General features: G+C 41.3%; 10 protein-coding genes and 1 long non-coding RNA gene across 19 annotated transcripts; 6 read left to right on the forward strand and 5 right to left on the reverse strand.

Moving 5' to 3' along the window:
• Nucleotides 1-11,188: 11,188 nt before the first annotated feature.
• On the reverse strand, nt 11,189-20,566 carry LOC121720501 (protein asteroid homolog 1-like). Its single transcript, XM_042106693.1, has 5 exons — nt 20,414-20,566; nt 13,743-15,056; nt 13,423-13,636; nt 12,833-13,013; nt 11,189-12,005 (listed from the first exon to the last, which is right to left on the reverse strand). The coding sequence occupies exons 2-5, from the start codon at nt 15,027-15,029 to the stop codon at nt 11,756-11,758; spliced, it is 1,932 nt and encodes a 643-aa protein (XP_041962627.1). The 5' UTR covers nt 15,030-15,056; nt 20,414-20,566; the 3' UTR covers nt 11,189-11,755.
• Nucleotides 20,567-27,354: 6,788 nt separating this feature from the next.
• LOC121720499 (protein asteroid homolog 1-like) lies at nt 27,355-35,790 on the reverse strand. Of its 2 annotated transcripts, XM_042106690.1 has the most exons (7): nt 35,668-35,790; nt 34,332-34,471; nt 32,375-32,514; nt 30,281-31,587; nt 29,953-30,166; nt 29,337-29,517; nt 27,355-28,447 (listed from the first exon to the last, which is right to left on the reverse strand). In XM_042106690.1, exons 4-7 carry the CDS (start codon nt 31,556-31,558, stop codon nt 28,036-28,038), a joined length of 2,085 nt encoding a protein of 694 aa, XP_041962624.1. In that variant the 5' UTR covers nt 31,559-31,587; nt 32,375-32,514; nt 34,332-34,471; nt 35,668-35,790; the 3' UTR covers nt 27,355-28,035. The 2 variants fall into 2 exon arrangements, with proteins under 2 accessions (XP_041962624.1, XP_041962625.1); XM_042106691.1 differs by lacking the exons at nt 34,332-34,471; nt 35,668-35,790 and adding an exon at nt 33,711-33,833.
• rpp25l (ribonuclease P/MRP 25 subunit-like) lies at nt 33,969-39,549 on the forward strand. Of its 4 annotated transcripts, none has more exons than XM_042106701.1 (2): nt 33,969-34,011; nt 37,806-39,549. In XM_042106701.1, the coding sequence occupies exon 2, from the start codon at nt 37,821-37,823 to the stop codon at nt 38,493-38,495; it is 675 nt and encodes a 224-aa protein (XP_041962635.1). In that variant the 5' UTR covers nt 33,969-34,011; nt 37,806-37,820; the 3' UTR covers nt 38,496-39,549. The 4 variants fall into 4 exon arrangements, with proteins under 4 accessions (XP_041962635.1, XP_041962634.1, XP_041962636.1 ...); XM_042106700.1 differs by lacking the exon at nt 33,969-34,011 and adding an exon at nt 35,868-35,968; XM_042106702.1 differs by lacking the exon at nt 33,969-34,011 and adding an exon at nt 35,884-35,968 and having other exon boundaries at nt 37,810-39,549.
• A 582-nt stretch (nt 39,550-40,131) lies between these two features.
• On the forward strand, nt 40,132-42,957 carry LOC121720898. Its single transcript, XM_042107370.1, has 2 exons — nt 40,132-41,914; nt 42,241-42,957. The coding sequence occupies exons 1-2, from the start codon at nt 40,918-40,920 to the stop codon at nt 42,672-42,674; spliced, it is 1,431 nt and encodes a 476-aa protein (XP_041963304.1). The 5' UTR covers nt 40,132-40,917; the 3' UTR covers nt 42,675-42,957.
• Nucleotides 42,958-43,972: 1,015 nt separating this feature from the next.
• si:dkey-11p23.7 (V-set and Ig domain-containing protein) lies at nt 43,973-46,130 on the reverse strand. Its single transcript, XM_042107242.1, has 3 exons — nt 46,001-46,130; nt 45,037-45,420; nt 43,973-44,590 (listed from the first exon to the last, which is right to left on the reverse strand). The coding sequence occupies exons 1-3, from the start codon at nt 46,053-46,055 to the stop codon at nt 44,163-44,165; spliced, it is 867 nt and encodes a 288-aa protein (XP_041963176.1). The 5' UTR covers nt 46,056-46,130; the 3' UTR covers nt 43,973-44,162.
• A 1,552-nt stretch (nt 46,131-47,682) lies between these two features.
• On the forward strand, nt 47,683-51,050 carry siglec15l (sialic acid binding Ig-like lectin 15, like). 4 transcript variants are annotated; one of them, XM_042107240.1, is made up of 8 exons: nt 47,683-47,762; nt 48,571-48,954; nt 49,243-49,602; nt 49,706-49,745; nt 49,874-49,905; nt 50,115-50,168; nt 50,354-50,383; nt 50,470-51,050. In XM_042107240.1, exons 1-8 carry the CDS (start codon nt 47,720-47,722, stop codon nt 50,493-50,495), a joined length of 969 nt encoding a protein of 322 aa, XP_041963174.1. In that variant the 5' UTR covers nt 47,683-47,719; the 3' UTR covers nt 50,496-51,050. The 4 variants fall into 4 exon arrangements, 1 of the variants encoding a protein (XP_041963174.1); XR_006034630.1 differs by lacking the exon at nt 49,874-49,905; XR_006034632.1 differs by lacking the exons at nt 49,874-49,905; nt 50,470-51,050 and having other exon boundaries at nt 49,706-49,781; nt 50,354-50,371.
• A 20,757-nt stretch (nt 51,051-71,807) lies between these two features.
• cmtm7 (CKLF-like MARVEL transmembrane domain containing 7) lies at nt 71,808-75,929 on the forward strand. Its single transcript, XM_042107243.1, has 5 exons — nt 71,808-72,049; nt 74,080-74,256; nt 74,550-74,648; nt 75,013-75,094; nt 75,265-75,929. Exons 1-5 carry the CDS (start codon nt 71,942-71,944, stop codon nt 75,276-75,278), a joined length of 480 nt encoding a protein of 159 aa, XP_041963177.1. The 5' UTR covers nt 71,808-71,941; the 3' UTR covers nt 75,279-75,929.
• A 4,070-nt stretch (nt 75,930-79,999) lies between these two features.
• Nucleotides 80,000-92,282, reverse strand: cmtm6 (CKLF-like MARVEL transmembrane domain containing 6). The gene is made up of 5 exons (XM_042107340.1): nt 92,154-92,282; nt 91,743-91,861; nt 81,743-81,919; nt 81,431-81,529; nt 80,000-80,579 (listed from the first exon to the last, which is right to left on the reverse strand). The coding sequence occupies exons 2-5, from the start codon at nt 91,854-91,856 to the stop codon at nt 80,409-80,411; spliced, it is 561 nt and encodes a 186-aa protein (XP_041963274.1). The 5' UTR covers nt 91,857-91,861; nt 92,154-92,282; the 3' UTR covers nt 80,000-80,408.
• Nucleotides 92,283-93,663: 1,381 nt separating this feature from the next.
• LOC121720869 (cytoplasmic dynein 1 light intermediate chain 1-like) lies at nt 93,664-103,031 on the reverse strand. Of its 2 annotated transcripts, none has more exons than XM_042107339.1 (13): nt 102,897-103,031; nt 102,633-102,706; nt 101,852-101,968; nt 101,499-101,729; nt 99,400-99,569; nt 98,593-98,686; nt 98,331-98,466; nt 98,094-98,205; nt 97,295-97,354; nt 97,020-97,064; nt 96,612-96,702; nt 96,175-96,294; nt 93,664-94,253 (listed from the first exon to the last, which is right to left on the reverse strand). In XM_042107339.1, exons 1-13 carry the CDS (start codon nt 102,995-102,997, stop codon nt 94,135-94,137), a joined length of 1,470 nt encoding a protein of 489 aa, XP_041963273.1. In that variant the 5' UTR covers nt 102,998-103,031; the 3' UTR covers nt 93,664-94,134. The 2 variants fall into 2 exon arrangements, with proteins under 2 accessions (XP_041963273.1, XP_041963272.1); XM_042107338.1 differs by having other exon boundaries at nt 96,582-96,702.
• Nucleotides 103,032-103,887: 856 nt separating this feature from the next.
• cpne4a (copine IVa) lies at nt 103,888-160,042 on the forward strand. Its single transcript, XM_042107874.1, has 16 exons — nt 103,888-104,256; nt 109,569-109,758; nt 121,117-121,296; nt 123,529-123,600; nt 125,515-125,589; nt 129,091-129,174; nt 129,265-129,354; nt 139,533-139,631; nt 142,162-142,248; nt 142,933-142,992; nt 144,039-144,172; nt 146,618-146,672; nt 146,986-147,037; nt 154,885-155,018; nt 155,355-155,591; nt 159,006-160,042. The coding sequence occupies exons 2-16, from the start codon at nt 109,588-109,590 to the stop codon at nt 159,135-159,137; spliced, it is 1,662 nt and encodes a 553-aa protein (XP_041963808.1). The 5' UTR covers nt 103,888-104,256; nt 109,569-109,587; the 3' UTR covers nt 159,138-160,042.
• Nucleotides 160,043-229,630: 69,588 nt separating this feature from the next.
• LOC121721367 lies at nt 229,631-248,575 on the forward strand. The gene is made up of 3 exons (XR_006034811.1): nt 229,631-229,841; nt 236,786-236,794; nt 248,561-248,575. It is a non-coding gene; the product is annotated as an uncharacterized LOC121721367 (long non-coding RNA).
• Nucleotides 248,576-288,358: the final 39,783 nt, after the last annotated feature.

The following is a 288,358-nucleotide window of genomic DNA, read 5'->3' on the forward strand; positions in this document are numbered from 1 at the left end:
CCCTTTAAACTACTGAACTTTTTAACTGTTCAGCCATTGTAACTGTTACTTGTCATCAACTATGACTCCTACCCACTGTAGCTAGTTAGCATGGTTAGCATGTTAGCATTGCTAACATTGTTAGCATTGTTAGCATTTTAAACAAAACTGCTAAAAATGATTAGCTAAGTTAGCTAAGTAACATGGTTAGCATAGTTAGCATGCTAACATGTTAGCATGCTAGTTAGCATTTTTAGAAAAACTGCTAAAAATGATTAGCTAAGTTAGCTAAGTAACATGGTTAGCATAGTTAGCATGTTAGCATGCTAGTTAGCATAGTTAACATAACTGCTAAAAATGATTAACTAAGTTAGCTAAGTAACATGGTTAGCATGCTAGCATGTTAGCATGCTAGTTAGCATTTTTAGCAAAACTGCTAAAAATTATTAGCTAAGTTAGCTAAGTAACATGGTTAACATAGTTAGCATGCTAGCATGTTAGCATGCTAGTTAGCATAGTTAGCAAAACTGTTAAAAATGATTAGCTAAGTTAGCTAAGTAACATAGTTAGCATGCTAGCATGCTAATTAACATTTTTAGCAAAAAAACTTGGTTAACATTATTATCTTTGATAACATAGTAGCATAACTGCTAGCAAACATTAGGGCCATTCCAACTGCCAGTTATCGTCAATTATCTACCTAAATAATTTAACTATTTAAATTATCCACCTATTTAACCGTTCAATCATTCCAACTATATTATACCTTATCTACCAAGCAAATCATTTAACTATATAAACTATCCACCTATTTAACTGTTCAGTCATTCCAACTATATTAAACCTCATCTACCTAGTTCAGTCATTCCAACTATATTAAACCTCATCTACCTAGTTCAGTCATTTGAACTATATTAAACCTCATCATGTTGGTTGCCAATTAGCACATCATCTGTTTTAACAATATATTTCACACCATATGTTTTGCATTTTCATGCACTGGTAATTCCCTGGAATTGCGTTTTCTAGTTCTTATTATACTTCTTCTTCTAACGCGTTTAATGCAGCTTCAACCGTTTAACGTAGAAACTTCATTCAAACTTTGTTACGTAGGTCTTACTTGTGACATAGGGGCTATGTATTTTTCAACTTTGTAACTTTTATACTTTTTAAACTATTAATTAAAAACTACTCAAAATTTCCCCATTGACTTAACATTGGGCCTTTATGACATCACAGCAATTAGAATCCTATGGCAGGTGTTCGGGCCACCTGGACCAACTGCCAGTCTCAGGCTTTAAGCATACAAACTGGCCCTATTAAGACTACACATCCTGTTCAACTGCTTCCTCTGCCAAAAACTGTTTCAAAATAAAAGTCCTCACCACAATATTTCACTGTTAAACAATTTAACCCTTTAAACTACTGAACTTTTTAACTGTTCAGCCATTGTAACTGTTACTTGTCATCAACTATGACTCCTACCCACTGTAGCTAGTTAGCTAAGTTAGCTAAGTAACATGGTTAGCATAGTTAGCATGCTAGCATGTTAGCATGCTAGTTAGCATTTTTAGCAAAACTGCTTAAAATGATTAGCTAAGTTAGCTAAGTCACATGGTTAGCATAGTTAGCATACTAGCATGTTAGCATGCTAGTTAGCATTTTTAGCAAAACTGCTTAAAATGATTAGCTAAGTTAGCTAAGTCATATGGTTAGCATAGTTAGCATGCTAGCATATTAGCATGCTAGTTAGCATTTTTAGCAAAACTGCTTAAAATGATTAGCTAAGTTAGCTAAGTCACATGGTTAGCATAGTTAGCATGCTAGCATGCTAGTTAGCATTTTTAGCAAAACTGCTTAAAATGATTAGCTAAGTCAGCTATGTCACATGGTTAACATAGTTAACATGTTAGCATAGTTATCATGCTAGTTAGCACAGTTAGCATAACTGCTAAAAATGATTAACTAAGTTAGCTAAGTAACATGGTTAGCATACTTAGCATTTTAACATTGTTAGCATGCTAGTTAGCATAGTAACTTGGTTAGCATTATTATCTTTGTTAACATAGTTAGCATAACTGCTAGCAAACATTAGAGCCATTCCAAGTGTCAGTTATCGTCAACTATCTACCTAAATAATTTAACCATTTAAACTATCCACCTATTTAACTGTTCAGTAATTCCAACTATATTAAACCTCATCTACTTAGCAACCAATATAGTTTGTTTTTATTCTGTATGATATTTTACATCATATTTTTGCATTTTCATGCACTGTATTTCCTTCAGGAAATGCTTTTCTAGTTATTATTACAGTGCATGAAAATGCACTGTACTGTTCTTCCTAGGCTTCTTATTACAGTGCATGAAAATGCACTGTACTGTTCTTCCTAGGCTTCTTATTCTTATTACAGTGCATGAAAATGCACTGTACTGTTCTTCCTAGGCTTCTTATTACAGTGCATGAAAATGCACTGTACTGTTCTTCCTAGGCTTCTTCTTATTACAGTGCATGAAAATGCACTGTACTGTTCTTCCTAGGCTTCTTATTCTTATTACAGTGCATGAAAATGCACTGTACTGTTCTTCCTAGGCTTCTTCTTATTCTTATGCTTCTTCTTCTAACGCACTTAATGCAGCTTCAACCGTTTAACGTAGAAACTTCATTCAAACTATGTTATGTAGGTCTTACTTAGGACATGGGTGCTATGTATTTTTCAGCTTTGTAACTTTTATACTTTTTAAACTATTAATTAAAAACGAATCAAAATTTCCCCATTGACTTAACATTATGATTATGACATCACAATACGGCCGTTAAGCAATTAGAATCCTATGGCAGGTGTTCAGGCCACCTGCAGTCTCAGGCTTTAAACATATAAACTGGCCCTATTAAGACTACACATCCTGTTCAACTGCTTCCTCTGCCAAAAACTGTTTCAAAATAAAAGTCCTCACTACAATATTTCACTGTTAAACAATTTAACCCTTTAAACTACTGAACTTTTTAACTGTTCAGCCATTGTAACTGTTACTTGTCATCAACTATGACTCCTACCCACTGTAGCTAGTTAGCATGGTTAGCATAGTTAGCATTTTAACATTGTTAGCATGCTAGTTAGCATAGTCCAACTATATTAAACCTTATCTACCAAGCAAATCATTTAACTATATAAACTATCCACCTATTTAACTGTTCAGTCATTCCAACTATATTAAACCTCATCTACCTAGTTCAGTCATTTGAACTATATTGAACCTCATCATGTTGGTTGCCAATTAGCACATCATCTGTTTTAACAATATACTATAGTTTTCATGTTAGTGATGTTAGCATGCTAATTAGAATAGTTAGCATGACTACTAAAAATGATTAGCTAGGTTAGCTAAGTCACATGGCTAGCATAGTTAATATTTTAACATTGTTAGCATGCTAGTTAGCATAGTAACTTGGTTTACATTATTATCTTTGTTAACATAGTTAGCATAACTGCTAGCAAACATTAGAGCCATTCCAACTGTCAGTTATCATCAACTATCTACCTAAATAATTTAACCATTTAAACTATCCATCTATTTAACTCTTCAGTCATTCCAACTATATTAAACCTCATCTACTTAGCAACCAATATAGTTTGTTTTTACTCTGTATGATATTTTACATCATGTTTTTGCATTTTCATGCACTGTATTTCCTTCAGGAAATGCTTTTCTAGTTCTTATTATTCTTCTTCTTCTAACGCACTTAATGCAGCTTCAACCGTTTAACGTAGAAACTTCATTCAAACTATGTTACGTAGGTCTTACTTAGGACATGGGTGCTATGTATTTTTCAGCTTTGTAACTTTTATACTTTTTAAACTATTAATTAAAAACTATCAAAATTTCCCCATTGACTTAACATTATGATTATGACATCACAATACGGCCGTTAAGCAATTAGAATCCTATGGCAGGTGTTCGGGCCACCTGGACCAACTGCCAGTCTCAGGCTTTAAGCATACAAACTGGCCCTATTAAGACTACACATCCTGTTCAACTGCTTCCTCTGCCAAAAACTGTTTCAAAATAAAAGTCCTCTCTATAATATTTTACTGTTAAACAATTTAACCCTTTAAACTACTAACTGTTCGGCCATTGTAACTGTTACTTGTCATCAACTATGACTCCTACCCACTGTAGCTAGTTAGCTAAGTCACGTGGTTAGCATAATTAGCATGCTAGCATGTTAGCATGCTAGTTAGCATTTTTAGCAAAACTGCTAAAAATGATTAGCTAAGTCAGCTAAGTAACGTGGTTAACATAGTTAGCATGCTAGCATGTTAGCATGCTAGCATGTTAGCATGCTAGTTAGCATTTTTAACAAAACTGCTAAAAATGATTAGCTAAGTTAGCTAAGTAACGTGGTTAGCATAGTTAGCATGCTAGTTAGCATTTTTAGCAAAACTGCTAAAAATGATTAGCAAAGTTAGCTAAGTAACATGGTTAACATAGTTAGCATGCTAGCATGTTAGCATGCTAGTTAGCATAGTTAGCAAAACTGTTAAAAATGATTAGCTAAGTTAACTAAGTAACATAGTTAGCATGCTAGCAGTTAACATGCTAATTAGCATTTTTAGCAAAAAAACTTGGTTAACATTATTATCTTTGATAACATAGTAGCATAACTACTAGCAAACATTAGGGCCATTCCAACTGTTAGTTATCGTCAATTATCTACCTAAATAATTTAACTATTTAAATGATCCACCTATTTAACCGTTCAATCATTTCAACTATATTAAACCTTATCTACCAAGCAAATCATTTAACTATATAAACTATCCACCTATTTAACTGTTCAGTCATTCCAACTATATTAAACCTCATCTACCTAGTTCAGTCATTCCAACTATATTAAACCTCATCTACCTAGCAAATAATTTAACCATTTAAACTATCCACTTATTTAACTGTCCAGTCATTCCAACTATATTAAACTTTGTCTACCTAGCAAATAATTTAACCTTTTAAACTATCCACCTATTTAACTGTTCAGTCATTCCAACTATATTAAACCTCATCTACCTAGTTCAGTCATTTGAACTATATTAAACCTCATCATGTTGGTTGCCAATTAGCACATCATCTGTTTTAACAATATATTTCACACCATATGTTTTGCATTTTCATGCACTGGTAATTCCCTGGAATTGCGTTTTCTAGTTCTTATTCTTCTTCTTCTTCTAACGCACTTAATGCAGCTTCAACCGTTTAACGTAGAAACTTCATTCAAACTATGTTACGTAGGTCTTACTTAGGACATGGGTGCTATGTATTTTTCAGCTTTGTAACTTTTATACTTTTTAAACTATTAATTAAAAACTACTCAAAATTTCCCCATTGACTTAACATTGGGCCTTTATGACATCACAGCAATTAGAATCCTATGGCAGGTGTTCGGGCCACCTGGACCAACTGCCAGTCTCAGGCTTTAAGCATACAAACTGGCCCTATTAAGACTACACATCCTGTTCAACTGCTTCCTCTGCCAAAAACTGTTTCAAAATAAAAGTCCTCACTACAATATTTCACTGTTAAACAATTTAACCCTTTAAACTACTGAACTTTTTAACTTTTCAGCCATTGTAACTGTTACTTGTCATCAACTATGACTCCTACCCACTGTAGCTAGTTAGCTAAGTTAGCTAAGTCACATGGTTAGCATAGTTAGCATGCTAGCATGTTAGCATGCTAATTAGCATTTTTAGCAAAACTGCTAAAAATGATTAGCTAAGTTAGCTAAGTCACATGGTTAGCATAGTTAGCATGCTAGCATGTTAGCATGCTAGTTAGCATTTTTAGCAAAACTGCTAAAAATGATTAGCTAAGTAACACGGTTAGCATAGTTAGCATGCTAGCATGCTAATTAGCATTTTTAACAAAACTGCTAAAAACGATTAGCTAAGTAACGTGGTTAACAATGTTAGCATGCTAGCGCTAGCATGTTAGCATGCTAGTTAGCATTTTTAGCAAAACTGCTAAAAATGATTAGCTAAGTTAGCTAAGTCACATGGTTAGCATGCTAGCATGTTAGCATGCTAGTTAGCATAGTTAGCAAAACTGCTAAAAATGATTAGCTAAGTTAGCTAAGTAACGTGGTTGACATAGTTTACATGCTAGCGTGTTAGCATGCTAGTTAGCATAGTAACTTTGTTAATATTATTATCTTTGTTAACATAGTTAGCATAACTGCTAGCAAACATTAGAGCCATTCCAACTGTCAGTTATCGTCAACTATCTACCTAAATAATTTAACCATTTAAACTATCCACCTATTTAACTGTTCAGTCATTCCAACTATATTAAACCTCATCTACTTAGCAACCAATATAGTTTGTTTTTACTCTGTATGATATTTTACATCATATTTTTGCATTTTCATGCACTGTATTTCCTTCAGGAAATGCTTTTCTAGTTCTTATTCTTCTTCTTCTTCTAACGCACTTAATGCAGCTTCAACCGTTTAACGTAGAAACTTCATTCAAACTATGTTACGTAGGTCTTACTTAGGACATGGGTGCTATGTATTTTTCAACTTTGTAACTTTTATACTTTTTAAACTATTAATTAAAAACTAATCAAAATTTCCCCATTGACTTAACATTATGATTATGACATCACAATACGGCCGTTAAGCAATTAGAATCCTATGGCAGGTGTTCGGGCCACCTGGACCAACTGCCAGTCTCAGGCTTTAAGCATACAAACTGGCCCTATTAAGACTACACATCCTGTTCAACTGCTTCCTCTGCCAAAAACTGTTTCAAAATAAAAGTCCTCACTACAATATTTCACTGTTAAACAATTCAACCCTTTAAACTACTGAACTTTTTAACTGTTCAGCCATTGTAACTGTTACTTGTCATCAACTATGACTCCTACCCACTGTAGCTAGTTAGCTAAGTTAGCTAAGTAACATGGTTAGCATAGTTAGCATGCTAGCATGTTAGCATGCTAGTTAGCATTTTTAGCAAAACTGCTTAAAATGATTAGCTAAGTTAGCTAAGTCACATGGTTAGCATAGTTAGCATGCTAGCATGCTAGTTAGCATTTTTAACAAAACTGCTTAAAATGATTAGCTAAGTTAGCTAAGTCACATGGTTAGCATAGTTAGCATGCTAGCATGTTAGCATGCTAGTTAGCATTTTTAGCAAAACTGCTAAAAACGATTAGCTAAGTCAGCTAAGTAACGTGGTTAGCATAGTTAGCATGCTAGCATGTTAGTTAGCATTTTTAGCAAAACCGCTAAAAACGATTAGCTAAGTCAGCTAAGTAACGTGGTTAGCATAGTTAGCATGCTAGCGCTAGCATGTTAGCATGCTAGTTAGCATTTTTAGCAAAACTACTAAAAACGATTAGCTAAGTAACATGGTTAGCATAGTTAGCATGCTAGCATGTTAGCATGCTAGTTAGCATAGTAACTTTGTTAACATTATTATCTTTGTTAACATAGTTAGCATAACTGCTAGCAAACATTAGAGCCATTCCAACTGTCAGTTATCGTCAACTATCTACCTAAATAATTTAACCATTTAAACTATCCACTTATTTAACCGTTCAATCATTCCAACTATATTAAACCTTATCTACCAAGTAAATCATTTACCTATATAAACTATCCACCTATTTAACTGTTCAGTCATGCCAACTATATTAAACCTCATCTACCTAGCAACCAATATAGTTTGTTTTTACTCTGTATGATATTTTACATCATATTTTTTGCATTTTCATGCACTGTATTTCCTTCAGGAAATGCTTTTCTAGTTCTTCTTCTTCTTCTAACGCACTTAATGCAGCTTCAACCGTTTAACGTAGAAACTTCATTCAAACTATGTTACGTAGGTCTTACTTAGGACATGGGTGCTATGTATTTTTCAGCTTTGTAACTTTTATACTTTTTAAACTATTAATTAAAAACTAATCAAAATTTCCCCATTGACTTAACATTATAATTATGACATCACAATACGGCCGTTAAGCAATTAGAATCCTATGGCAGGTGTTCGGGCCACCTGGACCAACTGCCAGTCTCAGGCTTTAAGCATACAAACTGGCCCTATTAAGACTACACATCCTGTTCAACTGCTTCCTCTGCCAAAAACTGTTTCAAAATAAAAGTCCTCACTACAATATTTCACTGTTAAATAATTTAACCCTTTAAACTACTGAACTTTTTAACTGTTCAGCCATTGTAACTGTTACTCGTCATCAACTATGACTCCTACCCACTGTAGCTAGTTAGCTAAGTTAGCTAAGTAATATGGTTAGCATAGTTAGCATGCTAGCATGCTAGTTAGCATTTTTAGCAAAACTGCTTAAAATGATTAGCTAAGTTAGCTAAGTCACATGGTTAGCATAGTTAGCATGCTAGCAAGTTAGCATGCTAGTTAGCATTTTTAGCAAAACTGCTTAAAATGATTAGCTAAGTTAGCTAAGTCACATGGTTAGCATAGTTAGCATGCTAGCATGTTAGCATGCTAGTTAGCATTTTTAGCAAAACTGCTTAAAATGATTAGCTAAGTTAGCTAAGTCACATGGTTAGCATAGTTAGCATGCTAGCATGTTAGCATGCTAATTAGCATTTTAGCAAAACTGCTTAAAATGATTAGCTAAGTCAGCTAAGTAACATGGTTAGCATAGTTAGCATGTTAGCATGCTAGTTAGCATAGTTAGCTAATTATTTTTAGCAGTTATGCTAAGTTTGCTAACCATGTGACTTAGCTTACTTAGCATTTTAACATTGTTAGCATGCTAGTTAGCATAGAAACTTGGTTAACATTATTATCTTTGTTAACATAGTTAGCATAACTGCTAGCAAACATTAGAGCCATTCCAAGTGTCAGTTATCGTCAACTATCTACCTAAATAATTTAACCATTTAAACTATCCACTTATTTAACCGTTCAATCATTCCAACTATATTAAACCTTATGTTCCAAGCAAATCATTTAACTATATAAACTATCCACTTATTTAACTGTTCAGTAATTCCAACTATATTAAACCTCATCTACCTAGCAACCAATATAGTTTGTTTTTACTCTGTATGATATTTTACATCATATTTTTGCATTTTCATGCACTGTATTTCCTTCAGGAAATGCTTTTCTAGTTCTTATTCTTCTTCTAACGCATTTAATGCAGCTTCAACCGTTTAACGTAGAAACTTCATTCAAACTATGTTACGTAGGTCTTACTTGGGACATGGGTGCTATGTATTTTTCAGCGTTGTAACTTTTATACTTTTTAAACTATTAATTAAAAACTAGTCAAAATTTCCCCATAGACTTAACATGGGCTGATGACATCACAATAGAGCCGTTAAGCAATTAGAATCCTATGGCAGGTGTTCGGGCCACCTGGACCAACTGCCAGTCTCAGGCTTTAAGCATACAAACTGGCCCTATTAAGACTACACATCCTGTTCAACTGCTTCCTCTGCCAAAAACTGTTTAAAAATAAAAGTCCTCACTATAATATTTTACTGTTAAACAATTTAACCTTTTAAACTACTGAACTTTTTAACTGTTCAGCCATTGTAACTGTTACTTGTCATCAACTATGACTCCTACCCACTGTAGCTAGTTAGCTAAGTTAGCTAAGTCACATGGTTAGCATAGTTAGCATGCTAGCATGTTAGCATGCTAGTTAGCATTTTTAGCAAAACTGCTAAAAATGATTAGCTAAGTTAGCTAAGTCACATGGTTAGCATAGTTAGCATGCTAGCATGTTAGCATGCTAGTTAGCATTTTTAGCAAAACTGCTTAAAATGATTAGCTAAGTTAGCTAAGTCACATGGTTAGCATGTTAGCATGCTAGTTAATATTTTTAGCAAAACTGCTTAAAATGATGAGCTAAGTCAGCTAAGTAATATGGTTAACATTGTTAGCATGTTAGTTAGCATAGTTAGCATAACTGCTAAACATGATTAACTAAGTTAGCTAAGTCACATGGTTAGCATACTAAGCATTTTAACATTGTTAGCATGCTAGTTAGCATAGTAACTTGGTTAACATTATTATCTTTGTTAATATAGTTAGCATAACTGCTAGCAAACATTATAGAGCCATTCCAAGTGTCAGTTATCGTCAACTATCTACCTAAATAATTTAACCATTTAAACTATCCACTTATTTAACTGTTCAGTCATTCCAACTATATTAAACCTCATCTACCTAGCAACCAATATAGTTTGTTTTTACTCTGTATGATATTTTACATCATATTTTTGCATTTTCATGCACTGTATTTCCTTCAGGAAATGCTTTTCTAGTTATTATTATAACCTTTTCTTTTTACCTTTTCAAGAATTAATGCGACTCTAACCGCTTAACGTACAGACTTGTTGAAATAACCGTTGTGAAGGTCTGGAGTGGGGCAAGAGAGTTATTTTTTCAGATTTTTAAAAAAGTTTATACTTTTTGAGATATAGGGGATTAAAAATGTTAAAAAGCTCATTTCCCCCCCTTAGACTTCAAAGGCTGTGATGTCATAATGGCCTAAAGCCAGCTGCGCTCGTTAAGCTCCCAGAGTAGTTCCCGGGCTAATTAGAACACTGGCACAGGTGTCACCTGTGAATTCCACTGTCTCAGCTTCTAATGCATACAATCTGGTGCTCCCTAAAACTACACATTCTGTTTAAGTGTTTCCTGTGTGTCAAAATAAAAGTCACAGCCATATCTCATGCTTTGCGCATTATATCTCCAGAACAGTTTGACGTATATGCTTCAAATTTGGTACAAGTGTTTGTATGGACTCAAAGATGAAGTGAGTTGATGTTGGAGGTCAAAGGTCAAGTCAATGAACACTCTGAGTGCAATATCTCAAGAATGCCTTGACATACATGCCTGAAATTTGGTATGAGTATTTGTATGGATTCAAAGATGAAGTGAATTGATGTTGGAGGTCAAATGTCAAGGTGAAAAACACCTTGAGTGTTATACCTCAAGAACGCCTTGACACACAAGGTCTTTTGGTACGAGGGTTTGTATGAACTCAAAGATTAAGTGATTTAATGTTTCTTTTTTTTCAAGGAATTTCCCCACCAACATTAAGCCAGCAGATTTCCATCCACTATTGTAATTCCTCTGGCATTACATTCTAGTTTTTCATTGTGTTTTGCACATGTGAAAACATTTCTCTGTGTTATTAATTGAGAATAAACTTCAAATGTTTTAATAAACCTTAAAATAAGGAGGCTGAGATGAATTCTTCTAGCCCTGGCAGCAAATGGGACGCTAGGGTGCGTCTAGATTTGTAGGCTAGAATTCTTCAATACCAAGACAGAAAACAAACAACTTAATCGTAAAATTTTAAAATTTTAAAATCAAATTATATGGCCTCCTAGAACAAAATATATATGCATACGTACATGCATCATCATGTCAGTATAGTTGGTACAACAAAGAACTCTATTAAAATAGATTATCAATCACAAGTCTTAAAACATTAAAATACATTAAAAGATAGAAAGATTAGCAAATATTCATTCCATTATGTGTTCATCTTGAGTGCAACACATTCATGAGGTAAATATAATTATGTAAGACTTTAAAAAGTGTTTCTTAAGTTCTGAAAGTTGATGTATGTGATCATGCTGCCCATCACTCTGTTTCGCTTATTCAGTTTATGAGGACTGCAAGCTCGCAGAGCCTTGCTCTTCTTCTTGTGTCGGGTGCGGATCTGGACATAGGCTTCCTAATCCTCAGACTTCGCCTTTCCTCTCATCATCTCACATCTGATCGAATTGTCTGGCCAGTTCATCCAAGTTCCCTCTAGTTTGGGCTCTTCTCGTAGGGTGATTTTGTGGCAGCCCTCTCTGCAGCCGGTCCCTGACGTCGTCATCCAGGGAGTCCAGCACGGCACGTTCGAGGTCTCTGAAGAGCTGCAGGGGGATTGGCCCCCCACTGAGGAACGACTCTGGGGTGGCGCCTCTCCTCAGCCTCGCTGCAGCCTGGTGAACCAAGGGTCCGCTATAAAGCCTGAGAGAGAAAGAGAGAGAGGTGTTTGAGATTGCATGCTCTCCTGGAAAAATACATGACTGACAAAACCCAGCGGCTTAGTGTTTTGACCAGCCTTCCTGAGACCTCATGCTTCAAACCCCATAAGTAGACCACTTACAAATGAAGAGTTTGGTTCCAAAACACTATATCCTCCATTTAAGTTAATTTTCATAAATATTTTTTTTACATTTTAATTACCAATTCATTTCAGTAGAACTTTTTTATTTTATTGACATTATCTGAAATACACAATTAAATATCATGTTTTATTAATGTTTTCAGTTTATCACATAATTTATATTTAACAGTGTTTAACATGGTGGGGACATTGGTACTTCTGTTCTGCAATTACAAGTAAAGGGATGACATTTACATAACTAATCATTGGTCCTGACCCTTTGGATTGTGATACTTTAATGAACTAATAAAATGAAAACAGTAATAAAAGTTGTTATGCCAAAGGAATATGTAACGGTGAGGCGGGCAACACCTTACGAAGTGCAAAGGTACCCATTCTGACATAAATAAACAACATAACACATGACAGGTAAGATAATAAAGCCATATCCAAAATAGAAGAGCTGAGCGCATAAGGAAGTGGTGGTGAACAGGTCCCCATCTTCCCTTGACTAGGCTGTAGCCCATGAATACTATTGTGTAATATATTACACACTACATATTATTGTTGTGGAAACTGATAACAGTTAAGGATTATACCATTGTTCATGATGTAATTCCTTCTGGAATCATTTTTGTCACCAATCAGTAATTTTATAGTATGTAAGGCCAAAGCGAACTAAACATACCTTGCAAGTTCAGGATCTGGCCAGAGTTCAGCCTGAGGGAGACACAGCAGTTGGTTGAGTTTGTAAGTGTCCCTCATGCAGGCCTGCCATTGGCTGTAGGTGTGAGCTGCCATCAGGTCTGGGCCTCCAGGTGTGGTGTGACTCCCCAGGTTGGTCAGTCTCTTCAACACCAGCGCAATACCTGCAGAGGCAAAAACAACCATTTTTAGAGGAGCACACACCTGATTCCCATTATCGGTTCCTTCTGTATGTGTGTTGCTAGAGGAACTAAACTGCACACTCTGCTGTACTGCAAAGTTGTAATTAAGAAAATAATTTAAAGTCATGCATTCCACATTGTTATGTATTCTGATCTCATGTAAAATAGAGCATAGAGTAAAATCTAAAATAGAGTATAATTGGAGTGAAATATGATTGTTTGTTTGCATGTAGCCACACAGATTGTTGCTAGGTCGGACAGACAACAAAGGGGTGGGGCTGAGGAAGGGTCAATTGTTAAATACATCAGGCAGGTGAGTAATATAACCTAACAAGCTTTCTAGCAAAAGCGTCACCTTCATGCATTCTTTATCAGTCTGGCGAAACTATACCTGTCTCGCCCTTGTATCGGTCACTCAGCTCTCCAAACACAAATCCCAGGAGCAAGGCCCACAGGTGCTCCAAACATGGCTGTGGGTCGGCTTTACTAAGCCAATAGCATGTGACGTAGACAGGAAGCTGAAATTTGGCTGCAATGGGTGTTGAAATGAGTTTGGACACACCAAGCGTGTCGTTAAGGACCTTCAATCGTAGCTCCCGTGGGGCCTGAACACAAAGAGAGACACTGTTACCAAAGCGCTGCATGGAAAAACGTGATTTATCAACCTGAGAAATTGTTCAAATGAAAAGTAAATATGATTTAATATTGTACCTCGTTCAGTGTTTTCAGATGTAGGTCCTTCCCACTAACCGGGCAAGCAGCCTTAACCCAGAAAATGGTTAGAGTCAAGCCCTCTCTGTCATATTCTTCCACATAGCACTCTCCTGGGTTCACACGGGCAACTATGGGCTTTCTGTCATCCCTCTGCTTCTGGTCGGACAACAGAAGGCCATACAGCACCTGACGAATAGGCCTCGAGATCGCATGGCTGCTGGGGAATTCAAAGTTCTCAACTTGTGCCCTCAGTCGGACTCTCTGTAACACTAGGGCATCGATGATAGTAGAACTCAGATTCCCCTCAGACAGTGGCATCCGCATCCAGTCGGGGAGAACCTGCAGCTCCACTGGCAATTTGCCGGGGACGACAGCCTTCAAAAAGAACTGGGCCACGTTGCTTTTTTTCACTTCATATTCTTTATGACACGCTGTGAGAGCCGTCTGTACTTGACCTCTGGACTTCTGATCTCCGACGCAGTCAAGAAAAGCGCGAATAGCTTCCTTGGTATCTTGGAAGCCAGACAACCAATGGAGGATGCCATCAAGACGGGTATGTTTTCCACTATATCTGGAGAGTTCCTCCCATCTTATAGTGTGTTTTGGGACATTTATATAGTCGTTCCCTGCTAAGGCAGCAAAGAGAGGGAGAAACTGCTCGTTCAGGTTGTGGAGAGACTTACAGAAGTTTGAGACTAAAAATCTCTTGGCTGGAATGAACTTCTGGGCGGAAACTTTGCGCCACTCGAAATGTGAAATGGGTAAAACTCCTGCTTTTAGCTCAAAGATAAAGAAGTCACTATCGTCTGATAGGACTGGACAATTCCACTGATTGGCCAGAGCAGCAATTTCCCAGTCAGCCTCTTCCATGCACTGGACAAATGGTACCTTCAAAAGAGTGAGCATCTGGCTGAAAACAATTGGCAAGAGTGCTGGTTTAATACCTCCACCATAACATTTGCGCCCTAATGACAGGTCTTTAGCTGTTTTAATTCTTTGTTGGGCACGTTGCTTGAGGGTCTTCAGTTTGTTGTCAGTATGGCCACTTCCTCCATCAAGGATAACATAGGGCTCTATGTTGCAGTTTTTCAGAGCCGCAAAAAACTTCTTGATCAAACTCTCATAAACGTAATAATCCCCACCATGCTTCAAATCATGATATGAGGCTTCATAAAGAGCACTGCACAGATTACACCCATCGATAACTAACTTGCTCCCTGTAAAATGGTCTTTCAAATAGAGATTATTTTCCTCTATGTAAGATTTTAATCCTTTGACTCCCATGATGTTTGTCGTCCAAGTTCAGCAACACTGGAAGAAAACAAACAAAAAAACTGTACTTTAGGTCTGAATTATGTCATTTATATAAATTGTTCTCTTTTGTCTCCCATTTCCTTGTACCTATTTGTGATCAATGGTAATCAGATATGAAATAGCCTCACGTTAAATATTAGCAACATAATCTCCTCACACCCATGATTCTGTAAATCATTCGTTTTTTTATGTTTTCATTTGATCTATGCTGTATTGTAGATTAAACATAAACATTGTATAGTTTATTTGATATATTTTCATGCTTGTGCACGATGTTCCAGCAGCTTGCACCCACATTTAATTTACAGATTTTCTCAGTCGCTTTGGTGCATTTCTCAAATCACCATTAACGTTTGCACAACAGTAAGTGCACTTCTCAAAACAATTAGTGCAAACTGCACCACAGTGTATTACCTGCAAAAGCGTGTATCTTGCTCAAAAAGCTTAGTCTATGTCTCAAAAGCAAGTATCTATACCAATGAAACTGCCAATGTGCAATGAAAATGACAATTCCTTACGCCACTGTTTATGATTAAGATAGTCAAACTGCTTTGGGTAACATTTTATAATAAGTACAGCATTTATTAAGCATTTGTATATATTATTATGACCGCCGCTAGCGAAGCGGTCATATAGGGATTGTCAAAGTTTTTTTTTTTTTTCGTCATCTACTTCCTGAATTTTTGGTCAACGATACCCGGGACACCGAACCACCGTGACACATGAAATTTGGTGGGTATGTAGCCCCACTAGACTTTTACGGAAAAATTTCGTTTCGTCCCCGGGGGCCACTCCCCCCCCCCCCGTGCTGGGCCCCCCGAACCGCAAAAAAAAGCAGTTTTTCCTAAATAACTACCTGAACCGTGGCACTGAGGATGAAGAATCTTTTATGGTATGTTGGTCTCAAGGGCCAACATCAACCTGGCCCATAATCACTCATTTGTGATTTGCACCCCCCCCGGTAAAAAATGAAAATGCAATATTATTCTGCTTTAATCGCCCCTATCTTCAGTTAAGATGTTCGGAACTGCACCAAATTTTATGTGTATGATTGACCTTGCATTCTCTGGGGGTATGCCAAGTTTCGTAGAATTTCATCCATGGGGGGGTCTAAAAAAAATTAGGTTATGTGTACATTTAATGACTGTACACTCATTGGCCTGTAGATGGCGGTGCACACATATACACATGCACACACACACAGGCACCCACATACTATCGGTATTAGAACGGCCGATACATAATTACAAATTCAGTAGGATTAAAAGAAAGCCAAAATAAATATTCATCATCATCATCATGGCTGCATTTCCAGTATTGGCGATAAGTAGTCGTTTGTCCACTAGATGGCGCATCATTGCAGTGAGACGTAATTTTGTTGGAAGTTAAAAGTGGGTTGGAAAAACAATGGACGCTTCTTACAAGGACTTAGTTTACCGCAGAGAACGTCTAATAAGGATAGGACGATGTTCACATGAAATGTAATTCCCATTTCTTATTGAAGCGGAAATAAATCTGAGGATGTTTATCGGACATGCTTGGTTTTTACTGCAGGTACGTTAATCTTATAATATCAATAAGGACCTAGGTAATGTTACGTTAGCGTTGGTTGATGGAGGCCAATTTGATTGATTGCATTTGTAGAAAACTATAAATGCGGTTATACCAAGCAAATTGTTAGCAGCACTGTAATTGTATCTTTCGACTGTCATTTGTTGCACGTGCTACAAAAATCATTCTGTGCAATGGAAGATTTACCAACGTTACACCGGTCTGATACAGTTTTGCCTATACATGCGTGAGACTGAGACGCCTGTTTATTTTGTTTTAAGTGCGTGCAGGGTGTGAGAGGGGAATCGATGTGCTTTGATTCCAGTTTGGTAGTTGTAGTCTGTGTTAAAAAGCACGTGTGTGTGAAGTATCCAAACAATGACACCTTAATTTCATTATGGCTGCTTTAGCAACACACTACTGTGTAGTGGGTCCCATTTAGAAGTGGCTACTTCATTCGCGCTTTCCTTGACTCATGGAGCTGCGTGAATTTTATTACAACTTTTGCACCACTGGTTAGATGTAAAACAGCATTTCGTTTCAGACTAGCCTACTGTTACTTAATTTGTGCATTGACAATAAAGTAGGTTACATGAACTAAAGATGACTAAAATCTTATGTAGAAGAAGAAACATTCACAAAAAATCCATCCATCCAAAAATGACCTTTGTTTTTGATAGCTGTTGAAAACGGCATGGAACTGACAGAGATGTTTTTGTTTATAAATAAAATAAATAAATAAATAAATAAACAAATAAATAAATAAATAAATAACATTATGCTAATACCTTTTGCTTTTCCCAAATACAATGTAGCCTACAGGTGTAAGTGACCTTTCATCAATCCAGTTGCAATGGATGAACTGTGATGAACTGCCCTACTTGTGATTGTTTAGAGAGTTTAAAGGTTTAATAACAATGCTACATCTTCTTTGGCTATTCTACAATCTATTCACCTTTTCAGCACCAGTAGGCTACTTTCTGTGCAGCTGCACACACACACTCAGGCATGCCAAACAAGCATACACAAAAGTTTCAAGAGTGGGGGATGGAGTAAAATATGGAGACAAATTGAAGTGTGATTCATTTTCGCGGAACGGATGTACAGGACTGAGCGGCGGTCATATTTTGTACCGCTATGCGGTACATCTAGTATTTGTAAGTATTTTCTATTGAACAATGTGCAAGGCAACACTATTGTCTATGTGCATAACTATTTAAAAACTACAAAGTTATAACATACATTATTGTCTGTGGAGGGTGTTGATTGCAAGAGAATGGATATGTTTCAAACGTTTTACTGTCGACAGACATTGTGCCAGAGTTAGAAAACAAAGGCTTTTCCAGCATTGTGCAAAGGAAAAATTACCAATACAGTAAAACACCCCTTGGTCAGAGCTGTGCACTGTAGGCTTGATTTACTATAAATCTTTCTGTACATCCTGGTGTTCCTGTCTGTTTGGTTATATATACAGTATATGCTAGACCAGGGGTCGGCAACCTTTTCTCTTAAAAGGGCCATTTCTTTGACCAGAAATAAAAATAAATCTGTTTGGGGCCGCAAAGATGTCGGAACCATTTAAGAGAAATCGGTTTAGATACCTCTATCTTCATTAGCCTCAGGCATATGGAATAATCGCCATACTCTGCATATGTGGTGTATTATAATACTTTTACTAACTGTTAATGTGTTGGGACATCTTGAAGCGTAACAACTATATGAAATTGTTAGAAATATTTTATAACTTCCATTTTTAGAGAAAGCCAGGGAGCCACTAGAGAGGAGCTAAAGGGCCGCATGTGGCCCTCGGGACGCAGGTTGCCTACTCCTGTGACAGATTATTACAACTAGTTATCACAGCTAGTTCAAGACTTTTGCATGTAATGACTCAAGCGATGAAATAAAGCCATATTTGTTTTATGGGGTAGGACTATTCAGCATGGGACCAGTAGCCTACTGTATATGCATTTTGACTAACATGACATTAGCAACTGAAAAAATGTAAAAAACAGACATTTGTACACAATCAAGACAGGCACATGGATGTACTAAAGCATTTGCTGTAGTAAGGCAGCTCACTGCTCCGGGTTAGTGTGTGCTTCACCTCACTGTGTGCTCTGTGTGTTCACTAATTCACAGATGGGATAGATGCAGAGACTAAATTCCTTGTATACGCAAGTATACTTGGGCGAGCAACCTGATTTACAGATTTACATTTAGATATTGAACAAGCAGTTTTGAAAATTATAATTCTGATCTGAGAAATGCACCAAAGCCACTGAAAAACTATAATTTAGAAATCTAAACTTCAAAAAAAGCTAAAGTTATTTTGAGGTAATTTCATAACAAAGATTTTCAAGGTATGGAGATTATCGTTATGCAAAATGTTAATGTTAGATGCAGTTACATTTTATCATTATTTTAGCTCAAAGTGTATTTCTAGTCTATATATTGTGCATTATTGTAATATATATATATATAGGTAGAGCAAGCCTTAAAGGTCCAGTAGGCTATGTAGGAAATAATGGAAAATAAACTGTAACCATTCCAAAAATGATCACCATATGTTGTCAGAGAGTAAGGAAACACGATGAATTGAAGTAATGGCTTATTTGACAACATTACTCTAACCTGTAAAACCCCGTAAAACCCATGAAAAAAAATGAGTTACGGGGCGGAATGTCTTAGAATTTTCGTTTATGTTTTGAACGATTAATTCTAGAATAGCGTATTAATAATGGGCTAGCGCGTCCTCCTATTTGGGTTGCCAAATTAGCAAAGGCCAACTGTCAACAGCTGTCAGTTGTAGTCATGAACGCCTACGAGAGGCAGGCAAATTTCCCAAATTAAAACAATAAACAAATTAAGTGGACATCGGAGGAGCTTCCTGAGATGGTGACGTCTTCGTCAAACGAAGAATATCAAGTGTGACGCAGAGCTGGCCATATTTCTCCACAACAGGTATCGTAACACCAAAGATCCTTGATTACCGCTTGAACCCTCTCTGGTAACACCCCCAAGAAATTCTAAAACAACGATGTTTTTTAACACTTCAAAATAACATTTGCTAAATTAACCTGACATTTTTCAGTAGCCATAGGTGTGTAGATTTGAACAAAATCTGGTTTGTTTGTTAACGGGAGCATTTACTGCATGAAATATCCGATTTTGTTTACCACGCTCGGAGTTATAGTGCTGGCCTGATGGGTCGCCTATTTACACCGTTTCAACGGCACATGAACGGTTAGACCGAGAATTCTCGTCGTGAAATTAAAATTCCACTGGAGCTCCAAGCGGTTGTGTACACGCAGCCTTACAACACTGTCTTTGAGTCACGGTAAAATGTCACTTTTGGTACATAGCTAATTTAGATACACCTATGGTGTGGGTGGTTGCGTTTCTTTAGGAGTCTGCTGTCTTGGTTTGTATAGAAATTGATATTAAGTGACGCATACACGCAAGACGGTGGAAATACGGGACCGACGGTAATAGGGGGAGTTCCGATAGCCTAGGCTAAACTTCATCTGCATCGCTAACTTCAGCTAAATATGTTACGTTGGTTAGAGAGGTATTTTTTGTTTTCACTGTTTCCGTAATGTGTAGCTGGGTCATGGTTGGAGAAACGTTAAAGCAGCTGCAGGTCAACTAACGTTAGCTAAGTCTTCATTACATCTGGCAACCCAGAAGAGGCTCGCGTCTGGTAGTCTTGAGAACGTTCACCAGTGTTTTGATTTTGGCCTGCAGAACGTTCGGTAACAATCCTACAAATCGCACCTTTATATGAAAACAATTAAATTCCTCACCAATCTCATTAGAAGAGCAAGAAAATGATCAGTAGCCCAGTCCAAAAGATGTTTTGTCTGCTGTTTTGTTCCCTTTGCAGTCTTTCTTGAAGTGTCCACCTGGTGCACTGTTTGTTTAGTTTATATCCAATGTCTAACTGGAAACCGAAAGTTAAAGTCCATCAGATCACATATAAGGCTGTAAACATGTGTTTTGGAAACGAAACTGTTTGATAAGCCAAGAACAAGGGCGGACTTATCATTAAGGCAAAGGTAGGCCAGGTTTTTTTTTTCTCTGGACACAAAATGGACAGCTGGCAGATTATGAGGATATATTCACTGAATGTGACAGAAAGTGTACTGACTTAAAATAATTTAAAGATTAAGATAAGAGGGAAGACTAGGTCTCATCATTAAGCATACAGTACACATATACTGTACTGTGAATGCTTGCTCTGTGTGCACTCAACTAAGAAAGGACATTTCAGTGAACAAAGTGTGGAAACAAACTGTGAATCTTCACAGTTTGTTTCCACACTTTGTTCACTGAAATGTCCTTTCTTAGTTTGTCAGTCGTGCATATTTGTTGTATATCTTTTGCAGTGTTGAATGAACTATGAAATGAACTAGCTTAATTGCATCTATGTGTTCAGTTGTAGTGGAGGATATGAGGTTTGTTGATTTCATCACTAAATGCCATGGCACCTCCCTGAGACTTTGTTCCCACAAGCTGCAGACAATGTGATCACACCCAGGGACACCACTATGACCTCCACCTGTTTTGTTTTCTTTGACATGTTCAATGTTCGTAGGTACATGCACTCACAAATACAAATACAGATACATAACACACATTTTACTACTAATTGAACAATTATGACCTTTTTTTATTATAACCGACAGAAGAATCACAAATATGTCACCATTCACATGCATTTCCAGTCATATCTAAGTCACATCCACAAAAAAACAGCATTAAGCATGTTTTACTCTTTAAATATGTACTTTACTTACACCTGTTAACCACATATAGTACATGGGTCAGTTTCAAGTTTTTTGCGCCAGAACAGATTAGTGAACAGATTAAAAATATTGGTAAGACTACAAGGAGAATAGCAATAATACACAATATGTTTATTAATGTCAATGCAATCAATATTGAAAATAAACAAACAAATAAACAATATTGAAAATAAACAATATTGAGAATATACAATACTGTATACTCCAGTTATTTACACACACACATACACGCCTAAATTTAGAAACCAGGATACACAACCTGCATGGCAAATTAATCCAGATTCCAATCTGCTGTGTGTTCAGTATTGATTTGTGAGAGGTTGGGAAGTGTCTGTTTCTGGTTAAAGCACCATGCAGCAATGTGTGAACTTGTAATACTTCTGTTCTTCATTACCGGTTCAAATTCTTCCCTGTTACCATACCTGCATTCAGTTAGAATATTAATTAACAGATTAGGATTGAACATACTTGTAATCTGGACTCTGACCGTCACCATGTGTACATCATAGTGACTGTATTTACATCTCTGCCTGGGATTATAATTGGGTGGTGGTAGCGTAGTATGAGGAGCTGGGCTAGGATATCATCTACTTCCCCCCGCTGCAGAAAGTCTTCCAGACAGAGAGCCTCACCGTCCTGGGTAAGATGCACAAGCCTCCTCCTTACGTCTGGTCCTAACAGCCTGTGAGCGCTGCTGCTTAACTTTCACATACTGTAGGCTTGAATCATCTCTGTCCATACTGAATTTATTCAATATGCCCTTTTGTAGCATCACATTCCTCCTCATTTAACAACAGTCTCTCATTCACCATTTAAATGTGAGTGATGGAGTGAAAATAGAGCAGGGCATCCAAGCTGTGCTATATATATGTATATTATTAATGTTATCTGTTGTGTTTAAATTAGCATATTGTATTTATATTATCAATGCTGTTTAAATATTTCATGTAATGGCTGGTCTAGCCATAACATACGTAATATTATTAACATTGTTGGTCTTATTGTTATTTAATATATTTATATTACCAATGTTATTTATATATTGCTGTTTAAATGTTATTTATACTGCTAAAATATTAAAATTATTATTCTATAACGGTGTCATGTATTTAATAGGCTACACGGAGTTAATAGGCTACCAAGACTAATTGTTGATATTGTTCAAGTTGTGTAGGCTATGTCACTTTGTAACTAAGCCGTCAATTTCTTAGACTGTCCTAGTCTACTTTAATGCAGTAGGTCTAAAGTTGTTAGTGTTTAGTGTATGAGGTTAGAGAGAAAGAGATATGCTATAAGCAGAAGGTGCAAACAGCGGTTTCATTTTACTGCAAGCATTAATGCTGGCATTAGCGAAGCGAATGTTTACTCTGGAACCTCCGGAAAACACTGACGCTCAATGTCGTTACGTAATGAAGTAGCATGTGACGTCGCACTTGGATGTGGATGTGGATGTCTCCGCCCCGTCCCGCAGGCTGCATCCAGTCATTATTGGCCACACCTGGGCCAACAGAATGCATGACAGTCATTTCACAGTGTGTGGGCCACACCTGGGCCAACAGAAACAATGAGAGTCATTTTGCAGTGTGTGGGCCACATCTGGGCCAGAGGAAATTCTTTGTGTCAGTTATCAGTAACTGGGCCATTGTTGGGCCGGAGGCCCAGCCAGAACTGGGCCAACACTCACAAAACCCTGAGGCAAGGTCTGACTGACTGTGTGAATCTGACTGTGAAATCAGATTGTTGTCAACTTTCAGAGAGGCCACAAACAACTGCCACCACTGTCCATCGACGGAGATGCTGTGGAGAGAGTGAGCAGCACAAAATTTCTGGGGGTGCACATCAGCGACGACCTCTCCTGGACCACCAACACAGCATCACTGGCGAAGAAAGCCCAGCAGCGCCTCTTCTTCTTGCGCAAATTGAAGAAGGCAAGTGCCACGCCTCCTGTCATGACTACATTCTACAGAGGGACCATCGAGAGCATCGTCTCCAGCAGCATCACAGTGTGGGGCGGAAGCTGCACAGATCAGAACAGGAAGACCCTCCAGCGCACTGTTAACACAGCTAAGAGGGGATCATTGGAGCACCACTCCCCTCCCTGCAGGACATTTACACCACCCGCCTCACCCGCAAAGCACTAATGATTGTCAAGGATACAACCCACCCTGCACACGAACTGTTCAGCCTCCTGCCCTCTGGAAAGCGGTACAGGAGCCTCCGCTCCCGCACCACCAGACTGGCAAGTAGCTTCATCCACCAAGCAATCAGGATGCTGAACACTCTATCCACTCTCCCATCACTGACAGCCCCCCCCACCCACCAGCCAACCAGGAACCTAGGAAACTAGGATCCTGTCTACCAAACCCCCCCCCCCCCCCCCCCCCCCCCCAACACCGCCATGTGGAACTGCACTGTGACTGCGCAGCCAAACGTGTTGCTGCTTCACATCAAGCCTGATATACTTGAAATTACTGCATACTGCATATCAATGTAAATATACAGGTCACACAAGCACAAGTTTAAACTTCATGTAACTGTTAAGACTATATAAATATACAACACAACTACCTCTATTTTTTTTTTTATATATATGTCCTATATTTCTATTTTGATACATACATGTTCTATATTTCAGTCTTGCACTTTAATTTAATGTTTATTGTCTATGGCTATGTCTATAGTATGTCTATGTCTGTATTTAAAGCATGTCTATGTCTGCATGGGAAAGTAAGAAACGAAATTTCAATTCTTTGTATGACCAGTGCATGTAAAGAAATTGACAATAAAAGCCGACTTGACTTGACTTGACAAGGTAGTGGGCCAGAGGTGGGCCGGTCAAATTTTGCTATCTGGGTGTTCCCTTTGCAGTCTTTCTTGAAGTGTCCACCTGGTGCACTGTTTGTTTAGTTTATATCCAATGTCTAACTGGAAACCGAAAGTTAAAGTCCATCAGATCACATATAAGGCTGTAAACATGTGTTTAGGAAACGAAACTGTTTGATAAGCCAAGAACAAGGGCGGACTTATCATTAAGGCAAAGGTAGGCCAGGTTTTTTTTTTCTCTGGACACAAAATGGACAGCTGGCAGATTATGAGGATATATTCACTGAATGTGACAGAAAGTGTACTGACTTAAAATCATTTAAAGATTAAGATAAGAGGGAAGACTAGGTCTCATCATTAAGCATACAGTACACATATACTGTACTGTGGATGCTTGCTCTGTGTGCACTCAAAGATTCACAGTTTGTTTCCACACTTTGTTCACTGAAATGTCCTTTCTTAGTTTGTCAGTCGTGCATATTTGTTGTATATCTTTTGCAGTGTTGAATGAACTATGAAATGAACTAGCTTAATTGCATCTATGTGTTGTCCAGTTGTAGTGGAGGATATGAGGTTTGTTGATTTCATCACTAAATGCCATGGCACCTCCCTGAGACTTTGTTCCCACAAGCTGCAGACAATGTGATCACGCCCAGGGACACCACTATGACCTCCACCTGTTTTGTTTTCTTTGACATGTTCAATGTTCGTAGGTACATGCACTCACAAATACAAATACAGATACATAACACACATTTTACTACTAATTGAACAATTATGACCTTTTTTTATTATAACCGACAGAAGAATCACAAATATGTCACCATTCACATGCATTTCCAGTCATATCTATAGTCACATCCACAAAAAAACAGCATTAAGCATGTTTTACTCTTTAATGTACTTTACTTACACCTGTTAACCACATATAGTACATGGGTCAGTTTCAAGTTTTTTGCGCCAGAACAGATTAGTGAACAGATTAAAAATATTGGTAAGACTACAAGGAGAATAGCAATAATACACAATATGTTTATTAATGTCAATGCAATCAATATTGAAAATAAACAAACATTATAATATACAAACCATAACTCATAAGAAACGCATCCTGAACAGATATGCCTTAAGACCCCTCTTGACAGACCCAAAAGATCATGACTTCCCTCCTTTTATTTGTGGAATCTATGCGCACTTTGTACCACGCCTGATCTGCTTCAAAAAAATGATGAAGTGCAAATGTGAGATGCAGTTATTAGCTGCACCAGCAGGTGGCTATTCACATGAGCAGACAAAAGTATCAGGAACAAAATGACTGGCAAACATGTGTGGAGTACAAATCGCTCCAAATTTCTGTGTATATGATTTTACACAAAAGTATCAGGAACAAAATGATTGGCAAATATGTATGAGGATGGTTGTGTACAAATCACTCCGAATTTCAAATTTTACACATTCACATTTGTTGCATATATGAAGTCCAATAAAAAGTGTCCATAGAGAGGGGTTTGCAGCATGAAGGGTAAGGGTCAGGGGAGGCTATGGAAACAATGTGAAGGACTGGAGTTCAGAGAAAAATACAGGAATGTCAAAGGTAATGGTTGCAATGGCCAAAAAGCACTTTGCTGCTGAAATATGTATACTGTATACTCCAGTTATTTACACACACACATACACGCCTAAATTTAATAACCAGGATACACAACCTGCATGGCAAATTAATCCAGATTCCAATCTGCTGTGTGTTCAGTATTGATTTGTGAGAGGTTGGGAAGTGTCTGTTTCTGGTTAAAGCACCATGCAGCAATGTGTGAACTTGTAATACTTCTGTTCTTCATTACCGGTTCAAATTCTTCCCTGTTACCATACCTGCATTCAGTTAGAATATTAATTAACAGATTAGGATTGAACATACTTGTAATCTGGACTCTGACCGTCACCACATGTGTACATCATAGTGACTGTATTTACATCTCTGCCTGGGATTATAATTGGGTGGTGGTAGCGTAGTATAAGGAGCTGGGCTAGGATATCATCTATTTCCCCCCGCTGCAGAAAGTCTTCCAGACAGAGAGCCTCACAGTCCTGGGTAAGATGCACAAGCCTCCTCCTTACGTCTGGTCCTAACAGCCTGTGAGCGCTGCTGCTTAACTTTCACATACTGTAGGCTTGAATCATCTCTGTCCATACTGAATTTATTCAATATGCCCTTTTGTAGCATCACATTCCTCCTCATTTGACAACAGTCTCTCATTCACCATTTAAATGTGAGTGATGGAGTGAAAATAGAGCAGGGCATCCGGTAACAGTTCTGTTCAAAACAGTGTTCCCCATCATATTCCACTTCACAGCACGGCTTAACTTGCAGTCAGTTAGATATTCTAGATGATAACAGTTAGGCAATCTAATTGATTTTGTCACTGACAGTCACTCATGTCACTTGCCGTCAGGACATGGTGTAACACTGCAAAAACTCTGCTATGGTCTGGTACTATACCCTATTTAGTATTTATGAATATCGCATGTGCTAACTGTTGACTGATGCTGGAGTAGATGGTCATGTCTTGAGAGTATGAAGCAAAGATTCTAGAACAGAGCTCTGTTCTAGAATCTTTGGTATGAAGCACTTTGGTAGTTTTGAAACTCAGACTTGAAATAGTTTTTGAAACTCAATTCTCAGGAGGGAGTCCATTGGTGTGGAGAAAAAGAGCAGAAGGTTCGGTCTCCCATCGTCCGGAAACATGTGGATGAAATGTGTTGAGGGTTCATGGATGGTGATGAGGTTTCTCATATAGACCCTTTCAAGAGAGTTCCATTATCAGCATCATAGTTGGCCCCACAAGACTTCCTTTTTAACATTCCATATGTTATCTTAATGCAGAGGAAGTAGATTGGGGCCCAAATAGAACGTTCAAGCATTGTTTTTGTTTTTATTCTTGAAAGGGTCCATAACTTCTGGGCAAAAGGTTCATGAGGTACGTTTTTTGCTTCTGACACTAGCTTATACATTTTTGTGCTGTACAACTCAAAACCTCTAGGTTCTGTGAAGGTGAACTGTTAGTTCAGCTTTGCAGTTTTGTCCCCCCTTAAACCAACACCCAAGTCGATTGTAAAGATTGTTTTTTTATCTTCTGTTTATTTGTTTTTCATTATGCATTGCACATGTGAAACCATTTATTTTCTCGGTGTGGCTAATTGAGAATAAACTTGTAATTTTTTTTATATAAACCAACATGAGCTGGCTGAGATGAATTATTCAATACCAAGACAGAAAACAAACAACTTAATTGTAAAATTTGATCATTTTAAAATCAAATGATATGGCTTCCTGGAACAGAAACCGCTAGTAAAGCACACACACACACACACACACACACACACACAATTGTTGTACAATTAATTGGGTCAGTCACAATTTGCTAATTACATTTTGATTAAAATAGAATCTTTCAGCCACACAATTACATTTAAAATACATTAAATTAATATTCAAATATGTCTTCACAGAGTGCAACACATAAAGTAAATATAATTCCCAGAGACTTTAAAAGAAAGTACAAAAATAAAAAACACCATAACAATTTCAGTCACGTATGCATCATCATGTCAATATAGTTATACAGCAAAGATCACAAGTCTAAAAACATTAAAATATATTAAAAGATAAATAAGAAAATTTCATTCCATTTTGTTTTCATCTTGAGTGCAACACATTCATAAGGTAAATATTATAATTCTCTAAAAGTGTTTTTAAAAAATGGCGTTCTGAAAGTTGAAGTGTGTGGTCATGCTGGCTCTCAGGCCCAGATCACTCTGTCTCGCTTATTCAGTTTGCCAGGACTGCAAGCTCGCAGAGCCCTGCTCTTCTTCTTGTGTCGGGTGCGGATCTGGACATAAGCTTCATCATCCTCAGACTTCGCCTTGCCTCTCCTTCCACCATCATCTTCATCCTCGTCCTCGTCAAACATCTGATCGAATTGTCTGGTCAATTCATCCAAGTTCCCTATAGTTTGGGCTCTTCTCCTTGGGTGATGTTGCGGCCCTCTCTGTAGCCGGTCCCGGATGTCGTCATCCAGGGAGTCCAGCACGGCACGTTCGAGGTCTCTGAAGAGCTGCAGGGGGATTGGCCCCCCACTGAGGAACGACTCTGGGGTGGCGCCTCTCCTCAGCCTCGCTGCAGCCTGGTGAACCAAGGGTCCGCAGTAGAGCCTGAGAGAGAGAAAGGAGTTTGAGATCGCATGCTCTCCTGGAAAAATACATGACTGACAAAACCCATTAGTGTTTTGACCAGCCTTCCAGAGACCTCTTGCTTCAAAACCCATAAGTAGACCACTTACAAATGAAGAGTTTGGTTCCAAAACACTACATCCTCCATTTAAGTTAATTTTCATAAATATTTTTTTACATTTTGTTTACCAAGTAATTTCAGTAGAACTTTGTTATTTTATTGATATTATCTGAAATACACAATTAAATAACATAATGTTTTTAAAAATGGAGATATAGGGTTTGGAACCACTTACACATATCAGTTTATCACATAATTTATATTTAACAGTGTTTAACATGGTGGGGAAATTGGTATGTCTGGGATGACATTTGCATTACTAATCATTGGTCCTGACCCTTTGGATTGTGAATACTTTAATGGACTAATAAAATGAAAACAGTAATAAAAGTTGTTATGCCAAAGGAATATGTAACGGTGAGCAGGCAACACCTTACGAAGTGCAAATGTGCTCATTCTGACCTAATAAACAACATACTGTAACACATGACAGGTAAGATAATAAAGCCATATCAAAAATAGAAGAGCTGAGCGCATAAGGAAGTGGTGGTGAACAGGTCCCTATCTTCCCTTGACTAGGCTGTAGTCTATACTATTGTGTAATATTGTACACTATACAATATTGTTGTGGATAACAGTTAAGGACTATGCCATTAAATGACTAATGATAGGTACTGTATGCGTCCTCACCATCCCCAGCAAAATCGACGCCTATGTACCATTGTTTATTATGTAATTCCTGGAATCTTTTGTGCACCAATCTGTAATTTTATGGGAGTATGCAGTAAGGCCAAAGGGAAGTAAACATACCTTGCAAGTTCAGGATGAGGCCAGAGTTCAGCCAGAGGGAGGCACAGCAGTTGGTTGAGTTTGTAAGTATCCCTCATGCAGGCCTGCCATTGGCTGTAGGTGTGAGCTGCCATCAGGTCTGGGCCTCCAGGTGTGGTGTGACTCCGCAGGTTGTTTAGTCTATTCCACACCAGCGCAATACCTGCAGTGGCAAAAACAACCATTTTTAGAGGAGCACACACCTGATTCCCATTATCGGTTCCTTCTGTATGTGTATTGCTAGAGAGGAACTAAACTGTGCACACTGCTGTACTGCAAAGTTGTAATTAAGAAAATAATTTAAAGTCATGCATTCCACATTATCTGCTCTGATCTTATAAAATTGGATCACACATTCAATCGGATTACACAATTTACAAGACATGTTTTAATTGAAGTAAAGAGTATAATCGGAGTGAAATCTGTTTGTTTGTTTGCATGTAACCGCAGAGATTGTTGCTAGGTCGGACAGACAACAAAGGGGTGGGGCTGAGGAATGCTCAATTGTTAAGTACATCAGGTGAGTAATATAACCTAACAAGCTTTTTAGCCTTATGCGTCACCTTCATGCATTCTTTATCAGTCTGGCAAACTATACCTGTCTCGCCCTTGTATCGGCCATTCAGCTCTCCGAACACAAATCCCAGGAGCAGGGCCCATAGGTCCTCCAAACATGGCCGTGGGTCGGCTTTACTAAGCCAGTAGCATGTGACGTAGACAGGAAGCTGAAATTTGGCTGCAATGGGTGTTGAAATGAGTTTGGACACACCAAGCGTGTCGTAAAGGACCTGCAATCGTAGCTTCCATGGGGCCTGAACACAAAGACAGACACTGTTGTCAATTCAAAGCGCTGCGTTGAAAAACCTGGGATTTATCAACCTGATTAATTGTTCAAATTCAAAGTAAATTATGATTTAATATTGTACCTTGTTCAGTGTTTTCAGATGTAGATCCTTCCCACTAACCGGGCAAGCAGCCTTAACCCAGAAAGTGGTCAGAGTCAAGCCCTCTCTGTCATATTCTTCCACATAGCACTCTCCTGGGTTCACACGGGCAATGGGCTTTCTGTCATCCCTCTGCTTCTGGTCGGACAACAGAAGGCCATACAGCACCTGACGAATAGGCCTCGAGACTGCATTGCTGCTGGGGAGTTCAAAGTTCTCAACTTGTGCGCTCAGTCGGACTCTCTGCAACACTAGGGCATCGATGAGAGTGGAACTTAGTCTCCCTTTAGACAGTGGCATCCGCATCCAGTTGGGGAGAACCTGCAGCTCCACTGGCAATTTGCTGGGGACGACAGCCTTCAAGAAGAACTGGGCCACGTTGCTTTTCGTCAGTTCATATTCTTTAAGACACGCCATGAGAGCCTTCCGTACTTGACCTCTGGACTTCTGATCTTCGAGGCAGTCAAGAAAAGCGCCAATAGCTCCCTTGGTATTTGGGAAGTCAGACAACCAGTGGAGGATGCCATCAAGACGGGCATTGCAGCTGGAGAACTCCTCCCATCTTATAGTGTGTCTTGTGACATTTATATAGTCGTTCCCTGCTAAGGCAGCAAAGAGAGGGAGAAACTGTTCGCTCAGGTTGTGGAGAGACTTACAGAAGTTTGAGACTAAAAATCTCTTGGCTGGAATGAACTTCTGGGCGGAAACTTTGTCCCACTGGAAATGTTTAATGGGTAAAACTCCTGCTTTTAGCTCAAAAATAAAGAAGTCACTATCATCTGATAGGACTGGACAATTCCACTGATTGGCCAAAGCAGCAATTTCCCAGTCAGCCTCTTCCATGCACTGGACAAATGGTACCTTCAAAAGAGTGAGGATCTGGCTGAAAACAATTACCAAGAGTGTTGGTTTAGGACCGCTACCATAATATTGACGCCCTAATGACAGATCTTTGCCTTCTTTGATTCTTTGGCGGGCATGATCCTTGTGGGTCTCCAGTTTTTTGTCAGTATGGTCACTTCCTCCATCAAGGATAACATAGGGCTCTATGTTGCAGTTTTTCAGAGCCGCAAAAAACTTCCTGATCAAAATCTCATAAACAATATAATCCCCACCATGCTTCAAATCATTTTTTGAAGCTTCATAAAGAACGTTGCACAGATTACATCCATCAATAATTAACTTGCTCCCTTTAAAATGGCAGTCTTTCAAATAGAGATTTTTTCCCTCTATGTAAGATTTTAATCCTTTGACTCCCATGATGTTTGTTGTCCAAGTTCTCAGCAACCCTGGAAGAAAACAAACACTGTATTTATACCTTTATGTAGGTCTGAATTATGTAATTTATATGATTTGTTTTTCTCCCCTATTTGTGATCAATGGGAATTAGATATGAAATTGTCAGTGCAATGTTGTCAATAGAGTTTACTTTGTAGGTATTTTCTAATGAACACTGTGCAAGGCAACAATATTGTCTATGTGCATAATTGTTTCAAAACAAAGTTATACATTATTGTGTGAGCAGGGGGTTGATTGCAAGAGAGTGGATATGTTTCAAAGTTTTTACTGTCAACAGATATTGTGACAGTGTAAAGAAAACAAAGGTTTTTCGAGCATTGTGCAAAAAAAGAAAAACATATTTGTTTTATGGGGTAGGACTATTCAGCATGGGACCAGTATATGTATTTTGACCAGCATGACATAACCAACTGAAAATGTAAAAAACAACATACATTTGTAGGCTACACAATCACGACAAGTGCTATTTGCTTGAAGCAATGATGTAAACACGTGAGGAGATTATATGGAATTTTAACAAGTTTCAATTCTGAGAAATTCATCAATGCCACTGAAGCCTTCAAAAGCCCTTATTATTTAAGTTTCATGTTATGGAATAAATATTTTCAAGATATAGATATTATCGTTATGCAAAACGTTAATGGTAAATGCAGTTACATTTTATCATTATTGTAGCTCAGAGTGTAGGCCTATTTCTAGTCTATATACAGTGCATTATTGTAACATATTTTTTTATAGATAGAACAAGGCTTAAATGAAAACAATTAAATTCCTCACCAATTTCATTAGAAGAGCAAGGAAATAATCAGTAGCCCAGTCCACAAGACGTTATGTCTGCTGTTCGTTTCTCGTTGCAGTCTTTCTTGAAGTGTCCGCCTGGTGCGCTGTTTATCTAGTTTATATAGCAGGAAGTCTACCTGGAAACCGAAAGTTAAAGTGCATCAGACGTGATCATGTAATAATTATATAAGGTAAACATGAGTTTGGGAAACGAAACTGATAAATCAAGAACGCCTAAGATACAAAAACGAAACATGAAACTAAATAGGCATGCAGCCCAACCAACCAATGATCTAGCCTATCCTATCTCTCGATAAATAAATCGGTACATGTTATGGTAACATTTTAGTCTAGTGGTTAGTTCGTGTAAAAAAAAAACATAGGCCTGATATCCACACAAAGGCATAGGCCTACACAAAAAGCAGATCATATCATTTGCAAATGTTGCTAGACTTATTTTGCATAGCAATGTACATTTATGTTAATTAGTTATGGTTGTAATTATTAAACACTCAATAACATTGTAGCGTATAGAGTGACAAACGAAAACGGAAAACACAATAGGCTACCCTATAGACATTTTAAAAATAAAACATAAATAAGCCTATTATGCCTAGGCTATAGGCTATCACCCACACGTGTTCATGAATTCATAACAGTGGCTGACTGATTTCACCCGCCATGCATTTGGTCGCCCTTACTAAGATTATTTTTTATATTAAGCCTATAGGCCTACTATTTTTCTTGTTGAGTTTAAAATTAGTCACGAATTAGGTCATTAGGCTAGCCTATTTGGCCACTGAATAAATGTATTTTAATTCCAAAATGATAACGTTTGATTATTCATTAGGATTGTGGTAGGCCTGAATATTCGGGATCTCAAAATCATGCGCTTAACCTAGGCTACTATTGCGTCAATAGCGGAGAAAATGACAGCCCATGCCCATTGCCCAATAACTAGGAGGGAGGAGATATGGAGAAACACTGTTTGTTAAAGTTATTATGCTCTCAGTTCACAGGCTACTGTGTTAACTGACCCAAATTATGCATTTAAGTTTCGTATGCCTGCTGTAGGCTTACGCCTAATGGGAAACCTGTTTCCCTCTTCTCATGGATAACAAATTCAGATTTTTAACAAAACCCGCGCTTACTGGAATAGCTGCCCATGATATCATCATAGGATAGGCTACAACCATACAACTACACACAAAACAAAATATAGCATAGCCTACAACATACAAAATGAAATAAATAGGCATAGTCTAGGAGTAAAAATGTCCAACAAACAAACAAAATCTTTGTTGACTGTCTGCACGCAACTTCGAAAACCTACCCCCAAAGCGAGGAGTAACACAAAAATAATTTTACTTCAGTTTTTTTTTTGTTGTTGTTTGTTTGTGTTTCTTTGTTGTTATTTGTTTTTTGTAGGTAGCTAACTTTTGGGCCTAACTTGAGGTGCGTCGATTCTGTGCAGCAGATACACTAATCTAGGCCAACTACATATCCCAGAATGCCACTCTGTTTCTACGACACTACACGGCACATTTACGTCAAGGTCTTTACGGATACGTTTCGAATTGAGGACGATAGCGGGTGCACACCAGAAGTTACCAACATTTATTGCATTGCCGGATGTAAGTTTATAAGATGTATATTATGCGCGTTCATTCTAACTAAATCGATTGGAATTTTAACAAGTTTCAATTCTGAGAAATTCATCAATGCCACTGAAGCCTTCAAAAGCCCTTATTATTTAAGTTTCATGTTATGGAATAAATATTTTCAAGATATAGATATTATCGTTATGCAAAACGTTAATGGTAAATGCAGTTACATTTTATCATTATTGTAGCTCAGAGTGTAGGCCTATTTCTAGTCTATATACAGTGCATTATTGTAACATATTTTTTTATAGATAGAACAAGGCTTAAATGAAAACAATTAAATTCCTCACCAATTTCATTAGAAGAGCAAGGAAATAATCAGTAGCCCAGTCCACAAGACGTTATGTCTGCTGTTCGTTTCTCGTTGCAGTCTTTCTTGAAGTGTCCGCCTGGTGCGCTGTTTATCTAGTTTATATAGCAGGAAGTCTACCTGGAAACCGAAAGTTAAAGTGCATCAGACGTGATCATGTAATAATTATATAAGGTAAACATGAGTTTGGGAAACGAAACTGATAAATCAAGAACGCCTAAGATACAAAAACGAAACATGAAACTAAATAGGCATGCAGCCCAACCAACCAATGATCTAGCCTATCCTATCTCTCGATAAATAAATCGGTACATGTTATGGTAACATTTTAGTCTAGTGGTTAGTTCGTGTAAAAAAAAAACATAGGCCTGATATCCACACAAAGGCATAGGCCTACACAAAAAGCAGATCATATCATTTGCAAATGTTGCTAGACTTATTTTGCATAGCAATGTACATTTATGTTAATTAGTTATGGTTGTAATTATTAAACACTCAATAACATTGTAGCGTATAGAGTGACAAACGAAAACGGAAAACACAATAGGCTACCCTATAGACATTTTAAAAATAAAACATAAATAAGCCTATTATGCCTAGGCTATAGGCTATCACCCACACGTGTTCATGAATTCATAACAGTGGCTGACTGATTTCACCCGCCATGCATTTGGTCGCCCTTACTAAGATTATTTTTTATATTAAGCCTATAGGCCTACTATTTTTCTTGTTGAGTTTAAAATTAGTCACGAATTAGGTCATTAGGCTAGCCTATTTGGCCACTGAATAAATGTATTTTAATTCCAAAATGATAACGTTTGATTATTCATTAGGATTGTGGTAGGCCTGAATATTCGGGATCTCAAAATCATGCGCTTAACCTAGGCTACTATTGCGTCAATAGCGGAGAAAATGACAGCCCATGCCCATTGCCCAATAACTAGGAGGGAGGAGATATGGAGAAACACTGTTTGTTAAAGTTATTATGCTCTCAGTTCACAGGCTACTGTGTTAACTGACCCAAATTATGCATTTAAGTTTCGTATGCCTGCTGTAGGCTTACGCCTAATGGGAAACCTGTTTCCCTCTTCTCATGGATAACAAATTCAGATTTTTAACAAAACCCGCGCTTACTGGAATAGCTGCCCATGATATCATCATAGGATAGGCTACAACCATACAACTACACACAAAACAAAATATAGCATAGCCTACAACATACAAAATGAAATAAATAGGCATAGTCTAGGAGTAAAAATGTCCAACAAACAAACAAAATCTTTGTTGACTGTCTGCACGCAACTTCGAAAACCTACCCCCAAAGCGAGGAGTAACACAAAAATAATTTTACTTCAGTTTTTTTTTTGTTGTTGTTTGTTTGTGTTTCTTTGTTGTTATTTGTTTTTTGTAGGTAGCTAACTTTTGGGCCTAACTTGAGGTGCGTCGATTCTGTGCAGCAGATACACTAATCTAGGCCAACTACATATCCCAGAATGCCACTCTGTTTCTACGACACTACACGGCACATTTACGTCAAGGTCTTTACGGATACGTTTCGAATTGAGGACGATAGCGGGTGCACACCAGAAGTTACCAACATTTATTGCATTGCCGGATGTAAGTTTATAAGATGTATATTATGCGCGTTCATTCTAACTAAATCGATATTAACGTTAGCCCTATACTTGAAATGGTGTTGAAGGAATTCGACCGTTTTACTAGTTGTTGACGAGTGTTGAGTCTGGCTAACTTTTAGCCTATAACGTTAGCTGCGTGGTTAAACCCCTCGTAATATGCAACTTGGACATGGGTAGCCTACACTGCCCGGACCTTTGCTATGATTATGGTCCACATTAATGCTTTCACGGTGCCATTGTTTCGACATCCCTACACAAACTTTTGCTTTTGGACTGAGCACTACTTTTTGTTAAGAGCTTGTATATAATAACGAGACTCGACCCTCTTATGTATGTGGAACGTTGAGGTCTTCTGCAAATCCCAAAAACTCAACAGGGTTTATTATGACTGGTGGATAGTTTATCTGTAAAAATGATTCCTCGTCCTCCCTGACCCACTCTTTCCTAGTTTGAGGCGCACAAATCCTGGCACTGGAATATAATCAAACCACCCTAAAATATCAAAACAACTTAACAGCTGTGTGGCCATAACAAAATGACTTGTTAGTGAGACTAATTGGAAAGAAGGCAAGGGAGCATAAAGATTGGACTTTGGAGTAATAGAAAAAGACAGGTGACAGGTAGACAGGTGACAGGTAGACAGGATCCTAGTTTCCTAGGTTCCTGGTTGGCTGGTGGGTGGGGGGGGCTGTCAGTGATGGGAGAGTGGGTAGAGTGTTCAGCATCCTGATTGCTTGGTGGATGAAGCTACTTGCCAGTCTGGTGGTGCGGGAGCGGAGGCTCCTGTACCGCTTTCCAGAGGGCAGGAGGCTGAACAGTTCGTGTGCAGGGTGGGTTGTATATATACTCTTTTGATCCCGTGAGGGAAATTTGGTCTCTGCATTTATCCCAATCTGTGAATTAGTGAAACACACTCAGCACACAGTGAGGAGAAGCACACATTAATCCCGGCACAGTGAACTACCTGCAACAACAGCGGCGCTTGGGGAGCAGTGAGGGGTTAGGTGCCTTGCTCAAGGTCACTTCAGCCGTGCCTACTGGTCGGGGTTCGAACCGGCAACCCTCCGGTTACAAGTCCGAAGCACTAACCAGTAGGCCACGGCTGCTCCTAATCAATGATTTTCAAATGATTTTCACACCAACTGGCCACTCCACCTGACCTTAAAGGTGTAGTCAGCAATTGCGCAGGAAATCATGTTAAATATTTAAATTTATTAGCAGACATTTTTTTTGTTACCAAACAATCTACATTACATTTTAACCAAGGACCAAACGAAACACACAAAAGAGGTAGCCTAGCTCAACCCTCCCTTCAGTATTCCCAGAGAAACTCCACACAGGGTTTCATTTTGTCTGGCAGATAGGCTGCCCCACTTTGTTTGTTTCCAGTTATCGGAACCTGGGCTGCTACAGAGACCGGTGTTTTTTTTTACAGTGTACTCCGGGAATTGGCAACTAGCGGATCATGAGGAAATGATTGCTGAATGTGACAAAAATTGTATGGACTTGAATCGAAATGATCGCTGACTGCGCCTTTAATCCCACTGAAAGTCTTTGGAATGTGCTGGAGAATCATTTACACTGATGACCACTGGGACTGGGCAGTGTATGTTTGACAGTGGAATAAATTGCACAGGAATTGTTGCAAAGCGTAATCTGCTGTCATGAATTGTCTGGTGCCTGATATCATATTTGATATGCATACATGTTTGTGTTTGTAGGCTTGTGAACATTTAAAACTTTTGCAAAACAGTGCAATTTAAAACTTTTAGTTGGTGAAGATTGCTTTATTGACCACATACTCTGTTTTCTTCCAGTCAGGAATAAAAAATATGGAGAACTACAGCAAAGCACGAACTGTGGAGCAGCCATGCAACTGTCCCTTCACCGGCCTATCTAGTGAAACACCAGAGGTTCGAGTTAAAGACGGTAGCAAGATCCGAAATCTCATGCGATTTGCATTGAGTCGCATGGAAGACAAACCATCCTCTGCAGAAGGTGAAGGAGATGGTGAGGAGGCAGAGCCGAAGCAGTCTACGGAGAAAATATGTCGGCAGATCATGTTCACCGGAGTCGGGCCAAGCGTGTCCAAAGCCATCACCTGTGTGGAGATCCTGAAACGCAGAGTGCGTGGCTTGCACCAGTACACCCGGCTGCACTACCGTACCGTTCAGGAGGTGTGGGAGCCCTTAGAACCTGATGCAGGTTTGGACAGCTTGACCGTCAACAGAAATGTACCAGCTATATGGGTGCTCCTCTCTAAAGATCCTTTGGATACCAACCAGCCAGGTTATCAAGCGCCAGGCAGCTTTGATGCCCTGTGGGCCCAGGCAGCTAAGGAAGAAATGGCCAGTCAGAAACACGGACAGCGGAGAAGACGAGGAGGAGGAGGAGGTGGTGGAGGAGGAGCGGGCCGTGGGAAGACCCCCAGCAGACAGGCAGGACGCCCCAGGGAGCCCCGGAAAAGCCAGGGGCGCGGAGGAGGGGGCGGTGGTGGACAAGAGTAACATTTTGCCCGCAGGGAAAGTGGGTAACCATGAATTGTGACTTTTAAGTTCCAACATGAAAGCCATAAGAGCTGCATTTCCAGAAAGACAGACTTCTCATTAAAGACTCTAAAATTGAAGTAGTCACTTCAAATGTGACTGGTTTTGAAAGTCCTCATCAAATGTGTGAGATATGTGTTATTGTGAGGAAGACAACTACGGACTGACCATAGCCACAGACCAAGTCTGTGAAACCGAGGGAGCTGCCAGTCCACTAGTACAGGAAAGGCATTGTCGCAACCATTTTTTGTGCTATAACTTAACTTAAATGCAAAAAACTGTGTTTGGTAAAGATTTAAGGCGTTACTGAAAATTCCAGTTTAAACATGACAAGGAAATATCCTGTAGAGGGGATTAGATAATCTTTTGAGTTTACAGACAATCTCTGTGACTGGGTAGTAGTGAATTGCTACCTCTGGAGTTTATGCTGACAAAGGGCTTATAAGTAGGATGCAAAACAGAGGGGAAATGAGTTGTTTTGAATGACAAATGTGACACGGAAGAAAAATGGGAATCCACTGGTATTCTATCCACTGGTGTTATAGTGACTGCAGAGAGAGTGAGAGAGAGACTGCCTCTAGGTAAGAGCAATTCCAAAATCTGTCCATTCAATTCATTTTCAGTAAGCCTAGAAAAGCTCTGCTTGATCTTCCACACATTATGAAAGTATTTAGTGTTCTTTTGGACAGATGTCACAAATTATGTCATCTTTGTTTCTGTCTTCATCTATAAAATGTTTGCCTATGTGCCAATTGTCGATAATATTATTTTTGTTTTAATGTAATATAATTTTATGTGTGGAGCTTTTCACAGTTTTATTTTCAAATTGTTATATAAAGATCAGATCAACAAACAAAATCATTCTGAAACTAGTTAATCACAAAATGGCAATATTGTGAGTAAGTTCATTTAATGGTCTTTCAGAAAATAATGGTACTTTTGGTAAAAAAGTGCCTTTTACTCCAGGAGTAATTTCAGAGGAAAATAATAAATAATTCTTGTTTAAGCTTTAAAAGATCTGGCTCATGTCATGACCTCAACCAGACTTAATTTCCATAAATGAGGAATGGAGTCCTGAAGACACAAGAATACTCCATGCATGTGACAAATGCAAACGCTTATTTGGGTGCCTCACCAGCAGCATGTTAGACACTAGCAGCATCAACATTGTCTGAGCCCCTGGGAATTTAAAATGTTGACACTCAAATGGTCAATTAATCTCAAATTTGGGCTTACACAAGATGGACTCCAGTGACTTGTCCACCATTACGAAATCCACCTTTTTTCATATGTTAAAGTAGAGTAACCAGACCCAAATTCATTCATTACATTCACAAATGAAATAATGTCTGTTATGTTTGCATATCTCCATTAACTTAATCTGGCTTTTCACCACATATACTGAATCAAAGGCCAACATTTCTATACTGCTCAAAAACATTAAGGGAACACGTACAGTTTTCCACAATTGTTAAAACACATTTTTTGAAACCTTCCACCCTTTTCTCCATTCTCAAACTACATTCACAGAATGTCTCACAGTTCTTGCAAAATAAAACACTCGCCTCAAAAGTTTTACTTGTGCTCAGAGCCAAACAGTGTCAGAGTACCGATCCAGTGTATGATTGAAGTGTTCCCTTAATTTTTTTGAGCAGTACAGTATACTTTGTTCAGTATCCAGTAAGAGTTTTTCCAACACTGATGTAGTAGATGTACACACACAGAGCGAACACAGTTGTTTTAAAAGCATATAACTGTTAAGGTTGCAAAGGTGTGATGATGTAAGCTTCATGTAAACGGAAGTGGTGAAATTAACCTTTTGAAAGCCAACACAAACTGCATCTAAAAACATTTTTTCCCCTCATAGGTGAAAGTATGTGGGTGACGCCTGTAATTCTAATCTGTTTGATATGCCTTCCTAGTAAGACCCATCTTCTACTTTGAATGCAACAAATACCATGCAACAGCCATACTATGCATTTAATACAACAAATACCATTCAAATACCCAGCTCTTGAAATATGTGTAGCATCTTAAGAGAAATTATTAAATTATTGTGGGTTTCACTGCTATTGTGCATTTGCTACAATGTTGTAAAAACTGGACACAATTGTAAGCAGTGACAGAAAATGATAAAACATTTCTAATATGGTTTATAATCTTTACTTATGATACATCTTGTTTTATATCCCCAGGAGTCTTCTGTATAGAAAATAAAGGCAAGTTATTCATCACAGCCTTCCCTGAAAATGTAGCTTTCTACGATCCAGTGCCTCACGAGCACATTCTCTTGCTGACGGCTGTCACTGACAACACTCATGTATCCATTTGTGTTGCATCGGTGGAGAAATTGTCAAAGACTTTGCAAGCTGCAGCCACAGAGATGGTGACCCTGGAGACACCTGTTGAACTTGACAGATCCCAGTTCTCCCAGAATTCAGTGGTCATTAGAAGCACAAAAGACATAACTGTTCTGGCTAAAAGTAAACGTAATGACATAGAGCAATTACTAGTGCTCCAACCTGTAAACAGTCTAGGGTCATTGTACTACATTCCCACTCTAGGCCTAGGTGAGGGAAGTCAGAATCTGCTGGGATATAAAGATTTCTATGGTGCAAGGGGGAAAATAGTCATAATCAACTCAGAGAAGAAGAACACTGTCAAAGTCAATTTCAATGGGGAAAATTCAAAGCAGGAGCTCGAGCCATTTTGGGTTTTCCAGGTGAATGTCTCTGACTCTCTGCCTGTCAACATCACTGCGCAGCATGACATAGTGGTGCTGTTGACCCATCCCTGCTCAAACACAACAATCTGCCAATGCCAGATGGTGGTGACCCAGATACGACCTACGAACACCTGGGGGACAACCTTTGTTGTCCCCAGTGCATTTAATAACACAGCTGACAGCACACCACATCTAATTGTCACATCTGATCAGGGTGTCACTTTTAATAGTACACTTCAGATTGGTACTGGTACCAACTCTCCATATTCTGTCTCCCATTTAGTTTATGATCTGAAAACCCAATACCTCAATTCTTCTAAACACTTCTCTGTCACACTCATCCAACCAGGGCACATCTCAGAGCTTACACCAGTATCAAGCTTTTCAGCTTGCTACCTTTTACCTGAAAAAACCTCCATCAGTAAGGCATTAGTGATAGCCCCAACCTTAAACGTGAGTCAGGTGTATGTTGGGAAAGACCAGATTAGCTCAGAAGTGGAGTGGAAGACAGTAGATTCACAACCCTACTCCTGGGCAATGATTGACTTACCCAGTGGTGAGCATCGGGTAATCTGGCATCCCTCTACCAAGATTGGAGTCTATGTCAAAGATGGAGAAAACTGGAGTGAAGCAATCAGCATAACCACAGAACCAGGTAACCCATAAAATGAGGTTACATTCACAGACGAGCATACAATGTCATTGCATGCGCCAGGATGCTATGTTAAAGATTTCATGTGTGTGTGTGTGTGTCTATATGTGTGTATGTACGTGCGTGCGTGCACACGTGTGTGTTTGTGTGTGTGTGTGTGTTTGTGTGCACACGTGTATATATGTGCATGCATGTGTGCGCATGTGTGTGTGTGTGTGTGTGTGTGTGTGCATGTGCATGTGCATGTGCATGTGTTTGCATATGTGTGTGTGTGTGTGTGTTCATGCGTACATGTACACGTGTGTGTGTGTGTGTGTGTGTGCTAACAGCCCTACAGGGTTGTTTGTTGGATCGAGCAAGGTACAGCGTGATGGATCAGTCAGGGACCTGGGCTGAGATGGTCGGCCATTGCCAGCAAGAGAATGGTGAGCTACTGAGCATTAACAACGAAGGCATCCTGCGAGAGCTGTCCCAAAGCCTGAGCAACCCAAGCAAACAGGAGGAGGTCTGGGTGGGCCTTCGCCGCCGCCTGCTCAACGGAGAGTGGTACTGGTTGAATAAGCAGCCCATGAACATCACCAAGTGGTTCCAGGGGCAGCCAGGCAGCTCCGAGGACAAATTCTGCGCATCAATGTCCCTGAGCTCTGACAACAATGAGAATTTCCGCTGGACGAGCCGCAGCTGCTGCCACGTCCTGAAGCCTGTCTGTTACAAACACAACGTCTACTTCCCTTTGGCAGCACCCACACAGGGAAGTATCTGAGGGAAAACTCCAGTCATACCCTACTGTTAAAGTGAAGGTTGACTGTTGACTAGGCAAAGGCTACACATCAGTCTTTCTACTCAAGGCCCTTAATACTCTGTGTTGTTATAGTGTAGTTATCGACTTAATATCTTGAAAGTAGTAAAGTTAAAGATGACAGTAAGAGTAAATCAGTATAAAAGCATTAGTGTTATGTTGAAAGTAGTAAAAGCACAGGAGGCTGTCGTATAACTATAACCCCTTTATATATTATTCAACTCCACATCCAAACTCATACATCTTCTTTCTCTTCACCAGCTACCACATTAGGTAACATTACACTGACACCTAGTGGTGTAGATTCAAGCGCTTACACAACAATTCCTTAGGTCCTTAGGTGTTTAATTTCAACCATTTATTTAATATGTTATTGGTGTTCATTTGCCATCGTAGTTGTACTATTTACATGTGATACACAGATAAAAAGGTTATTGATTGTGTAGAGCTTTTTAAATTGTTATTACTTATAATAATAAAGATTTTGTTATTATTATTACATATTTGTTATTATCCTTTATCATCTTCAAATATATTGAATAGAACAAATGAGGCAAAGAGTTGAACCTCTTGAAATTCACACACAGAAAGCAATATTCTCGGATTCATCTTGTTGTGACATAAGCTTTTTGCAATTAAATCAGTAAATGTCAGTAGATTTGTTTGACCCCATACCATATGACAAGGAATGCTACAGAAGTGAACTGCTAGTCTCTTCGCCACTGCAGTGCAGCTTATAGGAGTGGAACGAGAAGTGGAAAGGATGTCATGTGTTTGAGTTCATTTTTGTTTATCTTTATGACAAAGAGGAAGTACAATATTAGCACTAATAATAGCGGCCGCCACGCTGCTGATGCGCAGTGAGAGATCGTGCTCCCGCGGGTACCCCTCGGTAGCGCTGGTCCTGGCTGGGCCAAGTCTGGCGCCGGTGGCTGTCATCCAGGCTGGTGCACTGGAAGAGTGTAGTGGAGCCGGGCCAGTGGCCCAGCCGCCAAACCACCTGGATGGAGGAGTGGTGCGTGTGGTGACGGTGGGTGAAGGAGCAGGGCAGCACCACGGGGTAGCCCTCAATGACTCCAAGGAAGACAAGGAATGCTACAGAAGTGAACTGCTAGTCTCTTCGCCACTGCAGCTTATAGAAGTGGAACGAGAAGTGGAAAGGAGATCATGTGTTTTGAGTTTATTTTTGGTTATCATTTGGTATCATTATGACAAAGAGGAAGAACAATATTAGCACAATAATTAGACCATTACAAAACATGTTACAGTAAGACATTTTAAATGACATTGTAATTCCAGTGTTATTAGCCATCTAAATAAATATATTTATCTAATTAGGTGAAAACTTTTGTAGAACTGCTTCTGAGCTTCTTGAGCATAGGTAGGGTAGAGGTAGGGTATGTCTGCATTCTCACGTGTATTCAAATATTTCACGTTTGAAATATTTGTATTTCAATTAGCCACGCAGCTGAGCCATGAGCTGAGGTGTCCCTTAGCCGCCCAGACAGCCACCCCCAGGAGCAGAGCCAGTTTGGCGCCCAGGGAGACGGAGAAAAGCAGCAGCAGGGGAGAGGGACTCGTCTCCAGGCCGGACTCCACATAGGCGGAGGGCAGGATGAAGAGGGTAGCCTGGTCCTTCCCCAGCGGGTTAGAGGCTGCGCATGTGTACTGTCCCCCAGCCTGGACATCCTGGAGCTGGCTGAAGGTCAGGTGTTGGCTGGGGGCTTCCTGCTGGAGTGGGTAGGCTGGAGCTCCCTCGATGACATCCTCTGGCCCCACCCACTGGACGTCGGGTGAGGGGGACCCCTGAACGCGACACAGGGCTTTGAACCCAGACACCTCACTGGGCACCACAGACAAACCTAGAATGCGAGGGGGAGCTATACCCAAAGGGACAAAGATAAATGGTTGTTCACAGCAAGCCTAGAAGTTAGTTAGTAAGACAAACAATATATTTATTTTCTCTTTCAGGGCTGTAGCAAGCATTTTGAAACTTGAAGGGCCCACATATCCATAACATTGCCAACTATCCATGATATAATAGAGTAATGAACCAAACACAGCCTCAAATAGCAACAGCAGTATCAAATTGATACATAGTTTATCAATTGCTTAGTTGATAAAGGGTTGATTAAGGCTAATTGGGTTGTCAGATCACTAACATTCCTAACATTATTAGGATAAACGTTATTTTTGTGTCATGTAAAATATTTGGGTGAAAAACTTGAGGGGGGGGGGGGGGGTAACTACTGCTGGCCACCCCCCTCTGTCTTTCATTGTCATGAATTTGACATGTCTGATCAGTGCCCAGTGGCCACTCACAAACCTTCAACTCGAAGTCGCGTGCCCATTTTATTCTCGAAGACGGCAGGCGGGTGCCCGGGCACCTCCAGACGGCAGTAGTAGCGGCCGCTGTCCTGCAGTGCCACGCTGCTGATGCGCAGTGAGAGGTCGTGCTCCCGCGGGTTCCCCTCCAACCGGTAGCGCTGGTCCTGGCTGGGCCGAGCCTGGCACCGGTGGCTGTCGTCCAGGCTGGTGCACTGGAAGAGTGTAGTGGACCCGGGCCAGTGGCCTATCCGCCACACCACCTGGATGGAGGAGTGGTGCGTGTGGTGAGGGTGGGTGAAGGAGCAGGGCAGCACCACGGGGTAGCCCTCGATAGCCCGCACCTCGGCGGGCATGGTCATAGACCAGCCATCGTCAGTGGACGCTGGAGCAGAGCGAAGGAGATCCACACTCAAGGTGATGTACAGACATACAGTACGTTCTTCAGGTCAGGTCAGGTTTAATTTAAATGATAAAAAGTAAGCAGTGGCTGACCAGAGTGCATTATATCCAAAAAGAAAGAAGCAAGTAAGAGAACCGCAAAGAATACAATAATTCAATCCAAAATGTGAACCTCAAAGAGTTTCAGATTGTATCTCTGCATTTGACCAAATACAACATATGACTCCTCAAAGTATGTTAGAACATAATCATTTTTCTCTCAAATTTGATGTAAACATGAAGAGCATTTGTGTCAATTGACAAATTGAATTGAACAGGGACAACAAAGAAATATACCATGACCCCCCATATGTTGTCAACAGTCTTAAAAAGTTTTAAAATATCTTGAACCCTGTTGAACCCATAATAGTTCTCCTCCAGATGAGTCTTCATATATGACTCTACAGTATATACTGTAGATGCATATTTGTGAAAGCATTCAGAGGATGAATGATGAAACAAATAAGTCATGAAACAAAAAGTCAACAGTACAGTCTGTTTACCTTTGGTCATCCGAACCTTACCTTCAGTGTGTGTGAGCAGGAGGCTCAGGGTTGAGTAGAGAAGCAGTGTGTTCATCGCGCTGGTGCAGTGTGAGGACGGACCCTGTAGTCAGCAAGCTCCGTGTCTGCGCCCTTCTCTTGGCATGACTCAACAGCAATCACACATACACACACACACACACCGTCAGTCAGAGGGACAGTCATTTATCCCTTTATCTCTGTCTTCTACTACAGTACCCTGAATGTAATGCAATAAACACACTGTCTCATGAAATCGCTTGAGGAAAGAAGCTACATGGATCACACAAAGTTTCGTCTATTGGAATTTGATTTGAGCTGTTATAAGTGTTCAATAAAACTGGCCCTTGTCTAGATACATTGGAAGGAGTTTTGATGTGACATGTGCACGTCTGATATGTGTAATACTCGCAGACTGCTGAGTTAATTTGTTTACTGCGGGATGAGCTGTTGACTGATGGGATTGTAACCATTTGCAACTGAGCAGGAAATGTAGCAATGTGAACTTCAGAACGTACTGTCTGAATTCTTGTGAGTTTCTAGTGATTGCAAGCAATATACTCACAGGGATTTCTGGTAAACAGACACAGAGTGGACACTTGATTTCTGGTAAAGAAACACAGAGAGGACACTTGTGAGAGGAGAGAGGACACTTGTGGACATTCAGCCCTTACATCAGAGAGTACAAATAGCAAGCAGCTGTTGACAAAAGGTTAAAAAACCTTTGACTCCTAAGCTGGGAAGGTTACTTTTAAAATGTATTCCACTACAGATTACAGAAAATACATGCCCTAAAATATATTTTGTAACATATTCTGATAGATTACTCAAAGTGAGTAACATTTTTTGAATATTTTTGATTACATCAGCATTGTATTATATTTTATTAGCAGTGGATGAAACAGTTATGTGAGGTTATGTAAACTTGTAAGACCCATAGTGTCAACAACCCAAAACCTGCTTTACAGTGAGGATTGATTGATATATAAACCTATGTGCTATGAAACACTTAATGTCATAATGTCAAAGACAGAACAGAGATGCTTGGTCTGTATAGGCTAAAAGGCTACCAAATGCCAAACAAAGTATACACAGATTCTTTGAAATTAACTTCAACAGCACACAAGGATTAACATGCCTTTTTGCAGAACACCCTGTCAAGAAACAAGAACTTATACTGGCCTAAAACATGTTGGCTGGATATAGGCTCTATTGGCCTACAACAAAACATATTTTACATTCTACATTCCCGAGAGGTTTTTCATTTAGGCTATAAATGTAAACAGAGAGGGAAAGAGAAATGAGCCACTTGAAAGATATACTGTATAGGCTACACATTGTGGTTAAAAAAATATTTGAATTTTTGAAAATATTGAAAGCCTTGGCCTACGTATTAAAAATATTTCAAATTTAATCCCTTTAATTTATCAGTGTAACTGTATTGTAAATACCACCCATTTAAATTGTAACTGTATTTAAAACTGTATTTTAAATACGTAATTTGGAATACATGTATTCAATTACTTCCCTACACTGCTCTTACGTATAGCATGCCAATGTGGAGCGCATGGTTTCACAAATCGAAAGTCTTTCAGAATATTTCAAAATAATTGTGCTGACAGTGCACAGGAAGTATAAGAGGCCTTTTTAACAGACCATTTCACAACTCCCTCCTCACACTTGGCTTGACTTCCCACTTTCCAAGTCGGTGTTGTTTGAAACATGATATTGTTTGTATTTCTTACACTCGTCTTCACTGTAACAGGTAGGCCGATCTACTCATCTTCCACAAATGAGTAGTTTTATACAATTTGATGTCTGTTTAGGATGAAAGGGATTCACAGAAACAGTAATCGGTATATGGTAATTACTTATGTTGTTGGTCAATGGTGATAGCAAATAGGATGAATTGGATCAAGCTTAACTTGACCAACCCCAACCGCCCACTGCGGTCTTCTGATGAGTGTCTGTGTCGACCAGCCATAAACGCTAGGTCAAATTCAAGGCTCTTTTCCTCAGTGGTTCCTTGTTGGTGGAATGAGTTGCCCAGTGCTCTCCGTTCCTGTGATAGTTTTGGGTCTTTCAAGAGGGGTCTAAAGGCATATTTGTTCAACTTACACTTAGATTATTAAGAGTTATTATGTTTAGTATATTATAGTATTTATTTTCATTAGGCTATTGATCTAATTGACATTGTTGTTTACTGTAATATTGCTGTTCTCCTTGGTGTACCAAATTTTTAAAATTGTTTTAATTGTTGTATGTCGTTTTGGACAAAAGCATCTGCTAAATACCATAACCATTACTATTGCTTAAGGCTGTTTTATGTTAAGGAACACAGACTTTACGATTCCCTCTTCAAGACAGACTTGTCTATCATGTCAATCAATTTTACATTTCACTTTTCACATCACTCTAAATTGCATCTGAGCGCAATTGGGCATGAATGAGAAAAAGTCTTTCAGGATTTTACTTACAATGCATATATAGACAATTGATACATTAATTCAGAAATATTAATTCAATATATTCTATGTTGAATGTTTGTAAAATGGCATATGGAATCTTCACAGGATGTCAGTCTGTGCCGTGGGAGATGTGGGCCCCTCCTCAGGTGAACGGTTCAGAGAGGGACAGAGTGGCGCTGCCCTGCCGCTTCTCCCACCCCAACCAGGACACCTACACGGGTCAGATAAGAGTTCTGTGGAGAAAAGGCGATCGTTATGCCGAACCCTTCTTTAAATGTACACTGATGAACAGCACAGGGGCAACTGGAAACGAGTGCTCTGGGTACGTGGCTGCAGGGCGTTTCTCTCTCAGCGGCGACCCCCGCCACAGGGAGCTCTCTCTGCTGGTCAGCAAGCTGTGGCTGAACGACACTGGCATGTATTTCTGCCGGGTCGAACTGGATTATAACAAATACCAGAGTAGTCCTGGAACCACACTCAACGTCACAGGTCAGATTAATACGTAATCAAAGAGTGACAGGCGCTTTCTTTATCCCACAAAATGTTAATATTGTTTTTGTTTATAATTTATTATAATTTATAATTCATTTTATAGATTTATTTGATTGTTAATATGTGGAACTGTAGCCTATGAAATGTGTGACATTCATATGCACATTACTACATCATCTGTCTGATTGCTTCCAGTGGAGGTTTTCGTTTGCAAACTTCACAAATAGATCTGATTCAGTGAAGTAATCAACACACTGTTCTGATGTGTCCATGCCTTTCCCAAAGGCCCAGCCCGTATCATTAGCCTCTCCCAGAAGCCTGTCCCTGACAACAGCACTCTGGAATGTGTGGCTGTCGGGAATCCGCCACCAGAGGTCACTTGGTTCTCCTCATCCAACAGGCAGGAGCAGGCAGCTGTCAAAAAAGCTGACCCGCAGGATAAGTACACCATCAGGAGCTCCATCCGTATATCCACCAAGGGGGTCTACACCTGCCGGGCGAAGAACTCATTGGGCTCCCACATGACGGTGTTCCCCCCCAGCAAAGGGCCCACGGCCCTAACCCTGTGGCTGAGTGTGCTGGCTGGGCTGCTGCTGCTGGCTGGTCTGGTGGTGGTGGCTTCCCTGCTGTGGATGAAGAGGAGAGGTATGTAGAGAAGAATTTAGACATGAATGAATATGTTGAATTTGTGAGTTTGTGGTTGATTCTTACCTTCTGTTTTTATTATTATTATTATTTTTAATTTAAGGAGCCTCCCTGAAAATGGACATTTGGTGTTTTCAAAATCGGTGGGTGCTTGTATGAAATATCAAGCAACATTGCTGGTATGGAAAAGAATGTTTGGATTTTCATATAAATACAACAAATCATGATAAACTAATCATGAGTTCAATTATGCTATATCCTTTACATTCAGAGAAAGACAGAAAACAAGCATGTCTGACCCAAGTAAGTTTATTTTGCACAAATTCATATTTTGCATTCATGTAGATAACTTTTTTTACACACTAGTAAATTTTATTCACACTTATGTCCAAACCGATCTGGCAAACTGCTCAGAAATACGTGAGCGATCTCAACATTCATTTTGAATGACGAAATCGTTTTGCAAGAATCTGTGAGGACTATAATAAACATGCACTCTCTTTATCCACTAGATGGCGAGCAGGAGCTAGTTTATGTTGACATAGATCATAGTCAAAGCAGTCCAAGTAAGTGATACAGTATGTGTTATACAGATATGTCTGCTGTCAAGTTTTCTGAAATAATGATTAAAAAGAAAGATGATGCTTGAAGTGTTTTGTATTTGTATTTTTTTATTTATTAAATGTAAATGTTTCACAGTATATTACAATACACATCTTCTAATATTAACACCACTTCATTTGTTTTGAAGGTACAAGAGCACCACACAGAGTGGAAAATGGTAAGTATATGTAGTTATTGATATGGCTGATGATAAGAAAGCTGATGTTGCCCACACATACTGTACATTTTGATGTCACTTTCCAGATATCATTTATTCTGATGTGAACTGAGAGACCATCTGTTGCTCCAGACTGAAGAGCGAGCAGAGCAAAGACTGAGGTGTCACAGTCCTCAAAGTATGTGCAATGCCAATGATACTCTTTTCCTTTTCTACATCGTCATAAAAACTGTGGCAGTACTTAAATGACAATAAAAAATAACTTTGCAGGCTACATTTTCTCTAATGAAACATTTACCATTAACACTAATTATTGACATGTACTCTATACTGTACGTTGTATGAAAATGTGTTTTGAGTTATTATGATCAACCCCATATAATGTGAGTACCAATGTTTCAATGTTTAGTCTAACTATGTGAAATTTACTTTACTGATGTCATCATACACTTGTTTGTGACAATGTCACAACTATCCACACTATATGTGTGCTCTTTTTATGTGGTATCCACAAAAGGTCAATTAAATATATTCCCTGCTGGGATAATAATCAAAACTACCCTAATGCATGTTCTGCTCAGTTAACTTGATTATGTAGGGGAATATGTTAATTAGTCTGATCAGTTTTGTGCCATAAGAAATTAACAATAAAAACACTGAAACGTTATCCTTGTCATGGGCATGGCTTTTCAAATTATTCTTGTAACAAACTGCTGCCAATTAAGTCACAACCACAGTTTAACTGGTGAGATGACTGAAAGCCTGTTTAGTTGGACAGGAGTGAGAGGCACAGGTTATTTATTTATGCAATATAAGGCTATTATGGTCACTTCAGTGGAGATAAGCGTTAGACCAAGCTTTGTAGCTAAGTCTACCACAACACTTCTGTTGGATTTTGCTTTTCGAGGACAGTCACTGAAAGGCGGTGCGCAGAAGTTGTCTAAGGCTGCTAAAAAAGGCAAGCCCATTGCTATGGCTAAAGCCTATGGTACGCTCCCGCGTCTGCGTCCCGCGCACGCGGCACTGGGCGCGTGACGAGAATTGCGTCATTTTTACAGCATGCGCCGCGTCTTTGAGTCGACCGAAAGTTGAGACCGCGCGTCACTTTGACGCGTAGACTGCGCATGTGTGAGACGGAACTGCTGTAAACACGCCCCTCCAGTAGGTGGAGCAGGTAGAGGAACAACGCTTAAAACGCAGCAAACCCAGACAGAAGAAGACGTGTTGGTTGGGACTTGGTTACCACAACAACGATGAATGCCGCAAACGATGAAAGACTGGCAGAGGAGGTGAGGAGATACCCTCATCTGTACGACCCTTCCCTGCGGGAGTACAAGGACACTTTCCGGTGTCAGAACTCCTGGAGAGAAATAGCACAGACGCTAGGGAAGGATGAACAGGCATGTCGCCAGCGATGGAAAGTTTTGCGCGACAAGTTTGTTAAAGCAAAAAAGATGGCCAAGGGAAGGAGTGGTGCTGCTGGTGACTGTGTCAGCAGAACCCCTGTCCTTGCACAGCTTGGCTGAGGAGAAGTCATTCACAGACGACATTGGCAAGACGCTGTCGAGGATGCCACTGGTGAAAAGGGGACAGTGCAAGATAGAGGTGATGCTGTTGGTCCAAAAGTGGTTCGAGCAGTGCCAGCTGGAGCCAGAAGAACAGTAGACCTAGCATAGCCTAGGCCTAATCATCCTTGGACTTTGGATGTTTATATTGTAAAGCATTTTTATTATGGCACTGTTCACATTTATTTTATTAAAAGCATGTTTATATTTCACATCCGTTGTCATGTGTTGGTCTGTGTGAAGTGAAAGAACAAATAAGCTAGGCGCCTGTTTATAAAGAACATAGGCCTGTGGGATAATTATAAAAGGATAGGTGAATTCCCACCTGTTCCAGAAAGCATCATCGGATATAATGCCTGGCCCTGAACTAAAACATCGAAAGTCACCATTAACACTTTGTTGATGGAGGTGCATTCTTGCCTGGCCCTGACATAATGCGTTATCATAATAATAAAGGAAATGTAGCTCAGACTACCTCCGGCTGCAGGTGCAGTCATTATCGCCTATTCCTGAACAACGCTGAACTAAAACATCGAAAGTCCCCATTAACACTTTGTTGATCAAGGTGCATTCTTGCCTGGCCCGGACATAATGTGTTATCTTAACCCTTAAAGGTGTAGGTTTTTGAACATTCTAAGTTCCGCAACAATTGAAGGTTCTAAAATTCTATGTTGAATTCAATGAACCCAGATATTCTTTAGAATGTTAATTTCCCAACATTCCCGTCACACCGGTGTGACGGTACTCCTTTAAGGGATAATAATAAAGGGAATGTAGCTCAGACTACCTCCGGCTGCAGGTGCAGTCATTATCACCTATTCCTGAACAACACTGAACTAAAACATCGAAAGTCCCCATTAACACTTTGTTGATCGAGGTGCATTCTTGCCTGGCCCAGACATAATGCGTTATCATAATATGACATATAATGAACATGTTCTGAAGACAAAGAGTTGCTTCTATACTTTTATTGACACGTCATATTTACAGGTTTTTGCTCCATAGACCTACTTTTTGGTGTGGCAGGTGTGAAGGCAATATAGGCTACAATCAATTGAGGAGACCTCTGCGCACAACTCTATCTTGCCATGGCACTGCACCTTGCTGTGTTTGGAAAAATGTCTTAACATTGTCTCGCACCAACATTGCTGCTCGAGCTGCCCTCGCTGTACCGAGTCGCCGTGCCTCTAGGAGGCCGTTGTCACCAGTAACAACTTGTCGCCACTCTCCCGGCTGCACCTGTCCATCAGGTCGCTCAGTGTCAGCGTAGTTGGGTGGGTTGTACCGACGACCGTTTGCAACATCCGTACGTGTAAGGAAATTGTGTAAAGCAACACATGCCTTAATGTGAGTGGCATTGTTTACACTGCAGTCAATGGGCTTGCCCAGTATCCTCCATCGTGAGGCCATGATTCCAAATGCGTTTTCAATGATCCGGCGAGCCCGTGAGTGGCGATAGTTGTACACACTCTGATCTGCTCGAAGGTTATGGCCTACATAACATAAAAAACATTAGTGTTAAAAACCCATAGACTTTTCAGCATCCAGTTGAATATATAAATCATGAAGCAGTTGTAATGCACTTACCAGAGTATGGTCGCATCAAATTCAGATGCAGCGGAAAAGCAGCATCCGCCACAAACATGTAGGGGCTTGGAGAGTCTGTGCCAGGCAGTTTGGCTGGAGGTGGTAGACCCAAATTGCCCTCGAGGATCCTTGCTCCATACTCACTTTCTTTGAAGACACCACCATCGCTTTCCCGACCATATGCACCAACATCCACCATTGTAAAGCGATAATGAGCATCGCATGTAGCCATCAGAATAATTGCATGTGTCCCCTTGTAATTAAAATAATCACTGCCGGCGTTTGGTGGGGCTTTAATCTGGACATGTTTGCCATCGATGGCACCTACACACAGAGGGAAGTTCCAAATTCGCCAGAAATCCTCCGCGATGTTAGCCCATTGTGCTTCAGATGGAAATGGCAGCAGACATGCGAAAGTATTCGTGGTGCTTCTCCTCATCTAACAGCCGCATCTTTTGCACATAAGTGTTGAACATTCCTTCCCTGGATCTTTCTTCGTTTCTTCGTGGTCGCACATCCCACCTTCTTCTCTTCTTCATGCGTTGCTCTTCTTCCAACAACAGCAACATGCAACACAGCTCCTCTTCTTCTTCTTCATAGGTCGACATGTTGACAGTACCACTGCACACCATAGACAGTAAAAGAAATGGACGAACAGACTCCGTCGTTTTCAATGGGAGGGCACCGAGTCAAATAGAACGATTTTTCAGTTGGTCCCCCCAGTACTGCGCAGACTCACACTTAACTTCGTGACGTTAGTCATCGAACTGAATCTTGTAACTCATATGATAGATACACAGAAATTCTTCTCACACTTCCTTCGCCTTCAAAGTCATCAAAGTTAAACATTTATTTATGTATTAATTATTAATATCATCCTCACCAAGTCGTGTTAATGTTGAAGCTACCATACATGATCATCTTCAAAAACAGTCAACAAAACAAAAAAGTTATAGCCTGGAAGCTAATCTTCTTTCCACTTTTCCGTCGTATCCATCCAGGTATCATATCAGCTGTATAGGGCTTCAGACGGTCATGGTGCAGGATCTTCCTATCTCGCCTCCTGATTACTTCATACAGCACTGGACCCAATCAAGAGGCAATGATGCAGGGGCCTTTCCATGGCGGCTGGAGCTTAGGGCTAAATCCCTTTTTCTTGGTACTGTCCTTGACATAGACCAAATCTCCAACAGCATATGGTTTTCCTTTAGCTCTGACATCATAGCTCTGCTTCTATCGTTCTTGAGCAGCTTTTAGGTGTTCCCTAGCAGCTTCCTGTGCCTCTTTCAGGCCCTGCTCCAGTTCACTCAGGAACTCCGGAACCTCGTTCTTGTCCCTTTTGAGTTCTGCTGCTCCTGACCATATGTCATGTGGTTGATGGACCTCTCTGCCCAGCATGACTGTTTGGGCTGAATCCTGTGCTCGCATTCTTAGTACTTCGATAAGCCGCGGTAAGCAGTGGAAGATGTTCATCCCAGTTCTTTTGGTCCTGGTCCACATAACAGCGAATCATCTGTAGGAGAGTCCTGTTGAATCTCTCTACCTGGCCATTTAAAGCTGGGTGGTATGACGTAGTCCCGGTTTTAGTGATCTCGAGAAGCTGGCATGACATCTTGAAAAGAGTGCTCTCAAAGTTGCGACCCTGATCACTATGGAGTTCCAGGGGGCACCCAAAACATGAGATAAAGTCATACACCAGTCTTCTGGCTGTAGTCTCTGCTCCTTGATCTGGTACACCATAAGCTTCCACCCACCGTGTGAACTGGTCTATTACAACCAGGATATACCTGTTACCTGCCGCCGATACAGGGAAGGGACCAAGCATGTCCAAATGAAGGCGGTCCAAGGGTGCTTCAGCCTGGTAACACTGCAGCGCTGCTTTCTTTGTTGGTCCAGCAGTCTTGAGTGCTGCACAGCTCTGGCATTTATGTATGAAGAGCTCCACACCACCCGCCACCCCATACCAGTGATAGCTTTGTTTGAGGCGCTGTAAAGTTTTGCCGATTCCCAGGTTGGCCCCCTTGAGGCGGATCATGGCAAGCCCTGATGAATTCTTCTTGCATTGAGGTTGGTACTAAAAGCAAGTAATGGGGTTGTCCTCCGTCTGCCTTTTCCCACCGATAGACTAGAACTCCATGGCGCAACTCAATCTGGGGCCAGCAAAGCCAGTACTTCCTCACAGCCGGACTTTCAAGAGACACTTCATCTCGTGTGGGCAGTTCTCCTGCTTCAATCCACTGATGTAGTTTGGATAATACAGGATCTCTCCGCTGCTCTGATGCCCATTCTTCTCGACTTAGCGGCTGAAGCCAGTTTATAGATGAAGTGTCCATCTGCATGGCTCCTGTATCCGATGGTCGTTCTGTTGACTGATTTCCTTCGTCCTTGTCTGTTGCTAAACGTCTGACTGCAAGGGGAACCACATCATCCATGAATTTGGCCCATTGCTGATGGAGTCGTTGGCAGTGTGCACAGCCATGGCATCGCAGAGAAGCCACATTTCGTCCTGCTTCATAGCAATCACATTCTTCTCCCTCATCTGCATCTTTGCGCGACAATGCATCTGCATTTGTGTGTCTCCTCCCTTCTCTGTGCTCAATCTCAAAGTCGTACTGGCGTCTCTTCTAGCCATCTTGCTAATTGCCCTTCTGGGTTCTTAAACCTGAAAAGCCATACCAAACTGTTGTGATCTGTCTGCAACAGGAACCTTTTGCCAAGAAGATAATGGCGAAACTGACGGGAGAATTTAACCACAGCAAGTAATTCCCGTCTGGTTACACAGTATCTATGCTGAGTTGGTGTTAAGTGGCTGCTTGCATAGGAAATTACTCTTTCTTCTCCCCACTGATATTGGGACAGTACAGCTCCAATGCTGTGGTTTGATGCATCTGTGTCAAGGACAAATTTCCCCTCGCTAGTAGGGTAAGCCAGTATTGGAGAGGATGTAAGCTTTTCCTTCAAGTGCAGGAAGGCCTTTTTCTGCTCCTCCCCCCACTGGAACTGGATTTCCTTCCTTAAAAGACGTGTCAAAGGGCTTGCTAGTTCTGCAAAGGATGGGACAAACTTTCTCTAATAGTTGCACAGGCCCAGGAAAGCTTGGAGTTCCCGTTTGTTTGAAGGGTGTGGCCAATCCTGTACATCCCTAACCAGTGCTGAATTAGGGCGTATGCCTTCGCCACTAACAACATGCCCCAAGAATAGGACTTCCTCCTTCAAAAGCTGACATTTTGAAGGTTTCAGTTTTAGCCCATAACTTTGCAATCTTTCAAAGACTTCTGTAAGACGCTCCAGGCTCTCTTCCACATCTTTGCCCAGGATAATGATGTCATCAAGGTATATGTGACCAGGCATGGCAAAACCAGGCACATGTCTCCCCAGAGACATTTTGAGTTATTTACAGATTCTAAAGGTGTCTCACTCATGGAGATCTGATAATATTTGAATAAGTTGTAGCCATTTTAAAGTATACACATCTCAAAGCTACAAGCTGAGAAATCAGGCTTTTCAATTTGACTATTTCTTTCTCCCTCAATCCATGGGAGGGGAACACAATGGTCCCTTATTTACATGACATTAAGATCAAGCCTCCCCCCTGTCACGGTCACTGATCTGAGCCTGCAGTGCATCATAATATGCTAATGACTCATCAAAACTATCTGTAATGGGTTACAGAACCAGCTAGTAGCAATGGATAAAGTAGTCTAAAACAAACATGAGATCACGTTTGCAAACCATGTTATTTTGAATTAACACCCAGTGCAAGGCACCAGGTTGGCAATGGATTTAGCAGGTTTAGCAATGGAAAAAATAGTCTAAAACGCGAACTAACCTTGCAAACCCTGTTATTTGAATGCACACACGATGCAAGGCACCCTGCCATCAGTCAAAAGAAGACATTCTCGCATTATTCAAATTAAATGCCCACCGAAACTGTAATGGGTTTTGGCTAGTAGCCTATGGTGCCAATAGCTAACGACAGTAGGCCTACGTTAGCTAGTGGCAATGGATAAAGTTTCTAACACACAAACTTTATCCCCGTCAAATGTAACTGTGGAAATAGCATCTGATATCTTACGATCTAGCTCCTCTGCTGTCAGAGAAACTCTGCGGAGATTCCTGGTCTTGGGTGGTCAACTTCTCCCCACATCACACATTCACACTCTGGTGGCAGGGTTATGTCTTTTTCCAACAGCACATGGGCAACAGAGTAGTCTGGCCTCCAATGATCTTTGCAGGGTTTGGCTCTCCTTCAATGAACACACGGCCGGTGGCCTGAATTGTGACGTTCGCAGCTCTGAGGAAATCCAGGCCCAAAAGAAGACGATCATGAATTGGGGCCACATAAACATCCCAATCAAATGTGTGGGTTCCTATCTGGAAGACCACTTGCACTCCACTCATGGCTGACATTTCACTGTTGGACTCTGCATTGTGAAGAACTGCCTTTTCAAGGGCTTGCTGCTCATCTCCATAGAGTTGCTTGTAAAGTCCTTCAGACAAAATGGTTGCCTCAGCCCCTCTGTCTACTACAGCTTGGACCGGAATGTTATTGACCTTCACTGCTATGTGGAGGCTTGGACCTCGGTTAGTGGCACGACTGATAGTCAGTGTTGGGAACTGGGCCCGCTCACGAACTGCTTCACGCTCGCCTGTTGTCTTGTGAAGAGCGGACGGGCTGGGTGACCTAGAACACCCTCTCCTGAAGTGCCCCGCCTCCCCACACTGGTAGCAAAGCCCTTTAGTGCCCCTGAGAGGACTTGCAGAGTTGGCCCGTGCTCTACTTTCAGGCTGACACGATTGCTGCAGCTGCCCGCGGCCTCTGTCACGGCTTGGGCTATGTTCTCTTCCTGGGGGATGGTCTGAGTACCTCTGCTCTCTTCGGTCACTCATGACTGGCTGCAAACGGGTAAGTGTCAACTGCATTTGCTCAACTTTTTCAATGAGTCCTTTAAACTGATCAGCTGTGACATAGGTTGGACTTTGAATGCGACGAGATAGTGGTGCCATGTCGTCATCATCATCAGTCCAGGAGACACGCCTTGTTCTACCTTTCAGGTCCAGCTCTCGCCGCACAGTAGCCTTGTAATTGTGTTCATGTGCCTCTACTAACTTCTGAGCCTCCGCTAGTGTGCACGGATCCTTGTTCATCACCTCATAGGCTAATTTCTGATTTTTTAAACCTTTAAGAAAGGTATCTGCTGCTAATTGGTCTTGCAGTGGCATTTCCACACCAGGATAGGCCAGGGTTATTAGGCGCCTTACCTTCTCTGCAAACACAGCTGAAGACTCTTTTGATTGTCGCAGTTCTCCAAGTTTCCTGCGAACAGTTGTTGGGGATCATGTTGACCGAACCGTTGAGTCAGGTGTTCTTTAAGTAGAGTGTAGTCCTCTCTGATGTGTTCCGGAAGTGAGCATACATAGCGCATGGCAGCACCACGAAGGCATTCATGCAGCTTGTCGACTCTTTCAGCACCGTTCCATTCATATTTCCGAGCTAGTCTCTCAAAAGGCAACAAGAATGACTCCCAGTCCTCCTTCCCTTCATATGTTGCCATTTTTGGCCTAGGACCATCATATGTGGTGGATCGACCTGCATCGGGATGTGCCGGACTGGGGCCATACGCTCGTGGGGTGGCAGCTGTGAAGCGCTGTCGTCCTCTCTCCATGCCTCTGGCCCTCTCCTCAGGACCTGAATCAGACACCATCCATGAGGGGCCTGCACTCCGAGCCCGTTGTTGAATAACGTCCAGCTGAGCCGTAAATGGGTTTGCAGTGTCCGGTATATCCATGGGTGTGGCTGAAGATACTCGCACAGGTGAGTGCCGAGTTGAGCGGTGCTCTTGTAATCCATGGCAGAGATAGCCTTCTCGATCGGCCTCTGGTCTCTGACTTCGTATAGCCTGACCTGGGTTTAGGTTTTGCGAGACTTGTGGAGTGGCTGTTGCCAGTTCTGCAGGTGTGCCATTGCTGGCCTGAAGATGTGGGGCTAACACAGCTAGGAATTCCTACATGTGTTGAGCTTGCTGCTCCAACACCAATCGCAGCCACGGTGGAGGCTCTTCTGCTGCTAAGGCTGTAGCGCCTCCAGTGTCTCCAGTATCATTCTGCTGGTCAGCACAGTCCAGAATTTTAAATAGTGGCCTCTGAAGCACAGTTGTCATTGTTTTTCTTATTCTGCTTCAATGCTGATGGCTACTTGCACTTCTGACACCAGTGTTGTGTCTTTACTTTTGTCTAATTTGTCTAATCATTAAGTGTCTGCTGGACATACTAGTTAGCTAGCTGGCTAGCTCAGAACTTCCGTCTTGACATCAATCAATGGATATATCGTATTCACAGTCTCCGAGGCAAGGTTAATGACACGACATGAATCCCAAGGTAAAGTTGAGTTGTTTACTGAAGTATGTAGCATTACAACAGGGCTGCAAAAGTCACCTAGCTCCAACGAGGGAGAGTTATCTCGCCAGGGCCATATTGTGGGTAATAATATGCAAGGGGGCAGGTGAATTCCCGGAAGTAGAAGAATCAATGGTGGCTGGAGGGACCACTTCTCTGCTAACCCCCATAGAAGCCCATTCATTTTAGGATTTTTTTGAAATACCATAACTTCATATAGCATATATCCTGTGCCGATTTTGTAGCTTCTGTGTTATCTACATAAACAATAAAAGGCAAAACAAGACTCAACTACCTCGTACGTAACGTTAGGTTCCCGTAAGAAGAATGTTTAGCATGTCCGGTTGAAGGGAAGCTAACGCACCGAAGGGAGATAACCGTATTGTTTGGATAAGAAGCGTAATCCTAGCCTGGTCGTTACCATCCTACGTACTACGTAATTTGATTTAGGTCTCGCACGTAGTCTGGTCGAACCAACGTTATACGGCTCGCGTGTAGCCGAGCCATTCAGCGAACAGTTGAGTGATGACGCGGAACTTGCCTGCCGAGTTGCTTGTAGTCCAGCGAAGCTTGTAGTTCAACATTGGCGACGGAGGAAGAGACGCTAGAAGGTATTCCGCGAAGTTGTCTCAACTCTCAAGGGCATCACGCAATTAAAGCAGGAACAAGAGGCTTGTCTTGTCAATTTATAAATGGCAAGGACGTCGTATAACTCTCCTTCCAACTGGCTTTGGGAAAAGTTTGATTTATCAGATGGTGATAACTAAACCTAAACGCACAAGTGTACTACATGCATCACTACTTATCATGTTTTCAAATAAACGTTTGCTGCTCGTTATTCTCCCCCCTAAGCCCAAGACGAGGCTACCGTGCTTGTGGACAGTAACGTTAGCCATGAGGCTGCATTGTTTTATGCCGAACAACTGTTAGTTTAACCGAGCAAGCTCCAGGTTAAATAACACGTAGGTCGTCAGTACAATCCAACTTATCCGAGAGTGTAGTCTGAACAGCCCGTGGAGGACGAAATAAGCTCCGTAGCTCCGACGAAGTCACCGGGCTGCGTAGAACAACAATCGTCTGATAAGCGGCGAGAAGAGATATGAGGAAAACTGGCGTGTGACAAGACACTGATATAATCTCAGTGACGTGACGCTTTTGGTATACAACTCTCGGTATGTGGCTGGCGCAACAGAGCTATATCCACTACGAAGAGACTGCCCTGGCGGTCAGGTAGCCTACAAACTAGCCAGCGGTCTGTTTACTACTGAGAGCAGAAGTGGTAAGCGTAAGAGCCTGAACTCCGGCGCACAGCATACGTCATTACCAAACGTTGCTGATTGGTTAAGGGAACTCCAGATTTTAAACCTCAAAATAAGCATCCGCCCATTACGGAGACAGATTCTTATTACATTGTTCCAGACTGTATGACGAAGAGAAACGTAGTCACAGGCGGTAAGGACCAGGCTAGCGTAGTCCAGCCAGCACGGAAACTCGTGAACAAAGAAGCTATGTAGCCTACAATAGCATTGTACGTTAAGGTAAAGCATAGAGGCAAGTTAACCTAATGAAAAACAGTAGTTTTACCGTTAGGTAGTCTAACAATAATCATTTCAGAGGTTTGCGATGGATTGACCGTAGGTCAGAAAAGTGGAAAGAAGTATAGCTTCAAGGCTATAATTTTTTTGTTTTGTTTTACCATGACTGTTTTTGAAGATGATCATGTGTGGTAATTTCAAAATTAACACAACTTGATATCACTTGTGAGGATGATATTAATAATAATACATAAATAAATGTTTAACTTTGAAGGCGAAGGAAGTGTGAGAAGAATTTCTGTGTATCTATTATATGAGTTATAAAATTCAGTTCGATGGCTAACGTCACAAAGTTAAGTGCGAGTCTGCGCAGTACTGGGGGGACCAACTGAAAAATCGTTCAATTTGACAAAGTGCCCTCCCATTAACTCATTGAGTGCCAAAAACGTAATATTACGTTTTTAGCTTTTTTTTTTTTTAAATTACGAAACTAGACACTCTAACACACCTTATATGTGATTTTGGGAACTCTATGATGAATGGAAATGAAATATATGACGATCGAAAACTCACAATCTGGACATTTTATCTGGACATTTTATCATAACTCGGTTGCCGCTTTGGGTCGAATCAGTGATGCATGCACGTCAGCTCAAAGCCACACCATTTTCGTGGGTCTATCACTAGGTGGCAGTCTCGCCAGGTCACTTCCCGGAAACTTTACAGGCAACACTTCATGTTTCATGAAAGACGTTATATCTCCATTTCTAGAAAAAAAAAACAGCGATTTTGATGAAAACTAGCCACTGTTTAGCTTGGGATTTCTCAGGAACAGGGGCGTGTAGAAATACACGGTTTGCACCCACTGAGAGCTTTTATTCACACAACCAACTTAGACAGACAACCAGCTTAACGCGCACTCCCTTCTCTCCAGCTTCACTCCACTCAAAACGTCCGGTGGGGAAACCATTCCCCCTGGAACCAAAACACCCAACTCTCAAATGTATGGGGAACTAAAATCCTAATATGTTAATCATTCACCATTACATTAACAGAGGAATGGATGAAGACTGAATGAAATAAAGTGACATTAAACAAAATAATAATATAATAAAATCATTGTTTACATAAGTATAAGTATAAGTATATATACTCTTTTGATCCCATGAGAGAAATTTGGTCTCTGCATTTATCCCAATCCGTGAATTAGTGAAACACACTCAGCACACAGTGAACACACAGTGAGGTCACTGTAGGCCACGGCTGCCCCTCAAAATGCCCCTACATGATGAGCAGTCGACAACTGTGATGAAAAACTATCAGTTGTGAAACCCCTATTACACAGCATGATGCAAGATTCAGAGTATTCTCAAGCTGACCTTCCTCCTCCTAACATTACATCCAATGGTCATCCAATCATCACTGTTGATTCAGAGAGATTCATTTGTCACATATCGTCATAACAGTGTAGAATAGGTAGTGAAATCTAATTAGCACCAAGGCCAAACCATAGTCTTCCACTCTGCACATGCCCAACAATATCCCCAATCTGCAGTGCACACTGAGCATGCTTCCCTGTTTTCAATGATGGGGCAGTTTTCTCAATGACTGAATACTCAAGACTGTGCATGTCATGGGCACAATTATATCAAAAACTATTTTAATACAAACTACAAATACTGGCTCCTGAAATGTAACAAAATTAAATACAAAATACTGATGTGAAAATGTGAAAATACAAAAATACCCATACATTAATCATGGTACCAACTTTTAAAATAAACTACAAAGCATATTATTGGAAATGTATCACTATTCACTAAATGTAATACTATTTTCTGATTGGCTGGCAGGGGGCTATTAATTCTGTACAAAATGTAATCACCGTCCCATATCAATGTAAACGATAATTGAACTGACAACAAGCAGGCTTCACAACAGTAATCAACTGTAACTGTAACCAATGAAAGTAGTACAACATACTGTACTGAAGAGGTCGGCCTCTTAAACTGAACTGCATTTCCGTTTTTCTTTGCTATAAATGCACGCCTATTACGTACATACATCACTGGCAACATGGAGGATAAACGGAATAACATCTTGTAAGGTGCATACAGAATGAATTAACTTGGTGGAGAAAACTCCACTCTGTTTCACATCGGGGAGGTCTTTGCCTCCATCTCCTCCATTATTTCCGCATATCAGGACACCTCGGGCGGATGTTATCCCTTACATAAATCCTCATGTCGAATCCATTAAGTGGTTTTAATACTGTCCTGTAGTGAGAATGAACATCAGCTATGAGGTGCTCAAGGTCATGGGGTCAAAGATCATGGTCATATGGGGTCCATATCCTAATGTTCTCCCTAAATCTTATCTGGATCGTTTTCAATTTTTAGTCTTGTGGCACTTGACACCTGACAACTCAAGCTCCTGAAGTTAGTTACTTTTAAATGTTTTCAACTTCCAGACATGTTCTAAGGGGATGATAAAACAAAAAAGACAGATCTAATGCTTTTAAGTTGTTTACAGGGTGACATAAAATGGGCACAAACAAAATAAATGGGTTTACGCCTCATGTTGTCCTTGCAGCGGGGTGATAAAGTTGACCATTTTGGCTCCCTCAATTGACTTTTTCCAACTTCAGACATGTTCAGAGGGGATCGTGAAAGAGAAAAGTTGGATCTAACACTTTTAAAAGGATATTCCACCATTTGGAATTACCATTATTTTCCACCTCCCCTTGAGTTAAACAATTGATTTTTACCTTTCATTCAGTCGTTTTCTGGCGACACCACTTTTAGCTCCAGCCTTGCATAGATCATTGTATCGGATTAGACCATTAGCATCTCCCCTGCTAGCATCATACTTAAAAGTGACTTTCCACTAATTTTCCTATTCAAAACTTGTCTCCTCTCAAGTTAGAAAGTAAGACTAACGAAAAATGAAATGTGGCGATTTTCTAGGCTGATTTGACATGGAACTACACTCTCATTCCGGCATAATAATCAAGGGACGTTGCGAACGTACCTTGGGCACAGCAGCACATGATATCATGCAGCACCAGAAAATAGTCCCTAGGCTAACTTCCAGCAACAAGGTTGAGTTGAAGCTGACAAATTGGTTAGTGACTGGATTATTATGACTGAATGAGTGTATAGTTCCATTTCAAATCAGCCTATAAATCGCCATGTTGGTCACAATGTGGTATACTACAGCAAGAAAATTGAAAATGTGTTTACATTTCATGCTGTCTTTCCAGAAGGGTAATGAAATTGGCATTTTTATGGATACATCGCTAGGTTAACTTTACTGCTGAAAATAGAGAATTGTACAAGGGATATCACCAGGCACCCTCCCTATTCTTATTGAGTAACCCCTCGGCAACAACAGCAGATTTTTTCCAATCCTGCAAAATACAAATTACAAAATATGCTAAATTAATTAAATATGTATTTTAAATACATCTAATTAAAATACTGGCCATGTCTGGACACAGTGCTCTCCAGACTGGTCTTTGTACATTTGAGCTCCTTAACTTAGCCGCGGTCATTCATAACTTCAAAATTCTTCTCCATACAATGCTACCCTATACAACCCATTTCCTAAAGCATAATCAATACCTCACCTCTGAAATAGCAATTTCATACACAAACAGGGACCATCTGATGTGTGGCAAGAGCCCAAACTGTAAGCACCAGAACTTAAGTTTATTAAGCATAAAAGTGGAATTCATAGCCACGACAAACAATTCTCTAAGCTCCAAGACCTGTTCTCGGTCACTCAATGTGGAATTGTATGACCTTCCTAAACTCTGAAGGCTAAACCTCTTTATGCATTATGTAGTGACTAATCATGATCTTTTGTGGAAAATGTGCTGATGCTTGGCATATCTTCTTCTGCATTAGTCTACAGATAAAAAATAGTTGACTACAAATAACAAGAAATGTTATTGTGTATTGACATCATGGATGATATACCGATACTGCTTAAGCATTTAGTTCAGTATATGAAGAATTAGACTACTTTTCCCAAGACGCTTGAGTCTTTAAAAGCATGTCTTTTTTCCTCCAGTATCCCTGAGCCGATGCAGGTACATACAGTAAGTGCCCAGTAAACACCTTCCTCTACCCAGCGAGGCTGCAGGAGGCAACGCGTACTGCAACATCAAAAAACGTGGCATACCGTGCCTTCTGTGAGAAGGACACTGCAACACCATCAGGAGCCGAAAACCTTAAAGTATGGTGACAGTGAGAAACAGAATGGCAACAGACAGAACAGGGTTTCTCATACATTGACTTATTTGTGGCAGCCTGTCACAATATCAACACTGACCGACGCACAATGATTTTCTATTTTGTAGGCTACTATTTCAATTAGCCTAGAAACAATCCTTCACGCCTATCCTTGCCCCTCTCTCTCGCAATGGATCTGCCCCTCCTCTGCCTTCACATTTCAAACCATTAACGATCCTGCAAGGATTTTGTGGCACAGAAGACGACTGACTAAATCGTGATTAAATCTTGTTAGCATCATGACCACACTGCGTGAAATCGGAACAAAACTCTGCTAAGTTCTTATCACAACGTCAACTGTGTCAAATTTCCTGTCTGCCGCTGCTCACCAGGTGTCATTCCTTGCTATCGCTGGACTCCGTGTCGATTTACCCCCAAATCTAGTGGATTAACGCTTCTCCTCCCGGTGTCTGCTGAACCTTCCTGCCCTGTCACTGGAGCATTAATGTTGCTTTGCTGCTTTGCTGTTGTCCGTGGATTAATGCTACAAACGTTGCTACACACTTGCTCCTCCAGTTCTGTTTGCCACTGCCCGGCTCACCTGCTCTTCCCCTGCATGAGCTCTCTCCTCTTCCTCTCTCCCCTCACAGTGACTACTGCAGTGGTGAGTGTGTCTCTACCCTCTTGCCTCGTTGTTGTCCCCAGTCTGTTCAATGATTGGCGTACTAAACTGCGCTGATTACATTGCGGACTGGGTTGTGTTGTGAGCCTGGTTGGTTGGCTAACATGTAGCAGTAGCGTGGTGTTGCTGTGTCGCTTGTGACAACTTCACTGTGTCGATATCATGTTTTCCGCTGGCAGCTGGATTAAAGTCCTCAGCTCGCTTTATGCTGTTGTGCCTGTGTTTTGTAACTTGGCAATGGAGCCTCTTTACACCCCTGCTGCTCTTAAACTTTTTCGCTGCCACACCCCCCTGGACCCGACGCTGCATAAACTCTGCTGCTCGCTTGGAATTACTCGTCGTCCACGCTATCCTCATTGCTTCAAAAAAGGACCGACTCTCATCTGACACGATGCTCAAATCCCAACTGTATACACGCCCGACCGTCGACGACCCCAGCCAAGCAACAGGGCAATTAGCTGCAACTCTGCCATCAATCGTTATGTTAAGCCCGCCTAACGATTTGATTGGCCTGATGGAAGTTTAATTTTTCCAGCTCACAAGCCAACGACTATTATATAGTTATTACTACTAACTAGTTACTAACCCCTTACCCTAAAGAAGTGAGAGAGCAGTTATGTTAGGATGGAATTAATAACTGTAGTGATATGTCAATTAAATATAATTTGTGTTACAACCTGGTACATTAATGAAGTCAAATAGCACCACAGACCACCATCTACAGTTCTACATTGCTGCCTTGACATTAAAGAATTACAACTTGTGCAGCATTGCACTGTCTCTCCCTACAAGCTTTAAACTTGGCTTGACTCATTCCCATAGAGAGGGGTACTGATTGATAGAGGTTTTGGGATACTATGTTATGTTTCCAAGCTGATATTCACTTTGAAAACTGGTTCTCTTTAGGTGAAGATTGTTTTTTTCATGTTCTAGTTATGTTCTCTTACACTGTACAATACATGTTCATTCTGACACTTCTGCAGACAGCCCATAAGTGTTGGCTTCCATTTGATACTATTTCTATGTATATGGTCCTTGTGGTTGTGGAGATATTCAACATTTAGTGTTGGTATGTCATGTTGAGCAGTAAACCAACAAATTGGCCTGAAATTGCTTAAAGTCATACACACACAAAAAAAAATCAGCTTGACAACCACCCTAATGATCATGCTTGCACATAAATTGGATTATATTGCACATTTGCCCACAATTACAGTAGGTAACATGGAAGAAAATGAAAGCACGTTGGACAAAAAAAATCCGCTTTTACCACTTATGAGAATATAGTGTTAAAATGGACAAAAAACATTTTCTAAGCTGACAACCTGGCTAGAACACATGTTAAGGGGTTAAATATTAATACTGGATAGGTTGTATACTTGTACCAAAAAGTGTCCGACAGAGTTTTAATATCAGTTTTGGCCCCCTGACTAATATTGAGCATTCTGGGATGGCAATGTCAGAGACCTGGTTCTCTGTATTATAGGTCAGTGTAGCATCAGAATGAGTTTGAAGCCATTATTTTTAGGTAAAATAACTGCATGGTGTTACTTCAAATAGGCGTGGTTGTTGATTGGCAACTGTGGGAAATCCCCTAACTAGCGCAGATTTTAACACTTTTCCTGTCTAGGCCTATATCTGGCTTCCGTACCTATAACCCATACCATCATGCATCCCATTAGCAAGAAACATGATATATTTTGCCAGACAAATAAATCTTTCTTGGGTAGCGATTGTTTGTGATCAGCACATTCAAATGTTTCTTGTCAAAGAGGTATATGTTGTCACAGCCAATACCCAAAATCCATCCTTCTGGTGGCAGATTTCAGTTATTGCCTGACAATTATAATCAACCAGTGTGGAAAAGGTTGTCTCCATCAGGAGATATCGCTGACACAATAGGGCTCCTGGGCTTCAGTTACCTTCAGATAATCACAGCTGAGTCACTTGAGTCAGTCACAGTTCAAAGTTCACGTCAAGTCAGATTTGAACCCGGGTCTTTGTGGACACGTGGACCTGTATCAGAGACACAGCACTCAAAGAATCTCCCATAGAAATGTATGGGGTTAGTTTGTAACGCAAACATGGTCGCCCAGATAGCAAAATTAGATTGCCAGATAGCGGACTGCTGGTGGTATGCTGCTGGTGGTGTGCCACTTGTGGTCCGCCGTTAGACCACCATGTCTTTAAATTTAACTTGTCATGAATATAAGTTTTTCTTGATTGTTTATACACATTTTCTGAAAGCATGCCTGATACTCTCAGAACTATACACAAATAAAAAAAACACACACAATGGCCCCCCTCAATTCTCCTGCAAAATGAAAACTTTACATTCAAAACAATGTTATTTTTTTCTTAAAATGGTATTTTGTTTTCAAATCACACACACAAACCATCATATAAATAGACATTTATAGCCTACTGTAAGAACCAGTTGAACACTGACATGCTCAATGTAAAACACTACGATGAATGGAAACTTCTCCATTCATCATAGTGACTTAGGCCATTTTTTGTTTAGTGTTACACTTACTACAGACAGTACATACATAAGTGTGTTGTAAAATATTTGAGAATATTGTTTTTATACTCAGAACACAAATACACTGGTAACAAATATATTTTACAGTTTTTTTTACAACTGTTTACACACATTTTCAAAAATCCTCTCTGTGTCTATTCAAAACTCACACAAATTGCTCACACAAAATGCCACAAATCTCCACACAACATTCAAAATGTCATAAACACATCTTTGAAGGGATATTCCACTCATTTTCCACCTCCCCTTAAAGGAATACGCCACCCCTAGGTGAAATTGGGTCACTCCCCGCAGTCCCTAGAGTTGGATTAGTGAGCCAAAGCGTTTTATAGCCGACCCAGCCATTGTCCTAATCTAGAAACGGTCCGGTTAGCTTTATTTTAGCGTAGTCGCTGTAATCCGGCGATATCAGCTAGCATGTTGTTGCAAAAGTGAATCAAATAACTCAAGATTTTTTATAATTATTTCTCGTAACCTGTACATTCACATCGAGTACAAATATCAATGCAAATTAACACGAAGGGATTTACTAGACCAATTTAGATTTGGAACTATTTTCGGGCATAGCACCGGCAAAGCACTGCTGCCAGGCGCAAAGACATCACGCAGCATCTGTAAACCCTCAACCAAAGATCCTTGATTACTAGCAAGATAGAGCAACGTAATTCGTTACTATGGGAGCAAAACGGGACAGTTCCGGTCACCCTACGTCACTAAATAAACTTTCTCTCTTAATAAGCAATAAGAACAAATAAACATAATTGTGTTCACAGTATTATTGTATATAATCGTGTATGATACCAATGAATCATTCTTTAGGACATGATATGAATAATTTAATTAGTCATGTGAACCGAGCTAGCTTGCTAGCTAACGCTAGCTTAAAATGCTATACAAGTGGATGGGAGTAGCAATGGCAATAGTACAGCTATGCGCTAACAAGTGACTAGTTGAAGGACTTCGCTTAAACTTAATATACTGTTGCAAATTCACTTGAGTATAAACTATCCACTTTAACTAATGTCAGTAATGTTATTCAGCTAGTTGTCATTTCAAAGAAATTACACTTCTCCGTTTAAAATGTTACCTTAGCTAAGAGGCTAGCTAGCATGCTAACAACCGGACAGTAACTGGCAGCAGCATGGTCTGATATTAGGTTATTTTATTACAAATCCGAACACTAAAAAATTACACTTTTAGGCTTGAAATGATCCCAAACACTTACAGATTATGACAAAGTTTTCCAAAAAAAACCTCAACAAATCCAGAAAGACATAATGACCAATTTATTGGTAAAATTCCACAAGTCTCCATTGACATTAGTGCAGCTAGGGTTTACTCTGGTCTGCATAAAGGGGGATTTTCCCCCCTCCCCCTTCCAATAATCGAACGCGGAAATTGTCGAACGTTTGCGCCTCTCGCTCCGCTTTAACCCTCTCTGCCTCAACTTCCGGCAATACACCAGCGTGACTACCAAGTTCTCTGCTACTAGGCTGACACTGACAGGTGGGCTTTCTCTAAGAGTTCTAATGGCGATGAATATGGAAGATTACACGATAGACGAAGATGATGACTTCGACTACCAAGATCCAAGACCCTACCTTTTCGAACCTGAGTTCACTGAAGAGGAGTTGCGAGCTTTGGATCTGGGAAGAGAGGACGTTGCGACTAGTCAAGGCGAGTCGGATGAGAGAACGAGAGCAAACACGAACTGGTGGTGTGAGTGTGGAGTGTGGAAAAAAAAACTGAGGACTGCAGGATGGATCATTGCTGAGAAGTCATCGGTAGCAGTGACACAAGTGCGGTCACGCTCCTCTTCGGGAGCGTTGCCCACCATCGATGGCAGTATTTTATCCCACTCTGCACAGCATAAACACTCCATCTCAGTCGGCATGGGTTGGCACACTCCAGACTCACACCACCAGTTCGTGTCTACACGGCCAAATTTAGCCGGCGGTTTCAAAAAATCCCACTTTGGAACCCGGTTACAAAGACTGCCTGTTACAGCCTCCTAAAATGCCGGCGTTGTGTATACGCAAGGCCAAACCGATAACATAAATTCACCGGTTTAAAAAAAAAAAACAAAAAAAAAAACAGCGTCATGTAGACGGGCCCTTAGCCGCTTTCGCCTTTGTGTGTGCACGTTTTTTTCTTTTCTTTACCGGTATCGTTAAAGGCGTGAAAGTGGTAAGAGAAAATTCACCCGGTGGTTTTCATGTAGACATAGTCCTAATTTCAAAGGGAACGGATATGCTATTCTAAGTGAGCATCCTGTTCTTATTTCAACAGGAAATATAGTCTAGTTGTGCATTATTTTGTGAATTTATGAAAATATTATTAAAAAATATTTTTGAAATAAACACATTATTACCTGGCTTGAAAACTAACTTTTATGAGAATTAGTTACCACATGGGTACAGTGAATACACAATAAAATGTGCATCAAGTCTTCACAGTTTATTGAACTATTTGGGCTGCATGGGTGGTTAGACACTGTTAAAATAGACACAGAGGAACGAGCAACAGGCCTAACTAGGACTTTGAAATAAAATACATAATACATAACCTGATTTGAGAATTAATTGAGATGAATGACATTATCTTTTATTTGTGTGGTTTATGTTTTAGGTAGGCTATTCATTTATGTTATCACTAGAGTCTTTGTAAGACAAACGACTCTAGTCTCTGAGACCATGTGCATGTTCTGATCATAGGTGGGCTACACTGCCACCGAGATTTCAGCCACATGAATGAATTCGAGGATTGTCCAGTGTTGTTCGGGTCCATTCTCTCCCATCCCCCCGCATTAGTCCACTCCATTTGTAAAAGTCAACATTTAACTGTTAAAAGAAACTATGTGTGCCCCTCCTCCCCACGGCGTGGTCACACCCAATGGGAAGTTCGAGAGCGCACCGTTAGTAGTGAACTGGAGCGCACGCAGCACCAGATTTCAGCTTGAACCTACATCGTTTACTACTCCCGTTAGTCGTTCAATTTAGTAGCCTAATCCAAGATGTCTCACGTAGTTACCACCACCACTACTACCACATCGTCCGGTGGAGGTTTCGCAAATGTGGGTTACACGCGTACTATACAAGGACAGCTGAAAATCGCTCAAGTGGTAAGGAACGTGCACATTTTTAATTCGTTACCCGTTAAAACCTTTTCACTGTTCGTCGTTCAATTTTAGCCCATTCTTACCACAAAACTAGCTTATTCTTCGAACCATTTAACAGCGAGTTTTAAGCGGCCTTCTCTTACCCTGGAAATCCAGCCTTCTCTATCCATACGGTGCATTTCCTAGTCCTGCGTAGGATAAAAACCATTTCAAGGGAAAATGCCGCCCCCTTGTGAGAATAACTTCACTAGGCTCATATTTGATTTGTCCTTAACATATTTAATGCAATGTACATTTATTTGAATTAGCCTAACATTTTTGGGATTTGCAACTGATAAGAAAGGAAAATATGGTCTACCCACATGTTTCATATCTGGAACTCATCTATTGCTTAGTCATAGTCATTACAATGACGTGGTGATGTTTTGAAGGTTGCCTAGGAAATAAAGTGTTGCTGTTGAAGCAGAGGAAGTCTTGCTGAAGGGTGGCTGAAGTTGCTGGGTAAAGATTCTTGACACCATCTTGGGAGTTGGCTACTTACCAGAATTTTGATATGAGCCTTCCTCCTTCAGGATGTTCTTAAAAGTTTGATTGTACAACTGTATAAAATGCACAAAATATAATACCACATGGAACTTGAACTGGAAACAACTCCAGAGGCGTGTTTTTCTTTCCTTCTTTTTTTTTTTGTTTAATTCATGTTAAAATAAAATGGTACAAATGAAAAATGGGCAACCATCATTTATTGCAAGGGGGTAGGAAATGTCTTAGAATTTCTTTTGAAGGTGTGTGTGTGTGTGTGTGTGCGTGTGTGTCTATGGGTGTGTCCACTGTCCATCTAGGTATAAAACTACAAGCAAAGCATTGCTACACTGGCCACTTAGACTTAAAAAGACTACACCAAAAAGTTGTAGTTAATTGTAGTTTTCATGTGGCACTAAAAAGTACTCACATGAAAAGCACTGCAGTCAATTATATACCATGAGAGTATTTTTTAATACAGTAAGAGTTGTTTAGGGAAGTCTCCACCTTAATACTGTTATTAGTATCAAAACAAACAAACAAACAATCAAACAAGCAAGCATTGGCAGATACCAACCAGCCTTATTTAAAGTTGTGTAGAAATGACAGAGAACACCTTGGGTTATGAAAAATAAAGATTATACCCACTGTCTTTGAATAGCATAGTTTCGTTAAGCAGCTCAGGCCAGGGATGGGGAAACCCAGCTTCAGGAAGTAAAAGTCTTACCATGCACGGGGCGTCACTACTCACTAGACCCATTTTACTGAGGCACATGCCCCAGTATTGAACTGCTGTGGCCCAGTAAATAAATTAAGGTTTTTAACTAGCCTCTTTGGCAGCAGATTATTATTATCATTAGATTGGACTGTGCCACACATATGCCAGCCCAGGACTTGTATTTTCTGAAGCCGGATGTCCCATGCCTGAGCTCATTTCATTATATTAAATGTGGCATATCAGTGTTCATTTACTGTTGTGCCATAGTGGTGTTCATTACACTACTGAAGGATTCTCCACAAATTCAGAAGGCTCTGGGTGGGGGAAATACACTGATCACAAAAGAACTTCATGAGATCAGTTAACCTTTGCCTTTGACAAAAGCTCTATGGAAAACAATTCCATTTTGCACATTAGAATCCTTAAATTCTTCAATCTATCTTTCAAGACATGTTTCAATATAGCCTTCATGAAAATCTAAAGTGAAATACATCTTCTAATAAAGAATTGGCAGATATTCATAGACGTAGATATCGATTTATAGATATGATTATTTCTTCTTTTATTGAAGTATTATTGAATTACTTTAATGCCACTAGCTGACATGCCTAACCAAATAGTGATTTCCTGATACAGCCATATACCGGTACCTGAATTAGAGAGGTGACAATGACATCAGTTTTTAATAAGTCACATTTGGAAAGCAAGTATATGTTCTACATATTGCAGGTAAATTCTATTTGCAAAACATACTGATTTTCTCTTGTTTTGGTTTGTGTGTGTGTGTCTGCAGGTCACTCTCCTAATTGCCTTCCTGTGTGTTCACTTGTCAAAGTACTGGACTGACTCCACAGCTCTGCGTTACTTTGAGGTGGTCACTCTTTTTTTCCTCATCGCCTTCCTCATCTTCTTCATCATGCACCTGCTGAGACTGCAGAGCAAAATCCCCTGTATCAACTGGACCCTGACGGTGATTTGACAGATGTCCTACCACACACACACACACACATTAAACAAACACACACACACATACTCTACACTATGACCCCCCCCCCAAGTTTTGTCCTTCCCTTTTATTTGTCAGTGTTAAATAGCTATACAGCTTTGTATTCGTTACCTTATGTACAGTATGTCTCTTAAAATCTTGTAGCTTTTACGAACTACAATCAGTTCTCTTTGGACTGGTGGTATGCATGTATCTTGCCCTATGTATATTGACATGATGTCTAATCTAAAATGTCTGCTCATCTTGTTCCGTGCCAGGAGTTCCTACATTATGTGCTCGGGACCATCCTTATCCTCATTGGCTCCATAGTCGTGGCAGTGAAGAATGGTGGCATCGCCGCCCTAATAGCTGGCTCAGTGAGTGTTCCTCTGGGAGGTTTTTATTTACATCTTTGACTGGATGCCTGGAATAGTGGTTAGCTGGGGTTAGTTTATCTTAGTTTACACAAAGGCCTAAATCCAGACTGAATCCAAATACTGGATCACTGTCAGCTAGCTGCTTATCGTGTAAATATGTGCGGATGATTGCCAAATCAGAAAGGAATGTTATCAGTTGTATGGGGTGTTGATAGCTCAGACTAAATTAGTTTAAGGGAAAGACTGCTCTAGAGAACAGCAAATATATTTGCGTTTTTAAGAGAATAAATATTTGTCATCAGTTGTTGACTTCATTTGTATATGTAAGATGCAGATGCGTAAAGCGTGGGGTGTTTTCTCACAGGTCTTTGGCTTCATTGCTTCTTTTCTGCTGGCCTATAGTATGTGGACATCCTACAAAGTCACTTGGGGATCCCAACCAACCAGTGAGTTGTGTACTTCAGTCATACAACACCATGACGTTTTGTTCCTAGCAATGTTAAGACTAACCTGCCAGATAAAAAAAAGTGCGTAATACAGTGCGTAAAACTGAATGTTTAGTGTTGAACTAATCAACCCCTTTTCTTATCTTTTTTTGCTCACCCTTCTACTTTAGGTGCAGCAGTGTAAAAAAGACAAACCTACAAAAACTGAGATTGGTCCAGTTGTTGGTTGTAAAATGAAAGCACTTCTACTGTGTTAAGAGCCTGAAAGTGTTTGCAGAGCAAGCTTTGCCAAAACCTTTGGCCATTTTATCTGCCTTTGTCATGGCTATATTTATCCGTGTTTCGAGTCATGCCGCAGTTTACAATATTTATTTGACCCTTTTTCTTCTGAAGAGTTACTATAGTGCCTTGCGTATATGAAATAAAAAAAAAAAAATCTGCTCCCACCTTATGGTAATGTGCCATCTATTTGTAAACTAATAGTAGACAAAAACATATTGTCTCTAGAGCAAAATACAATACATTTAATATTTGTATTGTTTTCTATATGGTTAAGTACTATGTACTGCATATACTGAATGACCTTTGACCTTAAACAACACCGGTGCTAGTTACAAGGGCACAATATTCATAGAGTGGGACCAGGTTCTTGACTGAATATGAGCAGTTGCTTTAAAAATGCTTTCAGCGGTTAATTGGCTCTAACAGGGGGTCAAGCGCAGCCATATTTTTTATACAAATTTAACCGACTATTATGATTGTGTATGCTTTGTGTTGGTCCAGACTCGGACATGCAGCTGTTTGCCATTCAAATGAAGTCACCAGTTTCATATAACTGTACCGTCTTTTTGTGTGTCCCAAAGATTTCTCTCATTGGTGTTGGTCTCAAGTGTGTGAACATTGTCTTGTGCTCTTAAAAGCAAGCCATCACTCCAAACGGAAGAATTCTCTGCACAGCTGCATTTGTGATCCCCAATAATGGCTTTGGGAAAGGAAGTCCCAATTACATCATGTGTTTTGCATCCAGTAAAACTAGTAGCTATATTTAGGCCAAAAGGAGGGTTCTGCTGTAACTGAACCCAGTAATCTGGAGTGTGTGTGTCTGTGTGTGTGTGTGGGTGGGTGGGTGTTTCCTCACTGTGCTATGTGGACCTTTACACTGACGATAAGTTACAACACTATCATGCCATCGTAGTTCTAACAGGAGCCTCCCCCTGCTCAGCCATGTTTTGAACAGAGAATTGGTGTGTTCCTGAGATGCCCCTGGCTCTGCGCTCCCCGCATGACTTTATATGGAGCTGAGGACTGAAAGCTGCAAGCTGCAAGCTGCAGCTGATGACCGAGCTTGGCTGTGCTCCTATACAGCACTCTATTTGTCCATTCCGCAGGGCACATGTATGTCTGTCAGTTGAAAGCAAGGGCTCTGTGGGTAGAGTGCCGTATGCTATTCTGAGAGCAGAGAGACAAAGAGAAAGAGAGAAGAGTCTAGAAAGAGTAATCTTTGGATGGATATGTGACTGGCTGTGCTTACAGTACTATAAAATAACACCTCTGCCACTCAGTTCTCATTTTCATTACCTTGAAATCTTAGATCCAAACTTCAAAATGTTACCACTTTACAGGCTTTCCCCAGCGTTAATGTATAATTTCTCAAAGTAGTCTAAACAGGATGGAAAGAGTTTAAGAGAAGCAGTGATGACAGAGAAACGTACTAACAGCTGGTCCACACTCGGGGAGGAGGAGGGTGGGAGCAGTGGAAGAAATGAGAAGTCCGTGCTGTTTGTGTTTGGACTGAAGGGGAGTTTTCCACCACGGGAAGCACATGGAAAGTGTCGCTCCTGCTCTACCTCACCCATCCCTTCAAGCCACGCCCGTGGCAGTCCAGAGTAACATTTGCTGCCAGCCTCGCTAAGGAGGCTTGTTTGTATTTAATTTTTATATGGTCTTTTGGCCCCCCCCACCGATTTCAAGGCAGCGCTGCCTGGAAGGCACTAGGGTTAGGCAAAGGTTTAGGATTAGGTATAGCAGTGTCAACCCTGGTTAGGGTATGGTATGCCAAGTCAATGGTGGGGGCCCAAAAGACCATCAAGCTTTCATTTTCTGACTGTACAATAGCACGGTCACTGAGTTGGGAAGCCCACCCACCCCAAAGCAAATCAAGAAACTTGCTTTACTAAAGGCATCTCAGGTGACATGTTTTAACATATAAACAGGAAGTAGCATCTGTGATACAACAGTTTCACCACAACAAGGAAAGGGTTTGGTCTTTATGAAACCCTTAAAAAACTTCTAAGACACAAAGTGGCATCCGTTCACATTCATTGAAAACAGCTCTTCCCTTTTGTTATCGTATGTAGTGCAATGCTCATGGATGGGGATATTGTATGTTTATTTGTCAAAAACAAAAAAAACTCTCGGTGCAAAATGTGACACTTGGTGTGGTGCATTATAGATCACATACAGCACCCTCTACAGTTATTGGCTAAATTGAGTGGTAAAGTCGAGTCAAAAAGAAGTGTAAAACATTATCTTTTGGTAATTTGTCTGGGCCTCACAATGAAAGCAATGAAGAACAATTCAACCTTGAAGGGAAGCTAATTTAAATCTGAGAAAAACAAAAATTAGAAGAAGTATAAAGAATATTTTCTAGCAATAAATGTACGTGTGGCATTAAGATTCCTCATGGAGACAAACTTGCCATGAAATTCTCCATAAATGACACATAAATGTGACATAATTACTCTAAAAATTGTTTTTGAATGTGGTTGGGTTAATCTTGCTGTAATGACAAAGATGACGCAAAGTTTGCACTTCATATCAAAATGAATTTATTTATTTTTTAAAAAAGAAAAAGGAATTCACTGAGTATACCTGATACAATAGAGAATGTGCTATTACAAGCATACAAAGATCTCTCTGAAGGATCCTTTAGCATCTTTAATGTTCTCAGTACAAGCCAAAGATTCTAGAATGCCGCTCTAGAATCTTTGGTACAAACAGTTAGAAAATGCCAGCCTAGAGGCACTGCAACGAGGCACAATTCAATAAGCACAATTCAAATTTTACACAGGTTTCTGCCTGTTAAAGTAACACAATGTAGGAATACTGTTTTAGGTCAGTTTTCCGTGTACTGGGTATCCATTTAATGACAAACTGGTACCCAATTTGTCAAGAACAGATAAAAAAGTGTAATGTTTCTAGTTGGAACAAAGTGCTCCAGGTATTCCAGGCATGCATTGGTCTTGACAAAACACAATTCTGCATCAATTTGGCCATGTATGATGTGTTTTATTAGCCATTAGCTATTTTAAGGCCAAATAACTAAACTGTGTTGGTTTAAAAGGGAATATTCCATTACAACCATGCCTGTGCCATTGCTCTAGGAGGCTAAGCCCACGGGCTTTAGAAAAGGCCTCGACACCATGTCAGTTGGCAATGGGATGGATGTCAATTGGATGGAATTCATTTAAAACAACGCTGAACAGATTGCCATACACATATACTAATGAAAGGACATTTATGGTAAAGGATACTGAATATCCCTATATGCTTGCAGTCCATTTTCCTTTCGGGCATCACAAAACCGTTCCTGCCATAGGCCCAACACACAATGGATCTAAACTTCTGTTAGTGCAGTTCAGCAAAACAATTCACTCTCCATGAGACAAAAAAAGACATTGCTAAAGGCAACTCATAATCTATTTTGAAACTGGGGCCAGGAAACATACAAAATCTTATATTATGCATTTTTGAAACACAAGAATTATACTCTTAATAAGGCACTCAAAGACACCTCCATGTACATATATGACACAAAAAAAATACAAAAGCACTTCAACTAATAACGAAAAAAAAAAAAAACAGTATTAAAAAAATGGTACACTAAGGAACTTGCCAACAACAATTGCTGTACATCATTTTCGGTGTTCCTTTCATGAAAACAACCCTGCTTCAACATCTAAAATATTTGCAATATATTTCTAAGGTAATTCATAGTTTATTTGAACACAGGTAACTGAACAGCTGTCAAATCTGAATCTGACATTGGTATCCAACATGTCAGAGTTGGCCAAGCTTTCTATACGGCTCTGTAGATGATGTTACTACACTGCCCCCTTGTGGAATTAAGTTAAAGGAACCAAAGTTAAAGGAAAGGTAAGACTGTGGCCAAAACTGGTACTGCAATCACTTTCAAATTACTGTAGAGCGGTGTATCCCCTCCCCCCTGACTCGAGGTTGCCAACCTGGATGCCGAAACACTACTGACTTTGTGATTAGTAGACAGGTAGAGGGTGGCGCATCAGGCCAAAACACAACATGACCTGGTCGGACTACTGTTGTCAGTGATAAGTATTTGAAATGAACATGATTTCTTAATGTCTAGTGACATATCAGGGCCATTTTATGATTAATTGAAATACATTTCTTACATACGGTTCCTTTAACAATGATCGAATGTAATACAAGTAACAACTTGCAGTGTGGGATGCATGGAATCTCATAATCTTAGGTAAAAATGTAAAGTTCTCCATGCTAAAATGATTTTATCAAATGTGAAGTGAAAAATGTAGATATGATCATTTTTTAAGCCCATGACTAAAAGGTATTACACTGCAAAAAATAAAATCTAGCCAATATTAATGTTACATTAAGATCAACAAATCTATTTGGTATCGTTTTTACTTAGTATAGACGTGGCTACTGAAATTTAGCTAGGCAGCCAAATTTGCTTGTTTTTAAGACAAATTTGCTTAAGGCATTGGCAGCCAAATGTGCTTGTTTTCATGATGAGACATCTTAAAATAAGTCAAACTCTTATTAAATTTAATGATTTTACAAGAAAGCGCTAGGTAAGTCTCTTTATACTGAAAGCAATATCAACTAGATTTTTTGATCTTGATCTTGATCTACTTGGTTAGATTTTATTAGATATGCAGTTTCTGCAGTGTATAATATTGTGTAATTTGTGCATCTTATTTATCAGTCTCAGATATTTTGGTAGCATTTGTTTTCGTCTTTCTGCCCCTGACCAAAAGTTCACTGCTGAAATGCAGTGAGATGCAAAGAAACTACAAAATACTGGGGAACATGAATTGTTATATCTAAAAAAATCTGAAGTGCAGTATGTCTTAATTCATAAATGAATTCTGAGCCACAAAAACATCCGATCTTTGGCAAACTCTTATGTTCTTGCTTCTTTAAAACAATTTGAGATTTAAAATATAAACTGAATTTAAACTTAAGTATTCAATGTTCATCCTTACTGAAGCAGATGTCTTTCTTAGGATGACAGAATGTGACAGTAAGGTGTCCATCACACCTCTTGACCATTGGTGAGTTTCACGGCTTCTGGATTTTCAGGTTGTTGTTGTTGTTGTTGGTTGGTGGGCTTGTCATTTGTCTTGCCAATGATTGTATTTCGTTTCGCCATGAAGAGGTATATCACATTTATGGAGAAGACCACAGAGGAAAATAGGCCAAACCCCTATAAAAAAGGACACAATTGAAATATTCATATGGTATATTGAAAGCACTGATAAATGCTAACTAAATGCTAAATGCCGTAACTCCATTGCCGGGCAGGTGGCAATAAGGAATGGAATAAAGTAACCAGCAGAATTCCTGTGCATGAACCAAATTTGATGTAATAGCTTGGTAAAATCATTATGCTCATATTCATAGCACAAGTAAAATCCTCAAAGAAGAAATCCAAAATGTCCGTGAGCCCCTATGTTCATGCCCCCAGAGTATAGCGCTGTAGCTGCCTGGCTTTGGTTCCAAAATGCTTTATCTCCGTTTTTCAAAACATTAAAAAGTCAGGCTATTTAATTGTGCATTTCAGGTAATATCAATCAAATTGCAGTTGTGTTGTTTTGATTGAGTGAAGACGCATAAAGACACTAAAGTGCTAAATCTAGTCATTTGTCATCCCTATTTATTACTACTAATTAATACTAAGGGACTGTTCGTTATTTATAAAAGGGGCCACCAGAGAGATTTTGAGTTCCAACGCTTCCAACGTTAACGGGGACGAATGTTGACATTTTCCTTATTCCGCGCGAGAAACCCGGGAAAAGAGAACGTTATATGGCGACAGAAATCAACAATCAAACAAGCCACTTTGATTTTTTGCTGTTTTCATGAATACAAAAGATGGGTGACCCCCCCCCCCCCCCCCCCTCCTAGACAGAAAAAAGTTGGGTGACCCTCCCCTCAACAAAGAATAAAAAGACATGACCCTCCCCTATTTTCCTCCGGTGGCCCCTTCAATAAATAACGAACAGTCCCAAAGTGTAAAATACCGGCAACAGAAACAACTTGGTTGAAGACTCTTACCCCAGCCGCCTTCTCCAAGTCAGACCCGCTGTTGTCCGAGAGGAAGAGACCAGAAGCAAGTAGAAAGAGGACGGTGATCAGAATCGTATATACGAAGTCCTGTAACAGAGTGTCAGTGTTAAGAAACAAGTTTAAGTGAACGGACAACACAGTTAAAATAAAACACACAGTATTAAGAATTTATCTGATTCAATATTCCATCTTCTCCAACATTCAAAAGTGATCCTGAGATTAGCAAACCAGGGATTTTATTTGCCTTGTTACATTTGTTACATTGTAAGAATACAGGTATATCCAGATACAGGTACTGACCAGGCGGTCCCAGCTATTGATGCCCACTTTCTTGTGCAGTGAGGAGGCCAGGAGGATGAGGAGGAGCAAGGTGAAGAGGAAGGCCGTGCAGCTGACAAACTCAAAGAAGTAGAGCAAGCTACAAGCGTTACATGTGGACACCACCTCCTCCAGGACAAAGGCTAAAAATGACAGGAACTGTGGAAACAGGGAAACAGTTAAACTGGGGACCTTTATGTGTACACACACACACACACACACACACACACACAAACACGTGCACGCACGCACACACACACACACACACACACACACACACACGCACAAAGTATCAACGTCACACTCTGTGGTTAAATAATGAGTAAATCTGAAGTACAGTTAGGCTAGCTCAACAGCCATTGCCTTTACAGTATGACAACATTGGAGCTGGAAAGAAGCCATCAAAATGTGTAGCCTACACCTTAAGCCTTAATTTTAGGAGGAGAAACCAAAATCTAAGGCAAGTCCAAACTCGGCAGCCAGTTGCTGTCTCTCCTCATTAGAAGGTCTCTGGTTAAACTAACTTATAGTATGAGGTATTGAGGAATTTCGGCAAATTCAGGGATTTTTAACACTTCCCTTAAAAATCCCTTACGGTCAATGTACTGTAAATCACAGCCAGTGGCGTTAAAGCCCACCCAGACGTTAATAATCCTCCCAAAGTCTTTATTATTGTTAAACTACACTGTTATAAACTGCAGACTGGCAAGGGACTCAAATCACTGAACTATATTCTGCTCTTTTTCAATCATTCATTTATTTCAAAAAGAGTTTTGCAAAAACAAGTCTCAAACGCACTCTTCCACATTAGGGAAACATATTATTACATACAGAAGTGCATGTCTACATACAAAGACACACGTGCACACAAACCCACACAAAGTACAAAAAAAGGAGTTTGTTTAAGGTGATTGTCAGTTTTGCAGTATTTGTATAGCCCTACACACAATGCACACAAATCCTACTTCATCATCTTCTCTATTCTCTTTTCTTCCCAACATTTTGGTTAATGTTGAGCTTACTTTTACCTGTCCAAAGAAATGTTACAGAAATGGTACTGGTATTTAGAAGTTTAATACCAGAGGCCCATTGCACAAAAGTAGGATCAAGACATCCAGGATAAGTGACTGAGCTGAGCTCAATGAATCAAAAACAAGAGCGTCCAGGCTTAATTAGTTGCACAAAGACCAAGCCACGATGAGCAGACACGGATTCATCAAGCCAGGTGAAACCGATCCTGGATAAGTGTGCGCTCACGGCTCCCTCAAATAGACCCCACCACCAATCACAGATTCACAATGGCAAGTAGACATAGTAAAGTAGACACAAAGATTGTTAAGGCGGAGCAAGATACTTCGTCGTAGTTCATGTCTATGGGCGCGAAATGGGGATCGAATCCTGTCTGCATAAAGAGGCGTGTCGATGACGTATTGACGAGCGTAAGTTGCAACCGGCCAACAGCAGCGGCAGAAATAACCGGCGCACACCTGATATAAGGTTGATTTTCTCCAGACTGGATTGCTCAAAAATGCTAAAAATGTACCTGAAATGTTCAGAAGGGTTTGAGGATCATGAAAATGTGCCCGAAATTCACATTCCTAACTCTATAGAACCAAGACCTTAGCATATGTGGTGAAATTCTGAGCTATGTCCATAGACTTCAATGGAGCAGTCGCTGCCTCTGCTCTGCATAAAGGGGGATTTTGACCCCCCCCCCCTCGTGCGATCCGGGTTCCCGGAAGTGGCTCCTGATGAAATATCTTGCTCCGCCTTAACAATCTTTGGTAGACATAGTATCATTGCTCCTTCTACGGTGTAAAGTAGGTAGCGATTTAGCCTTTTCACAACAGCGACACCTCTGTCTCGGAGAATATTGCAACTAGTGTCACGACCACCACGCGCGAGTATGGTTACGGCGCTCTCGTGACGTCACATTGTTGCACGACAGGTCGGGAATGGCGAGTATGTAAAAGACATAATTAAAAAGAAAGGCAACACCACCACAGTGATAAAGCAATCTTCCCTGATGACGACAGTGGTCGGCTAGTGAGGGACCAATATGAGTTAAGTTAGTTAATATGCGTGATTTTATGTCCTGCAGTGGCAGAGGAATTTGGATTTTATTTTCTCTGTGGCCCTAATACTCCGTCATTTTTTATATAGCATAGACTATGGGAAACTGTAAATAATGATTGCAACATCATCTAAAAATCATCATTTATCCAAAATGATTGAAATTAATGATCACAAAACATTTAAATAATGACAGTGGGTCTATATGTGATAACAATGTGTAGTGGGCAGTGGAATAATTATTGGTTTCCGTTTGTGGTGACTGCTGACTGAGATAAGGGATGAGATTAAATAGATCCTGGAATTTAGCTTGGTCTGGAGCAGGCTAGCTCCACAGAAAAAATCTTATGACTTATACCATAACATATCCTGCTGCCCTCTATCCTGCTTTTGTGCATCCGGATCACGGATAAATTGAGCCAGGATAACCAAGATATCCCGGCTTAATCCCTTATCCTAGTTTTGTGCAACGGGCCCCTGATCAAAAAAAACAAACAAACTTTCCCTTTGAAGCAATCAGCATAAAGCTAAGCAGGAGGAGGCAGCCCTTCCACACTTGTGTAGTACGCATCAGTGCACACGGGAACAGCTACCACATGGTTGGACTTGTTGCATAGTACCGATGAAATGATCCATGAATGAAAAGTCACATCGATTTAGAGATAAGTACAACAGCATTTTGCCTTAAGACTACTGAAATATATGTAATGATGCCATTTGTTGTGCAGGGCACAGGGCAGACGTATTTCGAAATGGTGATTATTTCAGGCCCTGTTAAGCAAATATACCATATCACATGCCATGATGCCTTTACAATAAATAAATAAATAAAAAACTTTTAATGACAACTTACCCACATCTTACAGACGCCCTTGCTTGCACTGGCTATATTTAGACATTTACTGCTGACAGAAAAAGAGACAGTCTCTGACGTAAATCCTGTGATTGAGCGCAATAAAAAAGAAGGGGCCTCAACAAAGCGTCTCTGTGTTGCCTTAATAAAAAAAGACTGCTCTTTCTACACATCAGAGAGATGCATGTTTAGCTTGACTTGTGGTGGAGTGTATTTGCCTGGTCCAACATGTTAATGTAAGAGGAAGAAAGTGTGTGTGTGTGTGTGTGTGTGTGTGTGTCTGTGGATTAATCTATGAATGTTTTATTGCCTGCAGCGTGTGTGGACAGAATGTATGAGATGGTCTCTCAGTCCAAGCAGTTGAACGTTTCAGTTTCTGTGTGACACACATGGGAAAAGTCCCCTGCCTTTTGGTGGCAAAAATAGCCTTGATTACGTTCACAAAAGCTTTGTGTTGGGACACATGGAAAGCAGCATTTGTTTATTACAAAATTACCAATACTGTGTTTTGGTGGGCTGTCCCCCCAAATCACTAGAACCGTACTTCCACATTTTTATCTGACAATAATGTAGCCTAAGGAACACACAAACATTTTGGGAAATTACATAGCTTATTTAGCCTAGAAATCTAGACGCACCCTAGCGGCCTACCAGGGCTAGTCTAGCACCTCTCCGTTGGCTTGTGTGCTGGAAAAATTAAACTTCTATCAGGCCAATCAAATCGTGTATAGAGACGTTAGGCGGGCTTAACAATGATTGATTTGCAACGGGTTGGCTTGAATTCCCTGCTACTTGAAAACAAAGGAGATGGATGTTGCTGTTGGCGAACAGCGTGACACGAGTTTAAGTTTAAGTTGGCAAAGGTTTGAATTAGCCAACTAGCTCTGCTGGTGGGAAAACGCATGGGACTCATAACGCCGTCCTATTGCGTGCAGAGGGAATTTGAAAGACAACCGATTATCCCACCCCTCGGACTGAGCACTGCCAACGGTGATTGCCCAGACCCTACATTTTAATGTGGGTCTGGCTCGTCAGGCTATAGCTTATTCACCCCGAGAGTTAGATAAGATGATACATACCTTTCTCTGTCTCTGTGCGTGCAGTAACTCAATCTGAAGCACCAACCATTAGCGTAGCTTAGCATAGGTCATTGAGGTGGGCAGTTCCAACTAGTCTAACTACCAAAAGTGACAAAAGAACTCAAACATTGTTCTATTTACATGTTGTGACTAGAATACAACTAGTATTACAATGTGTACAAATTTCTATGTAAAATGCAACACAGCGATTTTCTAAGCATACACTGTACATGCTTGGAACTACATTCTATTTTCAGGTGCTGTGTGTAAATCACTCTGCCCAAGTAGCAGTGCTTTTGCTGAATGACAACATAGTTCCAAGTTTGCATATGCTTAGAAAATCGCCTATTTGTAGCCTATATGTTGTAACTATACAACTCACAACATGTAAATGGGAAAATGTTGGGAGTTCTTTTGGGTGCTATAGGCTAGTTGGAACTGGCCACCTTAATGAACCATGATAAGGTATGCTAACGGTGGGTGCTTCGAAATGAGTGCAATGCATAGAGACAAGAGAGGTATGTATCATCTTATCTAACTCTGGGGGTGACAGTGAATAAGCTAATTTCCCAAAAAGTTGACATGTTCCTTTACCAGAAGCAGACACACACACCCCACTACACTACAGTACACTTCCTTATTTTTTTTTATTTTGCTGATGCTAGGGAAAACACAGATTTCTTACATAGGGATGGGAAAACCCCCTGCAGTCATGGACTACTCTGGCAGATGGAAATTGTGATGGTGATATTATAAGATCATTTAAATTTTCATCAAACACTTGTGACTCTAGAACTATCCCTACTAGACCTACCAGAATTGAAACATTATACAACATGACAACACAACATGAGACCAGGGGCCTATTGCACAAAAGCAGAATTAAGACATCCGGGATAAGTTACTGAGCTGCGCTCAATGAATCCTAAACAAGAGCGTACAGGCTTAATTGGTTGCACAAAGACCAAGCCAGGATGAGCAGACACGGCTTCATCAAGCCAGGTGAAACCTATCCTGGATAAGTGTGCGCTCACGGCTCCCTCATATAGACCCCGCCGCCGATCACAGATTCACTGATTCACCATGGCAACTAGCGGCTTCATTGCTTCTTCTACGGTGTGAAGTGGGTAACGATAGCCTTTTCACAACAGCAACACCTCTGTTTAGGAGAATATTGCAGCTAGTGCCGCGACCACCACGCGCGAAATGGTTAGGCACTCCCATGACGTCATATTGTCGCATGACAGGTCAGGAATGGTGAGTATGTAAGAGTTAATTAATGATCACAAACGTTTAAATAATGACAGTGGGTCTAGGTATATGTGATAACAATGTGTAGTGGGCAGTGGAATAACTATGATATGATAACTTGGGGCCATTTTACATGTGGGTTCCCCTATGGAAAATGTCCATTCTAACAACCTAACATTTAGGCTACAGTATGGTGGCTAAACACAACAGAATACCAGACACTCATGACTTTTGTTTACAGGAACACAAGTCAAGGTCTACACCTAACAAGTAGAGCAGGCCATGGCTGAGACAAGGTGAATAATACAAAAAAAGTAACACTCCAGAGTTACCGGAAAGCACCAAGCAGCCAAACAGGAGAGTGCATACAAAACCAACACAATGATGGATAGGGGGGGGGTTTCCAGACAGTCCCTAAACACATGTTAGGAGTTTGGCTTACTGGAAGATAACCCAGGGGTAAGAACGATATATCAGCCATTATAGCGGTCTTTCAAAGGTACAATACTTAAATTGAACCCTGCATCATGTAGTTTACTAGGCCTGTGATAAGGGTGGATGAATCTTTCAAGTATCATCTGCCATCAGAGGTGGAAAAAGTACGAAAATGTTGTACTCAAGTAAAAGTACCAATACCTTGATGAAATATTACTCAAGTACAAGTTAAAATACCGATCTGAAAATGTACTCAAGTAAAAGTAGTTCATTTAAAATGTACTTTAAGTAAAAGTTACTTAGTTACTTTTTTTTTGGGGGTGGGTGGGTACCAGAACAACCAGTTTTACCAAAGACTTTCTAATGAGGAGATACAGCACTCAAAAAATCCTCCATAGTAATGCATGGGGTTAGTTTAGTTGTCTACACATCATATGTCACATATCACAACCCTTCCGCGGCAAAACGTCGACATGTGAATACATTGAGCCAATCATGTGGTGTGTTGTAAAATACATTGAGCCAATCATTTGGTGTGCTGTGAAGACATCGTGCCAATCATCTGTTGTGATCTCGCTGCTGGAGCAAGATTGGTGTCGTGAAGCCTTACGCACACGCATTTCTGCTGAAATAGATGCACGATAAGTGCCCAAAAAGTGTTGCAATATGGCCGCCGAGTGGAGGTACTTGCCTGAAAAGGACGTTGAGAAATGGAGATCTATGTGAAAAGTCACCGCAGTTTTCCTTTAAGTTTGAGCAGTAGTTGATTTTCAAAGTTAGTTGCACTCATCCTTGGGTCGCTTTGCAATGAACAGTAATCCAGCACAACTGAAAAGCCCCTCACAGGCAGCTAAGGCAGGCAGGCCAATATTGAGTTGCAGAGAGTTTTTTTTATATTTTGAAACGAGCAGAAGGTTCAGCAGATTAAAGGGCGTCGTACTGGGGGGGAAAGTGGGAAGTATATGGCCCCAATGGAGGAGGGCCCGTGAAAAGTGGAATACAGGGGGATACATTTTCACCAGGCATTAGTAATAACTCAGGTAATCCACACATAAAAAATCCTTACTCCACACAACTCCATAAGTAGAGTCATGTAATGAAGTGGAATAACACAGGGGAAAAGTATTGAACACGCCAAGAAAAAGCACTAAGGCAAGGAAAGGGAAGGAACAAGATGGAATCTCTATAGAGAGTAGTTATCCTTTCTATCTGTGCAAATTAATATAAGCTTGGTTAGTAGCCTACATATTGATGGGCTATAAAAAGGTTTTTCATTACCAAGGTGTCACACAAGAAACATTTCATGATGGATAAAAGCAAAAAGCTCTCCCAAGACCTTTGCAACCTTATTGTTGCAAAACATATCAATGAAACTGGTTACAGATGCATTTTAAAACATCAGAATCTTCCAGTAAGCAGCATGGGAGCCATTATCTGCAAGTGGAAGAAACATCACTGCATCATCAACCGGCCATGCACAGGATCTCCTCGCAATATTTCTGACCAGGGAGTCAAGGATAGTCAATTCCAAGAGCCAAGGACCACTCGGAGAAAGCTCCAGAAAGACTTGAAGGCAGCCAATTCACTTAAATAGTTCTGGAAGTAACTAAAGATCAGGATTCACAAGAGGGACCCCTGGAATCTGTTTAGAACAATGGGCCAAAATCACACTGATACTGCGACTAATAAGTTTTGTCATACAGGAAATGTCTTGAAGCTGTCTTTACAAACAAAGGCTTTTTCACAAAGTATTGAAGAAATTTCAGTAGACACGTTCAATACTTTTTTATTGTGTCATTCCACTTTAATACACAAAACTCTTATGTTTGGATTTTTTATATGTGTGTTAATATAATATGTGGTGAAAATTTCGAATAGATTCACTGGAAGTTTAGGCTAATTACTGAGAAAAAAAATTAAGCGTTCAATACTTATTTCCACCATATATTTATTTTACCTGAATATTTTAACTTCCAAATTAAATGTCAAAATGAATGTCAGACGAAATTTAAAGTTTGACTGACTGGATTTTGTATACAAAACATAGTGAAAACTGTGTAAGGTCACTCTCACTCTCCCTTGCTAAAGAGCTAAATGGTTTAGTCCGCCTGCACATTCATAAGGTAGTCTATCTTTTGTTTATTTAGTTGAGCATCGCTAGTAGTGGACCGCTAATTGTTTTGCTGCTGGTGCAATGTCTTTCTCCAAGAAAGCCAAGTCAGGTTACTAAAAACAAAGGCCAAAACAGGAAAAAGAGAGACATCAAAATGAGGGGAAAAAACTGCTAATAAACTTCTTTCCAAAGAAAGGTGAGCACAAACGTCAAAACACGAAATCCCATGGTGTTTGCTTAAATATCTCCGCAATCATTAGTTCTAAAACGAACTGAGACAACCGATTGGAATAGCGGAAAATACACTTTCATAGGTTAGGCTAATCTGATGCATCTCGTGATCCAGCTCCATCACTTTCAGAAAGACTGCATGGCGCCAGCTTGATTCATGTCCTGTTGTAGGCTACATGCTGATCATCATCACTAGGCTAGGGGTTTAGGGCGCGATTTTTTTCTCTCCCTTTCCGTTTTCGTTAGTCTTAACTTTTTTTTTTACTCAAGTAATGGATGGGATTTTTGATATAGCGAAGTACAATACTTCACTCAAAATGTAATCAAGTAAAATTTAAAATACCGATTTTATAAACTACTTAAAAAATAAAAAACACACAGAAAAACTACTCAATACAGTAACGTGAGTAAATGTATTTCGTTACTTTCCACCTCTGTCTGCCATGAAACATTCTGTCTCTCTAAGCTAGACTACCAGAAGCATATGGTTAAGGCTCACATATCGGTTCACTGATAACCATAGTAAATAACCATAAATGTAACCATGGCTGCTAAATTCATCACCTGTGAAGAACCATTCTGTGTAAGCTACAGACATACTGCATTTAGTGAAAAAGGAAGTGGGGAAAAGCATGATCAAATTTAATTTAATAAACATTTATGGGTGATGCATTTCAATCGAGCAGTTGTTGGGATCTGAGAAGGAGAGAATGAATGACAGTCTCATTCAATTATCCTCACATACTTTCTGTCATTGCCCAGTATCCTGCCTTTTCATGGCCTCTCGTCTAGTGAGCATAAAAATGTCCCTTGGACCAAATGGAAGCTAGCCTACACTCTTTCTTTGTACTTTAAAAATGACTCGCGTAATTGAATTCACCATCTTTTTGTTAATTACATTTGTGGTGCAAAGACAGGCCGCACACTGCCAACCCCTGATTCTGTTTAAGAGCTTACAGGAAGGCACTGTTCTGGGCCCATCTGACTGCCTCATTGGTGCTTTCTTTTTGCTCCCTTAGAGTGTAAAGCGAATCATTAGTCCAATTTCCATCACAGGAACTCAAAGGTAGTTTTTGGGGTGCTCACACCTTTGTGTGTGTCCTCACAACAGGAACGCCCCCTTGACTGCAGTTCCAGCCTGACTTGTACCCACTCTTATGCTTATGTTGACTGCTTTTCTTCTGTAACATTCTTTATGTCATTGGCAAACAATTAATGGATGACAAATATGCCTTGTTCCTGGTAAGTAGCCTACAAACTAGTCAGACCTATTCTGTTAGAACCACAAAAACAACCCTGATCCATTTCCTGCACCAGACTGCCAAGAATTCACTACACTGAAAATTCAAGAAAGCATGTACATCTGTACACAGTTCAATGTTCTTCAGAGCCACAGTTTGAAGTAATGTTACCTTAAACATTAGATGTAGCCTAACCATGACGAGAGCACAAAAGAAAGCCAGAACATCCCAATGATGTTGCATGCTGTTCTGTCGTTCTGAAGTGAGCACTGATAGTAGAATATTAAGATGGCGAAAGGTTGTGATTAGAATGTGACGGCCTTCATGCGCCCACTTAATAGAAGCATAGGCTACGGTGTGAGAAATAGTATTTAATGAGGCATTAAATAAAGTAAGAAACTCGGTGTCTTATAGGCCTACATAAAAACACCAACAACACTTCCGTTGGGTTTCCGAGAGTGTGGGTGTTCTCGTGCGAGGCGTTTAGAAATAGTATAAAATTAGTCATTAAATAAAGTAAGAAACTCGGTGTCTATCTAGGCCTACATAAAAAACACCAAAAACACGTCCGTTGGGTTTCCGAGAGAGTGTGGGTGTTCTCGTGCGAGGCGTTTAGGCTACGCCGCCCAAGTCATTTCGAAGCGGGAATACTGTTTTTAAGAGAACAGGCTCTTGTTTAAAACTTTAATCTTAGTAGCCTACTTACCACTTCTGCCAACTTCAAAAAAAATCCCCAAATCCCCAAATGTCCAAATTTGTTCGATTTCTGATTCTGATCCAAAGGAGCCGTGGTCGTGTTATAGGTTTGTGAGTCAGCCATTGCAACTGTTGGTAAAAAAAAAAAAAGGAATATAAACACTCACAGATAATTATAGGGTAGCCTACCAAATATGTATGGCAATAAAGGCTACAGCAGGCTAAATAGAGGTCCATATTACGTTCTAAACCGATCGTCTAGCCTATGCATCGTTTAACACGAACACTAAACAATACCTCAGTTAAGTGAAACCGAAAGCATAACAGTTTACTGAGAATCATCACTCAAATGCCACGTAATAAAACAGATAGTATAACGTTAGCCGAATTTAAAAGCAATACACATCATACCTTAACTCACAGCACACAACGAGGATTGGTCGGTCTCGTCGAACTTCGACACTGTTTCTGAGTTCAGCTAGAAAGTGGCGCAGCACTATCAGCCCAGAACAAACGAAAAGCGATACCCACTTCCGCAATAATGTTTTGGTTTTAGCCAATCGTCATGATCTGGGATGGGCCATTTCTTGGCTCCGCTTTAACCCTCTCTGGCCTAGGTTCGGTTACTTTGTAGCACTGCCTAATATCAAGGCTGAATCGCCTGAGGAGGTGCATGCAGTGCACACACCCCTACTTAGACTAATTGTTTATTTTCTTGGACCTAAAGTTAAAGGAAAATAATGTTAAAATACTCATTACGCAAAGGGGCCCGTTTCCACCATTTGGGAAAAAAGAAGCCACACACTAGGCTATCACATAAATCCCCTTCCCACACCTTGTTCTCTTTAGTGGGCAGGCAGGAGAATTCTGCAACAGGTGTCTAAAGGGAAATGTAGCCTAGGCTATGTGTCTTTGGTTAATAAGTCACATGTAGGCTGTTTAATTAGCTTTCTCTTAATGGTAGACCTTTTTCTAAAGGAAAGCTCATTCAACCACCTGGTCTTTTCTTTTTATGGTCTGAACTGAAGAGGAATCTTAATTAGAATAGGTAGCTTTATGTCATATCTATTTTCTTCCCTGTGGAGAAAAGGTATTTTATGTTTCCTCATATTGCTTCTTAAGATGGGAAATTAGATGATAGGGTTTTGTAGTGATCGATGCTCCTGGTTTAAAGTCTGATTGTAGCCTAAATATGCACCTCAGCAGTGGCACAGAATTTACAAAAGTATAGGCAGGAATGGAGCAATGAAAATAAGCCACAGGAAGGTGAAATAAGCCACATATTTGGTTTCAATGTTATCCCATTCTTGCCTGATAAAGGATTTCAGTATTGTAGCACCTACCTCTTATCCTATAGAGCCATACTGTTGTAATATGTGCAGAATTAATTTTGGCATTGTTTTCCATGATATTCAAGGTTTTCCCTGAAAAAGACATTGTTTGGATGGTTGTCGTTGCTCTGATTGGTTAGGTCTATCCAATTGAGTGCAGAGGCATTCCCCCCCTGTATTGGTTGAAACACACCCCATAAAAATGTCCCAATGGAGCAATATCAGACTCATATTCTGACTAGAATTGAGTATGACTACGTCAGAGTAATGAATACCTCCACATCTTCACTTCTGAGAGACTCTGCCTCTATGGGATGCTATTTTTATACCCAATGATCATAATGACAATTAATCTAATTAGTTGTGAAATGTTCCTTTATCAACTATTCCAGCCTTTTGTTGCCCCTGTCCCAACTTTCTTGAGATGTGTTGCTGGCATCAAATTCAAAATGTGCTTATATTTTCCATGAAATAATCAAATTGTATCACAAACAAACAGCAAGCTATAGGCCTACAGTGATTCACCACCCATGTTAATAAAATGAATGTAATTTATTTTAAAGCAGAAGGAAGAAGAGAAGATTTATTTGTTCTTTAACACATTTTTAAGCATTACTTTATTTCCTCATTTATTTTCTGGATTTGATTTGATAAAAAACTGAAATATTATACCTCCAAAGTTTAAGGATGGAATTACAAATGAATGAATTCTGTGTCTCAGTGTCTATCCAAAATATAGCAGTAAAAACTTCAATAAGCACCAATATGTGGCGCTTTTATCCGACACAATCAGTAGCCTTACACTCACTTCCCAGACTCAGACACAGCCGATCATTCCATCTCCTTCTGGGTTATTCTCATGTCATCATACCGCACAACCAAACTCCTGTACAGCTTAACTGCATCTTAACAGGCAAACATGCAAGAGACCAAGGAGGCTTATGATTCTGTTTTTGTGAATCTGCTTTTGTGCTGTAGCTGAACTGCTGATTCACTTTGATGGGGACACAAACAGGTGTCTTTCTTTTAAAAAAAGAAAGGGGTAGAGGTCAAAGTGTTTGCAAAAAGGCTTCAGGACTCTTCTGACTCAATGGGGTGCGCTGTGGTGGTGGGGGACGAAGATTCCAGATCTGATTGGCTAGATATGCAATCCAGATCTGCCTGGACATCTGATAAGCCCAACTTGGAACCTGGAAAGAGAACATAATAAACGTGTTATATAAAGATTTAACACAGCGACACTGCCGCCAAGCTGTGTAGATGTTTTACCAGGCTTATTTGTTTTTTTTCTTTCTTTTTACACTAAAAAGCATATAGATGGCATTCAGTATTAAATAAATAACTTTTGAAGTTAATACGATATTTCTCAGGAGATATGTATATTGGGCAATCATTAAAGTTGACAAACCCTGAGTTAGCGTGTAAATTGTTGATGTTGTAATGTATGGGATGCACACATAAATCTGCTGTGAACTCAGAAAATTACTTCCTGACCAAAATCAGTCATATTTCACTTGAATTTTGCAATAATCTAATGGAAGTCATCTGTTTCACAACTTGCATCAACTTTGGTGTTCTTTATTTAAACAATGTGTTTGTATATGTATGTCTGTGTGTTGTTACACACATAATCATTATATCATATATTCACCTTCTCTTTTCCTCTTTTTTTAAACCCTTTATCCCACAATCATTTTCATTCCCTTCTTTTCTTGGGTCAATGGGTGCAGCGCTGTGTATTGTTCATGTGGATGAATTTCATTTTTTTTTAACAAAATCCAAAACAAAAACAGTAAAAGCACTAATGCTTTAAGAGTTGAATTAAGATCGGTCCTCGTGGGGCTTTGTTGCACATGAATCATACTTGATGCCTCCCTTCCCGACTTACTTCCCTCATACTCATGAACAGGAACTCTATTCAAAACATGAAACTCCACTGATCAGCATACATGAAGAAACCCCCAGGAGTTTCTGGAGCTTAACGAGTGAGTTAAACTCTATGCCACAGGAACACGGTCACCATGGTAATCCTGGCTGCCCATGTCAAATGGGTCAACAGTCAGTCATTGGACTATCATACAGCACAAACTAATAATCAAACTTTCAGACAGATTTGGGAAATATCCAACAAGCAATATAATGACAGATACTGTGCAATATACATAGACAACAGGAAAGCCAGGTGTCAGGTACTTTAGCCATGATGATGAGAAATATAGAGTACAAGACAAAGGAGGTGCAAGAATATTCAAGCAATAACATTCATGCAATCATGCAGCTGAGAGCTTCAGGTGCACATGCATACACAACTGGCCTTTCTGATAAATGTTATGGCCATGCATTGATGTCCACACACACACACACACACAAAACACCATGCATTGCTGGCCATCAATTATTCGTTTTTGTCTGTCGAATGCGCTAATGCGAGGGAGTGAGTGCTCCACCGACCTTAGCGAGGCCAGCATCCCGTTACTGACACACACAGGAAGTGGGAGAGACGTCATATGAGTTATGAGGAATTGATTCTCTGACAGAAAGTGGTCAGGATGACAAGTCAGTGAGGAAGGACACAACTAGTTGCAGAGGTTACAAAACACTTATGGGAAGATGACACGATGGAGGCACTTGTGGACACAATATGACCAGAACGATTTGAAATGAAGAAGAAAAGTAGTGGGATTCAGTTTATTTTTGATGATCATTTAACTGTCAGTACAGTAAAAATGGCCATCTAATATTTCACGACAGGTTCTTCCTTGGCTCACATGCAGCTTATTATTTCACTCATTTAAAATGGCATATCTTGAATTTCCCCTTGGGGATTAATAAAGTATGTATGTATGTATGTATGTATGTATGTATGTATGTATGTATCTGTCTATCTGTCTATCTATCTATCTATCAAAACGTAATAATCAGGTATTTTGTGAGGTAACATAATAATCAGGTATTTTGGAGTAAACACGGTCCACAGTGCGATGTTGGAATGAGTGTCTTATCACTTGAACATGTTATAATTTTGTTGTGCCTGGTAACCCATAAAATCAGTCAAACAATTGTAGACACATTTCAGGATGAGAGGAAACTCTCTGCTGAGGTGTACAGTACCTGACTTCTTGACTGTCCCTGGGGTACTGTTTCCATTCCCACCTGGTCCTGGACCGCCACTTTTTTTACTCAGTAGGCTGTTAAAGAAGTTGGCCAGGACACCCTCGCTGGTCTGGCCCCCTGTAGTTGGAAACAACCACCGTTACCAGAGAGATAAGAGAGACAGTGACTTTAAAATCTCAACAAAACAGAAACTGGACTGTAGTTTGGGGATAAAACGAAGTACAAGAATCAGAACCATGCAAGCCCAAGACATGAAAGATGGCCATTGCTCGAGAGCGGGTTGCAGGACTGTTGAGGTTCCCGCTGGAAAGGTGGACGAGCCAGATGGGTGACAGGCAGAGGAGAGGAGAAGTTCAGACGGAAGGCATGCAGCCACACATTTAAAGCATGTCCAGTGCACACACCTTTCATGTTTGGATCTATCTTCTTGGTACCTGATTGCATGGGCATGACACTGGCTACATTGGCTGTGGCGGAGCGGTTTGATGTCCTCGGCGAGCCACTCGGCCCCCTATTGGTGGAATCCTGGTGAAAAGCAACACAAGGGGTGATTATGTTCTCTGATAAGAATGTTTCTCACTTGGCTCCCTATTGGTGGAATCCTGGTGAAAAGCCACCAATGGCCACTAGTCAGAGTGGAAGTCTACTTCAGAACTACACTTAATATTTTATTCTCATCCAACAAAGGTCAATGGACCAAATAGATTTTTTAGGAGGGAGATGAGATGCTAAATAATACTACGCAAAATGTTCTTTTTTTGTTTACATGCAAGCCTTAATGATTATTTAGAGGAAACTATAAAACATTCTAAACAGCAAATCTTATCTGGGCACACACTTACCACAGGTCTTCCAGCAGCAGCTGGAGGATTTTTTGCCAGAAGTGACTAAGAAGGAGGAGACACGCCAGAATTAGGAGGATAGTCCAGATGGCATTAAAGCATGGAGAGTTTTAGAAGTCCTGGGCCCTCAAAATATCTTAAAATTTAGCGCAACATCTTCTGACATTTGTCCTATTTCAAACAAGCATGCACAGTAACTTTGGGTTTTGTAGTGATATTTCATGGTGTGTGTGTGTGTGTGTGTGTGTGTGTGTAGTTGTCAAGTCTCTCCGTACCTGCAATTTCACTAAAAACACCTGGTCATCTTCAGCTCCAAGTTCCTTTTCATGTACAAACTTCAAAAACAAAGGTTGTCTTTAATCAGAAGCACTTTAAAAAAACATCCATTATCCACACAGTTGGTTCTGTTTTCACTCCATAATCTGAGCAAAAGATGCTTTGCTTTAATTCTTATTACATTGGAATTCCCATTTACATTCTACTCATCTCCATGGATTGGTTTGTTTGCTAAAACCATCTCTGCAGCAAATACTTACTAATGGCAGTTACCATGTCTACACATGAACGCACACCCACCCACACACACACACACACACACACACACACACACACACACACACACACACACACCCCACTACTACTAGAAATACACAATTTCAGAGGGGTGCTGATAGAGGCTTTAGGTTTGCCTCAATGGAACACACCTCTGCAGACTGAACAGCAGTTCTCTAAGTGTAAATCAAGTAAACGGAAGCTGCAGGAAGAGATATGAACCATCAAAGTTATGTGAACCACCAGAAACTGGAGTCTTAATCAGTGCGCCATCACATCACACACACACACTGACACGCCTCTAACATTACGCACACCACTGACACGCCTCTAACATCACATACACCACTGACACACCTCTAACATCACATACACCACTGACACGCCTCTAACATCACGCACACCACTGACACACCTCTATCATCACACACACCACTGACACACCTCTAACATCCTTTACGTGTATGTAACTGTGAATATCTCATTCTCATTACAGTGTTTGTATGGTTACACATACTTTACCTTTCCCAGTGGAGGGTTAACAATAACGTCTTCAAAGTTGTCATTCATTTTCAGAGACTGGAAGTTCTCATACAGGATGGCTATCTTCTTTTCATTGTCCCAACCTGAGGGGCTAGGTATATAGTGCATACAGAGATAAACAAATGCAATGTTCAACAACAAATATATAGGTAATATACTGACATCTTCATGTACTATATTGACATATATTAGTATATATACTGTATATATACTTACATAAATACAGAGTCTTTCTCTACTACTTGTGCAGGGATATTAAAAGGAAACCCATATAGTCTATGGACGAGGTATTTATATAACAAATCTAGATTTTTGTTCTCCTTCATTGAAGTGTACAGCAGTGCAGCCCCATCTATGAGGTAAATGTCAAGGAAAGTGTGGAGAGAGAGAGAGAGAGAGAGAATTATCCTGTTGTCTTGTTGCACAACAGACTCATACTCATCAGTTCCACTGAACACCAGCCATGGTAAAAGGATACACTCCAAGCAGAAGCGACGAATATGTGACTGTATGAAATCAAAATGTTCATCTCTGTAATCGTGCTCCTTCTCCAAACTGCTAATGGCATCACACTGAAAAGGGTTGTGAAAGAGAATACACGGTCAAAGAAAACAGAGGTGGTAAGATATTGATATGCAATGGATGCAATGAAAAATCATTGACTTTAATTTACCAGAAAACATATATACATATAATGTAAATACAACCCGAATTCCAAAAAAGTTGGGACGTGCTTTGTGAAATGTGAATAGAAAAAGAATGCTATGATTTACAAATCATGTCAACCCTATATTTAATTAAGAATAGTTAATATCAACTACTGAATTTTACTATTTCATGGAAAACATATGCACGTTTTGAATTGGATGCCAGCAACATGTCTCAAAAAAGCTAGGTGGAGGGCAACAAAAGGCTGGAAAAGTTGCATAATGATAAAGACAACAAAATAGGGAACATCTCAGAGAGACTCTCAGAAGTAAAGATGTGAAGGTATTCATCACTCTGGTAAAAATGCCCCTGTCCCATCATTTTTGAGACGTGTTGCTGGCATTAAATTCAAAATGAACATATTTTTTCCAAAAAATTATACCATTTCTCTCCTTCAGTTGATATGTTGTCTTTGAACTAATCTCAATTAAATAGAGTTGACATGATTTGACACTTTACAAATCCGCAATACGGATTGTATATGTATTATAACATTTTGCAAGCCAATTTTTAATCTGCTTTTATGACGTGCATTTTTTAAGTTAATACAATAAAGAATAATAATAAATGCATTTACCTTGGTACATACTACCATCATAGGGACCCCAAGGTTGTGTGTGAGTGTGTTGTCCCCAAGAGGGAGTAAGACATTGTCGTCATCTGTTTCACCCATGGTTGGGTTTCTTCTCTGGGGAGACGCAGTTAAGTCACTGCCTGGTTCTGTGTACTCCTGGTACTGTCTCATCACTAAAATATAGTGAGAAAAAGAGGAAAGGATATACATTTGGATGCCACAATATTTAAAAATGGAGCCCCTTGAGAGCTCCCCCCAGCCCTCAACCGTAAGCAAATTGAGGTTTTTTTTTTTTTTGGCTAGCATACAGTAGCTAGCCTAGCATTGGCCATTGAATTGAATGGGGGCAGTACTTCCTCACTCTCTCTGAGTTTATTACCTCTATGGGTGAAATGTGTGTGATAGAAAGTATGACAGAACTCACACATGTGAGTGAGTTATTCCAAAAGAAAATCCTGATCTGAAACAATAACAAATACATCAACCAAACAATTTGTTCACCTCCTCAATGGCCCAACTTCCTATTCATCACACTTGAAGTATTGAGTATTCCTTTAATATAGTCAGTAAGTCCCCTGACTGGTATTTTACTCTACACTGTCTTGTCCTGCCCTGGTTGCACCGGATTGTTGTGGTTTGCAGAAGCGCAGAGAACTCTCTCTTTTCCCTTGACTGGTATGTTTTAGCTGACTGCGCTTATTTTTTAAACAAATCTTGTGTTTTTTTCTAGCATTGGCTAGCAATTTTCTAGCATTGGCAAATATGATCATGAATGTAGCCAGTAGATTATGTGGGGGCTATGCATTAATAGCAGTTTACTTTGTGAAAATCAGTTAGAACATAACTGAATCTGGAACCCTTATATTAAATGGCTTGTACATTTTGTAATCCATATATAATTTTGCATTCATTGATCAATACAAAGATACCATAGATGCCGCATGCTGTCTGTTTAGATTATCAGATTTACTTGATGACAAGCTGTATGATGGCAAGCATTCTGAGCCATTACGTAATGTAATTGTACTGCCATCCTCTGGCAGCACAACAGAATATAACTGAAACATGAATGCACTCTGCTGGTCATGTAAACATAACTGGGTCAATGGTTTATCATTCATCCAGAGAGAATGAGTGTGCACCATAAAAGTATGAATATGATAAACAACCATGATGCCATGTCAGTGAGACCACAATGCAATCCATTCATATTATGAATGTATTATTAAGCTAATATACTTTGAGGGACAAGTGAACATTTCCATGGAAAATTACATTTTTTGTAACATCCATAACGCCAATAAAATGTGATGGTATGGTATGATGTGAATGATTACATGAAATTTGAGCATTTGCTATTTTTGGCTGAAGAATGTACATGAGAAAAAATGCACAAAAAATGAATGTTATCATTCACATCATACAAATGCCAAGGCATTTCACTGGCGTTATGGATGTGACAAAAAGTCAATTTTCCGTGGAATTGCCCGATCTAGAGCATGAAAAAAAACAAATCATATGTCCTTAAGGTATCTCTATAAAACCCCATAAAGAATATGAGATATGGGCTTTGAAAAAAGCTGAATTATTTATCAGGCCACATTGGAATGACAGAAGCTTGCACATTCAAACGACTGTGAAGGTGTAAGTTTTCAGCTGACACCCTTGCAAAAAAACAGTGTCTGGCAAAACTACAAACTCTACCGATAGTTCACATCCATCAGTACAACTCACAGTGTGGAATAACAAGAGATTCCAGTGATATACTTACTTACCTAATGTCAATTTACCCTTACATAGTTTATATTAGACCGATATTTATCTGTTACTGTCTATTAACAGACCACTCAGGAGTGAGTGACATTGTACTGACATAGTCATTGTGCATCTAAAGTGCATACAAAAAGCAGAGCAATAGCAAACTTAATGAAGCGCTTAGCGAAACGCGTTGTTTGCTCTGAATAAAAAAATATGAAAATAGTAAATAGTGTGCGGTGACTTTGATCTTTCACTTTTGGTGCATACAAAAAGCACTTCAGACTGAACTAGTTTTGTCAACATGCAGCAGTCTATCTATTCCCATCCCGCATTCATTAACTTACGCCTCTGCTCCATGTCCCTCATGGTTTCTGGGACGATCCTGAGCTTGTCGATGTGCTCCCGCACCACACTCGCCCACTTCTGTAAGGAGTCTATCGCCAGCCAGGGCCTGGACATGTCAACAACCAGCAGGATCATGGTGTTGGCAAGATTGTCCTGAGATACAGCAAATTTCTGAAGACCTTTGTGGTACAGGTCACCATCCAATACCCAAGCACTACATCTGGTATGGTCTAGATAGGCCAAAAATGAAAGGATAAAAAAAGGTTATTTCTTAATACTTCTATAAATGTCCTGGAATTTCTTTCCAAAGACATCGTCAACTGCAAAATAACTCAACTAAGGAAATCCTTACCGTCAATGTCATCATCAAGAACATTAAAGTACATATATTCTAATCCTCTGCCTTTCATGTACTCCTCCACGCCTTGGAGCTTGGCAACCAAAGTTGTTTTACCAGCCCTGGTTTCACCTAGAGAAATGACCCAGAAACAGTCTTTAAGTCACAGGGTCTAACACCAAAAGACAGTTAATAATGACTAACAATAAGACTAAACAAAAGTCATGATTTTCTTCTAATTCTTTATTTGATTTATCATTTTGTATAGGCCTATCTATTTTGTCTGTTAAGCTGCAAAAATGCCTGAAGAGTTGTTTAAGCAAATCAGGAATTAATATGCAGATTCAGTTTTAGCCACTTAAGTCCTCTGAATAACTGGCAGGTGCATTACTCTGAGCCAATCTGCTATCAGCAGGGCCAGCCTCAAGAAGTATCTGTACAATTAACATAACATGATAGTAGATGATGCAAAATATTCCTACACCCCAGGTCATAGGTTAATGAACTTGCTATATTGCACACATGAACGACTAACTTTTCGCAGGGTAACACCCCAACGCGTAAATATTAAACAATAAATGATGCTCAGTTTTGACCTGGCCTGTCTTTATTGTATTCAGACAGGCAGTCACCTTATATATTTAAACTAACATAGCGAGACGACTTGACAACAACAGAAAGACAAGCAGACACTCCCTGTCTGTCTAGACCCTTACTCATTCATTCTTACAGCAAAGCGCAAGACACACAATGCACGCGCAGTCTACGGACAACGCAAACACCATAATACACTCACCCAGGACAAGAACATTTTTACCAGTTGGCAATTTCGATCGAGACCGCGTTGTTACTTCACTCAGAATAGAGGACCTATGTGGGAGACATCACAGGATGCATATCAAATGACAGAATCACTGAATTTCTATGGCATTGATGCAGTAAGGTATCACAATTTACATGCGTCTGTTTAGCTACAGTAGCGCCCCAAGCTCCGACTGGGATTTAAGTGATATGTCTCTGCTTACACATGCACGCCTGATCTGTCTGTAACAAGTCTCACCATAAATTCTGGCCGTCATCGTCTTCTGCACTTTGATTGTCTACCGTGGGATAATTTCCAGACGGCGTTGCAACGGTGGATGCTCTTCCCACGGCAGCCATCTTCACTGCTTTACTACAGCCTCCCAAAATAGAGACCCGGATGTTACCACATTGCCCAATAAAGTTCAATAAGGGTGGGGTTGCAGTTCATTCTATTCTGACAACTCTAATGAGATTTTCTTGACAACACGTATGTTAAGTTAGGTGTCGGCGAAACATTTATTTTTCATTTGTTTTTTTTTAATCGTATTTGGTTCCAGGCATTACGTTGCCAGTTCCACGACCCACTGTCAATGTCTCTAGAAATAGGCTTGATAACATTGAGGAACTTTTCAGGGAATCCAATATTATCCTTGATTTTTTTTTTATCAAGTTTCTTCCAGTTCCACTCTTTCCCATGGCGTTTGTCTGTATACAACTGAATCGCGATGCGGGGCGCTGTTCAGTCTGTCGGTGCTGAACAGTTCCAGGAGAGGCACGCTGTGGATACTGTAGTCTCAGAACCAAGGCTGTAATCAGAATATGCATTGAGGGAGACACATCACCCAATATTAGAATATGCCCCCCCCCCCCCCCATATAAATAATAGCCTATAAAAACTTTAGCAACCACTGACGGAGAAAATGATTTAGAGGTCTGAGAATATAGCTAGTAATAGTCTTTAAAAGGCTATTTATTAGAGATAGCAACTCAATGCATCTCTCAAGCAGATGAAAGGGTTATGTATCGGCTTCCAAATGTAGTCTAGTCTATAGCCTTTAATAGACTAATCGATAATTAGTCGCATAGCAACTAGCAACTTGTCGCGTTATGAATGCTCTCATACCACACATTCATTTGCAGCTTCAACTATTGCAGTGACGTATGCTATGCTACAGCAAGTAACTGAGGGAACTCCCGTTTTTGTCCCCATCAAGTCAATAACTCCAGTCAACACCAGAGAGCACTGTTGTAACACATACTCACACATTCACTCTTCTTATAGTTGAGTTATACACTAGCCTACACTGCTTTATTGTATGCTGCGCGGAGAAAGTCAGACAGAGCAGTGAAAGAATCTGACACTGTGCCCAAACATCCCTGACAGTCGGATGTGGATTGGTTGGCGAATGGAGTGAATCACTGATTTCGTTTTCACTTTGAGGCAGGTTTCGTTGGTTTCCCATGCCACTCGCAGAATGGACTGAGGATGGGGGTTCCACTGTTTGCTTGGCGCATCCATCTGTGATAGCTGAGTTTGTTCTCGTCACTCATCAAATACAGGGCAAAAAGAAGTTTCCGGAGCAGAATCTGGGAATATTTGTTCATGTTTACTGAAGGTGAGCGTCATTTTTCTTACTGGACTTGGTTTGTCACTTTCCATATTTATTACAATATGTATTTTTTTTTTATTTTTCCTTTATCAGACTTTCATTTCCTATTTCAACATTTCACATTGCAACTAATTCAGCTAATCTTCAGATCGGTCAATCAGCTGATACCCATGGAGCTACAGTACATGTCGTAATCTTAAAAAAAAAAAAAAAAGTATCAACATTGGTGAACCAGGTGTATCCAGAAGCTGGTTAACGACCATCGTAGTCTATCGAAGTAACAGCCCAGCACCAGCAATCAAATGAACAATATCCCATCTAAATATTACTCCACTTGAAACTTGTGAATGTTTCATGTGAGACTGTAGCCTATCAGATAGATATGACATGATAAACAAAATTAAAACCTGTTGGCTGCAAAAAGCCAGTCATACTCCAACTTAAATGTAAAATGTCACCAAGGAGTTATAATGATCGAAATAGGGCAACTACAACAAAAGCAGTGAAGGAATTACCTCTTCTGAAGGAAATCATAAGTAGCCTATCGATAAAGTTACAATTGCTTGTAGGCTAGGCCTATTTGGCTTTACTGGTGCTCAAATTCCAGCAGTTACTTAATAAGACGTTTTTACAATAGAAACGTTTTAATGGTTGAACGTCCATTTATTGTACTGAAAACATCCTATTTGCTCATTTTTTTTACCTAACTAATCTAACTAGTGTTATCCTGCGCAGTATCCAGAGGGTATCACAGTGCGCACCCATATTTCCAAACAGCATTGTGTTAGTGCTCAGTTAATGGATATTCAAAAAAAATGTAGGGTACCCATTTCTCTGAGAGGGTACCTCTTCAATGTATGTTACTCCTCTTCAGTGTATGTCTCACTCGTTTGTGGGAAGCCCATGTTACCATCCAAGGCAGTGAACAGACCTGTTTGTCTCACAGGCAGACAATACCAGACTATTAGGACCACTGCAACAGTGTCACATTCTGTCTGCATTCAGTGCTTATCTGTTCCTACATATTGAGTCAGTGAAGTCCAGCTGGTGATGTTGAAACCGAGTCTTCTTATTCTCAGCATTTAATTGTAATGGCTAGTGGCCAAATGGACCATTGTAAGAACCTAAAATGTTGTTTGAAGTACTTCCGATGTACAGTGAGCAATATGTTCTCAAGCATAAATTTAAATATCTCTGTTTTTATTGGAAGTTCAGTGAAATATCACCAAACCAATTGGTAGCTGAGGATAAGTGACAAGACTTGATATATGGCACCAATGATTGCAATTACATATGCTCATATTATGTTCCCATATGCATATCTACCCATACATTCACTGCTGTTTTTCTGAGAAATTGTATTACCATTACCAGCACTGCTGTTTTTTATAATTTATTTAAAACTGAGACACACATATAACAGCGGATCCCCCTGGCTCTCAGGAATGATGAATAGCCCGGGGAGAGCTGCTTGCAGTTCACACACCGCTGTTAGGGTCATTTCCCTCACAACGCCACACTCATCACTCCCCCTTGACTTTAGCATGGAGACAATTACCTGTGATTGTTCAGGGAGGCCACGTTCTGCTTCGCTTTGCCATGTTCAAAAACACACACACACAAAATTAGATGATGGCAGTAACATATTGTGGATATTGTGGCCACAGGCAAACGACACAGTAGGAGATGTCTCATATGAAACATAGCTGCGATGTTTAATGGTATCATTCGTTTGAATGCATTGGGGAATAGCAGTGTGGTGGTTCATAGTGAATTGGAAATCTCGGGAGAGCGAGCGCTTTATTTCCGATCATGGGAAGTGTGTACGTCTGTTCAGGGCTTCATTTCTCACGAGTCATCATCGGTCAGATCTAGTGAGAGGTGACAAGGATGTGAAGACATGATTGGGTGTTACAAGTTACTCTCAAACAGAAATGTATATATTGTGAAATAGGTCCTTCGCAAGAGCCACAGCTTCACAGACAGTATAGACTCAGATATAACAGGATATAACAACAAGATTGTATAGAGAACTGTAGCTGAGACTCACACACACAAGATATACGAGAGGAACAGTAGAGACTGACACACACACGCACACACGCGCGTGTGTGTTTGTGTGTGTGTGTGTGCGTGTGGGTTTGTGCGTGTGGGTTTGTGTTACAGTAATGCATATGTATCTGTGTTTATGTGTGAGAGTGAGTGAGAGAGAGATTTAGAGAGCTCTACTCAAAACGTTTCCAGCCTTGTTATTTTAGCACACACTACAAATCCAGTAATAAAGTCACATATCAACTGGCAAAAAAATGTGTTGCAGATGATGGGCAACTAATGCTATTACTGACACCCACCCAAACTCAGCTTCATCTTCATGCATTTGGCAATCATCTTCATGCAATGGCAATTCACACACCTGTTAAAGAAACTCTCTGCCTGGGATAATAAAAGGGTCAACAGACAGAAAATAAACTGTCAGAGATTAATTTACATGTATTCATTTAGCAGACACTTTTATCCAAAGCGACTCACAGAAAAAGAATAAGATTCCAGCTACAGTGCAGAGGAGACCTTCTCTGGGAATTACTACTGCGTCTGTGTATTCCGTAGACTCATTATCTGGAAACAGCACACAAACTCCTCACTGAGAAACAGAAAGAAACTGAGAAAATCATGGACAATCACACACTATTTACACACAATTCACTAATTTAAAACCACAAGCAAGATCCTAAACACAAAGATTGGTGGATCAGCTCAATGCTCCCACACACCACTTGATGGCTTTAGCTGTTCATGCACAAGACACTTTGCACATTGACTGACTTTGCACTTTGCCTGCCATTTACGTTAGGGCCTGAATAAAATTACAATAGTTTTATAGATACAGTACATTAAAGTGAGCAAACCCATTCCAGACAGTGAGGTTATACAGTGGTTTCAAGTGATTTAGAAGTGAAGTAACTTTTGGAGCTGAGAGGTGTCTTTCATCTCTCCATAAAAAGACAGTCAAGCCTTTCAGTAAATATCAATATAACAGTCAGTTCACTCTCTTGCTAAGCTCAACTTATGTGCTGGTTTCTTTCCATTTCTGACACCCTTTCACACAGTGGGGGGATTCTGGGGATCAGGGTGTTGATATGAGGCACTTGAGCAGCTGGAGGCCAGGCATAAGGCACACCAACGCTGTTGGCAGTGGCGGAGCAGGAGCAGGGACCGGGGATGGTGATGGGGAAGAGGGAGGAAGAAGTGATGGATTTCCGTAGGCATGAAGGGGAAAACATGGTTTTACTTCATATAGTGTTGATCTCATGTCTCACACAAAGGTTTCTTCACATTTTGATTTTGGTGGGATGAGCAGCGGTTTTATTTTGGGCATGGCTTTAGCAGTGCAGTTTTAAAATCATCTCATACAGTATTTACTCATGAAAAGCAAAAGGGAAATATTTTCCCATATTCAGCCTACACATTTCTATGTGTGTTTTTCTGATTGCGTGTGTGAATAATTGGCCATGGGTCAGGGGCTTTGCTTTAGTGTTGTGTTCTTCCAGTGGAGTCTCTGTTCAGCTTGGCATGTTCATGCATGCCTGAGGTTTATGAAAGAAAGTTTCTTTTTAATCAGAGTCAGAGTGTGAAATGGAATATGGTTTGGAGGAAAACACTTTTTTTTTTTTACATAATTCATAACAGATTGTTTCATCTCACTTCTTGGTTTCAAAATCAATCCAAGGCAAACCATTTTCTTTTCACTGGCAGTGCATTGACTCAAATGGCAGACAAATCAAATGCCAGTCTATGAGAAACCTTTGTTTCCTTTCCTGTGTTTCCCCTTGTTGCCCTTGGTCTCATTTGCTCAATCTTTGTTTTGTCACATGGTGAAATAAAACACATGATAAAACCACTGCTAGCAGGGGTCGCTGATTCCAACAAGAGCCCCTGAGAACCGTTGAAGAGGCTCTGCCAAAAATTGCTTGTCTTCTGTCAAAACAGCACTTGAACCCTCAAAATAGAAAGCCCCGCTTTTATTAGATGATGAGTTATTTCAGGAGATGACCTGTCAACCTGAAGAGGCTCATACACGTTTGAGCCTTGCCCTGATTGTCACCACTTTGTCAGTGCACGGACCTCTCTCACCACAGGCACCATGGCTCTGATCCATAATATATTAGCTTGACATCTGCCACAGTATGTCTATTGGGGTAACAGATCGTCCTGGGATTCCACGGAATTGTCCTTTTGATTGAGCTGTTCTTGATCACGTGGCAGCCATAATTCAGAGCTTGCCCTAAGCTGACCTCGACACATATTTCATCTCACCCTTGACAACAGAAATATTTCTTAATATACCAAGGAGAAGAATAGGTGCCCCATGACTGTAAATCACCAGATAACGTGAATGGGCTATTTATTGTATTGCTTGTAGTTATCAGTTTTATAGATATAGTAGCAGAGACTATCATATATCTGTAATAGAAGAGACTATCAAGCCTTAAACTTTGCTTATTTAAGCCTGGATATTTCATTTAACATAGGTTGAAGATATTATGCACAACAAGGTAAAACAAGGCATTTTGTTTTTGCACAATGTATTTTCTTGGCCTGTTGTAGATTTCTCTAGACTTGGGAAACAACGGAAAGCTGTTATACATTGAGATAAGTGGATGTTGACTGGGGGTAATTTGTAGTCTGTGGCAGCAAATCAGTCTTATTCTCTAAAGTAATTTCTGCCCTCAATCTCTTTTCCATCTCAACTTGTCCCTCCCCCTCTCTCTCTCCCTCCCTCTCTCTCTCTCTCTCTGTCTCTCTCTCTCTCTGTCTCTCTCCCCATCTTGTAATGGCACTGGAACCAGCCTGTACCAGTGTGATTCCATGTTGTCACTTGCTGTTTTGCCATCGAGATGTATTTGCCCCACACATCCATCTAAATTCAATTAGTCTGTGAGGAACCATTTGATTAGACCGCCTACCTGTCAGTCTACTCAGATGAATGAGTTTGCTGCACCCTGGGAGAAACGTGTTTCTTGGAAAGCCAGATTGGCATGGAAACCCAAAATCCAAAATTAAAATCCTAAGGTTTTCGAAAATGATCAAGAATGTGATTAAAACTGAAAAGGAAGACAAAGGCATGTCACTTTTTATGTTATGGAATGGCTCTTCAATGTCAGATCTCTTTAGGCGAATGACAGAGAAAATTAGCGCAGACCTTAAAGACCGCAGTAATTTGTATCTGTCTGACTCTGTTTGTCCGTCTGACATTCTGGTTCTCTCTCTCGCTGTCCACTTTGGTGTCCCGCTAATAATCTCATTCATCCCTTATACAGCACAAGACCCACTGAAAACATGAGCAACATCTACGAGTCTGCCGCCAACTCCCTGGGCCTCTTCAACAGCCCCTGCCTGACCAAAGTGGAGCTGCGTGTGACCTGTAAAGGGATCTCGGACAGGGATGCTCTCTCCAAGCCTGACCCCTGTGTCGTTATCAAGATGCAATCCCATGGACAGTGGCTTGAGGTGGGTGGACTATTTAGTGCTTATTTGTAGAGGCTGTTGTCTGCATTATCCTGGTGGTAAAAGGTGACTTTTAAAGTGACAAAAACACACACTGTGGTGAATATCTTTAAGGCAGTCACCATAGGTAGTGCACCACATGCCCTGCGTAACTGTCTTAGCATAGCTTTTCATTTTTTACTGGCATGTGTTGGCTTGGAGTCATTTAATCCGTTGGTAAGACGGTAAGATACAGCTGAGCGTTTTCAGACTGACACCCTGCCCATTTCATAATCTTATTGACATTGAAGCCGATGTCTGGGTCCAGCTCCACATCAGCCTCACAGCCCTCCCCTCCTCATCAGTGGGGGGGAGGAAGGTTAGCGGGCCGAGGCAGTCTGAGAGTCAGGACGAGGACGAGGAAGATGAGGATGTGCTCTGTCTGCAGGGGATCCTTCACATGCCACTCTCTTGGCTGGGAACCCATCTCTCTGATTACTCATTCATGCAACTGGTCAATTAAATTTAGATTCAGATATAGATACAGACTCTCTCCATCGCACGCTGTCCTAATTGGACAAGTAGTGCGCTGCAGTAGTACTGCAGTATTTGTGCCATGTATTTTTAGTCTCTCCTATTCTCCCAGAGGATGCCCTGTTTATTCCCCATGCTAACTTTTATGCAGAGAGTACCTATTCTATGGGGTTTATTTTTGTGACATCATTTGTCATTTCATTCTCCTGTGCAGTTCTCCACAATTAGGTCAGCACACGAAAGCCTCCAGCATATCCCACATTTACCTGCCCGAAGGCCTCGAGTATCACATCAGCTCCAAAACGATTGCACGGTTACATTTATATAGTTTGTGACATTTAATATGACAGCCAAGAGTCGACCATTACAATTGGAAATGGCCAAAGTGGCAATATGTATTTTTTTTCATGCATACTTTATTAGTTGTTCATTACAATAAAAACATTCTGCAATACCTGATTGAGTTGTAGATAATAAGCTGATATTAGAGGAAGATAATAGCTCATTGCTGTTTGTAAAGGTAATCAATCAAGCAATTGCAATTAAACTAACTGCAGATTTGTAAGCAACATCATTTTAACTAAGGCCCGTAAACTGTCAAAAGAGCAGATGTTTAATCTTTTCGTTGGATACTTAATAATCTCGTTTTCTGTTAATAAATTCATCAGTTGTCTTGTCCCAGCTGTTGTTGTTTCTGTGGTATGCTTATGTAATGAAATCAATGCTAAAAATGTAAACACATTTCTCATCATATGTTGTCCTCCCCACATCTCTCCCTCATGTCTTCAACCATTATGTGACTCTCCTCTCTTGGTCTTCTCTGCTGAAACGATCGGAATTTGACAGCAGGCCCATGACATGTGTTTCACACAAGACAGTGTTTGCCTTCATTCCTCTTCATCAATAGAATTTGATAATGATTTTCATTAGCTATAGGACACGTTAAATCCAGATGACTAAAAATACCTCCGCGTTAATCACCAAGCCAAGCCAAAAAAGCGTGAAACAGCTGCCTGGTGTTAAATTATGATAATTGTATGGACACACCAGCTGCCTCCATGTCAGGACCATGCCAGAGAAATCCAGGGGGAGGCGATGTGTTTTCTCTTCCGAGAGCGGTGTTCTTCACATCCCTCACCTTCCCCATCTCATCCAGTAAAGGGTGAGAGCAGTGAGCAGTAGTTACGATTAGCCTCTTTTCACTTTCTTGTGAACTGACGGCAGAGCAAAGTGTATTTTACAAGATTTATATTAAAAGACATTTAATCTCTCTTTCTCTCATCTACACCCCTCCCTCTCTGTCTATCTATCTATCTATCTATCTCTCTATCTATCTATCTATCTATCTATCTATCTATCTATCTATCTATCTATCTATCTATCTATCTATCTATCTATCTATCTATGTCCTGCTATATGAGGAAGTACTCTCATTATAGGCTATTATTCAAATCACTTTGCACAGTGCATGCTAGTTCAGATTTTGTTGCTGTTGAAGAGGTTAGAAATGATGGCACACGTGGGTCCTGGTTTCAGAGGTTCCTCCTCGGATAAAGTTTCCAGTCTTTTGCTCACGACAGTCCTCCCAGAGCTGCTGCTCCGCGAGTATGTCATCATCCATAATTGAGTTTGACTACATTAGTACACTTGTGATCAATTTTTCATTTGCAGCCAGTCTGCTAAAAACTACATGGATAGGGTTTGTCAAGAGAGGTCTTTTATGGGACACGGGGGCCGCGTTGTGTTCCAGTCCCTCGCTTGTTTATCTGCAGAGCTGAAAGTCTGTACTCCAGCGCCAGGTCACACCGGGCCATCTGCTAGAGCATCTCAACACTGATCCAATTATTTGTTTATGGTCGCAGGCTCTCTCTATGTTGCCATCAGTGTGTTTGTGTGTGTGTGGGTGCGTGAGTTTGTGTGTGTGAACCCACTTACAGTATACATATTTGTGCTGACCCCTGGCTACCATTCTCTCTCTCTCTCTCTCTCTCTCTCTCTCTCTCTCTCTCTCTCTCTCTCTCTCTCTCTCTCTCTCTCTCTCTCTCCATGCAAACTTCCAGTCATTCTGAATGAGGTGGCTAACTGCTCTTGCCCCTGACCGCGCTGCTGCTATGAATTACTGAAAAGCCTCTCTGGCACATTCACAGCTGACCTTCAGTCCAATGGGCCGGCGCTGCTGCCCCAGGCGATGGAAACCTAATGCATACCCTCAGGGGGGTCACTTCCATTCGGTGTCCTTGTGAATCCGCTGAACAGGGAATTCTGCACTACGGCTTTCATGAGAAGAGGATCGTTCACTACCTGAGCTGAGCAGAGCAGTTGTTCCCTGCATCCTCTGAGATCCTCTGAGAGCCCCCAATTCACATTTCTCATTCTGTTACATGTGTATAGAATTTGTAAGAGACCCTTTTTCACCAAAGGTCAGCCATTGTATCATAATAGCCTATGGTTTCATCATATACCTGCATGCAATGCATAAGATAGCACCCCAAGGATAGGTCATAACCCCAATACTAGCATCAATGATTCAATACAACTCACAGGATACATACAGTACTCCTGCTTTAAACTGTGAGGAACACCTGTAGCCTCACCTTGTCCATTCCTAGTTTAGAATGTGTGTGTACTTCCTTTGATGCAGGGAGATCTGTTTCTGTCTATGAATCCAGCTGGACTCTTCTGGCATGGCGTGGGTAGATTGGCTGTCAGTCTGTGAGGTGGAAGTGGACAGGCTAATCTGTTGCTGCTGGTAATGGCCCTGTCACAGTCCACTAGCCACCAGAGTGAAACTGTCTCTCTCTCTCCTGTCTACAGCTTTCTTCCTCTTCAGGTGCAAGTGTGGCTTGTGGCTTTTGACGTTTTGAAGTACTTCTGATAATATTCCATTTTCAATGTGGTGTGATCTAGAATTCATGAACTTTGATATTTCTCTCACTTGGCCTTCATTCCGCTAGCTGGTTTTGAATTATTGAGCACCTTGAATGGCTAATATAATCACTGGGTACACAGCAGAGAGGGGCAGAGGAAGCCAACAGTTCATATATGTCTGTCAGGCACAGGATCGGCCTAGTGACCCATCGCCTTGGGTCAAAATGTTCAATTTAAACACGATGACAAATTTATGAGTTGGGGGGGGGGCTCGTACATAATCACCTGCTAGTGTGTGAGCTTTCCCCTCCCCACCTTCCCTGTCATCTCACTCAGATAGTAAGGCTGCAGCGATGCTATCTTACGCTGTTTGAGTGTCTCTCACTGACAACGGCATGGCATGGGAGGAGCTTATTTGAATGTTTTTGTTGACTTTCATCCATGCGGCTGCACCACACTCGCTGTACCAGGGCATCTCTTCCAGTTGGGTTGTGTGTGTGTATGTGTGTGTGTGTGTGTGTGTGTGTGTGTGTGTGTGTGTGTGTGTGTGTGTCAGATAGTTTGTCACGAAGGAGACTACTGGAGAGTGTGTGCTTTCTTCCAGGAGGGACACGGAGAAAAAAGGCGACTAAAAGAAGTGATGTTGCTGTGGCATACTCGCACTCACTCTCTCACACATAAACACAGACACACGCACATACACACACACACACACACACACACACACACACACACACACACACACACAGATCCCAAAGCCAGTGATACTGTACCTGCGTGAAAAGTGTGTGATGCATGCGTCACTGATTTTCGAATCAGTGATACATGCACGGCAGGTGAAAACCAGGCCATTTATTTTTGGTTGGTCTGGTGATAGCCAGACTAGTGAATAATTGTTTAAGAGTGAGAGCTCAGATGAGCTCAGTACGTATCCTAATATTGCACCACACTCGCACATACTTTTTATATTATAATGTTGTATTAAATATAGACAGTGTGTTCTCTACAACTTGTGTTTCATTAAAATTTTATACAGATTTATTTTCTCTGCCCTCCCTCCCTGTCATAGAATTTCTGTCTCGATTTTGATTTCTCCCATAGCTTATCACCTTCTCTCTCTCTCTCTCTCTCTCTCTCTCTCTCTCTCTCTCTCTCTCTTTCTCTCTCCGTTCCCTTTGCCATAATCTCCCCTCATCAAACCTCAGCATAACTTATCTGTGGATTCAGTTTATCATCCTGACATTTGGGCAGATAGGGCACCAAGGGGCCGGAAGGCACTTGGACCTGTATGACATTTCAGAAGCAGACATCGATATTCCAGAATGTTGAAGAGCAAACATCAGTGGCAGAATGGCTAAGCCGTTTAGTCAACAGGCATGAAAATAGTTAGACCAATGACTGAATCACAAAGAGATTTTTGTAATATTTTTCATGTTTTTATTTTCTCGAATGTTCTTCAAGTTGAATTGGTCTCTTATTATGACTGCCGTGCATGGCCGGATTATCATGACCACGGGCCCTGGGCACAAAATTGGAATGGGTCCCCCCTCCCACCCCGCACGCACGCACGCATGCACACACGCAGGCAAATAGCCAACAAGCTCACTCTCGCGAAGGACACACAGTGTTTACAGCGCATAAACCCTCAATCTAACAGGCTACAGATACGTATGTTTTGGTGTTGTTTTTTTTCTCATGGATTAGCCTACCTTTTTGAAAAAGTTTGAAAACTGTTGAAAAATATTTCTCCTCGAGGAAATGTTTTGAATTCTGGCAGCTAATTGGACGTTTTTCGCGCAATTTTGGACAGAAACGTTAAGGTGAAGACAGGCAAGCTGCCCGTCTGGCTCATCCAAACCACACACTGCATGCGTTAAACAAACACAACAACTTAGACATCACAATAAATGAGGATACCCATAAATAAATCTGCACTGATAAGATGTTTAATTGACAGAATTCAATTACGTTTGTGTAGGCTATCATCTAGAAACTAAAATCTTTCTAAGCAGCCCATCAGAGGCTCTCAAAGCTGCTGGAACCATTGTTTTTTAGCCCCAAAAGGATAGCATGGAACCATTGTTTTTTCTCAGAATTATGAACAGGCAAGATAGGGGTGGGGTTGTATAAAATGTATTTTACATGTGAAATCTATGAACTAATCATGTTTTGGTGTTGTCTAGCAGATACCAGTGAGAATTGAGTGTGCATAATGCAATTCAGTGAGACAGTTAGAATCATATATTCCTTTCACCTTTTGTTTTTAGCCAGCAGCCAGACCAGCAGATACCCTGACTTTGCTGAATTACTGAAGCTAAGCAGGCTTAGTTAGTACTTGGATAAGAAACCTCCTTGGAAGAGGAGTGAAGTGGTGTTGGTGGCTGTCCAGTAGGTGGCACTCTTCCCTGTGGCCAAATGCCACCAAACAAATATCAATCCCAATGTCCTACTGCAGTGACAGGGACACTGTACTGCAGGAGATGTTTTCCTTTGCAGGAATGTTAAATTGAGATCCTGTATCACCATGGTTGTTAAAGATCCGAAGGCACTTATCGCAAAGAGTACTGTAGGTGGTTCCCTGATTTGCTTTATTTATGTACACATACATAATGACACACACACATGCACACACACATATGCACAAAAACAACCACGCACTCAATTACAAACACACAAAAAAGGAACAAAGTAGAAAATGAACACAATTTGACAAGCGTGACTTATTTTTGTGGAAAAAATGTGCTGGACTGGGCGGCGGTTATATTTTGTACCGCTCTGCGGTACATGTTGTTGGCTCACAGATTGTATTCATTCCTTCTTGACATTTTCAGCAGAAGTGGTGCATGGACAGGGCATCTATTTTGCGTTGGGAAGCCTTTTTTCATTGCATATTTTTTGCCATCATAAACTGAACCCATGTGATCGTCTTGTGGAGAAGACTGTTGACCTTGCATGATGTGATCCCCCCCCCCCCCCCATGTTTCAGACTAGGGGAAATAAGCAGCATCCACTTCAGCCTGTGGTAGAGATTTTCATATTATTGCCATTCTAGTGGTGTCCCGGCCCTGTAATCAGCCCAAAGAGGAGCGTATTCCTCATGTATTTGTAAGAAAACTCCAAAAAGCATTTTTCACACATGCATAAAAAACCTGCTAGTGAGGCTGGGCGGTTCTGATTAAACAAGGGTGGTGGGTAGCAAATTTTCCTCCCCAAACCTCCCACCAAAACATAAAAATAAAGAGAAATGTCAGTCTTACCCTTCAGCTGAACTCCGTCTCCATGGGACTCCAATGTTGAAAGGTTCTCTGAGGGCTCTTCCGACTTTCCTTTGAACTTCAGCCGTCAGTGCCAGAACCTGCCAGAACCACTTTTCATAGCCAGTCAAAGCACAGGTAACTGAATGTAATGTGTCAGTCGAAGAGTAAGCTCTTATTTTTTATTTTATGTGGCTTACTTAAGAGTTGGTTGCAATCTATAGAGATTGTTAGAAGTGGTTAATGACAGTACATAATAGTAATAAATTGTAATTTCCAAGTACCGGTAATTATTTATTTTTTGGCACATGAGTTTAATTGCATTTATGACATTTGGTTCAAAAATGGCCTAGAGGTAAATACAAATGCAGTTTGGAAATCAGAATGAACTAATTATTTACTTTTAAAATTTGAGATAAAAACATTTTTGGATTTGTTTTACCTCACAGCTCAGCACCTTATTGGCTGCTGGCTACTGGTTGGAATTTATTTTAGAACAGTTGACTCACAAAAACCTCATCAAGTCTCCCAATCAAACAAACCAAACTGCATATCAAACATCAGAGGAGGTCCAGTTGCTGCTCAGCAGAGGTGGACGTGCTAGCCTTGCCACCCAGGCACTGCCCAGCGCCTGTGCTGATCCTGGGAGAGTAATGGGTCTCTGAGTGGAGCGGTCCATGTTGATTAGGCCTGGTGACCCCCACAGGCTCTCGTTGGTTAGCAATGAGTAGGAGCGGGCAAACGGGGTCCACAGGTAATGAACATGATTACACGATCAGACCCTGCCGAGAGTCTCTCCCTTCCCCATCCGGGGAGCGAGGGAGCTGGGGTAGCAGGGGATGGAGTGGGTGACGGGGGTAAACCGCTGCTAACTGGGGTAATTGCCTGTTTTTGTCTGGGCTGCTGTGCACCACGGCACGGATCATGGGGTTCGCGCTGAGATCAGAACGCACAGAAACACAGAGAAGATGAAAGGGAGAATGGGACGGACTGGAGAAGAGAGAGAGAGAGCTGCGCTTCGGTGGTGGGAGAGGAGATGATTTAAGCCGCCGCACAAATGCTGACGGGCGTCTGTAGGCTTCCGTGCATGTACACGTAATTGCACACAGACTTGTTTTGAAAAGGTATACACACCAGACCTGTACTGTGTACACACAGACACACAAATGATGACCAGAAATAGCAAGAGATTGCATCATAAATGATTTGTGGCCAATAGAATTCCTCTTAACAGGAATGAGGGGAACCTCATGATCTATAGTGGTGGACAGTTGATGTAGTACTCCATACTGACCCTGTCGCTGATGAAGTCCCCTCGTATCCCCTCTGAAGGTGATTCATTCCCCCCATACAGCATCGCTCATCTCTGACCATCAGTGAATGATCAAATTCCTATCTCGAGGCCAGGCCACTAAAATGTGATAGAGAGACGGAGAGAGAGAGAGTGAAAGAGACTCATGCTTGTATTCTCTAGAGAATACTCTCTCAGTCACTCATTTCTCTCTGTGTGAGGTGAGATAAAGTCGTGCAGATTCACTGAAGGGAATCCATCTTCCAACATGAGTTGTGTCTGTTTGTGTGTGTGTATGAGCGAGACAGTGAGATTATGTATGTGTGTGTGTGTGTGTGTGAGAGACCGAGAGAGAGTGAGAGTATGTGTGTATATGTGTCAGCATGTGTGTGTGTGTGTGTGTGTGTGTGTGTGTGTGTGTGTGTGTGTCCATCCATCTTTCGTTTGGTGTCTTTGTGGGTGTAATTTGGACTGTATTTATTGCAACATGCTGGCACTTGAAATAAATGTCCCCAGGGAATTGGAAAGCTATTTCAAGCTATTTCAGCTACACATTTGTGTGTAAAGAAAGAATAAAAGAAAGGAATTAAGACAGGGAATGATAAAGAATGAGAGAGGAGAAAGAGAGAAAAAGAAAACAGAACAGTAGAAAGTGAAAGAGGGATGGGTGAAGCAACATGGCATCATCCTAAGCAACATTTTTTTATTTAATTAAAAGTTTGTGCAACTCTTTGCTCCAGGGAGGACACACTGGGTTTTCTTCTGCTCTGGGATGGGATCTCTCCAAAGACAGCTGGGACCTCTGAAATGGACCTCCACCACCATCCTCTCTACATCCTCCTCCTCCTCCTCTTCCTCCTCTTACCCCACCGTCCCTGCTTCTCCGCCTTGAGATTCATCTCTTTTCTCATCCCTCTGCATTTTTAACTCTCAGTCTAAAAATACAGGCCATGCCGCCGTGTCGTTCTCAGTGTTCACCCTTGAGCAAGCGGTCTGGTGCCAGCTCACTGTGGATGCTGAGGTGTGAGCTGCTGTGAAGCGGCCTTTTCTGGGCTTTTTAATTATACACTTGCGTATTTTTAGCCTGCAGTTTTTAAGCACATGAGCTACAGGATGCATGTGGGACGACGGGGGGAAGGGATCTCCATATCACCCTCCTCTCCTCGTCTGCCACCTCTGTCCAATCACTCCTGTCTTTTCTGCATTCTTTCAGTCTCTTCTCTTCTTTCATCCTCCTCTCTGCTTTCTCTCTCTCTCTTCTCTCCCCCGAGTCCTACACAACCCTCTACTCCGCTCCCGGTCCTCTGCAACCTGGTCCTGCTCATCTCATCTCATTTCATCTCTGTTCTGTTCTTCCAGGTCACATCTCACCCCTCTTTCCAACTCCTGCCCTCTGGTCTTATTTCCACACCTTCTCCTCTCAGATCTGTCATCTGCTAGTCCATTTCATCCCCATCTTCTCTCCTCTTCTCTTCTCCCCATTCCTTTATTCTGCAATCCACTCCTCTCTTCTCCTCTCCTCTTTTTTGTTCTCTCTCTTCTCTTCTCTCCAGTGCTCTATTCTCTCCACTTCTTTCAAATTCTTCCCTCCTCTCTAGTACTTTCCACTCCTCTCCTCTCTTCTCTTCTCTCCAGTCCTCTTCTCCTCTCCTCTCCTCTCCACTCGAATTCTTCCATCCTGTCCTCAGCCACTCTTGTGTGTTCTGTGAGCAGCAGTGACACTCATCTGATTGGATAATGTTCATTCTGATCGTGAGCCACCAGCCGTGATAGCAGAAACAAGTATCAGGGGTCGCTAATGGATTTAACATTGTAAAATGTGCAGTTGCAGAATGTTTCCCTGCATGTATTCCTCTTGGATATGAGATTTAGCCTGTATCAGACTGTTATTGCCAATCTCGCGAAAAAGCAATAGCTGCCTTGAGGCTTTTCCCTACAGCTTTGATCTCAACACCGGGTGAATTTCAGAGCAGACCCTCATAACAGAACCCTGGTTGGTAAGGTACGCTAATCAAACTCTAACATCTGGAGGAGCTTTGCAAAGGCCCACAATGGCTCCCCAAAGCACAATTGAGGGTGGTTTAAGAGATGATATAACCTTCTGTTGAAATTTTGTGTTTGTGCAAAATTTGTTTTTTGTTTGTTGTTGTTTTTTTGTTTTTTTAAACCTGACAGCGGCAAGCACTATCAGACGAAAAGGGGGGGGGGGGGGCATAGAGAGGAACCAGATGGGTTTAGAGTGCTGGACCCTCTCTCTTGTTTTGCTCAATTTAGCGCTCTCTTCTGGAACAAGAGTGAAGATAAAAGATTTTGAAATCCTCTCTGAGATAATGAAGGACCATCTGTTGGGTGTGATAAACTCTCTAGAAAGAGGAGGGGAAGAGAGAGAGAAAAATATAGAGAGAGAGAGATAGCAAAGAAAAAAACAGAAGGAGAGAAAGAGAGAAAGATAATCAGATAGGCAGACAGGGAGGGAGAGAGACAGTGAGTGTGTGTTTGTGTGTGTCAGTGTACGTGTGTGTGTGTGTGTGTGTGTGTGTGTGTGTGTGTGTGTGTGTGAGAGAGAGAGACAGAGAAACTTGACAACCTGCCCTTGACAACCAAACATAATTATGTTACAGTAAAGGGAGAGAAAACTATGTGCAAAATAATGAAGAGTCTCACAAAGACTAATTGCTGATGTTTTCTTTTAAAGACAGGAGGCTTAAAGTGCTCATCAGCTTCTCAGCACTGTAAGCAAGGAGCAAAAGACAGCAGGATAAAGCATGATAGTATGAAAGCATGATGTTTCTTAGTGCAGATTTTCTCCCCAAAGAAGATAAATCACACTAGAAAAAAACAGATGCTCTGACATCCAATCAAACGTGTCATTACTGTAATACTTCAAAATGTTCATCTTTTTTCGGCTTTTTGAAGGCAGGAAAGACATAAGGTCCTAAGGCTCTCTAGCAAAGCAGACTATTTGTATCATTTCACTCCTTGTAAGTCCTCGGCCACAATGTCCACTCAGGCAGTCCTGATCAGAACAGGATGAAGAGATCAAGAGAATTGGTGGCCTCTGCCCTCCTCTCTCCACTCAATTTCAAGTCAGCTTATTGCAAAGGTTTCGGTGTCAAGTTCATCCCCCTCACATACCTGAAACTGTCATCCTCTTAAGAGTTGTTTCCCTGAAGCAGAAGCAGGCTCTGCTTGTACATGGTTTCCTAGAGAGAAGTGAGAGTGAGATTAAATATTGAAGCACTTTTCTGTACAGTACTGTGTGCTGTAAGTGTGTGTGTGTGTGTGTGTGTGTGTGTTTGTGTGTGTGTGTGTGTGTGTGTGTGTGTGTGTTTGTCTGTGTGCGCACACACATGTGCATGCATGATGATTGCACATGCTGATGCAGAAAATAGCCCCTGTGTTCCTTAATGATAGTTTTTTTGTTTCTTTTTACAGGTGGACAGAACAGAGGTGATCCGCAGTTGCATCAACCCCACCTTCTCCAAGGTGTTCACCCTGGACTACTACTTTGAGGAGGTGCAGCGTCTCCGCTATGAGCTCTACGACATCAGCAGCAACTACAATGGCATCAAGGAGGCAGACTTCCTGGGAGCCATGGAGTGCACCCTTGGACAGGTAAGTGTCTCCTTACACCCTTCACGTCCAGAGGTGGAGAACTTCAGAAAGGCTTCAGAACGTAAAGGTTGAGGTTCTACCATGTTTTGGTTCCTCCTTTTCACTTTACACAAGCAATATTACTTATTAGTGGATTCACTAATCTGAACAGTTGTGGTAATTAGAATGATCTTGTCTAGTGAATGTTTGGAACAAACAAACATGTGTTAGGAGTTTACGTTCTGAAGACGGAATTTTGCACCTTTGCTCGTGTTCCATTGCATTTAGCGCACATTGATGACTAATGAGGTCGTTGAAATGAATGAGAATGAGTCAGTTGTTCACCACTTGGCTGATGGCCACAGGTTTCTGAACAGCTGCAAGCCAGTATCATTTGTTTATATGAAAGCCAGTTACCTACAGCACAGTGTAATTATTTGTTCCTGGTCAGTAAAGGGTGAAATGGCTATAAGCAACGCTTGCATTAACCGAGAGCTCGTAATGAAATTAGCACAGTCGAGAGTAACGAGAGCTGCTTTATTCACACCATATTGATGACACACCAGCCTTGTTAGCATGAGATGTGCCATTCATAGGCATCCATTTTCTCTTTAGCACTGTACTAGACTTACTTCATTGTATTTTCAGTACCTTTAAGTCGTGCTTTATATTTACGAAAGCATTACATTTGTTGCATAAACCTTCCAGAGGAGACTTTGTTCTGCTACCGATGATAGCAAAATGCAAATATCCTAAATGGCAATTTTAGCATGATCAACTATGATTAAGCCTATCTATTTAAACTTTTTAAACTTTTTTTGAAGAGTGCCTTGGACAATCCATACCTATACATATATTTTTTCTACCAAAGAGCACCTTCACAATTACCTTAAATTACCAGTAGTATTACGCCACAGCCCTCCAAACTCATTCCATTCAAAATGACACATTTCAGAAATGATACAGATGTTTGACAGAAAAAAAGCCAAATGGGTTTAAATACCAGGAACCTCTGTCTGTCTATCTGTCTATTCAGTGCAATTACATGGACACGGTAAGGACTCATGAGTGCCTAACATAATCCATTGTGGCCCCACCATACCTTACTCAGCCCTTGATGGCCTACCCAGGGGTTTCTCTGAGTAATTTGGAGAAGTGGTAAATACTCACCCCCTGTTTATGTGTTAGTATGCTCACTCACACCAGATGGCTGATAGCTACTGAAGTCCCAATCTCACTGCCAAGAATCCTCTCTGGATATTTCACCTGATGTATTATGAATGGCAGTATTTTGTTTGATTATCTTTCCAAAATTGCTCTCTCTCTCTCTCTCTCTCTCTCTCTCTCTCTCTCTCTCTCTCTCTCTCTCTCTCTCTCTCTCTCTCTCTCTCTTCTTTTTGTCTTTCCTCCCCATCTGTCAGTCCAGCAAGCCATCTTTCTCAAACTCTCCCCTTTGAATAAATGAATGGGAGATCCCACCGTATGTGCTTGGTAAACTCTTTGATTTCTCTGACAGTGCCTCAGCCATCGGGTAATATGTGACAGATTTTTATGCTAATGAGAAGGGTGTAATGGTATGAGGGAAATTGAAGCTTTTCACCTGATATTGAACTGTCAATCAAATGTTTAGCTGCAAAATAAATATTCATTCCAAGTCAGGTATCAGTATCTATTTATTTAAAGAGCTTCAGGAAATGCTAGTTTCTTGCCAGAACTTTGTCACTAAATCAAACACTTTCAGCTTAGCACCAGCAACGTTCGATTTCGCCTTCTGAAACTAGCATTCGCTTTGATTACATATTCCTTCAGTGAAGCGGAAAAAACAGCGTAGTTTATGTTCAGCTGAGGATGATTGTCATGGGGACCCACAAATCCTCCTTAAACTAACAGCTCCTCACCCTTTCATCTGTTGAAACAAGAGCGCTGTGCTCCGAGTCCTAGTCACTCAGCTAGTCTGTGGGGTTTTGCTCCCCTGCTCTTCCTGTTCCCGCTTCACTAACAAACACACACACGCAGGCATGCACACACGCACGCATGCCCACATGAACACACACAAACACACACACACACACACACACACATACACACACACACACACACACACACACACACACACACACACACACACACACACACACACACACACACACACACACGTGCGCACACACACAGTCTTCCCCACAATGGACACAGTTTCAAAAAGAGCCATCAGAGTGGAGGCGGCGTCCTCAGCCTTTATCTCTCTCCAAACAGATTGTGTCCCAGAGAAAACTGTCCAAAGCCCTCCTCAAACAGGGGAACACGGTGGGGAAATCCTCCATCACGGTGAGTGTCCTCTCAGTCTCCAGCTCTCTTATGTTGTCTTTTCTTTATCTCTTTCTCTTTGTCCATCTTGTTTTAATAGCACTTATCGCTGTTCTCTTTGTGACTCCCAACCTACATCTTACAGTACATTGTACATTTTCACCCAATTTGTCATCCAACGTCTGAATTGTCTTTTGCTAAACTGATGAATTGAAAGTAAAATTGACCATATAGAATTCTCTGGTTTGCAGACAAGCTACAGTACACTAATGTGACATTTTTCATATCAATATAAATTTATTTTGGAACTTTTTCTTAAATATTTTCTGTGTTGTATCAAAACTCACATCACTGAAAACAAGTGCTGATCTTCAAGGAAATAAGGAATCTAAAATTCTCTGCCGTCCTTGTAAATGAGTACACTCCATTTCTTATGACCAATGTTCCTATCATTTATGAATACAGATGAGTCCCTTCTGTGTGTGGCTGCCATATGCACCTTCATTTTGTGAGAGCAAATTACAGTCATATTTGACAAACAACAAGATCAGCTGGAGGGCCAATGGGTGTGATATCAGGCCCATGGCTTCATGGGGTCCGCAAGTGAATCACTCCATTCACAGAGCGTAAAAATGGTTTTAGATGATGGGTCTAATTTTTTCAAACGTATGCACCGCTATCACGTCTGTTGTAGCCAGTTCCATTGGTTATGACTCAAAACACATAACCGAACAGCCAACTTTGAAAGAACTCAACAGCATAACTGAGCACCAGTCATTTGAAACAGCAGGCATCGGAGCCAGCCATTGAGCAGTACCCCACAACATGCTGTCCTCTCTCTCTCTGTCCTGAGCTAAAGAGCATGGCCCCCCATAAGTGGCCTCCATTAAAAAAGATATCAATCCAGGGCAATAACACTTAAAAGTCCAAACAGCAGTGTGCTGGGCAAACTGTGGCATTAGTAGCGCTGCCAGTAGCCCTTATGGGGAGAAATCCATAGCATCTCTCTCACTGCCTCATCACTTTGTCTGAGGGGAACAAGCTGTAAAAAGAGACACGATGCCTCCTCTGCCCATGTTAGTCAGCAGGGCTAAAATAGCTAGCAAGCTCGATAAGCTTTAGCCTTGATGGGGGAGTGTTTCCTTTCTCCGTGAACTTCCATTAAGTCCACATCCATTAAAAGTTATTGTTTCTCCCAGAAACAGATGCAGTCAATTCTGTGGAAGAACTGGCCTCCTCTCCACGGGCTCTCTTTGTGGTGTGTCATCTACATGTACCAAGAGACAAACTCATTTCTTTGTGTTATACTACTTCACTGAAATTCTCCTAAAACCATAAAATGTCCAAAAACAATCTGGAGAGATCAAGAAGATTTTCATTTTTTTTTTTTTACCTTTACTACACTTTTTAAAAGGCTGTTCATTTCATCTCAAGAAAGTTGGTCAGACCAATCAATTTCAAATTCCATTTCATTACCTTTTTATTGGTACAGGGCTCAACCTTAATTTAAAAGCATGGCTAGCCCTGTATGTGTGTGTGTGTGTGTGTGTGTGTGTGTGTGTGTGTGTGTGTGTGTGTGTGTGTGTGTGTGTGTGTGTGTGTGTGTGTGTTAGTGTGTGTGTGTGTGTGTGTGTGTGTGTGTGTGTGTGTGTTCATGCAACAATCCCTAATTGACTCAGAGAGGAGGGAACAAAGCAAGTAGAAAGAGAGAAGAGACACAAAACAAGACCTACATCTCATCTACAAAATTGATCACTGATTACATGTAACATACATACAGTATTCAATAGTTGATCATTTACTTAAAAGAGAGGCAACATCTCTTTAATCAAATCTCTTTAATTCACTCACAGTGTAAGTGAAGTTTATCACGAGAGGTGATTTTCTCCTCAGACAGATGTGCTAATTGCTCATTTCTTACATGTTTTCCTCTAGATTACTGCAGAGGAGTTGTCTGGGAACGATGACTATGTAGAGCTCTCCTTCAGTGCCAGAAAACTTGACGATAAGGTCGGTGTCACAGTCATATACAGTATCTTCACAACCTCCTCTATTCTCCACACTAACATAGCTTCATCAACAGCTACTGTACATTACTAAACCTTCTTTCTACAAAGTAATATCCTTGAAAAGCAGCAGCAGACGGACGTCCATTGATGTGCTGGGCAGCGCTTTGAAAAGCCCTCCAGCACTTCTCTTTCACACGCACACTGCCAATAAGAGATGGCACCAGTCGACTGCCAGGGCGGGACTTAACTCAATAAGAAAGCCTGATGCCATGTGCTCTCCCCGTGGAAACCCCATCAGCGCCCATCAGTGGAGTAATTACCAGAGATTATAAACAGGATTAATAGGAGCGCAACAAATGATTCCCTCCAAAAAGCCTCTCTCTCTCTCTCTCATCTCCCATCTCTCTCTCTTTCTTTTCTCTCTGTCTTTTGCTCAACCCATCTTTCTCTACCCATTTCTCATCTCTCTCTTTCCAGCCATATATATGTCTCTAACCATCTTTCTCTCTTTCTCTCTCACTCTCTCTCTCTCTCTCTCACACACACACACTAACACACACACACACACACAGAGAGAGAGAGAGAGAGACACACAATCTCTTTGACTGTTGTGAGCCCTGCAGGCTGCATTTGCAAGTCAGTAGGAAGGGAGGTGGTGAGGGCATCTTCATCAGAAAGCGCTTTTCTCTCCCTTCTGCCTAATCCCTCGGAGTGACTCCTAGCCCCTGTGCCATTCTAATTAGGGCTAATTTTATTAGATTAGCTTGCTGACTGAACCAAAGTTCAATGGGAAAAGGCCTATGGCGTTGAATGGGTAGGAGAGGGTAAGGGAGGGTGGTTGTGTCATTTTTGTTTGTCTCATTTTTGTTTTGCTGTGGCAGAGTAGGCCGTGGCTTTGATGCTCTTTCCACATGCATGCCCCAGATCTAAACAGAGGTGCAGCTGTATAAGAGAGTGCCTAGTCAAAAACTACTGTTGCACACTTAGTCCCAATTACACTGTTGGATTGGGATGGTAGTAGCATAGTGGTTAATGAGTTGGGCTAGCATGCAGTAACCAGAAAAGTTATGGGTTCAATTCCTGACTTTGAGCAAGGCACTTAACCCCGAGTTACAATGCCCTTGTACTACAATTGACATATGTAAGGCGCTTTGGAAAAAATGTCTAAAATGAGTAAATGTAAATTAGAGATCATTTTAAGCTTTGTTTCTACTGTCTAATGTTCTCAGTGGCCTGTCTAATGTTCTCAGTGGCCCGCTGTAAGATAAATCTGTCTGAACTTGGTCGATTGTTCTGCACTGTCAATCTCAGCCCAAAGCAGTCTTCTGCGTGAACCGTATCTTTATAGGAATATTGATCCGTGTAGCCTGATTATTTATTTTTAGAACCAACGTGATCCTTGAGTGTAAGTTTGGTAAGTGGATCACTACAACATCCCCAAGTCAGATTTAAAGTTTGATCTTAAGAGATATTTTTACGGAGTGTCTATTTGCACCCCCGGTACGAATAGCCTAGGCCACACAGCTGAGCTATTCACACCCTGTGACATAACAACAAAAACACGTTGCTCGTTAATTGCATTGTGTGATCAATATGCAGGGTAAATGCACAGGGGTGCAAATAGCATATATTGATATTTGGACCAGACAGGGTATTAATAGAACACATTGTTGTTTGCACTGGGGTACGAATAGCATACATTGATATTTGTACCAGACGGGGTATTAATAGAACACATTGCTGTGTGCACGCAATGGGGTACGAATAGCATTCACTTCTAATTGCACCAGGGTACCAATAGCATACACTGCTAATTGTAGCAGGGGTGCAAATAGCCTCACCCTAAGGCTAATGAAAGGCGATGAAAACATGCCAGAAAGCCAAGTTTCATCATAAAGACACTCAAAGGATTTTGAAACATTTTTAAAAAATCCTTTGTCCCCAATGCTGTGAAGGTATAGTATAGTATAGTATATAGTATAGTATATATACTTTTTTGATCCCGTGAGGGAAATTTGGTCTCTGCGTTTAACCCAATCGGTGAATTAGTGAAACACAAACAGCACACAGTGAACACACAGTGAGGTGAAGCACACACTAATCCCAGCGCAGTGAGCTGCCTGCTTCAATGGCGGCGCTCGGGGAGCAGTGAGGGGTTAGGTGCCTTGCTCAAGGGCACTTCAGCCGCGGCCCACTGGTCGGGGCTCGAACCGGCAACCCTCCGGTTACAAGTCCAGAGTGCTAACCAGTGTTCTGTGGAAGAACTGGCCTCCTCTCCACGAGCTCTCTTTGTGGTGTGTCATCTACATGTACCAAGATACAAAGAAACACAAACTAATTTCTTTGCGTTATACTACTTCACTGAAATTCTCCTAAAACCATAAAATGTCCAAATATAGTAGGCTATATTTATCTATTTATGTATTTATTTATTTTACTTTTGTAGACACAACCTTTGTAATGTAATTTGCCATGAAATATATTATCTGTTTTGTCCGTCTTGGCTATAATGTTTTTAATGTCCTGTATTCTTGTATTCTTGGTGAAACCAAAGAAAAATGATCTGTGGATAACAAAGTTTTCGTTCGTAAAAGTCATGGTGAAATGTCTATGGTATTGCAGAAGCCAAAGTCATGGTAAAATGTCTATGGTATTTCAGGAGCCAGAGTTATGGTAAAATGTCTATGGTATTGCAGGAGCCAAAGTCATGGTAAAATGTCTATGGTATTGCAGGAGCCTAAGGATTACTTTTTTCTTCCATTTCATCAAAGATCCGCTTCAACCCTCTCTGCTTTCATCTTCAAAACTTGTCAAATCCTCTTCTCCCAATCCACACATCCAGTTGAATGAAGACTAATGACTAATTTCTTCTACTGAAATATGAAAACCATGCATCACTGGTCACTTGGTCACTTAGTCACAATAGAGCGAACGCTAAACATGACCCTTGATCCTGGAGGAGATACAGGTTTGAATAATTCCTGACAGCTCTGACTGCTGCAGAGAGAAGGCTGATTTGAGAGATAGGCCTGGGTCTCATGGGTCCCATGGCACCATACAGCAGCAATGTGAATTATGCAACAGGAGTAGAACATCTTCTACTATACGCATTCTGTGGGCAGAGAGACAGGATGAAAGGAAATGTGGCTTTATTACGATGCACTTACAGTAGATAGTACACAGAGAGTGCTCTTAGTGTGGGATGATGAACTGTTAGTACTCTGTGCCTACAGCTGGCTAAAAGGCATATGGCAAAGTAAGAACAATAAATCAATCCATTCAAAAGTTCAATCAGGTGTTCCTCGCTCTTGTTCTCACTCTCAGTTTACATTGAATGCCTTCGATAGTACCAAGAGTGTTTCCTTTTTTATTTCGATGAATTTCTCACTCATAAATCATCTGCCAAACCCTCTGTTACTTCAAAGAAGAAAAGAAACTGTGTCTATTGATAGCAAACAGAGAATTAGACATTTATTAATTTAACTTTCCTTCCTCTGTGCAGGACTTTTTCAGCAAATCAGATCCCTTTTTGGAGATTTTCAGAGTGAATGATGACTCCACCCAACAGCTTGTGCACAGAACAGAGGTAGGATCGTATGCCGAAACAGTCTCCAAATGACCTAAACCAACCACACCAACTGTAAGTCATGTAAACCTATTCTGTTTACATTTGCAGACAGTCATGAACAACCTCAACCCTGTCTGGCAAACTTTCAAAGTTTCCCTGAACTCCTTATGTAGCGGTGATCATAACCGAATACTTACGGTAAGAGAATTGCTTTTCTAGAACACCATTGCACTCATGAGGTCTACTAGGAAACACACACACAGCACAATAATCCAAAGGTTTATCATTTTAATTTGAGCTTGGTAGTGGGGCTTGGAGAACTATGTTCTGATCACACAAGTTTAATATCAGTTGGATTGACTGCCTCGGGAGGTGGCACAGATTTAATTTGCTGGTGAGGCAAACTATAAGTTCTGAGCTCAGCAGTCTCTGGAAGTCTCTTTGGGGAGTTTCATCAGTGACCAATACTTGGAGCTGGCCTTTTTTGTACGCTGCATCGTCCTTTCACAAGTCAGTGTGTGTGTGGTGTTGCTTCTGCATTACCAAATGCATTAGTCACACACCATGGGGGACTACATCTCTGCATCTTAATTCCCTGAGCAAGTAATGCTGATAACAAATCTGGACCCCAAACGGCTTCTCTGTAAAACTTATCAAGGCAAAGCACACTCATGAATACATTAGTGTATTGATCTGTCACACAGGCATGAGATAAAGACCTTGAGGTGATTAATATTTCCTCCTCTGATACTGATAATGAATGAACCCCGACCAGTAGAAAGCGGCTGAAGTGCCCTTGAGCAAGTCACCTAACCCCTCACTGCTCCCCGAGCGCCGCTGTTGATGCAGGCAGCTCACTGCGCCGGGATTAGTGTGTGCTTCACCTCACTGTGTGCTGAGTGTGTTTCACTAATTCACGGATTGGGATAAATGCAGAGACCAAATTTCCCTCAAGGGATCAAAAGAGTATATATACTTATACTTATACTTATAATAACATGTAAGTGCTAGCTCCTCTCTCCTGATGTGTGTCCTCGGCCCCCCTGCGTGGTCGTGACAGGGCCGTGGCCGTAGCATGGCGTCTGCCATCACTGTCACATGCTGGTGAAATGCGGCGCAGCATGTTCTATTACAGACACCTCGGTGGGTTGGCTGTCCTCGCCTCGCCTCCTCCCTTCCTGCGGGCCGACTGTGAGAATCACTCCATCAGGAACATGGGAAGCCCCGCTGCTCTGTAATCTCCCTCTGCTGACACACATGGGAGTGCGGGCCCCCTAAAGCAGGGGCGCACTCCTGTCAGGTTGTGACGCCACGCCAGCTCTGTGGCATCTGGCTGGAGCTCTCTCTGGACTGTGCCGTGCCGTCCGTCAGAGACGGTGCTGGCCAGACGATGACGGACGGTGACATCGGTGACGGGGGGGGGGGGACTCTGGTGTTTCCTTCGGTGTGGATGTCTCTCTCCATAGCACTGCGCATCCTGGGAGCAGCAGGGGGTTTAACCCTTAAAGGTGTAGGTTTTTGAACGTTCTAAGTTCCGCAACAATTGAAGGTTCTAAAATTCTATGTTGAATTCAATGAACCCAGATATTCTTTAGAACGTTCATTTCTCAACATTCCCGTCACACCGGTGTGACGGTACTCCTTTAAGGGTTAATGGTGCTGATGCCGAGGCAGGAGGGCGAGCGAGAGGAGATTACCATGCACACTCCTCTTCAATCCGATCCAGACAGACAGCACTTGGTCTCTGTGGAGGAGAGCAGTTGCTGGGAGAAAGCTGGAGGCTGGCTCCCTCACTACAGCCTGAGAGGGGAGATGATGCACACAGGCTCTAACACGCCCATGTTCATTGTTTATGTCCTTCTTTAATCCCTTTGTTAAACAAATGTCTCTTTCACTGTGTCACATTTTATTCACATTCCTCTGGATTATTCTTGCATTTAAGATGATTTTACAGAGATTGCATGTATCACCAACATCCTGAGGCAATATGTATGTAAATCAAAGCTGGGTATTTGCATTGCAGAATGTAATGAATCATTTGAGTTTGGAAATCAAACCGGGGTATTTGCATTGCAGAATGTAGTGAATCATTCGAGTTTGGTGAATCGCCCAAGCAGTAAAGTTATGTCTTCATTCTGAGGATGGGTAACGCCACAGTAATTATTGAGCAATCGGTAGAGTTTTCTGCCAAGGCAACGACTAAGGATGTAGTGGAGACTAAAGTGCAGTGCATACACTTCATAACTATCTCTCTCGCTCTCCTTCTTTCTTTCACTCTTTCACTCAATATTCCATTGCTCCCTTCCTTTTCCTCTTCAACTTTCCTGTGTTGTACTCCCTTCAGATTACTGTGTTGTTACAATACAAATGGCTGTAGGTAAGAATAAAGCCTTATTGAAACACACACAGCCTCCAGAATCAAGATAGCTCAAGTCAGGTTTATTCATAAAGCACTTTAAAAACAAAAACAAATGACTGAAGTGCTATATAATAATAAGAAGAAAAATATCAGGACATGAAAGACAAAACAGTAGACAATTCAAAGCAATGTTTGGAAAACATCAAGATTAATACAGACGACAGTAAAAACACACAAGAGCAGGAAAGAACAATAAAATAACATAGGTAAAAGCAGTTACCTATAAAACAAGTACTGTAATGCATGTAATACAGATTAATAATAAAAAAGTATACAATAAAATAAAATAAATAATAAAAGAGTATAAAACAAGTATTCATACTTGTGTTTTAAGGTATGATTTAAAAACAGGCAAAGAAAGAGCCAGCCTTATTTGCAGCAGCAGCTCGTTCCAAAGTTTAGGGGCAATTACTGCAAAGGCCAGTTGACAGAGGGACAATATGCAGCATTGATCAGCAGACCAGAGTACCCTCGATGGAGCATGTGGTTTTAAAAGATCTGATATATATGAAGGAGCAAGCCCAATTAAGGATTTAAAAACAAATAACAGAATTTTAAAATTAATCCAAAAACGTACAGAGAGCCAGCGAAGGGTGGCGAGCACAGGGGGTGATGTGCACTAGCTTCCACATTTCTGTTAGAAGGCGGGCTGCAACTTTGTGGAGAGGGAAGAGCAGCTAATGCCCGCAGGCAGGGAATTACTGTAATCAGGGCAGGATAAAATGAAGGCATATACAACCTTTTCAAAGTTAATAAATCATAACAATGGCTCCGCGATAAGAGCCTTATAATGGAAGAAGCTGGATATTACCACAATTTGTATGTGTTTCTCTATCTTCATCTAGATTTATTGCGAAATGTTTGACAAACGGTTCCAGGGAACATACAGAGCTGCTTGAAAGTAACCCCTGAACAGTTTTTACATATGAACTGTCAAGTGTGTATAAATGCATGGACATGTTTAGAGGGAATTGTGTTAGAAGCCAAAAAATCATGAAACATGAAAATAATGTACAAAAGTAAGTGAACCCTTAGCTGCATTGGTGAGTCAAGTAGGTAATTGAATAATGTCAAACATATTTGCTGAAATAATCAATTAAGCCTACTAATGAAACAGACTTCCTTTGGAAAGGGTTTGAGCAGCCATGATTACAAGAGGAAGGAAATCCACCAAATCACGGTACCAAGGCATACCCACAGGGATCAACAATGCTAAGAGGAAATGAGATATCCGAGGACTTAAGGAAGAGAATAGTGACAGCCCATCAGTCTGGGGAAAGCTACAAGACCCTCTCTAAAAGATTACAGCTCTATTTATCTACTGTAAGACAAATTGTTTGCAAATGGTTGCTAGAAGGAAGCCTCAAGAAAGCTCTCAAGAAAGAACAAAACTGCCCGACTCAACTTTCAGAGGCCTTCTGGAAGTCTATTCTCTGGACAGGTGAGTCCAAAATTGAATTATCTGGTTACAATCCAAATCGTCATGTTTGGAGGAAAACCAAACCCGTATACCAAGAAAATACCCCCTCTCAACAGTGAAGCATGGTGGTGGAAATGTGGAGGTGTGGGGCTGCTTTTCTCAGGCTTATCAACACATTCTTGACCTGAACCTCACAACAGGACATTGACCCTATAAGCATTCAAGCAAATTGACCAAGGAATGGCTTAAGATGAAGATAATTCTTACTCTCCTAGTCAAAGTCCAAACCTCAATTCAATAGAAATGTTTTGGCTAGATCTGAAGCAGGCAGTCAGTGTTGTAGTCAAGTCACTATGCCTCGAGTCCGAGTCCAGGTTCGAGTCTCCAGTGTTCAAGTCTGAGTCAAGTACAAGTCATTAAAAAAAATTCCAAGTCAAGTCTGAGTCGAGTCCACTACTCATCCGAGTCAAGTCCGAGTCGAGTCACTATTAAATGCAAATCAAGTTAACGTCCGTTATTGTAGAAACATGGCATAATGTGTGATGTAGGCCTATGACATGAAGCAGTAACATTCCATTGCACTAATATTAATACTGAGAATAATTTAGATATTAAAATCATATACCAAATAATATTCTAATGACATATTATAGCCTAATGACAAAAAAAAGTTGAGTCCTTGTCTCAATTTCCGAGTCTGAATGTACGAGTCCGAGTCCAAGTTCGAGTCATTCAGTGCTCAAGTCCAAGTCAAGTCATGAGTCTCTAAATTTAGCTCATGACTCGGACTCGAAACACATAAATGTCATATTTTCAGTTTTTGTGAGCTAAACCACTTTTATTGAATATATAATGAAAATATATAACTTTTGTTTGTTTCTGTCTATTATTTGGAAGGTCAGCTTTAGAAATTGGGGTTTGGATGTGCATTAAATAAGGTTATTTTTATTTATTTGTTTGTAAAGAAACAACTGACCATGTCTAAGGGTTCAAAAACTTTCAAGCAGCACTGTAGGTCTAGGTTTGCATCACAGGCACCACTGGGTTGAAATTTTGGACTTCTGTTTTGTTCTCATTAAAATTTAAAAAGCTTACTGTAGGGTCATCCACGTTTTAATGTCTTCAAGACAGTCCAAGACACATTTAAAAGAGACAGACTCTTTTTGTCTCGATGGCAAAAAATAATTGATTGTAGATTTGGGTATGGTCAGCATAGGAATGGAAATATATGTATTATTTTCTTAGGATTCTTAGGATTTCTAAGGGTAGCATGAAAAGGGAAGAAAATGAGTGGCCCAAGAATAGGCCCCTGGGGGACCTCACAAGGGAGAGGTGCTGACACAGATTCACCCAGGCTGACAGAAAACCTCAGCTAAGATCTAAACCACCCCAGAGTGATATCTTTAATATTCACACAGTGCTCCAGGCAGGAGATTAATATACTGTGATCCAGCTGATAGATCAAGAAGTATCAGAATAGTACAGTCCCCAGAGTCAGTGGCTAGTAACAGATAATTAAAGGGACACCAGGCAAGCCTGATGCTTTTTCTCTATGAAACTCCCCCTCACTCGGTCTGAAGCTCTTTATCTTTTCTTTGCGTCTTCCGTCAAGGGTTTTCGCTGCTTCTTCGCCGGCTCTGCCATTATACACACGTTTGCAACAATCTCTAGCGTTTCGTTAGCCTGCCTCTGTGCTGTAAACTGATCCTGCTTCGGTCGGCGGGTAGGATACACCGAACTTGCAAGTGGGATATTCTTCCTACAGGCAGTAGGGGCGGGCGAGAGAGCCTTCATTCGCCCCGTAATGAGTCATTTAACCATATACCGACTTACGAAGATGATTAATTAACACGAAAACGTTGCCTGGTGTCCCTTTAAGAAATTTTAGATAAAAAAAAACATAGAAGGAGTGTACTCAGCTCTGTTTGAGTCTGAGTGGTATCTGAAGTGCATTGCTGATTCTTTACTATGAACCACAGGCATTCATGTAGCATTCTCACTCCTATGCAACAGTTTAACATAGTCAGACATCTGCTGATAGAAAACTCCTGTCATAATTCAGTCGTCCTGCTGACATACACAGACACAGCAATGGCAAAAATAATAGAGGTCTATATCCCTCTCGTTCTCTATGAGGACAGGAATTTTATTTTAGCAGAATAAAGCAAGATCACTGCAGGACACATAGCACAGCAGTCCTTTTCATCTGCCTTTCTCTGTGTGTGGCAGCCACTCTATGGCCATCCCTTTCAGTCCTACTTCTTACTGACTGAGAAAGAGCAGAGCTCTGTATGTGTGACCCCTTTAAAACATGAATAGGAAGGCTGTGCCTTTAGAGGCCCTGAGTGTCTAATCCTCTCATCTCACCCACCCCAGTAACTCCATATAATGACCTCCATATAGTGGGTTACTGTGGCAACTGGCTCATTGTCATTGTTTTGGAAGGTTCTAGAAGGTCCTCTGAAGAGTTCTGCACTGCAAGAACAAAAACATGAATGGAGAAGTCTGTTGCACCTCAGTACACCTGAGCTAGACTGATGTCAAGCCAATTATTTTTGTCTTAAAGTGTTATTGTAACACATTTGACTAATGCAATGGGAACTAATATCTCATTACAAGACAGATGGTGGACCCATTTATGCGTTGGTTGGAATAATTTCACTCATTTTAGTACTGTGATCTCAGGTGATGCTCTGATGGAAAAAGCTTAATAAGCTTGTCTGAGTGGTAAGCCAGCAGCTTCAGTGCTTTGCAGCACAGTGTGTCTTCTTCCTTTTTATGGCCTGCCAACTGGACGGTTTGATTGAATGACCTGTGGAGTAGGTGGCCACACAGTTGGCCCTCTGACATGATGATTTGTGTTCTACCTCACAGCAGGTGATTGGTGGTCGAGTTTTTGCTCCACTACCTGCTCAAACTAACGTAATTTGAAGAATGGTCTCAATTAGTAGCTTCATTAGGGTCCACCTTATTCTGCGCCAGTTACTTCTGATGAATTGGTATAGACAGATTTATTAGTAGAATGAGTGTTCTTAAACAACCTTTCGTCACAACACCACCAAAATGTTGCATGTGTTTATGCAGGCCTATAATTAAAGTTTATTAAGAATTGATGCTGATTTTTTTGTGTTGGACCTTCTCGCTTAAAGAGGGACTAATTGGATTGTTTCCTTGCTGATGGTTGGATAACTGATTAAAATCACTGTGTCTTTTCCCCTAATGAGTATTGTGATTTTGGCCTCCCCCCCCCTCTCTCTGTGTGTGTGTGTGTGTATTTATATAAATGTGTGTGTGCTGGCAGAAGTGACTGGTTAACGAGCAAGCTATAATGGTCTCAGATAAAAAAGAAAAAAAAAACCTCTGACAGGTGTGTTGTCGAGCTCCCTGGATCCCTGTAGGTGCTAATTGGCCCAGTCTTTACTTCGCTGCCATTGACCCCAACAAGGGGAACCTGCGGAGCCGACCAATTTAGTACTCAAAAAGAGCATTGAGGGATCACCAGTTCTGTTTATAGCCGTTCTACGCCACTTGGGCTGAACAGCCGGACATAGTCCTCCATTGGAGGTTCCGCTGATGTGACGCGCTCTCCGGTTCTGCATTATTCATGGGCTTCTTGGACTGAGTTAAGTGGGACAGATTCTATGGGAAATTGAGGATGCCCTCTGTCAGGGAGATGACAGCAATATGTCAGTCCTGCCTTTCATTTCCTCATAGCCACACTTAAGGATCCATGTTGAGTTAAAATATCCTGATGGCCTGCAGCTGTTGGAGAGTTCCCTCCTTTTTTTATTTCAAACGGTAGTTGGTACATAAAACAACATTAGTACATAAACCATTATGGGAAAGTGTTCTGAAGACAAGTGTTCTGGAAGGGCAACACAGGTCTGATTTAATTTTGTTTACATTAATTAAAGACGAGGCCCTTTTGTAATATCAAGGTTGATTAAATGTTTAAATTAGAGCTTACAAATTACTTTTGATAAGAGAGAGGTAGAGCAATTGTATGGCCAATTTTAGGATTTATAACTCCACTCCTCCCAGTTAATTTCTATTTTATGTATTTGTGTAGCGTCAGAGTCCTGGGGTAGGCAGGTAGGATTGTGGCTGACCCCTCCCACCCTGGACACAATCTCTTTGAGACACTCCCCTCCAGAAGGAGGCTGCTGTCCATCAGGACCAAAACCTCACAGCACAAACTCTGCAGTTGGCCTCACCAACAAAGCCTGCATCCCCCACTGTCACTGACGCTGACTCCTACAGTAATCACTTACCTTGACCCCCACTGACACCATACACCAGACTAAGAGAAATGTGATTACATTACTTTGTTGTCACTTATGGTTGTCTGTCTCGTCCTAACATGTTGTCTATTTATTGTGTTATTGTATTTTATGTATTTTAATTATTGTATGTCATGCACCTTGAGTGTGTGTGTGTGTGTGTGTGTGTGTGTGTGTGGCATGATGTAGGCAGTGTGGAGTATAACACTGACATCAACAGTTGGGTGGGGCTCCAGCAACACCTCACAGTGGAGAGTCTAAAGAGTGAAAGGAAGAAAAGTGACATTCTAAAGAGTCAGATACTCAATACACAATATGTGTGGTGTATTTCAGAATATTAAGTGTTGAAATCAAATAGATATTAGGAGTAGATTGTGGATTCTGGCTCAGGATCCTGTAGCTATGGAGGGACAGAGCAAAATGTTCTGTTTCACAGACAGAGAGACTAAATGCTGAGTGTCAACAGGGACAGCTGGTTAAACACTGAACAATTTCCTACAATTGATTTATTGATGTTGTCATTATTCACACACACCTCACATGTATTTGCTCCACACATGTCTCTCTCTCTCTCTCTCTCTCTCTCACTCCCCCACTCTTCCTCTCTATCTCCCTCTCCATCTCCTTGAGACAGTCGCAAAACAGTCAACTAACTAAGCCCCAGGTGTCTTCCCCATTTTATTTTCTGATTGCTCTGAAAGGCTGAGCTCGGCTGGTGTATTGCCTTCCTGTCCTCCTCTCCCAAAGACTTTAATAATGACACATGCTGCCTCGTCTACCTGGCTGATCTTGAGGCCTGATCATGCACACTGGTGATGAAAACTGGGTCTGTGTGTTCTTAGCACTTATAGTTGCTGCATTGTTCATGATCATTGTGGCATTTAGAGAATAGATAAATGATTGATATAGGTTTGTTGTTTTTTGCCACCTGCTGCTGTGTCGTAGATGTGCTGTGTGTTGTAGATGTGTCCCATTACACAATTTATGTCCTTCATGAGTACGTAGGTGGCCTGGTACAGCTTGTTAGGTCTGAACTATTAAGACATTTTTGAACAACCACCCGACCTACATTATTTAAAAAAAAAAAATCTTACTGTAATATATCATGAATCCACCATGTTACATGTGTTCAGTATTGTAGGTCAATATAAATCCAGAGGGAGTCAATTAACCATGGTCCCATTGCCCATTACCCATGTAGAGTTATTTACATGTTAGAATTTCATATCATTATCAAATGTGGATCATGTTTCCATAGCCCATTACCCATGTAAGAGTTATTTACATGTTAGCATTTCATATCATTATCATATATATTGTTTTTTTTTTCTTGGTTTGGCCAAGGACGGCATTGGACTACACACTAACTCACAAGCATGGAAAAACTGTACGTTATACATTTATGCTGCATATATGATGCATAATGATGGATGAAGTGGCATACTGTAGCTGTAGCAGCATATTGTAGCATGTTGTAATTGATGTTCAAAAAGCCAAGGAGTTGTATTAGAGAGTGCTCCATGCCAAGTTATGGGTTCCCTAACAACAGCAGCCAATCACTGTCAGCCTTTCACTCTGAGTGGTTAAACTGAATTTTTCATTCCATCATCAAACTTTAATTAATTCCATAATGTCCATTACTGACTCATTTATTTTGCCATGGCAACCAGGGAGCTGATTCGCCTTCCGTTTCCCTGATGTTTGCTGTGTGTTTGCGGTGAGGCCGGTTCACAGCACTCACGCTCTGTTTGCATTACCGCTACCACTGAGGTTGCATATAAATGCCGAGGCCAAACTATGCACATATCCACTTAACCTCAGGGACATCCTCCCTGCCTTCCTTATCAAGCTTCAGCAACCTTCTCTGCATCTGTGCAGCATCTGTGCTGTGTGCTGGGGATGTGTGTGTGCTGAATGAAGCACAGTAGAGATTTTAAGGTTGAACTCTAGAAACAAGGTTTCCAAGTTTGACTGTGCAAATGTTTTATATTTTTGCTATGAATGAATTCCAGTTTGGTTCAAATTAAGTTGGACTAAATAAACATGTTCTTTTGAAATGCTTTCTTTTGTGTAGTCAACCTTTTTTAAACCTTGTTATCAGTCAACTCCTTTATCAACCATGTATATTGTATTTACTCAATTTGATATGACTGAGAGACTGTTTTCACTGCATGCCATAATTTATTTCTGTACAATATTTTTTTGTTTAAATAATACATGTTTCATGATAAGGATCTGCTTGTGTCTGTTCACACAGTGCAAAGTGTGGGACTGGGACTCTAATGGCAAACACGACTTCATTGGTGAATTTGAGGCCACCTTTAAAGAAATGCGAGGGGCCATGGACGGGAGACAGGTAAAGTTTACACAAATAATCAAACAAACATGCCTAAACAAGTTTGACCATTCAACTCGCAGGGAAAGAAAAATTATATTTAGAATGTACGAATGCAATTTGTTGTAAAGCTCTAGAAAAGCCCAGCAATGTGTTGGAAAAATCCAGATGAATAAACTGTTTCCGTTTCACTAACAAAACAAAAAAGGAAAAACTTGCCATGGATAATTTGCTGGTATGTTATGTATAATGAGATATATATTCACCTGAATGCTTTAAAGTTACCTGAGATAGTAAGCAAGCTGGCTGGATAAGGGGCAGCCTGGATCCGCGTATCTTCTGTAGTAGACCTCAAAGTCACTGGCCATTCTTATAAATCACAGAAGTTGGTGTCTGTCTCCTCAGTCCTGTAATTAAAGACTGACTCAGTGATGCCAGTAATGGGTCAGCCTGCTGAGTAGGAGAGACGAGGCTCATTCATCACAAGCCCACAGAGTGGGATGGTGACATCTAATTCTGTTTGGGGGAAAAAAATCCACCACAGCGATATCTGTGTGATGATAGGAACTGTCTTTTTTGATAGGCCCTTTGCTTTTTGTTGTTTATTTGTTTTTTTATTATTTGGCTGTCCTGCCATACTTTCTCTTTTGTGTCTGTGCAACTTAAAGAGTTATCTGACGCTGTTTCATGAGCTTAGAGTAGTAGGGAGAGAGAGAGGGAAGAGGGAGGGGTTGGATAGTTTGAAGGGAAATCTGTTCCCTCTCATGGAAGATCCAAACTGCTCTGGATACTACTGTAGATGAGCGCAAAGAAGACGGACAGGTTTGTGCCAAGCAAGGGAAAGCAAAGGAATACTAGTCATCGTGGCTTTTGCATTTGTTAGGTGTGTGCGTATGTGTGTGCGTGTGTGTGTGTGTGTGTGTGTGTGTGTGTGTGTGTGTGTGTGTGTGTGTACTGTATGTGTGTGCATGCCTGTGTGTGTGTGTGTGTGTGTGTGTGTGTGTGTGTGTGTGTGTGTGTGTGTGTGTGTGTGATTATGTGGACCTCGATGAAATGGTAGAAATAATTGGTAGGCAAAAATCCTTTCACTCCCACTTATTATAGCCCCTAAATCTCAACCTCTAATGAAACGCCAATATATCTGGACAGCGACAGTATGTTGAAAATGGCCACAGCTGTCACCATTCTATGCCTGTTCCTCAGGGACTCCGTGAACATTCCGATGAATCACATCACTTCACCTCAGCTCACTCTGACTCGGAATGTCCTCCTTTTATTCTGTGTGTAACTCTGTGTGTGTGTGTGCGTGTGTGTGTGCGTGTGTGTGTGTGTGTGTGTGTGTGTGTGTGTGTGTGTGTATGTGTGTGTGTGTGTGTGTGTGTGTGTGTGTGCGCGCGCGCGCACAGATGTCCCGTCTTAGGCTCTGCCAGGACCAGTGAATGAAATGACAGGCAGACAGTTTTCATTTCACACAGCAGGTCTACCCAATGCGTTTCTGAATGCGCTCTCTCTTCTGAAAGACACTTCAGCTGGCATTGAGCTTAATTAAAAGACTGGCCGATAAAGACCGCAACAAGTGTGCACTGAGTTCAAAGTTGATGATGAATTAATTGTGGTCATTGAGGCCGACATTTACGGTATATGTTGAACGAAAATCTGTAGAACAAAATCGATGAAAATCGGAGGCAAAATCAGAGCAAATGGAGCAGCCTATATTAACCAGATGCCTTTGAGTGTTTGCCTATAATCTTTCCAGCACAGGACTGTGCATGGCCGAGCAGATGCCTTCTTATTACCACGCTGACAAGAATGGCACAGGGAGTAATTGGGTTACATAAAAGGATACTTTGTGGGCTCGCTGTGCAAGAGTTAGAGGCAATAGGGGCATTAAAACATGGCGCCCAACCTTAATCGGTTCTTTCATGGCTTTTATGACCATAAGCTTTTCTGGCCTGCTAACACGATCTTGGGTTAATGTTAATGTTTTGGAATGGCAGCATATCGCTATTTTGAAAAGTAATGAATGAAAAAGTAATCTAAAAACCCATGTTTAACAGGCCTTACATCTGCTGAGCTGTGTTAGGAAGAGGAAGAACCTTACAGGGCTCTTTGCATGGGTGTTTTTAAATACAAAATGATTGCTTTTAGACTAAATATTTTTTTCAGAATTGCATCTTTCTTCTTGATATGTTATATATGGAAAGCTGCACAGCCATTAAATGGTTCATGTTTTTTTTCTTCTGTGGAAGGTAACAAAAGACCTGGGAGCTGTATCTCAATTGAGCAGGGAATCGCAGCCAAGTTTTGCTAATTATTTTTTAACAAGCACCAGGGCATCCTAATCAGTTTTCATTGTCACAGAGGGTATTGTTGTTTTGTGTTCTTTTGTTTAGTGACGAGCCTGGTACCTTAGCCCATTCTTTCCACTGGAGCAGAGCCTCTGATACAGCCAGCTAGGAAGTCATTACACCATTTAAAATGCAAGTGCAGTCTCATGAAAGCTTTTCTCTCTCTCTTTCTCTCTCTCTCTCTTTCTCTCTTTCCATGATAGGTGCAATGGGAATGTATTAATCCAAAATATAAAGTAAAAAAGAAGAATTACAAGAACTCTGGGATTGTTATTTGCAATCAGTGCAAGGTAATGTACAATGCATGTCAGGTAAATGTCCACCCACTACCAAAAGATGGGGAGATGGCTCCTGTCTTTGTTTTATATGTCATACTTCCAGTGTATGTTGGGATGGATGCATTTCAGGAGTATATTTTATAGCAAATTCCAACTTTCCTCCCAAGGACCTTACACATGTTGCAGAAATGTTGTGTATATTATATAATTGATATATTTTGCTGTGGTTATAGAGGAAATGAATAATACTCTCTGTCTTCAACCAAATAGTGAAGCAAAGACTACTGTATCTTAGAATCAAAATGTGGTTAAATCACATTTGTGGGTTTGCTGTTGGATATGGCTTTGCACCAATTATGGCAAACTTTCAGTGTGATTATTTAAAAACACTAGCAGGACTTGGGCATCACACAATATACTGTACACGGAGCGTGGTGTTTCTTCTCAGACTCATATCCCAGCTGAACGCTGTTCACTGATGCGGTGTACACGGTCCATGTGCGGTGAAAAATAGATCAGGAGACAGATGCAGTTGCTGTTCTTTCATTTAGCTGACAATTGGCATCTTGATGGCCAATTAATGTCTGAATAACATTAACATTCCTCTGCTTCAAGGATAGGAGTCTTTTAATAGCATTCTAATGATGTATACTTAATGACGTTTTGGGTTTTAAAGAAATTACTTTGTATTTCCAGATTATAAAGATGCATTCTTTCCTGGATTACATTATGGGAGGTTGCCAGATTCAGTTTACAGTGAGTATGAGAACTGAAACTGAAATGACAATAATGTTTGAACTTCTGTCTTTATTCTTAATCAGGTGTTAGAAATATGGAATTAATGGTCAAATTAGACACAGTATTAAAGAGACATACTGAGAAAGGGAGTTGACCCTCCTCTTCTGGGTGTTGACCCTCCTCTTCAGGGAGTTGACCCTGTAAACTTCAGGTGTAATTATCTAATGTTTCACTCGCCTTTAAGATCTGTCTCCTATTTGGCGTAACCTTTACAACCTTGCTAGATTGCTAATTGAACATTGTCCACAACAAATGTAACTATGAATTGTGCATTGTTATGTTGTTTTGCGGTGTCAATATCTTGTACAACAGACGCGGTAGCGAAATCTAAATGTCTAGCTTCTAGCGACAGCGTTTGTGTTGCAAACAAAATCAACCGAAGTGTGCTCAGATGACATGATAGACAAGGCACATCTGTGCTCATCTGTGCATCATCGTACAAAGCCAGCCCAAACAATTTAATTGGTTCAAACAGCTCTGGTTAGGGCACAGTTGCTTCTCAAAGGAACAAGTCCAGACAGAACTTCCCGACTTCGAATTCTGTGGGCGGGACTAAGTCCAGTCTGGCTTTCCGGGCCATCTTACTGGACCTCCTCACTGGCTTCTGGGGACGGCATGTTCTTGGAGCTTGCACTCCTTGTTTTCAACCTAATTCCCACAGCAACAGTTCTAGCTCTTGACCCAGTAGAGATACGGTCAGTGTGAGAGATTCACGGAAGGCCAATGTTTCATTGTAATGTTTTGATATATCATTGGTGTGAAGTACAGTGAGCTCTTTAATGTGAACTTGAAAAGCAAAGATGAACCCTACAGTACGACGTAGTACTCCATTCTCGCTTAATGTTATTCTGTATTTCAATAGGTTTATATATCATGGCTTCAAACCAGTGGTTGAGCCATACCTTGGTCTTGAGGTCTGTTCTCAGCAATTATGAATAAGGTGCAGAGATATTAGGTGTATAACTGTCTCAAAGCTCCTCTTTGATTACCGCCTATCTGTCCAGGTTGCTATTGATTTCACTGCGTCTAATGGGGACCCCAAGAATAGCTGCTCGCTCCACTACATCCATCCATACCAGCCTAATGAGTATCTCAAAGCCCTGGTAGCGGTGGGGGAGATTTGCCAGGACTACGACAGGTGAGAGGCCAGATCCCTCGTTCTCTCTCTCTCTCTCTCTCTCTCTCTCTCTCTCTCTCTCTCTCTCTCTCAAAAGCCTTGAGTCTGATCGTTGTAGTTACTGTAAAAGATTGACTTGCTGATGTTGTGTACTTGTTGTTTACTGTGTACCTTAAAGTAACTGAAAGAAGCTTAATATGGAGAGGGCATTCCAGTGGAGGTGAATAAACATGGACAGGTGACTCCAGTGTAAATAAATAAACGTAGGCAGGTGACTCCAGTGAAAAGAAATACACATAGACAGGTGAATTAAGTATAGCACTGTGCTCATAAAGATGACTGTGACTTTGACAAGTGTTACAATACATTGCCTTTTAAGGTATGGTTTTCAATTGGTTTTGCATGACGGCACTGGATTGACATGCACAGGAGTGCAACACTAAATTGAACAAATCTAAATGTTCTTCTTTGATTTTGTAGTTGTAGATGGACATGTAATTAGCTTTCATTTTGGCAAGATTTTTTTTTTTTTGGCAAGATTTGGCAAGATTTTTTTTTTTTCTTGAAGGATGTAAGTAAGTAAGTCCTGTGCTCTCTTCATCCTGATGAAACATCTATGAAATCAAATAATTAGATAGATAGATAGATAGATAGATAGATAGATAGATAGATAGATAGATAGATAGATACATTAAATGCCTTTTATATGTTTCTATATGCTTTGTTCCTTAAAATCTGCAAGGTAGATGTATCTTTTAAGAGTCTAGTAATCAAGTATTTGGGATGCTGTGTGTAAAATAACAACAGAGAGGTATGCTATTACATTGAACCTTTGTCATTCACAAGCAAATACACCAAAATGATTGATTTCGTCTTGTGTTCTTTTGTATCCCAAGAGAGTTAGATAGATTAGCCTTAATGGTCTTGTTATGGAGAAAATGTGGCATTTGACATACTCTTCTTCACAGCAGTGCATTAAGATCAATACTTGCTTTATCCAGAAGATTAATCTCACAATAATGAAATTCTCCTGCAGCTCCTCCTAAAAGCGTGGTATTGACTCTATAGAAGCATGGGGCTATTAACGCTGATAAAAGATAGTCATGTGATTTCCCTTGTTTCCAGGTTATCTAAAAAGTCTTTTTTTTTTTCTTTTCTGTTATACTTATGTACGTACTGTACGTACATTTTGACTGCTGAAACTGGGAACTGCATTGGTAAAGACAAACTCTGCAATATTGAAATTAAGCCAAGTTAAACAAGATTTAATGTCAGTCTCTTGTGTTGTGTGATGTTAAAAACTTTGAAAAATGGGCTTTGTTGAAAACATAGTTTTGGAATTACTTTACTGAAAGACATTGAACTACAGCAAAGTTATCCTGGGCAGCAACTTCAAACTACTTCTTTAAAAAAAGCTCAAATTGACAATGTGCATGTGATACGAAATTATGACAAAATTAGTCACACAAAGCAAACAGTCACACACCAGCAAATATGCCGCTCAACTACTTGACTATTTGTTTGAATAAGTCATACATGACCCAAACAAATGAAATACCCCCATTATTCATGCAGAAAGAGAAAGGAATCATTTTTATGTTGCACATTGAATTGCCTCTTTGCATAAAACGTACTATATGAATAAACTTGCCTTGCCTTGCCTATGGTCCATCAGTCAAAAACCTGGCTTCCAAAAATTAGAGGTGTGGTATTGCACTAAGCAGGATCAGTGAGCCAGATAACTTCTAAACTAGAAAGCAACACATTCTCTGATAATTTGAACATTTAATAAATGGCAATAATCAATTTTGCACATGCACTACTACACCAAGGTCAAGTCTGACGAATGCATTACCTCAGCAAGTCAGCATCACAGAGGTCAGGAGGAAAGAGAAAGGGGTCGGGGCAGATCAAAGAGGGGTCAAATAACACTGAAATTGGGTTAAGAGTCCCCTACTATATCTAAAAGCCTATTCCCATTCTGTCACTACTTACACTCTGACTCGAGAGTAGTCTCTCTAACTTTGTCAGGTCACAGTGAGAAACAGAGAGAAAACATTGCTTTGCCTGCAGAGACTCCTGTGGTGCTGTGGGCATATAGGTGGTTGAGAGAGAGAAAGAGAGAGAGAGAGAGAGAGAGAGAAAGAGAGAGAGAGAGAGAGAGAGAAAGACACATAGAGAGAAAGAGCTCTCTCCTCTGAAGTTTCTAATGTTTCATGCTTTGTTTGAAAGCCTGAGTCATTCTGTGGCCCTGAAAATGCTATACCTAGTGTAGAGGAATAGATGGGGATAGCACATCTTTTGAATGTGCAAGGAACTAGTAGCAGCAATTATGTTATGTTGATACGCCATGAATGAAAATGAGTCTCCTACAAATTGCTGGTGAGGAACTCTAATTCCTTGAGGTGAAGTGGGGGCAGTTAGTTGTTCTGTGCTTACCCAAGTTTGTTATTTATCTCTTTCCAGCGACAAAATGTTTCCCGCATTTGGCTTTGGTGCTCAGATACCTCCAGACTTCAAGGTAATTTCTTGTGAGGGTCCGAGTCAAACTGTGTGCTCAGTGCCAGTTAAGGTTGGTTGGGTGTGCAAATGGTAATTAACAAAGTATTAGGTGATGTAAACAAACACTTTGTCTTACTTAGTGAGGAAATGGATTTGCACTCCATTCGGTTGGCACTGTGCTGGATGTTATGAGGGGAAATATTATTGTCTGACCAGTTTTCTGTAAACAGGCAAGAAGTTGAAATGCCTTTGCTTTCACCCCTTCACCAGTTTGACAGATTTGCCCTTGGTGTAATGAGATATGCTCTCTCATCAGGTCCTATCTTTTTTAGGTCTCCCATGATTTTGCTGTGAATTTTAATGAGGACAACCCAGAATGCGCAGGTATGACTTTCTCTTTTATCTTGCAAACAACCATATGGTTGATGTGCTATATTTAAATCTGTTGCTCTTCACACAAATGATGCTGAAGGCACATCTCCCCCAATATCTAGGAACACACAGGACTTTTTTGGGTCTGGTTTGTGGGCTGTATGTTACGATAAGGACAGAGGTATAATAAGTAGACATGCCTGGAAGAGTTTTTCAGGATGAATTTGAATACTCTGCCAGCTAGCTTGCATACTCAATACCTTGGACCACCATCTTCTTACTATGAACAAGAAAGAAAATACACCACAATGTATACAATTGACTGATACTTTATTAATCATTTACAGGAAATTTCTTTGTTACAGCAGCTATGCATCATCAGAGTACCACAACACTCACACTACATCCAACATTGCATGACCATGCCTATTTAATGCACATAATATGCTGTCATACTGAACTACACATAGTGGAGCGGTTAAGTTCAAATAATGAGAAGTATTGTGCATTTTATGACTAAAGCATGACATTTTGTTCAGTGTCTCTACACACCTTGAAGTTTATTTTCAGACGTGGAGCCACTTCAGATCTGACCTCTGTGGCTAGATATTTGCTGTATAATATACACATCTTTTAGGAGTAAAATATTTGTACAAGTCATTCCAGAATTCTACTGTGAAGATCTAGAACTTACATTAACTGCCATTCAAACTGGTTGCTTTATGACAGTTTGAGTTCATTATGACAGTTTCAAATGGAACCTTTAACTGGCAACATTCTAATCATATACAAATGTGATTTCTTTTTTCACCTTTAGACGTATAGTTTGGCAAATTAAATTAAGTAAGTTCTGATCATTAACTATATAAAAAAAATATTTGTAAGTTAGAATGGCAAATAATAATACATATAAAAAAACGCAAGGTTGCCTATAGTAAGACGTAGTAGTAATAGCACATGAGGCAGTACTATTGCACATTTTATTAATGTATTAAGCACTGTTCCTTCATTAATATTGGAAATTTGCCTAATTTATAAAGTTATAACAGATATATAGATCTAGGCAGGATGTACAGTATAACCAGACGGGCTCATGCACAGGTGAGAGAAACACTTCTAACATTCAAGAGGATATCAGAGATGCTCTCATGAAGGCCTGTGACCACGATCATGACAGTGATGCTATGCATTTGGTGAGAGCAGCACAAGTGGTGCGCAAAGAGATTTTTGATTCTATGTTTCACTTTGACGACTCATTCCATCCCAGTAGTCAGAATTATTCTGTCCCACCATCACTTTTTGCATTGATGTCTATGATCTTCGATGGAGCAAACATCAAACACCAAGCTCAACACAGACCACCATGGCTACAAACATTTCAAAGAAACACCCAGCAATCCTGAAAGAATTCCATGCTGGGAGGTTCGTTGTGCATAAGACATGCAACAAGTTCTCAGCCATTGTAATAGACCAGTGTCATGAACAGAACAATGCACTCATCAAAGGATCTGGTGGACCAGTTAGACTAACAGAGAATCCTGGGGCACTGCGACGCTGGATGGTGGCTTGGCCCGGCCCTGAAATTGCCAGAATAATTATTGAATTTGAAAATGAAGGTCACCACAACCTGAAAACCATCACCAGCATTGAGCAGCACAGGAAGCATGTTAGGTCCCTCATAACAGTGATTGAGGAGATGGGTAACCCATTTCTTGAAGAGAGCCAAGATCTGCTGGTCCTTGATACCAATGACATCAAACTGCATGGGAGACATGGAAATCTTCCACAGAATTACTGAAGCTTTCAATGAGCTCATGCAATTGAAGAATGATCAGAGTGAACTGCTGGAGCGCTTTATATATAGGACAAGTGACATCATGGTGAATGAGGCCAGAAAACCTGTTTGCAAAGAAATCTAGAGTTTTAGAGAACATCCCACCCACAAAGGCTGCACTTGAGCAACATATTAAGCGGGCCAAACCATAATGCATAAGAAAGACTTAATAAACTAATGTTGAACAGATATGCCTTTAGACCCCTCTTAAAAGACCCAATACTATCTCAGGAACAGAGAGCACTGGGCAAATCATTCCACTAACAAGGAACCACTGAGGAAAAAAGTCTTGAATTTGACCTAGCGTTTATGTCTGGTCGACACATCATCAGAAGTCAGGAACAGATGTACAGTATATAAACTTAGTTGTGCAGTGTTGACATCATGAATATAAACTTTCTTTTTACAACTATAAATCCAGTTGCTACAGCTTTCATATCCATTATATGCATAGTAAACATATAAAGTCCAAGAACCACAACCATATAAGGTGAAAATAAAATCAATCCCAGGAGGAAGTACACAGACACATAATGCAAGCATTGAGTGAGCATTGAGTGCCCAACTTTGTGACACCTCCAAGTGGGCAGGTCAAAACTAATTGAGAAAGTAATCAATTTTGCATTGAATATATAGAAATATTCTATATATTTTAATAATGGTATTCTCCTTAATGGTAATCCTTAGACTGGAAAATCCAGACCCTGATAGTCTAGAAACTGATTCGTTGCAGCGCTGCCGTCATTTGTTTAGCTCGCCTCTGGCCCGCCTATATCAGATACACAGATGTGATTGGTTACACAAGATGCTCATTACTCATTGTGAGTCTCTTGCAGAGAGAATTCAAATTATGCTCTTGTGAGAACTCTGGATTTCCAGGGTAGGTAATCCTGACAATTCTCTGAAACTCTTACACAGTAATTTTGCTTATCAGTTGTTCTACCTCATACAAATCCAAAAAAGTCACGATAAACAGTAATGAGAAAAAAGAAACATTATAAACAGGAAAGTAGCATTTTCCCATAATCCCTAACTGCTTTGTATCAACTGTGCCACTAGTTTATGGGACAATAACACCGATTTCTAAGTTATTTGAACAATTGTCGTGAATCATAGTCAACTTCAGACATCAGGCCTCCCATGGCTGTTATGAACCGATCCATTGTGGCTGCAAAAGGGTGTACTATGCGTTGCAGGTGCAAGAAGGCTGCCTTCAAGTGCACTGATCTTTGCTCTTGCTCAGGAGACTATTAGCCTGGACACAGCCAATAGAGACATGACATTAAAAAAGGAAAACATTGTTGAGACAAATACTTGTGTATTCTATGAAAGGGGTTCCTTATTAAATTGCTCTTTATCATATTATTTACTATCTACCATTCCACTATGTATTTATATATCTATAGGCATAGCAGTATAGGCCTAAAGGTGAAAAAATAAATCACATTTATATGTGATTAGAATGTTGCCAGTTAAAGGTTCCATTTGATACTGTCATAATGAACTCAATCAACCAGTTTGAATGGCAGTTAATGTAAGTTCTAGATCTTCACAGTAGAATTCTGGAATGACTTGTAAAAATATTTTGCTCCTCAAAGATGTGTATATTATACAGCAAATATCTAGCCCCAGAGGTCAAATCTGAAGTGGCTCCACGTCTGAAATTAAACCTTAGGGGGTGAAGATTATATGGTGAAACTTTCATGCTTTAGTCATAAAATGCACAAGTGTTTTGCTTATCAGCCTAACTAACAGGTGTTTGTGTGTTTCAGTTATAGACCCTTTCAAGAAAGTTCCATTATCAGCATCATAGTTGGCCCCACAAGGCTTCCATTTTAACATTCCATATGTTATCTTAATGCAGAGGAAGTAGATTGGGAACCAAATAGAACGTTCAAGCATTGTTTTTGTTTTTATTGTTGAAAGGGTCTATAAGACTTGTAGTTTTACTGGATATGTTCTACTCAATCTTTGCCTGCACTGCAAAGTTCATTGAAAAATATTGGAATCAGTGCAGCTTTTGATATGCTTTTGGAAATTGAATTGCATTCGGTGGGTTAATGCATTGATTGTGCATGGCTGACTGACAGATTGATCTGAGAAAAAAGAAAATAATATTGTGAATAGAGAGAATAGAGAGAAATAATGTTATGCAGCAAAGATGATGAGAATAACTTGTCCTCTACACAGTAATGGACATAAAATAATATGTAAATCAAAATTCAATTAGAGACAAAAGTCTCTTATCTCCTTTCAGCCACAATCCCCCCCCACAAAAGTACAACCTCCCACAGCTACAACCTCCCACAAAAGCACCAGGAGCTTTAAAACTAGATTGCATAGCTCCTCTCTGTGCCATTGTTGTGCTTGTACAGTATATTATTCACCCACAATATTGGGCGAATAATATATGTTGCCGACAGCGGCCTTACTTTCATAGCCCTCCACTCCATCACTGTCACACCCGCCTGTCTGTCTGTCTGTCTAAAGAGTGCATTGATATCTGCCTTACCTCTCACTTCTATTGATGTCACTCGATTTTGCACCGCTATTTTTGGGCCTGCCCTCAATCCAAGCCGGCAGCATGCACCCCAGAGTGGCGCCCTGTACGGGCAGAGAGCCTCCAGGTTCTGGAGCCTGACACACACACACATGTACACACACACGTACACACACACGTACACACACACACACACACACACACACACACACACACACACACACACACACACACACACACAGTCTGCCTCCGCTCGCATCACACACCCTGCCAGAAATAGCTGGTAGCCTCCCGTCTCTACGGCCTAAATGTCTGCCAATCGTGTCTAGGCAGGTGTGCCTTTCCTTTCCCTTATGGATTGGGTATGCCAGGCTGTGCCACTGGCTAAGCAGAAGCTGTGGATGAATGAAAAAGATCTCCTCATTGTTCAAACAGTGCTTAGTTTAGTTAATGTGCTTTGTATTTGGGTTGTTTCATTTTATTCACAGAGGTTGTTTTATTCCATGGGAATTGATACCAAGACTCTTCAAAGGAGAGTGTAAACACTAGGAGCAAGCCTCAGGTGGCGGTGTAAGAAATTCCTCCCTTTTTAGATAGATTTTCAAAAAGGTGAGTTTTTATATGACTGACATTGTAAGACAAATGTTCAGTCCATGGTTTTGGGTATAGTAAAGCAGTCAGAGGTCAAGTACATACAGAAGGCTGCATCGAGGTTGTCTCGAATATTTGTTGTTTATTTGAGTTTTTTTCTTCGCTACAGCTCTTTCTTGTCAGTACTTTTGGTTGACGTGAAAGTAAGAAAATGTTTTATATTCTAACATTTAAATGCATCAATGAAGTTCACTTTGAAAAGAAATTCAGAAGTTGACTTGATTATTTTTTATCTATGGATGGAAATATTTGTGCTATAGGCTGAACTATTTTGCACTTCAGAATTGTAACCATGCACACATGGGTGGAATAGTTATGATGATACTGCAATAAGTTCTCAACCACAAATCATATTTGCTGAGTTTCACAGTTCAGAAATGGTACATTTTAGCACTCCATGAAATTATGCAGTAGTACTCACCTGTGTTGTTCAGCTAGTTAAGCTAAGATAAGATTATATATATATATATATATATATATATATTACATATACATATTTTATATATTTTTATATATACAGGCGTGCCTGCAGATGTATGGCCGTACACACTGTGCATACCATCAGGCTACTCAACAACGAGAGAGAATTTCCCCTGTGTGTGTATTCACACCAAATTGGCCTACCACAACTTACCAACTCTGCACAGTATCCCATTAACTGCATGACAGTAAGCTACTAGGCTATTTACAATTTCCTGTAAATAGTTTGTAAACACATTATCAAAATCAGCTTATGCAGAACTATATGCACGCCCACACCTTTTGTTTGAGCAGGAGAGAGAATACGCACGCGCGCTATATAAGTTGTAGGCTATGGTCTGTAGGTGGATGTGCGTACCATAGCATTCATTCCTGCAGGCGTCCCTGTATATATATGTGTGTGTGTGTGTGTGTGTGTGTGTGTGTGTGTGTGTGTGTGTGTGTGTGTGTGGGATTGTCTGGAATCTGGCAATATAATAACAGTGATGGTGGGATACTCTGGCTAAGCAATTTACAAAAAATGTTTTTACTGACATAAATTGTTTGAGAATACATTATAATTTTGGCCCAAAGTTGGAGACCATGTAGAAATGTTTTGCAATTTCGAAATCGTATTACTCGGGAACCGCTTGTTGTACAGATGCATGCTTTGCTGGGGACTTTAAAAAGGATACTCTCTTGCTGGAGAGTTTCTGAAAGGGAGCTCTTGTGCTAGAGACAAGCCCTAGAGGACATAAAGGAAGTCAAAAGGAACACAGGTTAAGGCAGTGGAAGCAATGGATAGAGCGAGAACAAGCAACGTTATGTCACAGGGACTCCACCATATTGAGTTCAGTGCCAGCACAGGATAAAAACAGGGCTAGGGGCTGTTGCTCTCCACAGCAGATGATCATTAATAACAGGCTAATAATTACACAGTAATTATCTATAGCCACATGCAGGCATTCGCTTCTCATTCCCAGATGACATCTGCTGATTATGCACTGTGTTTACTCGGAGCCCACCAACACCAATCTGGACCTTCTCGGTGGGTGCAACATAAACATGGGATTGCCAAAACGGTACATAGTGGTCAGATGCATTCTGTCAGGTTGGAGCACTTTATGACTTTTCCAATCCCATGCAATTGCAATGCAATGCAATCACAAAACGAACACACACACACACACACACACACACACACACATACACACACATACATACATACAGTATACACATACTATTATACTCAAGACAACTCTCATTTTCTACAAGTAGAGTTTGAGAGTCAGTGCAAACAACTGCTTTTTCTGAATTGTTGACTAAACAGGTGAAAATGTGTTTTGGATTTTTGGATTTTTTTAACTTTCAGAATCTTGCTGCCTGTTTGTCCCTCTCTTTTGGACACAGATGTAAAAGTCTGGCTTCAGAAAGTAAAAATCCTGCCATATTTTGTTTCTTCCTGTGTGCGCTTAACACATTTAATTTTACTAATTAGCTGATCTACCTGGCTTAAGAATTGTGGTAATTAGAATCAGCTGATTAAGTGAATACCGGTAGTTGGAACCAAAATGTGGTAGGACTTTTACTTTCTGAAGTTGGACTTTTACACCTCTGCTTTTGGATAGTCTCTGAAATGGGTTTGTTCTTTGACTCATCCTCGAAGCTTGAGTATGTCACACCTGATTTGGGCACCAGGGAATAATAATACATAGATCACAGTAGAGGTGTGTGTGTGTGTGTGTGTGTGTGTCTGTGAGGTGTGAAAGAAATGAGAGACAGAAAGTGAGAGAGAGAGAGAGAGAGAGAGAGAGAGAATGTGTGAGTCTTAGAGTGTCCTCAGTCAGCTCTTTGTTTTTGTATTAGAGACAACTCACTCGAGCGAGCGTGCCTACTGACCCATGTACAGTACTGTAGATGTCTCACATCTTTCCTTTGTTCCCACGAGAAACAGCCCACCTCCGCCTGCAAATGACCCGTGTGTAAACGAGAGCGTGCAGGCATGGCCTGATGAATAGAGGAAGCAGCCAGTGACCCGACAGAGAGGCTTAGCCTGACCCCAAATAAACAATCTCGCTCGGTCAGAAAATAATATTATCTACGCCGCACTGCATTAACGGTGATGAAGCATAATTGGTGGTATGTGTTTCCCCACTGCTCCAATTGAAAACACAGATGTGATTCTCTGCCATGTTTGTGTTTGTAAATGGTGTGAAATTGGTGTCACATCTCTTGGCATGGTGAGGGGATCTGAATGTCTGGCAACGTGAAAGAGAGCATATTCTAATATCAATTCAGTGTTTAACGGACTGTGCTTATTGTTACCCAGAGGATGGGCACTTAATCCATGACTGCACAACTGTATCGAGGGGTCCATTCTCACAGCACGTCTCTGGTCTGTCTACACTCGTACAGGTATACAGGGTGTGGTGGAAGCCTACCAAAACTGCCTTCCCAAGATCCAGCTGTATGGCCCCACGAACATCGCTCCAATCATCCAGAAAGTAGCCCACTCAGCCTCGGAGGAGATGCACACCAAAGAGGCCATGGTAAAGATGTGCAATGGGCCTATACTGTAGCGTGTACCATTCATTTGGACTATACTAGTCCTCATGTAGAAAAATGTACCGATTACCTAGTTAATTCCACTGCTTAACTGTTAACTACTCATTAACATCCATGATTCCTAGTTTCCAAGACATTCCTAAAATGACATAGGTTTTTATCATTATCATTTTTAATGTCATTGTCATTGTTGATAAGAACCTAAATCTTGAATATGTCAATGTATGAATGTGTTAAAAAGTTAAAATGTTATTCTAATCTACTTTATTGTATTCTATTCAATAATAATCACATGTAATTTGTTGCAATCTATCCTTCAGCAATACTTCATATTGCTGATTCTGACGGACGGGGTCATCACAGACATGGCAGACACCAGGGAGGCCATCGTCCACGCCTCTCAGTTGCCCATGTCCATCATCATCGTGGGAGTGGGCAACGCCGACTTCAGTGACATGCAAATGTTGGACGGGGACGATGGCATTCTCCGCTCGCCCAAGGGGGAGCCTGTGCTGCGGGACATCGTCCAGTTTGTGCCGTTTCGCAACTTCAAACATGTGAGTGGCCGCCTCTAAAGCCTGTGATTTAGCCCTATTTCCTGAAAGAGGGCATTTTTGCACTCTGTTGTACCTTCGACTCTGTTGTACCTTTGACAATTCATTTTAGATGCTCTGAATTATCACAGCTACACAGCTGTTGCTTGCAGCACTCTCTAGAGAGTAGAGAGTATGTTTCCTTTTTTCTGGAAATGCTTGCAGCAAGTAAGAAGTAGTGGTTTCTGTGAAATCCTTAAGAAGTGTTTAGGGAATGGGAAAGTGCTGAAGGCAGGACATGGAGGAAAGTGTGACAATTATGGCCTCTCATGTGTGTCTGATGTCTGGTGTCTGGTGCCTTTTGGAGGACCAGTCCTTAACAGTGACTGAGACAGCTCAGCTTTGCACCCTGCAGAGAGCTGAACTCTCTATTAAAACCACCACATCCCTCCACCACCAACTCATGCTCTCCAAATCAGGGCAACTCTTTCTCTCTCTCTCACACACACACACACACACACAAGTACACGCGCGCGCGCACACACACACACACACACACACACACAGACAGAGATACACACACTCAGACACTTACACTCAGACACAGACACCTACACTCAGACACAGACACACACACACACACACACACACACACACAGACACAGGCAGACACACACACACACACACACACACACACACACACACACACACACACACACACAGACACTCACACACACACTCTCTCTATCTTTCTCTCTCTCTCTCTGTCTCTCTCTCTCTCTCACACACACACACACACACACACACACACACACAGTAACACATTAACTCCACCTGGACACACGGCCAAGTCTGAATGGCTTGTGAAGAGGCCACTTTCCCTCCTTAATTAATCCTGCAGCTCTCCGGCTTACTTCGCCTCAGGCCAGACTCTAATAACCTGTGGAGCTAACAGCTCTGTTAATTACCACACATCCGCTTAGTGTGCTCTGTTTGGAAAACATCAAATTAGCAGGGAATGCATTTAGGATGGGGATTCAAGATGGCAAAGATGGCAAGATTGGAGTGTGCAGATTTTAAAAGTGAAAGTTTGTATTGAGAAGTTGAGAGGTCATGAGAGGGAACAAGGGGGGAGTTGTGAGGGGATACAGCTACATGCAATACTCTCAAACTGATTACTGTAATAAGTCTGCTTAATTATGATTTCATCCGTCCAGATGTTATGCTTATAAAAATGTGTCTAAAATTGGCTTGAACAGAGCTGTACACTACACACATCACATCTTTAAAAGCTCTTTATGGTTTGTGCTTACTTGGACTACTTGAACTTACATTTTGTGGTTTTACACAGTATCTTCCCTTCTGGTTCACATGCCAGCGTAGCACCCTAACTGTGCCTTGGCATTTAAGTGGCACATTGGGAAACAGACAGCCTCGTTCTGCCAGTAAGTCATGGTGTCTTTCGGGATTTAGCTGCCTGCGGGTAAGGTTGAGACACTGCTGTCTTGGGGAATGAGCTATGTCTACAGCACAGTTTAAGGGGGCTTTCACACTGCTGTAGGTTCCCTTTTAGTAGATCTGGCGAGGCAAAAGCAACGAACCTCTGACAGACAGAGGAGATTCCCCCATCAAATTAACATAGCATCACAGCAATGGAGTGTGATGCAATGTCTTGAAAGAGTTCGATTACGTCACACAGAGTATTTCAGATGCAGATGGGGAGGGGAACCTCAGTAGTATGGCTTCTGTCGAATGATGTTTCATTAAGGTAAAGAGAACACACAAAAGTAAAAAACAGATATGTTGTGTACAGATGATGAAGTCAGGATTCTACATGTGGTTGGTGGGTTTATGCACAGGGAAGTGCTTTTATGATTTTACCCTGAGGTAGTTGAGGTTGCATTACTGTTGAGAAGTTGTAATCCCCCTGGAAATGTTCCAGTAAGGAGATGCTCTGGGGCAGTCATTCCCAAACTGTGGTCCGTGGAACACTAGTGGTCCGTGAGGGTACTCCAGTTGGTCCGTGGAAAAGCAAAATAATATTTTTTTAAACCTTCATTTTACCAGGAAATTCTAACATATATTCTAAGAATATGTATATTCATATCAAATTTAAATGAAATAGTCAAGTTATTGTGTGATTATTGTGTGACTAAAAGGCTAGTGGCGCTAGGCTGTGATGTTCAAGTGCAGTGCCGCTAACGTTTAGAACTGGTTAGAACCACAACGTGGATCGGTGGATGGCAACAGGTTCTCTGAAGAGAAAAGAGGCAGATGTGAACTTTAGTTCTAATAATGAGATTGACAGTGAGTCGGGCCAGATTCCTCATAAAGAGCTAGCCTACTCTCTTTCTCTGTCTCCCCCTTCTCTATCTCTCTCTCGCACCATTTGCTGAACACTTATAGGACGGCTTTGAGAGTTGTTGGCTTTGAATGTTTAATTTAAAGTGGTTTTAGAGAATGAATTTCAAGTGTGCAATAACAATACAGAAGTTGAATACTTTAAAATTTCTAAAAATGTATACATTTGTAAAACAAAGCTTTGTATTGGAATCGTTAACGTTTGGATGTGTACGATTCCGATGGATCGGAACATTTGGAACCGGTTCCTTACCGATACCTGGAACCGATTCCCAAGCCTACTTGTAATGTTATACATTTAATAATATAGGCTATTGTTAAGTATGTTAAAATTAACTTGATTATGCCATCGGGCGCTTGAGTAAATAAATAAATGAAATACGTGGCAGCCGTTGTGTGCAGTAAACTTTCTTTTAACAAGCCTGTTGTATCCGCCCTTTTACGAGTAGCATATGCGTCAATTAATATTAATTTATAGCCTACAAACCAAGACGGCGGATACCTAAAGAAACGCAAACACCCACCCCATAAGTGTATTTAAATTAGCTATGTACAGTGGCTCGAAGAGCAATGTGTTGTAAGACTGTGTGTACAAAACCGCTTGGATTCCAGTGGATTTTTTATTTCACAAAGAGAATTCAAACTCTGTGCACGGTTCCAATTTCTTGGGCAGTAAAAGCTCACGCTAAGAACCAACCCAGATTTTGTTCAAATCTACACACATATGGTTACTGAAAATGTAAGGTTAATTTATCAAATGCTATTTTGAAGTATTAAAAAACATTTTTGTTTTAGACATATTGGTGCTTTTACGATAGCCTATATGTGATGCCCATAGGCCTCGTTTTAGTGCTAGTAGGCCTATTAGGTGCAGATTAATTCAGGTAGGACTGTGTATAGACATTTTATTAAGGGTATTATGAGGTAGTCCGCGAAAATTCTTCATTACAAATAGTGGTCCACACACACACAAAGTTTGAAAACCCCTGCTCTGGGGTACCACATGTTTAGAATGATGACAGGCTATCAGTCAAAGCAGTCCAAATGAGCACTCGGTTTCTCTCCTCTACTTTTCAGGCTACTCCCGCAGCACTCGCAAAAAGTGTCTTAGCTGAAGTGCCCAACCAGGTGGTGGACTACTACAACAGCAAGGGCATCAAGCCAAAATGCCCGAGCGAGTTTGAGTCTTCCAGGACATTTGGCCATTAGGCTGTGAAAGCCCAGCCTGGGACTTTGCTCATTGCGGACGTTAAGCACGTTACTTTAGCATTGATACTTTAACATTATTAAAAAATGAAGTACTTTTTCTTTGAATTGTTTTGCATGTGTAGCCCTTGGTGGCTTGCATCTGTGTTGCAATGGTAGAGTTAACTACTGTGGAGAGACGGAACAAACCAATGAACGACCAAAATGAGCATGTGGACTGGGGGTCTACTAGTGATGTAATGTATTTGTTTTTTATAAAGGTTTGTTGAAGTTTTGCAAATTTCTTAATATTCCTACAGTGCAAAGCATTTTGGATCACTGGCAATGGATATGTGCCCATATTAGAGTTATCTGCATCTACAAAACACAGACTTTTTTGCAGAACAATATCAGATGCATGAACTAGATTTTGCATGTTGAAAAATATATTATAAAATTATAAATGATACAATTATCCTGTTTTTTTTTTTTTTCATTCAACCTCATGTTTTAATAGGACTTAATTGTGTCTTTTCCCAGTTTGTAATGGCTATGAAATATGAAAGAATGTTAAGCACAACACATTTTGAGCAAATGCTATCCTATAAGAGTAACACTTTAGAATATGTTTTGATTGTTTACAACTATTGTTAATTAAATGAATATTCTGTATATTTATGAAATATTTAATGACTGTAAATGACGTGTTGCACTAAACCGATGAATGTAGCAGCAAAGATTTGTAGTTAATTTGTGACCTTTGTAGACAGACAGTGATATTACTGTGTGCATTGTGCATGCCATCACAAGTCTTCCATTGTTTCTCCACTTCATGGGTTAATGGACGAAGTCAAGTCAAGTTCCTTTGTTGTTTGTATTCTAAAGTGTTACGAAACCATGAGCCTGATATATTGTAATATTCTTTTTAATCAAAAATAATAAATGATTGTTATTTCTGAACACTGCTACGATGTGAGTCATAGTGCTTAAATGCTTACTCAGTTTAAATGAATGAAATAGTTTTGATAAAATAAATGACAGCATAATATTTTTTTTTACATCAATAAATATGTAGCAAATGAAACAGCATTCATTAAGGCATGAGTCAACAGCCAGAGAATTCCTGTTCCTGACTTCTCATCTAAAGGTAGTCAAAGGTTTAATTAATGTAAAATAATAAGAATACAAATTTAAAAAGGAAGCAATTAAACATTGTATCTTGCACATGGCTGCTCCCCACATAAATCAAATTGCACAACATAGAGAACCAGTTACAGTTATGTTATAGCAGGCACTTTAATCCAAATCCATTTACCTTATATGATATGATATGATATGATATGGGATATTATTTAGACACTTACTTATTTAAGTGTATAAAATGTACTTAAAATGTATACAGTTTTATAAAGCATGCTTTTTGGATACCTCTTCAACAGTTTACCCCAGTGCGTAATATTTTCTGTACTTCTGTCCAATGCAGTTGTGCCATTAGGAAGTCACTCATGGTCATTTCCAACCAACCATGGAATGCCACTAATAGTACATTGCCCACAGCCAATCACTGAAACCCTTTGTCACTGACCAAGCGTGACTGACGGCACTCTTCATTTCTCATGTTTATCCAAAGACCCTGAGGGCGACTGCAATGACTAGTCCGCCACTGGGTTCATCATCATCATCATCATCATCATCATTGATGTGTCACTTGGGAACAAGCACAGGAAGATTTTTGGGCCATTACGTCTGACTCAAAGCTACTAGTCTTTCAGGATGCTTGTTGTCAAGGAGAAACGGTTGTTAATCAACATTGTGTTTTCATGCAATAATGACACAGTGGTCTTAGGTGAGGGAGGGGGTAGAGGGCTGTTTCTTGGGCGAGGGAGGGGGTAGTGGGCAGTTTCTTAGGTGAGGGACGGGGTAGTGGGTGGTTTATTGGGTGTGGGAGGGGGTAAGAGGCTGTTTCTTGGGTGAGGGAGGGGGTAGGGGGCAGTTTATTGGGTGAGGGAGGCAATGGGGGCTGTTGTCATACATTGCTGAGTGAACCCTGTCCTCAAAATGAAGCTCCAAATGGAAACTGAGCTGTGGGGGGGATATATAGTAGTTTAACAGAGAAAAATGTGATGGCATTTTTGCCTGTGGCAACCTAAACACTGTATTACCACTCTCCTTTCCTACGTCTCTCTCTCTCTCAGTCTCTTTCTCTCTCTCCCCCTCCCCCCTTCTCTCTCTCTCAGGGCCAGAAGTACTAACGCTTTTGCGCCCACTTCAGGCGTATTAGTTTCGTAATGTGTGTGTAAAATCATTGGGAGGTATGTACAAACAGGCCGCAATGATGTAAAAGCGCTGAAAGTGGCAGATTGCGTTTGTCATGTCATGCATATGCATTCATGGGAGGATCCAGGGGAAAGTGGGAGTTTAGCGTAAAAAGATGGGAGGGGAAGAGTAAAGAGCGCCTAATTATGTATTCCGCGGTACAAAGACTCCTGAAAGCGCATGTCTATTCTGCGCCTAAATACTTCCGCCTTGTAAAAGCAGGTGTTAATCCAAATTGCAGTTCAATGCGTCAATATGAGAACCTTTTAAAGACAACAGAATCGCTATTTAGAGCACCAGTTTTTGTGGTGAAAGTATTTGTACTACCAAAAGCAACCTTAACTTTCGTTGGCCTTTCAAATGTCTTACTTTTAACTTTCACATCATTCACTTAAACCATAGGTTCTCAAAGTGCGGCCCGGGGGCCAATGGCGGCCCGCGGAAACATTTCTGGCGGCCCGCGAACATCTGATAACCTCTGTAAAACTGTTAAAACTGTACAACTGTACTGTGTGCTTTGAAAAGAATGAATCTCCGTTTAGTGGTGTTTTGTGGCCGTCAGGTTTTCCTGTGGTGCTTTGGTAGCTGGAATTGGCCCTGAATAAGGCCTATGCTGATAAGAAGCAAGGCACACTGAGACTGTTTGTTATAAATAAGTTTGTACTTGAAATGGACTGCAACCAGAACTGTTTCTTAAGATTTTCACAAGTTTTGCCAGGTTTAGCCTCAGTTATCAATTAAAATGTGTTTAATGCAATAAATATAAACTGTAGAGATGCAACCTGGTCATTAAAATGATTTTTTCTTTTCTTTTTCTTTTCTTTTTTTCTTTTTCTCCCCCCGCCCCTTTGGCGGCCCTCAGTTCAATGTTGGGTTCCTGAATTGGCTCACACCAATCAAAACTTTGAGAACCCCTGACTTAAACTTTCCTACTTACTAGATTTGACCAATCTTCCATAGCCTACGTGCACAAGTAGTTTGAGTAGAACTACTGATCTTTATTATCTCCCTGCTTGTTTACATCTTATCATGTATGGTATTATTTCATGATCGCTAAACGTTTGATTCTTTTTAATGTTGTCATAAGTTAACTTCATTCAACGGCGCTTGTATGTAGGCGCTGCCATTCAGTTGTGGACGTTCTAAATTGCGTTTATGGGCGGAGAAAGGCACTTTGGCACTTTTGAAATACTGCAAATTGCCTGTGGAGCGTGTAGAAAAAATAAATAAATTTAAAAAGATTGCTGTCCTTGTGAAATGCTGAAATGCTGCAGATGTATCAGTATGTGGCATCAGTCTGCATGTTTCAACACCCCTATACATATCATGCATGTCAGGGGTAATATTTCTTGTAATTGACCCATATGCAGTTACCATTCCGGAAATCCTGGGTCTGCTTTGCAAAATAATTGAGAGTTTGTTTAGTGTGGGAAAGCCAGTGGTTTAAAAAAGACACTGTTCAGCATGTTTCTGCTGACTAACTAGTAAATGAATAATGTATTTTGCATAGTATCTCTCAGTTTGATGTATCATTTAGTTCAATCCTGTCAGTGAGTCAGTTTAGGCTATAGCGGGAAAAAATGTAGAAAATATAAATTTGCATTGAATTATTATCTGAAGAAAGATATATAACTGTGTCTATATCTAATCCATAACAAGATTTCAACTTAGCAGTTATTGTACTTTGTTAAAACACATAATCAACTGGAAAACAGATAATTGTCCTGTAAATTTGCAAACAAATGACCTTACCTTGTGTCATCTAAGTGCCTCTATGTAAATGCATAAGAGCAGTCAGGATTTTCATGTGATGGATTGAGGTGGGTGGGGCTGAGCTGTGAATGATCTACAGTGACTCCTGTCAGAATCAGAATCAGAATCAGCTTTAATGATCTACAGTGACTCAAGTCACAATCAGAATCAGAATCAGCTTTATTGGCCAGGTTTGCGTACACAAACAAGGAATTTGACTCCGGTGGCTCCAAAGTACACAATAATCACTTTACATAAGAATAAAAACAGAAAGGACAGTAAGAAATATACAAAATACAAAGATACTGTTAAAAATATACAATATTCAATATGTCATTCATATTCTTGATGTGCACTTTTGGCAAGCTGGTATGGTCATGTTATGCTACAACACTATTAGTTTTCAAAGGCATATTTATGACATAGAAAGGCTTATGTGTTAATACGTTTTAAAGTCGGTTCAGAGGGAAAGGAATATTAATGTTCATGTATGAATAATGATTCTGCTTGACAAGTGTCATACAAACTCCTCCTTCAGTCTCCATGGTAACCCAGCTCAAAAGGTTACTGTTCCATGACCTGTCAAACATGCACCGTATGCACTGTTTTATTTTTGATGTGATGCATTGAAATATTAGCCTGGTGAGATCATCCTGATCTCGCGAGCTCCATTTTTCCAGGAGATAGAGATCAGTCTGGCTTCTTGCGATGGAGAAAATTTGGAGCCATTTGCCAAACGAACGGCCAATCAGCGTTGGTTGATTAGTACATCTTACGCTTTGTTGATCTGATTGGTTGATTTGGCCAGTCTACTGTATCACCAACATAGGTGATAATAGACAGATGGTTTATCCAATCAGTTATCCATTTTCGCCCCTTCCCAAAAGTTCTCCAACGGAATGTTCCCAGATGGATATGCCGAGCAAATGCGAAGCAATCCATCTGGCGGAGTCAGGTTATCAAAATATGTCCTCTTACACCACACACACACACACAGACACACACACACACACACACACACACACACACACACACACACACAGACACACACACACAGACACACACACACACACACACACACACAAAGAAGTGTCAAAGAGTTCAAAAGGTTAGTGTTGGTTCAATTATTGATTACCTGCAAACTCATCCTGATTAAGGTTGATCCCTTCCTCCAGCAGGCATTTGATGGTAATTGCTTCCATTTGACCTTCGAACCTGACAAGTCTTACCAGAGAAAGTCCTTGAGTGGTCTCACTGGTTTGGGCCCCAAGCTGAACTCACACTATACTGACTTTGCACACATTCACTCCTCAGAACTCTCAAACTTTTCCCAACTCTGAATTCACACTATACTGAATTTGCACTCATTTACTCCTCAGCACTCATGACCCCCCCCCCCCCCCCCCCCCACACACACACACACCTACAGGACTTTTAGCACATCCCTCTCCCTATGCTACAGACCTTTTATTTATTTTCTTATTTCATCACACGTCAAAACACACACACACACACACACACACACACACACACACACACACACACACATATCTGACTTTCTCCAACTTTTGCACAGCTCCATATAACTTTTTATTTATTATTTTTGATTTCTCCTCCATCTATCTACCCATGTCCTTGATTGCCTAGCCTTTCTGCCCCCCACCCCCTACCCCACCCCCATCCCCAACACACACACACAAAACACACACACTTACATCATCACTGTCATCACCTCACATACATACAGCACACTGCTTGCTACAGTAAGCCTCCCCTACATACTTGCTGCACACTGCCCCCCCCCCCCTACATACACAGCACATTGTCTTCTGGATCTTCACACATCCACACATCCTCTACATACTTACAGCACACTGCCCCCACCTACCCACACACACACTACACACACACACACACAGTCACTGCTCCACTCCCCTCCCGCCCACACACACATCTTCACTGTCATCACTCACATACATCATACATACAGTACTCTAGTAAGTCCCTTCACCATACTTGCAGTACACTGCCCCCCCCTCCCCTACCTACACAGCACATTATTTCATCAGGAAGCTTCTCCAACACACATCCCCAACATACTTACAGCACACTGCCCCCCCCCCCCCCCCCCCCCAATACACAGCACATTGTCTCATGAGGAAGCTTCTCCAACACACATATTGCACACTGCCCTCTCCCCACATACACAGCACACTATCCCATCTCCCCTGTCATCCCCCCAACACACACACCAAGACCCCTGGCAGTTGGGTTAGCCCCTTGAGCCGTGGATCTGCCCAAGGTTTCTTCCTTGGTAAGGGAGTTTTTCCTTGCCCCTGTTGCTCTTGGGTGCTCCTTGTTGGTGCCCCCCCCCCCCCCCCCCCAATCCTCCCCCACCTTTCTTATGCAGCCCTTGCCACTTAGGGCCAATCTCAATTTTCTATTCACAATGTCTCGCATTTTACATATTTCCATGTCTACCCCGCGAATTGGCAGCATACCATGTCAGAAATGTAAAGTCCAACAGCAGCTAAATTCGCTGAACATTTTTACCGCTCGTCTGATATGAATGCTGCATAGGCCTACTGCTGCCGACTCCTCGCATAGGCTATTACAGGTAGCGATTGCTTCTGATGTCAAGTAGCGACCATTTGGATATTATTGTAACATATCAAAGGAGTTGTGGGATGTTTACATAGCAAACTGCATGTTTATTTTGTCCCCCATCCCTGTTTCATTCACCCGGACCAAGGTAGGCTGCGAACGAACATAGGCACGTTCAGCTGTTGTTGAAATAATTCCTGAACGGTTTTATTCCGAGCTGAAAATGCAATTATAACCTATTTGACAGAAGACAGGTTGCTAGTGACAAAATATTAGCTTTCGGTGTGGTACGATCTCTGTAAATTACGTTAATTCAAGTGTTTCAATCATCCCTTATGGTTTGCCTAGTGGTATCTCATTTCCAAGGGGAATATTCTTCACCCCTATGTCTTGCCACTCGGTTTCGAGGGACAAGGGCTAGGGGTAAGATGAAGGGATAGGGGAAGGGGAAGGGGAAGGGGTAAAACAGAGAATTGAGATTGGCCCTTAATCTACTAAACCCCTCTTCTACTGCACTTTTCACCCCCCCCCCCCCCCCCCCCATAAATCCACAAATAGGCTGACACCAGACATAATTTCACTGCATTTCTTACTTCCAGTAACTATATGCATGTGACAATAAACCTTCTTGTATCCTTGTATCCTTGTAATGGGATCCTTTCCAGACAGATCCCATTGGTTGCTCATGCCACCTTCAACGCCACTCAGTCCTGCATGTTCTCTCCGCAGAAAATAAATCATGCTTCTCAATTTCTCTCCATCTCTTACTCCATCTCTATCTCCTGCAAATCCTTGTATGTGTATGTGAGTGTGGGCTTGTGTGCATGTGTGTGTGTGTGTTTGTGTGCCAGTTTATGAGTGTGTGTATGTGACAGCCCTGCCTCTGCTTTGCCTTTTCATCCGTCAGCCTGTAGATTGGGGGTGTCAAGCCAGTGAGTCAAGAGAAATGAAAATATCATAAATTTTAGTGGCTTCCCCATTAAATGTTGTATCAGCGATTTCAGGCCCAAAAAAGGCCCAAACATAAATGATCACATTCATCTAATCTTTTCTAACGATCCGCTAGCTGTCTGCCCCATAAGCAGGCCGTCAAAAAACTCTGTAGGCAGCCTAGGCTCCGAGATCTGTACACAAAAACAATTGCTACGAACAAGGGTTGGCAACCCACTCAAAGGCTAAATAAAGTGTTTCAACCAATAACCGACGAGATGCGCGCTTAGGAGAGTTTTAATTGCTCGGGAGGGAGGGGGAGGGAGTAGCGAGCTACAGTAGCTCTCTGTTTTGTTTGAACATCAATAGAAGTGAGAGTGACGTATCCCCGCTATTGCTGATACAACCTTTAACAAAATTTCATGTATGTGTCCAGAGGTTGTCGTGGTGATCAAATCATGTCAAATTTCATCACAAGATATTGAAGCACCACGTTTTTGCATAGCCTTGACATGGGCTGGGTGGATGTGGCTCCTTGAGAGCAGCATACTACAACACTGTCTTCATCATGGGCGCAAAAGTTCTTAAATTATTCCACGAAAATAATATGCCAGTCATTAGTTGAAACTGAAAAAAGGTGTTCATCTTCAAAAGAAGCTTGTTTTCAAAGTTGCCAGAATTCAGTGCCTGGGAGTTTCAGGCCCAAGACTGGCCAACGTTTTACATAGTGGTGGAAATTGGATAAATTAAGCAACATTTCAGCTCTTACTATCCTGTAGTTTTTATTAGTACCATGGTCAGTGACGGACTGGGATTAAAAAACGGCCCTGGCATTTTCACCAACCAGCGGCCCACACGGGGACGCGCATGCACATGCGTCCCCGCGCGTGCATGTGCCTGCAACACACAGATATAACTTCACATGCACGGACAATAACACGTTTGTAGCCCCATTGGTGATGAACTCTAACTTTAATATGCATAAAGACTGAACCAAGAAAATGGATATATCAATGCACAACTCCAAAATGAATGCAATATGAAATATGAAAATGAAAAAAGAATAGCCTAGAATACATGGATTTCTATGCAACATCACGAAAACATGCGTGCGCAAGAGGCAGAAAGCACCATAGAACAGCATAGAGCCGTGCTCTCCATGAAAAGAACAACATGAGTTTTTGTGCTGAAAACTGCACCAATTCGAAATCACGATGGTTAGAGAATGTTCAATATGTTCAATATCCCTAAAGGAATGCATGTCTTCGCCAAAAATGACAAAATACGATGTTTTTGTTTTTATTGATGAAAAGGTCTTCATCAATAAAAACAAAAACAATGCTTGAACGTTCTATTTGGGGCCCAATCTACTTCCTCTGCATTAAGATAACATATGGAATGTTAAAAAGGAAGTCTTGTGGGGCCATCTATGATGCTGATAATGGAACTCTCTTGAAAGGGTCCATAGGACCTCTTTCTCTGTCGCCATCAGCATAAAGGCCTCCAAATTATCCTGTGACAATCGTGTCCTTAGGCGATTCTTGATGAATTTAAAGGAGAATTCCGGTGTGATATTGACCTAAAGTGTATTGAAACATGATACCGAGTGTGAACGTATGTCTCATAGCCCATCTCGACTTGTCCCCTGCACTCCAAAATCTGGCGCTAGTTAGCCGATGCTACCAACAACTTTTTCAGTAGTGGTGCTTTGGCATCGGGCTAGCCATGCAAATAAATCACTGTTTTACACCCATTTACGAGGCTCAATGTATCTCCACACTTCATTGGTAGACTTCCTAGGGCCCTGACATTTAAAACGAGACATTGAGAACTTTGAAAAAGCACTGGTAGTTTACTTACAAGACGATTTATACAGACAGTATCTTCACGAAGTTTAACGTTTGCAGCCATCTTGAATTTAGTCACGATAAGTCGAGCAACGAGTAAGAATGAACAGGTATGATAAGGGATCAGATTCTAAAAATAATTCAGTGGAAATGCATGGATTCCAGTTGCTGCTACTGGAAGAAACTGGAATCCATGCATTTCCACTGAATTATTTTTGGAATCTGATCCCTCATCATAGCTGTTCATTCTTACTCGTTGCTCGACTTATCGTGACTAAATTCAAGATGGCTGCAAACGCTAAACTTCGTGAAGATACTGTCTGTATAAATCGTCTTGTAAGTAAACTACCAGTGCTTTTTCAAAGTTCTCAATGTCTCGTTTTAAATGTCAGGGCCCTCGGAAGTCTACCAATGAAGTGTGGAGATACATTGAGCCTCGTAAATGGGTGTAAAACAGTGATTTATTTGCATGGCTAGCCCGATGCCGAAGCACCACTATTGAAAAAGATGTTGGTAGCATCGGCTAACTAGCGCCAGATTTTGGAGTGCAGGGGACAAGCCGAGATGGGCTATGAGACATACGTTCACACTCGGTATCATGTTTCGATACACTTTAGGTCAATATCACACCGGAATTCTCCTTTAAGAGTGGAAAAACTCTGTTTGCATGCCACTTGAGTACATGACAGTATTAGTAGGAATTCATTTGCTAACCATATATAGTTGTAGGCACAGGTAAAGAGGTTTAACTGCTGGAGAAGGAAATAGCAACAGATTGCACAGTTCTTGCAGGTAGCACATTTCTTGCTCACCAGTCACCAGGTTTATTTTTGTATCTTCCTATATCTCCACGGCATCATCAAAGTCCGACGCTTTGACTGCAGCCTATACTCGTTTAGAGGAGACTTTTTCAGGCTGTCCCAGTGCGTGGCGAGATGTGTCAATTCCGACTGTAGATTTTCAACCGTAGCACCTTCACTGAATTTAAGCAGACATTCTCTTATGTTTCGAAGTGCATTTGGGGGCAGTTTATTCGTTTTTATAAGGGGAAAATTCCGAGGATCAAGGCATGCTAGATCGGCAATTCCCCGTGCTGAAGGAAGTAGACGCATTCGGTTTTAAAATTCCCAGAAGTCATTGCTTCATGTAGCCTAACTTTTGTAAACCAATAATAAAATAAAAGATACAGGCAGCATATTTATTGTATTCCAATTTCAAACAATGCACTTTTAAATCATTTGATTGAATAAGGTTACAAAAGAATGTAGACTGATGTAAATATTGAGGGTCGCCATGACTGTAGTGTAGAGACTCATGTTTGGTATAAGTACTGATCAGGTCTCCTACTACGAAGGAGGAAAAGGGAGTTAGAGATAAATGGCTGATGCGAAGCCATGTACCTCTATTGATGCTTGATAGTGGGCCGAGAGATATTAAAACCGTCTTTACGATAAATGGGCCGCGCAAACCCGACAAGCATGCCGCTCCGTGATTGTCCGGCCCCTCGTGGCCCTTCTGGCATCTGCCCAAATGCCAGACCGTCCAGTCCGTCACTGACCATGGTTCAACAAATGTGTAATAATAATAATAAACCACAAATGTGTAATAATAATTCACTTCAACTGAGAAGTTAACAAAAATATTCCACTATTCTGTAGGTGCTAGTGCTTCCATGGCGTTCATAGTTGTGCGTCCTCCTTTAGCAACAAACAAGCGCTGAAATAGAGCGCGCAGTGCGTAATGAAATCTAGGAGCAGTGATTCGCAAAACATCCCTTATTGCAGTCGCACACATTTCTTCTAATTTTTTGTTTTAGTACCGAGTAACGAAGATGCTTAGTGGAAATATAACGGAGTAAAAGTATACATTTTATCTAGAAAATGTAGTGGAGTAAAAGTGAAAGTTGACATAAATTTAAATAGCGAAGTAAAGTACAGATACGTGAAATTTCTACTTAAGTACAGTAACGAAGTATTTGTACTCCGTTACATTACAACACTGCTCAGAGGTACGCTTGAGTTATCTGATTATCATACAATTACTATATCACACAATATTCTACTTAAAAATTATCTAATTCCCCCTGCATTAAATGGACTAACCCCTGGGATCAAATAGTTCTGTTTCAGATCGACAATGCTGATTTTATTAATGCAATCAGGTTTCTGAGGCCTCCCACTCTCATCAACTGATTATGGAGAGTGCAATACACTGCAATAGCTCAAGCAGGCTATCAGTACCTCAGCATGGAATTAGACATCCCAGTAGCCTCCTGTAGATTGCATATGAATTTCAAATTACCTTGAATATGTCACTGTCGTTTATTCTTCACGCAAGAAACTTTCATCACTTTGTATTTTTTTTTTCATTCTCAAGCGGAACCTATTAGCTCAATCAGCAGCTCGAACAGATCAATCTTGCCTTGTAAAGGTTTTATGAACCACATAAAATTGAATTCCTTGGTCGACTAGATTTTGTGTCTGCGATGTTTGCAACATCGCACATTGGATTATGCAAATAATTTGCACAATGTATACAAAGCGTCTGATTGAGAAAAGTGGTCTTATTCATGGCTCAGAAAGCTGTAAATGAAGATGTTGAGTCCAAACACATGGTCAGTGTATACAATTAGCTGATTTGATTTATGACATTTGCCACAGGTTGTCCGGCAAGAACAAGCAGATGTCAATGCCACACAAAAATGTGTTTCTTGAATGAACACACACACACACACACACACACACACACACACAAAGACAGACAGAATCCCCCCGCCCACACACACACACACACAACCATGGCACTCATCCAAAACGGCACGGCCATGATTAGGAAATCGGCCATCATAGGCCCAAAATTGTCCACCAAAATCTGAAATCCATGAATGCTCCTCCAAGGCTCATCCTGCTCTGCTGATGATCTGACCAACACTGACCAGAGATGGGTCCAGCTTATATGTTGTGTCGACAGCATGAGGTGATTGGCACCTATACAATTCACTTCTGTTCATCACCGTTCCTTCATATTGTGAATGAATAAAGATCGCCAGTATCTATTTCTCCTCAGATCTGTGTAATCCTTGCCTGATGGTCTTTGGCACAACAGGAGGGAGATTCACAACGAAAAGCTCTGAATGGAGTCCAGCCACATGCATATCACTGAGCCCATTCCATCTTGGACCACCTGTTCCTTCCTCCCTGACCGCTCTGCCTGCCAGGCCTGACTCTGTGTCCAGCCAAAGCGGAGGGAAGTAGAACAGTTTCACGCCAGTGGCTCTGGCTACCACCTTCTCCAGTGGGCTTTTCAAATGTAAGACAATGTGTCAGTATTGACAGAGTTCTCCACAGAGGAGTCAGGGAGCAGGAGAGCATACAGGCCTCCCCCCCTCCCTCTACCATCCCTCTTGGGATACAGACCTTAGCTTCAGTAATAGTCTGGGAGTTTGGGGGAAGGAATGTGGTAAATGTGGTCTATTGTTTGTTTATTTCCTATTTTTAATTGTATTTATTTATTTGACAGCATATATTACACGTATATGCGCATACACACAGAGATATGCACATATACATGCATACTTTGTGAGTGCCATCAGCAGATTTTTCTTTTTGTCTGAGAGTAAGACATTAATATGGTGGATCACAGCCATGCACAATCAGAAATACAAATTCCACTGCTGCCCTGTACAGTGGGATTAAGGGAGGATCAGAAGCAGAAACAGCCACCCTGTCGCACAAAAACTCTGCCAATGCAGCCATCTTCTCAGCTGTAACACAGAGCCCCCGTGCACCACACACACACACACACACACACACACACACACGCATATGGCAGACAAATTAGGTTTTGAAGAGGTAGGACCCCACCTGAGATAAGAGGCTGATCACCGCCAACAACACCCAACGCCCACCCTCAGCAAGCATGGGACTTGTGCACTGTCAGAACCCTGGAGTGGCTGAGAGAAGCTTAGGTCTGGGTCTCATTAGCCTGGAAAGCAGCCAGAGATCTCAGGCCAATTATGAAACCGATTTTATTTCATATTAGAGCCTGTGAACAATAGAGTGGAGGTGAGAGAGTGGGCAGGAGCGTGAGTGTGTGTGTCAGTGGGGCATAAAAATGAGACTGAGATTCAGATAGAGAGATATAGAGAGACAGACAGAGAGAGAGAGAGCAAGAGAGAGAGAGAAAGATGTCTGTATTCCTCCATTGCAACTGAAGACTCCCCTGAACGATGGAAAAGATTAGCTCTTATTTTATAAATGAGCAAAGGCAAACCAAACAAAGGGAGAGGGGAAGAAAAAGGTCCGCGCACATTTACATAATCTCCTGTGTCATGTGTAAAGGGATTTCATAATTACAGCAAACAGGTTCACCGCCACGGGCCACTGCGACAGGACTGCCTGTCAGAGTTCAGATGTGCGAGCCACAAGTGGGAGGAGAAGCTATAAGCTCAGTACCGTGGGCTTCTATCGCCGCCCTTCTGCATCTTGTGAACTGCAGCTAATTGAGTAAGAGCAGAAAGTCAGCGTTTCTCAGAGGATTAATCCACCCCCACCGCACTCCCGGGAATAAATTTAACGAATTACTGTTCTTAAGTCCGAGGACCCCAGCTGTAATTTAAACTTCAAGGATGCCATGCCGTTTGTTTTGTTTGGTTGCAGCATGCTGTACTGTGGACTAATGAAAAACACAAATCCAAACAGACGTAAACACACAAACAAAATCATCCCATGTTTGTCCATTCTCTGTGAAGCCACAATGCTTCCATGCATGCTGCTTTTCTGTAATAACTCATGCTCACTGTACCTTCACTTTGTCCTGCCATGACTGATGATACTGATGCCACTCAGCAAGTCAGTCTTCTGGTGCCATGACCATGTGGGGTTTCTATAAAGCCAAATTTAGTCTCATGCCTGCTATTCAGCTAGTTTAGGGGTCAGTGGTGAAGGCAGATGACAAGCACGGTTTTCATCGCACCTTCACACCTATGAGGGTGTCGCACCTGTGCATTCATAAAGCGTTCCGTTCAACTGTACCTGTTAGTTCACCTAAACTTTCCCAACTTCGGTGACCAAGAAATAGCAAAAGAATGTGAAGTAACATCTGTTTTTGATGTAATGTCACTAAAGATCACTGAAGTTAATGCACTAACTAGCTAGCGCCAGGACAGCTTGTTTGCAATAGCCCTTGGTATCATGTGTGGTGCTGAATTAAATACATTGCAAGTCGATAGAGGAGTGGTGGCTGCTCAAGACAACTTGAATTCTACAGAATCACGCATAGCTCCTTTAAATAAGGCTCATACTGTCCTCTTTCATAGCCAAATGAGTCCTGTTGTGCATGTATGGCAAGGTAGGGGTGCAGAAAGCATGCAACCAGACCACCTCACCATCCAATTCACTCAATTGTCTCTCATACTGTTGTGTAGGGTGATATTACTCACAAATGACTGTCACATTTGGGAGTATTTCCACAAACCTGAAATGTCCTCAAAAGACTATAGTATTAATAGGCAGATGTTTTTGGCATTGTGTACAACAGGCAGGTGGGAGAATAAAACCAGATAAACTAAAACAAAACATCATTATATTTGGGCACCCCATTTTTGTGTGATCCACTAATGGCCTTTGATATCACTGTCTACTTTCTATTGCTGCATAAAATATACATTTAGGACAGGAATGCTGTTGGTGGTAAATTATTGACTCATTGCAGAGTCAGGGCCCCATTTACAAAGCTGTTTGTTTGATGCTTTGTTGAATCTCCCAGTAGTCTGTTGGATAATATAAATCACATCACAGTCAGTCTCAATGAAATCAACAACTTCTACACTTCTTCTTTAAATAACAAATTTCAAATCTGTTTGAAAGAAAATCTGAAGCACTTATGAGGGTTATATGTTTGTATATGTTATACGAACCAAACTCTTCATAATGGACTGGAATTGCCCTCCATAGCCATGCAATTATTTAACAGAAAGTGAAGCAACCAACAAGCAAGTAAAGCAGCTTACAGTGCACAAAAGATATTATCATTTGAAATTAGGGAATTAAAACTATTTCCTGGCCATAGTGTGAGGATTTACAGTGATTGTCCATATTTTGGATTTTGAGTTTGGGCTGATAAAATAAGGACCATTTGAGAGATAGCAGTTTCATTTAGGGGATGTTTGGGAAATTGTCTCATTGTAAACTGATACCACTACTGTGTGTACAGTATAAATAGCATCATTTATCAACAGTCATGTGTGTGCGCTGTGTTATCAACAAATCTAAGGCCCACACAGAAACAGTGGCAACTCTGGCTCAAGGATAGCTACTTTAGTGATAATACATGTCTTAGAGAGAGAGAGAGAGAGAGAGAGAGAGAGAGAATACTGTGTGTATGTGTGTGTACAGTATGTGTGTGTGTGTGTGGGGGGGGGGGGGGGGGGGGGGCATATCTTAAGCATTTAAACCATAATATTTTCCCATTATTGTTCTTATACAAAGAAGCATGTAGGAATAGTATAACTCCCATATAGATTTTATTCAGAATTCTGGGGGTCATGAAAGATCAGTTCAATTGATGCACAATATGCTGCATTTGTTTTTATAATTCTGTCTGTAACTCCACCAAAGACCTTATATATGCAGCCCATTATTTCTTGAAAAGTTCCCGTGGTAACTCTTGAAGTAAGAAACTTTGATCGCCATCCCCACCTCCCACCCCCACTGTCTCGAAACCTGGCCTCCTGCTGTTCACCTGTGCTCTAGTTCCCAGCTCGACTGTCGGAGCAGACTCACATATCCACTCCCTCCCTGCTCCATAACTACGCCCCTAGGGAAGCACAAGAAGAAGGAGTCATACATCTACACTTGGTCAGCATTTATAGTCTGGACAGAATATGGGGTTCCTTACTGTCAGTGCCAGTGGTGCTGTTAGGGGAACCGTGACCATCTGAACAGGGGCTGTTCTCTGGCTGTTCTCGTAATGTTTCCTTGCTTCCTGTAACCATTTCGGTATCAAACTCTTGTCAAAAACTTGTGAAAATAAATCACCCTTTTTCATGGACTTTGCACTATATCAGACTATAACAGACATTTTGTCTCCATACGGCAAATGCTGCTTGAATTCATTCATACTGGCTTTATACTGTGTATTAAACATTTTAATTCAATCAATGTGATGTCTTTATTTCTGTTATAACTTAGCTTTGAAAATGAACTGTGATGGATAAGCTCTTTAGAAGTGTACGTACAAATGCTACATAGTGTTATAAGATGAGAAATAAATTCAGGCAAAGTCTTTGCAAGTAGAGCACCACCACTTTAGAGAACCCATGAATAATGAGACCTTTTGGGAAGAGATAAGTCATTTGAAAGGAACCATAGTAACTGGGACAGAAAATAACAGACACACGACCTTTCAACACACACACACACAAGGTATGATAGATCACCCTCCCAGCACCTAAGTGTAAGTAAACTCTGATTTATGTAACGGGAGGAGAGGTCAAACAGACCACGCTGTTGTTCCCCTTCTCTCCCAGAGACACATTTACATATCTCCCTGGAATTAACATTCTTCTGAATAATAAATGCAAATGGCCCTCTCACTCGCTGGCTGGCTGGCTGGCTGGCTGGCTGGGTGAGAGTACGAGTTGCCAAAGGAGAGAGGAGCTGGAGTTTTCAAGATAAATGCTCAAGTGGAGCAGCTCTAATGAAGAAGAAGTGTTTGTTTGAGACGCCTGGAGAGGAGAGGAGAAGCTAGAGGTGGAAATGTGTGTCTTCTGCACACTGTAGCTCCACTATGTATCTTTCTGACTATAATGACTACATACCGCTACCTATACAGTATGTTTACATTTAAAATGATGGGTCCTTCCTCAACAGGAACTAGTCCAGTTTATTAATTGAGAACCTTTATGTATATCCTTCCATGGTTTTGGTTTCATTGACCTTTTTCATATTTTTATTGGCTTATTTTTATTCTGTTGACTTGGTATTCATTTTATTTAAAGAGTTATTCTGGTGCATTATGCATCTGCTCGCAATCACCTGTCAACCTATAGGTGCCACCTACGTCACTATCAAATAGAACGCTGCCATATTTTACGACCGATCTTGCCCAGTAGCTAATACCCACACTGCACATTTGAATGTGTGTGAGAGAGAGAGATGTGTGGAGAAAATTTCAATTTTAGGCTCCGATCCTTTTGTTACCCCCAGATTTATTTTGTCCCTTATTATCTGCCCCAGGCTTGCTCCAAATGGCTTTCCACGATATATACATCTACCTTGTTCATAAGCCCTCCCCGTACAGTGGGGATAGCTTGAAGGCATTCAAGAGTAGGAGAGCTGGGACGATTGAAACATTCCAGTTTTCTCCGAGTGTAGTGATGATAGACAGACGTCCTTTGGTTAAAACATAGAGCATCCTTCTATCAGCCAAATATCGTCCTGCTATGTCATTGTCTCAAAGTTACAGGCGATAAACGAGTTTTGATGCGCAAATATAAACTTCATTAGTGGTTAAATTCTTTTGATTATTAATGAGTGTTTTTCATTTAAAGGTTTGACTTAATGTAGGTATTATGTAAAAACAATTAAAATGTATGATTTTGGTGGTAGTTTACTCTGACTAGGTAGGCTACATGTAGTAGCGAGTTGTTAGCTAAGTGGCTAACAGCTAGCAAGCTACCACTCATTTTAGTGTAATTTAGCTCACAGCTAGCTGTCATTAATCTGGATAATGTTCTTTAATGTCAGATGTGTTTATACCTATTTTATACACTCCATGGTTTATACTCATTGAAAGAACATGAAGGGAAGGGAAACGAGGTGATTGTGACTTTATGGGAGCAGTTTGTGGTGGGTTATCAGCTGTTAGCTGTCAGACGGTCAGCTGTTGTGACCATAGACATAATATACAGAGACGCCGCATTGGCTGCTGGAAACAAGAAATGCGGCCGCCATCTTGGACCGGTCATACTCCTCGTTGCGTTGCAGCAGAAAACACAAGATGACAGCACTGTGCAGCATGTTCCTGATTAATTTAATGCGCTGACAGCTCATTGCACCAGCCAAAGAGATTACACTGAGTGGAGTGGATGACCGATCCAAGATGGCGGCCCCACGTCTCGTCAGCGCTAGTAAGGAGTAGCGGTCGATGCGGCGTCTATGTATATTATGTCTATGGTTGTGACCACTGAGATGGCGGCGCAAAGCTACAGTGACATCATGAGACACAAACGAATAGTCATCACACAATGCTGATGAAAGAAAATAGTCAGGGTTATATCTGAAACAGAAAATCTTTACAAAATGAAATATACTACCATGAGTAATGGATGGGAAGGTGTAAAGAACAGTCGACTATATGCCACAAACAACTCTGCTGAGAGTGTTCCTTACACATTGTTTGAATTTGTTAAAAGTTGTAATGAAGGATAGCCTAATAGTTGCAGTGCCACATAGATTTTGATCCATCAAATCCCGCCAGGCCTGTGAAGAAAAATCCTATTATTTGTGTTGATTAAAAACAGTTTAAAGGTAGTTACTGAAGCAAGACAATCGGGCATGGACAAGGCTGCCTTGGTCTGTCTGACCTACACACTGTGCCTCAGGTCAATGACAGAAACTCTTGAATCATTCATCATGATGACTACCAGTGGGATGGGTCCTTTGGATGACCAACGATCCTGGCACACACAATTAATCAAGTGGACGAAAGTAGCTTTTACTCTGTTTACCTTCAAATGACTCAAACCTTTAAAAAGAACAGATTTTCTAGAATTGGAAAATGCCACTTGACCATTCATCAAGAAATAAACTTTGTCTATTGCAATGATTGTGGTTGGTAAAATCAAACATTGTAAAAATATTGTTCTTGGGGGCGCAGTGGCGCAACTGGCTACAGCGCCCATAATAGCCTACTTAGTCCATGTATTTATGTTGACCCGGGTTTGAGTCCGGTCTGGGTCATTTCACGACCCCACCCCATCTCTCTCTTCCACTTGCTTCCTGTCACTTTCTTCACTGTCAGATTAAAGGGCCGTTTTGTAACTCCAGTCACTTCTTTGCCGATTCACTTCTTTTCTCTACGGAGCTCCTCCTACAGCTTTAGATCTTTTTTAGAACTCTTTTGATCCCGTGAGGGAAATTTGGTCTCTGCATTTATCCCAATCCGTAAATTTGTGAAACAAACTCAGCACACAGTGAACACACAGTGAGGTGAAGGACACACTAATCCCGGCGCAGTGAGCTGCCTGCAACAACAGCGGCGCTCGGGGAGCAGTGAGGGGTTAGGTGCCTTGCTCAAGGGCACTTCAGCCGTGCCTACTGGTCGGGGTTGGAACCGGCAACCCTCCGGTTCCAAGTTCGAAGCGCTAACCAGTAGGCCACGGCTGCCCCTTTGGGGTGCATATTTCACAACCGCCTCTTTGGTCTTTGGCTAATCAGTGCTTCAGGGGGGCGTGTGTATGTCCAGAGAATTATAAGCATTTTGTGTTTCTCACTCGTTCTCCCTTCTCATGGGACTTTCTGATTCAGACACTGCCAGGACGCTAGTGCAGATATTGCAAGGCTGGTGAGCAGGGAAAGCCGCCATTCTCACACAACAGGTCATTTAAAACCACATAGATCTCAATACAAATTTCAAGTTTTTGCCTGAAATTGCACTGTGCCTATTTACAAGGGCATTGTTCCCACCTCTTTTGGGGCCTACCATCAAATGTTGGACCTCTATAGAAAGCTGAGTGCATTAGACCATTATTTGCCAAGGTATGCTCATGCGTTTTGTAAAATGCCTATGGAAACTCCCCATTGGACTTTTTGTTATCCAAAATGCATACCGACACTCAAATGCTTACTGCACATGAACCCCTTTGTATAGAAGCATAATCCTGGTCTCAAATGAAAGGTAACACTTTGAGGTTTCTTGTGGACTATTTAGATTGTATGTCAGGTGTTCTGATATAGACTGTCTACACAAAATATGGAATAATTACAAAAAAGTCACTATTTTTGCATTTACTTTGTTGGTTCAATGAGTGTGTATAAGATATAGAATATTGGATAATACAACATGAAGATTCAATTTCTATGGATTCTTGTGAATATTTCAGTACCCAATATGTTGCATCTACTTATGGTGCTGCAGCTACACTGCAGCCAGAAGTCAGGGTAGCACCAAAAGCGGAGGAGGGGGAGGGGAGCATTTTGGATCAAATTTAATTGAGACATAATAAAATGAATCTGAGAATGTAAAGCACTATACAGATTGTACATGAAAAAAGTTGTCATTTTTGGATTCCCAAGAGCCAAAGCTTTGAAATGGTGTATAACATTACTATGCTACATAGCAATATGGTGCATACAATTGATTTAGAATGTTGGGGGGAGTAACCGTCCCGCCGGTGGGATATGAAAATTATTAACCATCACAATGATTTATAAACTGAAAATGTTACATATGGGTCCTTTAAAGGCATAAAAGCCTAATATTTATTTAAAAATATATACAGAACGATGGCAATATTTCCTTTTTAACCATCTCTATTAGTATTCATATTCCCCAAATTCAGCTACATTAAAATAATTGTGTAAGCCAGTATTTATTGAGATCTGAAACCATACTTTTTCCCTCTGCTTGCAGACTTTCATATAATTTTAATGAGACTACTCCACCATACATGTAAGTCAGGGCCTGGCAATGTCACAAGCAATGAGAGGAATTCCTCTCACTCCCAGAGATTAGTGCTGCTCAGCTGGTGGGGGAAAATGACAGGCTGTCTGCCGACAATGTCCCTACTTGGCAATTTACACCTCAGAAGAATTTTCTCAGAGGGCAGTGGCTTGGAAGAGCATTCAGATGTTCAGGAAAAAAAATGACCTTTTTCTTCTTCCAACAAAGTTGAGTTGTGTTTAATGAGATATTTGCAGCTGAAATAAAAGGGGATTAATTTAGAAAATATGTTCTCGACTGAAAGAGGAGGAAAGAGGAAAAGTTAACAGGAGGGATGGCCAAGGGCTCCTCCATCATCTTCCTCTTTGCAGCAGCACAACTGTCACTTTGATGTTAAGACCTGGGTTAATTGCCAGCTGCTGCTTGTCATATTAGATTTCATAAACCCACTTTTGTTGTCTGGTATGTAGAAACGTTGGTGCCTTTTGTTTGGGTTGTGGTGGCCACATGTAAAATGGCCACTGACTGTTTATGAGTTTTATTTCACAGGGGTGCAGAAAATCAGAAAAGATTAGGCAAAAGTCAATTAGGAAATTCCAGGGAGAATCACACCAGGCGGCAATAGCTTATTATAGCGTAAAAATGATATGTGAAGCTGGTGATGTGTTAGCCTGAAAAAATACAAACTCATTCACAAAGTGACTCATGATTGGCATTCGCACTAACTTTGAAATCACTGGTCCAGCCTGAAATCATTGGTCCGAATGTGTCGAAAACAACACAACTTGCGTTGTTTTTAACACATCTCTGTGTCCAGATAGGGTGTGTACTTGGGTACTTGTGCAGTGCAAATACAGACATACATTTAGCTGTCACCAAAGAGTACTTTGTTGCACCTCACTTGTCTTAGTGAGGTACTGAACACACGTTTTTGACCTTGTAGAGAACATGAGGATGAGAGTGGCTTTAGAACATATACTGTTGATGATGATTTGCTTATGATCTTCCAACTCCACAGAACCTCAGTCAATGGGTGGGTGAAGATGCTGTAAGCTATGTATGGCTCATGGCTCATTAAAGCATATTCTTTCTTGTTGTATAGCCTGACCCAAGGTTGCTACATCTGGAGACATAATCAGGTTTTAAAATTGACAAATGACAGGGACTGTGGTATAGGTGCTGTAGCAAAGTCAGCCACAACATTTCTTTTGGTTTTCAAGAACAGTCACTGAAATGAGCTGTTAGGAATACTAGGAATTTAACATCTATCATGTGTATATCTGGAAAATAATTGCTAAAACAACTTGAACATTTTAAGAAATTTATATGACCAAAAATATGAGTTTCAACAATCATTGAGCAGCCAAAGGCCAAAGGGCAATCTTCCATTTTATGTATTTTTACAGTGAACACTGTTCAGATTGTATTCTGCTAATCATAACAGTGGGTCAATCAATCTGAACTAGAAACTAATGCACATGTGTGTGTGTGTGTTTGTTTGTGTGTGTGTGTGTGTGTGTGTGTGTGTGTGTGTGTGTGTGTGTGTGTGTGTGTGTGTGTGTGTGTGTGTGCGTGTGTGTGTGTGTGTGTGGATGCCTACCTATGCAGGTCTACAGTATGTGTGTTTGTCTGATGACCAAACAAGGCAGTGCTGTCTATCAGCACAGCACAGAGTTGTCCTCTGACCCACTTGTTCACTAGATGGTGTTGTGTCATTGTGTCTACTAATCCCCAAACTGTAAACAGGGGCTCAGTCATGTCCATGTATTAGAATTCAATCTCAAAAACATTCCGCCCAGTAAGTGGCATAGATTAAAAGGTCATAAAGATGTGTTGTGTTTTTCCACAGAAAAAAAGCTTTTTGGGTGGAAATAGAGAAGGCTTAGAGCAGGTGTTTTTCTGAGATTACTCTGTATAGCATACCTCCTTGGTTTTGCTGTTTGTTCCTTGGAGGGAGATAACTCATCTGAATATTAAATAGGATTAATGCTAGAGGGTGCAAAGTATTGCATGAAAGGAAATAGTAAATAAAATAGAAAATAAAAAAAAAAAACATGGATGTTGATGTCTGCCTTTGTAAACCATAAATAACTGTGTTTGGGTTTAGTGTGAGTGTCTCAGAATAGTTTGCATTCAACAGTTTGGAGTTACAGCTGAAGAAACACTGCACATTTTTCTGATGTCATTCTACGATTGCTGAGTGACGTTCGAATGAGTTGACAGTCATATTCAAATTTGTAGTGGTCTCTTAATTTTGAATATAACTGTTAACTCATCAAAAAAATGTGCAGTGGTTTCCAGAGCTGTATATTAAGCTATGTTTCAGACAGTCTTAAGCTTAAGCTTAGTTTTTGCCAAATAATATTTCTTTTACACAATAATTAGACACATTCCTAGCATTCATAATATTGACTGCTGATATGCTCACTAATATGCTCACTGATATGCTCACTAATGTTAACCATTACACTGATATTTCTGGTTTAAATAATCACATTACCCATGTAGTTCCATTTCCATTAAGTTCCTAATAATATTTAAACACAAATGTTAATCATTAACCACTGATATTTTCACTAATGTTAACCATTAACCACTGATATTTCTGGTTTAAATAATCACATTAACCATCTAGTTCCATTTCCATTAAGTCATAATTCATAGTATAATGCTGAGAGTTGAGGATTTCTTTGGCATTGCGCCATATTGATTCCTCCTCACTTTGTTCTGGTGTAGGAGGTATTTCCAAGTAGAATTCTCCTAATGGTGCCCCTCTTCACAAGTCCATGAGGGCAGATTGGTTAAGCAGTAAAATGCCTGTAAAGTGGAAGCGAGCCTCTGGAACTCAAAACGGGCTGGTTTATAACCTCCACCTCAGGTTGTGTATTCACACACATGTGGACAGCCATTAGAGGAAAGTAATGGTCTGTCAGTGCCAGTCTCGCCTCTGCCCAAATTATGGAGATGGGTGGGGATCATTACTTCTGCCACCTCTGGTTAGTGGGACAACACTCCAGTCAGGATGTTTGTGTGGGGTCAGAAAAATATGTGTGTGTGTGTGTGTGTTTGCATGTGCGTGTGTATATGTGTGTGCTTATGTACGTATGCGTATGTGTGTGTGTGTGTGTGTGTTAGTTACAAAGCTAAGTCTCTACCAGCTTTCGGAAAATCAGATCATGCCGCTGTTTTCCTACTGCCTATATATGTACAAACAGAGAAGTCAGACGGACCCCCCAGTGACGAAGGAGGTCAAGCGCTGGACTGACCAATCGGAAGCCAGGCTACAGGACTCCCTTAGCAACGTTGACTGGGAGATGTTCAAGACGAACTCTGCTGACATAAATGAGTTTACGGAAGTATCATTGAGTTACATCAATATGCTAACTGATTCCATCATCGCAACTGTAAAGATCCGAAGCTTCCCTAACCAGAAGCCATGGGTGGATAGAGAAGTGAGAACGGCATTAAAGACAAGCACCATGACTTATAATGCTGAGCTTATTTCAGGGGATATGAACGATTACAAAGCAGCATCTTATAGTTTACGTAGAGCTATTAAAGATGCTAAGCGGCGCTATAGAGACAAAGTTGAAGCTGATTTCTTGGAGGGTGATCCAGCACGAGTGTGGAAAGGACTCCGAACCATCACTGGCTTTGAAAGAAAGTCCCCTCCTATGATGAATGTGAGTAAAGCCCTCCCTGATGAACTTAATGCTTTTTATGCTCGCTTTGACATGAAAAACACAGACTATCTTGCACTAGCTGAGGCATGTGAAGAAAATGAGGATGCACCTTTCTGTGTCTCTGAGGTCGATGTGAGCAATGCCTTTAGGAGGGTTAATTGTAGAAAAGCTGCTGGACCAGATGGAATTTCTAACAGGGTTTTGAAATCCTGCGCTGCTCAGTTAGCTCCTGTGTTCACTTATATCTTTAACACCTCATTGGCTCAAGAGACAGTTCCTACTTGCCTCAAGCAGTCTGTTATTGTTCCAGTACCGAAAAACAAAAGTCCATCATGTCTGAATGACTACCGCCCAGTAGCCCTGACGTCTACAGTGATGAAGTGTTTTGAGAAGCTTGTGAAAAACATTATCTGCTCATCCCTCCCTGCCTCCTTCGACCCCCTCCAATTTGCTTACAGAGCCAACAGGTCTACAGAGGATGCCATCTCAAATCTCATGCACACCACCTTAACTCACTTGGAGGAGGGGAATGGGAATTATGTAAGGATGCTGTTCATTGACTTTAGTTCAGCATTCAACACGATAGTACCTCTCACCTTGGTCACAAAGATGAAGGCCTTAGGACTGAACACCACCCTGTGTCACTGGATATTTGACTTCCTCACCAACCGTTCACAAGTGGTTAGAGTGGGGGGTCTGACATCTGACTCATTAACCATCAGCACTGGTGCTCCCCAAGGCTGTGTTTTGAGTCCACTGCTGTACAACATCTACACACATGACTGCAAAGCCAACAGTAGTCATACCTCCCATCATCAAGTTTGCAGATGACACAGTGATCTTGGGCCTGATTAGTAACAACAATGAACAGCTCTACTTGGATCAGGTTGATGAGGTGGCACAGTGGTGTCAATCTAACAGCTTGACACTGAATATCAATAAAACCAAGGAAATGGTAGTGGATTACAGAAGGAAGCAGGAGAACTACAGTTACACCCCACTAATGATCAGTGGGCAACCTGTAGAGAGAGTCACAAGTTTTAAATACCTTGGTGTCCACATTACTGAAGACTTAACATGGACTGTTAACACTCAATATGTTCTGAAGAAGTCCAGACAACGACTCTACTTCCTTCGTCAGCTAAGGAAATTCAAAGTTTCTACATCCATCATGAAGGCCTTCTACACTTCAGCGGTTGAGAGTGTTCTAACTGGTAGCATCATCACCTGGTATGGGAACTCCACAGTTAGAGATTGTAGTACTCTGCAGAGAGTAGTGCGCTCAGCTGAACGTACTATAAGAACTCAATTCCCTGCTCTACAAGATATCTATTCCAGAAGAGTACTCCTAAGAGCCCAAAAGATTCTGAAGGACTCTTCTCATCCTAACAATGGATTATTCCTACCGCTGAAATCAAGAAGATGCCTATGTAGTCACAAAGCCAGAACCTACATGACTTTTAGCACTTTTACATCCCTCTCCCTATGCTACAGACCTTTTATTTATGTTCTTATTTCATCACACGTCAAAACACACACACACACACACACACACACACACACACACACACATGACATATCTGACTTTCTCCAACTTTTGCACATCCCCATAGAACTTTTTATTTATTATTTTTGATTTCTCCTCCATCTATTTATCCATGTCCTTGATTGCCTAGCCTTTCTGCCCCCATACATCATACATACAGTACTCTGCAATAGTAAGTCCCTTCACCATACTTGCAGTACACTGCCCCCCCCCCCCCCCTACCTACACAGCACATTATTTCATCAGGAAGCTTCTCCAACACACATATTGCACACTGCCCTCTCCCCACATATACAGCACGCTATCCCATCTCCCCTGTCATCCCCCCAACACACACACCAAGACCCCTGGCAGTTGGGTTAGCCCCTTCAGCCGTGGATCTGCCCAAGGTTTCTTCCTAAGGGAGTTTTTCCTTGCCACTGTTGCTCTTGGGTGCTCCTTGTTGGTGCCCCCCCCCCCCAATCCCAATCCTCCCCACCTTTCTTATGCAGCCCTTGCCACTTAATCTACTAAACCCCTCTTCTACTGCACTTTTTACCCCCCCCCCCCCCCCCCTCATAAATGCACAAATAGGCTGGCACCAGACATAATTTCACTGCATTTTTTACTCCAATAACTATATGCATGTGACAATAAACTTCCTTGTATCCTTGTATCCTTGTGTGTGTGTGTGTGTGCGAAGGCTGTGGGGATTCACTAGTGGCATTATGGCCCCGATGAAGGCCCCAGAAAGAGCTCTTCATCTCAATGCCACTCTAATTCCGGCCTCAAAGAGACCTTTATTACATTGGGTTGTTCAGTCGTCACCTCCTATCCACCAACAGATCTAATAGAGCTGCTGAGAGATCAAATAAAGTGTGAAGAGTCGGCTCAGCTTTGATCAGCCAAATAATGCATCATTTCAGAAGTGTGGGTGGCCCGCTCCAAAAGCCATTGGGGAAATCAATATAATGTGGACTACACATTTATATGGACCATACACCGCCATAAACCATACATTTATATTGAGCAGCAAGGATGACTGAGATGCACAACAAAAGCTTCCAACACCAAAGCATCAGCAACAGTTTGTCTGGTATGATTAATCCTGTACATGCATCAAACTGTTACTCAAAGTCATGGGGAAACTTTTCTCTCGAAATGAGGCAATGAATTACTTGTCTAGATGGCAGGTCCCAACAGAACAATGGTAGTTTAGCTGCAACTGCCTGTCCATTCGGTGTGACTGAGGGCTGGGGAACAACAGCGTGCGCATCAGACAGATTGCGAGCACAATGCTTTGTCACTGTGAATCATTGCCAGAAGAAGGCTTTGCCATCCATCTTTGCTAAAGACAAGCTCAGGTAGAGTGTTCTCTTTGGGAACACTGTGTTTGTGATTGTCTTCTGTGGAATGAGGAAGAGATAAAGAGCCTATTCGTTATCATTAAAGGATAATTCCGGTATTAGCACTTTGAGTCCCTTTTCTGGTTTGTTTTGGATGAACTAGAGCAGGGGTTTTCAACTGTTTCTGTGCCAGGGACTATCATTCTGACTAACAAGTAATCCACGGCCCACTATTGTGTGTGTGTGTGTGTGTGTGTGTGGGGGGGGGGGGGGGGGGGGGGGGGGGGGGGGTTATAGTTGGAAAGGGTAAAAGACACCTTACAGCACTCTTTCTCATGAGCGGCTGTCCTTTGAAATTACGCAAAATCTGTTGCATATAGGCTACTCAAGAAACTGTAATGTGTGTCTCCATATGACGTGAGTTTCGGTGGTTTCATGGCCTTGTTGAAAACAACGTTGAATATACGAAACAGTGGTAGGCCTACCTCCTCTCCAGTTTTGCCAATCGTTACTGTAAATCCATATTTAACATAATCTTCACTGTATTTTCTTTCTTGTTTTCCACTACATTTCCTCCGAAGTTGTAGCTTTGTCTGAAGAGCATGCAGCAGAAGCCTGTCCATCTGTTCTGACATCTGTCACTTTCCTTACTAAATAGCGATCCTTGCTAATGCTGACTAGCTAACTTCACCTTAGTTAGAAACGTTAGTTAACAGCTCCACTCCACTCCAAATTTTACCAAACTATTAAGCTTCTTTTCAACGAAACCTTAATAACGTGAACTCTGTCCGAGATGCTGGTCTGTTTCGCACAGAGACTATAGCCTACCTTATGAGTGTACATGTGACGTTGGGGACGCAAAACACAGCTTAATCAAAGCACAGGATAGACCTGATATGTACAAAGTTAGCCTATCCTGTGTCAGTTTGAATCTCGTCTCCTCTATAGTATTTTGGATATTTTCAATAAGTTCAGTATTCACACCAATGCGCAAATATTCTGGAAACAGTTTTGAAAAATTAATGATGGAAAAAAAAAATTAATTGTAAAATTACGTAGGCTGGAATGCATGTCACGGACCACCTGCAATGACGCCACGGACCACCGGTTGAAAACCCCTAAACTAGTGGTGGACACCGAAATTTTGATGATGGGTCCTATCTCGATTTTCTCAGTGAGTTGCACAGTTTTGAAAACGAACGTTAAGGGTTGTTTTAAGGACATGCTTGTGCATGCCCATAGCCAGCCACTCTGAAACAGTCAAAGGCTTTTGTCAAAGACAAAAAACGAGCCAGAAAGTGGAGACAGGACCCATCGTCAAAATTTCGGTGTCCACCACTCTAGTTCAAAATAAACCAGAAAAGGGACTCAAAGTGCTAAATACCGGAATTTCAAAAGAAAACACAGGAGGCACTCTGCCCCTTGTCAGGGGGGCTTCTTGCAAGATAGCAGTTTGTCCATGGTCCATGGCGCATATGCTTTTAGTGTGCTTTCTTACAGGGAGGTTACACTACTGAAGTGCATTGCGTCTGCTGCAACATTTAGCTTCCACTATGATCATTGGAACTGGCTATACCAGATGTGATAGCGGTGCGTACATTTGAGAAAAAAATAGACTACTTCTAAAACTATTTTTGCGCATCGCAAACAGAGCACTTCAGTTATGCATCAGGTGTAGCCTTCCTGTGTTAGAAGCCAAAAAGAATCAGAATAAGAATTAGATTTATTTGGCCAAGTGAGTTCAAACTTACAAGGAATTTGTTTCCGGCTGATGGTGTCACTCTTCCTTTTACTGTAATTGGCAGGATTCATGTCGTAATAACCTTTTTCAAGTGTGCAAACATAGCATAAGCTCAAGAGAGCATGGTTAAGCCTCTTTTAAGTACGCCTGAGCTAACTAGCTGCCGCTAGGGGCGTCTAGATGTCTTTGTCTATGAGCTAACATGAGTACATGATGAAAAGGCTTGACTCTTTTTTTTTAAGCAGGAAAATCTTCCTGCAGCCTGTTTAAGTTGTCCTCCAGCTCCATGGAGCTGTGTGCGTCCTTGTGTGTCTACTAACAGTATGAATGAATGCGCGTGTGGGCCGGCCCTGTGTGTGTTAATTTTTTTTTTTTTTTTAATCTTTTATTTCTTTATATAATATGTGTTTGTTTCCATTTTTTGTTTCAAGTCCTTCTGTTTTGAAATGTATGGGTGAGGAATTGTTGCAGAGTTTATAATCTTATCAGGATCAAGGACTTCAATACCTTTATTTTATGTTCCATGTTATGTTTTCTTGTAACTTTTATTTCCCAGCTGAAATGGATTGCTGTTTAAGATGTTTTAGGCCTACTTGATGAGATACAATTTATTTTAAGTCTGATCTACTGATTCCCAATTTTTTCTTCAGAAACAACATTTATTTCGTCTTTCATTCTTTTAAATCTTTTTATTTTATGCTTTTCTTGCCTTTAAGTTTCACCCAACTATGAAACAGGATTATCTGAAATGATGAATTTTGAAATAAAGCTCTCTTTGTCTCTCTTGGGTCAAAAGTTTTCACACATTTGTTATCTGTACCCAACCCCCCAGCCTCTCCCCCATGGACACAAAGGAGCTTCACTGGGGAGATAAGGATCTATGAGAGGAGTGTTAATAGGAGGCCATTGTTTTGATTTCAACTATTTCTCTTTCCTTTATTTATTTTGCCTTTTGAGGGACACCTTTTGGGGTTTAACATTTTAAGACAGATTTTTTATTTTTGCTTGTATGCCAATGGGAAATGTTTGCTACATGTTTACACCTTGTTTGAGGTGGGCAAATGTTCAATTGAGTGGATTCATACCCACAACTTGAGTTCTTTATAAACATAAAGAACATACCTTATATTTGTTTTTAGTTGTGTATTTTCTTTTTCCTCATTCATATTGGGATCAGAATTTGTTATAGTTAAGAAACTATAAAAAGGGGGAGATAGATGGTATTGACTTGAAATACTTTCTTCTCTAAGTTTATTGGTCATTTTTAAATGCTTAATGTTTTGTTTTACTGACCCTCACTTCTAATGCAAAATCTCTTTAAAAGAAAGGGATACCCTACCCACGTGAGTCTGTGGATTTTTCTTTTAAACATTTAAACTTAAAGGAGAATTCCAGTGTGAAATTGACCTTAGCTGCACTGAAAGATGTTGCCGAGTACTTACATGTGTCCAATAGGCACCTTCGGTCACCCCCCAGTATTCCGAATTGCGCCGATTTTTCGCCGAACTTGCATAAGGTTTTCAGCTAGCTGTGGGGGCATAGCGTAGCCTATGCAGCTAAATCGCTATTTTTACACCATTAAAAATGTTCCAAGTAACTCCACACTGCATTGGTAGACTTCTGAGGGTCCTGACATTTAAAACGAGATACTGAGAACTTTGGAAGTGCACAGAAAGTTTATTATAAAAGACTGTTTATACAAGCAGTACCTTCAGAGAATCTCTCCGCTGGCCGCCATCTTGTAATGAAGTCGCGATCAGTTGACTGCCGAGCACGAACGGACAGGAAGGACAGGGGAACAGATTGCAAAAGTAATTGCAAAATTACTAATTACTAATTTCACACCGGCATTCTCGTTTAACCAAAAGTTTATTTATTTTCTTTATATTGGCCTTTTGTCAATAGATGCAAACCTATTCATTCATTTGTTTGGAGGTAAATAGCTGACCAGGTGCTGCTATGTTAGAAGATCCATAGGTGTGACTGTCTCCAATTGAGAAACTGAAAACATTAGCATACTTTTGTTGACTGCATTCACAAGACACTGCTCGACTCTGTTTACACTCATGCCTGTGTCTCTCCAAGTTGTTGTGAAACCACTCTCCAGTCTCTCCAGTTTCTTTCATGCCAGAAGGGACAAAGGGAGGTGCGACATGCCTTTGTCTTCGACAGACCACTAAGAAAACATCTCAGAAGATCCTTTCAAGGTGGCGGACGGCTCCACCAACCAGGCTCAGCTACCACGCCAGGTACAGCCCAGAGCAGCAGCAGTGGCAAGCCAGGCCAGTCATTGGACGAGACGAGACTGGACGACGCTCAGGAACCACAGGTCCAACGGAACCTGTGGCAGAACCAACTGCCATGACTCTGGAAGCAACAAAACTGGACTGACTGAAAGCAACGAAAGGGGGTGCCGAAAGCAGCCTCGCACTCCCACATCATCAAAGACATTCATGGCACATTGTTCACTGCCCGCAATACATGTGGACATATTTGGACTGACACAAGGGTGCACGCCGAACGCGGCCTTGCCACAACCTTTTGCACTCGCATACAATTACACTGAAACAATGCAGACACATTCACGTCTCACTGATTTGCCCAACATGAAGAGGACCCTTCTTCAACGGGAAGAGAAATGGGGAATATGCTGAACGCTGCATTTTTTTTCTTGTCACGCTATCCTTGCTCACGCACACACTTACATTGATTATGGACTGATTATGGACTTTATAAAACAAAAGTAAAATTGTTCAAGAATGCTCATAATCTTATGTTAAAATTCAAGTCATTCAGACTTGAAAAGGGGGAATTGATGGGAATTATTTTGGAGTTTCAAGACTGGTTTTGGTGGCCATGTGGGCCCTATTGGCATTAAATAAAGACATCCTCCCCTCCCCCAATGAAATGCTAATGTACTGGTTCCAAGGGCTATCAGATCCACGACAAAGGATGTTACTTTGCTATAATGTATCCATGTGTCATGAAATGTAAATATATTCATGTTTGGTATCATTGTAATAGTCTCAGTACAAGGATTGTAATGATTTGATTGTGAGAATGTTTGGAACATTCTATAAGTGATATTTCTGATATATAAGATATCTCTCCTCATGTTCTTCGGATAGGTGTGAAGTAGGTGTGTCTGATGCCAAGTGGAGAACCAACCATGTTGGCTTGTTTTGGCGCCAAATTTCTTCCTTTGTTTAACCCATACAAAAAGTGATTAACTTGCATTAGAAGATTAGGGATGGAGAACTGAAGAAGATAGAGAGGGTGATCCGACAGAGGCCATGGCCAAGGCTACATAGACCATAGACCATTTTTTGTACCCTCTCTGCTTGTAACAGAATAAACCTGATTTCTGAGTTTTCCTGAAGTTTGCCAAAGATTAATATTAAGTAATTATTCATCACAATTACTTTCAGAAGATGCTGCAGAGAGAGAGAGAGAGAGATGAAACTGATGCAGTGAGTGCATGTGAAAGTGATGCGTTTTTTTAAAAAAGTCAAAAGTTATGGGTATCTGTCAAGAACTTTGTGAAGTTTTATAGAGATATACATTAATTGCTATTATATATTGATATAGCCAACAGAGTTTAGATGTACATTTTTTCAGTGCCTATAGGTTGCTTTTCCACAGCACCAAGACTAATTAAATGTCACATTAACATTAACATGCTTACATGGAACAAAATGGCTTCAGGCACACAATGGAACTTAATTGAGAGTGAGGTGACACCACTCACATCAGTGCCATTATAATTGGGCATTGCTCTTGCGGAGGTTAGTTGGAGGGGGCTCTGCGTACTGCACGTGAAGCCTTCTTCAGTCTTCTCTAAACTCATCGAAACGGCTGCCAAAGCCAGAGCCCACAAAGGACACAACAGCAATGAGACAGGCAATAATTGATTCCCACTGGCCAGGCAGACAGTGAGCTTGTTAATGTGAAACACGGATGGCAGGAGGGATTAAGAAAAAAATGCAGATGCCCTGAGAAAAGCAAGAAAAGAAGTGAAGTGAAGTGAAGAAAAATAGAAAAGTGGTGATAATGAGCAGAAGGCTCGTGGTCACGAGGGATTTTGAATGTGAATTCATAAGAGAGTCAGAGTGCTTGAGTGATTGAGATTTTAATTAAATGACGCTGCTACCTAATAAATCTCCAGAAACAATATTTCGAGGAGTGGAGAAGGAGTTGTTATGGATGCATGACCTTTTTCAATATCGGCTATTTCTTTCTGTCTGATAAATCTGTCATTGATGTTTCATGTTTTTTGCTCACTTAGTCAAGGCATCTAGGGGGTGCTGTCATAGCCATGTCATGCAGATGTCAATAACTGAAGTATGATCAATGAGATTACAGAAGTCTTTCCACCCAGTGATCCATCAGGTAAAATATTTACCTGAGATAGCATTGTAGCACTTCTCTTACCTAAACATACTGTGTCTGCTGCAATACACATGCAATACCAAACTCCTCTGCACTAAAAGACATGCTAAATTCTTGGTGAAACATCTCAGGAGATTCTTGCAAGCATACAACAATGACTGAGTGAGTGTTGACAAGTCAAGAATTTCTCAATTTGTATGAGCAAGATGAGAAGATGTTATTCTTTCCAGCCAACAGAACTGGCAGTAAACTCTATGCCAGTGTTTCTCAAAGTGTGGTCTGGGGACCACTGGTGGTCCGCAAGCTATCCCAAGTGGTCCGCTAGCAGACGCGGTACAATATAATAAAGATGAGTTGTTTGCAATATTGGACCAATATTGTATGTAAATCCAAAGTGGTCCGCTAGCAGACGCGGTACAATATAATAAAGATGAGTTGTTTGCAATATTGGACCAATATTGTATGTAAATCCAAACAGTTCTGCAACACTGTCTATAAGATATGCCTGTTTAAATCATACTGTATGAATCCTCTGACACAATAAGCAAAGTGCAAAGACAGTAAGCAAGGTGGTTTAGTGAGTAGGCCTATTGCGTAGGCTAATATACTTTTGAAGTAGGTCTAATCTTTTTTTTTAGCTAGGTGGTCCGTGCGTTTATTTTTTATTGGTCAAGTGGTCCTTTGTCTGAAAAAGTTTGAGAAACACTGCTCTATGCTGTCACCCATTTCTGTTGTAACAAGCCAAAGAGCTTGAACTAATGCATGAAATAAAAGCATGAATGTCATTGTCACTGTGTTCAGCTTCTAAGGGAAAGGACTAGGAACCCATCAGCACATGGTGAGCCTCTTCAGGGCTCCATGAAGCTCTCGGGCTGCAGAGCTGCTCTCACAGCAGACGCTGTCACACTTACACACTGTGGTGTCAGTCACAGGTTCACAGACACCTCTGAGGAAGAACAGCTCTGATGTCAAGGCTGACATTTGAACGCTCTGGGTAACGTCTGCGGATACGCGGCACGCGAGAGAAAAGGCGTCCCCACTCTCACTCCAGTTGAATGGTTTACAAAGAACTAATGGTTGCAGCAGATGAAAAAACTGTCAAGTACTAGTTTTTGATAGAGGAAGGTCTGAATCTTAGAAGCAGATTTCCTGACAAAATGTTGCCTTTGCCAGAAACAAAATTCTATGCCAATTTGGCATTAAGACGATGCTAGTGATAAGAATTAATGTAGTTTATCACCAAGTCTGCATCGTTTATTCTATGTACAAACAACTGCAAATCATGGCATATTTTCAATTAATTTGCCAAAGTGGGCCAAAGAAGTACATCAACACCCACTATTGCAATGTACTGACTGTCTTTGGTTGTAGCCCATTATCAATATTTAAATGTGATTAATTCAGGATGATAATATTTAACTTCTTTGACCAGTAATGTCATGTGATTTTCTATTAAGTCTGCAGGGATTGAATCCAATTTGAATAAAAGAGAAGGTTAATGTCTCATCTCACCCCGACTCACCTGGGTTGAGCATGTGTCCAGTGAAAATGTGTGATCCGATAAGCTAATGTCTCCCTCCGGTCCTCCCAGGTGTCCACCTGAGTTTACCTGGGCGTGATGGTAAGCGGCTCTGACCGTTCCTCATTAAACTGATGAATTGGGAGAGGAGGAGAGCTCAGCGTCCATTTTTAATCCAGCTACCTTCGCTGGTGCCCTCTTGCGTAGGTCGGACAGACAGCACGGGAGAAGATGCCACCTTGGCAAATTATGAAATGACCCTCGAAGAGAGTTATAGCCATTAGGACGTGTCAAGATAGTTTAGCCAGTCAGAGATTTGCCCAGAGAATTTCTGTATTGCCCATATATATATTTTCTATGGCATATTTACCTAATGGTTTCATCCTGGGCAGGGAGCACAGAGTTGGTCATTAGTTTGAAATAACAATAATATCAAAGGGAGAAGTCTAATCACCGTTCTTTATTCTCAAGTCTAATCGCCGTTCTATATTCTGTTCTTAATTACATGGTGGAGGAGTTGTGGTATATTACCAGTATTATTGCATTCACACAAAGCTGGTGGGAAACACCACAGGTTCACTGATAACACCTCACCACAAAAAGTTGAAGCCAACGGAGAATCACAAACTTAGCTGGTGATAATCTAAATGTGCTCTCAAACAAGTCTGACCTTTCTTGAAAAGGGTGAAATTTAAGAAGGTGGAAACTGTTGACCTTTACAGCAGGGCCCCCAGCGAGTCTCCTCAGATGTAACCCTATTTTAGGGCTCCTTCTGAGACATAGCCCGAACTTAATGACTTAGTCATGAGGTATACTGGCTGATATGAATGCTATTCATGGTTCTAAGTTGACTATGACTTTAAAAGCTTACTTTAAAGCAACACAATGTTATTATTTTACCTTCATCTAACAGCCCCAACAGCTCTGACGCTTGAAACAGAATCTCTGACATGTCCGGTGAGCGTCAGGAACGTGTGGTGTTGCACTGGGTAGCGTTCTTGTCTGCTGAGCATCTGGAACGTGTGGTGTTGCACTGGGTAGCGTTCTTGTCTGCTGAGCCTCTGGAACGTGTGGTGTTGCACTGGGTAGCATTGTTGTTGCAGGTACTGTAGGAGCAAATTCTTACATTGTGTTAATTGTGTTACCCAACTGCACATACAAATGTTTACTGATCACTAGTATTTGTATCTATGTGTGTCTCTCTTTATATGTTGGTTTCTTTGTGTCTAGTTTCTTGTGCCACAGAATGTTTTAAGAACGTCAACCTCACAAGGGCCAACTTGTCATCACTTTGTTTGCCAACTTTTCAACATTTGATTACTTACAGTGTTACTTTGACTAGTTTGACTTAGAAATGGTCCATGGCTAGGTATGTGGCAAAATCCTCAGAGTAACTTTGGCCCAATTGTCAAATGCATCTTCCCTCTCTAGCATTTTTAGAATCTTCTCATGTGTGTGTCGTGTGTGCATCTGCAAGTCTGCCCACTGCGGCATTGCGGGTGGTTCGAACCTTCAGTAGGGAACTGTATGCATGTACAGTATGTATGTGATTTGTGCTTCATAAAAAAGATTTACACACACACACACACACACACACACATACACATTCTCTCTCTCTGTCTCTCTGTCTCTCTCACTCTCTTTCTCAAAGAGGACTGTCGAGGCCCACTATAAATGTATGCTTCATTCTTATCTGGACTGAGGTATTATTAAACCTAATTACACAGGCTGGAGCCAGATGAAGAAGAGAGATTAAAACTACAGCAGTGGCACTTCTGGCAACTTCTCCCCATTCAGCCTGCCCAGTCATCCACAATCCCTGACTTTTCACTATCGGAGGACACATAGAAAATAGTAATTGGTTGTGAGATAAAACAATGAGCTCTATGTCATATATCTATAGTAGGTTGCAAAAGTGAAATTGCTACTTGATAAAAAAGAAACATGTTATAAATTCAAAACTGTGAAATATATTGTAAAATATTGTTATATATACAAAACCAACATTCATTATTTGTTTATAAAGGATTTGTTACCTTGTTATAAGACTGTCAAACACATTTGATTCTGAAGTAAGTTTGGAATCACTTTAAAAAGAATCATTCATTAAAGTTCATTAAAATCTTTAGTAAAATACCCTTGATGTGTATCTCCAAGAATGTCCACCTGTCTGTCATTATCTGTTGGAACACAACATTTTTAGTCAGCAGAATATTCCCTCAGATACTTGGAATGCCCAAAGTAACTTATGTCATTAACATACTTCAACTCTCCATTTTTTAAAGATGGATACAATAACATAGTCAGCACTGTATAACCATACTCAATAAAGTGAAGAGTCACTGTTACTTTTTCTCTACATTTCCCATTTCAACGGACCTTTAGAAATGAAACTGGGTGACTGCTGGTTGTGGTACTAGTAGGATAGCCTAGAAATCAGCTGTGAGTTCCGCAATAATCATCGTCTCTGATTATTTTAATAATTTCAGGCATTTCAATGAATCCTCAATGTCCTCAGTCCTCCCAGCCCAGCTTTCAGACTACAGGTGTCACAGGTCTCTGGTTCAGTCGGCTCGGGCTCAATTAAAATTCAGAGAACTTGCTTGGTTCTGGAGAAAGTGGGTCAGTGTGAGGAGCTGTCACCAGCTGAGTGGAACTGTCGCCTGGCTCTCCACCAGCAACATATCAATTAATTTATCTCACGCACGGCAGCCATGCACACAGTGGACCCCGCGAAGCTACATGCTAATAGTCTTATAGAGGCCACAAGGAGAGGTTCTAATATATATATATATATATATATAGAGAGAGAGAGAGAGAGAGGGCAATGTTGTAAGGAGCTTGATTGCAAGGTCATGTCATACTCAAAACTACATTAAAATACACATACTCAACACTCAAACAGGATTGTTTGTGATTAAATTTGGATAAAAGCTACGGCTAATCAATGACTGCAAATGTAAACGCAAATGCACTATAACACATGAATATGTGACTTGATAACTTAAACATAACATAAATCACAGACTTGGGAATACATTAACTTTTAAATGAAAGTGTTTTTTTATGTCTTACTTCTGAATACCTTTTCCTGTGCATACTAATTCAGAAAGTCCACTCATTTGAGTTCTGATCAGAGGCTCATACTGCTCCTTGATTGTGTGTCTTTGTGTGTGTATGTTTTTTCCCCTTCTGCTTGGCTGTGACCATGGTTATAGCACAGAAGTCTTGTAGCATATATGACATGGCCCAGGATTAGTGTACTCACCAGGCACCAGCCCATTTCTCTTTGTGTAAATCACCTCCATCTAGAGAGCTGTAATCAAGCCCTATTCTTCTCACAGCTATAGAAGTCTCTCTCAGCACAAGACGGAGTTCTTTCATTCTTTTCTTTCTCGCTATGCATTTTTCTTTCCATCCATCTTTTCCTTTTTCCTCTCTCTCCCTTTTTCAGCTTTCTCTCCCTCACACATTCTCTCTTACCTCATTCCTACGTAAAGTAAAAAAACATTTATTGAATTTTTATTAATCATTATGGTGTCATATTATGTGACAAAAACATCATTCTAAACATAACTGCATTAGATATGTTTTTTCTCTCTCTCTCTCATTCCCAGATGTTTTTCTCTTTCTTTCTCTCTCTCATTCTCAGATTTTTTCTGTCTCTCTCTTTTTCTCTCTCTCATTCTCAGATATGTCTCTCTCTCTTCCTCTCTTTCACATTCTCAGATGTTTTTCTCTTTATCTCTCTCTTTCTCTCTCTCATTCTCAGAGTTGTTTTTCTCTGCCCTGCCCCCCCCCCCCCCCACTGTGATCTGATTGTGGTAAGAGTAGTGTGGAGCAGCAGGATGCAGAGGGCCTCTTATTATCGTGACCCCTAATTACGCCTCAGCCCCACGCGGATCGTGGTCATGATGGCCCTCACAACAGCATCGAGCAAATATACTCCTTCTATGTCTTCTGGGCCCTCTCAAACTGATCGCTGTAATTGCAAGGTCAATAAGACCTTTGTGTGAGCAGGGGGAGTGGGCAGAGGAGACCTGCAATTGTGTTGCACAAGTCCTGTAACAAAATGACTACGTGTCACCAACATATTTATCTGGCGTTTGCGTTGTGTGATAAACATGTGTGATAATCTATATGGACAAACATGGAGGAAATGCATAGCCTGGATCCTTGTATTGCTTTTTATACAATACTATAATATATCACACAGCAGCAATAGGCACTGTATGATACTATGTCATCGTCAGTGTTTGGAATAACGCCGTTTAAAAGAACGGCGTTAGGTAACGACGTTATTTTTTCAGTAACGGGGTAGGGTTGGGTATCGTTTGGGTTTTATCCGATACCGGTGCTAAATCGATACTGAACCGGTACTTTGTTTTTAAAATGTTTTAAATTAAAATGGTCTAAATGAATTGCTTTTTTTTATTGACAAATTTGAACATGAAATTGAACTGTTATATTCAATTTACTATCAATATCTCATTGCTCCTACGAATAATACATTTAAATGTTAAAACAGCTTGCCATGCATGCAGCCATGCACACACAATGGTAAGCTCTGCTTTCAAGTTTACCCAGTGTAGGCGGTTTGCCATAAGGTATTGTAGCGTCGGCGCAAAAAGACAGTGTTAGCGTTCTCCCGCGCAGGGCATCCTGGGATACGAGAGCGAACATTTGGGGGGTTTATGTCTTTATATCTCCTTAGTTTTGAGTGTAATGTTAGCGTCTTTATTGTAACATGTTTCCCTTTTAGTTCTCCCTCGTTTGTGATCCTTTTTGTGTGCGTCCACCCCTGTATGTGTAGTGTGTGTGTGTACTTGACCTGCCCCGTGTGTATTGTGTTCAGTGTCTTGGTCTTGGTGCTCTCATTCTCAGCTAATAAACCTTTTGATTGGACAACTGTGTGTGTCGCTATCAAATCGTTACAGTATGTTAAAACCGCTTGCCATAAAACTGCCAGGTCATGAACAACGGCATTTGCAAGCAAGCTAATCTAACAGGGACTCTACTTTCCAGTTAAATCAGTGTGTTCCCAAATGTTTCAAGAAATGGCATGTCTTAACCCATAACAAGCAGTAGTTTTGAACATGTTAGGCTACATGTCGGTGTTGAAGTGTTTACATTCCCAGCGCTAGGCTAGTAGGTATTTTAACAGCAACTATGGATATGCGCTAACACCAGCCAGCTGAGTTTAATTAGCGATAACGTACGGAGATGGTTTCGTAGCCTCTTTGACAGCTCAGTGACATCAGGTATGTAACCTACATATTTATGTTTTTGCCAGCTAACTTTTAACATGATCTTCATATTCATTGTGATGCTATGGGCCTCATGCACATGAAAGATTAATATCATGCCATTCACACCGTGAAATAAAGTTTTCCCCTTACAACTTTGCTGATAACATTTCAAATAAATGTCAGTTAGCGCATTAGCAAGGATAACTGTTACTGTGTAATGTATAGGCTAGCCTACTGTTGACGTTGTTTCATGTAGTTAGCAGGGAAGGGCACAAAAACAACAAAATGTATTTCCAAATAAAATACCAAATACCCACCTTAAAAAGGTATCAAAATAAGCTACAAAATACAGCAGCCAAAAAATGTATCAAAATAAAATACTGTATTTTTGTATTTTCAAAATACTACAAAATACTTCTTTCTAAAAGCCTTTTTCATCTGAAAGCAAGAGACCCCTTCCTCAGCCAGGGTCGGCACCAGTGGGTGGGGGGGGGCGTGAGCACTGACAGGGGGGACACCTCACTTTTATTAGTTATTTTTCCAAAATTGCCATATAATAAAGAGCATCCTTCGAGCCTTTTGGATAACTGAAACAATATGATCATGGGGGAAAATAGTGTTAGAACATAGCGGTCATAACCTATAGTGTTTAATAGACACACAGTGTTTAATAGAATAGTTGCATATGCAATACAAGTAAATAGGCTATAACTGACTCACCACTAGCAGGCCTAGGCAGCTCAGTGCAAAATTTCATCATCACTGTGTCTTTCCATTCATTTTGAAATGTTGTAAGATCCTGCTCAAAAGCAAATTGCACATAGGGCCTTCTCATAATATTGCAACATTGAACATAGGCTCAAAATATTCTTTAAAGTACAGAACTAATTCTAACACATTTACAAAGTGGCTAGGCAGAAGTACCAAATGTGATGGAAAGTTTAAGAGCGAACAGGACATTCGGCATGGCTTTTAGTATTTTGTGCTGCTCTGACAGTCCACTTTTATTGACTGTTAGTCTACTATTTTTGAGTTTAGAGATGTACTGTTTTGCAGCGACAGGAATGCCGACTCCACAACTGTTGCACTTCCCATGCCAGTTGGTGTAATAGATTGCCCACTATGAATCAGTGACAATAACTCAAAGACAAACAATCCAAATGGATGACTTATTTAGAAATTTAAACTAGGTATCATTTTAACCTTTTAAGTTATTTAATACTATCACTACCACACTTATGGTGAGTTTCATCACAGTTGAATAATTGTGTATACACCTGAAACTGGTGTGTGCACAACCTCTATCAATGTAAATACAAAAAAAGTAAAAATAAAAATCAGGTTGTCACATTAATACCATCCAATCAGTTAAGCCCATTAGAAGTCAAGTATTATGACATTATCAATCATTTCTTATTTAAAGGAACCATATGTAAGATTGTGGCCAAAAATGGTACTGCCATCACTTTCAAATTACTGTAGAGCGGTGTATCCCCTCCCCCTCCCCCCTGACTCAAGGTTGCCAACCCGGATGGCGAAACACTACTGACTTTGTGATTAGTAGATAGGTGGAGGGTGGCACATCAGGCCAAAACACAACATGACATAACAAAGCACAACATCAACATCAGTTGAGGGCTGCAACTTCACTTTTTAAATGACAATATCCTGGCCGGACTACTGTTGTCAGTGATATAAATATTTAAAATGAACATGATTTCTTAATGTCTAGTGACATATCAGGGCCATTTTATGATTAATTGAAATACATTTCTTACATACGGTTCCTTTAAAATGTGCAAAATTGGAAATGTCCTTGTTTGAGGTATCTTGTCAAGTTACCATAGCACTGAAATATTTGACAGGTCAGAGAACATAGACAAATTTAAAGTCTAGAAAAAAAAACTGTAAAACGGAAAAAAGAAAGGAAAATAGCAAACTCAAGTGTTGCAATATAAGCTTGTGAACGCAAGTCCTTGTGCTGTCCTTGTCTGAGCAAAGGAGTGTGTGTAACCTTAGCTGGTCGTGTCTCCTCAGTTGATGCCTTTAAGCACAACTAACTTCTCAAACAGTGTTGCATTCAGATGACACCTACAGTATGGGAGCTGTTAATCAGTCCAGCAAAGGAAAATAAATGCTCTACTGGAGCAGAGGGGCTTGACCATGCGAGGGTGCCACAGACAGACAGAGACAGAGATTTTGTGCTTTATAGATAGTTAGATAGATGTCATCACAGTGTTTCACAGAAAGTATTTTACAGTATTTTGAAAATACAAAAATACGCAATACTGAAGTATTTTGATACAAAATACGAAGGCATTTTCATCATCTCAATAAAATACAAATTACAAAATAGTATTTTGTATTTGAAATACGTATTTTTTTTTTATTATTGTTGAAAGATATATGAACATATTAGGCTTAGGCTATAGCTTACTCGATACATTGGTCATGTCAGTTCTTTGCTACTTGTGAAAGTCCTACTGTGTGTGCTGCCTATGCAAAAATGTTTTAAGGAGTCACTTAAGAAGACATTTGAAGATAAGAAAGAGGTCGAATAAGAAAGTGAGGAAATGTGTAGGCTTAAATAACATATAGGCTTAGATTTTGACGCAGCACAGACTAAACCACATGTTTCTTCCTCTGCTTTTACCTCATAGGCCTAATAAAAGATTGATAGTTGTAATTTCCCTGTATGTCCTGCTGGTGACTTCAGTGAGAAGTAGGCTACCTGTTAAGACGCTCTCAGCCAGTAACGAGAACTCTGGATCACTCAGTCTGCAAATCTTAAGACGTTCGTAAGAGGGACTTTACGACCATCTTAGGCTTACGATGCTTTCGGGAAACCTGGCCCAGAACTATATTCTCATGTTGGCTAAGCACTGCTACCTGGGCGGAGTGATTGCACGGAGCAGCATTAGGTTCCTATAGGTATCACAAGCACAGAGTTTGAGCAGTCAATGAAGTGAGAATATAGTTCCGGGTATGTACAGTATCTGCTTAGAAAGTGACTGTGTCTCATTTTAATGAATGGAAGCCATAAATCCCTTCCTCCTCCCTGCCTCCTTCAGATAGTTGTACACCCTCTGAAAGACGTCCATCCCCCAGTCTCTTGGTCAGTCTCAGACGTGAGCAGATTAGAGGAACAGTGGAACCCTTTAGTTCTGTGTCACAAGCACAAGCAGACAGACAGATCATTCAGTTCCGTTAGTGTTTCATTTGAGCAGGGTGGAAGATCTTGTTCTCTTGATAGCCAAGGGGAAAAGAGACATGAGATACTGGAACAGCCATTTTGAATTAAGTCTACATTTAGATTGGCTGACTCCTGATGACAACTCTGCAGCACAATGAAAAAATGAAACATATTAAATAGATAAATAAATAAATAAATAGATAAATAAATAAATAAATGAACACCAGTGGAAAATAAACACCATTAAAACCTTCAATTGTGTCTAATGTGAATGTGTTTAATTAGAAAACAAAACAATGTTGAGCTAGTTTATAGCAGACAGATCAGAACCTTGGACAGCGTCAGGGATGACTGCATTTCCTTCCACCCATAAGGACTCCATTCCCAGCAGTCCTTTAAGCCTGTGTGATCAGCGTGAGAGGGGGCCTGAACATACACGGCAGGGAAGCTCTCAGGCAAACTGCTCAGACACCAGTGCCCCCACTCACTCTGCCCCTATCAATCTAATCGAAAGTCCACAACCAAACACTCTCCTCGGAGAAATAAGCCCTATACATCATAACATTTTGTGGAATTCACATTTAAGCAGCTACTATCCTGTTTTAGATGCTCTTTTCTTCTCTAGATATTTGGTAAAAAGGAGGAAAGACTTAGGGTTGCCACTGCCCTTGACACAAAAGGGTTGAAAGCAAAGGATACTGTTAAAAATCTTGGTGTATTAACTGACAGTGATCTAAATTGCAATAGCCACATGAAAGCGATAACTAAATCAGCTTTTTACCACCTCAACAATATTGCCAAACTTAAAGGGCTGATGTCAAAAGATGATTTAGAAAAACTAATTCATGCATTTATCTCTTGCAGGTTGATTACTGGAATGGACCTTTCACAGGCCTTCCTAAAAAGACTATCAAACCGTTTCAGGTGATACAAAATGCAGCAGCTAGGGTTTTCACAAAAACTAAAGGAAATGACCACATTACTCCTATTCTTAAGCCCCTGCACTGGCTTCCAGTAAGTCACAGAATTGACTTTAAAGCACTACTGCTTGTTTATAAATCACTAAATGGAGCAGGACCTAAATACCTCTCAGACATGCTTCATCAGTGCACACCCTCCAGACCTCTCAGGTCTCAGGAGAAAAACCTGTTAGTAAAACCTGCTGTTAGAACCAAACATGGTGAAGCAGCTTTTAGCTGCTATGCGGCTCAGCTCTGGAACCAACTTTCGGATGACATTAAAAAGGCCCCAACTGTAGCCAGTTTTAAAGCTAGACTTAAGACCTTAAAACTGTTCTCAGATGCTTTCTGCTAACTGCACTTTATGTGCATACATTTATGAGTTATAAATTCTGAATCTGTCTTGAAATGTATTCTACCTTGTGTCTTTTATTTTGTCTTTTTAATCACTCTCTATTTTTAAATGATTTAAAAAAAATATTATTACTATGATCTTTACCTTTTAAACTATTATTTCACTATTGCCCTTTTATGCTTTTAGTTGTTATTACTGTTTGCTTTATGTAAAGCACATTGAATGACCTCTGTGTATGAAATGTGCTATATAAATAAACTTGACTTGACTTGACTTGACTCTAGATCTCACCTGCTTCCCATAGTATTCTACATGTAAAATATATATTGTCTGGATTTAGTTTAGAAATGTATAAGGGAATAAAAGGGAACTCTTGATCCAACATACTTTCTTGTAGCATGTTTCCTCTATAGCATTGGGCACAAATGGGTGAATTATTTCAGGAACTTACATCTTAAAACTCTCTTTCACACTTCTTCACTTCTGACTTGGTTCTTCTAATTAGGGTTGTGTAGGAGAAAATATTCCAGTACCGGAATCATTTCCATCATATTATAATGTATGACCGGCCACAATGGTCATTGAGACTAGACCATCTATTACTATGCTGGACTGCTTTTAAATGATTAGTGATTCCAAATTGGCTTTGTAGTGAAGTGGAGATAGGGAGAGCAAGAGCCCAGTGGAACTCTAAGCAATGTGTCTGTTTCCACACTTGAGATTACATTACATTTTTGAAGTGTATGAATGAGAGTAAGTGTGCCTGAATAAAGCCAAGCCAGGCTTGATTTCCATTATTATAAGACGGTATGCTGCTATGAAGAGCTCCATTTCCTGTATGTGTCAGCCTAGCCTTGGTTTGTTGCCCTTGGACAAATCTTGAGCACAGCAGGTAAAGAGCTATGCTGCCAACATGGGATGGAGGTCCATTACTCAGTACGGAGTCATAGAGTGCAGTCTGCCGAAGGATGTTCTGGGATGTTTGGATCCCACGGGGAGATAAACTCTTGGCTCCAGACGTTACTACAGCTGAAGGAAACTCATTCCTCAAGGTGGGAAGCAGGGGAGTGTTCATTAGTGTCCTGGGATGGAACGCTTTTCACCGCTCACTGGTGGTCGTTTCTAGAAAGCATCGTTTGCTAACTTGCGTCGCAACCTTGGTAGTTCGCTCCATCGTTCTTGGATTTGGTGTTTCTAGAAAGGGTAGTTCGAACTCTCAATCGCAAACAAGGACGCAAAGTTTGGTCGTTTGAACTACTGCCCCCATACCCCTTTATCCATGCCAGGAATCTGACCATATATAACTCATCACATATGCATTAAAGGAGATGAAGAAGACAATACTGTATGTATCTGTGTAGATCGGAACAATGACTAAGAGAGGGGTACTGTACATACATTTTCTTGTTTTCTCTGAGCTCAGGGAATCCAGAACAAACTCTGTCAGATTCACGAAGCACACCGGAAACATCAATCACAGGGAGGCATGATGCAGTCTCAGACTTATTGCCATTTGCATCCAGACACATCCAGAAACTTCTCGCTCCAAGAACCCCCCTGGAGACCTAATCTGTTGCTTCTACCATATGTCTTTTGCATGCACCAGCGATGCTTCGTTAGCTTACATAAGCAGTTTGTGACTGTTCTGTCATTGAGCAAGGCACAGGATGCATGCAATGTTAACAGTTGCTGGCAGATTAAGAGCTCGTGTCAGTCTGTCCCTGGCTGGTGATGTGACAGGCTCATCGTCGACACGCAGCTGGGTGTGATCCGTCATTGTCAGGCAGCGCTTCAAGTCTGCCAGTTACCATAGTGAGCTAAAAGGCTGCCCCCTCCTCCTGTCTGACAACACCTACTGCGAAACACTTCTAAAGTACACACACACACACACACACTAATACATACAGACAAATAATGCAGTGGGGGATACATAAAAACACAATTTAAATCGGAGTCAATGAAAAACACAGAACACAAAAATACATACAGTACATCTGACATCTTTTTACCTTCTCTAGGTTGTTTTCAGTGTGCTTTCTATCCATCTGTCTACAAGGATTACGCACAAAAAAATGATCGAATTTTCATGGAAATGATAAAAAGGTGTAGCACTGATTAAGGAAGAAGTTTGGACTCATTGGCTATCTCTACACATTTTGTTTCACTTTCACTAATGGGGCAGCCGTGGCCTACTGGTTAGCACTTCGGACCTGTAACTGGAGGGTTGCCGGTTCGAACCTCGACCAGTAGGCATGAAGTGCTGAAGTGCCCTTGAGCAAGGCACCTAACCCCTCACTGCTCCCCGAGCGCCGCTGTTGATGCAGGCAGCTCACTGCGCCGGGATTAGTGTGTGCTTCACCTCACTGTGTGTACACTGTTGGCTGTGTGTGTTTCACTAATTCACGGATTGGGATAAATGCAGAGACCAAATTTCCCTCCTGGGATCAAAAGAGTATATATACGTATATATATATATAATGTTGCGAGATACACCATTTGGTCTTGTGCATGATGCCTGTGCTCTGTTAGTGCCCTTCTAGTTTTCAGTGGTTCTTTTAGTCACACGTCGCTTGTAGCAGCACTGTACCACGTGACTAGTGGCTGTCACACTCTGCTGACACACAACATGACACTTTGAAAACATACATAAACATCAATATTGCACCACATGCCCATCAGACACACCAGCTCGGTCACACGGCTTAACTAGACAAGCCTGAGCATTCAGTGTTCAGCATTCACCTGCATTAAATCACCCGAACAGCGCTGAGATGAACCAGAAGCAGAGGATATGGAGGGGATAGAGGGCCAGACAGGACTGGATAATACTGGGTCTGGGGGGGGGATTGCTGTTAATCCTCTCCTCTACCGCATAGTCCTCTGCAGTAATGGTAAAATGGAGGAGAGAGAGAGAGGATAAAGGTGCAGGGGAGGGGAATAAATCGATTGTGCTCACCCTGCCCACTTAAGTGTGAGCTAATGGCTGTCTCCCTTCTGGCTTTCTGTCTGCTCCCATGCTCCTACCCCAACCCACCCTGCCCCTGGACCAGACGGCCTCAGACGCTGATACAAAGTTTGGCCATGACGTTGCAAGTTCTGCCATTCATCTTAATGTCCTCTATTCCATCAGACACTTATATGCAATCACCATCTTCTGCCCATGAGCTATCGGCTGTTTTCCATTAAAGGCAAAACTGACCCCAAATCCTACCAACCATCACCAAAGTCATAATAAATAAATACTCAAAAAATCAAATTACTCATGTGTATGCCATTTTTTATATATCTGATCTGCTCCATAAACTGCTACGGCTTTGTGAAAATAGCTTTCATGAATTTAGCCACCAGCAAAATATATCAGGACATCAGGCATGAGCCTCATAACTGATGGAAAAGGAGTTGAATTGCAATGATTTGTTTGCAAAACAAACCTCTATATATGGGACTCTATTGGATTTCAGAAATGTGAATGTTCATGCCTGTGGTCAGCTGCAGGAAATTGGGACCGATGAGCCTTCCTTCCAAAGAAAAGCATTGGTTTTCAACCCACACCAGTGGGTGTGCCAGTTACTTCTCTCGTTGTCCCATTTATATATGAACTATGCAAATAATAATGACATACAAATACTGTAATAGAATTTAAATTTATTCAATAATCAATTCCATATAATGTTAAAAAAATATTTTCAAATGTTAAACCTATAACGCTCTAAAGTTCGTATAGAGTTTTTCTCGATTGCTTTGATGCACTTAATGAAACTTGGATTCACTTGATCTTGATCTTTACCTTCTTAGTAGAGCAGCAGTAATCTCTTGCAAATGATTTACTGAAACAGTCGCTCTTTTGGGGCATGTACTGTAGTAAGGACTCATCAAAAATGGGCTCAGGTGACCTTGCCAACAGGACATGCTATGGTGATTTATCAGGAGTCACATTCTGACACGGAAATGATTATCCCTGATCAAGAAAAATAACCCGAGCCAACTACCAAATGCTACACTATGTAAAATTGTTAAAATCTTAATGAGGACAAATGGTGGTGTCGAGCCGTGTAGGAACACATGTAAGCTGTATGCCTACTAGTATGGTCACTAGTGTATGGTCACGCAGTCATAGAATATGTATCTACGCATGTAATTCTGATCTGACTATGATCATGAATCTGATTATGCTTGCCTGTATGTGTGTGTGTGTGTGTGTGTGTGTGTGTGTGTGTGTGTGTGTGTGTGTCACATATGTAATAACCAAACTATCAGTAGCCATGACAGTCACCTTAGCACATGATTACAATATTTCTTATGAGGGAGAGATTAATTTCACAGGTGGGAAAAGATAAGCAGCTGCATATGGGAGATAAATGATTTGTACCTCAACCAGTTAGCAGTAGCTCCACTCATGAAGGATACCCAATATATAAAAGCCATACCGATAACTCTGTCAGTCAGGACAAGAACACAATTATCAAACAGAAAAGCCATCTTACCAAAACCCCTGTCAAATCCATTTGAACATGTAATGAAGATGACTGGGCATATATTGCTACACAAACTAATAACATTAGGGCTTGAATTTTGCATGTCACGAAACATTGCATTTTGTGTGTATGACCAGGTTCACAGACAAGTGCTGATTCTGTTTAATAATCAATATTTAAATTAACACCTCTGTCTGCACACATCTCTTTATCCTTTCTGACTCTACTTTGCTTTTGTTTAAAGCAAATAAACACACACACATGTACACTCTCTCTCACACACACGCACACACACACACACACACACACAGACACACACACACACACATGCATGTACACTCTATCTCTCTTTCTGTCTCTCTCTCTCTCTCTCACACACACACACACACACACACACACACAAAATCAGCACATGAGCAGCTGATTACGGGAGGTAATCAGTGGTGCAATCAAGCCGTCCTCTCCTCTCCTCGGCGGTAAACACAGGCCAGATCTCCCACCTCCTGCCCAGTAAACAAACCCCTCTGTGCTGCCTGTAATCAGCCCTCCACACAGCCGGGGGAAACTCCAGAGTAATGAGCTCCAGCCCCAGCAGCCCCCATGTCCCCTCCCCTCCTCCACCCATTCCCCGTCCCTAACGTCTCAGGGGGACGGGGACGCACATGACATCCCTGATTCAGACTGTAGCTTCTGCCAGTCTCTTGTATACCCTTTCTTTCTCTCTTTCTTTTTATCTGTCTTCACTTCAGTTATTGTTGTTTCCCTCTGTCTCCATCTGTTTATGTATTGCTGTATTGGCCTAACATGCAGCTGTAAGTGTGTGTGTGGTGTGTGTGTGGTGTGGTGTATTTTCTGTCTCTCTCTCTCTCTCTCTCTCTCTCTCTCTCTTCCTCTCCCTCTCTCGCTCTCTCTTCCTCTCTCTCTCTCTCTCTCTGCATTTCCCTCTGTCTTCCTCTCCCTCCATCCTCTCTCTCCCCTCTCCCCTGTCCTTCACTGCAAATCCATTCATCATCGGATCCTCCATCGAGATTAAAGAGGCCTCGTCTCGGCAAAGCGCGTTTTCCTCGGCCGTCTTTGATGTGCGCCGCGGTGGCGCTGGCAGCTCCTAATGAGGCCTTCATGCGACAGACCGCTGACATGACGAGCCCTGTTGAGCGGCCACCTACCCGTCAGTCAATCACCGCCACTAAGGAGAGGTCACAAAAACACCAGACATCACAAAGCCTCAACATGTTTTAGCAACAGAGCAAAGTTTCGCTAGTGTAAAAAGTACTTGTAGCTGTAAGCACTGGTAAAGTGAGACAGCAGATTTTTTGTTTTTATGGAGGTTTTGGAAATCAATATCTTAGTCACGTCAGCTGCAACAATGATGGATAACAGCACAGTGCGATCACACAGCATCTCTGAAATGTCTGAAATGTCCGCCGCGCCACAGGGACAAAGAGAGGAGGCAGAGGACGAGAAGGCAGCCGAGCCGGAGTGAAAAATGCAGCACTTGCAAATTGCTACCTGTTCCGCTTCTCATCTTGCTCCCCTCCCTCTCCCCTCCCTCTCTGCCTCTCTCCATCCTCCACCCCTTTGCCCCCATCTCTCTCCTCATCCTCCCCTCATGAAACATAATCTACACTGGTTATGTCAGGGCATAATTTTCCTCTGCTCTAACAGGAAATGCCCCTCCATTATATAAGAAATAACACGGTCTCAGAGAGCCAAGGAGAAAGCCAGTTCTACCAGAAAGACTCAGTAGACAGAATAGAATCAGTTAACAATTTAATTAGTAAAGGAACGGCTTGGATGCAAGCATGATAGAGTCCTGAATAGGTAACAGTCTTTGGCGTAGGCCCCGTCTCGGATCCGTCCAGCGATGAGCGGATCTCGTCTCCTGCCGATGGATGAAGGCAGGGGCGGGGAGCCTACCCCCCACGACGAGACGGGGACCAACTGGTGGCGGTGGCTGAAGGAAGATGATGTGGTAGGCAGACCGTGCCCGATGGACGTGGACTGCTGGCAGAGGTGGCTGGAGGGGAGGTGGAGGGGACGTCAGAGTCAGCATACTGAGAAGCAGAAGCAGTGTTAGGTGGTACGTATTTAAAGAGCCCACTGAATTCCTATAGGCTAGCACTGATTGAATGAGTGAATGATCAGATTGCAGGGCTTTCCCGAAAGTAGGCAAAGCTAAGATTGGCTCCGTGTAAGCATGGGAGGAGTAAGTTACACTACGAGTCTTCCTAGTAGAACTTTCGCTGAAGCTATCATTTCTACCAGAAAGACTCAGTAGACAGAATAGAATCAGTTAACAATTTAATTAGTAAAGGAACGGCGTCCTGAATAGGTAACAGTCTTTGGCGTAGGCCCCGTCTCGGATCCGTCCAGCGATGAGCGGATCTCGTCTCCTGCCGATGGATGAAGGCAGGGGCGGGGAGCCTACCCCCAAAAGGATGAGTGATGCCCGCCAGGGCGGTGACTCAGTAATCTGGTTCTGAGAGGAGCAGAGACATTAGTATACATACAAGATGAATTAAACAGCATGACTGGGCCTGGGTGAAGACGTTGTGCCAGGACGCCGACATAATTTTAAAGTAGCTAGGTGTTAACCATAAACCTAGGGTTGTAGTGGGGCCCGCAGCATGCTTTCGCTTTAGTGGGATTTAGAAGCTTGACGAGCTGGGCAACCAGCGTCTAGGGCAACCTAGACCAATGCGGCGGCCGGGCAACCGGCGTCCAGGGCAACCTGGACCATAAGCACTTCACGATCTGGGCGCCCAGTGACTAGCAAGCTAGTACATCGTGACGAGCCAGGCCACCGGCATCCAGAGCAACCTGGACTTTAGTGCTTATGCGAGCTGGGCAACCAGCGTCTAGGGCAACCTAGACCACGAGACGTGCCGGGCTACCGGCGTCCAAGGCAACCTGGACCATTAGCTGGGCAACCAGCGTCTAGGGCAACCTAGACCAACGTGACGGCCGGGCGACCGGCATCCAGGGCAACCTGGACCGAACTGGGCAACCAGCGTCTAGGGCAACCTAGACGAGCGTCACGAGCCGGGCAACCGGCGTACGACGCGACCTGAACCATGAGCTGGGCAACCAGCGTCTAGGGCAACCTAGACAGACATGACAGCCGGGCAACCGGCATCCAGGGCCACCTGGACCAAACTGGGCAACCAGCGTCTAGGGCAACCTAGACGAGCGTCATGAGCCGGGCAACCGGCGTCCAAGGCAACCTGGACAGTGAGCTGGGCAACCAGCGTCTAGGGCAACCTAGACCAACGTGACGGCCGGGCGACCGGCATCCAGGGCAACCTGGACCGAACTGGGCAACCAGCGTCTAGGGCAACCTAGACGAGCGTCACGAGCCGGGCAACCGGCGTACGGTGCGACCTGAACCATGAGCTGGTCAACCAGCGTCTAGGGCAACCTAGACCGATGTGATGGCCGGGTGACCGGCATCCAGGGCAACCTGGACCAAACTGGGCAACCAGTGTCTAGGGCAACCTAGACGTGCATCACGAGCCGGGCAACCGGCGAGAAGTGACCTGAACCATAAGCGTCGAACGAGCTGGGCAACCAGTGAAAAGGGCAACATGCCCATGGCTGAGACTAAATCACCACAAGCTACCGGCATGCTGGGCCTCAATATGTTTCAGCGATTAGTGCAAGGCGAATGCCAGAATTTAACCACCGCCACCAGGATTTGTGAAGGTAAAATGAGGTACCTGAGTTAACATGGGAGAGCAACTTCTGAGCATCGAAAATGTCAAGAGGAGTTAGTTTGATGCATCCTGATGGATGACGTGGATGGCCCTTTTGGCCGGCAGACTTGGCTGCGCCGATGCGGAATGAGTGAGAGGTGAACCTCTTTGAAGAGAGGTTACATTTAAGCAGCACGTTAGCTAGATGGCTGCTGAAAATCAGGTAAAGTGTGAGCCGTAGTTTAAGGTAGTGAACGGGGACCAGGGAAGCAAAACATGGTTAGGGTTAAAAGGTTAAACATAATGTACTCAGGATCAATGCAGGGGAATAGAGCTTGTAGTTGCAGATGCTTGGGACCGGAGCGATGAGTTAGTTGATATGGGTGCTTGAGTATATTTACATCGAAGTCATGTGGTTTAATATTTAGGATAGACAAGCATTATGACTAGTTTTGTAGAAGACTAGTGCTTGTGAAGCCAGATGTGTGTTCTGGTTCGATAGCTCACCTGCAGCGGCTAGAGTGAGATGAATGCATTGAGCTGCAGACCCAAGCCAAGATGGATGCGTGTGCTACGCCTTAGCACCTGCTCTTGGAAAGCCCCCCAAAATAAGATGAGCAGCATCAGTAATGCGAGGGAAGCATGACCTTGCGAGGTAGACAAAGGACTTCAGGACAATTCATGCCTGTATGTGACAGGAGGAAGAACATATGTAACTGAAATATGACGAGACAATGAACAGATGAGTGCTGGGGTACCACCATGGTGCTTATGCATCTCAGAGTGCAAAGGAGCTCTGAGAATGACTTAACGCGAGCTCGCTATACCAGCTGCACCACTGTGGCAGGATAGGACAGTTTAGAACTGGCTGCTGGAGAGACAATGAGTAAAGGTAGCAATGAGGAGAGAATAAGCAATACATATCGCCCAACTGGATGCAGAAATTATATTAGTCATGCGCCAGCACTTTATTTATTTATACACGACATTTTTAATCAAAGCGACTGAGAATGTACCCTGGGAATCCAGAGTTCTCACGGAAGCGTTTGCTCAGGGAGAGACTCAAGTCTGGCAAGGAGTATGATGCACGTAACTTTTGCCCCTTGCATCGCGGGGAACCAATATCTGTGTAGCTGGTATAACGGGCCAGAGGCGATCTAAACAGACGACAGACGTAGTGTCATCCAATTGCGTCGAAGTCCGGGATCAGGCAGTTAACATTGACCGTATAGCGGTATCCTGAACCATGAGCTGGGCAACCAGCGTCCAGGGCAACCTAGACAGACATGATGGCCGGGCAACCGGCATCCAGGGCCACCTGGACCGACTGGGCAACCTAGACGAGCGTCATGAGCCGGGCAACCGGCGACCAAGGCAACCTGGACAGTGAGCTGGGCAACCAGCATCTAGGGCAACCTAGACCAACGTGACAGCAAACAGGTTAAAGCTAAAACAATTCTCCCACAATGCCAGTGCAATTGAAAACAATTTAGAAGGTAGAGCGCAATAACGAAAAGTGCATCAGTGTGCTTTACACAGACAAGTGTTAGTTCTAGACAGGTGATAAGTGCTGGGATTAGGAAGGCTAGTTTTAAGCCGTGCTACAAGAGGAGATATCCTCGAAAGCGCTGGCCTTCGGGAGATTTGTGAAGACTGAGGGATGACCCCCTCCAGTATGAACTGGAAACATGATCCACGCGATTGCGTGATTCCGTGAACCGGCACTGCCATCCCTGTAAGAAAGTAGATGTTAGTGTGATATGTGGAACTGCTTCTCCATTGACGAACTGCATCCCCCTCAACGGAAGAGGGGAGGCATGATGCACCTGCAGGGGTTAGCAAATTAAAGATTGGGAGGAGAATGTAAAAGGAACTTGCACGTCCTCCCTGGCGCGATCACTTCGGGTGAGCATATCTGCCAAAACAAAACAGCCAAGGCAAAATAGGAGAATGGAAATTAGAGTACACATTATGCAGAGGATCCTGCTAAAACGGCAATTCGAGTCAGCAATCAATGTGACTGATGGCGTGACTAGATGGGCTGAAATCACAGACACGCAGAGACCCGTTGTGTCTAAAGAGAGTGCATGAAGGGCGCGGCGTTGGCCTGAAGGAGACTTGAGTCTGCCAGTGATGATGGACCGCTCCGTTTGACCTGCGAGAAGGAAGGAGTGGTTACAGGCGACATGTAGCATCGTCATCGGTAAAACAACCAGCCAACGGCTACGTTGGTAGTCGTGATCAACGAACTTCCAGCATAGGCCACCACTTAAACCACAACTAGCGAAATGTAAAATTGCCGACATAATCATGAACAGCCGGTAACCATTAACACCAATATATGGAGTGCTGAAGCGACCCACTGGTGGGCAGTGAGCAAAGTGAGGCCTGCCATAGAATTCCTAAGAACCCAATACACAATATGGAATCAGAAAATACATTTTAAACATACAAAAGACGCTAGAAGGATATGTTACATACACAAATGACACAGCTTCTTAATTAAAAGCTCAACCATGTGGGCATGAGCCCACACTGTGGTGTCAGCTCATGAACACTGACATAATACGGGCATTGAAAAGAAAACACCTATTATTGCCTAGATAATAGCTTGTGTGACATACTGGCAATTGATGACCATGGGCCGGCGTGCCGTCATTTTGGTTCGAGCTTTGGTGTAAGACCCCCCAAAATTGAGAACCCAGATAGCTGAGAACGTCGGGGACGTCACGGCATACCTGGGAGATGACAGATCAGCGGTAGCTGAGAGTAGTTTGAGCAACGGCAAGTGCATGCAGAAAATCACCCGAGGAAGGCCGTGTAGACTTCCTACCAGAAGGTATGGGACGCAATCCCAGATGATTAAATGAATGCAACGAAGAACTGGCTTCCCGCAGCCATGCACAAGGAGTGATACCTGAACCGAAGGTCCAGCAGACGAGTAGCCTAGCCTAAAGCCTATGCAGCCCAACGAGCAGCGAGGCAAATTAAGAGGCTACACAAAAAGACAACTGGTTTGACGACGCTCAACCAAGGTAGACATCGAGATTAAACAGGTCTTAATACAGGGTTGGGTTCAACGGCAGCGTGGTGCAGGCCAGGAATTTACAGCACAAATCGCAAGGATTATAAAATCAGCAGGAATTATGTAAGGAGGCTTAAGTGAAAGTTAAACCGTGTCAGACAAGTCAGTTTGTTTGCTGCCCGCCGAATATCGTTGGCAAGCAGGTTGCATGACTGTGGGTAGAGTGTAGCCCAGCTCGAGGAGCTTGGGAAGAGAGAGCACGATAACCTTACCAACCAGACGCTGAAGCTTGAGAAATTGTTGCCGAAAACGACATGGGCCTGCAACAGAGTTGCGCGAGGACGGCGACCCGGCAGTAGGTTATCGTGAATTGAAGGCTGCAACAGCGTGAGCGTGACTGGCTCCGATATGCAGAGATTAGCGATGAAGCGACATGCAGTGGCCCTGACTGAAGGACGCACAGGTCTGAACAGCGCAGCAAACGAGCGCGGTAGGATTGTAACAAGTAACGCCACTGAGGGCAGAAGGGGCGAATGTAAAAATGCAGAGAGCCCAGGTCCACGCGGAAGCCTGAGCTAGGACGTCAGAGTCAGCATACTGAGAAGCAGAAGCAGTGTTAGGTGGTACGTATTTAAAGAGCCCACTGAATTCCTATAGGCTAGCACTGATTGAATGAGTGAATGATCAGATTGCAGGGCTTTCCCGAAAGTAGGCAAAGCTAAGATTGGCTCCGTGTAAGCATGGGAGGAGTAAGTTACACTACGAGTCTTCCTAGTAGAACTTTCGCTGAAGCTATCATAGAGAGAGAGAGTGTGTGTGTGTGTGTGTTTGTGTGTGCAGAGGTCTCAAGTCTCACACAGTTTCGTCTTTCTTTTCTCCGATGTATAATTTGATTATTAAATTATACAGTGGAATCTGTGAATATCAAACCTGTAGTTTACAGGCTACCCATGGGCAACCTATAATATGCATAACATCTCTAGTTAAGATGATGCTCTGCATTCAAATCAAGTTGAAGTTTGAGTTTGAAGTTTAAATGTAAACTAAACTCATCTACAAACACACCATCATTACTTTTTCTCAGAAAATCAGATCAGACTGAAACAATGCAATGTGTGTGTCTGTGTGTGTGTGTGTGTGTGTGTGTGTGTGTTTGTGTGTGTGTGTGTGTGTGTGTGTGTGTGTGTGTGTGTGTGTGTGTGTGTGTGTGTGTGTGTGTGTGTGGCCTGCTATGCTTTACAGTAAGTTGCTATGAAGGCTCACCACATACATGACCACAGACATGTCCAAAGGAGCTGTTATGATCTCCCAGAGTTGTGTAGGCTATTAAACATAGAGTACACCTAAGTAGCTAAACTGAGTAGAGTAGCTAAACAGCTGAGCCACCACACTATGTATCAAACATTCAGAAGATTTGAGGCACTGAATAACTTTTTGTTTTTACTCTGTGCTTGCTGTTTGATTCCAATGACCACTCAGGGCGCGTAGTCTTTCAGAGGACTCAGAGGCGATGAGATGAGGACAGACTGACCATCTCATCTCAGCTCTAGCCACCGCGGCTCCCTGCCTCCTTCTGCTGTGTGGTGCTGCTAATCAAACACAGGAATGCAGATGCCCCAACACGGCTCTCAGACAGCCAATTAGTGCAGCATTCCACTCACCCTGCGGGGAGAGAGAGAGAAAGAGAGAGAGAGAAAGAGATAGAGAGACATATAACAAACAAGAAACCAACATACAAGTATAAATACTTTTTTGATCCCGTGAGGGAAATTTGGTCTCTGCATTTAACCCAATCGGTGAATTAGTGAAACACAAACAGCACACAGTGAACAGAAGCACACACTAATCCCGGCGCAGTGAGCTGCCTTCAGCCGCGGCCCACTGGTCGGGACTCGAACCGGCAACCCTCCGGTTACAAGTCCAGAGTGCTAACCAGTGGTCCACACACTACATATAACAAACAAAACATCAACATACAAGACAACAGATATGAAAACAAACAAAAGAAATATAGGAAAAGAATGAATAACTAAACCATCAACACACAAAAACAGACAACAACAACAAAAAATAAGATGACAAAAACGGAAAAAAAATAAATGAGTAAACAAAAGTAAAATTTAGTAGTACATACTAGGATTCAGTGCAATCAGCCATGAGGTGTCGCTTTACTTGTTTTTTGAACCTAGCTTTATTCTGAATTTTTGATATCTGATCTGGAAGGGAGTTCCATTCAACCATAGCTCTACATAGTACTGTGCGTTGCTGTGAGTTTGTTGGAATTGTGTAGTTACCACTAGTGGCATGTCTGGTAGGGCATGTGTGCACATTAGCGCTAAGTGTGAGCTGCCTAAACAAACAGTCGGGTTTGTTTAATGCATTAATGTTTTTTTATGAAAGAAAGAAGGGATGCTTTCAACCTCACATCAACTGTTAGCCAGGAGAGTTGGTCATGCATGTTATTTATGTTGGCTCTCTGAGTGCATTTAAGGGCAAGCCTAGCTGCTCTATTTTGTACCCGATGAAGCTTCCCTAGATTCATTTTTGTGGTACCTGACCAGACCACCGAGCAGTAGTCTAGGTGTGACAGTAAAAGGGTCTGCAGGACCTGTATGGTCAGATGAGGTGTTAAAAAAGAAGAGCATCTTTTGACTACAGATATATTCCTCCCCATCTTTTGCGTCAGTAAATCTATGTCTTGACCATGATAATTTACAGTCTAAAGTTACCCCCAGAAGCTTTGTTTCTTGTACTTGCTCAACAGCAACATTGTTCAGTACCAGATTCAGCTGGGGTTTAGAGCTTAATGAGTGTTTGGTTCCAAATGCAATGCTCTTGGTTTTCGATATGTTCAGGACAAGTTTGTTATCAGAGATCCATGTGAAAACCTCCTGCAACTCTTTGTTGAGGGCTGATGTGATTTCCTTAACTGTTTGTGCAGACATATAGAGTGTTGTATCATCTGCATACATAGACACACAGGCTTTTTTACAAACAAGTACAGTAGGAGATCATTTGTAAAAATGGAGAAGAACAGTGGTCCTAGTGATGAGTCGAATCCCACATTGTATATGCCGTGCCTTTGAGATACTTCCATTAAAGAAAACTTTCTGTGTCCTATTGGTTAGGTAACTTTCAATCCATGCTATGGCAGATGGAGTAAAGCCATAACACTTAAGTTTCTTCAATAGTATAATCTGTGACCGATCACATCAAAGGCAGCACTAAAGTCTAATAGTACTGCTCCTACTATATTCTGTTTATCAATATTTTTTCATGTCATTTGCGTGAGCGCTGTGGAGGTTGAGTGTCCTTCCCTGTAAGCATGCTGGTAGTTGCTTGCCAAGTTGTTCAATGAGAAGTAGCATTGTATCTGATTAAATACATTTTTTTCCAGCTGTTTGCTTAAAACAGGTAACAAGCTGATTGGTCGGCTGTTTGAGCCAGTGAAGGCAGCGCAAGTATTTTTAGGTAGAGGGATTACCTTAGCCTCTTTCCAGATTTGAGGGCACATATTACTGTCAAGACTAAGATTAAAGATGTAGCACATGAGTGGCAATATAGTCTGCTACGATCTTCCCATCCAGGTTATCAATGCCTGGTGGTTTCTCATTATTGATAGACAATAATTGCAGAATTCAAAAGAGCAGTTCTTGTCATACATGTTGTCTTGTATACATGAATACAATGGCTCATTGTGTGATGTTGGCATTTCCTGCCTGAGTTTACAGACTTTGCCAATAAAATAGTCGTTAAAATGATTGGCGATATCTACAGTACAGGTTTAGTTATGAAAGACCCTTCCACTTAAATAAAAGATGGAGTCGAGCTGCTCTTTCTGCCCATGATGTCATTTAGGGTGCTCCATAGCTTCTTTCCATCATGTCATGTCATTTATCCTTGATTCATAATACAATTTCTTTTTCTTTCTGTTCAATTTAGTGGCATAGTTCCTCAGTTTACAATATGCTTGCCAATCAGATGTGCAACCTGACCTTTTTGCCATTTCTTTTGCCTCACTTCTCTGAGCCATGCATTCTTTTAATTCATCAACCCAGTGACACCTAACAGCTCTAACAGTTAGCCTCCAGACAGGTGCATGTTTATCCATAACTGGAACCAACAGTTCAGTGAAAACATTAAGAGCAGTATCTGGGTCTCTCTGTTTACTGACATTAGACCAATACATATTTTAATCTTACTCTTTTAGAATGTGCTGGAGTTATCTGTGTGGAAATATATTCATCTGTAAATGATGGGTTATTTTGCTTGTTTGTTTGTTATATATATATATATATATATATATATATATATATATATATATATATTGTATATTTTGCAGTCAGGTAAAAAATAAAAAATTAACATTTGAAAGAAAAGGCCCCTTGGACTGGTTAATCTAGTGGTCCCCAAACTTTTTGTTCCGCGGGGCAGCTCTCTATGCCTCGCTCTAAGAGAGGGCCAGAGACTCGGAGTATATCAGTAACCATAAATAGCTTAGCGCTGTGAACAGCAGTCTACCTTAGTTGAATATTCCATTACATTTAATCATAGGCTATTGCAATTTAATACCTTTGTTAGCTGTGTTTATATTTCCATCATGCCATATCAGTGTAAAATGTAGCTCAAATTAAATAATAGGCCTACTAATAAAAATACTTCCCAAAAGTATTAGCAGGGAGTCCCAAAAGTATATTTAATTAAAAATGTGTGAACTCTAAACTCTGTGTCTTTGAATACGCAGCACTGTGAATATCCTACAAATAATTTGAAGTTCTCAAACTCTGAGAATTTTAGGAAGTGCTGAAGTGGTCTGAAATTACCACCATTCTAACTTTCACTCACCTTATGAGAACTTTGTGAACTCTTTGTATGAACATTTGAACGAGTGAATAAAAAATAGAAATAATTATCCCAGAAGGTCCAAGAAATATGACTTGAATAGACATTAGTTAGTTATTAACAATTAATGGATAAACTTTTAGAATACTTTGAGCACTGATGCAGTCAGCATAGGCCTCTTACATTGTTTGCAGGTAGGCCTGTACATTTCATTCCGTTTTCGATGGCAAACGCGAAACAGCGCCAAAACAACCACCAGTGTACAAAAAGAGTATTACATGTGTACTGTTAAGGGCTAGTCCACACGTACGAAACCGATCTTTTTTTCCTCCGTCTTCCCTGAAACCGCATCAAGAATATTTGCGTCCAAACGGATCCATCTCAACACGACTCAACACGTTACTTCATACCCCAGGCCTATAGGTGGCACTGTTTCTTTACAGAAATTGACCAAAGATTGTGCTTTACAAACAGACAGAATAGGCTATGACAAAATGGCTAGTGCAAGGAAACCAGAATTATTTGTGTGGACTGATGGTGAACTGTCAACTGTAGTCAACTGTAAAACTAATAAACTTTATTTTACGGTTTGTGAAGGATGCAGTCCCGTCCTTTATTTGGCTAACGCAGGTAGGATAGTCCGTGATTCACATTAGCTTTGGCTATCACCGCAATTAGGCTACTAAACGCAAGGCTTACCCAAGTTCTAGGCTATTCTGTCGCCACATTTATAATATTGCTATAAAACCTTCGTTAGTAACAGTCAATACGTTTGCCTGCATCAAATCAAATCGCGCATTTGCATTCAGTGCTACCATCGGCTTAACGTGAGTTCTAAGCGTCTTTGTATGCTTATATCTGATTTCACTCGACTGTGAATGCATGTATATATGTTGTAAGACATAAATGAATGACACTGGCACTACGCACAAATTAATGTAGCCTAAACTTACACCGCACTTTCCTAATAACTTAAGTTCTCTCGCGTCACTGACAGTAGCTAGAATGCATTAAAAAACACCGGGAAAAAACAGTGTTCAGTCCACCAAGTCATAAGCTATCGGCGCTGCGCAGCACCAGTTGTGATATTTATCTTACGGAGTGTAATCGTAGGTAATGTCATGTATGAAAACTAGTATTGTTAGGCAATACTATAAGTGCAAGTCCAGGGCAGCTGAGGTGTGGCGATGACATCATCGATACGCAAGCAGGATGTGCGGTTTCGCTGTCTAAACGAATTCAAACGGGCTATGGTTTCAGATTTCTCCACTCTGGGACCAGGTTTCAGAAAAGTGCGGTTTCGGGCAGTGCGTTTACAGGATTCGTTTGGACACTCGGCCAAGACGAAGCAAAACCTCTGCGTTTAACCTAAAAAGCGTCTCCGTGTGGACGGGCCCTAAGACTCGCCAGAATGAATGGGGGGAAATTGCGGAGGTTATAGCTTGACGATGTCGTACTCCCGTGCGGGCCGGATGCTACATACCACAGACATGTTTTGGGGGGCCAACTAAAATGAGGTGGCGGGCCGTATCCGGCCCGCGGGCCGTAGTTTGGTGACCACTGGGTTAATCCATAGAACTGCTCCCCTCTCACAAGCATACACTCTTAAAATGAATGTGTTGATAACACATCTCTGTGTCCAGATAGGGACAACAGAGTTGTTTCCTTTTTTTTGTTACACAATATGTGTTGAAAATAACACAACTTGCATTGAAAACAACACAACTTGTGCTATTCTTTAACAAATCTCTGTGTCCAGATAGGGACAACACACTCGTTTTAAGAGTGTACACACAGAAACTAGGACACAGAGAGACACTATTACTATTACTAACACTGTTGGATACACAGCTTCAGAGGTCGATAAACAGACTGAAAAACACCCATCTTGTCCACTGAGATAACTTGTCCTGTCGGATTTCTGGGAGGACGTTTATATGGATTGCAAAGCCATCTTCCAGAGTTCAGATGAGGCCACTAATGCACTGTCACACACTTTCATTTATTGCTCAAAACTTCAACAGCAGAGAAAACTGAGCAGACTTTCATAAATCCTCAAAAAATCATCTCCAAAAACAGCATTATATCAGACTGTTAGGAGATTAAGTCCAGTCATGTTGCTTTGGAAACCATGCACATACTGTACCAGTCTGCTGTGTGAGACGGTAAATCAATTGCTCAGTTAATATTAGACCATTTTATTTTAGGAGAATACTCAGTCAATGTAAACAGCCAATATTATATTGATCCCAAAGCTCGATTGGCAAGTCCTTTGGCTCCTATGGCATTTGAAATTGATTGATTGATTGATTTGAAATCAGGTAAATAAGGGTTCAAATCATACAAATGAACAACATTTGACAACAAGTTGCTGGAAATCAGTAAATAAGCAGCTCATCTTCTGAGAGAGAGAGAGAGCAAGCAGGAGGTTTTGGGTTGTGCGCCATGACATGAGGCAATAACACAGAGAGAGGGAGAGAGAGAGAGACAAAGGGAGAGAAAGAGGGGGGGGGGGGTAGATAGTATCCCTGAGCTGTCAGCAACTCTCACCTGCCTAGCAGGAGGGTTAGGGAGTGTGTGTGTGTGTTTGTGTGTCTGTGTGTGTGTATGTATGAGTGTAAGTGTGTGTATGTGTGTGTGTGAGTGTATGTGTGTCTCAATACAATGTATGATATTTCTGCACATCATTATTCAGTATACTCACATTTGCACATATTTTGCATCAACTATACGACCTATGTATCCATGTAACATAGGCACATGCATAATGGAGATATACAACAGCGTGTGTGTGTGTGTGTGTGTGTTTGACTGGGTATAAGAGACAGCGCGATTTCCCACCATAGACTAGGCATGTCAGACAGCACTCACCTGTGCACTGAACAAAAAGCTGGGAAGGTACAGTACGCTTGAAAGGAACATTCCAGAAGTCACCATGGTGAGATGAGAAGCACATGGGGTGCAGCCAGTGCATTAAACATGTGCATTGTGTCTACATACAAACCATCTATCTCATGCAAGTGCTCAATGCATAGCCATGCTTCAAGTATGCCAGCAACACCATTTAGAAACAGAATACTAAAACAAGGAAGTGTACAGGAGGAAAACAGCTGTATGCATCAGTCATAAATACAGTGTGTGTTATTTACCACTTCACTTTGATGAGAGAAAGGGGGACCTGGTGAAGAGAAATGAGTTTATTTCCCCTGATAAACAATAACCAAACTTTTTAAATGTATACAGTTTTCTTTACCTGTATTAAGTCTAACCGAATTGCCTGAGCAGATTTATTGCAGGCGGTCCACTATTCTAATGCTGCACCCATTCACCCTACGAAGCGGAGCAAGGAGGCCTGAAACAGTTTGGGGGTGAGTGAGCGGAGGCACTGACGTTGACGTTCACCCGTGCTGGAGGTGGACAGAGTGCTGAAGATGAGGTTTTATTGAGGGACAGAAATTACATTTTAAAAAGAAGGGGTGAAAAAGAGAGAGGATGAGAGGGAGATGAAAGGAGAGAGAGAAAAGGAAGAGCGAGAAAGAGAAGAAGAGAGAGGGGTCAAAGCGAGATAGAGAGAATGAGGGAGAGAGGAAGAGAGATGGAAAAAACAACACTAAGCTTATTTTTCAAAACAATGACTGATGGTAGAGGCAGACCTCAGAAATGAAGAAATCGTGCAGTAACGGACAGTCAACCCATTCAGCAATTAAAAAAAATAAAACCTATGCAAAACAAAAAATACATTGCATCAAATGGAAGGTTGAGGTGCTGGATCAATCAGCCCAGCAAGGTAAGCCAGACAAAAGGATGCACAGAGACAAACTAACTAATCAAATCTGGGAACAAGTCACATGGAACCTAAGACAGTAACATGAGCCATGATGCAAGCATGAGAAATGAATTGAGCACGGCCGAAACAGAGAACACTGCTATGTCGATGGGAAGCAGGGGGTTGAACACCTGATACCATTAACGCCTGTAAATAGCTCCACATAAATTACCTGATCAATGGAAAAGTCTTCCTGGCTTCTAGAAGAATAGGCCTACACCACTCCACAACCATCACTGTTAATATGCGCTTGCAAAAAAAAGCTCATCAATACCTCGTTCTTCTCTAGGTAATGCTCGTAATGCTAAAGCTCTGAAGCACATAATCAGTCATTGCACAATGGACCCAATTACTCTGCCAATTGTAGATCTGGTTCCATTTACACTGGGCAGTGACCTTCACGGATGAAACAGTGAGAGTTCAGACCTCCTGTCTCCTGTCCAGTCATATCAGTAGATGAATGCTGTTTTTTTTTTTTTTTAAACTGTCTTTACTAGTGAGTGTAGGTTAGTTGAGGACCTTGTTTTCTTCTTTAGTGACACCCAAGTAATGCTGGGATGCGGCCTCAGGAGGGGTGCCAGTGGAATCACTTTAAAGAAGCTATGTGGAATTCTGTGTGTTTTGAGTTGTCTTGAATGCAGCCACACAGCACTTGTACATCCTAGCAACATCCCATATTTTGGGATTTTGCTAAGGGAGAAGTGTCCAGAATGTTGCCAGGATGGTATAGGAATCTTAAGTTGGTGAATTTTCCCCAGAGAGTGTTGAAACGGAGCAAAAATGAAGGATTTTTGAGTGCACCATGTGAAGGGTTTTCCTCGATCGCATAACATTATTATGTGCATTAGGATGGTGCTCACTACTACTCTCCACTGCACTCACTGTCAAGGGCATCCTCCATATGCCACACTGGCCTTGAGGTCACTGTCCTGAGACACAGCATAGAGGTCAGTGTCCGGCCCGTCAGTCCCTGCTAGAGCAATGAGGGGTAGGACACTATAGTGCCATACGGTCCTGTCATATTCATGGAGACTGGGAGTCCAAATTACTTAAAGTGAATAATTTAAGTCACTAGAGAAGTCGATTGGAACCGGGACCGGGAGAGAGGCTCAGAGCGACTTTATTAGCACACTACTGTACTAGTACACAATGTTCAGCTGGGAAATGAAAAAATGGTGGGGTAGATTTCTAGTTCTCTCTGAGCAGAGAATGGTGAATTAAATGAACAACAAAAACAATAGTCAATGTGTGGCAGTCTGAACACATCAAACTTGTTTACTCTTACAATCTCCCAATGTCACCCCATTCATAATGTTTATAATTCCACTGCAGAAATCTTTACTTTACAAGTCCGCAGCATATAGTAGAAAATACTTTACATGACAAAAGAAAATATGCACTGAATAGAAAAATAATTTTAAATGCTGTTAGCAGAATATTATGAAATGGGTTTCCACCACTTGCATATAACACGTTTCTCGACCACAATAGAAACCAGTGGAAATTTCAGAGGGCAACAGTAAGCAAGGAGAGGGTCTTTCATGGAAGACATGGTTCACAATGTTAGTTCCCAGTGAGCGCATCAACCTGTCATAAATCCCCAACAACTCCTGGCATCACCAGATGTTGGAAAAAGCAGGGCACCCATCTCCAGAGATCCTGTGACCCTTCTCCAGAAGTAGCTGAGAACAGCCCTGGCGAAATTACGTGTATTCACCCATCACATGGTTCCACAGGGTCTGCAGTAGGTAACCTCTGTGACCTCTTATACTGGGAAGCACATATAGTGTAGGTTCATCTTCATCATGCTCATCACCAGTGATATACTTTCTCGCAGTTCAACTATATCTGGACATACCCCAAGCTTTCCCATTGGTCTCAAGGCACTCACGTTTGTTTGTTTGGAGAGGCCAGGAGAGATCTCACCCTGTCAAAAATGGCAGGCTTTCCCGTCTTGGGATTTCCCGGCTATGCATTAAATATACTGTCAACTAAATTAGTAATTGCATCTTACAATCTGACAGAAACTACCGGTAATCATTAGAAATTAAATTGCTCTTACTGAGTTTTTCCTTTGAGCTATGTTTGATTTGGACAGAAGCAGCTACCTAATTATGTCTAATCTTTCCCTGTCTCACTATCTCTCTCTCTCTCTCTCTCTTTCTCTCTCTCTCTCTCTTTCTCTGACTCTCTCTCTCTAACTCACTTTCTTTCTCTTTTTCTCTTTCATTGCAGAGTCCTTTCTGCCCCAGACTCTGGCCTTAACCCTGCAACAATGACAAATAGTTTTAATCTAGCTTTACTTACTCTGCCTGTCGTAACAGAGCACGGCGCAGAGATTAGATTGGAGTCTATAAGGTCGATGCCAGCGGACGATTGGGGGACTCTGGGGAGGACGGCATACAACACGGAGCACAGAGCCTGGGGGCATCAAGCTGCAGACTTTGCACTTTCTCTGCTAACTGGCCCTGGCTGCCCGATAAAGAAATCTTAGCATCCCTACAATAAAGGAGGACCTAATGCTATTACATGGACTAAAGCTAACCATATGGAATGATAATGAGTGCATAATTTGGACCGGAGGTCTATAGCGAACAGGTGACTGTATTGATCTACAGGATCATAGACGTGTGCATAAATGGGCATCTCCCAGTAATCCTTGCTGAGTGACAACTATGAGCACACTTTGAAGACAAGGACAAAGGCTATGCAGGGCTAATGCGAGTCAGGCATGTATGTAGCTGTATGAATAATGAATGCTGCATGGGAGGTGGGAGCTTTCTGCTGACAACATACTGAGGAGCACAGAACACATTAGGAGAGGAAAATTATTATTTTTTATAAAATAACTATTTCTTTACAATGGGTTGCTATTTTTTGTTGTCTTTCTGGCCACTTTTTACAGTAATCCTCAGTGTTATTGTGCTGCCTGACCACAGTAAGGAGCCGAGCACCGGTCACTAAAACATGGTTATCTCTGTGAGCCCAAGCGGTGGTGAGGCATCCCTCTGCCATGGCCTTTCTGGCAAGGAGCTGTGGCTATTCATAATGTAATGTTCCTTCCTCTCTATGACTTTCAACACTTGGCCACCCATGTCTGTTAATCCCTCGCGAGACATTTGTTTCCACAGTGGAAATAAAAAAAATACTGATGTGAGGGATTCTGAAAAACATGCTGTTTCTACACTGCTGCACAGGGAACATGAAGGAGAGATGGAAAATAAAAAAATACAGTGGAAATAAAAAATACTGATGTGAGGGATTCTGGAAAACATGCACATGCTGTTTCTACACTGCTGCACAGGGAACATGGAGAGATTTTGTTTAACATATTATGGAAATAACTTGCTATACCAGTAATTCATTTTAGACTATTTCCAATTAATTTTCAGACCGCAAACTATGCTCTTGGCTATTATTTTGGGTTGCACTATGACTAAAATAATTACACTTTGTAATTGTTAGTTTGTATATTGTAACAGATTGTAACAGATGTTTGTAATTTCCAGAGCATCTGACTATGGTGGCATTGTTAATTAAAATCTGTATGTCACAACAAAATTGTATTCCTATGCCAATTAGATGAGGACGAAGTTTATTTTTTCGGTAACACTTTATGGTAAGGGTACATGAATTCATGCATTAATTAATTCCTTAATATCTCATGAATCATCAAAAATGTACATGAGTTTATATTCTGTCATATGTGACCTCATACATGAACAACACATCAACTAAAGCATTAAGTATGGTGGGCACATCATTATGATTTATGATTTATTAAGAATGATCATGATGATTTCTTTTTCTGCCAAAAATGTGGTCATCACTACTCAAATTCTGATTTGAACACAACTTGTGCAGTTTTTAAACACATGCCATTGTTCACACTTTAGTTGAGGGGCCACAGACATGATGAACTCATGAGTAACTAACCTGACATACATGTAATCATGATGATCATGCTTAATAAATCATAATGATGTACCCATCGTACTTAATGCTTTAGTTGATGTGTTGTTCATGCATGAGTTCATTAATAAGAGACTATGAACTCATGTCAATTCCTGATGATTTATAAGATATAAAGGAATGAAGTAATGCATAACTCATGAATTAATTCATGCATGAATTCATGATCATTCATGTACCCTTACCTTACCCTTACCGTTCTTTATAACAAAGCAAGACTCAGTCTGTAAGACCTCCATGAATAATTCTGAATGAATTATGAATCATGATGAATAGTTTTCAGCATCTAAAATCAAAGTGCATGGTGTGTGCATCCTCAAAGCTAAGGGATAATAGTGGTCTGTAATTGTTGCCATATCATCTAAAGGTGTATTTAAACGAAATATTCTGTTATGCTTTATAAAATAAATGTATGTGTGTAAGAGGGAATTGGAAAAAGTTTAGCTAACCTTGCAGACATGTTCAGTTGAGTTCAATCTGATTCACTAGCATCAACTAGCATAAGCATTGACAACAAACGCTGTGTGTGATGAAGATAATGTGGAAAGAGAAGTCAGCAGGATTCCATTGATGTTGATATACTGTCATATTTCAGTCACATTTTAAAAGCTAACGGTAACACTTTACGCAGTGCTTAGTGGGAGGTGCCAGAGCGCAAAGGCGGGGTGGATCCGGCGACTCAAAACAGGGATTTGAGGTTATGGACAAACAACAAAAAAAACCTGCGTAGCCTACTGTACATAGCTCTGACTAAAAAAACTAAACAACGCAGTGTGTACACCAGGGCAATGTTTATCAACTTCAGAACTTGCAACACACTGCACTGCATGGGTGTAAAATGTAAAAAAAATAAATAAAAAAAAACACTCTACGCATAGGCCGAAATAAAAACATATAGGCTATAGTATGCTATTGCAATGATGACCACCCAGTAATCAATAATCAACTAGATACAGCGTGGCATGATTAGTAATTTCTGATTGACACATCTGAATACCTATCTGACCCCCTACCCCACCCCCCCGGACACCTCCCCCCAATCAAAACACATCGGAACTGACACATAATATGACACAGAGAGGGAGCGGGAGACACAAACACTCACGCGCGCACACACACAGACCGGGAAAACAGGAGATATGAGATAGGGGAACCAACAAAACAGTCCAACAAGGGGCTAATAGCCTCGGCGCTAAAGTATGCTATTGCAATGATGACCACCCACACCCAGTAATCAATGATCAACTAGATACAGCGCGATTTCTTCCTACCGTACCCTAGGCTTACTTCTCCAAAATGGCCCATACAGCATCCAGACCCCGGCCTCCATTAACCTGCTTCTTTCTCTACACCTATGTCCTCTAGAAATCCATGACCTCACGTAAGGAAAGGGGTTGAACCGGGCAAGCGGCGGGCCGACAAGGCAAATGAAGAGTAGGGAGGAGATGGTAGAGGTGGTATTCCTTGAAAGCCCTGATGACATTCCGCGGGCTATCGATGCAAAACTGCTGGCAGAGCGTCTCAACTTCTCTCTCCCCGAACAGCGCGTCACCCTCCTGTGGCCAATATTGTGGATAAAGCACTTTCAAATCCTCGATTAGTTGTATCCAGTTTGGTCTTTCCCCTATTTCTAAAGACTAATAAGAAAGATATCAGCATTGGACACTACACAAACAGTAATTTATTTATTTTTCGTTTAGGCGATTTATTTTTTATATTGACGTAAGAGTTGACGGATCCAATAAAAAAGGTTCCGGATTCAACGTCGGAGGTGCCGGAACATGTTCCGGCGTGTTCCGGCTCAAATTAAGCCCTGACTTTACGGTAAGGGTACATGAATTATCATAACTTAATTCATGATTTATGTATTACTTCATTTCTTAATATCTCATGAATCATCAGGAATTGAATTCATAGTTTGTCATTTGTGACCCCATACTGTACATGAACAGCACATCAACTAAAGCATTAGGCACTGTGGATACAGCATTATGAATTATGATTTATTAAGCATGATCATGATTATTTCTTTTTCTGCCAAAAATGTGGTCATCACTGCTCAAATTCTGATTTGAACACAACTTTAGTTGAGGGGCCACAAATATGATGAACTCATGATCAATCAACCTTAAATCATAATGATGTAGGCCTACCCATCATACCTGCTTGAGTTGATGTGTTGTTCTTGCATGAGGTCATGAATGAGAGACTATGAAGTCATGTCAAATACCTGATGATTCATACGATATAAAGGAATGAAGTAATGCATAAATCGAAAATGAATTCATGATAATTCATGTACCCTTACTGTAAAGTGTTACTGAGCTAACAAATATGCTCTTATTTGTGATTTGTGACTATATGAAGCATTTGTGCATGAGCAACTCAAATCTAGACTCCCATTTGGCAGTGGCACTACCAAGGTAATTGATATCATAATTAGCAACTATGCTTTTGAGAAATGGACCCCTGGTGTGACAAAATGAGTCATAGATCTCTCCCTCCACACCACTTTCATTTTGGGTGTGGAGCAGAGGTAGTGTCGCTGCCTGACAATCGAGTTTGGACCTCTCATGCAAGTCCATGTCATTTTGGATCTGGTATCTTTCATGTCTTTCCTCTTCCTCAGAACATGACTGAGGGCCATCTACAAAATAATATGCCTCTGCAGTCAGGGGCCTCCTCCTGTTGACAGACAGCCAAACACATCCTTTTCAAATCATACAGTACACACCTATACGCACACACACACACACACTCACACACACAACACAGGACATCGGCTTCCCACATGACCAAGGGCTTCTGCATGATGTTTATTAAACCCTGCTGGATTGCATTGAATTTAGAGAGGCCTGCAGTTGGCCAATGACACTGGACACGGTGGGTAATCTCAAGGACACGGTGGTGTGGTGTGGTGGTGGTGTGTGTGTGTGGGCGGGGGTTTGGGGGGGGGGGGCAGTGGGTGTCCGAGTAAGAGCACACCCTATACCTCCACTCTCATTCCGCCACAACCACAGCCCACAGCCCACAACCAACTGACCCCCACCTTCAGGGGACAGGCACACAGGTGCGAATGAGTCTGGCAGGATGATCTAAATTCCCAATTACACAGTCACATGCCCCTGATCCTATTAGCTAGCTGCAGGCTGGGAGTGCCAGGTTCACACCAAGGGAAGAAGCTGGTGGAGGGTGGTACTGGTGGATGACTTTGTGTGTGTGTGTGTGTGGATGTGTGGGTGGGGGTGTGTGTATGGGTGTGGGTGGGTGGGGGTGGGGGGTAGAGATGGGGAAATAGAGGGAGGGAAGTGTTTGTGGCTGTGCCGTGTGTATTGCAAGACTCTCCCATTCCCCGCCTGAGCAGTTTCAATTTCTCATTTAGGCCTCTCCACCTGAGCACCAAACTGGGCTGTCTACCAGATATTACAGGCTGAGAGAACATGTCAGAGAGAGAAAGACAGATAGATAGATAGATAGATAGATAGATAGATAGATAGATAGATAGATAGATAGATAGATTTTCTGCTTTTCTGCTACATGTATCTCTGTTTTAGAATGACACTTGTATATAACTCCAAGCAATCTCCCTTGCCTCTCCCAGCTGAGCACCAAGCCTCCTGATGAAAAAGGCTTAGTGGAAGCCAGGGCGCTGTGGAGGTATCGATGGTATCACTCTCCTCCAGCTACATGTGTCATGCTTCAGCAGTTGAGTAAATAACTGTGTCTCAGAGCCACCAGCCAACCACAAAATAATGATGCTTGTTGTTGGTGGAGACAAATCCTTTTCTGCAGCTGCACCACTTGCAAACTGAAGATAAATGTTAACACGTTACAAACGTGTCTGTAAATAACATTCATGATTTCATTATAACCATTTTCAGATATTTAACCAATTGTGATATCAAACTGTGTGTCTATTATATCTATTCAGAAATGTATAGAACAACATTTTCATAACAATATAAAGTTCTTGTTTGGGTTGAAACTTACGCTTAACAGCTTCAAACTGAAAAATCTGCTGAAGTGAAAGGAATGATGCAAACAGTTCTGGGGTGGTTGCCAATCTGGTAATGCTGATTAGAGCGAGAATCCTAGTATTTGATTTGATTCAACGTTTTTAATAATCCAATAAAAGCAGTCTGCATTCAAAATGGAATAAGCTGATGGCAATCTCAAATGGAGTTTGAGAAATGGTCAAATAAAACAAACAAAAAAATCTCTGCACCAAGAGACCAAATGCCCAAATTCACAAACCCCAGACTAGACATAAGGATGCGTTCTGACCTGGCCACCTGATTGGTTCTTTTTGGGTATGTATGAATACAGAAATAACACTCAATACAAACAAAACAAAACAAACAGCCTCACAACAAAATAAACAGCCTCAGACCACCGAGGGGAAGTGGTCTCCACACAATTTACAAGTTGTGTTCCGCTGTACTGTAAATGAACTGTAAATGAACCCAGGAACAAGCTCAAAAGTTATAGGCCTATTCAGCCCATGATCTGGAACAAAACAGCAGAATAGTTATGAGAGAGCCCTAAAACTTCACCACATAACATCCATTGTAACTATTCCTTTCAGAATGATACGTTGCCCTAAGGTACATGGTTTTATGGAGGAAACAGATACAAACTTGCTGAGTCAAGACATCCCTCGCAGGTTAATGTTCTCTCTGACCACAGTGGCCAGTCAGCACTTATGGTGTCTTGTACTCTCCTTTGGCCTGAGAGGACCATTGCATTGATTCTGATTAGTAAACAACGGGACTCACTTATGCAAACAAGGATTGAGTGTTTTTATTCAGCATTAATTAGGCAGTCACCCTCTGACACTAAGTGCAAGTCCCGACTTCACATAATCAACACAGAATTACCACAACTTTACATACCCCCCCAAAATTGGTTTAAAACGTAGCAGTGCCAATTAGGTGCAGGCCCCTGTTACTGGCCTGGTGTGGCTGACAAAGCACACGTCGGGCCTGTGTTTGGTGGCGATGTAGGTAGCAGGAAGCTGCGTCAAGGCGGAGACTCTGAAATGGGCGAGACCTCTCCGGTGAAGTGAATTTGAATAAACCAGTCACATGCAAACAGTGTTAAATTCTGATCTATCCATCTATCTTTTATTAATTAACTTCAGCATGACTCTGCCCACTTTGTGCGTCTGGCTTCGCTCTGGCCAAAGTGTGTTTGGACTGTCAGCAAAATACGCTGTCAAACTCACACCGATCAATAAAAAACTCAGCAGCTATGGAGAGGTATTTAGTGACTTACAGTATTTTAACATTTCCAGTTATCAACAGCCGTAAATTAAGACAGAGAAATAAAATGATGGCCAGCGCACACATACGAATGTGTTGGAAACAACACAACTTGCGTTGTTTTTAACACATCTCTGTGTCCAGATAGGGACAACACAGTTTGTGTTGTTTCCTTTTTTTATTTGTTACACAATATGTGTTGGAAATAACACAACTTGCATTGAAAACAACACAACTTCCATTGTTTTTTTTTGTTTTTTTAACATATCTCTGTGTCCAGATAGGGACAACACAATAATTTTAAGTGTAGAGTGTAGAGAGTAGAGTGAGACATGTGTTGAGAGGATGACCATTCAGATCATTCTGGAGTTTTGTTGTGTACACAAAATGAAGAAAATACACAACACTCTCCTGAGGCCTCAAATCGTTATATAAATTCATATAGTTGGTAGGTGTGATATCAACTCAAACCTAGATGTCCGTTCAGTCTAAGTAGGGTAAGGTCAGGGAAACATCTGACCTGACCTTACAGTTCTGGCTACTGCATATCATGCAATTTACCACAACATGGCCTCCAAATGCAATCTGTGTGCTCAGCCTGTGATTCGGTGATCCGAAGAGACATAATTTAAAATCCTGAAATGATTAAGTCCCAGGGCAGCGGCATTAGGCCTCTCTGAGTGGCCTAATGGTGGAATACTCATATTCATTGTCATTATCTCGACTCAATTACTGGCGTTGCAAGGTGTTTTGGCATCATTCTGCGTGCTTCTGATTAGAGCACTAGCAACGAGGATAATGAAGATCCATTGCACATCTGAAAGCAATTTGGCTGGAGTTGCCCCGACACATTCACAAGCCACGAAGACAGAACATCATGGACGAAGCTGAGAGAGGCATTGTGGCCATTTACAGTACATGGCAAGACAATGCACATTATTTAAGTGTGCCTCCTCACAAACAAAGCTATATAACTTCCCATAACATTGGCCATTCAAAATGATTACACAGATGTGTTACCAAATCAGTTACACCCTAATTAGGTCCATTCAATTAGCATTTCCTGACTTGTTGATGATGGAATACTGCCTCCAGTTGCAATCCAAACCTTGATTAACAACCATAATAGGATTCTATTAAATCAAAAACAGAGACAATCCTATTATAAAAAGAATCCTCTGGAGTCTCCCTTGTCAGTCCATCATCTTTAGCCTTCTGATATGCCATGTGTAAGAAAAACACAAGGTGTTCATAGGAAAAGGGATTTATCTTCAGTTAATGCAGCTTCAATCTTTATTCCAATAAAAAGCAATCATGGAAGCACATGGGGCACCACTCTTTTAGAGTGAAAACCAAGCTTCTCAAACTCTCATCCTATATCTGGTTTCAACAGTCCCTCCTACAGTCTAAATGTTAATCAATTAAGTTTCCAAAGCAAACAGATCTGGTCACCTTTTGTTGTTCTGGGGTGCGTTTCCCAAAACCATAGTTGCTAACCTGTTAGCAACTTAGTTGGTTGGCAATTGGGAAATAACTTAGTTAGCAACTATGGTTTTGGGAAACGTGCCCCTGTATGATAATTGCAGAGACCAAATTTCCCTCACGGGATCAAAAGAGTATATATACTTACTTATACTTAATTAAATAATACCTTGACTGGGGTGGTTCTCAGAGGCCTTCCCCGGTTCTACAAACGTTAGTGTTTCTCACACCTCAATTTCTTCCTGGCCCCAGGTTGTCTGAGTGCCAGAACAGGAACAGTAAGAACACATAATTTGGCACGCGATGTACATCATATCACTCTGAGGAATTTCATCGGGCAGGATGAACAAACCGACAGACGAAATCATTTTCACACAGAATGCAGAGCAGTAGCATGTACTGTAGAACGCCTTGACTGCTCTTTCTTACACTGCTATAAAAGACCTGGAGGTGTGAAGAGTCGTCTCCACTGGAGACTGGACCTAGCGTCTGTGAGTCACCAGATAATGGCCAGCTGTCAGAGCCTCAGCCATTTCAAAGTCTGCCCTTTGTCTTTAAGGACCTGTTAAGGACCCCATCGCATGCACAACCTCCGAGGTGTGTGATAGGGAACATCCGCCCTTTGATCACAGCTGCCTTATTTCTATGCAGGGCGGTCATGTGATGAGAGAAAAGAACTCATTTGATGATGAACCTATGGACTTCCTGTCTTTCTCCTTTACCTATTGTGGCTCCACACAGCCCCTGGTTGCGAAGGTTTTGCTTCGTCTTGGCCGAGCGTCCAAACGAATCCAGTAAACGCACTGCCCGAAACCGCACTTTTTTGAAACCTGGTCCCAGAGTGGAAAAATCTGAAACCGTAGCCCTTTTGAATTTGTTTGGACAGCGAAACCGCACATCCTACTTGCATATTGATGATGTCATCGCCACACCTCAGCTGCCCTGGACTTGACACTAATAGTATTGCCTAACAATACTAGTTTTCATACATGACATTACCTACGATTACACTCCGTAGGATAAATATCACAACTGGTGCTGCGCAGCGCTGATAGCTTATGACTTGGTGGACTGAACACTGTTTTTCCCGGTGTTTTTTTATGCATTCTAGCTACTGTCAGTGACGCGAGAGAACTTAAGTTATTAGGGAAGTGCGTGTAAGTTTACATTAATTTTACATGTCTTACAACAGAAATAAATGCATTCATAGTGAAGTCAGATATGAGCATACAAAGACACTTAGAACTCATGTTAAGCCTATAGATGCGCACTAAATGCGAATGCGCGATTTGATGCAAGCACAAGTATCGACTGTTACTAACAAAGGTATTATAGCAATATTATAAATGTGGCGACGGAATAGCCTAGAACTTGGGTACGCCTACCTTTGCACTTGCGGTGATAACCAAAACTAATGTGAATCGCGGACTATCCTACAACCAAAGAAAGTAAAGGAGATTATTTTTACCTGCGTTAGACAAATAAAGGACGGGACTCACCCTTCACAAACCGTAAAAATTAAGTTTATTAGTTTTACAGTTGACTACAGTTGACAGTTCACTATAAGTCCACACAAACAATCCTGGTTTCCTTGCACTAGCCAGTTTTGTCGTAGCCTACTCTGTTGTATGGCCTACACAGCGCGCAAGCTTTGGTCAATTTCTGTAACAAACAGTGCCACCTATAGGCCTGGGATATGAAGTAAAGTCGTGTTGAGATGAATCCGTTTGGACGCAAATATTCTTGATACAGTTTCAGGGAAGACGGAGGAAAAAAAGGTCGGTTTCGTACGTGTGGACTAGGCCTAAGACTGCCTGAGGCCCACCAAAGCCTTGGGAGAGGAGAGGTTTAAGGGGAGGCGAGTTCATCTGGAAAGCACTGACCCTCCTCTACAGCAGAGGACCCTGAGGATGTTGTCAAGCTGGCTCTGCCATCACTCATTCGGGGAAACCACATTCTCCACCATGTTGCATATGTAAGTATAAGCAGCAATATCCAGGCTTTTGAATAGGATGGAAAACAGAGCAGAGCAAAGTCAACTGAGTGCATGCTTCTGTTTTAGGCAAGTTTGCCTAAACCTTCATACAGTATTATGAAATCGATGCTCAATGAGGCTATAAACCATGTGTTTAACATGGGTATAACATGGGAAACATGGGATAACATGGGAAAACTCGACCCCCTACCTGGTGGGCCCAAACGTATTTTCATCTTCCTAAAACTGTTTTTCCATGTCTAACCTCCATAAATGATTGTTTAAACACAGATATTTGTGCATTTCATTACAGTTTTTCTCAGTCGCTTTGGTGCTTTTTTCAGATCAGAATGAAAATTCTCATAACTATTAGTTCAACCTCCACAACATTTAGTCATTTGTGCACATCATAGTAGCAATTTCTCCTTCCTCTGAACAAATTGCAAATACTTTTGGACATGTATCAGTTGCGTTCATACAATTCTCTGTGGGACGTGCGTGTTTCATTCGTCCCTATGGTCGGGACAGTTGAAACCACATAAGGGGACGAATGTGTGTTTATATGTAATATAGAGCACACCATGAATGTAGCAGTGAGAGAGAGATGCATTTTCTAAAAATAAAAATGTCCTTTTCATCAAGCTGATATTCGTTTGTGTCACATGACTGTAGCTTTGCGCCGCCATCTTTATGACCGATTAGTGGTCCGCTCAGCGGTCACAACAGCTGACCGTCTGACAGCTAACAGCTGATAACCCACCACAAACTGCTCCAATAAAGTCACAAGCGCCTCGTTTCCATTCCCTTCACGTTCTTTCAATGAGTATAAACCATGGAGTGTATAAAATAGGTATAAACACATCTGACATTAAAGAACATTATCCAGATTAATGGCAGCTAGCTATGAGCTAAATGACACTAAAATGAGTGGTAGCTTGCTAGCTGTTAGCCACTTAGCTAACAACTCGCTACTACATGTACCTAGTCAGAGTAAACTGCCACCAAAATCATATATTTGAATTGTTTTTACGTAATACTTACATTTCCTATGATTAAATATAAATCCTTGGTGGCCATGCGCCGCACTTTCACGTTTTTGACCCATCCAGCCACAGCATATTGATAGGCATCAGTATAGGGAGAGCCGGGACAGTTGAAACACTTTTTAATTAAACGTAATTTACAAACTGATCATACCACACTGAAAGCTAATATTTGGTCACTAGTAACCTACATGTGTCATCTGTCAAAATGCATTTTCAGCTTTCAACAAAACCGTTCAGGAATTAGGCTAGGCCTACAGCAAAAGTGGGACGTGCGTGTTTCATTCGTCCCTATGGTCGGGACAGTTGAAACCACATAAGGGGACGAATTAATCAGTTTAAGCAATGTAAACGTCCCACAACTTCAAAATTTTACTACATATCATGAATGGTAGGCTACTCCCAATAGGTGTAATTTTAGATACATTATTGCTGGGCTATACGTCTTCGTGCATATCTGATAACAACTAATTGCCATCATCGTGAAGTGTGTATAGCCTAAGCGGTTTTTGAAATATCATGCCCTGTGGATGATTCTGCCATGTTTATAGCTAGAACGGTAAGCTTTCCCGTTTATATCATGTTTAAATTGTTGAAAATGTCGTTTCACTAGGTGTTTACGTGGGTTAGGCCACGGCACATCCAAATAAGTAGGCTTAACGACCCACCGGCCGTCAGTCTCCATAGGATAACATGGGAAAACTCGACCCCCTACCTGGTGGGCCCAAACGTATTTTCATCTTCCTAAAACTGTTTTTCCATGTCTAACCTCCATAAATGATTGTTTAAACACAGATATTTGTGCATTTCATTACAGTTTTTCTCAGTCGCTTTGGTGCTTTTTTCAGATCAGAATGAAAATTCTCATAACTATTAGTTCAACCTCCACAACATTTAGTCATTTGTGCACATCATAGTAGCAATTTCTCCTTCCTCTGAACAAATTGCAAATACTTTTGGACATGTATCAGTTGCGTTCATACAATTCTCTGCTGTTTTTTAACATTATCATTTGCTTATGTCATGTCAGTCAAAATTAACTATACTTATGAATGCTGAATAGTCGTTCCCAATAAAACTAATAGTCTTCATTTCATTGCTTGAGTCATTGCATACAAAATTGTTGAACTAGTTATAAAATTCTGTCACAGTGCTGTAGAATTGCAAAGAGCATACAGTAAAAATGTACGCATTCATTGTCTTGTACTCACTTACTCACCTAACTACAGCAATGTGTAACTTTACTGTAGTTTTCAAATGGCTGTACAAGTACTGTATAGTGCTGTCTTGAGCATGTTCAGGTAGTGTCACCGAGTTCTGACCTTTTTTTGCATTGGAAAACACTGAGAGAGTCATAATGAAAACATGACAAAGCCATTTGACTATCTTGTTCATAAACGATGGTGTCAAGACTTCTCATTTTGATGACACTGACATGTTTCATTGACATGAATACCTGCTTTTGAGGAATGGACTATCCATTTTGAGCAAGTGACGTGCTTTTGCAGGTCATCCACTAGGTTTTGCAGTTTGCACTAATTGTTTTGAGAATTGCACTAACTTCTGTGCAAATGTTAATAGTGATGTGAGAAAAGCACCAAAGCGACTGAGAAAAACTGTAAAATACATGGAGTTACAGCCTGGTCTTAGACATACAGTATGTCACTACTGTATAGCTTGTTTTGCTTTCCATGTAAACAAGCATGCAATATGAAAGTCTGGGATTGTGGAGAACACTAAATGGTCTACTGAATAAGCATTAAGTCGAACCTTAAATGAAAAACACTCATTAATAATAAAAAAAAATTAACCGCTAATGAAGTTTACTTTTGCACATCAAAACTCGTTTATAACTCTGTGATACAATGACATAGTAGGAAGATATTTGGCTGATAGAAGGTTAACATGCTCTATGTTTTGACCGAAGGACATCTGTCTATCATCATTAGCCTATACACTCGGAGAAAACTGGAATGTTTCATTCGTCCCGTGTTTCAATCGTCCAGGCTCTCCCCTACTCTTGAATGCCTTCAAGCTATCCCCACTGTACGGGGAGGGGTTAGGAACAAGGTAGATATCGTGGAAAGCCAATTGGGGCAAGCCTGGGGCAGATAATAAGGGACAAAATAAATCTGGGGGTAACAAAAGGATCGGAGCCTAAAATTGAAATTTTCTCCACATATCTTTCTTTCTCTCATATATTCAAATGTGCAGTGTGGGCGGCCATACTGGGCGAGATCGGTCGTACATATGGTGGCGTTCTATTTGATAGTGACGTAGGTGGCACCTATGAATAGATGTAGAATATATGATGTAAAAACCCAATTATCTGGGTAAACGCTCCGAGGAACTCAAAACTGACTCACAATGTCAAAGTTTCACAAATTATGCACAGCAACAAACAAGCACCCTGATGCCCTTTTTTTGCACATAAAAAATAACTGAAAATAAAAGGTTCTTGTCTTACATTCCTCACACCATTTCATATGCGACCTCTTGTTTCTAGTTTCACAAATCTAAAAATGTTCATCCTTGTGTAGTTCATGAATACAATTCTACTATTATAATAGGGCTGCCTGGTAAGACAGAGCCCTCCCCTCCAGACAGTATGCATGTGATGAGCGCCTGGTGGAGAATAAACAAGCCATAAACAAGCCTGCTCCCTGACGATTTCCCTGACAGTCTCACTGTACAGCTTAGCACCTGATGCTCTCATCAGAACTTCCCATCATCGGTCTCCAGTGCTCCCCTACCGCCCACACTCCCGACTGCCTGCCCCTGCCCCCCCCCCCCCAAACAACACCCCCACCACCTACCGCCCACACTCCCTGATGGCTGGTCCCTCTCGGATCCTTATGATTATGAATAGCATGGTTACTAAACACCGTTATGAAATGCGTGGGGGGGGGGGGGGGGGGGGGGGGGGGATGCCGCTCCACCCTGAGCCCAACCATTAGCGCCCGCGTTCCCATCACCCAGGCCTGATACGGCTTCCCGGCTCCCACCAGCTGTCACCGCATGATGTGGCGATTTACATGATCTGACTCCCGCATGGCTCTACTGTGATGAGACGAGGTGTCTGACGCTCACTGCTCGCCACCCCGATCAGGCCCGCGCAGCTGTGCCGCCATCTCATCACCCGCTGAAAAAGCTATCTGGAGGTGCCGCTGGTAGGTCCGGGCTAATGGCTCTGTCCTCTGTGGAGTCCTGTAGGGCATGAATAAATAAAGAATGTAATGGATGGGCATTATGAAGGCGGTATTGCTCTAAATTACATTTTGTGCTAATGCTAATGATCTATTCTCCTCACAGGATAAATCTGAACAACGAATGTTTTTGTGCAGTATTATGATTCAAACATGACAGCAGTCGCAGTATGACACAGGCAGTTTCGCTAAAACGGGCGCACTTAGGAAAATGATCTGCAATTATTACCACAGGGGATAATTAACATCACAACTAAGTTCTTTTGAATTTAGCCATAAACTCATTAACCAGTAGCTAAGTACTCTAAGTAGAGATGGTAACTTCATCAAACAGCAGTTACATCCACTCCTTAAAAACTTCTGATAAGAATGCAATGCAAATTGTCTCCCCAAAGTTTAAGTCTTGTCAGTTCCCTTTTTTAATCATGAATACTTAACAGCGAGCACATCCACGCACTATGCTGACTGCCTGCAAACGGCACCATCAGAGCTCCATCATACGCGAAGCGTTCTCCTGGTACCTCTCCTCCACCAGCTGCCTGGGATCGGATCGAGAGGGTAATTAAGAACAGCTGAAGCGGAAAGCAGAAACATGGCATTAAACGTCTCAGTGCCATCAGATAAAGCGACAGGGCTGCCTGGGAAATTATTGCGTCCTCTCACAGTGTTTTACCATTGTAATGTGCGGCACGTACAGTAAACACAGATCTTGGGAAATAGTTGTTTGACTTTGCACAGGGTCATCTCAGCAGACAAGACGAGGAAGAGGACTGGAGAGGAAAGAGCAAAAAAAGGAAGAGAGAGGGGAAAAAGGAACCAATACTGTAGCCTGTCATTGTGTATCATATCAGCCGTGTACAAAAACAACAGCCCTTGTTAAAGGTGCCATGTGTAATGTCCGTCAAAAATCAATTCATACTCCACATTCCATAAAAGATGGGGCAGTATACCTCCAGAAAGTGAGTTGGTCTACCCTAGAGTAACAACCGAGACACGTGTATTGCAGTTTGGCTGGCGGTTATGTTGCCCGCATACCGCTTCCCATGGCCGAAACTGGTTTTATGACACCTGTCGGGCTGTGGTTAGTAATTTAGCATGCTAATTCAGGTTGATATCTCTGCAGCACTATACCTTGTCATTTTTTTAATGACACCATCGCCCTTATTTCTTCTCATTCTTTTGATGCGTGTAGCTCATTTTCTGGATATTTTTACCTCAATTCTTACACATGGCGCCTTTAATGCCATTCCTTGAGGGGTTGTATCACTGTGCTGGAGGAAGCTCTCTGAAGTGAATTCACACACAATTTAGAATCCAGATCTCTGGCTGCTGTGGCAGCCATCTCTGCTCCAATCTCTGTTTATACATCTGTTTGGGAAATACAGTCCCACTCTTGAAAGATAACCCTTTCACTGCTCTGAGAGAAATGATCACTTCTACGTTGGGTGAACTCCATTGCTTTAACATTACAGTTATGTGGGTGTAGCAGATTGGTCCATCATGGTGCAGACTCTATCAGAATGGAGAATTCTATTTTACAATTTAAGACTGCGGAATGTAAGTTAAATTACCAAAAGCGAAAAATGTTACTGTACTACTACTAATGTACTAATACTAGAAAACAGTTTTGCTAGACAATTTTTGGAAGAGGGCTGAGATTAGAGTCTGTCAGTGTGGTTTTCAGGAGAGGATAGAGAAAATGTGCAGACTAGAAATGCTAGATGCAAAATATACTTTATGTTTCTTAAAACCTTTTCTAGAATCTCACATCCTATACAATTGAACAGGCTTGGTTGCTGATTGGTCTCTGTTGTGCCGTGAAGAAGGGCCTTTATAGATCCCAGGTTCAACAGACGATACGTTTGTAACTGCCACTAGCCAATTGTGTAATGTTGAACCTCCTGAAATGTGAAATAGGCTTGGTTGTTGATCGCCACTGTGGGAAATACTTTCTTGTTGATAGATCCAAGCTTTCTTGTTTATGTCTGAGATACATTACTGTCCCATTTGGGGGACAACTCCACTGAGATACAGGACCTTTACAGTACATTTATCATTTGTTTTTAAGGTGAACATGTTTTTTTTTTGCCCATGAAGACACTTCTCTGATGGGCTAAATGATGAGTGAAACATCTCATGAACTGATGAGTGAAACATCTGTGGGGTACACATGAACCCCAGCCAGGGTCAGTGGTCAGTTTAATACCCAAACTAACGCTCATCAGTATTCCTGTCACGACTCGTGGCACTGAGTCAAAAACAAACAACGCCCTCAGATAGGAGAACTCTAAAAATCCCCTCTACATTTCCATTTATTAATTTAGCTGATTAATTTAGCTTATCCGAAGCGACTTATTATTACGCAGGAAGTGTTGAAAGAGATGGAAAGAAAGAGGGAAAGTGAGATGAAAAACAAAAAGAATAAAAGAGAGCATCACTCACTTCAGATTTCTTTCCTTCTCCTCTCCACTGCATGCAGCTTGCAGAGCCTCCTGCGGTCATCTTCTGCCCCCTGACCCCTGCTGAAGCATCCAGAGGTGCACTTTCCTCTTCCTGAGGGTGTGTGGAGAGTTGGGGTTAGGGTGGGGCAAAGGGCTTACAGGGGCACCACTGGTCCACACCACTGATCTCAAAAGGCTACTGAATAGAGCATCTTATTTCACAAATGAGGCCGCAGTGGTTGGCATTTTTCTTGAGACCACTATGGAAAACCGCTGGTACGGGCAACTGAAACTGCTGGAATGGGCAAATCGCTGGAATGGGCAAATCACAGTTTTGCAAGTAAAAGTAGTCTTTTTTTTTAAGTTAAAGTTGTTTGATATCATTGAAAAATATCATACATTTCACATGTCTATCTGACAGACACAGATGTGGTGTCCAAGGCACGGTGTGGTTCAAAATACGTTGTGGATAGAGAGAGATCATTTGTTTGCTTGATCTAGTGTTCTTGAGATCAGTGGACAAGACCATCAAAAGCTAAGCTCACAGAGACAACAGCGGTCACCCAGGCCCAGGATTCTCATTACAAGAGCATTTCTCCATTTGAAAATGTCATTGAAGACCTTGTAACATTTGGAATGGCTCCTTAATTGGTGTTGGCAAAATATATATATAGTTTAGTTTCATGTGCTCACATGAAACTTTCATGTGCGCACGCAAAACTTTCATGTGAAAGTCTTAGGTGCTCACGCAAAACCTTTTTGTGTGAGCACATGAAAGCCTGCTGTATATTGATGTAGCCTAGCTGGGGCATACTGGAGACAGTGACAGCTAGAGAAATTACTACAATACAGGAGTTAGTTAGTTGTACTATATTTTTTATCTAGGTCTTCATTATAAGGACATAGCTGCTTTGCTTGCAAGTTGCCACCATTGAAAGCTGGGAAAAATACACTTACATGTATTCCTAGGAATATACGTGTTCTGTCTTATCCGGCACTTCAGTGAGGTTGAGTTGAATTACAATTATTTCTTAACCAATCTGACTGCAATTTTATTTGAAAGGTTACTATACTGTAGATATACTGTTGGCAATGAAGTATTAAAGGTTGTATCAGCGATAGCGGGGATTCGTCACTTCTGTTCATGTTCAAACAAAACAGAGCTAGCTCGCTACTCCCTCCCCCTCCCTCCCGTGCAATTAAAACTCTCCTAAACGTGCATCTTGTTGGTTATTGGTTGAAACACTTTTATTTCAATCTTGCTTTTGAGGGGTTGCCAACCCTTGTTGGTAGCAATTGTTTTTGTGTACAGATCTCAGAGCCTAGGCTGCTTACAGAGACGCGTTTTTTTGACGGCCTGCTTATGGGGCAAGCAGCTAGCGGATCGTTAGGAAAGATTAGATGAATGTGATCATTTATGTTTGGGCCTTTTTTGGGCCTGAAATCACTGATACAACCTTTAATCAACAATTAGTAATATGTACTTCCAAAGAATTATCTCTATCAAAGGCTTATCTGTTAATATAGGATCCAACCCAACACCTTTAGCAGTTACTTCTCAGTTCAGTGACCGTTAATATATGAAGCTTAATTTTACTTGTTCAGTGACTGAGAGGCTTGATGGCTTGGTGCAATTGACTGAAAATGTTTATTGATTGTTCTAGTTTAACAAGCCCTCAAAATATATGTGTCAACTAAGAATTCATACATTCACTGCTTAGGTATCTGATTAAACAGATTCCTTACTAGAAACATTTTCATTAGAAAACAGACCATTTTTAGATTAGATGCAAAAACTGGAGAGACACCGAGCCTCATGTTGTGCACGCGCCACAATTTTTGGTTACACTTTACTCGACAGTATCGACATAAGAGTGACATGACACTGTCATGAACATGTAATAAACAAGTCATAAACGTTTATAACATAACACTTTTGTCATTAAGTGCCATTCAGTTTTTGTCATAACAAGTTAGTCTTAGGGTTAGGATTAGGGTTAGAGGTTAGGATTAGGGTTAAGGTTAGAGTTCATGTGTCATGACAGTGTCACGTGTTCATGACAGGGTCATGTCACTCATTATGTCATTACTGTCGAGTAAAGTGTTACCCCATTTTTTCCCCAGACTACAGAAAAACATATATACACTTATTTTACAAGTCTACAACTGAGACCCTTTTACTTTTCACACTGAGACAAGTGGTATTGAAGGAGAAATTTTGGATTACTAACATTTTATGAAATAGAAGTGATCAACATTTAATTTTCTTATATTCTGTGTATGCTTTCTATACATTCAATGTGCAATAACTTTGCTTCTTCTGTCATTTGCTCTCTCCATGTCATGACTTTCTAATAAAGGTGATGGGACCTCCTTTTGTCACGAGTTAAGGGTATTCTGCCTGAGGCAGTAATTTTAGGAATATCCCGACAGGAAAGAGACTATGGCAAGAAAATGCTGAAGGATGTATATGTATTGTATTGACCAATTATCTGACTTACTTGGAGTAGCCACGTTACTTGCGTATGGTGCATGGGGCACATGCTATGTCCAAGAAGTGTACTGTTGTGTTTCTGCATGTGTGAGGAGTTTTGGAAAAGACCATTGTACTCATGTGATTTTTGTATTACCAATGTAACTAACGTGTATAAGATGGGGCCTCGCCCTACAGAACTTTGAGTAGTGTTACTGGAACATGCTGTTGCCAGTGACCTTGCTCCCGGTATCGTGAATAAACCTGCAGTGGTTCCTCACACCTGAGTGTTGCCTGGATATTTTTGACCACAGTATCAAAAATGATATCAAACACAGATAAATCATTTTTCATTTGACAGTTACATTTCAGTTTGAGTTCAGGAGGAGTAGGTTGGACAGAGGGGAGACTAGGAGGGTCGCTTAGCAGTGTGCCGGGGAACCATGGCTATGCCCGCCAAGATGATAGCAAAAGCAAACAAATAGGCTACATACACAGAGGTAATTGACTGCAAAGGGCATTCTGCAATGACAATTCCTCTCATGTCTCAGGAATGCAAAAGGCTGGCCTTACACCATTATTGTTTCCATACAACATTTAAAACATTTTTTCAAGTCTTGTAATCTGTTCTGGAACAGTTACAAACTTCTGGCCAACTTCATGGATTTAGGTGGACTAGTGCAGTGCCCGTTCAAACATGCTATTCCTGTAGCCCAATTACATGCCTGCAGTAGGCCTGCTTTAAAAATAGGATGATAGGGAAAAACATAATTCCAGTAATAATGCAATAATACATGATAATGTAATAATATAATAAATATGAAGTGAGCAGAATTTAAGCATGGCTGCATGTGACATTTTTTACAAATCAAAATGACATAATCCTAACAGCTGTTTTGAGTTAAGGCTATATGCTTAGCCTATTGAATAACTTGATGGTAGATGAATGATGCATCATCATATGAAATTTGCAATTTGCGGTGTGACTCAAAAACAGTCTCTGGTGGCCTATAAGTGACATCACACTCTGTCTGCCACTCATTGCTTGTCGCTGGTTATGCTTTGCATGTGTAACATTCTGAGACGTTCTTTAATTGGGGACCATTATCGCTCGTTTCAAGTTAGGACCTTGCAGTCATTTTGAAGAGCCACTGAATACCTGTGTGTGTTGGCGTGTTGTTGTAAAATCCGTGGAGTCATTTTATGCAAGCAAACTGCACACAGGGGGTCTTTATTGTTGAGGTCAGACATGTTAACACATATTGCACTCGCTTAAGTTTTTACCTGTGTAACCTGATCCAGTTCTGCCAAAGCCCTGCTTTTATCCTCAGTGGCTTACAGTACAGTGCTGTGTGGGAGGGGGAGTGGCTAGCTGCGAAAGGCAATATGTGCTTCTTTTACCGATATATATTTAACGATATCTTTTGCATTTCTTATTCAAACAACGTCAAATTTGGCACTGCACTTACTCATGCCCGTAGCAAAAAATCAGTCTGACAAATGGTCAGCGAGATATAAGTGCCACATACACACAGACACACAGACATCCGGACACACAGACGCTTCTTGCTTTATAGATAGATGTACACAACATGCAAGGAGAATGAATGTATTAAGCAATAAGCCACTCTAGTCCGTAGGTTACACTGATTTTAGAACTCCGCCAGCTCGTCGTGCCTAATAATGCCCCTTAGCTGTTCTAAAATCAGTGTAACCTACGGCCTCTCGGGGCTTATTGCTTAATTAGACTTTGCACTTTGCCCAGCATTTCAATTGGGCCCCTTCCTCTCTCTTTGCCTACGATTTAAGAATATTCTTTAACCTGAGAGCACAACTCAGTTGGCACACACCTTTGGGTGTAACAGTGGTGGCCAAACTACTTTTAAGAATATACTGCAGTTGTACGACTTTTCAAGTCTGCAGTGACTGTTGTGAAGCATTATTACATTACATTGCATTTGGCTGATGCATTTTTAGCCAAAGCGACTTACAAATGTCGACTATATTACAAGGGATTACACTGTCCCCGAAGCAACTTGGGGTTAAGTGCCTTGCTCAAGGGCACAACGGTGGAAGCTGGGAATTGATCCAACAACTTTCAGGCTACTGCACGCTAGCCCAGCTCCTTAACCGCTACACTACCAGGGCTCGTCCCGGAGTTGAACCCAGGACCTCTCGCACCCGAAGCGAGAATCATACCCCTAGACCAACGAGCCTGGGCAACTTATCAAGTAATACTTCTAAAGATTACTTTCTACAGGATGAGTCCTCGGAGTCCTCTGAGTGTCCACTTCACGCTTAGGCATTGTCCTCACACCACACAGGTTCCCTGTCTCACAGCTCACCTCTCACTGAAGAAGCTGCAGATGCTCCAGAAATAAAGCCGTCCACATGCGTTTGGAGGCCACAACAAGGTTAGTGCAGACAGCTGATTACCAAACACTGCCAGAAGCACTGCTTGTCATCCATTTTCTGGCACCTTCGTATGAGAAGTCTACTTTCACTTGACCTACGTAGGCAAATACTGTTTGAAATATATTTACTTTGAAGCAGCATAGGTAAAAAGTGTAAAAGTGAAACAGTTTACTCAGCTGCCACAAAGTTAAGAAAAACTTTATTTATGCAACTCAGAAATTATGCATCGCTGAACTGCCATTGAAAGCGTAAGGCGAAAACATGCAAAAAGTAAGGAACATTTCCCCTCCAAGTGTGAATGCTGAGCTGGGAAATCTTTGAGGCTATGACCTTTCTGACACCAGGACACCAACATCCTTTTTCTCCCTCTTCCAGTTCACCCTAAAACAACTTAGGTCTCTCAGGCTTGTGCATTTCACATTTTGTCAGTCCAGTCACCTCATCAATGCATTTGATGTGCCGCATTCCTCAAACATGGTGCTGGCACATTCATCAAATATGTAAAAATGCTAAAACAATTGAGTTTATCCACTGCTAGCCATATGAATAGCTATCCCCAAAGTATATGCATATTTGGGTAACACTGTGACCTTGGTGTCAATCCTAAGTGCAGTGTTGCTTTAACGCAAGAGAAATTGGAAACGCAAGACTTAGAAACAAGGAGGCCATGTTTGCTCATCAGATCATGACTAAGAATGACAGGCACAAGCTCTGGCAGCTGATGCCTTTTAATGTGCCTGTGTGGACTGATAGGTGGATTACTGAAAGACAAAGTCCATGTCAGCCAGCTTTGCACCTGATTAACACGTTCCAAACAGCAAGCTGAGACACGCATGGCACAAGCACTCACATATTTTTACTGCCCCCAAAAGACAAGCAGGTGAGAGAGTGTGTGTGTGTGTACAACGCATCATAAGGCTCAGAGTGTCAGGGGGAGGGGGCTGACGCATCTCAGCCTTGGCGGGCAGCCCGGCAGCTTGATGTTGTTTCCGTTGATTCACCAGGAGGACAGAGACAGGGACTTGGTCTCCAATGGTCACCAAGGCGGTGTACTCACAGCTCCTGTAGTATCTGTGCAGCATCTCGACCCTCAACTGATCTGTTCTGTCCCGTGGAGTCATGCTGGAGAACTTGTGCTTTATCGCCTGTGGGGAGAAACAGAAGAGTGAACAACAGAGAACACATTAGTGCGTATCTGCAACAGAGAACACATTAGTCATTAGTGCGTATCTGCAACAGAGAACACATTACTGCGTATCTTTAACAGAGAACACATGACTGTGTATCTGCAACAGAGAACACATGGCTGTGTATCTGCAGGAGAGGGTCCATCTGATACTCCTCCAGAGAGCCCCTGTAGAGACCGAGGCAACAAAACAGCACTTTGGCAATAATGTAATACGCAATAATGTCCTTACTTTCTCTCTCTCTCTCTCTCTCTCTCTCTCTGTCTCTCTCTCTCTCTCTCAACATCCATACCATGTTCGGGTTCAGGTGTCCATGGGGGATCTAGGTTCGAATCTGACCTGCAGTCATTTCCCAATCCCACTCCATCTCTCTCCCACTTACTTCCTGTCACACTTCACTGTATTATCCAAATATAGGCAAAAAGCCCAAAGCATATACTTAAAAAAATGTAGTCTTATCTGGATTTGTTGTTTTGGTTGGAGGAGCAGAAGACTATCCAGTAGATTGGTTTGTTTCTCAGTGGCGACGCTGTTAAACTGGCCACATTCCTAGCAAGGAATCAATGGAATTTGAAGACAATAAATTACATGAACCAAATGGGAGATTTGTGGCTTTTTGCAATCAGAGGAATAGGGGAAAAGATATCGGAGTGTATTGTAACTGTTTAGAACCCTCCTTCATACTGCCAGAAATGTGATAGTATCCAAACCCAAACTGCATGTTCCTGGGGGGGCTACACAGATGGAGATGGTCATTATTGAGATGACACCATCATGTAAGTTCTCTGTAACATTAGCTTTATACTTTGGCAAACTGTCACAGGGGGAAAAAATGATTTGCAGTAACGGTGTGTGAATCCTTAGTTCACAGCACGGAAATAGTGTTCTCACAGCTGCTGAGACTCAACAGTACTGAGACTAATAACACATAGCAGATTTGTGTGCGGAAGTTGATTGTGGCATCGGCATATATTTCTATGAGTCATAGAAAAACAAAAACTGGGAATGGATGTGTGTCTGTGTGTGTGTGTGTGTGTGAGAGACGGAGAGAGTATGTGCATGTGTAATGTGTGCATGTATTAGTTTGTGTGTAATTGTGTTAAAACGTGCATGTGTTAGTTTGTGTGTAACTGTATTTGAAATGTTGTAAGTTTGACTTTTCTAGACACCAGATTCAATAAATGAGTAATAACTGTCAATCACTGACCTTTCCATCTGAAGAATTTAAAAGGGTGACGTACGAGTGGAATATGATTTAGACAGTAAATCAATCATCCCCCAATACAGAGAAATGTTTTGGTCATCACAGAGCAATCTCTCCCTAGCACATTATGCTTTCCCATTAACCTTTCTAAAAACAGCCAGGATGGAGCAGCCAATGCTGATCTCTCTTACCAGACAGACCTATGGTTCGGACTTTACCTCCAAGTTATATCTGTCATATCATGTTGAATTTTGCACTACCTCTGTGGACACATACTTTTACCTTAACATCTCAATCTATTACTTCCACTACCTACTTACCTACCTACTCCTACTTACCTACAGTACATGTACCTACTCACCTACCTACTTACCTACTTACCTACCCCCTTACCTACTCATCTATCTATGCTATCCTTAGTGTATTTCACTTTTCCAGTGTCCCTGCCACAGATGGGCCCTTCTTCAACATCCTGCTAGTGTGGACAGAAAAGAGGGTGAAAGGGAGTGGGAGTTACCTTGGGCAAAAATCTTTCCTCATTGATTGTCACTTTTTCTCTTGTAGATCAATGAGTAATGTGTTGTGCTTGTCAGGTCAAGGCCGTGAGTCAGTTCTTACAGAGGATGCAAATTAATGGACTGCTCTCACTGTAAGTTGCTTTGATCTAGAGTACATTCTCTCTCTCTCTCTCTCTCTCTCTCTCACTCTCACACACACACACACACACACACACGCACACACACACACACACACACACACACACACAGACTTTGTTCAGTGAGAGCATCAACAAACACCTTTCCAGCTTTGTTCGCCTCTGTGTGAAGGTGTCGAGCTCAGTGGAGATGGGCTCTCACTCCGCAACTATCTTCATGTCAACTGACAGGACTCTCCAGCCTTCAGAGGCATGTGCAAGACAGCACATTTCATACAGCACAGAGCTCAAACACCTGGGCAACACGAGCACCTGTCAAATAAAGAACTCGCAAATAGCCCAGTTTCACAAGAGCAAACTGTACTATTGACAGCATCATTAGAATAATGAATCTACCAAAAGCCAATGCTCTTAATGCACGTCACAGTTCCAGATTTGCTTATCCCGGCAGATCAACTTCCTGGTTACGTTGCTTCTACATCATACACATATGGGTCTTTTCAAGACCCATAAGTGTATGATGTAGAAGCATATGGGTCACATATGGGTCTTTTCTATAGAAAAGACCCATATGTGTATGATGTAGAAGCAGCACACACACACACACACAAATCCGGAATTGTGACATGCATTGAGCCCATTACTGTTTAGTGTTAGTCTAAGGTTTCAGACCACAACACCTGCATTAATTGTGTATGTTACCATTTCTCCTTACAGTACAGAGGCAAGCGCTACACGTCACATATAGCTGGGTGAGGAGAGAGCAGAGCAGTTCATCACATGGACTAGAGGAAGCAGTAGAGTCAATCTACCACATTTACCATTCTACAGTAACCCAAGTAGGAGGTTGTCTGCATATACATTACATAGAAAATGTATGTCCGGATGAGGAAGTGAAATCAAAACGAGTCTAAACCTGGATGCTTTAAATCCATCGTTTTTATGTAATGGTGGGCGGTTGGAGGCACCCATGGGAATAATGGGTGCAGTCTGAAAACAAATGAGAGAAAAACAAGTATCGGCGCAGATGTCAGAACCATGGCGAAAAGGTCTTTGAGCAGGCGGGGGTGTGAATGGCAGCGAATAAACATAGGCATCACACAAACTGACAAATTCATAACGCAACCACAGATGCACGGGGGGGGGGTGTAGGTGTGTCTGTGTGCGTGTGTGTGTGTGTATGAGTGTGTGTGTGTGCATGTGTTATTAAAATGAAAATAGGTAGACAGTCTCAGCTTCATGTGCAGATATCATAGACAGGTTTGCCATTACATCTCAATTCCAGTATACTTCCAGTCTGCTCATATAGGCTCATGCAGAATAAAATTATTCAACAACAATAAAGAATGAGGAAATTGAACTGCAATTTGACACAGTATCACCAGAAAAGAGGGCTCTCATTATTTTTTTTTCGGCTGAAGTGTTGACAGAGAGGCACATTTCAATGTCTTCTTGGCAGCCATTGGGATGGAAAATGAAGTTATTCCATTGTGCCTCGGTTTGCCTGTCAGCAGGTGTGTTAGAGAGAGCGAGTGGGGATGGGGGCGGGGGGCAGATGACCTTAGAGGGGCCCGAACATCCTGCTGCTTTGAAGGAAACTCCAAGAGTTGATTTGTCTGATTTGGGCAGCCGTGGCCTACTGGTTAGCACTTCAGACCTGTAACCGGAGGGTTGCCGGTTCGAACCCCGACCAGTAGGCACGGCTGAAGTGCCCTTGAGCAAGGCACCTAACCCCTCACTGCTCCCCGAGTGCCGCTGTTGATGCAGGCAGCTCACTGCGCCGGGATTAGTCTGTGCTTCACCTCACTGTGTGTACACTGTGTGCTGTGTGTGTTTCACTAATTCACGGATTGGGATAAATGCAGAGACCAAATTTCCCTCACGGGATCAAAAGAGTATATATACTTATACTTATACTATACTTGTGAGAACAGCACATTCTGGCCCTGGCCATCTCTCCACTGGCCGCTCTCATCTTAATTAGCCACGTGGTGCTAAATCTCCAAAAAACCCACAGAAGTGACTTTCACACTAGTAGTTGTTTCTCTCCTTATTCACTTTGTAAGACTAATATTAATTATAAAAAGAGACATTTTTATACCTCTTTTTTCTTCAGCAGGGGTACCTTCAACATAAAAAAGACAGCTGTTCAGACAAGTATTCCTATTTCTGCATCAGCACTAGTGCACTCCAAGTTCATAAACATAAAGCTTACATAAGTATCAACAACATTCTTACTCATTCTGAAAGATGTAATCAACAATCAACTCTAAATATTTCACATCTGATTACATAGCCCCGATCTGAAATACTTTGCTGCAATTGGAATGCCTTGAAGTGCACAGCAAATTTTCATCAAGTGACTGAAATCAAAGACTTTTATCACTATGAGCTCCTTTCACAGTCTTCCCACTTCAGACCTGTCAAGCAAATTAGCTTGTATTTATAATTCCAAATATGAGTAAGCCCTGACAAGGCATGATGATCTAAGCCAAATTCTCCAGATCTCAGAATGAATACCTTGATCATATAATTCAAACAGCATTTACACATTCTGCAAACCGCACACAATATGAAAATACATGCAAATTATTGTATAATAGAGATGAAAACTTCACACACTTGCTCAGAAGACTTCAAACCCTTCACTCAAATGGTTTACAAACAGAGTACGAGCACAATGATCCTTAAAAAAGTGCTTATGCAGAAACTTAAACCCGTGTGGTAATTCCTGCCAAGTTACCACAGTAATTAGAATGAAGCTACTGCAACTGTAAAGGCTGATTTATGCTTCTGCGTAGACTCCATGCATGACTACCGGTGTGACCCTTTCGAAGTTCTGCGTCTCCTGTGTCTGCGTCACTCACCACCTGAACAGTAGTCAAAATGGCAAACTCCATAGACTGTGTGCTGAAATATTTAGCCTTTTCTTGCTTAGATTTTGTAAAACGAATTGAGAAATAGACAGAACATTCCAATTAACCTAGTTATTGTAGCCAGAAAATAAGTCTAAGGTTATTTACGAGGTGTCTGCCAGCCAGTTTATGTTATGTTAGCAAGCAAACTTTCCCACAACTGGCAACAAAGTACTGCTTGCTGGCAAAGTGCTGATTCAAAACATTACTGACAAAAAGAGACTGTACGAACGGATAAACAGCAGGCCCAGACGACATTCGTGGATGAGTCTTTAACACCTGCAGCTTGCGTCAGTGTTCACTGAAATATTCCATCTGTCCTTAACCTTGTTCATCTATTGTACCAACATGCTTTCAAAGACCAACAATTGTTCCTGTGTCAAAGAAATCACATCCTGCCTGCCTAAACGTCTGCATTAATGAAGTGCTTTGAGAGGTTAGTAAAGAGCTTCATTTGCTCCTCATTGCCCCAAAATCTAGATCCCTGCAATTTGCATATTAGAGTAGAGCAGTACTTCATACTGCACATGACACTTAAACAACGGGGGAGGAAATTATGTGCAAACGCTGTTTATAGGTTTTAACTCAGCATTTAACACAATCAAACCTAATACACTTATCACCAAGCTTAAGGACTTTGGACTGCACACCTCTCTGTATAATTAGATTTTCAACTTCCTGACAACAGTTCAACACTTTATGACAGTTGTGCATGTGTCAATCAAACCTGTCTTTACGTCAGCTACAATTATCAGTACCTTTCAGTATCTTCATCCCTTTCTTTCAACACAGGGGCACCACAGGGATGTGTTCTTCTAAGTCCTCTGTTGTATTTCCAAAATGTGACTCTATGGCTGCACATGAGTCCAACATCATTGTTAAGTTCGCTGATCACACAACAGTGCTTGGCCTCATTTCTGACAGCAGTGAGCAGGGTTACCTGAATGAGGCATACAGACTAACACACTGGACAGGACATCAACCTTCTTCTCAATGTTAGACTCAAAGACAAAGGGGTTGATTAAGGATTTCAGGCGTAATTGGCAGAAGGTTTACCATCCCCTTAAAATGAATGGCTTTCGAAAGAGTTTCACATATCTTGGTGTCCATATTTTCCATATTTCTGAAGACCTGAAGCAGTGTCTTTTTCATCTTAGACACCTCAAGACCTTTAGACTACTTCAATAACTGCTAAAAAAACCTTTACAGATCCACTATTGAAAGTGTTCTTAGGGAGTACTGTATAATGGCCTGGTATGGAAACAGCACACAGTAAGACCATGAGTACCACCATGAGTACACAACCTTCAGGCCATTTACACCAAGACATGTTAGTCCAGAGCCAAGAAAATCATCCGAAACCCCAAATTCTTGTCTGTGTTACGGGGTGGGAAACATTACCACTGTCTGAAAGCCAGCACTGAGAGAGCTTCTATTCACCTGTCTGTCCACATCTTGAATGAGGACTGTACCTGGAGCACATGACAGACTGTACCTTAATTCACTTTAGACATGCACGTCAGCATCACATAAGCATACTTATATATCACAGTATACATTTTCTATTTATTCCCTTTATTACATACATACATACATACATACATACATACATACATGCACATCAGCATCACATAAGCATACTTATATATCACAGTATGCATCTTCTATTTATTCCCTTTATCACATACATACATACGCACACATTAATATATACACACTGCACAGTCACCAGAAGACTATAAGTATTTCACTTCATATTGTGCTTTGTATAATTTTATTGTGACAAAAAACCTTGATTTGATTCGACGTGTGACCAAAATGCCTGGTAGGCATTGCACTACGTAGCTTTCTTGTTCCAACCAGGAACAAGACCTTTCTTTACTTTAACTAACCAAAACCACTGGCTACAGGGAGTGACCTCAATCAAAGGTGACCCGCCACTACCCAGAACTGTGAACACTCAGGAGTGTAACTTGTAACTTAGCACTTGTACTTTTTCAGACAGAAACACATTACCTCAGTTTCCACTGTGAAGTTGTTTCTGTCCTGCTGCTGCTGCTAGTGCTTCGAGGTGTAACTCATGCTCTCCGGTGTATTATCCTTCACTGTTAAATGTATTTTTAACTGCCAGACATTTATCTCTCCCCTTTGACAAACGCAGTATTTAACAATATCCATCTTAAGAGCACCTCATTGAATGCGATATGAGGACTGCGCTCCCCTGCTACACTTAAAAACCCACTTTGAGAGACTAAAACATCAAAACCCCAGTCCCACAAGGCAGCCACCAGTCAGCCTACCTGTTTTATCAACGTTTTTCTTCGGGAAAATATTCTTTGCTTTCAGGTGCCGATGAAGGATCCGCCTGTGAGATGAAAGATAAACAAACAGGAAGCAAGAAATACCGCTGGGCTGAAGGGAGCCTGGAAAACACACACTGTTCAACACGACTCTGCTCCACTCTGCTTTTATGCACAAAACAAAAACCCAAACTGTGCTTGTAACATCAGCATCCCATGTGTATTACGTGTAGTGTTATGCATACAGTTATACCAGAGAGGGTTGAAGTGAAGTTAGTTTGTGATCAAGGATCGTTGGTTATACTGTACAGTACATACAAATCCTAAATGGAATATCCACAACATCTAATTTCATCTCATTTCAAATTCCAAGCAACCCAGTCTCTCTATTAAAGACAAGTCTTACAGTGTCAACTCACGAGGGATGTGTTGTTCTTATAACTTATAACACAGAACTTTAAAAAAAAGTTGTTTCATTTCATATCTTATTCCAGTTGTCCCTATTTCATGTGCAATAAAACGTAAGTCTGTTACATGATGGGCTGATGTGTGTAAGTGGAGCAGGAGTGGGAGGAGCCCTCACCTCTGCGTGTAGTGGACCATGAGCAAGAGCCGAATGAGTCACTCAGTGACCTGCACCTCAGGGGGACAGCTCCCCATGGTCCTAAGCTCCTCCAACATACAGTCCAGGTCAAGGCCCTAAAGGTCAATGAGAGGAAGGGGACAAGGGAGAAAGAGAGGATGGAGAAGGAGGGCGATTGACGATGAAAGGTAGAGAAGAGAGGGGAAGGGAAGAGGGAAGGAGAGAGGAGGAGGAGGTAGAGGTGAACAGGGAAGGTGAACAAAGAGAGATAGTAGAGGATGTGAGACATATAAGAAATACATCTGTCATTTTGCAATATTCTATATGGGAAGACATAGCTAGATGTCACCATTCTCACAAAAGATTACACATGCACAAATCAAATTTTATCTCTCTCAACCCCCCCCCCCCCCCCCCCCACACACACACACACACACACAGAGTTCTTTATAATGACTCACACATATTCACCAGCCTCTCTCTCTAGTCCCTCTACAACTCCTTACGACCCCAAATCATATCATGAGGGTAAAAAAAAAAACACTTCCTGTTCTCTATTGTTATTTCCCAGAGGGCGCCACCAACCCCTGCCCCCACCCACCACCCCAACCCCCATCCACCCTTCACAAGGCGCGCCGGTGCCAGTCACGATGCCCGGCCTCTCTGGAGGCCTACCGTGGCAGCTTTTCAAAAGAAGGAGCCGGGCACGGATGTGCCCTCCAGTACCAGACTCCCCTCTTACAGTGGCCCAAAAAAAGCTCACACAGATCCTCCCATGTGGCATATGGTATCAGTCAGGCAGCTAGTGTGGCACATCGATCAGGACAGAGCCCCAGATCCAAGCTTACAGTATATCTGTTTTTATTATACGATAAATTAAAGATTAAGGTCAAAATCCAGCTGGAATTTTGGTCAATTTTTGTAGGTATTGCAATATCTTTGTAAAAGATACATTAAAAGTGCTTTATTTTATTTGTCAAGTGAAATGTTTTTGATCTAGTATATATTTATCCATAATGCATCTTAACATTGGCATAGTACAACACAGAAAAACAGAACACAGAAATGATGAAATGATATGATGAACTGAGGGTTCCACAAACTTCTGGGCTCCATCTGAGGACCTGTAGTAGACTGAAAGCACAATCAACCCAAAGAGCATGGAGAGACATGTATTTATTTGATTTATTTATTGATTTATTAAGTTATATTTGTCCTTATATTGACAGGATGGTATAACTCAGGAAGTGAGTTGGAAGGAGAGAGATGGGGAGTGTGGTCAGGCCAGATTTAAACCTTGATCCCCGTGGGCACTAGACCTGAATGTAGTTTGAGACACTGACGCAACTGCTGCGCTACAGCCCAGAGATCCAGCATCAGAATATCTGACCAGAGAATAAACCAAAGTAATACTTTATTCAAGAAGTACAGCTCTTTTTGCCCACACATCCATCCTGGCCTATTATCAGTAAGCTCTATTCATTTGGATGCAGTAGCAAGCCGTGACTCTTAAACCTTAGCCCTCTGACAAATAGGTGCTTTCCTTATTTAACCCTTCACATCACAACACAAACTCAGTACTAAGCATGCTTGAAGGGTTAATTTCCTCAGAAGCAAGTAAGTGATGTTGGCAAATTATTCATTGATTGATAATATAATTGTATAACTAAGAGTGAGATGGGTGGGAATAAAATACAGAGGTGTGGTGGGATGAGTAAATGACCGTCAAACCTGGGTCCCCATGAGCACTTGGACCCAAACATATGGACATTGCAGACAGTTGCACCACAGCACCACCTACTTTTTAAAAGTTATTAGATAGAATATCTACCAGAGTGGCTCGCCCTGGGCCCTGAGGGGCCAGTCACATCAGTGATCGAGACGCTCAACACAGACACTCAATGCTCAGAGCTCATCACCAGCCACACAGACACTATCAAATGATAATTGGGATATTTTATGTCTGATTAGCTCCACTTAATTAATTCATCGGAACAGACGTGGCAATCATCATTTAAACAGGGTCTACAGACGGGGGGTTCAGAGTTAACAAAAAGCACAAACACAGACAGTGAAACTTTTGTTTTGCTGTTCATAAAGCTGTGTTCTGTTTCATTTTCTGTATTTGATATATCCCAGGTATCAACATTTCATAGTTTCCTAACTCATTTAAGCATAGCAGTTCCCTGATGTGTGCTTCCATCCTTGAATGGTTGGGGTTTCAACTGCATTATTTCAAAGCAATACACAGCTGTGATTTAATCTGGTTTATTGGAATTAATGCGTCACATATTTCTCTCCATCCCCTCCCTACACGGGCCAGTAGATGTAATCTTTACAGAAGTGTTGCACGGGCCCAGCTGAGTGAAAAATCACACAGGGAGATAAGTTGACTGGGCCAAACCCCACCATGAGTGAGCGAGGACCATCCATTATATCAGTGGCAGACCTGTCATTATCAGGAGCACACGTGGCTACCGAGACCACAATACAGAGGTTATCTCCTTCTCTCTTTTTCTTTCTTTCTTCTTCTCTTTCTTTTCTTCCTCATGTGTCTCATACTCTCGTTATTTTAACCTCTTTCTCTCCTTTCTAATGTCTCTTTCTCTCTCTCACCCAATCTCTCCCCCTGAAAAGGGGCATGTAAATGTCTAAATAGATTTTTTCTCGGCAGTCGGCACCCTAAAGACTTGCCTGTGGATGCTGCTCCTGCCTCTTGGCCTTTAAAAGCCCTTCAAGTGGTATTTATTTCCCTTTGCTCCAGGCTCCTGGTATGTCTCGCTGCTCTGCTGTGAGGCGCTCACAAGGATACCGCCCTCCACAGGTCCTGTGCCTATGCTGTAAATGAGTTCTCTCTCTCTCTCTCTCTCTTTCTGTTCTCAGTCCCTCTCTCTCTCTCTCTGTGTGTTCTCAGTCTCTCTCTCTCTCTCTCTCTTTCTGTTCTCAGTCCCTCTCTCTCTCTCTCTGTGTTCTCAGTCTCTCTCTCTCTCTCTCTCTCTCTCTCTCTCTCTTTCTGTTCTCAGTCCCTCTCTCTCTCTCTCTCTGTGTTCTCAGTCTCTCTCTCTCTCTGTGTTCTTATTCTCTCTCTCTCGCTGTTCTCAGTCTCTCTCTCTCTGTGTTCTCAGTCTCTCTCTCTCGCTATTATCAGTCTCTCTCTCTCTGTTCTCTCCCTCTCTCATTCTCAGACAGGAGGTGGCTAAGAAGCTTGACCTCAGTCAAATGGGAAGCATTTTGATCACTCATGTCTCCTCAACGTCTCATCTCGCAACTTTAAAGAGAAGAAGGGTGGAGAGGGATCAATTCAGCAGCTCAAGCAGAGAGCAGGCAAATCAATATGACCGAGCAGGTCTGGAGGGGGAGGGTTCTGCCAAACCCTTAACACAGGCGTTCAGGCACTGACACTCATTTAGTCAGAAGAAGTAACGCACTGTTAAGGCAGAGATTTGGGGAGCAAACTGAATCATCTGAACTAATAAGAGACATAATGGTTTGGACTTAACAACATCAACACAATGCCCAGGGCATGTAAAATGTGGACTGGGTTTTTATATCCCTTATGGATGGGACTATTAGCATGCTTCCATCTGGCTCGTGGGTAGGGATACAGTTAAAGTGATTCAGTGAGTGCTATGATCTGAGGCACTGTGGGAATGTCTTTGTCATTATGATATGAGAGAGAGAAAGAGCGCAAGATCAAGTAACTTGGCTTCATTAGTGTGAAAGTGACTGGAGTTGGTGCTAAACACATGATGGGTTTCCTTTTTTTAACGGCAAACACTCTGACAGGATGAAAAGGGAAGTGTGGGAAAGGAAGAGGAAGGAAGAAACAGGAGGAGGAAGAAGAGAAGGGAGAGGCGTCCTTGATCTGAGCACTTCTCTCCTCTTTTTCAGCTCCTCAGATCTGCAGCTGATTGGGCAGAGGGGGGATGGGGAGTGCGGAGGAGAGGTACACATGATCAATCACTCTCTCTGTGTTCTCTACGTCCAAACATCTACCACTCACTCAAGTGGAACTGAAAACCACGGGGGGTGATGAGGGAAGTAGGCTACCCTTTTCTGGTGTAAATAAACACCTCAGCAACACTCCTAAATGTGAACAAGGGCAAGAGCTGTGAACAAGGGCAGTGTGTATATTAATGATCATGGAGACATATTCCTGGAACCTTATTTTAGTTTTTGATAGAACAAACAAATGATCATACCTACATAGTTCCAGAATTTGCTGTGAGGTATAATTGTCCACCTCCATAAGCTCTACTGGTCATCTTAGTAGCCAATTGTTGATTACAATGCAATTTATTAACAGTATAAATAATTGTATCATTCGAAGGTACTTTCTTGCAGGTACATAATTACACACCATGCACTTGGATGTATGGATCTTTGTGCTTAATTTATTCTCAAATAACACAGTTGTCTTTGACAATACACAGTTTGCTACACAAAGTACACAGAGATGACATCTTAAAAGGTTAGAATTCTCCATTACAATAAGAATGTTATTGATATACGAAACCTGAGATATAAGAACAAACAAGTACAGAGAACGCTGAGCAAAGTGGAAACGTGTCAGTGATACAGAACAGGAAAGTGGTCTTATCTGGCAATCACTCTCCAGTGTATCAGATAACACGACATGACATATAATTCCTAATGAGAGGTTTTTTGATCATGGAGCATAACCCTTTGGAGACAAAGAAAGGTAAATGAGAGTGTGCTATTTGTAAAATTGATATAGATTTTAAATTGTAGCCCCAGGTCTCTAATCATCCACCACATTTCTTATTACTTGACATAAAACTAGATGTACCGCCAGATGCGGCTCGTTCACTTGGGCAGGAGGGGCAGAGCCCTACTAAAGATTCATCCACTACATCCACAATATTTTTTTAAAATAAAATGTTGTTTGTTTATTATTGTAATCAGTGGCAAAGTACTCAATCATGTTACATTTTTGTATGATTTGCAAAGAAATTTCGCAAAGATTGCAAAGATCTGGTTGATCATATTCGTAGTTGTTGTAGGCCTACTGTAACGTTACATTTCATTTCTGGTCACTGCCCTGAAGAAATTGAACAGCGCCTGCTGTTTGTCTATGTAAATCTGTCGACCGATAATGGAACTGCAGCTAGAGCGCGGTTAGTAGAAGGTCGGGTGGGCAGATCATGCCACTGCCCACCCTATACGACGTCAGAACTTACTGCCTACTGTAGGTAGTAGCCTATGCCTACTGTATTAGTCCGCACAAAGTTTGTGAGGTCAGGCAGACAGTTGAAAAATGGTGAGAGAACAGTGTGTGTGCAATAGTGTGGAGTTTCTCTTAAAGAACTTATTTGAAAGACTTGAGTTTGTAGTTAACTTAGCTATCAAAGACCTAGGACCTGATCAGCCCGACATTAACATCGTATACCAACAAACAAAGGACAAGAGTCGGTCATTAAATCGGACATTTTCACGTTCGTGGTAGGCCATATGTCTGATAAGCAGAGGTGGAAAGTAACGAAATACATTTACTCACGTTACTGTATTGAGTAGTTTTTCTGTGTATTTTGTATTTTTTAAGTAGTTTATAAAATCGGTATTTTAAATTTTACTTGATTACTTTTTGAGTGAAGTATTGTACTTCGCTACATCAAAAATCCCATCCGTTACTTGAGTAAAAAAAAAAAAAGTTAAGACTAACGAAAACAGAAAGGGAGAGAAAAAAAATCGCGCCCTAAACCAGCCTAGTGATAATGATCAGCATGTAGCCTACAACAGGACATGAATCAAGCTGACGCCATGCAGTCTTTCTGAAAGTGATGGAGATGGAGCTGGATCACGAGATGCATCAGATTAGCCTAACCTATGAAAGTGTATTTTCTGCTATTCCAATGGGTTGTCTCAGTTCGTTTTAGCACCAATGATTGCGGAGATATTCAAGCAAACACCATGGGATTTCGTGTTTTGACGTTTGTGCTCACCTTTCTTTGGAAAGACGTTTATTAGCAGTTGTTTCCCCTCGTTTTGATGTCTCTCTTTTTCCTGTTTTGGCCTTTGTTTTTAGTAACCTGACTTGGCTTTCTTGGAGAAAGACATTGCACCAGCAGCACAACAATTAGCGGTCCACTACTAGCGATGCTCAACTAAATAAACAAAAGATAGACTACCTTATGAATCGTGCAGGCGGACTAAACCATTTAGCTCTTTAGCAAGGGAGAGTGAGAGTGACCTTAGACAGTTTTCACTATGTTTTGTATACAAAATCCAGTCAGTCAAACTTTACATTTCGTCTGACATTCATTTTTACATTTAATTTGGAAGTTAAAATATTCAGGTAAAATAAATATATGGTGGAAATAAGTATTGAACGCTTAATTTTTTTTTTTCAGTAATTAGCCTAAACTTCCAGTGAGTCTATTCGAAATTTTCACCACACATTATATTAACACACATATAAAAAATCCAAACATAAGAGTTTTGTGTATTAAAGTGGAATGACACAGGAAAAAAGTATTGAACGTGCCTACTGAAATTTCTTCAATACTTTGTGGAAAAGCCTTTGTTTGTAAAGACAGCTTCAAGACATTTCCTGTATGACAAAAGTTATTAGTCGCAGTATCAGGTGTGATTTTGGTCCATTGTTCTAAACAGATTCCAGGGGTCCCTCTTGTGAATCCTGATCTTTAGTTCCAGATTACTTCCAGAACTGTCTAATTGAATTTAATTGAATTGGCTGCCTTCAAGTCTTTCTGGAGCTTTCTCTGAGTGGTCCTTGGCTCTTGGAATTGACTATCATTCTGACTCCCTGGTCAGAAATATTGCGAGGAGATCCTGTGCCCTGTGCCGGTTGATGATGCAGTGATGTTTCTTCCACTTGAAGATAATGGCTCCCATGTTGCTTACTGGAAGATTCTGAAGTTTTGAAATGCATCTGTAACCAGTTTCATTGATATGTTTTGCAACAATAAGGTTGCAAAGGTCTTGGGAGAGCTTTTTGCTTTTATCCATCATGTCATGTTTTTTTTTTGTGTGACACCTTGGTAATGAAAAACCTTTTTATAGCCCATCAATATGTAAGCTACTAACCAAGCTTATATTAATTTGCGCAGATAGAAAGGATAACTACTCTCTAACTACTTACAGATTCCAGCTCGTTCCTTCCTTTTCCTTGCCTTAGTGCTTTTTCTTAGCGTGTTCAATACTTTTTCCCTGTGTTATTCCACTTCATTATACATGACTCTACTTATGGAGTTTTTATGTGTGGATTACCTGAGTTATTACTAATGCCTGATGAAAATGTTGTGCCCCCTGTATTCCACTTTTCAAGGGCCCTCTCCTCCATTGCCCTATACTTCCCACTTTCCCCCCCAGTTCGACGCCCTTTAATCTGCTGAACCTTCTGCTCGTTTCCAAATATAAAAAAAAACTCTCTGCAACTCAATATGGCCTGCCTGCCTCAGCTGCCTGTGAGGGGCTTTTCAGTTGTGCTGGATTACTGTTCACTGCAAAGCGACCCAAGGATGAGTGCAACTAACTTTGAAAATCAACTACTGCTCAAACTTAAAGAACTTAAAGGAGGTGATTTTTCACATAGATCTCCATTTCTCAACATCCTTATCAGGCAAGTACCTTTACTCGGTGGCCATATTGCAACACTTTTTGGGCACTTATCGTGCATCTATTTCGGCAGAAATGCGCGTGCGTAAGGCTTCACGACACCAACCTTGCTCAAGCAGCGAGATCACAACAGATGATTGGCACGATGTCTTCACAGCACACCACATGATTGGCTCAATGTATTTTACAACACACCACATGATTGGCTCAATGTATTCACATGTCAACGTTTTGCCGCGGAAGGGTTGTGATATGTGTAGACAACTGTTACAAACTAACCCCATGCATTACTATGGAGGATTTTTTGAGTGCTGTATCTCCTCATTAGAAAGTCTCTGGTAAAACTGGTTGTTCTGGTACCCCCCCCCCCCCCCCCCCAAAAAAAAAGTAACTAAGTAACTTTTACTTAAAGTACATTTTAAATGAACTACTTTTTACTTTTACTTGAGTACATTTTCAGATCGGTACTTTTACTTGAGTACAATATTTTCATACTTTTTCCACCTCTGCTGATAAGAAGCTCTGGTTGTCCTGAACGCAATAAAATGTTCTGTTTTCCATGCCTGCTTTTCCGATCTTCTGGGGACAAGGGGATGTTTGGAGTAGGCTAGTGTAGGTGTGTGTGACTTGAAACATTTTTCAGAGAAGGCAAAAAACATGAGGCTAGCATCTGAGTTGTGCAAATTAGCCATGCTGGGGAAAGCTAATATTGCAGCACAACTCGATGAGGGCTACACTGTAAGTGCGAAATCGTGTACGAGTTTGTTCACCTGAGAGTGACAGAGATAAAGTTAGGCTGATTGCACAGACATTTGATGGGGCTAGTAGCCTGGGTGTTCCCATGCTGCCTTGCGCGCGATTTGATTCACGCTGCTAAGGCAGCCTGGAGACCATGGAGCAAATTTTCGCCTGAGATAGGGAACCAATCACAGAACAGGGGGGAAAGCAAGACGATGATGAGCTATGCACAGACGCATTTGATAGACATCCGTGGCACCCAATAAACGGATCTGGGCATTTTTTTCAAATATGAGAAAATGAACGTTTGGTTCCCAGACCACGTCTCATTGAGAAGTGGTGGCGCTAGCCAGGCTATGGGGCTAGTGTCATGAGAGGAGCATCTGGTGGAGTGCGTAAGAAAGTGCAAGACGTGTAGCCTACCCTAATTGCTATGCACATCAATTGAACCTGGTGATGGAAAAGGCTGCGTCAGCAGCATCCTCAGTGCGTGTCTTCTCAGATTTTTATAGTTTCTCTCACAAGATCTCCGAAAAGATTTAAAAGCTTATTTTGGAGTGTTTCGAAATAATTGAAACATCTGGAGGTTTTAATACAATCTCAGTTAGAGAGGCTAAAGGGTTTTCTCGAATGCTCTTAGATCCCGAGTTTTTATTCCTTAGACCTGTTCTAAGATCATGCCCCGTGTAGACGTGCTCTATGCACAGCTGCAGAAAAGAGCAATCGATGCAGTGGAGGCACACAGGGTTACAGACAAGTTTGTGGCCAACATGAGAACGATAGGCCTACGTGATGTCCGTGCCTTTGTGCAAAACATACCGGTGTCCAGGATAAGCACAGGACCGCTTGTAACTTTGCGCAAATTGCCTATGAAGTGTGTAACAATCATAGTTACCGCCACCGACAGATTTTCATTCACTGGCCATTTGTCTGCCACCATCCTATTTGATAGTTCAAGCTTCCTCAAATTTTCCAAATCATTCCCCAAGGAGCTCTTGAAAAAAACTGCCCTTTTAGTGTATGTGTCACTTAATATTAATTTCTATACAAACCACGGTGGACACGCAAGCACTCATTCATACACACAGAATATTTACCTTTTTAATGAATAGCCTACTTTTAATTTACTCTTTAAAGTTGAGCTGGCTCTTGAACACAATAATTTCGTTACTTATAATTTCTTTTATGAGTAGGCTAGGCCTACATGACAATAAACAACTTAAACTTGACTATGAGAGCTGAGTGGTGTAAGGCGGCGTGAAGCCTACACTTGGAGCTCCAGTGGAATTTTGATTTCGCAACGAATTCTCGGTTATTTGTTTCCCTCTTGAGTTTTTTCCCCAAAGTAGTTCTCCACTGATCTGAGCTAATGAGCTGATTACCGGTACCTACATTGTAGCTTTTATTTGTCTGGAATCTCAACATTTTAAACTTCTTATGAATAAAATAACATTAAGTAGGCTAACATAGGTTAATAATGCATGAACAAAACGGTATTTTGACCGCAAGTGGTAACATTATGGAATTCCATTCCCCAGATTTCGCTCATAGCCTAGCCATAGAAAGAAAGAGTTTCGTAAAAATGAACAAAATCTCCGTGGACCGCCCTTGTGCGTCCAGCTGCCGGTGACCTGGAACTATGCCAATTTTTTTTCTAAACTTGATCAACAGACTCTGCCCCGCCTATTTGTCAACCCAGGAGCCGCTACTGTGTACCGCAGAGCGGTACAAAATATGAGTGCTGCCCAGTCCAGCACATGTTTTCCACAAAAATAAGTCACGCTGAAAGGCATATATGATTCTAACTGTCTCACTAAATTTGCATTATGCACACTCAATTCTCACTGGTATCTGCTAGACAACAAGTACCAAAACATGATTAGTTCATAGATTTCACATGTAATATACATTTTATACAACCTCACCCCCATCTTGCCTGTTCATAATTCTGAGAAATTCTTGAATTGTGTGCATGTACATGTTTATGTTTATGTGTGTGTGGGTGTGTGGGTGGGTGTGTGTGCGTGCATGTGCATGTGCTTGTGTGTTTGCCTGTTTATGTGCCTGTGTGTATGCATGTGCATGCATGCGTATATATGTCTACTGTGTGAGTATGTGTCATACGTAGGATTACTGTGAATGTTTGTGTGTGCGTGTGTATCTGTTTATGCACATGTGTGCATATGGAATGGGTTTACATGACCCCTGGAGGCAAACATACGCAAACAATTGGTCATCCTAGGCCCTACGGTTCTCAAGATATTCACAGAAAACTGTGTCTGCCCTACCTTCCTTTCGGGGGGTCCAGTCCAGCGGGGGGGCTACAGATCAAAACGAAAAGCGATGGTTCCATGCTATCCATGTGGGGTTACATGCCCACCAAGTTTCGTGTACCCCGGTCTTTCAGTGTCCCGGGAATCCTTGTTGGTGTACGGTCACTAAATGTACACATAAATTATTTTATTGTAAGGCCCCCCATGAAGGTCCACGAAACTTGGCATGCATTCGGAGGGTGTCATAATGATCCTACACTTTCAATTTCGTGCAGTTTTGACTATGTTAGGTCACAGATACCTGCGATTACAACACCTCATTTTTACTTTTTTGTGTTTAACTAGGTGGCGCTATACATGAAATGAGTGGTTATGACATGGCCCTTTGAGATCAACATACAAAAAAATGGTCCTCCTAAACCCTACGGTTCTCGAGATATTCACAGAAAACTGTGTCTGCCCTACCATCCTTTCGGGGGGTCCAGTCCAGCGGGGGGGCTACAGATCAAAACGAAAACAGGAGGTTCCATGCTATCCATGTGGGGTTACATGCCCACCAAGTTTCGTGTACCCCGGTCTTACAGTGTCCCGGGAATCCTTGACGGAAATTTGGACATGCGAAAAAAAAAAAAAAAAAATCTGACTAAACCTATATGACCGCCGCTTCGCTGCGCGGCGGTCATAATAACATGATATCATTCCAGTTCCATCATTCTTATTATTGCAATAATTTATTTATGAAACAGTACTGAGGCCTTCCTTGCACATTAAAAGCACATTGTGCTCGATCTTAGACACATTTCTGCTTACAGAGAATCTTCATAAGCTTTATAAGCAAGGTTAGGAATAGGAACACAAGATATTGGAAATGTCTGTCTGGGTGTGTGTGTGTCTGTGTGTGCGTGTGTGTGTGTGTGTGTGTGTGTGTGTGTGTGTGTGTGTGTGTGTGTGTGTCTGTGTGAGAGAGAGAGAGGGGGGGGATAGACAGGCATGAGATGTGCAGAAGATAGTAAACACAATGCTGTATTTTCAGCCCCCGAAAAAGTGCCAAAATGAGTATCAAAGCGATAAGAAGCGGAGAGTCAGATCGCAACAAGGTCATGCGATAAAAACTGTCACCATTGCGGCGGCGGCAGCAGCAGCATCAGCAGCAATGCAGCCCAACCTCATGAGTAAGGGCCAAGGGACCATCCACCAGCCGGTATCTCCTGTCAAACTGAGACAGCGTCCGAGCGGTCCTGTCAGCGACATCTGAACACTCACACCAAAGAGGTTAGTGGGGCAGGAACTGAATGAAAATGATGCCCAGATGCAAGCCACTAGTGTGGGATAATGGTAGCACACAGGGTCAGGTTTTGGTTGACAAAGGTGGAGGGTGGGTCAGATTGGGGGATAACGTTGATAACGTTTTCAACAGTGATTATGAGAGTGAGAGAGAGAGAGGGAGGGAGCATTGTTCAGCCATTATATGCAGGTTTTTTGTGTAAAAATACATTTCAAACTTTCTGGCTTTTTCTGCTTTGCTGCAGCTGACAGGACCGCGTGGACCGTTGCCATTTGTGGTGGTGTTTAAGCAGACTCACAACGCCCACTTAGAAGACTTAACTATCTTAACTAGACTCAACTATCCTGCTCCAAGACGATGGGGTTGGTATATATGGCAAGTCACACATTTTTGTCAGTTGTCTTTGAATGGACCCTCCCAATGTTTGGAGGTTCGATATTCCTGGTTCTAAAACGGATAGTTCTGGTCCTTGATTATGATTAGCTAAATCACATTTGAAGCCTTTGAAAAACACTCTGCAACCCTTCACATTGACCACATTTCGTTCTATATTACTGTACCACAAATTGATACAAAAGTTAGAGTTGCTGCGTCTCTGTGTTGCTTTGCAACCATTCCCCTACAGGAAATGTATTTCTTGGCAGAAGAATGATTCTTTACGCATAAATCATTATATTTGTCATGCACCTTCCCTCATGGACTACACTTCTTAGTCTAGGTCAATTTAAAAAAAAAAAAAAATTAACCCTGAAGGCAAATCATGTTTATTTTTGGCATACAACATTTATAGGGGTTTTGAAGGGTGCTGAATTTAAATCTTCTGTATGCCAGGCTCAAAAATGTCCCATAATGCCTCAAAATGGAGAAATCCAATATGGCCGCCGCCACCAGGTCAAAATCTAATTAAATCTTTTGAACTGTACAAGGTAAAAACCTGCATGTAATGTGCTTTAGTGTGTAGGTTTTCACATATAGAGAATTCAATGCCATGCTCAGATTTAAGATCAAGACTAGAGAAAAAGGCTTTCTAAAGAATTTACTTGAAACATGTTTAGAAGCAAGGTTGATTACCATATTTTAACTATCTATTTATATTATTTATCTGTATTTTAACTATTTATTTAGTATTTGAAGAAAATGCTTGAAACTCTTAAGCTATTGCTACTAGATTTGCCTACTAATTAAATATTGTACCTGAGCCTATTGTTTTGATGTCAGTGTGCTATGATGACATGTTTGCCCATCCCACCCTTACCCTTACCCCTACACACACAAATACCCATATGTAACCCTGAATGAGGCCACACCTACACACTAAGGAGGCGCTTTTTAGCAATTATGTCGCTCCCCTCACATGATGCTCAGCAGTAACAGGTCAACTATAATATAATATCACAACAATTTGTTTAGGACCATGTAATACATCTATAATAGCATGTGAAGATTGTTATGTGAGGATTATGTATAGGCTAACTGAATAATTAATATATTATAATAAACTAAAAAAACGTTAACTAGTTAGCCTTTGTGAATAGGAAGAAGCTAACTAGAGCCTCCACTCTCCGGGATGTGGGCCCCCTCTTGACAAGATGTTGACCGCAGCATTCAAGGCCCCCGGCACATGAACTGCTCTGAGAGAACTGAACAGGGGATGAGCCCAGAGCCACAGGTCTGTCGCCAGCCTGCAAAGACCTGGAGACCCCAAGCCCTCCTGTCTGTTGATGTAGGCCGCAGTCACCGTGCTGTCGGTCCTCACCATCACATGTTGGCCTCTTAGCCACGGTAGAAAGTGCCGGAGGGCGAGAAGAGCGGCCCTCAGCTCCAGGACATTGATGTGCTGGGATAGCCAAGGGTCCGTCCACAGACCATTGATGCCCTGACCATCGAGAACGGCGCCCCAGCCTACTAGGGATGCGTCTGTAAATACGACCCGGCGACGAATCTCCGGTTCCATGGCACTCCCCCTCTCGGTGTTGGCGGGATCTCTTCACCAGTGTAGGGCCCTGTGAAACCTGCGGGACACAGTCACCTTGGCCTGGGAGGGCCCTTGGGGGCACAGGCCTAGGCTCAACAGGCACCTCTGGACTGGGCGCATGTGACGGAGGGCAAGGGGGACTACCTGCACCATTGCCACCCAAGGCCCAAGAGGCGAAGGCAGAGTTTCCACTCCACCTGGGCGTGCAACGTGAAGCGACTGAGACATGCGGCGAACGACTGCTGTCTCACCGGTGAGAGAGTCACGGATGCCCTCCTGGAGTCCAGGACCATGCCCAGGAAGGCGGTGACCTGGGAAGGCTGGAGCCTGCTTTTCTTGGGATTGGGGCGCAAGCCCAAGTCCTGAATGTGCTTCAACAGCAAGGCCACGTGTAGGCGGCATTGCACTTCTGAGGTTGCACAGATGAGCCAGTCGTCTAGATAGTTTAATATCCTGAGCCCCCGCTGCCTCATTGGTGCAAGAACTACATCCATGCACCTGGTTAAGGTTCGGGGGGCCAGAGAGATTCCAAATGGGAGGACTTGGACCCTGACCCTGACCCTGAAACCTCAGGAACCGTCAATGCCCTGGCCATGGGTATATAAAAATAAGCATCCTGTAGGTCGATGGTAGCAAACAGGTCCCCTGCATTGATGGCCTGCCGCACCCTCGGAACTATGATGAACCTGCACCTCAGAAACCGGAGGTGCACGTTGAGACCCCTGAGGTCTAAAATAGGACGAAGGTCCTCTGTGTGCAGGAGGGTGGACAGCTCTGCACGTAAGGTCTGAACATAGGTCATGGTGGAGAGCACCCATGGATCCGCTTCTAAGGCCAGCCAAGCCTTACTGCATTGAGCTGAGAGGCGAGGCTGGCTGGCCCGGAGATTGTCAGGAACGACAAGGGCCCCTGGGATGGTTGAAGCCGCTGCCTGAGATCAGTCGGCCCCTAAGACGGATGCCCCAAGGTAGGTGTTGACTGAGGCGTGAATGCCCTAGGGCGCCTAGCGCCCCTGGCACACCTGACAAGAGACCCTGACACCTCTTCTGCGACAGGGTGGTTGCCTGTGGGCCGAACATGGCACTCTGAAAAGGTGCTCTCTGTCTGGAGCTGGAGCTGAGATTGAGACAGCCAGAGATGGCGTAACTGCAGGCCTTGTGCTAAGAGAAAACAGTGAGGCTTGTGAGGCTGCTGAGGACTCCCCAAGCCCCCTGGCTACTCTTGCCATCTTCCTTGACGGCCCCTCGGAAACAGGAGAACCCGCTTGTTTACCAGAGAAAAAATGACAACGGGCTTCCCTTGTGTGCATAGGCATAATAAAACAATTGATGCACAATTGGAGGACGTCCCTTGCCAAGAAAGCATGTTGGTGGCCCAAACACAACACACACTTATCAGGCCATCCAAATGTGCATGATCAGTTAGTGCCACAGCTACTACCTCTTCCACCAATTCCAAAAGCTTGTAAGGAGATCACCTCCTGTGGTTGCTTCAAGGGATGTCTAAGCCAGCGCTGCAGTTGTAGGAAAAGTGGCATGTTATGCATGGAGTCATGCAGCTGCAGCAGCACCTGTCAGAACACTGCTGGGAGGAGGAGGATGAGGATGATTAGGATAGCCTTAGTGTGTAACCTACCTCTTCATACCAAGAAGTTTAAAGAATTGAATAGAATAGAATGGATTAATTACTAAATAAGTAGGTAAATATGCATTATTAAATAAATAGTTAAAATACAGATAAATAGATGAATACAGATAAATAATATAAATAGATAGGTAAAATATGGTAATCAACCTTGCTTCTAAACATGTTTCAAGTAAATTCTTCAGAAAGTCGTCAACTTGTTTCATGGTCCTCTTTTTTCATGAATTATTCATTATCTGAGACAACAATTTTAACCATGTACATTCATTTCAAGCATTTTCTCTAGTCTTGATCTTCAATCTGAGCATGACATTGAATTCCCTATATGTGAAAACCTATAAAAGCATATTACATTCAGGTTTTTACCTTGTACAGTCCAAAAGATAAGTGATTAATTAGATTTTGACCTGGCGGTGGCCATATTGGATTTCTCCATTTTGAGGCATTATGGGACATTTTTGAGCCTGGCATACAGAAGATTTGAATTCAGCACCCTTCAAAACCCCTAACTGTTAACCGTGACTGTTAACAAACTATAAGCTATATGGCCCTATTACACTATATAAATTGTCACTAGGCTATGCTGGCGACCCAAATAAAATCTCCTTTGGGAACCAATGGCTTACAGTATCAAGCGGACTTAAGCTGCCACCCCTTGGCGAAAAGTTAATAGTTTTGCATATCAGTAGGCCTAATACATTTCACGCAGCTGTGTGAATCACGGAAAGCGACACTTCTAAATGGAACCCAACCCACTGTACAGTAGCTCAATGTCTGTGGCTAAAGCAGCCATAATGAAAGCGTTATCATTGTTTGGATACTTCACACACACGTGTTTTTTAATCGCATAGACTACTACTACCAAGCTGGAATCAAAGCACATCGACTCCTTTCTCACACCCTAAACACGCACTTCGAACAAACAAAAAACGTCTAGCCATAGGCAAAACTGTATTGGACCGGTGTAACGTTGGTACTAAATCATCCATCGCAAAGAATGATTTTTGTAGCACGTGCAACAAATATGTGTAGGTACAGCCCTGCCCTGGATACATCTCTCAACGTGCGCTTTAAAACATTTGGTGCGTCACGGGTGCGTTAATAAGTTTGACACAAATTATTCATTTTGACGAATTTATGTAGTTTCAGTCCTAGTTACTTTACTTTGAGCCATGCTCTTCCTTACTTGAATCAGCTTTGAAAATAGAGGATTGAAGTAGTCTATATGGGTGTTGGGAATGAACGTTGACTCAGATGCTTTTTGAGACTTTGAGCTAAATGTCCCAGCCCGGTGTTTAGGTTGCATCATAGACAGGTTATCTTTCAGGTAGCCTATATTTTGCATTAGAAAACCATCACGTAGCGAACGTGTTGTGGCTAACTCACTTAGCTCCTGTTAGTAGCCTAGGTTATGGTTATAAGCAAATGAGATGACAGTCGAAAGATGCAATTAGTGCTGTTATCAATTTTCTTGGTAGCCTATAACCGCATTTATGGTTTTCTACAAATACATCAATAATCAAATTGGCCTCCATCACTCAACCAATGCTAACGGTAACATTATTTTACCTACTCTAGGCTATTTGATAAAACTTAAGATTAACGTAGCCTACCTGCAGTAAAAACCAAGCATGTCCGATAAACATTCTCAGATTTATTTCGGCTTCAAGAAGAAATGGGAATTACATGTCATGCAGAAATCATCCTACCCTTATTAGACGTTCTCTGCGGTAAACTACAGTCTTGTCCTTGTAGGAAGCGTAGTGTCTTTCCAACCCACTTTAGATTAACTTCCAACAAAATTACGTCTCACTGCAACGATGCGCCATCTGGTGGACAAACGACTATGTGACGCCAATACTGGAAATGCAGCCAAATTATTATGATGAATATTTGGTTTTCCTTTAATCCTACTGAATTTGTAATGTATGTATCGGCTCTTGTATTGCCGATACTGATGTATGTGCGTTCCTGTGTGTGTGTGTGCGTGTGTATATGTGTGCACCACCATTTACAGGCCAATGAGTGTACAGTCACTAAATGTACACATAACTTAATTTTTTTAGACCCCCCCAGGAAATTCTACGAAAAAAAAAAAAAAAAACTTTGACAATCATTATATGACCGCTTCGCTAGCTTCGCTCATAATGAGGGAGGCATATGTGAATGCATAACCCTTTGAATAATACAATTATGTATTTCTCAAGGGTTGTGGGGCTATAATTAACATAGCAAATGATGGAAAGGTCTGCCTTGATTAAGAAACACATACAGTAGGGTCTACTTTTTTCTTACTTTTCACTTTTTTCCCTTGACACACACACACACACACAAAAATAGATATGCTTTAATTTATAATATTCAGTTCCATTTTGACATGAAACGCCACGTATCCACAAGGGAATGTATATAAAAACACAATTTTAATATATAATACAGATAAGTGTTCTACAGCTTGTTCACCTTTCCCCTCTCGTTTACTAGTCATACTGTATCTATTAATTAGCAGTAAGCCTTGTTTAAAGGAAGCCAAAGTCTAGCAAATTAACGAAGGTTTTTTGCATAATTACATTACACTATCTAGACATTCCCATTTCAAGTGATGGCTGCTTATGAAAGCAGGCAATGCGTACCAACAGAGAGGGCCTGGAAAGGTCATTTAGTTTCACGAAGCATACGAGAGGCTTATTCATTCAATATGACCTTTGACCCACAGCCTCTCCCACCCATGTGCAAAGGGAGAACAGCTATTCCCAATGGACTGAACATTGTCAGGTGAATTACTATACCGCAATGCCTATGTGTCAGCAACTTAAAACAGCCTCTACCTGCTTAGAGAGAGCACACTATTGGACGACAATCTCAGTCACCTCCTCTGGGTCAGAACTTGTGATAAAACCTGTTAAGAGGACACACAGAGCTTTAAGGTGTCACTGTGTGAATGACCATTTCTGTTTTATTTCCCTGTTATTGCTGCATCTGCTTAAATTCCTCCTGACTTTATTGTCATTTCAGTTGTATTCTGTAATTCAAAACTAAAGATGATACCGTACTATAAAAAGAGGCAAGATTCTGTTATTTGGGCTGACTAATAAAATCCTATTGTATGTAAAAAAGCCTGCCCACTCAATGCAACCCAACTGTAGATAACGTGAAAGCACCACCACCACACAATTACAGGCAGTCATGCTCCAGCTCCAGGTTAATGGTCTGATGACACAAGAAGAACAAGTGCCCCCCTCGCGATCACTTCACAAGGATGCAACGTCGTGCTCACAGCACCTGACCTGATTGGCTGACCTAATGCAATGTCATAAATTAAATTACCAGAGGCTTTGCATAAGGAAGCCGGAGTGGGTTATATTACGGATATTGAAGAGACCGAAAGGCCTGAAAACAGAATAAAGAGCATCAATTTCACACCATGATGCAACAGCATTAATTGTGCGTGCGTGCACACACACACACACACACACACACACACATGCAGTAGCACTTTAACATTATTATGCTTATGATCAGAGGTGTACAGGGAAAGTAATTTGGCACTGGACTTGTCTGCTTGGTCCAGAGTGGTGTGGGGTGGGTGGGGGTGGACTTGTCTGCTTGGTCCAGAGTGGTGTGGGGTGGGTGGGGGTGAGTTAATGTACAGCAGCTCTACTGATTCCATCTCCTGTTCTCTTTCCTTATCTGTTTCACATATATCTGTGGGGCTACATACCCACCAAATTTCATGTGCCCTGGTGGTTCGGTGTCCCGGGTATCGTTGACCAAAAATTCAGGAAGTAGATGACGGGAAAAAAAAAAGAAAAAAAAAACTTTGACAATCCCTATATGACCACTTCGCTAGCTTTGCAAGCGAGGAAGCCAAGGTCTAGCAAATTAACGAAGGTTTTTTGCATAATTACATTACACTATCTAGACATTCCCATTTGAAGTGATGGCTTATGAAAGCAGGCAATGCGTACCAACAGAGAGGGCCTGGGAAGGTCATTTAGTTTCACGAAGCATACGAGAGGCTTATTCATTCAATATGACCTTTGACCCACAGCCTCTCCCACCCATGTGCAAAGGGAGAACAGCTATTCCCGATGGACTGAACATTGTCAGGTGAATTACTATACCACAATGCCTATGTGTCAACAACTTAAAACAGCCTCTACCTGCTTAGAGAGAGCACACTATTGGACGACAATCTCAGTCACCTCCTCTGGGTCAGAACTTGTGATAAAACCTGTTAAGAGGACACACAGAGCTTTAAGGTGTCACTGTGTGAATGACCATTTCTGTTTTATTTCCCTATTATTGCTGCATCTGCTTAAATTCCTCCTGACTATATTGTCATTTCAGTTGTATTCTGTAATTCAAAACTAAAGAAGATACCATACTATGAAAGAGACAAGATTCTGTTATTTGGGCTGACTAATAAAATCCTATTGTATGTAAAAAAGCCTGCCCACTCAATACAACCCAACTGTAGATAACGTGAAAGCACCACCACCACACAATTACAGGCAGTCATGCTCCAGCTCCAGGTAAATGGTCTGATGACACAAGAAGAACAAGTGCCCCCCTCGCGATCACTTCACAAGGATGCAACGTCGTGCTCACAGCACCTGACCTGATTGGCTGACCTAATGCAATGTCATAAATTAAATTACCAGAGGCTTTGCATAAGGAAGCCGGAGTGGGTTATATTACGGATATTGAAGAGACCGAAAGGCCTAAAAACAGAATAAAGAGCATCAATTTCACACCATGATGCAACAGCATTAATTGTGCGTGCGTGCACACACACACACACACACACACACACACACACACATGCAGTAGCACTTTAACATTATTATGCTTATGATCAGAGGTGTACTGGGAAAGTAATTTGGCACTGGACTTGTCTGCTTGGTCCAGAGTGGTGTGGGGTGGGTGGGGGTGAGTTAATGTACAGCAGCTCTACTGATTCCATCTCCTGTTCTCTTTCCTTATCTGTTTCACATCCTCTCCTCTCTTCTTGCTAACCAGAATCAAATGCACTGTATCTTTACGCTGTTTTCTCCTCTCTCCCCTGCCATGCCCTCTCGTCTTCTCTTCTCTCTTCTCCTTTCCTCTTTCCTATTCTCTCCTCTCCTCTCTTCTCCTCTTCTCTCGTTTCATCTCCTCTCTTCTCCTCTCCTCTCATTTCATCTCCTCTCCTCTCTTCTCCTCTTCTCTCGTTTCATCTCCTCTCTTCTCTTCTCCTCTTCTCTCATCTCATCTCTTTACATCTCCACTCCTCTCCTCTCTTCTTCTCTCCTCTCTTCACATCTCCACTCCTCTCCTCTCTTCTTCTCTCCTCTCTTCACATCTCCACTCCTCTCCTCTCTTCTTCTCTCCTCTCTTTACATCTCCACTCCTCTCCTCTCTTCTTCTCTCCTCTCTTCACATCTCCACTCCTCTCCTCTCTTCTTCTCTCCTCTCTTCACATCTCCACTCCTCTCCTCTCTTCTTCTCTGCTCTCTTCACATCTCCACTCCTCTCCTCTCTTCTTCTCTCCTATCTTTACATCTCCACTCCTCTCCTCTCTTCTTCTCTCCTCTCTTCACATCTCCACTCCTCTCCTCTTCTCTCCTCTCCTCTTCTCTCCTCTTCTTCTCTCCACTCCTCTCTCTTCTGCACTCATGACACAATGGGCCCAGTCTGAACATGAGCAGAAAAAGTTGTCCCAAAAATGATTAGGGTAAACATGATGGATAAATACAGGGGTTGCACCCAATATTGAAGATGTCTGTCTGTCTGTCTGTATTTGTGTGTGTGTATGTGTGTGTGTCTAAAACTACACGTGTGTGCGTGTGTGCGTGTGTGTGTGTGTGTCTAAAACTACATGTGTGTGTGTGTGTGAGAGAGAGAGAGACAGAGATTGTGTGTGTGTGTGTGTGAGAGAGAGAGAGAGAGAGAGAGAGAGAGAGGTTTTTTGTGATGGTCTATCAGCCCACCAATGCGGCATCCCAACGGGATTTGTCCTATAGTAAGCCACAACTGTGACCAATGGGAAGTGTGTTTGTCACTGGCTGCTACTATTCAACTGTGCTATGCAGAAAAAAGATCTGAAGTGGTACACTTGAAGCAGTCCTGTTACAAAGTTAAATAGAATAGCTAGTGTTGACTAAAGTAATGACGACTATGACTAGTAATAACTAGAATAGCTAGTAATGACTAGAATAGCTAGTAATGACTAGTAATGACTAGAATAGCTAGTAATGACTAGAATAGCTAGTGATGACTAGAATAGCTAGTAATGACTAGTAATGACTAGAATAGCTAGTAATGACTAGAATAGCTAGTAATGACAAAAAGAAGTAGCCAACAGCCCCAGTCCTCCCACATGCACACCCACAAATGCATGCACACACGCACACACACACCAAACAACAGCTAAGCCCTTCTGTCTCTACTGTTTCTTTTCAATTTTCTCTTCACTCTGGCCCTTCCACCTCCAGTGAGACGTGCGGATGTTTGTATGAGTGCTGTGTGTGTTCCCTCAATTACCGGCGGAGGCAGGGTGAAGGAGTGTCACTTAGCCGCCAACAGATTGGTTCCACTGACCTTTCAAAAGCCGCTTGCAATGACACTGGGCCCGGGGCTACAAATATAAATACCGTCAGTTAGCATGCTAATCACAAGCGCTCATAGTTTTAGTTCACACACTGCAAAAAATGAATTCTAACCAAGTGTTATTGATCTTATATTAAGATTAAAAAATCTATTTGGTATTGTTTTTAGTATGAAAAGACTTACCTAGCGCCCTCTCAAAAGATTATTTTGACTTAATTTAAGAAGACTTTAACTTATTTTAAGGAGTCTTATCAAGACAAATTTGCTCAACGCACTGGCAGACAAATTTGCTTGTTTTTAGGACAAATTTGCTTAACGCACTGGCAGACAAATTTGCTTGTTTTCAAGATGAGATGTCTTAAAATAAGTCAAATTTGTTTTAAATTAAGTCAAATGATTTCACAAAAAAGCGCTAGGTAAGTCTCTTTATACTGAAAACAATACCAACTAGTTTTTTTTTTATCTTGATATAAGATTAATAACACTTGGTTAGATTTTGTTAGATAAGCAGTTTTTGCAGTGCAGCGGAATAATGGCCCGGGACATTTAGTTTCAGGACGGTGCCAAGGACTCACATGATAGGACATCAGACAGTGAACAGATGGAAGAATGCATTTCACATCATGCACAGTGCTATTATTAACTTTCAGTTTTAGCATTAATACATCTCTCTCTATTTCTCTCTAGAAAGTCTTTGGGTGCTACTGATTAAGTGTGATTGTGGAAGAGGGAGAAAGATTGATTGCAATTTCAAAATGGATTAGAATTACCATGCAAGTGTTGAGTTTAATGTAGTTCAATGGATTTTCAATGGAATGGAGGGCCAGAACCAGGGAGAATCAACATAAATGTGCAAATGAGATATGGGCAAAATCATATTCAAGTATTAAAATACGGTGTCTAGAGTACTCAATGAAATTAGTTGAATTAATTCAACGTATGAATTGAACCATTAATTAGATCCCTTTGGTTTATGATAGGCCCATATGCAAATGAGCTTAAAAGACAAGGAGGTATTCCTTCTCATATCCAGTTCTCATGGGCTCAGTCAAGCCACATGGATAGATATTAAAACACCTCTGGCTCATTAAGAGTCCCTGTCACAATGATCCCGTGGTCATCCCAGTGAATTATCAGTCATTTTTATATCATGTGCCCTTCAAAGATTATTACTGCACTAAAGAATGCCTGGAGGCAACCTCCAGAGAGTTTCATTTGGACTAATATTTCATTCACTCTCATGTCATTCTCAGAATGAAAGATGCCGGGAAGCTCTGCTAATATCGATATTTATTTGTTTCTGGTGCTCAGAAATAGCATAATTAGCACTGACTGAAAACAGCCAACCTCTGATCTTTTGTTAATATCACCACTTCCTCCCTATGCTTCATTTCCCTGTGCAAAAGACAACAGCAATGAGGCGTTTAACAGGGTCAAGGTGATTTGGAAGGAGGGGTTAGTACTACTGCATCTCCGATGGTGAGTCATGTGGCAGTGGCGTTGTACCCATAGAAGCTAGGTGGTAAGTAATCCCCTCAAACTGTGCCCATCCAAAATGTTAAATGGTCCCATTGTGAGTGGTGTGTGTATCCATACTGAGGTAATGGATGAGCAAATGTGAGCCTCTCTGTGCTGGTGAGTTGTGAGTCGGTAGATCTCACTTTAATGTTGCTTGACAGCAAACCAATGGTTTCTAACCTCCAGTCAAGTGGAGATCAAAGGGTCCTACTGAACTACATTAAGGGCTGTATTTTGGACACCTGCGCATGGCGTAAAGTTCGTTTTTCACCCGCGCAAAGTTGAATTCGGTATTTTCATAGACAGTAAAAGAAGGGTATTTTGCACGTTTATTTTTTAAACATCGCGCCCAGGGGTGTGGCAATTAACAACCTAGGGAGGGGCCAGGCGCGTTGTCTAAAAATCGCTATCATACACCACCTAAACCTGGTCAGAAGTCAATGGTGAGTTGTTCATATGCTATTTTAAGAGCGCATGTCAACAGTCATATTGACAGGTGCATGCACCATCCTTCTATCATTCATGAACGCACACCAGCGCACGTCCATGCAAAGCATTAAAAATTGCACGATTACAATGGGAAACATAAACAAAAAACTGTTGGTATATCAAAACATGGGCCGAAGGGATGCCATTCACAAAATATAAACAACGTACACATAGGCCCCTATTTTAGCGATCTAAAACGCATGGTCATTAGCGAATAGCTTAATTAAATTTAGTGGGTTGTCCAGTCCACATTGGAAGTGGTTTTGTTATCAAACGTCGGGTGGATGGCGTAACAAGGCGTTTCTATGTTTCTTAATCAGTCATGGGCAAAAGTAGTAAAAAAAAGTCATAAAAGACAAGGTAGAATAATTATCAAGGCAGATTCAGAATTTGTTACTCGGCACAGTTAGCAGAAAGCATCTGAGAACAGTTTGCTCTTAAGTCTAGATTTAAAACTGGCTACAGTTGGGGCCTTTTTGATGTCATCCGAAAGTTGGTTCAACAGCTGAGCCGCATAGCAGCTAAAAGCTGCTTCACCATGTTTAGTTCTAACTGTAGGTTTTACTAGCAGGTTTTTCACCTGGGACCTGCTAGTAATAGGGCCCAAAGTGCTGTAATTCCATTCAACAAAGTGGGCGGTATGGAACAGCAGTAGCATTGCTGCCTGATAATTAGTTGGCCCAGAGTCAATGCCCGAACCCATCGTTGTGATTCACTTTATTGTATTTACTTTAAAATGTAATTTAAGTTAAAAAAAAAAACGTGTATGCCATTAGTCAAAAGGTTTAGCCAAATATGTCAAAATCAAAATGATTGAAAAAAGTCCCCTCCTTTCAAGATGCAGAAACACTAATCCACACATTTGCTATTTCACAGCTTGACTACTGAAATGCTCTCACTTGCAACAACTCACTAAAGAGCCTTTAACTGATACAAAACGCTATTGCTCACATACTGCAACTGCAACTACAAAATATATCTCACTCTCTTGCCACTCTACATTGGCTCCCTGTCAAAAGTAGAATTGATGAAGTATTTCAATTTAAGCATACAAGGTGCTAAATGGCCCAAAATTCCCCCTCTGGGAATTTAATGACCCTTACTGCTAACCAAGACCCTTGTGTTCCCAGGATGCCGGTCCGCCTTGTAATCTCAAGCATCTCAAAAAGTAAAATAAAAGTCAGAGCCCTTTTGCTTTTTTAGTGCATCCTAGTGAAGAATAATAGGCCTCAATGAAGATGTGGCCCATCACACATACGATACACCGTACTGAGCAACCTCTCCTCCTGCCTCCTCTGCTCTTTCTCTCGGTCTTTCTGTGCTGTGTTGTTGATGCATATGAATCAGCTGTATAACTTTAACTTTCTTTGGGTGCTGTTATGTTGAAAAGAACTTTTTCATACAGAGTAATGTGGCTCTCGCCGTTGTGTTTCTTATAAAGCAGTGCATTGATGCTGTTTCAGAATGCATTGAAACAAAGCTGCATGAATTGCAAGCTGCGAGGAAAGTTTGTCAACTTGACTTCCGGTATTATTATCCATTTGTGTGAGGGTCTGTTGACTGTTGTCTTTTTTTCTCTCCATCTCCTCTACGAAATGCTATGCTGTCTTTCCACCTGATCCACTTGCAGAAGCCTTTCACTTTCAGCGATCCATTCCCACCAAACGGTTATGCACAGGTGCCAAAGGTAACCAGGGTTCATAGTTACTTCCACTGCCATAATCTGGGTTAATAATTTCATTAGGGGGGCTACCCCAACCCCTAAGCCCAACTCCTAACCTTACTCTGACAAGGCTTTGTGCTCACATCTCACCCCAATCTCTTACCCTGTATAGCCCGTGGCATACCTATTACATACAATTTCCCAACTATTAGCCGCGGCTTACGTTGATTTTGCAAAATGTCTTCAGCTATGAAGTTTAATACACAGGGGCAGTTTTTTTTCTTTTAACTTGCATAAAACACTGTCCTGCAGCTTCTACACAATGCGGCTAATAGACAGGAAATGACTGTATGCATTCTTGTGTATGACTGATGTTTGCTTTACTAACATATCTCTGTACACTTTGTAATAACTGTCATAAGATAATTGCATCCAAGGTAATCTAGCTTCCTCCACTTACTTGGCCTTTTTATTCTCTTCCATCTTCTCTATGGGATGCTATTACAGTCTTGAATAAAGGCAGCACTCACAGTCCTTTTTAAAACTTTTTTAATCAGCCCATCAGTTAAATCGGTGGGGTGATTAAAACAAGTTTTAGAAAGAACTGTGAGGGCTATAGCCTTTATTCATAAAGTTTATTTTGACACTCAGGAGGATTTAGCACTCAGTTGAGACTACATTAAGGTGTTGAGCGTGTTAGTCTGGGTATTTATGCTACTGCAGTCTTTCCATCTGATCTACTTGCAGAAGCCTTTCACTTTTATTCTACATATATCCACCAAACTGTTATGCACAATTTCTACTCTGCAAATGATGATTTCTTATATACATATTTTGTGTCAGCCCTTTGCCTTTTGTAATGGAAGTGCCATTATTTTCTGCTTCATAGCTCTGCTTATCATTATAAAAAGTCACCTTATGAGCGCACAGTATGGACTATCCACCAACATGTCCTCCAACCAATACTGGCTACTCTCTACATGTATGTCTCTCTGTCTGTGTATCCTTGATGTACAGTATTTTGTATGCAGCATGTATGTGAACATTTTATCCTGACGGACATACCAAATGTATTGCTTCTCTGGTTCTCCCTGTTTACCCTTGCTATCGCATCAGCACTTGCTCTGCTCTAGGGGGTTCAAGCTCAGCAAAGCAACTTGAGTCGATATCAGTTGTTATTAATCGATATATAAAAATGAAAATAAAATACTTTGATGGAATTTTTTGATGTTGTTGCCATTTGCCATTTAAAGTATTTCAAGCATACAATGTGCTAAATTACCAAGTTCCAAACTCCCTCTGCGAATTTAATGACCCTTACTGCCAACCAAGACCAGGGTGTCGGTCCTCTTGTAATCTCAAGAATATCAAATAAAAAAACTGAATAGTTTGGGCAAATTTTGTTGCTGCTGCCAGTTGTCATTTACAATTATATGACCATTACCACTCCATCAAGAATTCAGAATAACGATTTTCTGAAGAACCTAAAAGATTATGTAAGTAAAGTAGTTTTGAACTACTCTAAAAAAATAAATCAATATTTGGTGTCTGTTCCAATAATGTATTACAAGTAGAAATATTACAATATCACTCTCGATATGTTGCCAACCCGTGCTCATTACATTTTGTTACGTAAGAAGCAGTGGTGGAGTAGAAAAATCTACATTTCTAACTGTTACTTTTCAGTGCACTTTCTGGTTGTGAATGGTACTCTCCAACTTCAACTTTCATGATTTCAGCTTACCTCACAGAAGGTTGAATCCTGTTTCATCACCGATCATTGGGATACAGACAGAGTTTATCCTGAAGCATTTCCCTGAGTTTTCTCAGGTCGTCTCAGCCTTTGATCCCGACAAATTTCACAGTCTCTCCACCAATGAAAATATTCCATTAGGACACAATGGGTTTGAGCAGCACCAGACACTCCGCCATGTAATATCAGTGTAGCAGCTGTTCAAAAGAAACATGATGGCCTGGCTGATCCATTAGGGGCTTCAAAGGTGCTGGTATTTTCCATAGTTTGGAAAATGACTTCCCCATGCTAATAAGTCATTTCTGCTAGGTGCTAGAGTAAACTCTAATGTTTGTCTGTTTGCAGTAATCATTGATGACGCCTTAGTGTACAATAATTGCAATGGAGGTGTGTGTGTGTGTGTGTGTGTGTGTGTGTGTTCATTGCTAGCTCAATATTATTTCACAACTAAACAACCTGAGGTTGCCTTTCACTTTTCTTAATATTTGATAGCTTATGCAAAAACTACTCAATTTCCTTCTCTACTGCAACAGTATTACATGCAAGTTTATTTTCCCAGAACTGACTCCCTCAATTGATAAATTAGCTTCATTAGCTTAACGTACCATCCACTACCCAGTTCACTCACTACACAGTGATTAGACATTATACCAATTTTGTGCTGATCATAAAAACGGATCCTTTTAAATACCATACTAGTAGCTACAGAAATGTCAACATCAACATTGTTGTTGACATTTATCTTGCAGAACACAGAATCCCGAACTTAAAAAAAAAAAAAAAAGTGTTCCATAGCTGAAAATTCCAGCAGTGAATAATTAAGCATGTGTTCATGTCCTATTTCTCAGGCTTCCTCTCCAAGCCTGGTGCAAATTAGCAGGCTCCCAGAATAGCACTGTGATGAGAAGACAGGCAACCCACCACACAACCTGCTGAAGTGCAAAGAGTCCTCTCAGTCTGCTCAGTAGCTCCACAACACAAAAGTACTGATGAACACATGAAGGGTTCAGATGCAAAAGCCTCTAAATGCCACCTACGTCAAAAATGAGATAAAGATGGTGAGTGAATGCTCTCCTCACATAGTATACGTTAATTTAAATAATTTAACTTCCAAACCCACTAAATAACACTCTCTTCCTGGTCTGAAATATCAATTTCTATATCAAAAACCTATAGGAACCGGATTTTAAATGCTCATTTAAAAGAAATGTGGTCAGGCGGATTTAGAGGGTTTTGCATCTGAACTCTTCACATACAGTACATTCATAACAGTGACATCTGACTCTATCTCTGAATCTCATGATGGAGTGAATTCTAACAGAATATAATTTTACTGCATTCACTAATCCAAAATAAATCCTAAATCATAGAGCCCCCACCACACACAGCATGTGTCAAACAAAAGACTGGAGCGGTATCTAAAGACGTCTTGATGCTCCATGGAGCTAAACAGACCCATCCATTATGGACCAGGGGATGCCCTCGATATGTCACACAACAAAGCCAGACACATGGGGAGAAACTCGAGATGTCCAAGCAGCATATAGCGGAAATGAAACAGAGGAAGAGGAAGAGAAGAGTGAAGTAAATGATGAAGATGAGAAAGAGAGCGGCTCAGTGAACAGACTGTGAGCAGAAGCAGCCCAGGGACGTGGTGGGTCTGGGGGAGTCTGGGGGGGTTGGGGAGGAGGCGGATGGAGAAGCTGCATAAATGGGGTAGGTGAATAAGTGGGGTAAAAATAGCCTCCACTTCTGAACCTCTCCCAGGGTTACCTAAATGGCATGGCTGGGGGTGGGTAAGGGAGGGAGTGGGGGTAGAAGAATGGACAGAAGACCCCCCCCCCCCACCCCCGCTTTCCTGTTTGGGGGAGGACACACACACAGTACCTGGGAGAAAGAGTTGGAGTCTGTGTGACTTCAATCATCATATGCACACTGTACAAAATCCCACCATACTGCAAAGTCCCAATGCACATAAGTGCACCAACACTGAATGGTTGCTGGGATGGAAAACCTATTTAAGTCAAATGGGTTTGATCTATCCATGTGCATTCAAATACCCCAAAGATACCATACCATACCATACCATACCATAGGTACCTTTATTTGTTATGCATTGTATCTGAAAAGCGTATTCTTTGGTCATTTTGTTGTTATTGTTAGGCAGACAGGAGTGACCAAGATTAATACTGAGTTGGAAAAACACTGGCTGAAATAAATGAAAAATATGCCGAATCCGTTTAACATCAGTCTGTGTTCAGCACTTGTCAGAGTAGCTTAATGAACAACCAGTCAAATGTACTGGCCTTCGTTTCAACTTCCATCATTTCAACACAGCAATTAAGTGTCCCGCCATAAACAATCTGCAGCTAAGTTTCCTGCAGTGCTGAGGGTTCGTTAGCATCAGGCAAGTAGGCCAGGCAATTAATCTCATATCTGACATAAATAGCTATCGTTAGAGAGTTCCTGTGTCAGTGGATCTTGTGTAAGCAGTAACACTACTGATGCTGTTGACATTGTTTGAGTCAGAAAAAATACAGGATACAGGATTGTTCTGGGAAGGAGTCAAGAAAATATCTATTTTTTTATCAGGTCCAAGTCCCAAGGAGCACATCTGAGAGTATGAGAGTAATATATTATAGTTAAAGGAATAGATTATTGCTTTGTTAAATTAGAGCAGGGATTCCCAAATTGTGGTACATGTACCACCGGTGGTACGCAAGCTTCCATTAGGGGGTACGCAAGATGAAAAAGGCAATGTCGGAAAGGTGCATGTTAAATTTTTTTTTTTTTAAATAAGCCTTTGTTTTCTTTGTTTTTTTTGTGTTTCATAATGTTGTTCTCCACACTGTTTTTTTAGTGTGAGAGCTCATAGACCAGTTAGACATTTTGTTTTTGTTATTTGTTATCATGTGGGGTGGCTAATTAAACATGATGTCTGGAATGCGTCTATAGAATGCGTTACAATTTTATGTGTCAGATGGTTGGGGTACGCGAGCAGTGACAGGATGTAGGTGGTGATACGTGGGAAAAAAGTTTGGGAACCACTGAATTAGAGGAATGCGTTATTGCTTTGTTAAAGTAGGCTACTGGATATTTCTTGTCCGTAATATAGCCTTGTGGATTTTTAGAATGTTGCAGAAATTTTAAGAGCATGTTGCATCATATCTACCCAGCCAATCTTCTTGACCCAAAATTAACATACAGGCATAGCTGGCTACAAAGGTTGACAAGTCTGCCCTTTGGAAAAGTCCAGGTGTTTAGGCCCCTTTTAAAGTCTCTTCAAAAGAGGGTGATAATAATGTCCACAGAGGACTTCAAAAGTTCATCTTGAGGCTGGCAGCTCTATAGCAACTTGGATTGAAGTAATTGTCGGTTCAAAAACAGATTTTAACATCAACCTCTTAGAATGGGAGAAAATTGTATGCAGAGCCATTTACTTTCCACAGAAATCACAAAAGACTTTTTTCTTTTTCTGACAATGTACAATTAGAACCCAAGCAACCAGAGTGCTACACTGCTCCCACCTGCCGTGTCTCCACTGAGATAATTGTAACCGCTAGGCGAAAGAAGCAGCTGACTGACTTGGCATTGGAGGGAACTGGAGCTGAAACTGTTCCCCCTCTCTTGGACTGACACACGATTCCACAACATAGACTGGACACAGAGGAGG

The sequence above is a fragment of the Alosa sapidissima genome, chromosome 10, assembly GCF_018492685.1.
Source record: "Alosa sapidissima isolate fAloSap1 chromosome 10, fAloSap1.pri, whole genome shotgun sequence".
NCBI lineage: Eukaryota > Metazoa > Chordata > Actinopteri > Clupeiformes > Clupeidae > Alosa > Alosa sapidissima.

What these genes read in the sequence shown, in the direction of transcription:
- siglec15l (XM_042107240.1), top strand. Translation starts at nt 47,720, where the DNA reads ATGATATTGTTTGTATTTCTTACACTCGTCTTCACTGTAACAG. An exon ending in AACCACACTCAACGTCACAG is followed by an intron (nt 48,955 to 49,242) that starts GTCAGATTAATA and finishes CCTTTCCCAAAG; the next exon opens with GCCCAGCCCGTATCATTAGC. An exon ending in AACAAGCATGTCTGACCCAA is followed by an intron (nt 49,906 to 50,114) that starts GTAAGTTTATTT and finishes TTTATCCACTAG; the next exon opens with ATGGCGAGCAGGAGCTAGTT.
- LOC121720499 (XM_042106690.1), bottom strand. Translation starts at nt 31,558, where the DNA reads ATGGGAGTCAAAGGATTAAAATCTTACATAGAGGGAAAAAATCTCTAT. An exon ending in ATCTGAAAACACTGAACAAG is followed by an intron (nt 30,167 to 30,280) that starts GTACAATATTAA and finishes CTTTGTGTTCAG; the next exon opens with GCCCCATGGAAGCTACGATT. An exon ending in CCGATACAAGGGCGAGACAG is followed by an intron (nt 29,518 to 29,952) that starts GTATAGTTTGCC and finishes TTGCCACTGCAG; the next exon opens with GTATTGCGCTGGTGTGGAAT.
- cmtm7 (XM_042107243.1), top strand. Translation starts at nt 71,942, where the DNA reads ATGTCTCACGTAGTTACCACCACCACTACTACCACATCGTCCGGTGGA. An exon ending in GTATCAACTGGACCCTGACG is followed by an intron (nt 74,257 to 74,549) that starts GTGATTTGACAG and finishes GTTCCGTGCCAG; the next exon opens with GAGTTCCTACATTATGTGCT. An exon ending in CCGCCCTAATAGCTGGCTCA is followed by an intron (nt 74,649 to 75,012) that starts GTGAGTGTTCCT and finishes GTTTTCTCACAG; the next exon opens with GTCTTTGGCTTCATTGCTTC.
- si:dkey-11p23.7 (XM_042107242.1), bottom strand. Translation starts at nt 46,055, where the DNA reads ATGAACACACTGCTTCTCTACTCAACCCTGAGCCTCCTGCTCACACAC. An exon ending in CCTGCTCACACACACTGAAG is followed by an intron (nt 45,421 to 46,000) that starts GTAAGGTTCGGA and finishes GCTCTGCTCCAG; the next exon opens with CGTCCACTGACGATGGCTGG. An exon ending in CACGCGACTTCGAGTTGAAG is followed by an intron (nt 44,591 to 45,036) that starts GTTTGTGAGTGG and finishes CTTTGGGTATAG; the next exon opens with CTCCCCCTCGCATTCTAGGT.
- cmtm6 (XM_042107340.1), bottom strand. Translation starts at nt 91,856, where the DNA reads ATGGCTGACTCACAAACCTATAACACGACCACGGCTCCTTTGGATCAG. An exon ending in TCAATAGCTGGGACCGCCTG is followed by an intron (nt 81,530 to 81,742) that starts GTCAGTACCTGT and finishes ACTCTGTTACAG; the next exon opens with GACTTCGTATATACGATTCT. An exon ending in ACTTGGAGAAGGCGGCTGGG is followed by an intron (nt 80,580 to 81,430) that starts GTAAGAGTCTTC and finishes CCTTTTTTATAG; the next exon opens with GGGTTTGGCCTATTTTCCTC.
- LOC121720898 (XM_042107370.1), top strand. Translation starts at nt 40,918, where the DNA reads ATGGTGACCCTGGAGACACCTGTTGAACTTGACAGATCCCAGTTCTCC. An exon ending in CAGCATAACCACAGAACCAG is followed by an intron (nt 41,915 to 42,240) that starts GTAACCCATAAA and finishes GTGTGCTAACAG; the next exon opens with CCCTACAGGGTTGTTTGTTG.
- LOC121720869 (XM_042107338.1), bottom strand. Translation starts at nt 102,997, where the DNA reads ATGGCTGCCGTGGGAAGAGCATCCACCGTTGCAACGCCGTCTGGAAAT. An exon ending in GAGAAAGACTCTGTATTTAT is followed by an intron (nt 98,206 to 98,330) that starts GTAAGTATATAT and finishes CTATATACCTAG; the next exon opens with CCCCTCAGGTTGGGACAATG. An exon ending in TTAACCCTCCACTGGGAAAG is followed by an intron (nt 97,355 to 98,093) that starts GTAAAGTATGTG and finishes TTGTTTTTGAAG; the next exon opens with TTTGTACATGAAAAGGAACT.
- cpne4a (XM_042107874.1), top strand. Translation starts at nt 109,588, where the DNA reads ATGAGCAACATCTACGAGTCTGCCGCCAACTCCCTGGGCCTCTTCAAC. An exon ending in TGGGGAAATCCTCCATCACG is followed by an intron (nt 123,601 to 125,514) that starts GTGAGTGTCCTC and finishes GTTTTCCTCTAG; the next exon opens with ATTACTGCAGAGGAGTTGTC. An exon ending in GGGCCATGGACGGGAGACAG is followed by an intron (nt 139,632 to 142,161) that starts GTAAAGTTTACA and finishes TTTCCATGATAG; the next exon opens with GTGCAATGGGAATGTATTAA.
- rpp25l (XM_042106701.1), top strand. Translation starts at nt 37,821, where the DNA reads ATGGAGAACTACAGCAAAGCACGAACTGTGGAGCAGCCATGCAACTGT.
- LOC121720501 (XM_042106693.1), bottom strand. Translation starts at nt 15,029, where the DNA reads ATGGGAGTCAAAGGATTAAAATCTTACATAGAGGAAAATAATCTCTAT. An exon ending in ATCTGAAAACACTGAACGAG is followed by an intron (nt 13,637 to 13,742) that starts GTACAATATTAA and finishes CTTTGTGTTCAG; the next exon opens with GCCCCACGGGAGCTACGATT. An exon ending in CCGATACAAGGGCGAGACAG is followed by an intron (nt 13,014 to 13,422) that starts GTATAGTTTCGC and finishes TTGCCTCTGCAG; the next exon opens with GTATTGCGCTGGTGTTGAAG.